Raw genomic sequence first — 288,358 nt, 5'->3', positions numbered from 1 at the left:
TCTTCTTTGCCATACATATCTCTTTGTCTCTTCGTCTTTGTATTCTTTTCTCTCCCTCTTCCTCTCTTTTTTCTTTCTAGCTTGACTTGTTCTTCAATTGCCCTCTGTCTATTATCATACTTTCTTTGTTCCTCCGCCCTTTTTTCAGCTATTCATATTGATACAGCTGTTCCCGTCTTTGTCTATCCTTTCTTTTAGCTTCATCTCTCTTCAATCGTTCCTCTCGTTCTCATCTTTTTTATCTTTTTCATCTTGATCTTCCCTTTGCCTTACTTCCTCAATGCTCTTTCCATCAAATTTGAGCAAAATCTGACAGCCATCCATTTGTTCTGTATAAGTGCTATCTCGTCAGCCTTATCTTTCTCTCCATTACATCTCTTTATTTCCTGTCCTATATCTAAGGATGTACTTGGTCGATAACTTCTCTCTGTGTCCCTTCTCTCTTTGTCCCTTGTGACTTTAGGAATCATATCTCTTTCTGGAGTCTTTTCTGGTCTCTCGTCGATGCTATGCGCAGGCGATTCATATGCCAGATTGCTGTACCTCATTGCTGCCTTAAGCTCTCTCAATGGGTATACTTTGTCATTTTTCATACTATTGCCATTTACTTTAGGCGTGGTGGGGGGGGGGGCAGAAGGCTCCTCACCGCCCTCTTTGCACTGGTTAAGCATCCAGTCTTCAAGAGGTGGCTCTTCCCTATCCTCCTGGTACATTTTCCAGAGCTCTAAGCTCGCTAAGCTCTTTTCTAACTTTTTCCCAGTGTTTGCTGCATGCAAATATGTCATCTTGTGTTGTAAAACTGCCTTTGATAGTGATCTCCCTTGTGGCCATGGCATGAACATCATATCTGCCATGCCCTTAACCCATTACGCACTGTGATGTTTAAGCTTTGGTGCATGTTTTGGCAACTGCTTGCATAGATATATCAGCGGAGTAATATCCTCCATTTTGACTCGTCACACTTGACTGTCAATACTCACAGTTGTTTTTTTTTACACAGTACGTTTCAGAAAAATAACAATATGAGCATGCAACAAACCTTTTATATCACGTTCTATTTCGATCTACTTATTCACTAAACATCATCAATTCAACTAAACAAATAAATAATACATTTTCCAATCTCTGTGCTTTCTTTTTCACATCTCTTAAATTTTCACTATTTCTTCACCATATATACATTATAAAACACATAAAACAAACAGACAAACTGACAGATTTGGCCGGCCTACATATATCTCAGTCTATGTTACGTGTTGCTATTTCTTCATTCACACTCTCCGTGACTATCCTTGCCCCTAAAAATAAACCTACAGAGTTTGAGTCGTTCCCTTTAGACAATCTTTAAATGTGTCCGTAGTCTACCTCATCCACTATTGGGATTCTGGATACGACTCCTTTTGAAAACGTACTGTGACGCAGGACTCTGGGCTTAATATAACTGTGGCGCTCCTCGTCTCACAGTTTCTCAATAGCTTGACGCTCCTCATCTCAAGTCAATTTACTTAATAACTTGACACTCATCGTCTGGAGCTATTCACCTATTAACTTGACGTTCGTCATCTCAAGTTGTTTACCCCAACCACCCTCCATTACTTATTTACCCTCTTCACTCTCTCCACTCAACACTCATTCATGTTTTGCCACCTCACTCATTCTACTCACCATTGCGCTTTTGACTTCCGACTCTCGGGATCATTGTCTCCTCAAACAGCTGCTTCCGCCTTCCATTCGCTCAGCTTCCTGTAAAATTCGGGAGGGGATTTCGTAGAAACCGAGGGACCCGTCCCAACTGCACTTGCAAGATTCTTTAAGCTAATTTCCGCTATCTACAGGGAACTTCATGTCCTTTCGGCTAAATGGCAGAGTAAGTCCGATATTACCGGGACCCCAAAGCTTATTAGGTCGACGGTTCTTTGACCATCCTTTGCTACTACGTGAACCGGGATTATTGACCCAGCCCTTTAAAACGAGGTAGCAATACATTGAGATGGATGGGGATGAAGATGATACTCAAACATCAATAAAGCGAACTCAGGAAGTTGGCAAATCAAAACTGTTTTATTTGCAATTGTTTAAAACAGGGAGTACAATGGACATCAATGGACATCGCAAAGCATGATCTCTCAACATATTTATGAAATAGCATCTTATATAGTAAAAACACGTCAGTATTGAGATCAACCTACGTGGCAAACTACAAAAACCTATTGGAGAAAGTGATTGGGTATACGGGAACATCTAGGTATACATTCCATACTTGTCTAAGAGAGTGATAGGGTCTTTAACGTCAGGTGGGACAACTAAGCCCTCCCCTAAAACAGGTCACTATGAATGTCATCAAATACATGATGTCCCATAGGTTACACACACTATAGGGGTCTTTAGTACGTGGCCCTCTATAATTGGTTGGCACCCTTACAACCGTCAGTAGTTTTCCACATATGCCAGCAGCACACAGTCTGGTCTCCAGTTGTTGGTGGGTTGGTCTTGACCATAGCTTCCCACTAATTAGCATATCATCTATCATCACCTCTGTGGTCTGCACGTCAATTAAGGCTTTGACTCGGCCTTGGAAATGTTCCTTGCTCTGGAGAATACGAGGGAGTACTCTGCCTCCCTGCATAGGTGTGGTTCATCATGATTGCCCATTTTGAGCCATCCATGTGACTGAAGACTATGATTTTGAGCACTGGTGTATTTAAAATACTACTATTTAATGAACCTCTGACGTCTTCATTATTTTCGTGCCCATCTTCTGAACAGGAGTTTGCTCTTTCACACGGTTGTAGCTACTGTCTGATCATTCCAGCCTGGAGTTGCCTTGGCTTCTGGGTTTTGATCCAGCCTGGCCTTTCTTTGATTCACCTCTGTAATTCAATTGCTTTTCAACTACAACGCACTGGATAAAGTCTTCCTTTTTCTGGTCCAGCTCTGCTTAAATGCATAGTGGAATTGTCCATAGTTCACTCACTCCTATATATGCATATTTGTTTGTGCATGCCGCAATCTATTCACTACATAGCTGGCCTTAAGCATACTTTGTCTGCTTGCATTTCTTTGCATCTGTACACGTGTAAAATGACTTGATATCTTCATCTTTTCTGTAGCATAAACATCTTCATCTCGATCCCGAAATGCTGCTTATCTTTGATACTTTCATGACGCCTATAGAATGTCTATGTTCTCTTTTCTCTTGTCTCTATATCGCTTCTGGGTGTGTTAGCCTTGCTTTTTAAGACATCACCAATCTGCTCTTTTGCTCACTTTTTCACACGCCTCTGGTATTTCATTCAAATGACCATCTTACTGTCATGTATGCAGGTATGTTTTTCACAATGCGAACCTTTCTTCCAGGATTCTCCTATGTATTGGTATCTTCACTGGTACTGCATGTGTTTCACATTATGGTTCCCTACATATAGGCAACATGGGATTGTTGTTTGAGGTGGGGGTACTTGGCTCCTTCTCTACAGTGGTGCGGTGGTAAACTGGTGCTTGAGCTGAGTGAAAGCTTGCTCAACTTTAATAGTCCAGGTAAAGGTTTTGTTGTTCCGGAATAACAAAGTTGATGGGATGAGCTATATGTGAAAAGTCAGAGATAAACCACCGATAAAAATTGGCGAATCCCAGGAAGCTCGAGACTGATTTTATTGAAGTAGGTGATGGCCACTGAAGTATTGCTTCTACCTTGTGTTTTTTCCATTTTAATTCCTTGCGTGGTCAGTATAAATGCTAGCAACTCCACCTCCGTTACATGAAAAGCGCACTTCTCCAATTTGGCGTATAGCCTATGTTGTCGTAGCTTTTCTAATTCCGCTTTGAGATGTAGCACATGCTCTTCCAGTGTTGAAGAATAGATGATAATGTTATCTATATATACCATGGCACAAACATCCAGCAATTCTTGAAGGATGTCATTCATGAAGAATTGAAATGCTGCCGGCGCGTTGCATAAGCCGAGGACATTACAGTATATTCAGCCCGAACTTGGTATGGAAGGCTATCTTCCACTCGTCACCTTCTTTCACACGTACCAGGTGGTACACCCCTTAAGGTCTTCCTTCTCCAAGCAATGAGTTGGGGGTAGATCTCTTTCTTCGGATGGGGCCTCCCTCTCTAACAGCCCCTGTGCCTCTCTGAAACATGAGGAGAACCACCTCCAGTTCCGGAAGCCCCTCAAAACCTTCCTCTTTGCTTCTGCTTTCTCTCCTCCTCTCCCGTGCTGAAATCCTGGCTGATACTGAAACTGCACTTGGTACCCCGCCACCCTCTGAGCTGGCCGCCGCCCTCTGAGCTGGGACCTAGGTCTACCCCCGCTAGTTGCACACCTGCACTGCCTCCCTGGCAAACCCCACACTTGGGGGCTGTTTTCTGTAGCCCTTCAGTCCCCTATCAGCACTTATCTTTGCACTTGCCACCTGCTGGATGCACTTTTATTATTGCTGTTATATATTATATTTATTTTTATTGTCGATCCCATGCACTGCACTGTCCCCTCCCCCCTGCACTTTCCCCTTCCCCCTACCTCTGCACTTGCACAATCTCAATGACACCTGGCCAAGTAACTTGTGTATAGGTGTGGTATAAATGCCATATCATAAGGTCAGGTTTGCCGTAGATCTTGGCACCTTTTACTTAGTCCAGCAGTACCGGGATCAGCTGCAGAGGTTACCAGTTCTTGATCATGATTTTGTTAAGCCCTCTATAATCTGTGCAGGTCCTAAGGTCCACCTCCTTCTCAAGGATGAAAAAGAGAACTGAGGAGGTGGGAGACTTGGAAGGGTGAATAAACCTGTTAGCCAAGTACTGATCAAGGTAATTGCGCAAGTGTTGGATTTCTTTCTCTGTAAGCGCATATGTGGCGGCAGGGTGTTGGTCTTGTCTTTCTGAAAAACATCTTGATATGCTTCGAATTCGGGAAGCAACTGTCCGATGATACTGATTGATACTCTGCGGCTGTCGTGTAGCTTTTCTGTAGTTGACAGGGTGACACTGGGTGTGAATGATTAGCAGGTTTGCAAACATTCAGCGGAGAAGGTGAATGTGTGTGTCCGCCAGTTGATGACCGGATTGTGCCACTCCGACCAGGGCATGCCTAATATCAACTGGAATTGAGGTGCATTGATCAAGTCAAAAACATTGTGCTCTTGATAGCCATCATGACACAGCAGTCCCATTTCCCAGGTATACTTGGTTACTGGTCCAGATGATAGCTGCGTACCATCGACTGAGACTAGGTTATCCACCTTTGCCCTCTACTGCATGGGGACCCCTATCCGCTATGCCACCGTCAAGTCCATGTAGTTACATACTGCTCTGCCGTCTATATATGCTTCAAGGGCATGCATTTGCTGCGGCTGATCTGGGTAGAGGAGGATTACTGGTGTCTTGAGATGTGCGACTGTTGACACCTTATCCTGTGTCAACAAGCCGATCCCTACTCTTGCAGAGGCACAAAGTTTTCTGAAGGCTTACTTGCTTCCACCAACGCACTGTCAACTGTCCCTAAAGGTTTCCAGGCTAACTTGATTGGGCCATCTCTCAAGAAGTGTCCAGCTTTGCCACAGTATAAGCAGAGTTGTTGTCACCTGCGCCTCTCTCTTTCCTCCTTGGTCAACGGTCCTCTGATACAGCCCAGTTGCATAGGTTCCTGCAGAGCCTCTGTAGAACGAGATGTGGTCTCACATGGGCATAGGTACAGGGGGCGTCCTTCACAACGAGGCCGATCGGATCTTCTCACCTGCAACCGATGGTCTAACTGCATCACTACATCTATATACCCGGAACAACGCTCAGGTGGATAAACTACTTGAGCCAACACATCCTAAGGTTCGCTACAGAGACCTCAGTAAAACAGGGTGGTCTGCTTTTCTTCTGGCCAATTTGTTTCTGCCGCTAGCTAGTTGAAGGTGGTAATGCATACCAAGAGATCCAGAGTTCCGTGTTGGAGGGTGAACAGTTCTCCATCTAAAGCCTGGCATTGCGAAGACGAGCAAAAAGTGTATCTAGTTCTAGTTGGAACCCCGCAAAGTTAAACAGAATTGGGTCGTCTCGGTTGACTAGTGTTACCGACTAGTTGGCCGCATGTCCTCCCAGGTATGACAAAACAAAGGCAACCTTGGTTTTATCTGTCCGGAATGCCCCCGGTCAGCAAAAAAAGTGAAGTCTGCATTGATTCATAAATATGGCATTTCTCTGGGGATCTCCCAAAAACCGTTCAGGTGGTGCCAAGGGGACGGTGACAGGGGTGTTGACTTGTATCTGGGCAGGCGCTGCTGCAGCGCCATCTGATGGACCTGGTAAAGGGACCTGACCCGCTTGGGACCTAGTTAGCTGTTTCACTAACTCCTCTGTTCCTTCCCAGTTCACCACCAACTCTTTCCTCATGGTGTTGGTTTCAGAACGGGCTACGTGGACCTCCAACCACAATTCGCCTAGTAAGGCGGCTAATTGGTTGACTTCAGAAGCCATGACACTCGGGCAGGGTTTCATATGTGTGGGCTTAGCGTTCTGTGACGTTTACCTCTGGTGCTCTGCAGGAGTGCCAGGTCCGGGTCACCGGGAGTGTGTTTCCCAGAATGAGGTTATCAGGCCCTTTGGAACGGGATGCAAGTCCAAGCACTCCTTCCCCACTGTTCTGCTGAAAGGCTACTGTCCAGCATGTTATGTAGTTGGGAGTGTTTTGGCTAGTTTCTCAATGGTATTGGAAAGGATGATGAGACTTCTTGAAGAGCCTAGGGGCAAACAAGTGAAGTGCGTTATTGCCTGCTACCTACACCGTTCCTCCCACCTCCCTTCCATTACCCGTAGGTTGACTGACTGAGGGGAACCAGGGATCAACTTTAGTATTGCAGATAACCTCGCAAACGGTCAGGATAACATTCGGTCAAGTTCCGTGACTGGATGGCAGAGGCCCAGTCCTGCTGCGGCTCATGAGATGCTTCCTGTAGGTAATTTTCAATTGTAATGTCTTTTGCTGCACTGCTCTGTGACTATGCAGAGATCTTTAATGTCCTTTGAAGGTTCTAAATGTCTTTAGAATGTTCCTTAATGTCTTTAGAGTAGTGCTGAAGTCGCGCGGTGAGCGCAGAATATGTTGTTGAAATCTGATCCCTCTTTGTTGTTTTCCCTTTCAGCTGAAGGCTGCCGTCAGCTGTGAAGGCACGGAATGCAGGTTTCAGGTAAGTGGCTTTTTTAGGGGCTCCGGGGATGTTGATGCTGCAGGCTTAGAACGCTGCAGTGGATTCAGATGGGCGTTTGTCTCCGACTCTTGGACAAGTATACGAGCCGGTGTTGCTGCAGAGGAATAAAGAAGTGCTCGCTCTGGGTAAGTGTTAAAGCCAGCTGGGGCCCGGGAAAACAAGCAGCTGAAAAGAGCTGGAAGACTGGATTCCTCGGCATGTGAAGCCAGAATCACGACATGCATTACACCACTTGCAACTGCTGAGGGAAGAATGCTAAGCACTGTGTGTGGCCCAGGGTGGGGTTTTTGTAGCCCTGGGATGCACCTTCCCACTAGACCACCAAGGATTCTGGCAGCATGAGCTGCTTGGGGGCCATCTTGGTTCCCAGACTGAGTCCTAACTTGGCGAGCATCGTGGCAGGGGCTATTACTGTTTGCAAAGAGGCACCCACGCCAGCCAGCAACCCTCATTGTCCACTGCTTACCAATGCTACCCAAACGTCCCTGATTGCTGTTTGAATGAGTGTCTGGCGTTCTGCTAGGGTTCATGACACCTGGTTACCAGAGTGGCTAGTGGCTATGTTCAAAATAACTGCCACCGTGATGCCTGTTTCCTACTGTGCCAGACAGTGGATCATCAGGCAATGTCATTTCTGCCAGGGAAAAGTATGGTATATAATGTCTGCTAATAATATTGGTGATAAAAAATTGGATCAGAAAGGCAGCCACTCGGGGGGAGGATAGAGTGCATGTGGTTTTTGCAGTATCCCCACCACTACAATGGTTTTTGGGTAGCATGTTCCCTAGATGGAATGGATTGCATGATAACTGGGTGCTCACTGGATGGGTACGAGAAAGAAGGAGGGGACCTGGAGAGAGTGACATGGTTATGGATGTCCAAGGAACAAAGTAAGGAGATGATGAGGTAGAAGGTGTCAATCGAAAATTCGATCGAAGGGGGGAATGAAATAAAGGTACTGATTCAGCGCCAAACAGAGAGGCACACCTACTAATTGAGGAAATAAGGGGGATGGACCATGAACACATTGCCCATTTGCAGCGGCTGAGGGAGGGAGGAAGCTGAATTCAGGTTGCTCGTCTCCAACAGTCCTCAGTCACTGGGAACAGCTGATCCCACGGTTAATCATGTGAGCGGGGGAAATCGACCTACTCCAGGGAGGCACTCGCATGACACCAAGGGAAGTTTCAAATTGCCCTTAGGCCAGCAGGTATGGGAAGAAGGATGTGGGATGGAGGAAAGCTCCAAGAAGAGCCAATCAGACAGTACGTTTTGGTTTCCCTGGAACGTAACAAGCCCAGAGACTATTCACAATGCTGTTTGCGAAGGTTATCATCAGGCAGGTGCCCTTTGATTATCTCCCTTCCCACTAGCTCAGGTTGTCTCATGCTTCTTCCTTCCTGATGCTGGCCAATGGCAGACGAATAAAGATCCAGAGATCAGAACAATTATGTTATTACTGATTACAAACCTTTTGCTGGGAGGAGTGAGGAGCAAAGTGGCACCATACTGGGAGGGGATGAGCTGGAAGAGGTCAGGTCTGGTTCGCTCCAGTCATGTACAACTAATATATGTTTAGCTATAGGGGCATGGCATATTCTAAGCAGTCAGCTTCATGAGAACAGAGAAGACGTGAAGTTTGAAGTGCAACTGTTTCTAACTGTACACACATTGTATTAGTGGTATAAAAGTACTGTCCGCTGTGAACCAGTTTGTCAGCTCTCATAAACAAGTTATGTTCCACGTTGTTTGATGTGTGCTTGCCCAGCTATAATAAATAGTGTTACTTCTTGCTTGGTTTATGCTCCTTCTTGGACTACTAATTGTAACATATTGATTGTGAGCTCTAGAGGACCCCTCATACCCATGCATGGATAAATCTTAGACAATAACTTGAGATAGTATGCAGGGGTGGAACAAACAAAATTGACCTGGTCTTTCATGGATAAAGTAGCATCCAAGCAGACCCATAATGTTTTAACCTTCGACAGAACCTCTAACTGACAACCAGATATAGTAAAATGTGTGTACAGAGCAGGTAGTCTACCAAGCCTTTGGGGGGTACCTAAAAGTAACAATTCAGTGTTTGCTTTGTTGAGCACCAATCAATATTGTGCCATCCAGTGCTGTATCAAATCAAAAGTAGTATTTATCATTGATCTATCAGCAATGTAATCACCTGACAATACTATCACGATCTGAGAGTGATCAGCATCATTTGTGTAAAAGACCCCAGAATCATCCAGCATTGACAACAGAGGCTTCATATATACATTAAAAAGAGTCGGGAGAGACAGGACCTCTGTGGAACACCCTGGGCCAGAGTCACAGGATCAGCTGCCACGACACCATCAATCCGGCTTCAGAGCGGCCAGAAGCACGGAAACTGCTCTCCTGAACATCCGTGAGGACCTGCTCCTGAACCTCGATTCCAACACTCCCTGTGTTCTCATTCTGCTCGATCTCTCCTCTGCCTTTGACACTGTCAACCATGCCATCCTGCTCAACTGTCTCTGTGATAACCTGGGTATCACTGGTCAGGCTCTGGCCTGGCTGACTTCTTTCCTCTCCGGTCGACCCTCCCAGGTCCAAATGGGCTCCTTCCTCTCTGACATCTTTTTCTCCACCTGTGGTGTCCCCCAGGGATCCAACCTCTCTCCCTAGCTTTTCAACCAGTATCTGGCACTCCTTGCTCACCGCATCGCTGCTCTCTGCCCCTACTTCCAGTGCTATGCAGACGATACCCAGCTCATTTTCAGGCTACCCTCGGCCTCCTCCTCTCCTTCCCTCATCTCCGACTGTCTGTCTGCTATCCAGGAATGGTGTGCCGCCAATGACCTCTGCCTCAACGCCAGTAAGACTGAGATTCTACTCATCGGCACACCCACTCCCTCCTTCCCTGCAGCTCTCTGGCCGGCCTCCCTTGGCCCCCTTCCTGCCCCTACCTGCAAGGCTAAAAAACTCGGGGTCATCTTCGACTCCACACTCTCCTTCTCTCCTCATATATCTGACGTCTCTAAGAAGTCACACTACCAGCTGCACCTCCTCAGAGGTATTCTTCCCTTCCTCTCCTTCCCCCAGAAGCTCACTGTCTCCCGAGCCCTGGTTCTCTCAAGGCTGGACTACTGTAACAGCCTCTATCTTAATCTGCCTGCCTCCACTCTCCGCCCTCTGCAACTTATCCAGAACAGAACTGCGAGACTTGTCCTTGGCCTCAAGCCCAGGGACCGTATCTCTCCAGGACTGAAATCTCTTCACTGGCTCCCAGTGGCTGCGAGGATTAAGTTCAAAACCCTCTGCATTGTCCACAAGGCCTTCTGGGGCCTGGGACCTAAATACCTTCAACTCTCTCTTCCTAAATATCTTCCTTCACGAGCCCTTCGCTCATCCGTCTCCAACTCCCTCATGGTCAGCCGCTTCTCGAAGCAACGAGCTGGGGGTAGATCTCTCTCCGCAGCAGGGGCCTCCCTCTGGAACAGCCTTCCTGCCTCCCTGAAACTTGAGGAGAACCATCTCCGGTTCCGGAAGCACCTCAAAACCTTCCTCTTCGCTTCTGCCTTCTCTCTCCCTCTCCCCTGCTAATCCTGCTTAACTCCCCACTGAATTCAGCACTAAACCTGCATCTGGGCCACTCTCAGCAACCTCGGTCCAGGGCCCAGCCACTCTCCACTTGCACTGCCTCCCTGGCTCCCCCTGCACTGTGGGACTGTCACTGTATCCCTACAGCCCCCTTCCCAGCACTTGCTCTGCACTTACCTCGCACTTGCCACCAGCTGGCCCTTTTTATTTATTATTTATTATTTTTGACGCTACTTACCTTGTACTGCACTTCCCCCCCACCTCCTCCCCCTGCACTTCCTCCTTTTCCCCTTACCTCTGCACTTGCACGATCTGAATGACACCTGGCCTAGTAGGATCGTTTGTCTGTCTTCCCCTTGTTTCCCTCACTCCCTGCCTCGTCGCGCCTTGAAACACTTGTGTATAGGCGCGTTACAAATACCATATCATATCATATCATATCATAACTTCTATCAGTTAAAACTGATAAAATCCATTCTGTTGCCTGTTTTGATAAAAGTGCCTTAGACTGTATACTTTTAAACACAAATGTAAAATCTACCAAGTCACAAGCTGCTGTCAATTGCAATAAAAAGCTGCAAAGAAATCTGTCCCTGATCCATGTTTAGGGAGACTGAATTATAGAGCACGAAAACCATACTGCCTGGATAATAAGAGGTCATTTTCTTCAAGATGAACTAGAATTTGAAGATATGCCATTTTGGCCAATATTTTCAACAGAAACAGTGCATTAGAATTGGGTGATAATTTGTCACCATACCAGGATCAAGAGACGCCTTTTTAGGTAGTGGGATGATCTACGTCTGCTTAATCACAACTGGAACCCGTGCTGTTTCAAAAGAAACATTAATTAAATGTGCAGTTGATAGAGCCAAGTTGTCAGCAGAAGCTTTAAGAACTTTGGGCGGGCATGGATCCCCTGGACAGCCTGTGGGTTAAAGATGATGTAAAACCTGTAGTATGTCCTTTTTGGTAACTTTTCTAAACTGAAATAGTGTCACAGCACTTCATACTGAAGTTTGGCATTGCTCCCGAATAACAGGTAACTTCTTTGCGTCAGTTGTCATTTTCAGTTTCGCTACCTTGTCCAAAAGTGAATGCTGTATAGCAGTACACCAATGTTTGTCTTTCACTAGAACGTCTTCTGGATTCTCACTAGACTTCTCTAGTTCTTCCATGATCTTGAACAATTCCTTTGTATTGAAATTGGCATTAAGTATACACTCATCAAAGGAAGTCTTCTTGACAAGAACAATGGCTGTTTTATACTGATGAACTACCTGAATATATGTCTCTTTACTTCTTTCTATTGTAGTTGCTTGCCATTGTCTATATGCTTTATTTTGTGTAGTTCTTAGTGCCCGTAGATCTTGATTATACCGCGTTTGGTTGGTAGAACAGCCTCTGCTACGTTGGCACCGTTTTAAAGAGGCTATTCTATCCAAAGCATTTGAAAAAAATTGCCAGTATCGTTGTATCCGGACCGGCAAACTCTGAGTTGTGCTTGCGGGTGCCTTTCATTCCACCAGGTCTGACCTGGCGGAATGAAAGCCACCCGTGAACACAGCTTGCCTGTAGCACAGGCACCGTAATGATTGGTGCCGGTGCTACAGGCATCCCCATTCCCATTGAGCCCTATAGGGCTCAGTGGGAATGGGGATCACCCGATTCCGGCACCCGTGAAAGGGCAATTACTGAGTCCGGTGGGGCTGGAATACCCCGGTAATTGCCCATTCGTAGGTGCCGGATTTTTTCACGAGTTTGTTCTTTACACTACATTTAGATACAAGAACCTTAGAAGGGTAAGTGTGTAGCACCGTGTAACGGATTGGTAACCTAAAATGAACAAAAACATGATCCGAGCACAGAAAGGACCCAATCCCTTGCATATTCACCTTGATGCCCAGCGAACAGAGCCAATCAAGAACATGATCAGCTTCATGAGTCGGTTCGTTAATTAACTGTACAAATCCCAATCTATCTAACATCTGCTGAAAAGAGTATGCCACACGAACCTGACTATCATTATGCCACAGATTAAAGTCTCCTAAAAGAATGCATTTACAATCTGCTCTAAGGAATGATTGGCAGAGTGACCACCATCTGTTCTTCCAAAGGTGGCATAAGATGGGAGGTCTATAAAGTAAAATAAAGTGGCATGTCATACAATAATTGACCAACAACTGGACTACTAATTCTTCCATCCCTTCTGGCCCTTCCACCTCAATTTGATGTATCTTTGGCCCTATCCTAAAGATAACAGCCGCTCTCACACCCATGCTGCCGTTTTGATTTTTATGAATAAGCTGATAGCCCTTTGGACAGCCAAGGCTTGATCTGGGCCAGATGCCACGGTAAGCCGTATCGCCAGAAGAAACATAGCATCCAACTCACCATCAACAATACATTCAGCCACTTCAATGGCATGCTTAGGTAGGGAGCGGGTATTCAGATAGGCACATCTGAGAGTCTGCAATTATGAAGCCGAATTTGCAGAACCCCACAGTTTCCACTGGTCCACTGTTGAGAATCAATATTATGTTCAATCATATACCCATCGTCACAAGATGTTATCATGACAGTCTCTATCTTATCAGATCTCTCAACTACCTGGCAGATGCCTTAGATTGGCACTCTATCACGGCCACCTCATCCCCAGAATAGAAGGGGAAAAAAGGGACAACTTAATACTATTATAGGAATTTACATTCCCATCATCTGGCAGGCTAGAACCAACAGACAGGCTAGGGGATCGCCATGTAGGATGGATAGTTTAAAGATCCTTCGATACTACCCACACAGATTCTCCTGCTCCAAAGGTATTGGCATATCCAAGTACTTTTCTAGGTTACCTTTCCTTCGTGCGCTCCGAATAGCAAATGCCTGTTCCATTGACATCAGTTAAGCAAAAAGTTAGACTTTGATGTAAAAACTTGCACACAACACACCCCAACCCAGACCAGCAGAAAGCATGTGCCTATTTGATCCGATGGCGCTGACACGCCATTGTCATTTTAAATACACTTCAGGGCAATATGCCTTCTGGTTAATGTAGTTTTGTACGTGTAGGTACAAGCACTATAAAAATAAAATGCAGCCCTACTAAGTCCCTAAGTACTTGAGAATACAGCAGATATGCTATTCTTATTCTTGTTATTTCTTTCAGGGATGTCTAGGGTCCTGGAGGGACATGGGAGACACCACCAAATGTCTCATTGCCTCCATAAAAATCACACATCTTACTATTGGTTTACCAGTGCTACAGGGATCCTATTTGTCTCTCCTCCTTTGTTATATAAATCTGCCACCCCAAGTCAAATTCACACATGTCATTGGTGTTAGACTAAGTAAATACATGGGCCTCATTACGACCCAGGCGGTAAGGGTTTTACGGCGGCGTTAACAGCGCCGACCCTTACCGCCTGAGTACGAGGTCCCTTAGCGCCATGGCGGACTTAACACCTGCTTTTAGCAGGTGTTAAAATCCATGGCGCTAAGGGACCATGGAGTTAATTACGCCACCGTAATTTACGGTGGCGTAATTAACGCCTTCCCCACTCCCATTATGCCCTATGGGGCAAAAATGGGAATGGGGAAGGGTAAATGGGGATTGGGGACTTACCGCCCCGCCAAGGTCGGAATGGGGCGGTAAGTCCGCCAACCACCATGGCGTAAACATAGTTTACGCCATGGTGGTAAAGTCACGGCCCAGGCGGTAACTTACCGCCTGGGTCGTAATGAGGCAGCGAACTAGTATTGGTTATTAGGTGTTCGTAAGCTCCAACTATAAGCTGAAACTATTGAGTAGGCAAACAGCTAGGGGGAAGGTGGCCTTTGTGGTGCAACAACTAGCTTATTTTTTTGATGGTTACTTACAGAAGTTTGAACTGCATGCATTTTACTCAACAACAATGTAGTGAGGACACAAATAGTGGCCTCTATATAAGACCACTTACAATGCAATACAATACTACACCTGAACTCCAACATTTGTAGACCTGACTAAACCAATTCTTCCTACTTTGTGATAGTTGTTTACGCTCACACCCAAACTATTCTCTTCATTTCTGTCAGAAACGTGTTAAGTCCATTTAACTGTATGACACACACTGAAAAATATGAGTTTCTTTTAGCTTTGCAGTAATGGCTCCTTTCATAGAACTGTAAATCTGCGTGTTTTGTATAAGAAAAGGTCATTTGTGAATATTACAAACTGCAAAGTTTGCACAATGTATTACAATTCACTGAGGGAAGTAATCATGTTATTGTTAGTTTGGGACAAAAATAATAATGATAATAATCAATCAATCATGAGCTTGAATAGCACAAAACTTTCACCATAGGTATCAAGGCGCTAAAATACTGAATGAAAGACTGAGAAGATGTATGCAAATTAATGCATCTTTAGGTGTACTTCATAAAGAGGCTGAAATGCTCAATCCTTTACAGGGGAAGCGAGCAATCATTGCCCAACTTTGGGCCTGCTACAGAAAACGTCTATTGCCCATATTACACCAGTCGATTGGTTGGGACTTTCAGTAAGCAGTGAGAAACTGACTGCAATGGTCGTCCTGGGCAGTAGGGTGCAACTTTGTCATGTTAGGCTTTACAGCATCTACCATGCTGTGCCCGATGAATAAGGCATAGTGGGGCTCATTATGAGTTTGCCGGTATACGGTAAAAGTGGCAGTAAATCCGGTTGCCAGAACTTTTACCATTCCAGTGAAGTACGAGTTGGCAGCAATACCATTGCCAGCATTACCAGTGCCAGTATTTCCAGAGCCAGAAATGCCAGTGCTGGTAAAACTGGAAACAAACTAACCAATGGTGGTGCAAACATATTACCAGTGTTACAAGTCAGGAAATGACAGTAACACTGCCATTTTTCACCAGTAATACCGGCAAAATCAAGGCAGAGAAACCTATACCAGAAAGCAGGTGGTAAATGATTACAGGTGATGGGAATGAAGCAGCAGGTGCACCCGATCTACCCAGGTGCACCTAATACAAGTACAAAAAGAACACACCTTCCCCAAACACACTTCCCTACACCACCATGCTGCCACTAATCACAACCAGCATTGTCATGCAGCTGCTCAAGGACAACATGGAGCTGCAGGGTCTGGAGTACAATCAGAGGAAACGAGAGAAAGTGGAGAGGAGGAGGAGGAGTATTATGAGGATGAGGTGCCATGGCAGGCATGCACCCATACCCAATGTAAGGGCTACACCATGGACCCTCACTGGCATGCACATCCTCACCCTCTACCGCCTCAACGGGGAGACCATTGCAGACCTCCACAACCAGATGCATGATGACATAGTGTAAAAGCAAAAGGAAATATAGAGGCTGAGTACCCCAAAAGGAAATACAGCAAACACAGGCTTATAAAGATGCACAGATCTTTTTTCTAAAACTGCACAGTTACAAAGAAACAAGTATCAGATACAGATAGCTACCTGGCCCTCAGTACATCACAGCAAATACCAGCCCTTTCGGTGTGAGAAGTGAGAGGTAGTCGACGTCTAAACAGTTGCACATTTTATACATTTCCAATTATTATGTCCAGCCCCTCTTCAGGTTAATTATACAGGGTCTAGAGTCGTGCCGAGGTCACTTCTGGTTTGTCCAACTATATACCCATGGATCATCCTAAATTCACATACAAACAAGTCACAATGGCAACGGTGCATTCACGGGATTAACAATAAGCCTTAACACATGTCTATACAATGCAGGTCAGCTAGTGTCCACGTTCAGTATTGGTATTACATTGTAGTTGATGTATGTCCGTGGATCGGACTTGTTGGCGCAGACAATCCTCTGTCTACAAGTCAGGCATGGGACAAGGTCTCTTTACTCAACCCAAACATTTGGCCAACGGACAGTTTACACATTAATTAACGTACAAGGTTCAGGAAGAGTCAGTTACAAGCGGGAAACACTGTCCACCATTTTAGAACACAGAATCTTTTTAGAATAGAAATCAGAATGGTGGACAGACCTAAAATGGCAGCGAAGTAAATCTAAGATCGGAACTTTGCATCACGGTTTTCTTCGTAGAGCCACTGGGCTTAGGCCCATATATACAATAAAGGAGGCACAATATGATATCCCGTTTAACAATAGGGCACAGGATTGGCATCAGGACAGCCATACCGCCACTGGTAAAGCTGGTGTCAGTGCTGCACTTCCTTGGCACTGGCACATTCCAGACAGCTGCATGACATTTCACAGCCTACATTCTCAAAAATGCTGGGTCAGTTGCTGGATGCACTCCTGTGCCATGCGGGACAGCACATTGCACTCCACACCACCCTGGCAGAGGTGAACACTACAAAGGCAAGATGTTATGCCATTGCATGCATGTCCAATGTGGTGGCAGCACGGAATTGTACGCATGTAGATCTACAGGAACCGGAAGCAGTTCCATTCACCTAATGTCCAGGTCGGTATCCAGTTAAATTGTCGAATGCACATTTTCGAATGCCTTTTTCTCGAAAACAAATTTGCCCAAAAAGAAATCTGAATGTGTTCTTTTTTTATTGTATATGTTTTTTTTCGGTTTAGTTAGTAAAAAAAAGTGTACATAAAAAATGAACAGGGGGTTGGGGGGAACCCCCCCCCAATAAAAGAATAACATTTTTTAAAAAGTTCAATTTTTTTCCGGCATATTTGTGTTGTGAAAAAGGCATTCGAAAATGTGACATTAGAAAAAGTCACTATAAACCATCCAGGTCACCTTTGATGCCAACCTCATGATCACCCACTACGTGCCCGGTTCCCAGGATCAACCCATGATGCTATGGTCCTGTGGAATCGCATGCTTCCAGCATACATAGAAGGACATAGAGGCCAACAGACCTGGGCTTTGGACAAGTACATGTTACATCACACTAACTTGTATGTGCAAGTGCCCACACATAGAGATTGTATGCCCTAAAATGCCTCATACATGCAGGACCCAGCATACATAGAAGGACATAGAGGCCAACAGACCTGGGCTTTGGACAAGTACATGTTACATCACACTAACTTGTATGTGCAAGTGCCCACACATAGAGATTGTATGCCCTAAAATGCCTCATACATGCAGGACCCCCCAGCATACCCAACACATGACATGCTACAACAAACCCGAGTAGGACATTACTCATGATGCTGGACAAGACATGCTTCCCCAAGATGCCAGCCACACACACTAGTCTACAGGTATTAGAATGTAGCATCACACATCCCACTACATGCATGGTCTGCAAGGGTGGGTGGCTGGCTCATCTATGCCATGGAAGAAGTGTGAAGATGACACATGGCAACATACCCAATGACCAAGGTTACCATCCATGTAATGTCAAACCACACATTATAAAATATGTGCAAGGAGAGTCATTTCTACTACAGCACCCTGGAAGTCTGAACAGCCTGCTCAGCCTCAGTCACCCTTGGTGCAAGCTGAGGAGGGTGGTGTTAGAAACCAAAGTGTGTATCACGTACTAGTCCCTCTCTCAGGTGGCCAGGGAGTGGGGGTGAGGCACCAATGGTGAGACGTGGTATTCCTCTCTTTCCTGTGTGCATGGCCCACCCTATTTTATAGGATTCCCAATGTTCCAACCCCCACTTCTGCACAAACAATGGGCTGAAGAAGAGGGTGCCTGAGAGTAAAGAGTAAAAAGGACAAGGAAAACAAATCTTAGTTTACACATAGTATACAGTAGAATTGGAAAACTAATTAACATGTCCTCACGTTCAAAGAAGATAAAAAGTACAAAACAGTCTTCAGTTCCACAGTAAGAACAAATAATTAAAATCTATACTGTTCAGAAAACGTACAAGCTCAATAATCAAAGATATATTCACTCCCCACATCAGTCTAGACCAAAACAATTCTCTTGAATATTCAGAGCAAAAACTCGAATTTTCCTTAACAAAAATAGTCAGTCTAATCATACTGAGAGCATTGCTATTCCAATATCCAATGTTTAAGAGTTTCAGGGCCTCATTACGAGGTAGGGGGTAACCCATGCCGCTATTAGCGGCATGGCTACCCCCTTACCGAGTACCGGGTCCAGGTTCCTCGAATGAGGAATTACCGGGCCATTCCAACCTTGGAGGACCCCGATAGGTCTCAATGGGAATGGGGAGCATGCTAACAACAAGCCCATTAATAACGGGCCAGTTGTTAGCATGCTGGTGTCCTCGCGGGACCCGCTAAGGCCGCCTGGTAAAACCTCGTAATAGGGCGGTAGGGAGTTGAGGGCTCCGGCCCGTTTACTGGCACCGTTAACCCCTTACCGCCCACCTCGTAATGAGGCCCCCAGTGATATCTTGACACTTACAGTAACAATAATTTTGTAGGGGCCCTCCACCATGAGTGGGCAAAATCCAGTGCCTAGTTCTCTCTCTAGTGTGGATTGGTTGAGCTTGAAGCGTAAGAAGACCTGTCTTGTCCTATGAAAAGGAGCGTAAGAAGACCTGTCTTGTCCTATGAAAAGGAAAACACTTTAAACATATAGGTAGATGCCCCCTTTTTCTGGGGAACTTGGCATATTCTTTATAAAATAAATATCTAGACAGGGCCTCGATAGACAGCATCCAGTCATCTGGAATAGTTTAAATTTCACTTTATCTGAATTCAACTTAAGTTCCATATCTGAAGAACCAATTTGTTCCAATAGTTCCCTCTTACAGATCCTAAACACATTCACAGAGAGAACTGCACCACATGCTGTCCTAAATTGAAAATCTACAAATAAGGATTTACCTGGAGGCCTCAGGAAGTTTGAGTAAACCAAGAGGTGTTTCCATTGCTGTCGAGCAAGCAGAGATACAGGATTAAGCTCATGGCGAATTACCGCATTAGGAATCGATCATTCCACGCCCAATGCATTCTTCCACAAAAGCCATTGCCGGGTATCAAGACAGGTTCTACCTTCCCCAGATAATATGTGAGTGCTAGTAGAAGTGAGAAGCCACACACTCTCCTAACTATCCGCTTCATATGAGACCTCAAAGGAATTACTTTTGCCTTTAAGAAATCTTTCTGCATCTTAACTGAGGATGCATAAGTCAAATTATACCCCAGATAGAGAATTGAGGCCACCCTCTCCACTCCACTAGACCAGTGCCCAGTGACTACCACTTAACCACAGACTAATTACCTCTGGAGAACAGAACTACCTTGGACTTATCACGATTTACCGAAACAATTGTTAGACATGGCATACTCATGAAAATAATTGAGCTTGCGTTTGAGGCCTTGCGGTGTTCTCTCAAAATTCATCAGCCAAAGCCAACCAATGAATGTCAAGATGGCCAAGCCTCACAGGAAGTCGCCTTGACCCTCAACATCCTCTCACAGCAAGCATATTCTAGTGTTAGTTGACCATGTCACCAGATCTCCTGAAGCCATCCCACTGAAAAAAGTAACTGCCAGGTAAGTTGTTAAAGCATTGCTTGGCATTTTCACAAGGGCTGTCTTCTCCAAAGAAGTTGTGTCTGACAGAGGCAGCAACTTCAAGTCCAAGTATATGCAAGCCATGTGGAAGGAGTGTGAGGTCCCCTGTACATTTTCATCCGTTTATATACACAGACAAATGGCTTAGTTGAGAGATTTAACAGAACTCTCAAAATCCTGATTGGAGCTCTTGAGGTGCCCCAGAGGAGAAAGTGGGATCTCCTTCTACCATGCTTACTCTTTGCCTACAGAGCGGTCCCGCAGCAAGGGGTTGGATATAGTCCCTTTGAACTTCTCTTTAGTCACCTGTTAGGGAAGACTGGATGTAGTACCCTGTGGGAGAATGCATCAGCTGTGTCCTCTTGGCAATAGTTAACCCTACCTTTAGTATAAGCATGTACTACACAAGTTGGTAGAGTGAATGAGTAGCCAGGCTTATCTCAAGAGGGGTCAATATGAGCTGTAGGGTTATAACATAGAGATTCACAGTGACAGGTATTCAAATAAACACGTACTCTCAAGGTTTCTTGATTAAACAATTATTTATTAATTTAACAGTCAGTTGAATAAGCCTTCTTTAGAAGGGAGCAAATATATGTAACACAAAAATATACTTCAAAATGTATACTCTCAGTTTCTTTAAATCAGTAGATACCCATTTGGGATGGTACATAGACACTTCCTACACCCTGAGGTGACTTAAATAACTAGGATAATGTCAGCATTTATATTTCACTGGAACATTTAGAGCAATACTGAGGTTGTGTCAAAAGGAAAAGATGAGGGAATAAAACAATGGTCAACAAATATCCCTAAGCAGGTAAGTACTTTTCAACACCCAATGCAAAGTAAATTAACCCTTTCCTAGCTACACAAGTTGAAGAATGGGTGAACTTAGTTTAGGGATAGTTAAAGCACAATGTCAGAGGTTAGAAGCATCTTTCAGGGAGCCAGGACAGGATGAGCAAATGTCTAGGTGAGCTGAAGCACTTCTTCTAGAGTAAGTAAAAAGTCTTGCACAATGTTTTAGAAGTCTTTGTAGAAAATGAAATCACTGTTGGGCCACAAGGTGGTAGGTTTGTGAGGGGCAAATCTGCAAGCAACTCTGCAGTGGCAACCAAGATACGTCTCAACTCAGAGCTAGGAAGGCTACACGACAAGAGGTAAGTGCTCCTTAATTTATGGTACCTTAGGTCTGAAGAAATTGGTTCCAGCTGGCTTCTGTTCCAGTTGTAGTATGGCAGATCCTGTTGTTCCTGGGCCTCAGTCATGGGGACAAGAGAGAGAACGGCTGGGGACTCCTGCACTTCGGTGTGAAGGTCAGCGGCTACAATGGGCAAACTTCAGATCAGCGGCACCTTGCGGTTTCAGCTTCTCACGAACATCACTACCACAGTTTTTGGATACCTTATGGACTTTCCTCGCATCTGGGGTCCAGTACTCTGTTGAGGTGGCTTAGGCTTGGTCAGTCCTGCTATTTGAGTCTGGATGATCTTCCTGTAGCTCCGGTCCGACTTAAAGATGAGACAATCGATTCTCGAGTTCCACTCCCAGGAAATCGGGTCCTGCAGCAGCATTGGATGTACAGCCAGCTGCGAGAGGATGTCCAGATGAGTTTGTCTTGGGGTCGATTGGTCCCACCAACCTAAAAGGAGAAGTCGTCCTTTGCAGGGCTTCTCTAGTCAAGGCAAATTTGGAGCTTCAGTACTGCAGCAGGGCTTCACCACCCAAACCTGGCTTGGCGTGCAGAGTAAATCTCAAGAAGGAACTTTCCAACAAGAAATGGCAAAAAAAAAAGAAGACCGGGGTCATTTTGACTAAATGGGCACCCTGGGGTGCTTTACTGCAGCTGCAATTGTAGCCTGCGGTAGAAACACTCAATGGTAGTAAAAAGTAAATCACTGCCACCAGCCATTAATCATAGAAAGGGTAACATAAAAATGTTACATGAGAAAATAGACAAAGGGGGATGCTAAGTAACCCCTCCAGCACCCTATGGTAAGATAGTGTGGACTGGGTCTAGAAAGTTACAAATGTAAGTAAAGTCAATTTCACTTCACTGTTCTTGGAAACAGTAGTTTATCCAAGAGAAGTTATTTAAACCTTTTGGAAATCTGGAAGACTTCCCTTGCCACTGCACTGAAGGTGCTGTGTGCCACAATGTAAAAAGATGATGCCTATGGAGTTTGTCAGACTCCAAAACCAACAGAAACACAGTGCTCAAATTAGCAAAAAATACATGAGAGAGTGGGAAAAAGGCCTCACTCTCTCCAGGATAAAAAAATAAAAATCCTAAAGTACAGCAAAATGAGCTGGGGGTCTCTAAGGTAGAAGGGAATTAGCACATTTCTGAGAATTCTCCCTAACATCACTCTTTCAGGGGTCCACTAGCTATAGTCAAGGAAGGAAGGATGCTCCCCACTCCTCCTGTCACTACAAATGTAGTGGACTATGTGCTAGGTGTGAGAAAGAGGATGGGCTTAATAATGGCTCAGGCCAGTGACAAGCTGAAGGCTGGTCAGTGAAACATTGGTGTGACCAGAAAGCTTCACTTGAACATTTTCCACCAGGTCAAGAAGTCCTAATCATGAATCTATAAGGCACAGGGCCCTACAGGATAAATGGTCAGGCCCTTACATAATTGTGGAGCAACTCAGTGATGTTAACTATTTAGCAGACCTTGCACGGCCTGGTCAATCCCCAAAAAGTGTTCCATGTAAATAGACTTAAAGCATTCATCCCTAGAGTTGAAATGGCTGCTCTGCTCTTGGCATCAGACAGAGAGGAAGAGGAACCTGAACCCCTCCCTGATCTATTCCAAGCAGGCCTTCAGATGGCTCCATTGAGTGTGTCAAATTGGCTCCTCACCTGTCACCTCAGCAGCAAGGTGGGATGAGACCTTTGCTGAAGCAATTCTCCCCTTGTTTTCACTCACTCCAGGTTTGACACCTTGGTGATAACATGACATTAACACTGGAGATAGTGTGCCTACCAAAAGTAGCAGCTATAGGATGTCAGACAAAGTAAGGTCACACATCAAGTCTTAGGTCAACAAGATGGTGGATCTAGGCCTTATTGAGCCCTCCATTAGACCTTGGTCCAGTGCTGTGGTTCTGGTAGCAAAGGCAGGTACCTCTGATTCGAGGTTCTGTTTGAATTACAGGGCTCTGTATGGTGTTACCAAGACAGATGCTCACCCCCTACCAAGAACAGACGAATTGGTAAACAAACTGTGTGCTGCCAAGTATCACAGTGCTTTTGGTCTCATTGCAGGGTATTGGCAAATATTCCTGACAGAGAATGCCAAGTGGAATACTGCATTCACAACTCCAGAAGGGCTTTGCCAGTTCAGGGTAGTATCATTCGGTTTGAAGAATGCACCTGCCACATTGCAGAGGTTGGTTAACCATGTTCTGAAAGGGTTTGATGAATTTTGCATTGCATATCTCGATGATATAGCAGAATACAGCCCCACTCAAGAGGAACATGTAAGGCACCAAGTGGTAGTGTTGCAGTCACATCAGAAGGCCCTCTTGACCATAAAGGCCAGCAAGTGCCAAATTGCTCAATGTTCAGCGGTCAACCTTGGGCATGAGGTTGATGGATGTAAAATCCAGCCTCTTCCCAGAGCAGTACAAGACTGGTCTACCCCCACAACTCAAACCCAAGTGTGGGCTTCTCTGGGCCTCATTGGGTATAACAGGAATTTCATGGCATACTATGGTACCATAGCTGCACCCCTGACTTCCCTCACTACTCCAAAGAAACCCACAACGGTAATTTGGTCTGAAGAGTGAAAAGAAGGCCTTCCGAGGCTTAAAAAGACTCCTTTTGCAAGGCCCCTGTTCTGGTCTCATGCAGAAGGGATGTGACCTAGAAGTTCATGCTGGACTGCCCCTTTTGGGGTGGGACAAAGCCTGATTTGCATATAGTATTTTCCCTTCTGTAATGGCTTGGCAGGCGAAGAACGATGGTCTAGAGCAATGCCAGAAATAACGATTAATTCTAAACCTCACAACACAAATGCCATTGATGACATCACTGATGACATCACATATCTAGGCTGCTTGCCTTTGTTCACTGATGTATCTAGTCCAGGTGTTTTTGTTCACTGACAGTCACAATATGAAAACTCAAAAGGTGCTATATATCTAAATGTTAACCTTGTCATTTGTTCTTAAAGTACTTTCCTTAGGGTTTGGTCTCAGCTCATGGTGCAGGTGGAGCTGCATGTCTGAGTTAGCAACAGCTAATCGAGCATGATGTTGGAAAGTGTGTTTGATGCAGGTCTTTTGTATTCTTTCCAAGTGGATTGGGTGCACCTGTGACCTGTGTTCCATCTGGTAACTGCACTGTGATATTGGCAGAAATACCACCCTTTTCGGTGGTCTTTCAGTGGCATTTCAATTTGCAATATAGCAAAAATACAGTTTTCATTCTTGGCAGTAACACAACCAGTGAAATTAGTGCCAGGGCTAATTCCGCCAGATGTTGACAGTAATTCTGCCGATGGTAATTCTGCCAGGGCTAATATTCTGGCAGAATGAGTGCCCATTTCATGGAATGCTTCATTAGATGGAGTGGTAAAATTGGAGGTAACAGTTTACACTTTCCATCAACCTTGTCATCTGAAACAGCAAAGTCAAAGTTGAATTGCAATAGCAATCAACTCTTGCTGTCCTACCGAAAGCCAATTAAGTGAATCCATGAAAAGAAACAGTGCTGTTCTCTTCCTTCACCAATGTTTGCCTTTTCAAAGGCACAATTATGTTCCTTTTCTTTCAGAAACACTATCTGTCTTTTTTCTTTTACAGCTAGGCCTCACATAAGCTGGCAGGGCAGCTAGGTGAGGAGCATACTATAAATTAAATGGTTATATTCTACAACACATTCCACCTCAGTAGCAACTCAAACATTATTAAATATAATCCTTGCAAACTTCTCACACAAGACAATGCTACCTACATAAGACATGCCTTCCTTTAAGGCAGTCCGCCCAACATCTACCAGTGCAACCTCTAAACTTAAGCATTGAGAATTGTGCACAGTGATGGTGTAAGCAGAGCACAGAGGAAACTGTGCCCTTTGGACATACATGTCTTTGAAAGGTTAAAAACCTGAATAAGTCCTCCCTACCAACTATGGGTCTTTAATGTGGTCAAACTGCACAATAATTAATTGTACCCACATACTCTGGGACTACAGCACAAAACCAACTACTTTTCCCATTGCTCAATTAGCAAATCCAATCTCCACATTCAAGTTACGTCTCAACATAACTCCGGATTTGACACACGCATTTAAATTTGATTCTAAATCCTGCTAGTCATGATATTGACTTTTCCAAGTCAACCACATGTGTCTTTGCTTTTCTTTTTAATTTTAATGGCATTGCTTAGCCTCAAAAATATCTGCAAAAATGCCTTCATGCTGGCTTGCCATCAATACAGAGCTGACTCGATCAAATTCTACAATAGAAGACATCAATCAAACACATTCTATTTTCCTTTGTCGCAAATCAAACATAACCTCAGAAGCAATGCATACGTTGCAGCATATGTTAGAAAAGAGCCCCCTTCCTAAGGCCTTGCGTACATCATAGCTGAACAATCCCACACAGGAACCTTTTAGGATATCTGCATACTCATAATCTACAGATTGTCTTATGTAGACAGTCACTTTAGGATATTGGAAGTATGACCAGGGGTTCACATTTCCTATACTGAAAATGCACTTTTGTGAATCTTCATAATGCATGATCTTTAAAACAGCTGACTTTTGACAGGAGTTAATTGCAGGATATCTAAAAAAAAACCCAATCAAGTTTCTTCCACCAAACAGTTCCTCGTAGTATGTCTTCAGCACCTGCGGCATTGTCAAATGTACGGAAACAAGCATGAGATTAGACACCATGCTAACTTCATTGACAATGAGAACTGTCATTTTACAAGAATCCTGAAAACTTCATGAACAGCTTCTCCACAGTGTTTACAGAATCACAGCTTGTTGTTGTGTTCAACAGGTAACATCAACATGTTACCTATTCTTATATTTAATGCTGCAAAACCAGTAAGAGCAGTTACAACACAAGACAGAGAACAGCTTGTCTTTTTCATGACAAAGGCAGAGAGTGCATGAACTAAGACGTTTTTCCCTGTTCCAGCTTGTCCACTTATTACAGCCACAAAGGATATACACCTGGGCACAAACAAACCTTATTTTCATGGTCAAGGCTATGAGGAATACATTCACTAACTACTTTGGACATTGCTTCCTTCTTATTGTTTAATTGTGCAAATGGTCCAGGAAGTTGAATCCTTAGCTTGTTGCATGACAGTTGTATGACATTTTCATTTTCTTCCATAGCAATGTCAGCCTCATCGACTAAAAGTGGATTTCCAAGAGCATTTTGACTGTTGTTAAGAGACTCTTCAATTCCCCCAGGAGTTGCCTGTGCAATTTTATCTACTACTATTTCCTCCTGGCGAAATCACTCCTCTAGCATTTGTAAGCAACTGATACATTTGGGATAAAAGAAACCCCCTTTTTTTGTTTTTGTTTTACAAATGCTGTTTGATAAAACACAAAGGTACCAAGCAACTCTTCCTCACTACACCAGGGTTAAAACAACTGTACGATTCCAAAGTGAAATAATTATTTGAGCAGTTTCTCAGGAGAGCTTCATGTAGTTAACACGTTATCTCTCATGTCTCACTAGGTGTCAAGATGCCTACCCCCGGGCATCAGGACCAAGGCCCTCAGCTCCGGGAGCAGGCATCCAGACATTTGTTTAAACCTCAGCAGCCTCGGCTAGGGGCTCTCTGGGTTCAGTCCTGGCGCCTTAGGCGCCAGGCTAATCATAGAAATCAGTCCTGGCGCCGCAGGCGCCAGGCTCATAGACTTTACTTACTTGATGCAGACCATGCTTCAAAAGAGTCCAAGCCTACATGAGGCCTGGATGGGCCTATTTGGTTACAGGGACTATTTTTTACTCGGGCGTGGCTCGAGGGACCTTCTTACCTGGAACTACTTTGGAGGCTATTTAAACCACACCCGAACAGCAGCACATGCTTTGCATTATTCTGCATCCAGCAGCGTGACGCTCACCGTGCCTGCAGCCAGCGTCCAGTCTTCTGCCACGCCTGCGTGCCTGCAGCCAGCATCCAGTCTCCTGCCACGCCCGCCTCGAATCTGGAGCTCCTAGAGTAAAGAAGAAGAAAAGGACAAGGTTAGAAAATGAACTTATTTCAAATTCTTCACCTAATTCCGGAACCATTTCATCTCCGGACCTGGAAAGTACATCAGTCCTGCACGCGTTGCTTCGCTAGCTCCAGCATGGCGCCATATTCACCAGTTCTCACAGCATCTTTCAATCCGGCACTGCCTCCATCATTTCTTCGCCGTAATCCGGCACCTAGGGGACACAAGAAAAAACAAGGTGAGCCAAGGGAATCAACAAATACAACCTCTTACCACTATAGACTTATCTGATTTACCACTGGCGGTATTATTCCATAACTCTCCACATTTTCATATGCCGCAACTGTAAAGAGGGAGAAAAACAACACGTTAACGTATGCAATAGTTACCGGAAAGCGTTGGGTAACACAGACTCTTACATGAACTCCAGCAGCAGCTGCGAGACCTTCTTCTCACGAACTCAGTTGCAACTTAAGGAAGGAAGGGGACAAGAGTGAACATCGGGCACATTGAACTCTTTGAACTTGATACTTACCAATCCCGCCAGGGACTTCAGAGTCAATACTTACCGGAACTCTCCCAACGCCTTCAAACCAGTGAAGTAACTGGTATCTACGCGCCCCTGCAAGACACGCAGGATGGAGAGCTCATCTTTTACAAACATAAGGTGAGGTTACTAAGGGGATATTGGAGGTGATTAGTGGGGGAGAGCGAGAACAGTTGGGAGGTCATCACTAAAACCCACAGGTGGTTAATCCCTGTATCCACTTGCAGGAAAATATTTCTTCGGGTCCAGCAGACAAGACTAGGCGGGCCAGTCCAGACAGTCATCTCTGCACTACGCATCACGTTGAAGGAGACCGCATCTGTCCGAGTCCGATCGACACCCCTGTGGGGTCCAGGTGAGTGTAACACTAGGCTTCCTGGACAATTACATAACTTGAATGCCCCTTTTTCCATGTGCCATTCATATTGTGATATGAATAGTGCTCATTTGCCTCATACAAGCACAGCTCCTCCATAGCTTTGGCCCTCTATGCATAATATGTGTCAATACAATTATTTGTCATTATATCTTTACTGAACTGGCCACATCTTCAATTACAGAAAGTGTCCTTAGCACATGTACTAGCTTCCTTAATGCCTATCGTGCACCAGACTGCATGTACCTAGACATATACTCAGCCCACCTTGGATACATCCTATTTTTCTACTGCCTCTTACCGCATGATGACCTTAACTGTTTGAATACAGCCAAACACTACTGTAGGATGTATATGATCCACTTGATTATGTGCCATTCTTACTGAACTTCAACGGATATGCGTTGTAATATTTAACTCACAATAGTAGCCTTCTAGGCCACCATTACGGCTCAGTAGCATCAGAAGGTAGGCTACCCATTAGTTGTCTGTTTACACCTAAATCCATATTGCATATTCTCAGTGGTTGTCTGTTTATATCTATGTTGCACTTGTCGCCCTCCATGTACTATAGCATTCACGCTAGTCGTCACTGCAATTGGTCTTGATATGCGCTCTACCACGTACCAGCTGCCTACTTATAACATGCATGCCTCACTATTGTTAATGTTACTACTGTTAGGCCTAATCCTGGACTTAAACCAGGACCTCCCAACTATACAGCCTACACTGGCACATTACCATTGCCCAACCATGCATAAGAATTACTGCTCACAAGGGATCAAGGCTACACCTTTTTTTACACTCGCTTAACTATAATCATATGGACGCCTCAATTAGGCCAACTGAATTTCTACCTAGGCTATGCCTAGATTCCAAAAGCTCTAATACCATTCTCCTGAACAGTGCTAACCATCCTATGCCTCATTTAATCAAGGCCACTCATTGTTTCCCAAACCTAGCGGACATCTTCCAGTCATCCCTCCCCCATTAAAGACAGAAACAACAGACTTCGCTCCAGACTCCTGACCTACCACAAACCATTGCTCAACAGCTCCTCAAATTAAACACAACAGTTTATCTACAAACAACTACATCCAGCAAAATCTTGACTAAAACCTCAAACTCCCATATTAAAAAATGGAAACAAGTAAAATGATGTGATGTTCCCATGAATGCTATGACACAAACCTTAAAGGGGGCATGAATCAATGCCAGATCAATGGTTGCTCATGCGACAGACACCGCTGACATAATTATAGATGAAAACCTTGACTTCTTGGCGATAACAGAATCATGGTTGCATGCAGCAGCAGTAGGCCCCTCACTCCTTCTTGCTGTACCTGATAACTACTCTATCATAAGAGCTGATATGTTAGATTCCAGAGGTGGCGGTATTGCCATGATAGCAAAATCTAATTTAGACATAAGATTAGCCACCATGGCAACTTTTTCATCCTCTCAATTACTAACAGCTAAAATACTGATCTCTAACTCCTGAACCATAACTGTCCATCTAATTTACAGACCTCCAGGGCCTATTGGCACCTTCGAGGAAGACCTCATGATGCTACTTTCGAATACCAAAACATCCCCCCAAATATTACTTCTAGGAGACTTGAACTTAGGATTTAATGACCCGAACGATCACCATGCGCTAGCAGTAGTATGGAGCATGGTCTAAACCAAAATGTCACCCAGCCCACCCATGACAAAGGGAGGACCTTAGGTTGGGTAGCTGATCTTAACTGTGACACTGTAATCACATTAACTGTATCTCAATCCTGAACGGATCACTACCTTTTGTCCTTTACCCTCTCAGCCAATATTCCTAAAACCAATCTTACATAATAGTGCCTCCATGACTCACAAGGAACAAAAGGAACATCACTGCGAATGCCATCTTGCCACATGTGATCCCCATCCTAAACTGCTTAGAGGACACCACTGACCCAGACATGCTAGTCAATGTCTACAACTCTACCATGTCCAAAGCCTTGGACATCATTGCCCCACTCAAACTGTGAAAAGGTAAACCAAGAGCTCATTTGAACTCATGGTTCACGCCGCTGCTAAAAACCCTACAAGCTGAGAAAAGAAAGTTGGAAACATTATGGAGACACCTCCCTTCTGCAGAAAACAAAACTAACCTAATGAATATTTCAGCTCGATACAAAGAAGAGATACTTCGAACCAAATGGGAAACATACAATAATAAAATTAACCAAGCCACTTCCAACACCAAAGAACTTTTCAATATCCTCAGAGAAATGGTGACACCCTTTCCTCCAACAGAGCCGTGCACAAGGGATAAACACTGCTGTACAGACATCCAGAATGCTCTTACCAATAAAATAGCCACTCTTCAAAGTAAAATTGCCAACAAACATCTAAATCTTCAAAAATTAGACACCCACTCTTGCTCCCAGAAGCAGCCTTCCAAAACTCTGCAATGCTTCAAATGTTTTAAAGTCTCCATCCCAGAGGTTCAAAAAATCATGGCATCCCTTAAGCCTTCAAAGTGCCAAACAGATAGCTGTCCTGCCCGAATAATTAAAGATGCAGGCAGAGACCGACCGCCCTTCATATCTAAACTAATAAATGCCTCATTCACCTCAGGTATTGTACCCAGTAACTTAAAGGAGTCTTGGGTTCTTACCCTCCTAAAAAAAACAATCTTTGGACCCCACTATCCCCACAAATTACAGACCGATCTCTACGGTCCCTTTCTTACTGAAGATTTTGGACAGGGTCACTTACCTACAGATCTAGCAATACCTAGAGATCGACCATCTACTAGGGACACGGCAATCTGGAATTAGACCTCAACACAGTACCGAAACTGCGCTGATTGACTTAAAACCCAGATTGACGAACTCAAAGACAAGGGGAACATTTCACTGTTACTTCTGTTGGGCCTATCAGCCGCGTTTGACTTGGTTGACCACAAAGTACTTTGCAATCACCTCACAACAGCAGCTCATTTTTCCCAGAGTGCTATTGCCTGGATACAATCCTTTCTAAACAATAGGACTATGAGAGTCTTTTCCCTCTCAGCAGCAGACCCTATTCCCATCACAGGCAGAGTCCCTCAAGGCTCCTGTGTGTCACCGACTATGTACAATATATTCACAAAGCCCCTATTCGATGATCTGGTTCCTCTGGGTGTCACCTACAACAACTGTGCAGATGACAACCAGATCCTCCTCCCATTAACAGGGAATTATGATACTGACGTACTGCTCGTGAACAAAATCTACTTAATCATTCAGGCATGGATGGCCACATACGGTCTTTGCCTGAATGATGACAAAAAGGAGCTCTTGATTCTAGGTTCCCCAGCCAACTTGAATAAACTTTGCCCAGATCATGCCTCATTCAACATTGATGGGGACAACATTCCAGTGGCTAAAAAGGTAAAAACCCTAGGTGTTTACCTAGTTTCGACATTGAACCTACGCAAACAAGTTAACGCTACTGCTTCGGCCACAGCGTACACTGCTAAGCTGATTATGGCCTGAAAAGCCCTGCTCTCTAATGAGAACGGTCTGATCCTGGCTAGAGCCCTTATCCAGTCAAAGCTGGATTACTGGAACAGACTATACTTAGGCGCTAGTAAATACGTTACAAATAAACTACAAACCTTGTAAAATAATGTACTTAGATCTGCTTTGAGCATCCCAAGGAGAGAACACATCTCGGCAATAAGAAGACATCACAAATGGCTATCTAGCAAGGATAAAGTTCAGCTTAAAACAATGTCGCTCACACATAAATCCCTGAATCATGCCGCCCCTCCATACCTAACAGAAGAATTCACCCTTAGATCCTCAGGTTGACGAATACCTCTTGCCTGCTAGCCCTGAGGTCCAAACTTAAGAAGTCAGGGGGGAGTAGTTTCCCAGTTATGGCGGCCTAGTAATGGGACTCTCTCCCACTCTTCCTTAAGTCCACCCAGTCTTTCCCAGACTTCAAGAGAAAAGCTATTACCTGGCTCACTGAGAGGGACCAACCTACAAACTGGGGCTATACCTCCCTGAGGGTAGGCCACGCTTCACTGCTTCTCTCTTTACCTACCATGATCTCGCTATGACTTCTCTGCCTGTATCAGACTATTCCTTATTAATACTCTCTCCACTATCCTACTTTACTTTACTATTATCTGTGATTGTTTTGTATACTTGCATATTTTTAAACACTTTTAACCTAACTAGTACAGTGCAATGTACCACTCTGTAATTCAGCATTACTCTGCATTGTATGAATATTATTATCTGTAACATTTGTAAACTTACTACAATGCGCCCAGATACCTCTGGGTTTGGTGCGCTATAGAAACAAAATAAACAAAAAAACATGTCCTAGAAATGGCTGATCCAATGCTCAGATGCACAATGTTGTCTCGTTGCCCATAAATAAGAGTGCTTTCTTTCCTCCCAATAGAATGTTCTACATGTCCAAGGGAAGCATTGTCTTTACTGCATTTGAAAAGCAACATAGGTAGAAAATGATGGTGGAAAAATGGACAAGAACAGGGTCCATGGCACATAGTTCTGCTGGTTTTGTGTGCTCTACTCCACTTTTATATGGGTTAATTTCATGAATAGAATCAGCCAAGTCATCACATTCATTCTCTGCACAACTTAGAGTTACAAAGAAAGGGGTTGGACCTACATTTTGCAGCATGTACCCAACCTCTGAATGACGCCTGTAGTAGTGCTCTTTTGTTCCATGCATGTTCATAGAATGCTTACTATCTTGCTTTCTAACACCTCATCCTTATCTTTCACCTTCTGTACCATTTCACTTGCAGTAACATTTTAAAAATGTGTACCCGTCTCCAGTGTGTGAGCCACTGAATAGCAATAATAGCAACAAAGTATGAAAATGCAGATGAAGCAATTCTGGAAGAGTGGTGAGGACCTATAAAGGAAAACATTAGAAGGAAAAATCAGTGGTATACCAATAGGTTGAAGCTAATAAAATATAATATTCATCAATAGGAAGGTGAAACAAAATGCTCCAATGCATCCTGAGTAAATTGGATAGTAATTTACAAAGCTAAACTCCTACTCTCCTCTCTTATCTTTTCTCACCTCTTCTACTGCTCCTCCTTACTTTTTGGCCTTCCTACTTCACATCTTGCCCCCCTCAAATCTATTTATCACTCTGCCATCCGTACTCTCTGTCTCCTCTCCCCCCGTGACTCCATCTCTGCTTCCTGTTCCTCCATTGGCTGGCTCCCCTTTCATTCTCAACTTAAATTTCACTTCCTCTGTCTAGTGTTCAAATCTCTCCATGATGTTGCCCCCCCTTATCTCTCTTCCCGTCTCTCATTTTACACGCCCTCTCGTTCCCTTCGATCCGCTGACCACTTCCTCCTCACTGTCCCTCCCTCCCCCTGTGCTTCCTCCCGTTTCCGCTCCTTCCAACTCCTGGCCCCCCTCCACTGGAACTCCTTGCCTCTCTCTATCCGCTCTTCTCCTACCCTTTCCTCTTTCCGCACCTCCTTCAAATCTCCCCTTCTCCATTCCCTGCCATGACATCCCCCCTACTCTCACACCCCCCTCATACCCTTTTCCCCTCCTCCCCCCTTATCCTCTCCCACACCCTCCTTCAAACCTCCTCCCACCTCCACCCCCTATTCTTACCAGCCCTCCCCCTCCTCTACACTTCCGCTTCTGAATAATTGCTCTACATTCTTTTTTTGGTGACTGATTCATGTTTATAATTTGCTTCTGTTGTTACAATTTTTGTTATGTTAAACGTACCCTGTTGTTGTAACTGTACAGCGCTTTGGTATAAAGCGTTTTATAAGAATAAATACAATACAATACAATAATTATTGGAGAATGATTATTTGTCAAGAGAAACCTAGATTGTATAGTCTCGAAAATCCAATTCTGGAGGCAGCTTGGATTACCCCCTTTTCGACCCTCTATGTCAGGGAGATCCCTGCACCCATCAAGGGAATTGCCCAAAAACCCAGGGAATTGTCCTTTGATTGTGAGGATATCAGTACCATAAGTAAGAGGTCTGGCAACTCTTGGGCACTAGGATCTAATGGCCTTTGCAACCGTGTCTTGAAAGCTAACCCCAAAATGGGTGCCTTCTACATATTTATTTAATTTAAAAAGAAATGTGGTGGAACAATGTACTCTGGGAACGTGGAAGCTTGCCCACGTTGTTCCTATATATGTTCCTATATATAAAAAGGTAAATAAGCTTGATCCTCTAAATTACTGTCCGATTGCTTTGCTAGATACAGGTGCAGAACATTTTCTGCATTGGTTCTGAGAGAACTTAGATATTGGGCAGTATAGAAAGGGATATTAAAAGCAACCAAACTGGTTTTAGGAAAGGGGTCAGCACCACTCTTCCAGGAGCAATTGTGGTTCACATACAGCACTCGGTTGTAATAAAAAGGGCATCTCAAACCGATGCGACCAGCATCAATTTGTTGCTTGCCTTTGACACCGTGAACAGAACTATACTATGGGTGAAAATGAGATCATGAAACGTACCCTCACATTTACTACATATTTTCATTGGCCTGTATACAGATGCTATGCATGCAATTAGATTAAATCTACACGGTCAGTTTAGGTAAAGAATAAACACCCACAGAGGATTGAGGCAGGGGTGATTCTTGCCCCCCTTGTTTTTAACTTATATTTAGCCGATTTGGGTGAGAAACTGGCATTAGCAACTTTTGTGTCTCCAAAAGTTTTTGATGTGAACATCTTTTGGCTTTACTATGCATATCATCCTATTCGATTGAACAAGATTCAAAAGAAACTATGTCCTCCATCCAAACTACCCTATATAGCCCTGCCACTAATGTTAACTAACTTAAATAAACCACAAGGAATGATTTGTCTTCATTTGGTCTCCCCTCCAGGTCACTTAATAGTCTTGAATTCTGCCACCTCTCGGTGGAACAGGTAGTCTCTAAGATCAACTCTTGCAGCTCCTCCAAGGCACTTTTCTTTCTCCTGTTTTCTGTGGTCCCTTTTTCCAAATGTCTTTTACAATAACCTTTCTTGCTTCTCAGATACTTATGTGTGACCTCCTTCCATGCCTTTGCCTCAGGAGCACTTGATAGGGGTTTTCCTCGGCCTCTTTCTACGCTTCTAGTATCATCTGTTCTCATACTTTGAGTGTCTCTTTCTTTACTGGTTATTCCTCATATGTATTAATGCAGTACTGTTATTCTAGGCTTTTCACCTCTGATTTCGGTATCTCTTCACTTTTTATTATTGATGTTGGTATTTATAAATTTATATAGCGGCAAACCCCACGGGTCTGGGCGCAAACCAACACAAGGACTGGAGAAAGCAGGATGACAAATTCACAGAAGAAATCTGGCTAGTCAGCCAGTAGAGTAGCAGGGGGCCCCCACAACCCCTGCAGCGTGATGGGCCCTCGTGGCCCCCCACACCTCAGCAACATCACTGCTCTGAATGCTGGCTGCTCTGCGCGCTGGCCTGGTCTGCCTGGGTCGGTACAGTCAAGGACCACTGTGATGCTGTACCGCCTGCGTTGCTAGCAAATGCAACACCACCACTGGTGCACAGCCACCCATGAGGGTCGGGGGGTGGGTGGTAGACACAGGCATGGCAACAACAAGGTCAGGCAGGGCTGCTGCCTGCCTTGCACATTTGCTGCACATGCGTGTGATGCACCACGCAGCACCGCATGTGCATCAAAAAGCAAGCCCTCCCCTGCCAAATGAGCCGCACAAGCACCCTGAGCCTCACCCTGACAGCTACGGTCGTCGGACAAAAAGGGAGCCAGTCGCTGCTGCAGCCCGCTGCCTGCCAGTGCGGGGGTGCCCGAAAAAAAAGAATGCTACAGGCAGAAAAGGTAACAGTGGCCTAGAAGAAGGTAGGGTACCGACGTCTCTCAAACCCCGGGGGGAGGGAGTGGTGGGATGGGGTTGGAAGAGTTGCCTCTAAGAGAGCAGCGATTGACAGGGAGCGGACAAAAAAATAGCAGGGATATTAGCAGCTTTGCTAGGACTATGGGTGCAATACTTGGTGCACATGAACATCAAGTGTTTTGAGGGAGGGTTGATGAGCACCTACCGTTTAGAGGATCAAGGTCCACTAGTGAGGGCTGCAGGAGGTACCACCGGTGGAAAAGAGAGCACATCCTTTGGGTAGGGTTGGGTGGCTTTTCTAGTTGACAGCAACATCGACAAGGAATAGCAGTAAGCTGTATACCTTCTGTGATGTTAGTTGCAATGAGGCAGAAGCGAGTGAAGAATTAACTTATAATTGTTTTAGAACAGACATGGCAGCTGAGCCCTGAAACCATAGAAGTCTGGTCAGAAAAGGAGGTTGACAGTACCTACAGGCAGGGGATACTGGAGATCTGGTTAAACATGTTAAACATGTCCTGGGATTCTGGTATGCTCTTGAGGGTGGATTCTTGATGGGGTGATGGGGGGGGGGGTTAGGTATTAGTCATGGGCCAGTTCATGTTATTGAAGACTTACATAGCGAGCAGATCAGGGAAAGCAGTACACTAGTAAGATGAGAATGGTCCCATTAAAATAACCTTTATCATGATAAAAGCTGTGGTCTACCACACACAGCCCTTTTCAAAAAAGCAGTTGGTTTATTAGATGCATTGGATTATTAGCTTTGTGAGGCAGTGCCATTAGAGGAGTTAGCGAGGGGCTTGAAGAAACAATCATCGCCATCCTAGGACTCTGTTTATATCTGGACTCCCCGTCCACACCACTGCCACCCACTAAGTAGTTTAATGGCATGGGAGGGTGCCCTAAAACGGGGTTCATCCCCCTAGCCTGCCCCTGCCACTGCAGCAGGGGCATAAGCTGGGAACACTGAGAAGAAGCAATGCCTGCTTGCATTGCAGCACATGTGTGTCACGCCCTGGCAGGCAATCTGATTTCTAAATTCTAAGGATCTCTGAGTGTTTGATGTGTGCAGGTTGACATCTCAGAAATGTAGGCTCCTCTCTCCGCTGCCAGTGGGCACTAGTAACGTGAAACCCATTAGACCCATACTCTGAAAGCCGCAGGAGGTTGGATGGCAAAGTGCAAGGCACACACATCGCTGTCATGATGTGTAACCTTCCAGGGGCATGCTGTGCCTGCGTGCATCATAGCTGGCTGGGGTTGCACGCAGAGTATATCAGGCACATGCCACAATGCCAACTGCTGTCACTCAGCACCCTGCCCCTTCTAATGGAAATCAGACATTGGTGCATGGTGTTGGATGGCCGGGCCTCATGTTGTTTTGCTCTGTGCAGATTATGTGGTTTGGCTTATTTTAGAACATTGCACACCAAAAGCCATCCTAGACTACTGGTGAGGGAAGGCACATTGCACCCCAGTTCACCACATAAGGTGCATGGCGGGGTCTGTTAAAATGTGTGCCAACATAAGTGTCAATCCTGTGCCTGCGAGATAGCTCTGTGGGTTGAGCACTCACTGCTGTGGTCAGTGACAGAAGACAATGTAACACAGCTGGGCAGCTCAAGCAAGGGGCGATATTCACTTAAAAAGGACAGTTTTGAGATTGTGTTTACACTGTCTTGGCGCTGTATGGGGAAGGAGCCTCCAGCCACAATGGATAAGCAGGAGATTGGAATGATTAGACCAGATAACTCTCCTTGCCGGTACCATTCCAATCTATCTTCACAGTAGCTGGAACTTTCCCCGTAAAGACATTGATAGGTGATACAAAGGGGCTGACAAGTCACTCTCCCTTGCACCGGACGCCAATGAAGGGCCTTGAATGGAGGCATGATCTGAATTCTTTAGGCCTTCCACCACTCTCACAGCATAGTTTTGAACAACCTGAAGGCGGGCCAACTCACCCTTACAGGTGCCCTGGGGAAGGCTTGCACAGTAATCTATATGGGCTCCAATGATTACCCTGGCAATGGTGGCACAATTGGACTTATTGAGAAAAGGCCTAATTTGTGCCAACAGTTTTAAGTAACAGGTTGAGCTGGAGACAAGGATGCTAATGTGTGCTTTCATGGATGGTTAGTTCCTGGTCGAGGACGACCCCCAAGTTTTTAACTTTGGGGAGAGTTGTAATAGTACAACCTGAGATGTTAAAGGCTTGGTATTCATTCCTGAGTTTCCTTAATTGGGCGGCTGTGCCAGGGGTCATCAGTTCTGTTATTTTTGTGTTGAGAGAGAGACCATTATCCCTCATCCAGGACTCAATCCGGTTATAGATGTATTTGACAGTGGAAGTGTCTTTGGCGTGATTCCCAGAGAGGCTGATCAAGCACTGGGTATCATCTGCATAGTTTGTACACAGGGTACCGTATTCCTCTAGCATTTTAAAGAGAGGGAAGGTCTAGATGTTAAAAAGTGTGAGTGAAATAACCGGTCCCTGGGGAATCCTGCATGAGACCAGATAACTATTTGCTGTGACATTGTTGTAAAAACCCTTGGCTAATCGACCTGACGGAAAGAAGTTGACCCAATCGGCTGCGTCAGAGATCCATGCCTGCTTAATGAGACTGGGAACGTTATTCTCTCCAAAGGAGCAATTTATAAATTTGGCAATTAGAGGTAAGAGTTGTGCTCACAGACCTTAATGACTACTGTGGAGAAGATGTGCACCTTGTAAGCAGTGGGTTTGAGGCTGGACAGTATTTCAGGGATTTCTAATTCCATTACTTCACTAAAATTAAAAGGTGAGACCGTGGGAGGAGGTGGGTCTTTATTCGAAATGTCCAATGTAGAATCCTTGGCAGTGCAAATGGAGCATCATCATACATGATAAAGTGTTCTGTTTTAGTATCTGGGGGGCGCAGATCTATGTTATGAATGTGTTTTAAATGCCTAGCCTCTGACTGGGAGGAGGATCCTGGGTTGAGGGAGGGAGGTGGGGATGGATTCATATTGGCTGATGGATCCTTATCGCACCGTAGCAGAGACCCCTTCAATCCCTCCCCATGTGTCTCTTCTGTGGGCATCAGTTGACTGGAGGCCACAGATACATTGGGGCTTTTGGGCTCAATGGGCTGGTTATGGCCTAGATCAGGTTCTGCGCTTAGATTTTGATCTATATTGTTATTAGGCACGATAATGAACGGAAGTCCAATGTCTAGATATTTCTGCACCATACTAGACCTTTATCTGACAATTTGGCACATTAGGCACCTGAATCAAACATTGTCATGCAACCAGAGGTAAGAGCAGCACGTTGGTACCATCAGAGGGCGCTCAAACAGGGTTCCTTCCGCAGACAGGATGCAAACCAGCGACAACCAGTCTCTACGAATGCTCTGGCGCTTACGCACCTTCGACGTGTTTAAGAGGACCTGGATTGCCTGGAAAAGTAGTTCTGCAGAACTACAGCAGATGCCTGCAGCTCAGAGCTGGAAAAAGAGCTGCAGGCAGGGCGGCGAGCAAAAGATGCCACGCACAGATTGTAGTTAAGACTGGCGAGAAGGTAAATACTTGCAAAAAAACAATCAAGACGGTAGACACACTGGAAAGTGTTTAGGCGTAACCACTATACAAATAACACAGCATTGTCATTCTTTAATCCAGATTCATGCCAGCACGGCTAAGTCTATTCCAAATTTTTAAATACAGGTTTGTCCTGGGGATGTCCTTAGCGCAGCTGTCTGCAAGAAAGACATGTCAAGAAAATGTTTAAGGGGCCTGTACTGCAATGGCAGATTTGGTGCCAGGGTATCTCAAAAACAAGGAGCATGGTATCCACAGACATGCAAAGTGTACATGCAGCAACTCTTCCCCAATCACCCTTTGCAGCACCAATGGCCACTTGTGTTGCAACCGCGCATTGCCTTTCCATAATTTAAAATGAGTGCCCTTTATGAAGAAGTAAATTATACCTGAGCCCCAAATCATTTTGAAAAGTAAAGCATGCCTGTTCCCAAGGCTATACATCATGCTACCCAGCTTGTCAGTCAGAGGTGAGTCTCCCTCCATTCGACTGCAAGAGGTCGAGCCAAGACTCAAGCCGCCAGTCTTTAAACATGAACCTTTTTTAAAAGGCCTGCATCCCAACAGCATCCTCAGCAGTGTCTGTGAGCCTAGCATCCTCCCTCGGCAGTGTTTGTGAGTCCAACCTCCTCAGCAGTGTCCGTCAGTCCAGGATCCTCTGCAGTGTGTGTTTGAGCCCAGCATCATCTGGGCTCTGTTTTAGTCCAGTATCCGCAGCAGTGTTTGCGAGTACATTATCTTCAGCAGTGTCTGACCTGAGTACAGCATTCTCAAAGCAGACTGTGAAGAGTCAGGTTACTGAAAGTGAGACTGCGAGTGCCTGTCATCCTCTAGCACCACCCCCTACCGCCCCAAGGGGGTCTCTGGCTGGGGCCTGGTTCCTCAGGGTACCTGCCTGCAGATCTGAGGGACCGATCTTGCAATGTCAGCCGAGCGTAAGTAACAATGCATTGCCAGTCCTGGGCACAGATGCCTGCAGTGCCAACGTTGGGTTCTTGATCTTTCAGTGCCATTTCTGGCTGCCTGATCGTGCAATGCCACCTCCTGTTGCATGAGCATGCAGTGCCACTTCCTGTTGCTTGACCCTGCAGTGCCACCTCGTGCTGTTTGGCCCTGCAGTGCTAGCTCTGGTGCCCGGTCCTGCATTGCCAGCTCTGCGTGCCTGTGTGCATCTACTCTAGCAGCCGATGGTTCCAAGGAATAGGCAAAGTTAGCGGGCACACCAAGAACTGCAAGATCGGATGGCATGGCCCTTTGTACGTTCAAGCTTCAATGTATACACAGGTGCCCTTTTCAGTTGGAAAGCAGTTTAGAAATCCTTCACCTCTGTAAACATCTTCGTGCATACTTATCACACGCACACACACACACACATTCATTCTGAAAATGTCAACTGGTTAACAGCACCTAACTTTATTTACCATGTACACAGAGCCTTTCTTCAAGTAGCGGTGCTACTCAACTATTCTCGCAGTTAGCACCTTCAAAACCCCAATAAAGAAATCAGCATAAAAAGGGCCAAATAAGTCAATGTTTTATTTGCAGACTCAGAGCTGAACTGCTGAAGCAGCCAATCCCTTCTACGGTCTGCTTTCTGCATGCCAACCTCTGCTTGTGCATGTACATGTACACCATGTGGTTTGAATGTCATTGAGCAGGGACTTCTCTGTGCTGTAGGATCCCAGTGAGGGAAATGTCCTCAAGCAGTGCCTTCTAAGTACTGCAAGTCCCCAGAAGTGTGAATGCCCTTACACAGTCCCTTCCCAGTGCTATAGGCCCCCACCTGTGTGAATGTCCTCAAGCAGTGTTTTCTCAGTGCTATAGAATATAAGTGCTAGGTTTGCACATGTCATAACATGTGTTAACGCTTCACCAGAAGCTATCAAAAATATGTACTCTTTTCAAAACCCCTTCGAGGCCCAGCCACACATGTAACACATCTAATAATGCTCCTCATATTGCAAATGTTGTGCAATGAGTGTGATCTCTGGTGCGTAGAACGCTTTGCAGACAGGAGGAGGAGACAGTTCATTCTCACAGCAGTCCTAAAGCCTGACGTTTCAGAAATGGAGAGAGTTAACTGTTTGTAACATTAAAGCTTCTGCAAAATAGTCTCATTAGAAATAATGTGTATAGAAGTTAGATGCCCCATTCCCCCCACACTATTGGCGCGACACCATTGAGCAGATCTGGCTTTAGAGCCTCCACAAACATTTTGGGGTTATGTTCACTCGACCTGACTGACCTGTAGAGCCATGGACAGAACCTGAGCTTCGCTGTTCACAAAGGTCCTGCACTTACTAACATAGAGCATTTCACTGGTAGCACTTGCATTCATATGCATACATGTTTGGACACTTGAAATCGTGATGTGGCGTTAGCAATTGCATGCCCATCAAGTGATTAGAAGGGTAGTGGGGACAGGAGACAGCCCATTCTCACAGCAGTCCTTAAGTGTCAAATATCAGAAATGAAAGATAGAGTTAACTGTTTGTAACATTGATGGTTCACCAAAATAGTCACATTAGAAATAATGTGTATAGAAGTTAGATGCCCCATTGCCCCCACAAAAGTAAGTTTTCCCCTCCTCCGTAGTCTCTGAAGTAAGCACTTCTCCCAAAATGTAAAGGGTTGCACCCCTGAAATTATAGCTTAGGTGCACCCTTGTACGGCCGGATTCTGGCAGCGCCTTGGACTGTCCCACGCAGAGTGACTTTGAGCCACCCTCTTCACTGATACCTTCCAGGAACCCTCTCCCAACTGGACACTTACTAGGCCTGATTGTGCCACTTTCACAGGAGAGATGGATTGTGCCTCCATTCGTATTTGTGTTGTTTTGTGTCCATTTCACCAAAGGGAGCCAGGGACAACCGGCATGAAAAATCGGTCCGATAGCGATTTGTTTATCTCTTCAGTACAGAAGACCTCTCTGTCATCACATCCCTCTGGGGGCACACTTACCCCTTCAGTGGTCTGTTTATTGCAGATGTGACTCACAGCGCCGTGCTCCTGTCCACTGGACGGCATACTCACATGCAGCTGTGGGCTGCGAGAAAAGAGATCACACAGTTTAATTTGTATATTAGACAGCGAGTGTGACCCTGGCCCTCTGCTTGCCTGCTGCCTGTCAGCACACACCCATGATCCACGATCACAGAATTATTTTTGGGTTTTGGAACTTAAGTCACTGGGCCTCATTGCGCGTTGTGTGGTAAGGGATTAACGTTACCGGTAAGGGAATACCGGTATCGTTAAACACCCATGCCAATTACGACCCGGATTACCGCTATTAGCGGCACCACTAAGTACGGTGCCACAAATAGCGGCTAGTTCGCGGGCGCGCGACCCTTCATCCCGTAAATAGCGGCATGGCGCTAATAGCACACCATCACAAGCCATGCGGATATGCTAATAGCGGCATGGTAAAGCCCCAAAAACCCCTTACCGGCATGGCGCTAATACCGGCATCGTGAACCACCCGTTAAGAGAACTGAGCAGTGTTCCCACCTGCCACAGGTGGACATAATCAGCACAGGTGGAGGCAATGGCAACTGTGGCAGCACAAAAGGAGCACACCACTCCCCTTCCCACACCAAGATGGTTCCAATACTAGCAGCATTACATGGCTGGAGGACATGATTGCAGTGCAGCAGCAACAACAACAGGCAGCACAGAGGAGACGCAGGAGGAGGAGGAGAAGGGCAAGACAGGCACAGCAAGCACCACCAGGGCACTTAGCAATACCACAGAGGCAGCCACCAATCCCCAGGATCCGAGCCAGTCCATTTAACCTAACCCCTGAGCAGATACACACCCTGTACTGTCTGGACCAGGATACCATCACCAGCATCGTGGACATGATACATGATGACATTGTGAGCCTCATAGACATCAGAACTGCTATCCCCACTCTACTGAAGGTGGTGACTGTGCTCCACTTCCTGGCCACAGGCTCCTAGCAGCATACAGTGGGGCAGATGCATGGCATCTCACAACCAGTATTCTCACGCACGCTGAACCAGGTACTTAATGCCCTCCTGAAGCATGCACGTGAACACATATTCCTGCCACGGACTGCCCAAGAGATCGCAAACACCAAAGTCGGCTTCTATTCACTGGCAGGCATCCCAAGTTGCATCAGGGCCATCGACTGTACCCATGTGGAATTGGTGGTCCCACATCACAATGAAGTAGTCTACCGAAACAGAAAGCAATTCCACTCCATCAATGTCCAAATGTTATGAAGCACATGGCAGTGTGATTAGGGGGGGGGAGAGATACATACTCCAAGTGGGTGTGATTGGGGGGGAGATACATACTCCAACTGGGTGGGATTGGGGGTGGGGTGGAGATACATACTCCAACTGGGTGTTGACTCTCAACCGTAGGACAATTGGACATACAGATGTACGCCAATGTCCATCAGGGAAGGCCACAATGTACTTGAGAAGAACCCACATGCAATTTGAAGCTGCACAACATTGAGAACAATCCAGGTTTCCAAGTATTACACATCCATCCACATCCACATTGCACATCATGCCACACCACATAATACACAAATCAGCAACATGGCGTCAAGATAGTTATACAGAATTAGCACTGCACAACATCAATACAGCAATGTGCCCTTGAATGCATGCAAAGGGATCACCCCTAGCCATAGCATTGAACCACACACCTATAGCACCACTGAAGTGATGCTTCACAGCATGGCAACATCGATGTCGGAATGGCAGTACACTAGCAGTGTGGTATCAAATTTGCCTGGGCCCAGTAACACCTAAGACCTGGCCTCACCCAGGACATGTCAATTACTGTCGGAGGCATGAATCGGGCATGTCCACTTGCAGTGTCAAGCTCACCTTTGCACATTGCATTCACACAGATCGTCTGCATGCATGCTGGTAATCATGGATTTCAATCACAATGCAAAGTCGATTTGTGTGATATGTACAGGCCGCTCTTGAGGTGAACAGTAACAGGTCCCCATTTTTCCCCCCATACAGGTGATGCCGGCTATCCCCTGAAGAGGTGGCTCCTTAACCCTGTACGGAACCCACAGAACAGGCACGAAGAGGACAACAATCGTGCACATACCCATACCCACGTCGTGATTGAGCAGACATTTGGCCTTTTTAAGACACACTTCAGGTGCATAAGCAGGTCGGGTGGGGCTCTCCTGTACGGCCATGAGAAGGTGGCCAAGATCACCATGGCATGTGTCATGCTGCACAATATGTGTATCAGACAGAATGTGCCACTGCCCCCTGATGTTGAAATGCACCCACCTGATGAGGATGATGATGGTGATGAGGACGGAGGTGACGGGGATGCTGGTCATGCAAGAGGTGATGCCCAGGAGGAACGCGATGTGCGACAGCATCTGATCAACCAAATATTCTGAGACACATGGTGTAACTCTGTAGGATGGATATGGGTATTAGTGCACTGGTGTCTGTGGTGAAGCGCACAATGGACCCTGTCACCAATAAAGTACACATACACAATGACGAAGTCCAAGCCTGTGTTTCAACTAGTCACCAGTGTATTAAGGTATAATGAGATGAAAAAGTGCATTTCCCCAACTATCCCACCACCCTTTCACCCACCCCACCCCCACAACACTCCCGAAACAGCCTTTCCTCCCTCTCCCCACAAAACTCCCAAAACACCATTTCCCCTGCCCCCAAAACACTCCCGAAACACCCTTTCCCCCTTCCCCACAACACTCCCAAAACACCCTTTCCCCCTCTCCACAACACTCCCGAAACACCCTTTCCCCCCGCCCCCACAACACTCCCGAAACACCCTTTCCCCCCTCCCCCCACAACAACCCCATGTGTGGCTTGCACAATGTTGGTGTCCTGCTGCACACGTGCCAGCTAGACCCTGCTGTCCCTATTTCCCATTGCCACCACCTCCATTAGGAGGTTGGGATGATGTGCGCCTCGTGGTGCGCATTGAGCCATGGAGGGGGTTTCTCTGCCTTGAACTCGCAGATGATGAGATGGCTGTCTGTCCCTGTGGTGGTGGTGGGAACTGGCGGTCCATCGCGTCTGCTATGCGCGTGAGGACCTGCCTCAGTTGGCCAATCTCCACGCGCAGCCTATTGGGACAGGCTTCCATCGCCTCCTTCGAGTGCCTAGCAGTCTCCGTGATCTCCCCCCTTAGACGGGCAGCCTCTTCCACATACTGCCCAACCAGCACTGTAATGTCCTCCTGGCGCTGCCTGATGGTGGCCAGGTCATGGCCACTGTGGCCAGCTCGTGGTGTGGCTGCTGCGCCTTCCTCTATGTCCCAGACATCAGGTGAGGCTACCGGCGGGCTCCAGCACCCTCCCGTGTTCTCCTCACCAGACTGGCCATGGACACTGGATCCTGGTGTTGGCCGTGGAGTTGCTTCTGGGCTTCCTGGGGGTTGGGGGTGTGCATTTCCATGGTGAACTCTATAGGGTCCTCCACATCTGACAGCGGCGCTGTGGCTGCTGCCTCACCAGTGGAACTTGTGGCAATGGAGGGTGGGCCCTCCGTCGGTATAACCTGTGGTGGGGGGTTCACATCAGTGGGTGTGGCAATTGTTGCTGGCGTAGACTGCGGTATTGGTGCAGTGGCACTCTTGCGATGTTTGACCCTCTGCAGGGGCTCACTCCTCCCTGTGCCCTTGATGTAGTGGGGGTGTCCCCTGTCTCCTGTGCCCTGGGTTTTTTCTTGGCAGGGGGAGCCTGATTCACAATGGCAGGTTCTTCGCTGTCTGTATGTGAGCCTGTGGGGGACAAAGAGGGGGATGGCATTGGTGATAGTTCAACGTGCTTCATGCAGATTCAGTTCATCATGCTGTTCTGTGCATTGGGACTTCATTGGTGGGGATTCAGGTGATGGGGCTGTTGAGTGGGTCATGCATGCATGGGTCTCTGTGGCACGTGTCTGTGGTGATGTGTGCATGTGTGTGTTTTGGGGTGTGACACTCACATGGGCAGGGTTATGTGCATGTATGATTGTGGCCGCATCCATGAGGTGAATCTGGGCTCACATTTGGGGGGTGCCTCAACATTCACAGTGCATTGTTTCATGTGTACACTCACCTCCATCGGATGTAGTGGCCACACCATGCTCCATGCTCCCGACTCCCTCGATTGATTCGACGCCAATCGTGCTGACGCAGGTCTCCTCCCACTCCTTCAATTTAATTGGTGATTCAGCATCACCTCCTGTGGCCATGGCCAGCTGGCTGTTCGCAGACAGTATGCTGCGGACCCGGAGGTGGAGATCGTCCCACCTCTTCCTGCACTCCCTGACGGTGCAGGGACGCACTCACTTTCAGGGCGACCTCTGCCCAGATGGCCTGTTTCTGGATCAGGGTCTCCCGCCACATGTCGTTGGCAGATACCACCTCAGAGTTTGCTGCTAGGGTCTCTGCCAGCATTATGAGTTCCTTGTTCGTAAACTTCTCTTTACGCTGGCGGTCTGTGTTTTTTTTTTATGGCCTTTGGCATGGTGAGGGGATCCTTGTGGCTTTGGGAAGGCACAGTTGTCGAAACAGGTCCAGGGGGCAGAGGATGGCAATGGATTGTGTTTTTAAAATATGGCCTCCGTGCTCTTTCTCGTTCCTGTGCGATGACGCTATTTCCGGGTCCGCTATTTAACGGTGACCGCTAATAGCAGTGACCGCTATTTGCATGGTGCAGGAGGTCAGAAGTGCTATCAGCGCTTTCGTCGGTGCCGCTAAGGGTTTTTTTGGGGTCTTTAACGGCATGGCGGTAGGGTAATTACCGGCATGGCGCTATGCTCGTGTCCGAGTACTCGTAATGGTATGTAATTAGCGGCCTCTTGCCAAGGCGGACACGTTAATAGCGCCATGCCGGTAAATGCCGTTTTCTACCACGTACCGTGTAATGAGGCCCACAGACTACCTGCCAAACAATAGAAATTGAGCGTTCCAAGAATCTCTGTTCAACTGGCCATGGCTGCTTTATATAAAGCATTAGTATCTGGCACGCCGCGTCCACAGGAAGCACTAAACATGGATTGGTTTGTTTCCGAGCCATACCACAGTGTAATCCAGTGGACACATGAAAGTCGTTCGCGTGCCGGTTACACTTTATTTTTTTTTTAAGGCAACCTTAGAAAGGGCGAAGGGACCACACACCTTTTTTTTTTTCATTCATTAGTACGGAGCAAGTTGGCCCAAAATGGTGCCCTGTTGCTCCATACTAATGCAGCAGTACGCACGTTCTAGTGTACCTAGAACCAATGCGTACTGCGACAAAATCTTTTTAAACAGCAAAAGAAATCCTGCTTGAAAAGGTTTCATCAGCCATTAGAGTTCCGGTTCGGCGGTTATTGCCACAATACAATAGCCATTTAAACTACGAGTGCCTTGTTTTTTAAAAGGGTACCCAGAGACCGTTTGGAAATATTTAGAGACTGGCGGTTTTGAGCGTGAAATTAAATGAGTTAATATGATATGATATGGCATTTGTAAAGCGCCTACACACAAGTGTTTCAAGGCGCGAGTTGCTTAGGATCAGATGACTGAATAGCTTCATAACATTCGCCAACAATACAAATGCCACGTTCATGATGCTAAGTCGTATTGTATGACTACTCACATTTATCTGGCTATCAATCACCCAGGTGAACTTTTTTAAAGTGATCAATCACTTGTGCCTCCTTCCCCTAAAGTTGCAGTTGCAGCCAGGTCACCTTCAACGCAGGCGAGTTTTTTTCTGGCCCAATTCCTTCTCTGATCCTCATCTATAATTTATTACTAGGCTGTGGCAGGCACAAGTGTGAAATGGGGACTGCTAATGTCCCCCTTCTCTGTGAAGTCACAACTCACTGAGCAGGGGGCATTGGCATTTCAAAGTTCCTCGTCCTGTGTATGCCAACTTCACAGTAAATACCTCCACCACATAAACGTTTTGTTTAACTTACCAATGCTAGTCTGTGATGTGTCTAAGTTTTGGGTATGAAAGTATTGTATTATTAAGGCTTGTGTGAAACAATGACTTCTCAGTTATAGAGGATAGGGCAGTATAGAGAGATTCCTGTTTGCCTCTTGGAAGGTAAGACATGTTCAAGCATAAGGGTGGTGTAATTGTTTTAATGAATCCTAGATTTTGGGAATACGTTTTTTTTTAAAAATGAAGATACCACAAAGCAAAGAAAAATGTATATCTGGATTGGATAGGCCTATTCACACGTGATATTGGACTACTTGAGAGCTGTCTGCAGCATTTTAAGCTCAGGGTGCAGAGCATGCTTAAAACAATGGTGTGTACAGCAGTCAGTGGGATGAATGACTTTGAGTGGAGCATAAATGTACAAATGGAGCACATTTGTATAGGAGGGTGGGGCATATGGTGGTAGGCGTGCTCTAATTTGGTGGGCGGGGCATAACTATGTTGGGGCAGAGCTTAGGGGTGCCCCAATTGGGGGGTTTGCAGGGGAGCCTCCACGTGTTGTGTTACAGCACTGTGGCCAGCTAGAACAGTGGAGAAGTGACAGATGGATACCGGATATTCAAATAGTAATTGTTTTAGTCTTTTCCTGAAAGGGAAGATAGTGTTTTTCTAGTTGCAATTCAGTCGAGAGAGAATTCCATGCGGGGGCTATGAGGACTGGAAACAAACGTCCATAACCCGGTGTTCTTTGGTGTTTAAGCACCTGCATGAGTCCACAGGAGCTTGATGGTGAGTATAATTTCATGTGCTCTTTACGATAGGAAGGCATCTTAGCATATATATATATTTAGGAGCCACAGAGAGGGCTTTGAATTTGTCTCTGGCTGGTACAGCTAACTAGTGATGCTTATTTCGTGAGGTTGAGACGTTCAGTTTTAGGGAGGTCAAGATGATGTGAACTGCATCATTTTATAATACTTGGAGTCTGTCCAGACAGCCTTTGTTCGATCCGATCAGTAGCACATTGCAATAGTCTAAGCATGGAATTATAGTAGCCCTAACCAGTGTTTCATAGAACATTTTTATTGTGTCGTAGAACTCTTAGGTGGTAGTGTGAGTTGGCAACTACCCAGTCCACCTGTGCTTCTGAGCTCAGTGATGCCTCATTGTGTTGTGATTGATGCTCATGCCCTTGTATTCTGCACTTAGTTTAGATCTTGCTTGTTGGGACCTGAAAATCATTAGCTCAGTTTTGTTGCTGTTTAAGCACATCCGGTTGTTGGGCATCCACTTATTGATCATACAACAACGGTCTCTGTTCAGCCTCTCTCTTTTAGGCTTTTCACTTCCTAAATGAGAATATTCTGTATTTGAAAACTTGTTTTGAGTACTGAGACAAGTTTCTTCTGCTATATAATGATATCATGTGGGCCTTCCGATTCTCCTGGTCCCCCAGGTGACTCTTGCTTAGTAAGGGCCGGTGGTTGGTTTTGATTGTTGCTCGGAACTGCTCAGCTTTCCATTCTTGGGTCCGCGTCAAACTCCTGCTTCGTACTGTCTCCGATGGTGTGAAGCGGCCATCGCTTGCTGTGCAGGTAGTATCAGCGTTGTTCCTGAGGCATCCTGCCGATCATGTCCAGCTTGTGGTCACGCCAACATGCAGTTATTTGCTCATCTCTCGGTAGATGCAATAATCTTCTCATTTATGCATGCACCAGTACTCTGTTGTTTTGCCCTCACGTTATCTCTACAGAAGTTGCGGGATCCATGACAAAATTCTGCCCAGCCTGCAGCCGGCGTAATGATGTCAGGGGTCTTCCCCTGTGTAAAGACTAGAGGGGGGTTATCTGTACACCTGCCCTTTGTATGCAGAGTAGAAGCACAGAGCACCTCAGCCAAGATTCTCTATTTGGTAGCTATGAGCAAGCAATTAAGGCTTAAGCTCTTAAGAGGTGATGCAGGCTGGTTCTTTAGTACAGTGTAGTCCCCAATCCCCCAATCCCCCACAAAGGAATGTTCACACACTATGTTAGTGATAACACAGTTCTTTATATAAATAAGGCTTTGATTATGTACACATACAATAACACATTTTGTGCTAAGGCAATTCTATAATGATACATATATATAGCCTCTATGTGGTACCACAATTACTACTTTGATTCCATTCAAATGCATCAACTGTAGACAGTTTCCAATGGCATACAAATCAATTAATTAAGTGTACCACCAATAGACATAGGAGAAAATCAAGGGGTTAAAGAATTGGCAGAATACTTTGGCACAGTTCTGTGTGAGCATCCCCCCACCTGGGCAACCTGTAAATAATATAATAAACAAGCCCAGGCCATATATTGTTCAGCAGAGTCTTATTTCCCTCTAAAAACGTTCTACTACCCCAATGTACCTGGTTTAGCAGAGTTTGACATTGGGTCGTCGACGGATGACATCATATGATATGATATGATATGGCATTTATAACGCACCTATACACAAATGATCCTTCTTGAGTGGACTCCCTTTAAGGCAGGAGCCATGGACCATCTAGATCCCTCGAAGAAAAGGGCGAACAATGGCGTTGAGGCAGCAGCTTCGGTCCTGGCGGTGCTCGTCGACGATCAGTCGTGGATGTCCTGCGAAGATGAGACATGCGGGCAACCTCAACGATGATAGTTTGTTGCCGGAACAGTCAATGGAGAACTTTGGCCCAGCAAGGGCGTCAGGTCGTCGGCGTGTTTGTGGTCTTCGGGTGGCAGGAAACCCACCAGCGGATTTTCGTCGGTTCATCAGCGACCTTGACTTTCTCTGGCGGGACAAAACGGTCGACAGTGATGAGAAAGGTAGCCCTTGATTCAAAGTGTTCAGAGGCAATGGAGCGTTGCGGCTCTAGTCGTCAGCGCCACAGCGTCAAGATGTCCCCGCTTCTGGGCAGCATAGCTTCAACGGGCTTCCAGCAGGTACGGCGATCCTTCAAACCCTGGTCCACGGCAATGGACTTCGATGGCCTCGATGTCCGGGTACTTCTCTTCAGTTTCCTCAGCGGTTCCCGTCCCCGGTTGACAGTCTTTTGAAAACTGGCTTCCAGGGCACTTCGGCTAAGGTTTGCGGTCTGTACGATGTTCCTCCGTAGCTCAGGAAGAGGTCTCTTAGCCCGGTCCTCTCTTGGATCAGTTCTCGATGGCACGGCAGCATTCAGATTGCGTCCAAGGGAAACAGCAGTTAACCTTCTTTTTCAGGCTTGGCTTTGAGATCAAGCATCTAGTTTTGACTTCAACTTCTGAACAATTTCCACCATAGAGCCACCAGAGAGAGGTCCCCAGATATACTGTTTGGTCTCTCATTCACTCTGCTGGGCCACACTCAGGAAACCAATCATTCAGAAGGGCATTCAGGCAGACAGGCAACCAATCTGGCTCACAGTGCATTCAGGCCATTATTCTCCATCCAAACCCTCACAACACGGAATGTGGATTGGGACAAATGCTCAGCCATTCAGCACTCCACACGGCATTCATAGCAGTTTCGAGCAGGGCTGTCTCAGTCTTTGTGTCTCATACCAGAAACCAGACACCCATAACATGAAATTCATATTGGTCACACACTCCATTCACCCAGGTCCCACCTCAAGGGTGTACCCACAACATACAGTCATTGGCAAGGCTCCAGCCAGTCACACCTGGATTTCCCCACAATACCATAAATGGAACTTCCACCCAACAGCCAATCAGGGGAAGGGACAGATTCAGGGCTTCCCAGGACTTTGGGAAAACAACTGATTCCAATGGCAGAGCCTGGGTATCCCAAAATGGAGGACACTCAGAGCACCTGTACAATTCAGCATGGAACTGCCACCAGCTCATACCCTGCTCTGTGGGCCACCTACAGGTGTCCAAAACATACACTAGGGGTACAGAGTTCTACCCCCAACCATGGGTGCCATAAGGTTATCCCATAGGACTGTTCAGAGCTGCCAGGAGTCCCACATGGACTCCTGTGCAGACAGTAACTCAGAACACACATGATAAAAGGACTACAGGACATGGACATGGAGGCCCTGTTCCTCCAATGCATTTCCAGCATCACAGTCACCCCACCCAGACTGAGGTTAGGGTGGTCTAATCTTCCACGAGATCAGTGGCGGCTGCTATCATAGGCCGGCCGGGCGCCGCCCCCCCATAAAAAAGAGGAGAAGCTAAAAGAGATTCAATCAGAGAACTTCTCTGATTGAATCTCTTTTAGCTTCTAGAAGATGCATTTCCTTTTCCAACAGCGCGGGGGCGCTGTGGCAAGGCAACAATAGTGTGTATTTGTATAACTAAGGGCCGGGCCCAGATTTCACAGCAAGGCGCATCTCGTTTTACTCTTTTTTTCTCAGTAGTAGAGTGCGTGGAGCTCGTAGCTCCACACACTCTACGTAAGCCCCTTCAATTAGCAGGCTGGCGGGGTGCTTCAGGGGTGGCCCTGCCAGTATAAAATGTGCGCAAACAGCGCACTAAGGAAATTAAATTCCCTCCCTCGAGTCCCTCCCCTTCATGGATACAGTAATGTCATTGGCTGTTTGCCAGCCAATGACAATATTCTATCTATGCAAGGTGTGTGCGTGTGCCTGCGCCACCTTCACACTCTCTCCCCCCTAGCCTGAGGCTGATTCTTTCTTAGAGAGTTTGAGGATGACATGGACGTGAGCTCAGCTGAGCTGCTGCCCAGCCCTTTCCAGACCACCACCAGCCCAGCAGAGACGGCCTCGTCCAGGAATTTGCTTTCCGGCGCTGGTAAGTACTGATGTTGTTTCTGTTTGGGCCCAGGGAAGTGTGCAACACACATGGTCCACGACCCCAGTCAGCAGTGAACGACGTGTAGGCCTGGGCCTACACGTCGTTCAGTGTTGCTGACTGCCGTGGGGCATTGTGTCTGTCTCACTCAACAGTGCCTTGGTGGTAGCAGGCCCGGGCCCGCTACTACCAAGGTGGGGGCCACCTGGGCCTTTCTTTACCCCCAGTCCGTGGGCCAAGGGCCTTGGGCCACGGACTGCAAGGCCCAGGCAGGCGTGCCGCTGCTCATACCTGCCTAACCTCCGGAATTTTTCCGGAGACTCCGGAATTTTAAGCATTTCTCCGGGTCTCCGGAAAAGTCCAGTGAATCTCAGGAATTTTGAGATTCTTTCCGGGTCCCGTCATATTCTCCACCTGATTGGCTGCCGCCGGTAGCCAATCGGGTGGAGAATTGGGCGGAACCGGAAACGGTGCTCAATGCGACCCCCGACCCCTGTAATAATAGTGCTTGCAATCCATATAATTGGATTGAAAGCAGTATTATTACGGCGGCGGTGCCACGTTCATTTTGCTTACCAAAATCATTCTTTCAATGCTATAGTAAGCAAAATGAAGGCGGCGCTGCAGCAGGAATAATGCTGCTTTCAATCCAGTGACATGGATTGAAAGCAGCATTATTGCGGCGGCGGCGGCGACTTCAGTTTGCTTACTATATAGCATTGAATGAATTATTTTCAGTGCTATAGTAAACAAACAGAAGCCGCCGCCACCGCAAAAATGGTGCTTTCAATCCAATGACATGGATTGAAAGCACTATTGTGAAGGCGGCAGCACTGCCTTCATTTTGCTAACTATAGCATTGAATGAATTATTTTCAATGCTATAGTAAGCAAACTGAAGCCTACAACAACCGAGTTTACCTGTTGGACGTGTGGGCGGAGCCATGTGCAAATGGGCGGAGTCTTGGGTGGCTGTGGGCGGGGCATAAATCTCAGGAATTTTGATTTTCAAATGTAGGCAGGTATGCCGCTGCTGTCCATAGAATCTCCATGTGCCGTTTTATATTTTTGGCATTTTTCGACAAAAAATGCCGAAAATATAAAACGGCACAAGTCACAACCCAGAGAGAGCCCTGGCAGCGTGAGGGAGAGGCCCGGCATGGCTGGTGGCCATGCCTAGCATGATGCAGGGGAGGGGTCGCGGGCCGCAGCTGCACACAAACCCACAGGGCACAAGGACCTGCAAGAGCACCAGATACCCAACAACCACACAAACCCACGATGAGTCCGGGGCATGGTGGTGGCAGTTCGAAACCTGCAGCACGGAGTGAATTTTCTAAAGGGCCTGGTGCCCACGGAGGTCCTGTGGGGAGTTGACACGCGTGTGTCTGGTTGCTATGTGCTGCTAAGCCGACTGCAATCGAGGCAAGAGGGAGATCTGACCTCCAGCAAGACTGCACTGGGCAGACATGTATTGCCTTCCACACCTACACGCAGCGCGTTGGCTGCTCGTGCCTGCGTATCCGCTCATCTCGCATGGGGACCGTATGGAAATTTAAACGCAGGTTTTAAGGACATGCACATTTTAGGCTGTTGCTGTGCCTCTCACGCGGAGCGCTCTACGTAAGTGGGGGTAGCGCAATAGGTTTGACACAAATGCAAGGATCGTGTTGTTTCGATAAAGCGCACTGTATGCGTGTGTGGGGGAGCGGGGATTTAAGTTCAGGAGTGGTCAGTGTAGGTGTTATCTGCAACTATGTATTTTAACATGTAGTCTGACGTGGGCAATACACACTGACATATGTTCCTATGGGGCAATTAAGGCTGGCCTGGATCAAAGTGGAGAATATCCGGCATCGATGAATACTGGCACACATCCTGATAGGGTTTTGATTACTGGCATAGCTTCTGTAGGGTACCATGGCCACTGTCACAGAACCCACCTGGCTGTCCATACTGACATGGATCCTAATGGGGGAGCAATTCATACTGGCATTGCTCATATAGCTCAGGACGCCAGGCAGTTAATCAATTAATCCCTGGCACACATCACTTGATAGAGGCATTTAATAAAAGCACCATAGGTAGTGATGGAAACCCCCGATATTGATGGCAAGAACCGTGATGGGTGGGAGAGGGGGCAATGCATAATGGCATATTTCTTGAAGTGGGGCACTTCATTATTGAGTCGATCCTCAATGGGAGATGCAAGTGTGTGTTAGGGGTTTGAGGGGGGGGGGGGCTTCAACGGGCCCAGTCCCGTTTGGGGCGGGGAATGGGGGCACTTAATTAGAGCATGCATCCTGAATGAGCACGTAATACTGGAATCGATCCAGAGTGGAGGAGGGCACGCAATATTGGCATTCATCTTGGCTGTGCTGTCAATCTTGGCATGCCCCCTAATGCAGACACTTAATGCAGGATTCAGTCCCGTTGGGAACAGGGGTGTGGGGGGGTTAATGTAGATTCAGATGGGGCACTGGGGATGGTCGTAGCGCTCGGTAGGTCAATTGATGCTGGCAACAACACTTGCTGGTCATCACCCCCACACCCCTCTGCCCCCTCCTGTACTGCTGCGTGCGTGTGAACAACAGGCGATCATAATAACCTAACATTACAGCGTCATGCAGGCTCCAGCAGGCCACCCCGTAGCTCTGAGAGAAAAAAGCATGCTGGCACATGCAGGCTCGCATACCCCCAACAGATCACCCCATGTTCCAACAGATTCCCACACAGACATAGTCCCCCAGCATGGCCCCTCGGTGGCCCCTAACAAGAGCCACACTCAACATGTCAAAGGTATTTGAGTATAGTTGCAGACAGAGCCCCTTCCCCCTTATGCACTCCTCTCTCCCTATAATTCTTCTAACACCTGTAAAGAGGGGGGTCGGGCCTACATCTACCATTCAACCAACTATAAAGGCGTCGCTGTCACTCACACCTTAACATTCTGCGAGTGAGCCTCTGGCTTCTGACACAAAGCTATTTTATCTTCAGGCCGCCAAACTCGTTTTCCACTGGAAACTATGCTGGGCAGTCACTTTTAATGACTGAGAAAGATGGGCTAGTTGGGCTTGGCTTCATTTGCATGCATTGTTCCTGGGTGTATGTGTGCAGCTGAATCACAGAAAGTAACTTCTAGCTTGAACAATGGCAGCCATGAGCAACTCACTGCCTCGGTGGGGACCTGGAAATCAAACGCTGTGCTCCAGGGCGAGTGGCTGGTGTGAATGATGTGCTGTGTGAGGCAGGGTGCTCCAAATTGCTGCAGATATTGATACAAAACATTCAATTATTTAAGAGCAAGATTACATTTTAAAATATTTGCAATTCTATCTGTCAAAAGATCAGAGAAGTAATAACCAATTGTATTGTTGTTATACTATGGGGAATTTGTATAGTGCACTGGTGACCAACATCTAATGTTGGGCTGACCATGAAGTGTTCAGGGCATCAGGTGGTGGGGGTCACATAATCTAATGTATATACGGAGGGCTCCCATTTGGGACACTGACAGAAACTTTAAGCCCTCAAACAGCAGATGAATGATTGATAGATTCCACTTCCACCTGGTTGTGGCACCAATGTGACCATCTCATGCTGGAATACATTCCCTATACATCACTATACTCACTATCATAACGTAAGCACTCCTGCAAAATGATATCTGTGTGAGGCACACCAGGACATTGAGCAGCTCTTTTCGTTTCCTGCAGTGACTCCAATTGTGGAAAACCATTTTAATACTGCTCTGAGTCCATGTTGCACTTTCTCAGATCAGTCTCTCGCTTTCTCTTTACAGACCATCAGTAACACCTTACATGAACAAATCTAACCAGTCCAGGGTACTTGTGAAACTAAAAAAATCTGACTTCAACCTCCACAGTCCACCTTCCAGGATTTGGATTTCCCATAGCCTGCGAAGGAGTTCATTGCAGTGACCATTCTCCAGAACGGGGTGAGCTAGCATGAGTCTTTTGTAGAGTTTGGTACTCAGGGCACTCCAACTCTGTTTGTGTTCATCTGTAGTGAAGAAGGCACACAGCTATCTTGTTTACATTTTTTTAAAAGAAGCCCATGTTTGTGGGGATCAATGAGGTGGGGGAAAATCGGATGAACAGTACAGACTACAGAATGGCATCGATGACTAGCTGACAGGGTGGCATGCAAAAATGGAAAGTCATACATATAATGCAAAAAGGCCTGCTTATGGTTCAACGGAAGCAAACCGGTCTATTTGGAAACTGTTTTTTGAAGGATAGGATTGAGTGGTGGTTCCCACTTACCTCATGATGTCCCGGTATCTTCCAGTTGATTGGTATACTGTAATTTGTTTTACCGCTGAAAACTCCCATAGTCTTTCAAACATCAGAATACCTTCTTTCTAATCTTCACCCTTGCTCCCACAGTGCTTGGGAGGGGTTGGTGTTGTGTGATGCAGTCAGAAAAATCTCCCTACATTGTAAACAATGTTTTTCTTTAGAACAGTATTAACAGAACAAACGTGCCTCATTTCTTCCATAAGTACTAATTTGCCAAACAAGTTGCAATACGTACTGTGTGTCTGGTGTCACATTTGCTAAAGGGCATGTGTGTTAACGCATGCATAGATAACATCAGCAATTATACTCAACTGTACTGGTTGATGATAAGTACAGCAGAGTTGTGTATAATTGCAGATGTTATCTGTGTCTAGTACTGACAAATTATACTTATGTGTTATTAAAGAGTATACCTAACAATGACTACATGATCCCATATACATATACATGTACACAATCATTTTGCTTATTAACAGGTGTCACTCTTGCCGAAAATGAATTCAGTGGACCAATTACTCTCAAAACCATTTTCCGGACTCACACACAGTGAAAAACTGAAGGTGAAAAGACTAGGGCCTGATCGGCCAGATTTAAAAATTGAACAGTCCGCAAAAGATAGGGGAAAGGCTTACACACACATTTTCCATGGTGTGGTATGAAAATAAGACATGGCTCACTGGTAGCATTGCTAAGCGGTCTTTGTTCTGCTTCCCTTGCCTGCTGTTTGGTGGTGAAACGGCCTGGACAAAAACAGGAGTCACTGACTTAAAGCATTTGTCAGAAAAAAGCAAGAGACATGAATCGTGCAAATCTCATATTGAGAATATATTACAGCTGCACATGTTGGGAAGTGTAAACATTGCAGCAAAGTTGGATGATACTTATCGCCGGAGCGTGATGAAGCATAATGAGGATGTGGATAAAAACTGATACGTCTTGTCAAAGTTAATCGACTGTGTGCATTTTTGTGGTGCGTTTGAATTGGCTTTATGTGGCCATGATGAAACTGAAGATTCTTTGAAGCCTGGTGGATTTTGTATCCAGCATAGACAGTGCAATGGAACTACTCTTAAAAAATGCAACAGTATTCAAGGGCACTTCAAAAACAATTCAGAATTAACTGCTGGACTGCATGCTCAAGGTCACCAGAGAGATCATTGTAGAGCAGTTAAAATGCACAGATTATGTGCCTATTCAGGCAGATGATACAACTGATGTTTCCACTAAGACTCATTCTCTTCATGTCTATTGCTACTTTGATGAACGATACAGAATTGTTAAAAGGTTTTATGGATTTACTCATCATAAATACTCTAGTGCGCAGACCATTGCTACTCCCATAATGGAAAAATTGGACAAAGTATTCCCTGAAGATTGCCACACAAAAATGTAATTGCACAAACATATGATCGTGCAGGTGTAATGTGGGGGGTTTCTGGTGGAGTCCAAAAGAAAATAGCTGTATCCAAAAACACATTATGTACATTGCTTTGCACACCAGCTTAACGTCATCATTGAACAGGCTGTTTACAAAATCTCAGAAGCTCGAGTTTTCTTTAGTGATATCTCTGGCTTCTGTACATTTTTTCTCGTTCTCCAAAAAGAACTGAAGTTCTAGATGAGGTATCAGATAAAAGACTTCCAAAACCACCTCACACTCGCTGGAGCTACCATATTTGGGTAGTAGAAGCCATATATCAGCACAGGGAAGCACGGCGTAGATGATTTGAGATCATTGAAAAACGGACCGATTTTGAGGGGGTTACTGTGCATGAGGCCCGGGGATTCATTCGAACTCCGAAGGAGAAGGAGTTCCTTTTCTTCCTTTTTTTGTTCAATGACATAGGGCCTCATTACACGTTGTGCGGTAATGGAATACCGGTATCGGTAAAGATTTACCGGTACCGTTAATTCCCTAAGCCAATCACGACCCGAACCCACCGCTATCTGCGCACCCGTTAATTACGGTGCCACTAATAGCGGCAAGGCCGCGGGCGCGCGACCCCCAGGCCGGAATTAGCGCCATGGCGCTAATACCAGGCCATCACAAGCCATGCGGACATGGTATTAAAGGCATGTAAAACACCCAAAAACCCCTTACCGGCATGGCGCTAATAACGGCATCGAAAAGCACCCATTAAGAGACCTGAGCAGTGTACCCATCAACTACAGGTGGACACAATCAGCACAGGTGCATGCAATGGAGACAGGCAGCACAAAAGAGCACACCACACCCCTACCCACACCCCTTCCCACACCAAGATGGTGCCAATAGCAGCAGCATGACATGACAGCCTTGACTACATGATAGCAGTGCAGCACCAACAACAACAGCCCACACCAGAGGTGACCCGTAACAGGTACCCATTCCTCACACCATACAGGCAATGCCATCGATCTACTGAGGAGGTGGCTCCCAACACCTGTACGGAACCCACAGAACCAGCAGGAAGAGGACAACAATATAGTACATCCCTCCAATGACAGTGCTCCGCTGCCTAAGCGGCCTGGGTGTGGCACTCCTGTACGGCCGTGTCAAAGTGGCAAAGACAACCATGGCATGTGTAGAGCATCACAAAATGTGCATATGATGGAACGTGCCTATGCCACCTGAAATTGACATGCAACCACCAGAAGAGTATGATGTGGCTGAGGATGAGTGCGGGTGGAATGCCCCGGCAGGACATGAAAGAGGCAGTGCCAAGGAGGCACACGATGTACATCAGCATCTGATTCTGTAATCTCACCATGCACCAAGGTGAAATAGCATGGACGTAGATGGGAATTGTTGCCCTGGTGCATGTTTCGAGGCCCACAAAGGACCCTGTCCACAATGAATGACACATACACAATAATGGAGACCACGCTTGGGTTTCAAACTCTGAACAGTGTATATTGAACATATTGTGGTACGAAAGTGCATTACCCAAACTCCCAAAATACACCCTTACCCCCCTCCCCCCTCAACACACCCAAACAGACCCTTACCCCACTCCCCCCTCAACACACCCAAACAGACCCTTACCCCCCTCCCCCCTCAACACTCCCATGTGAGTCTCATGACGTGATTGTGTCCATCGCCACATGTGGCACACGAATCCTGGTGGCCCTATTTGCCAGTGCCTGCATCGTCATCTGGTGGTTGTGAAGCCGTGCGCCGCAGGTTCCGCATAGACCGGCGCAGGGGACTAGTCTGGCGTGAACTCCCAGACGAGGAGGGGCCTGGTTCTTCCTGGGCCGTGAGTGGGCACCGACGCTCAATAGCGTCTGCTATGCGGTTCATGGCCTGCCGCAGTTGGGCCATTTCACTGCAGATTCGGCTGGTGCATGCCTCCATGCCCTCCCTTGTCTGCTGTGCCAATGTAGCAATGTCCTCCCTCAGGCGGACTGTCTCTGCCACATGTTGACCTACTAGGCCACTCATCTCGTTCTGCCTCTGGTAGATGCTCGAGAGGTCATGTCGCATGGTGGGTGCTGGTGGGATGGCTGATGCACCTGGTCCCATTGCACTTGCATCAGGAGAGGATATCTGGGGGCTCCATATCCCTTCAGGGGTGGGTGAATCTCCATGACTACCCGGACCTGAGGAGTACCTCGGGCTTGCCAGTAAGGGGCTTGTTGGTCTGGGGCTCTGGCTATCGGCATCAATGGCAGGTGTGTCCTCCTCATCTGAAGGTGGGGCCGTGGCTGCTGCTTCACCCGTTGAGCTGGTGGCAGCAGAGTGCATTCCCTCGATGCTGCCCTCACCTGCTGGGAGACACACTTCCGTGGGTGCCACGACGGGAGCAGCCATGGCCTGTGGATGCGTGCAACTGGTGTTCCGGCTGCTTTTGTCCCTGTGGTCATGGACACTCGTCCTGGCTGCCCTTGTGGATGTGGCGGTGTCCCCTGTGGCATCCCTCCTTGCTTTTTTGCTGGATGTGGGAGCAGGTGTGGAAGTGCGTGCCTCCTCAGTGTCAGTGTGTGATCCTGCAAGGGTGAGAAATGTTGACAACGATCAGTAATGGGTCGACCTGCCTTGAGCAAAATGAATACGTCATGCCGTTCTATGCATTCCGGGCTCTTCAGTGTGGATGCAGGTAATGGGGATGTTGGGTGGGTCATGCATGAATGGGTCTGTGTTGTTTGGGCATGTGGTGATGCATGCATGTCTGTTTGTGGCTGGAGCCACGGCATTGATATGGACACATGATTGGGGGGAACATCACACTTCACTGTGCATTGTTTGATGCATACACTCACCTCCATCGGACGAAACGGCCACGCCATGCTCCATTTGTCCAACTCCCTCAATGCATTCCACCCCGATGGTTGATGCGCATGTCTCCTCCCACTCGGTGAGCTTGATTGGCGATTCACTGCCTCCTCCTGTGCCCGTAGCCAGGTTGCGGTTCACGGATAGAATGTTCCGCACACGGAGCCGGAGGTCATCCCACCTCTTTCGGCAGTCTTTGAGTGTGCGGGTTGTGGTGCCTACCGCGCTGACCTTGTGGGCTACCTCTTCCCAGATGGCCTTCTTCTTCACAATGGTCTCCCGACGCATGTCATTGTTGAAGACGACATGAGCATTGTCTGCTAGTGTCTGCGTTAGCATCAGGAGCTCCTCCTTGCAAAACTTCTCCTTGCGTTGTCGCTTAGACGATTTTTTAATGGCCTTGGGCATCTTCACGGTGTCCTTGGTGTATTTCCCAACGTGGTTCCTGGTAAGGTGTCCTGGATAAGTTGGATGGCAATGGATTGTGTTTTTAAAGATGGCCGCCGTGCTCTTTCCCGTTCCGGTGCGATGACGCTATTTCTGTTTCCGCAATATAGCGGTGACCGCTATTTGCATGTGGCGGCAGGGCGGAAGTGCTAACAGCGCTTTCGAGGATGCCGTTAAGGGACTTTTTGGGGACTTTTGCGGCATGGCGGTAGGCTCATTACCGGCATGGCGGTAGGCTTGTGCCCGCGATCTCGTAATGGCATGCAATTTGCTGCCTCTTGCGAGGGCGGACACGTTATTTACGCCATGCCGGTAATTGCCGGTTTTTACCGCATACCGTGTAATGAGGCCCATAATGCCCCATGTTGACATTATATATAACCAGCTTCAGAAGCGAGACATTGAATCCGTGTATGTGCAGAAAGCTACTGCAACTTTTATCAAGTGCATTGGCAGAGTACGTGAAAGCACTGACAATCTGGAAGCGAAAACCTCCATCAGAGGCAACTTTTGCAAGTCGCAATGTAACTATGAACACTTTTAATCGTTTGGCTAAAGAAGTATGTGATATTGTAGTTACACAAGCCCAAGAATGCTTTGCATTTACTAACCACTTGGAGGGGGCCAAATTGTTGCAGAGTGACCTATTTCAAACACATGGACAGTCTTTTCCCAATGATGCTCTGAATGCAACTGTCCAAGCGTACCCCATGTTAAACAATGAAAGACTGCGCACTGAGCTTTCAATTGTTTATGAGAGACCAGAATTCTGTAGTTCAAGTGGGGCAATTTCTTTATTAAAATTGTTCATTGAAAACAATATTGAAGAAGCATTTAGTGAGACAATGCAGTTATTAAAAATTCTGATTACTACACCCATGACAGCAGCTGAGTCTGAGCGCTGTTTCTCCACCCTGAAGCGAGTTAAAACATTCTTGAGAAACACAATGACTGAGGATCGCCTGAATGCTTTGGCCATGCTTTCCATGGAAAAACAACTAATTCAAGAGATCCATGACTTCAATACACAGACTATTGATAAATTTGCCTCTCTGAAAAATAGACGCGCACAAATTTGTGTACAAACTTTCAAAATGATTGACCAGTGAATCTTCTGTTACAACAGGCTATTTGCAGTTATTTTGTGGGTTACCTTGAATTCTTTGTTTCAATGGCCTTATATGTTAAGATTTTGTGCAAGGTTGCAGTGATCTATTTGACAGAAAAGTGAGAAATGTGAAGTATGTTTTGATGTTATGGTTGTTAGTTGATAATAAAGCACTCAACATAATAAACTTAGTAAACTATTTCTGTTACATTTCTCTCCACGCAATATGTATGTGCTATTTCTGAGACCTGTGCATTCCACGTGTTGCAACTTTGAGCAACTGAAGGAAGGGCAACTCAGCAAGACAGACAGCCATTAGAGGTAGAACAACTGTCACATTAATTAAGTGGTTAAAAAGGAAATTAATATTTTAGCTAGGTTTCCCCATTCAGAAAATGACTAAAATCCCACCTTAGTAAGAGGATGAATGCATGTGAATGCCAGTAACAGCATGACAAACATATGTTTCCATCATTACTGACTATATAATGAATTTCTTTATGCATACACCATAGTACCAGCTATTCTCAGTACAAGCTGATGTAAAATACACCATCACACTTGCACACGTAAGAATAGTGTACCACCATTAATATGTAAAATCTAATGCTTTTTTTCATATTTCGGTGGGTTTTTTGGACAGTAAATTGCACATTTTGTAGGCCATTTTTCCAAAGATTTCGCAGGGGGTTTTGGGGGGGGGCTGTACTTACGTGCTGCGCGCTCCCTAGAAAATTCACCCTGGGAAATTTACGCCCCACCAGCTTTCAAACTCACCCGCTACCACTGCACGAGATTGACACCCTCATCCAGAAGGTAAACATACCTTCTGAAAAGGCCATCCGCATTATAATGACTCTTCCCTGGCCTATGCTCAATGGTGAAGTCTAGCCCTTGCAGGCTAATGGACCGCCTGAGCAGCTTCGGGTTTGTACCCTTCATCTGCATAAGCCATTTTAAGGGCCTATGGTCTGTTTGAGCCTTGAAGGTAGACCCTGTAAGGTAGGGCTTAATATGCCTATGGCTCAAAACTATGTTAAAACACTCCTTTTCAACAGTAGCCCACCTAAGTTCTCTACCCTTCAGTTGCCTACTGATAAATATGATAGGATGTTCTCTCCCTTTGTCACCTAAATGGGACAAGACAGTTCCAATTCCGGTGTCACAAGCATCAGTCTGAACGATGAAGGGTTTGCAATAATCAGGCGCACACAACACAGGTGCCCTACTGTTACGCTCAACTAGTCTCTGCAGAGGCATTGGGGCACGGTTGCAGCCCTCTGTAAAGACTGGAGGGGGGACTGTACTTCTGCTCTCTATATCGTAGAGGAGAGGCACAGAGGACCCAGCCAAGATTCGCTATTATTGGTACGTGGTTGAGCAATCAAGGCCAAGCTTTTCAGGAGGTGATGCAGGCTGGTTCTTAAGTATAGTGTAGTCCCCAAGCACCCACAAAGGAATGCCCACACACTTTATTAGTTAACACACAGTGTTTATATAATTAATAATCAAGGTTATGTACAATATCACAATAACTCACTTTGTACTCGGTTATCTACAATGGCAAATATACAGTTCTATGTGGTACCACAATTACTATTAGATCTCTTTAAAGTAAATCAACTGTACGGTTAAATGTCACACAAATCAGTTTGTAAAGGAAACCAAGAATAGATATAGGAGGAAAGCAAGATGATTAGAACAACAGGCAGAATACTGGCCCGATACCTACACACAGTTCTGTGTGGCGATCCCCCCACCTGGGCAACCTGCAAAATAAAGGTATATCACAAGCCCAGTCCATATATTGTTCACAAGAAGCTTTCCAATAGTTCAGCAACCCCAAAGTACCTGGTGTTGTAGAGTTCCTTGTTGGGAAATAGACAGCACTTCTTGAGAGCACTCCCTTTAAGGCAGGAGTCACGGGTTGTCGAACGTCCATCGATGAACACGGTGAACTATGGCAGTGAAGTGGCAGCTTTGTTCCTAGCGGTGCTCGTCGATGGTGAAGCGTAAACATCCTGCAAGCAAGAGACGTGTGGGGCACCTCAGCGTCGATAGTTCTGGACCGCAAAGAGTTTGAAGAACAGTGGCCCAGCAAGGGCGTCGAGTCATCGGCGTCCCTGTGTCGTTTGGGTGGCAGGAAACCCACTGGCGGATGCTCCTCGGCGCGTCAATGGCCTGGCCTTCTCCGGCGGGATAAGGCAGGTGGCGGGACAGGCAAGAACATCCTTGGATCAAATGAAGTTCTCAGGGAACAGGAACACGGCGGCTCTGGTCGGCGACAGCGGTCATCGACGGTGGCGGACAACAGTCCGGGTGCTTCTCTTTGTGATTCTGTGGCAGTCCCCGTCTCCGGTCGGCAGCCTGTCATAGGTCTGTCTACCAGGGAGCTTTGGCAAAGATCAGCTGGTGCACGATGGTCCCTCGTAGCCCAGGAAGAGAGCACCTTACCAAGTCCTCTCTGGGTCAGTCCTTGGAGACACAGCAGCTTTCAGATTGATGAAGAAGGGCAACAGCAATTCTTCTCTTCCAGCAGGGCTTCAAGGTCAAGCTTCAGTTTCACTTCAGTTACTCTTGGTAGTTTGGACTTCAGCTTCTGAATACGATTCTAGCAGTGATAGGCCCCCAGATATACTAGTTGATCTCCCATTCTCTGTGCTGGGGCACACTCAGGCAACCAATCAGTCAGAAGGGCATTCATGCAGGCAGTCAGCCAATCAGGTGCATAGTGCATTCAGGCCATTCACTTCTCGCCAGACACTCACAACAAGTTATGTGTATTGGGACAAGTACCCAGCCATTCAACACTCCACACTGCATTCATACCAGTTTCGGGCAGGGCTGTCTCAGTCATTGTGTCAAACACCAGAAACCAGACATCCACAACAAGAATGCGTATTCGTCACATACTCCATTCACCCAGGTCCCACCCACAGTTTGTACCCACAAAATACAGTCACTAGGAAGGCTCCAGCCAGTCTGGCCTGGACTTCACAACAACACAATATATGGAACTTCCACCCAACAGCGTTCAGGGGGAAGGGACAGAGTCAGGGCTTCTCAGGACTTTGAGAAAACAAGGTAACAAGCCATAGAAAGCAAGAGGCCACAGGGGCCAACTTGTTTCCTTTGAGAAATCAACTGATTCCAATGGCAGGGCCTGGGTATTGCAAAATGGAGGATACTCAGAGCACTTGTCAAATTCAGCATGGAGCTGCCACCAGCCAATACCCTACTCTGTGGGCCACACACAGCTGCCCAAAAACATACACTAGGGGCACAGGGTTGTACCCTCACCCATGGGTGCCATAAGGGTATCCCATGGGTCTGTACACCAAACCAAAAGAGAGAGCTGCACCGCCAGGAGTCCCACATGAACTCCTGTGCTGAAAACACGACAGAACACATGATAAAAGGCAGTAAAGGACAAGGATACGGAGTCCCTGTCCCTCCGATGCATTTCTAGAATCACACCCTCCCAGCAATTAGATCACCCATCAGTCCTCTCCTTCTACAGATAAGCTGTGAGCGGTCGCAATTGGTGACACTGCTCCTGCGTGGATATGAGAGAAGGTGAGTGCACTGATCTTTGACTATTGTACCTCTCAAACTCTTCTCCCCAATGTGTGGTGTCTGTGAGCATGTACCAGCCCATAAGGCTCACCTATTAATTATTGATGATAAGCTCTCCATCCTGCTTCTTCTGGTAGGGGCGCTTTTCGATGGGACCTAGTTCCTTCACTGATCCCCAGTAAGTAATAGTCCAGTCCAGCTGCGACTATGCTTCTCCTGGTTGGTAGTAAGTGTCTCTCAATGTCTCTTATCTCTTTCCCTTCCTGTTTTATCTTTGTCTCTTCTCATTTTAATGTCTTTGTATTATTGCTCCCAATATTGTTGTCAATTCCTGTATAATGTTCTCTTCTGTTTTCTTCCCAATAGGTGGAAATGCGGCCCAAAAGCAGCTGTGGGGCGTGGGACATGGCCGGGTGGAAGATGAATGAATCTGCAATGTCTGACAGCAGGGAAGTGATGGTTCAAGGAAAAGCGCAATGTTCGGTGGTAGCACAACCTTAAAACTGAGAGTCTTTTAGGTGTCTAATCTTGTCTTCCATTTTTCCTTACAGGTGCTGCTGTCACGGACGGACCGCGTCGTGCTGCGGTGCCAAGGTGAAGATTTCAGCGTTCCGGAAGATTTAAAGATGAATCCACAATGACTTAGATGGTGTTGTATCCATTGCAGGGAGGAAGATCCATTATAAAGTCCATTGCCAAGGTGCTGGTGGTACCATCAAGGGATGTAGTAAGCCAGCAGGTTTTTGCTTCTGAGAATAGTGTTGTGTGCAAATTCCACAGGTTGCCATAAACTGGGTGATATCTTTTCTCCAAGTTGGCCACCAGTAGTTTTGCTTTATCTTAGCCTGAGTTTTGGCTATTCCTGGTTGTCCTCCCACTAATGAATCATGGTAGTTCGTAATGATTTGATTTAGCATTTTCTTGTCCTGAATATATAAGCATCCGTGAAAATATGGTAGCTTGTTTTCAATGGTGTACCGGTCTCCCTTTAAAAGCCATTCCTGTTGTGTTGACTAATTCATTTGGGATTGCAAACTGGTTTTTAAGTCATCTACACACGTTGTGGCGGCGATCTTGGTTTGGATTCGTTCTTCGGGAATGATGGTCACGGGTTCGATATTGTAAAAGCCTCTTTTTCTTCACTCGTGCATGATAGTACGTCTGCCTTTCCATTCCATACTACAGGTCTATGGATGATATTAAAGTCATTTTCCGTGATAAAGAGAGCCCAACAAAGTTGACGCGAGGATTGTGCTTTATCGGTCTTCAAGTATTATAGGTTACAGTGGTCCGTGATGACGGTGACCGTGTGTCTTGCCCCAAGAAGATAATGTCTCCAAGCCTTGAATGCTGTTTTAATCACCAGTAATTCCTTATCCGTAATTGCGTAGTTTAATTCGGGGGCAGAACATTTGCGGGACCAGAATGCCACAGGATGTAACTGTGTTGTTTCAGGGTCCCGTTGGGACAATACTGCTCCCATTACTACGTTTGAAGCATCTGTTTCAACCACGTATGTCAGGGCTGGTTGAGGGTGTCGAAGAACTAGTGCTGTGGTAAATGCTAGTTTCAGCTTCCGAAAGGCTTCTTCAGCTTCTGTAGACCAATGGAATTACTTGTTCTTTCTCAGCAGGGAGGTAATTAGGTGTACAATTTGTGAGAAACGAGTTATAAAACAATAATAGAAATTGGCAAATCCGAGCATACTTTGTACTCCTTTCGTGGATGTTGGTGAGAGCCATTGGAGGATTGCGTCTACCTTTTGTGTGTCCATATGTATGCCTTGCAGTGTGAGCATGAAACCGAGAAATTCCACCTCTGTCACATGGAAGAAATATTTTTCCAGCTTGGCATACAACTGGTGTTGTCGAAGCTTCTCTAAGACTGCCCGGACATGACCGACATGTTCTTCCTTGGAATTTGAGTAGATGAGAATGTCATCTATGTAGACAAGTGCGTAAACGTCCAACAGTTCACGGAGCACGTCATTCATAAAGAATTGGAACGCCGCAGAGGCGTTACATAACCCGAAGGGCATGACCTGGTATTCGAAGAGGCCATACTTCGAGCGGAAGGCTGTCTTCCACTTGTCTCCTTTTTTGACTCTCACAAGATGGTAGGCCCCTCGTAAATCCAGCTTTGTTGTAAATCTGAGCGTGTTTCACCTGATCCAGGAGCTCTGGTTTAAGTGGTAAGGGATATCCGTTTTTTTGGTGATCTGATTGATTGCTCTGTAGTCGATAGAGATTCTTAGGTTCCCCTTCTTCTTAGGCATGAAGAAGAGGTGCGAGGAAGCGGGAACTTGGATGGACAAATGAAACCATTTGCCAGGTAGTGATCCAGGTAAATTCTAAGAAGTTGGTTTTCCTGCTCTGTTAGAACATAAATCCGGCTGCAGGGTATTTGGGCTCAGGGCGCAAGATCTATTTGGCAATCGTAGGGTCTGTGCGTGGCCAAAACGTTGGCTTGCTCTTTTTGGAAGACATCCTGGTAATCCAGGTATTCAAGTGGTAAAGAGCCAGTGAGGCCAGTGTGGCCAGCACGATTCCTTTATTGGGTTTCAGGTTGATGACGTCTTTGTTGTAACAGGTGTCGGCACAGTCTTGAGGAAAGGTCAGTACTCGTTTTCGCCAGTCGATCCTAGAATTATGGGTCTCAAACCAAGGCATTCCCAACATCATCTGGAACTGAGGAGCTCCGATGAGATGCAATTTAATATCCTCTTGATGCCCGTTCTGACACAGAAGCTTGACTTTCTCTGTGTATTGTGTCACTGGACCGGATGATAGCTGATATGATCGTTTATGATCGTTTATTTATATAGCGCCTATACACAATGTGTTTCAAAGTGCTTCAAGGCAAGGGAGGGAACAACAGAAAATACAACCACATTCTTACAGGCCATGAACAGTAAGGATGTGAAATTAACTATCGTACTCGGCCTGACGACATTTCACATAGTGCAAGAGCTAAGACATAGATAAGGAAGGGAGGGGGAGAGTGGGAAGGAAATGGAAACAGACAGGTGACTACAGTACTAGGCCTGACGACATTTCTGGTAGAGCCGGAGAAAAACAAAAGGTGAGGAAGAGGGGTGCAGAAAGGGAAGGGAGGAACAAAACAAGCGACTGTCATACTAGGCCTGACGACATTTCAGATAGTGCTGGAGTGGTGGTGGGGAGGAAAAAAAACAGTAATGGGAGGGTGGAGGAAACAGAGGAGATTGCTATCATATTAGGTCCAGGGACAATTCTGATAGAGTAAGTGCATAGAAGAAAGTAAGGGGAGGAGATAGAAAAAACGAAAAGGGAAAGGAGGAGAGAAAAGAGAGTAAGCAGTCAAAAACAGTGGAGAAGCAAGAGTGGAGAGCGAATACAATTGCAGAAGTCAGTAGTAACACATAATGTTGCAAGCCAGGATACAAGATGAAGATGGGAACAGCATGATTCAGGGCCACCATGAGTACAAGATGCAAAGGAAGTCCAGCATGAGAGTTTGTGAAAGAGTGACGCACCGTTAATGAATGAAGTCCATAAAAGTCAAATCCAGCATTGGCCACAAGACAGTGATGGTGAAGGAAGGCACCAGGTGGGCGGGGCTTGCTAAGTGGTGAAAAAGAGCAGCAGGCAGGAAGGTACCAGGTGGGTGGGGCTTAGGCCAGGTGACCTAGATCCACTTGCACCTGCTCCCCATCTACAAAGGAATAGAAGCTGGAGGGATCCTTAAGTAGGGAAACAGAGCGGCAAGCAGGAAGGTACCAGGTGGGCGTGGCTTGCTAAGTGGTGAAAAAGAGCGGGAAGCAGGAAGACACCAGGTCGGCAGGGCTTGCTAAGTGGTGAAAAAGAGCTGAGAATCATCCACTGCAGTGACGATTTCCGATTTCTGCTTTTGTTGGAGAGGAAGGCCTATTCGGATAGCCAGATCTTGGTCAATGTAGTTTCCCACAGCTTCACTGTCAATGTATGCCTCCAAGGCATGTATCTTTGACCGTTGCTTGTGATTCACCAAAAGTACCGGAAGGACTAGATGTGAGGTCTGCACGGATTCCTTTTTCTCGCTTGACAAGTGGACCCCTACGCTTGCCGGTCATTGGAGTTTCCCGAGTCCTGTATTTCTTCTTCTTCGTCATTTTTATCTGTTGCTCCAACTATTTTCTTGGGTGGTTTTACCAGGCATTCACACAGGAAGTGACCTGCTTTACCACAATATAAGCAGAGCTGTTGCTGTCTTCTTTTCTCTCTTTCCGCCTTGGTAAGGGGACTCTGTAATGCACCGATTTGCATTGGTTCCGACTGTTCATGTGATTTGGTCTGGTTCTCACGGGGTTGCACATAAACTGACCGTCCCTCTGTTCTGGCTCGATCCATTTTCCGATTCTGCAACCTATGATCGAGTTGCACTGTCAGGTCTATGTAGTCCGCACACCCCTCAGGTGGGTTCACAACTTGAGCCAACACATCCTTAAGTTCTCCATGTAACTCTCAACAAAGCGCATAGTTCTCTTTTCTTCTTCCCAGTTGGTCTGGGCTATTAGACGATTGAAGGTTGCAATGTAGGTTAATAGATCTTGATTCCCCTATCTGAGTGACAAAAATTCATTGTCCAGAGCTTGTCCTTGAGTATGTCGGGCAAACAATTGCTAAATCTCATGCTGAAAATCCCCAAAGTTCCAAAGCAAAGGATCATCTTGAGTTACCAATGGTATTGACCAGACCGCCACGTTGCCTCCTAGATATGAGAGTACGAATGCGACTTTGGTATGATCGTTAGGAAAGGCTCCTGGTCTGCATAAGAAATGAAGGGGATATTGGTTCATGAATATGACAAACTTGTTTGGATCACCGATGAAGCATTCAGGCGGGGCTAGAGGCACTACCCCTGGAAGAACCACCTGAACCAGTGTTGATTGCTGTGGTGTGGAAGAATGGGCCATCCCAGGCAAGGGAACCTATCCTGCTTGTGCCTGTAGTATCTGTCTTGTCAAGTCATCAGTTTATTCTCTCCCTCCTCAAGGCACTGGTTTCCTGTCTTGAAGCATGTACTTCAGCCTGTAATTTCTACAGTAATTGGGCTAATTGGTGTATTTCTGAGGTTTCCACAACGCCCAGCACAGAGTTGTAGAGGCTTTGTGTTCTGTTACGTTCACCTGGTCTCTGCGGAGGCTTTGGGGCACAGTTGTAGCCCTCCCAGAAATGATATCACCCCCGTCAGGCCTCTCCCTCTGCAGATAAGCTGTGAGCGGTGGCAATTGGTGACACTGCTCCTGCGTGGATATGAGAGAAGGTGAGTGCACTGACCTCTCAAACACTTCTCCCCAAGTGTGGTGTCTGTGAGCATGTACCGGCCCATTAGGCTCACCTGTTAATTATTGATGATAAGCTCTCCGTCCTGCTGCTTCTGGCAGGGTCACTTGTCGATGAGGCCTAGTTCCTTCACTTATCCCCGGTAAGTAACAGTCCAGTCCAGCAGCGACTATGCTTCTCCTGGTTGGTAGTAAGTCTCTCTCAATGTCTCTTATCTCTTTCCCTTTCTGTTTTCTCTGTGTCTCTTCTCGTTTTAATGTCTTTGGGCCTCATTATGACCCTGGAGGTAACCATGCCTCTTTTTGCAGCATGGCTACCCCCATTTCAGGTACCAAGTCGGTGTTCCCTGAATGGGGAAATACCAGGGCTTTCCGACTTTGGAGGACCCGGTATTTCCCCATTCAAGGAACCCGGACCCGGTACATCCCCATTCCCATTTCAGCCCCCATAGTGCTCAATGGGAATGGGGATGATGCTAACAACGGGCCCGTTAATGAGGGGCCGGTTGTTAGCATCCTGGTCTGCTTGCGGGACCCGCTAAGGACGCCTGGTTTTATCAGGCGTCCTTAGCGGGTCCTGCGAGCAGACCTGGTAATGAGGCGGTAGGGAGTTAAAGGGGCCGGCAGCTCTACCGGCCCAGTTAACCCCCTACCTCCCGGGTCGTAATGAGGCCCTGTGTATTATTGCTCCCAATATTGTCGTCAATTCCTGAATAATATCTCTCTTCTGTTTTCTTCTCAATAGGTGGAAATGCGGCCCAAAAGCAGCTGTGGGGTGCGGGACGCGGCCAGGTGGAAGATGGATGAATCCGCAATGTCCGACAGCAGGGAAGTAATGGTTTATGGAAAAGCATGAGGTTCGGTGGTAGCGCAACCTTAAAATGAATGTATTTTAAGTGTCTAACCTTGTCTTCCATTTTTCCTTGCAGGTGCTGCTGTCGCGGACGGAGCGCGTCATGCTGCGGTGCCAAGATGAAGATTTCAGCGTTCCGGAAGATTTGAAGATGAGCTGCAGTGCCAAGATGAAGATGTCAGCTTTCCGGAATATTTGAAGATGAATGCCAGGATCAATGAAGATGCACACAGGTGAGAGCAGATTTCCCAAGGTGGTAAGTTTGATGGCAGAAAGCAGGATTTCCAGTCTGATCCCAGGGAGCGGTGAGCATTATGCTGCATGGAAGTGCAGAATAATGCGAAGCGTCGGTCTCGGGGATCGGAGGAGCAAATAGAGCTGCGATTATGGGCACGCCCACTAGGCCTGGCTTGCCTGCCACACCCTGCCACTCCTAGAGAGTCAGCACGTGCAAGGAAACCCAATAGCAGCAGCCACACCCAAGAGTACACGTGGGGCTGCTTTAGTGAATGGAAGTCCCGATGTTAAATGCACTTTGCACCAAAAAATGAGGTGCTATGTCCATAATAAAGCACTCTTATCCCAAATAAACATTCTTGCTTACTGTTATTCATGAGCCTAGGCGCCAGGACTGTGTCCATGCGGGCCCGCTGTTAATGTGGCCCTTTAATGTTTGTCATGGTCATCGGGCTAATGGTTCTCAGCCCGATGACCATGACACCTACACAGACTTTCCTTCAAGGTCCTCTGACAGTCTTCCGTCCAATTAACCTTCATCGGTTGTTTGGGTGAAGTCAGAGCTGTCAGAGGAGCAACTATGGTTCCATAGTCTGCTATGAAGTTACGGTAATACCAAGTGAGGCCCAAAGAGGCACTCACCTGGGTTTGAGTAGTGGAAGTCTCCCAGTCATGTACATTCTTTACTTTACTGGGGAGAGGTTGGATTCAACCCCATCCTACCTCATGACCAAGATATGTGACTTTCCCCTGAGCTATTTGGTACTTGGTGGCCTTGATAGTGAGGTTAGCCCTTTTCAAGGCCTGCAACACCTCATCTCAATGAGTCAAATGTGCTTCCCAGGTGGAACTGTAGACAGCAATGTCATCTAAGTAGGGCACACAAAAGGCCTCCAGCCCACTGATCGCATGGTTGACTAATCTTTGGAAGGTGGCAGGTGCATTCTTCAACCCAAAAGGCATGACTCTAAACTGGTATTTGTTTATTATTTGTATAGCACACCTAACCCTGGGATAACTGGGCACTGGGAATACTTAGGAACGTTACAGGCATACATAGGATAACAATGTTACAGGCATACAAAGGAAGGCAACAGGCTAGTCGACCAAGGTTACAGGTTGGTCTAGTAGCCAATAAATACAGAAAGGGAGAGTCCTGCATGTGTTTTGCGAATGGAGTCTCTTTTCCTTGGCATGGTCTGTCAGAGCTATTTGCCAATAGCATGAGGTAAGGTCAAAGGTGCTCACAAATTTGGCAGCACCTATGGTGTCCGCGCGATCATCAGCCCTGGGCAATGGGTGCACATCAGTTTTGGTGACGGCATTGACCCCTCTGTAGTCCACACAAAACCTTCAATCCTTGGTACCTGCCTGGGAACTTGCCTTGGGGACAAGGACCACATAACATGAAATGCATATTGGTCACACACGCCATTCACCCAGGTCCCACCCCAAGGGTGTACCCACAACATACAGTCATTGGCAAGACTCCAGGCAGTCTGGCCTGGACTTCCCCACAATACCATATATGGAACTTCCAACCAACAGCCAGTCAGGGGAAGGGGCAGAGTTAGGGCTTCCCAGGACTTTGGGAAAACAACTGATTCCAATGGCAGGGCCTGGGTATATCAAAATGGAGGACACTCAAAGCACCTGTAAAATTCAGCAAGCTGCCACCAGCTCATACCCTGCTCTGTGGGCCACCCACAGGTGCCCAAAAACATGCACTTGAGGTATAGGGTTCTACCACCATCCACAGGTGACATAAGGGTATCCCAAGGGTCTGTTCACCAAACCAAAAAGAAGAAGAGCTGCACTGACAGGAGTTCCACATGGACTCCTGTGCAGAAAATAACACAGAACACACATGATCAAAGGACTACAGGGCAAGGACATGGAGGCCCTGTCCCTCCAATGCATTTCCAACATCACATTCGCCCCCGCCAAACTGAGGTTAGAGAGGTCTAATCTCCCAAGAGATTGACAACCTCATCCAGAAGGTCAACATACATTCTGGAAAGGCCATCCACATTATCATGACTCTTCCCTGGCCTATGCCCAATGGTGAAGTTTAGCCCTGGCAGGTTAACGGACCACCTGAGCAGCTTTGGGTTTTCACCCTTCATCTGCATAAGCAATTTCAAGGGCTTATGGTCTGTTTGGACCTTGAAGGTAGACCCTGTAAGGTAGGGCCTAATACACGTAAGGCTCCAAACTATGCTAAAACATTCCTTTTCAAAAGTAGCCCACCAGAGTTCTCTTCCCTTGAGTTGCCTACTGATGAATATGATAGGATGTTCCCTCCCTTTGCCATCTAACTGGGACAAGACAGCCCCAATTCCAGTGTCACAGGCATCAGTCTGAACGATAAAGTGTTTGCTGTAATCAGGCGCACACAACACAGGTGCCCTACACAGATTTTCCTTCAAGCCAGTAAAGGCCTCTGACAGTCTTCGGTCCAATTAACCTTCCTCGGTGGTTTGGGTGAAGTCAGAGCTTTCAGAGGGGCAGCTATTGTTCCATAGAATGAAGTTATGTTAATACCCAGTGAGGCCCAAAAAGGCTGACACCTGGGTTTGAGTAGTGGAAGTCTCCCAGTCATGTACATTCTGTATTTTACAGGGAGAGGTTGGATTCAACCCCCTCCTACCTCATGAACAAGATATGTGACTTTCCCCTCAGCTATCTGGCACTTGGTGGCCTTGATAGTGAGGTTAGCCCTTTTCAAGGCCTGCAACACCTTATCCAAATGAGTCAAATGCTCTTCCCAGGTGGAACTGTAGACAGCAATGTCCTCTAAGTAGGCCACACAAAAGGCCTCCAGCCCACTGAGCGCATGGTTGACTAATCTTTGGAAGGTGGCAGGTACATTCTTCGACCCAAAAGGCATGACTCTAAACTGGTAGAGTCCTTCAGGTATTGATAATGCAGTCTTTTCTTTGGCATGGTCCATCAGAGCTATTTGGCAATAGCCTAAGGTAAGGTCAAATGTGATCATAAATTTGGCAGCACCTATGGTGTCCACGAGATCATTAGCCCTGGGCAATGGTGTGCATCTGTTTTAGTGACGGCACTGACCCCTCTGCAGTCCACACAGAACCGCCAATCCTTGCTACCTGCCTGGGAACTTGCCTTGGGGTCAAGGACACCTGGACTGCACATGGGACTGGTTGAGGGTTCAATAACACCCAGATCCAACATCTTGGTGACCTCGGCCTGGGTGTGGTTCTTCACCATGTCTGACATCCTGTAGCATCTGCTTTTGACAGGTACGCTGTCACCAGTGTCAATTTTGTGCCTGCACCATGGAGTGAGGCCTGGTGTCAGCGAGAACAGAGGGGCATACTGCAGGAGCAAAGCCTTGCAGGCCCTCTGCTGCTCTGGTGTCAGATCTGGAGCGAGATGCACTCCCTCCACTGAGCCATCCTGAGGGTTGCTATGCAGCAAATCAGGAAGGGGCTCACTCTCATCCTCTTCTTGCTCTGAAGCTAGTAAGAGGCATGAGACTTCTGCTCGCTTATGGAAAGGCTTGAGCCTGTTGACGTGGAATACCTCTGGGGCGACCCTAGGGACACCCATGTCAACCAGATAGTTGACTTCACCCCATCTTGGAGATTATCCTGAAGCACCCCGTCCACTTATCTGCCAAAGCTCTAGACCTGGTAGGCTCCATCACAAGGATCTCCTGTCCTGGAGTCAAATCCCCTTGTGATGCTTTAAGGTCATGCCAGTATTTGTTAAATTCATGCCTTGCCTTAAGGTCCGCTGTCGCCTGGCTCATCCTCTATATCATCCTCTGTCCGAGGCCTAACACATAGTCCCCCACTTGCTTGGCAGAACCTGGAGAGGTGGCTTCCAAACCTTCTCTGATCAAGTCAAGGGGCCCCCTCATGGGATGTCTAAAGAGTAACTCAAAGGGACTGAAACCAACACCCTCTTGAGGTACTTCCCTGTAAGCGAACAACAGGCATGGTAGGACGAGATCCCATTTCCTCCTTAGGGGTTGTTCCAAAGCTCTCAGCATGCCCTTGAGAGTTTTGTTAAATCTCTCAACCAGACAATGTGTCTGGGGATGGTAGGAGGTGGAGAACGTGAAGGTTACTCTGCAGTATTTCCACATGGTTTTCATGTAACTCGACATGAAGTTGGATCCTCTATCAGAGACATCCTCATTAGGGAATCCAGCCCAGGTAAAAAAGCCCAGGTGAGCCTGGGCAACCACCTTGGCAGCAATAGTCGAAGGGGTATATCGCCAGGGTACTTGGTGGCATGATGTACCAAGACCAGGATAAACCGATGTCCACCTGATGTGGGCGGGTCAAGGGGACTGACAATGTTGATGCCACCCCTCTCAAATGGTGTGCCAACCACTGTCAACGGCTGCAGTGGGGCAATGACATTGCCTCCAGTCTTGTCAGACAGTTGACAAGTGGGGCAGGTCCTGCAGTGGGTCTCCACTTCTACTCCCATCCGGGGACAGTAGAAATGGACAGGGAGCCTTTGCTTTGTCTTCTTGGTCCCAAGATGACCAGCTAAGGGCACCTCATGCGCCAACTGCAGTAGGAACGGCCTATAAACCTGGGGTACCACCAACCTCTTGAGGGCACCAGGTCCAGGCTTAGTGAGCTCACTATAAAGGAGCTCACCCTCCCAATAAATCTGGAATGACCTAGACACTTCTCCTTGTGCCTGGGGCAGGGCATGTTTCCTCAATCCCTCGAGAGAGTGGCCCTCTCTCTGACCCTTACAGAAGTATCCCCTAGAGGGTTCCCCTTCAGCCAGCAGGCATTGAAGGTTGGGGTGGTCCTCTGCGTTGAGCACTTCTCCCACAGGAGGGTCTTCTGGCTCTTCTCCCTCAGGAGTTGAGTCTGGGTTTACCACTGGACCTAGCCTGTCCAGAGCATGAATCCCAGTGGGTGCTACTGAAGCAGCAATAAGGGAAGAAGCCCCCTTCACAGAGGTGGCCTTCTTACTCTTCCGTCTTGCCTTGGGTCTCTCCTATGGCTTGGGTACCTGACTCGCAGTCAGACCAGATGTTACATATGACCTAGTGACTGCAGCAGCAGTCAGGGGGAGACCATCAGAGATCCACACCAACTCCACTAGATCATTGCATAACAAAATGTTAGCTGGTACATTGTCCTGAACCAGGACAGGAAGCTTTGCTGTCTTGTCTCCAATCATGATTGTGACTAGGGCTACATGAGATAATTTAGGAGGCCCTCCAGCTAGCTTGGTATTTCTCAGAGGAGCACCTACATAGTCTTCTGGCGTGAGCAGGGTCCTGTCCATCATTGCCATGCTTGCCCCAGTGTCTCTCAAATCAGTAGAAGGCTGGACATTGAAGAGGACACTTCTCAAAAACCTATGGATATTCTGTGGGATTGTAGCCAGTACTTCTGCGTACTGGTCCCTGAACCCAAGGGACACTAGGAAAATCTCTACAGGAGCACCACATGTGTTTCCTGGAGAGGTGGGGAGGACAGTGGCCTCCACCTCAGGCATGGGGTAAGGGTAGGTCAGGCTGACAGCCTGGACTCCAAGTGCCTTACCTTTACACTTGGGGTCACTCTGTTTGTGGTCCAGAGCCCCACAGTCCCAACAAATGCCATGAATGCGAGGTATGGTACTGGAGCCACTGGGACCCTGCTTTGCATCAGGAGGACCACTACTCTTAATCCCACCCACATAGGACATATCCCCACCAGATGTTTGGTTTTTAGGAGAGGAAGGTTTTGGTTTACCCGACTGTGACAGCTTTTGGGACACCTCAGATTTCTGAGAGGCCCCCTTTTCTTTGTCCTTGTCCTTCCCACTGGGGGCACCTGGTGGGAGGCCCACTTGTCGGCCAGCCTGGCCAGCTGAAAGGGATCTAAAATCTTCTGGTCAGCAACATACTGATGCAGCTCTAGTGAACAGGCTTCAGAAAAATGCTCAAAAAAAAGGTGGGACAATTCAACCACTGGCGTAACAGGGGCCCCCGCAGCCCCCGCGGTGCGGGGGGGCCCGCGGTGTGGGGGCCCCACCAGCACATGGCTGGGAGGGGGCCCCAGTAAAAAAAAAAAAAAAAAAAAATATTTAAAAAAAAAAAAAAACTTTCTTTTGAAATTCACTCTGCATTCATAAAGAACATTTCTGTAACAGAAATAATTTCTTTATGAAGGCAGAGTGACTACAAAAAGAAACTTTCTTTTTGAAGTCTGAGGGCCCCGTACCCCATGACATGGAAGACCCTAGGCTGGAGGCCTCCATGTCATGGGGTGGGGGGGGGTGGGGAAACCTATGCCTTCAAAAAGAAATTGTTTGTTTTTGAAGCCACTCAGCCATCATAAAGAAATTATTTTGATTATGGTTCGGTCCTTAACTGAAATAATTTCTTAATGAAGTTATAGTGACTTAAAAAAGAAACAATGGGGCTCATTCTGACCATGCCGGTCCAGAAACAACGGTGCTGGTAAGCTTACAGGCACTGTTGTTTCCGGACCGGCATATTACAGGTCTGCCTGGTGGGGCTGCCGTGCCCGACAGGTCTGACCCTGCCAGGCACAGCAGCCACAGTAGGCAGACCTGTCACGGAAGCACCGGCACCGTTAACAATGGTGCAGGTGCATCTGTGTCCCCATTCCCGTGGAGTCTGGGGTTTACCGAAATTACCGGCACCTGATTTCGCAGCCGCCGGACTTGAAATAGCACGGTGGCACCGGGAAGTCAGGCCATAGTAATTTTTTATGGGTCTGGCGGCAACCCGCCGATAGCACCGGCACGGTTACCACTGGACCCGTAATGAGCCCCAATTTCTTTTTTAAGTAATAGGGCCCCCCCTCAACTCCATGAGGTGTGCGTGTATGAGTCTATGGTGAAAGGGTGCACACTCAAATGTATAGCCGGCTGCCTGTGTGTGTATGGTGAAAGGGTGCACACTTAAATGTATGGGTGGCTGTGGGGGTGTGCCTGCATGGTGAAAGGGTGCACACATAAATGTATAGGTGGCTACCTGTGTGAGTGTATGGTGAAAGGGTGCACACTTAAATGTGTGGATGACTGGGTGTGTATAAGGTGAATGGTGTGTGTGCTTGTGTACAGGGGCACAAGAAAACCTTAATTTCGGGGGGCTAACCCTTCAAATGTTGGGAGAGGCGCTAACTTCACATGCGGTGGGGAGGGGGAAACTTATTTGTGTGGGCGCATCCAAATTATTTACGCATTTTAATGAGACTATTCTAGTGCAGATTCAATGTTACAAGCAGTTATCTCTCTCCTATAAGTCTCCTGTTCCCTCTCTACCCTTCCAATCACTCCCCTGGCATGCAAGTACTAAACCCACATCACGATTTCAATCGCCTAAACAATGTGGCATTTGAATGCAGGTACAGTGAAATGCTTTACGTTGGTAATTGCTGGGTTCTTGTTAACAGCAAAAACCAGGTGCCGTTTAAAATTTGTGTCCTGTTCGGTCTGGCAACTGCTCTAAAGGTTAGCCAAGTTGAGTCAATATAGCCTAAAATGTCAGGGGGGGGTAATGCTGAAGCCCAGTCAACTCAATGGTGTTGCGCTACTACTTGTGTTTAATGCCTTGCTTACTCCTAGCCCTATTCTTCCTCGTCCCAGTACTTATATACGAGGCAGTACGTGTGTTTGAGGCACTCTGCCTCATACAAAAGTACTGGGAAGAGGTAGAGGTACATGGAGGTAATGCCTGATTTAGCTACCTGTAATCTTCATCACACCTAGTCCCACTGTTCCTCATCCCAGTACTTACCTATGAGGCAAGGAGCCTCATACGAAAGCTCTGGGACAAGGAAGAGGGACGCAGAGGTAATTCTGGGCCAAGGAGCTGATTGTGGAGGTTGGGGTGGTGGGTGGGAGGGGGAGTGGATGTGTGGGGGGGCAGGATTGCGTGATAAATCATAATGGTTGTCCATGTCCAGGCTAAGCAGGCATGATATGTGGTATTTGTGGCTAGAGAGGCATTTTGATTTAGCCAGTCTAGTCATTCCTCAGTTTGGTATGACTTTCTTTTAACTGGACATTTCTGATAAAGTAGTCCTGCTAACTTTAATTACCTGGCTAGATTGGCATTTGGGTGCTGCCAGTCTAGCCATTTCTTACTGCGGCATTGTATATTTTTTTGGGCATCTGTGATAAAATGATATGATGTGATTCAAGTCATTTATAATGCGCCTGTACACAAGTGTACACAAAGGAGGGATGATAGAGGGAGGTCAAGACAAACAATCTCACTAGGCCTTGTGTCATTGTGAGAACGAGAAGTGCAAGGGAAAAGGGAGCAGGGAAGTGCAAGTGAGAGGGGAGGGGAAAACAGGGCAGCAAGGCTCTCAGTAAGTGCAGCCAGGGCAGAGCAGCTATTGGTTGTGCAAGGAGAACAATGGACTGCAGGGTTACAGTTACAGCCCCTAAGTGCATGGTAGGCCCGGAGGCAGTGCAAGGGTGACCAATCAAGAAAGAGCCTGGACTCAGAGAGACTCTGAGGGTAGCCAAGCAGCCAGTCAGTACAGCAGACAGGTAGGTCAGGTAGGTCAGCAGGGGGTGAGAGAGAGCGAAAGCAGCAGAGAAGAGGAAAGCTTTTAGCTTCTTCCGAAACTTCACGTTGTCCGCCCCAAGTTTGAGAGGGGCAGGGAGGCCATTCCAGTTGGAGGCACCAGCAGAGGAGAGAGGTCTACCCCCACTCTCTGCCTGGAGAAATGTCTAAGCCTTAGAGAGTTGGAGGTAGCTGAGTGAAGGGTTAGAGAAAGAAGGTATTTTGGAAGAGAGCATTGGATTTAGTGTTGGCACTGGCCCCAGAAAGCCTTGTGGGCAATGCAAAGGTTCTTGAACTTGATCCTTGCAGCCAGTGGAGAGATTTCAGGGCTGGAGAAATACAATCCCAGGGCTTGAGGCCAAGGCTAAGTCTTGCAGTCCTGTTCTGGATTATTTGCAGATGACGGAGACTAGAGGAAGACAGATTGAGAAAGTGGCTTTTGCAGTAGTCCATCTTAGAGACAGTGAGCTTCTGGTGGAGAGTGAGAAAGGGAAGAGTCCCTTTGAGGAGGAGCAGCTGGTAGTGGGACTTCTTGGTGATGTCCGAGATGTTAGGAGAGAAAGAGAGTGTGGCGTTGAAGATGACACCAAGGTTTTTTGCCTCGCAGGAAGGCAAAGGAAGAGGGCCCAAGGTGGTCTGCTATAGTGAGAGAGGAAACACAGTGGCAAGGGTCCCAATGAGAAGGATCTCTGTCTTACTGGCATTAAGGCAGAGATTGTTGGAGGCGCACCAATCCTGAATCGTGGATAGACAGTCAGGAATGAGCAAGAGAGGAGAGGAGGATGTGGGGAGCCTGAAGGAAAGCTGAGTCATCCGCACAACACTGAAAGTTAGAGGATAAGGTACAGATCAGGGAGGCCAAAGTGGCCAAGTAGAGGTTGAAAAACCAGCGTGAGAGGATAGAGCCATGGGGAATGCCACAGGTAGAGAGAGGTGGCGGAGAGAATGGGACCACGATCGACCTGGGAGCGGAGTGGCGGTCCAAGTGGAAGTAGGTCAGTCACTCTAGGGTCTAATCTGTGATGCCCAGGTTCTCACAGAGTCGATTGATCAGGATGGCGATGTTGACCCTGTCGAAAGCAGAGGAAAGATGAAGGATGAGAATAGAAGGAATGCTGGAATCAAGGTTAGAGAGCAGCACAGGTGTTAAGGAGAGCAGTTTCCATGCCTCTGGCAGCTCTGAAGCCAGACTGATGGTCATGGAGACAACCAACAGATTCAGTGTGGAGAGTAAGCTGGGAGATGGCAAGCTTTTCCAAGAGTTTGCTCAGGAAAGGTGGAGATTGAGCGATAGTTTTCCAGCAGGTAGGATCAGCAGACTGCTTCTTGAGGAGTGGGTGCACAAGGGAGTGCTCAAAGGGAGAGGGGAACATTGCAGTGGCGAAAGAGTGATTACAGAAATCGGCCAAGGCTGGAGTGAGGGTGTCAATATGGGCTTTGATGGTTCTGGAGGAGCAGCGGAGCACCTGTTTGGACGACTCTTTCATAGATCGGACTTGTCTAGAAACCTCGTCAGGTGTTGTCAGAGAGAAAGAGGAAAAAGGAGGAGGAGAGAAGAGATGGCCAAAATGGGCCGAGAGAGGAAGATGACATAGAGGACAGGGTGTCCTGAGATTTAGCAGAGAAATGAGAGGCCAGAGCTGTACAGAGGGCATGGGAGGGAACAGAAGAGGTATAGACCACAACAGGATTGACAAGTTCCTTGCAGATTTTAAAGAGTTTGGCCGTGTTGTTCGAGGCCATGGAGACACATGCTTTATTGTGTGCTCTCTTCGTGATGAGTGTTATTGCTTTGACTGGCATTTTGCTGAAAACAGTCTAGGTATTTCTAAATGTGGCCTGGCATTCTGTACTATAATGTTATTACGTGTTTACACTGGTCTACATTGTGCAGCCAGTTGGAAGCATTAATTTTCCTGTGCACTGTTGGTGACTTGCATGTATTGGATTGTGTTACCCTACAAAACAATTGCAAACACTCTGGATTTATAGCCAATTTATCTCAGAAAGTGTGCTGTATATTGCATTAAAACACATATTTATATCTTTTTTATAGTGCAGTGTGCGGCATACCCTTCAGCAGCACGTTCATGCGTACTGTGCAAGCGTGACAGTTTAGGCCGGCCCAGAGTGTGGCGCAACCCGTGATTTGTTGCCAAGTTGGGGGGCCCCCTCAGCATGGCTCGCAGGGGGCCCCCCACATTTTGTGTTACGCCACTGAATTCAACCAACGTTTTCACTTTGTAACCATCAATGCAACCCATCATGTTCATATGTGCAGCACTCACCCAGTCAATCCAAGATACATTCTCTCTTTTCTTATATTCCCTGAACCTATTAAGGTATTGGGTATGTATCTTGCCAAACGTGGCAATCAAATCAGATTCCATGCATTCATACTGACCCCTTTCTTCCACACTCAGTTTCAGAATACAGTCATAACCAGTCTGAGGCACTCTACTTAACAAACCCTTAGCCCAATCTCTTTTATCAACATCATGGATTCCACAAGCCATTTCAAATGCTTCAGTCCATTGGAGGATATCAGAATCCTCCACGTACACATCAACCACATTTTTCCTAAACTTGGTAGCAGGGGACATGACACTATCAACTGGTTTGGCTGAAGTCTCCACTGTAGCTTTCTACAACTGGATTCTTTGACATTCAGTGTCCCTACCTTTGAGTATCACTTGGTGTGCCAACTCCTCTTTCTTAAGCTCAGCTTCTGTTTCCAACTTGTTATATTCAAAGGCCAATTCCATCCTCAATATTTCAAGTACCAAGGGATTCCCTGAAGAAACATTGCTGGGGTTCAGAATAGAGGCAGCAGGAGTGGTGGCACTCACAGAAACAGATTCAGTAACAAACCCAGGGGCAGGGGCCTCAATGGTTGCACCCCCCCCTTCAAGAGCTTCACAGTCAGTCTGGTATTCCACCAGGGCAGCTATCAGCTCAGCCCTAGACGTATCTTCAAAGTGTAATTACCTGTCTTCACAAGCACTCTGGAGAGCCTCTAAGCTCATTCTAGTCACTTTACCATTTGCAATAGATTCCATTGCTTGAAATGTAGTTATCTAGTACACAACTAAACCTCAATTTCACAAAGTGTGGATATTGTGTAAGTTGCAAGGTTACACACTGATTAAAACCATTAGTGTCTCACTGTTGCCACCAGTGTAAAGACTGGAGGGGGGTTATCTGTACTCCTGCCTTCTCTATTTGGTAGCTATGGGCGAGCAATGAAGGCTTAAGCTCTCAGGAGGTGATGCAGGCTGGTTCTTAAGTACAGTGTAGGCCCCAAATCCCCACAAAGGAATGTCCACTCACTATGTTAGTGATAACACAGTTATTTATATAAATAAGGCTTTGATTATGTACTCATACAAAAACACACTTTGTGCTCAGGCAATTCTATAACGATACATATATACAGTCTCTATGTGGTACCACAATTACTCCTTTGATTCCATTAAAATGCATCAACTGTAGACAGTTTCCAATGGCATACAAATCAATTAATAAAGTGTACCAACAATATACATAGGAGGAAATCATGGGATTAAACAATTGGCAGAATACTTTGTCTTATTACCTAGACACAGTTCTGTGTGAGGATCCCACCACCTGGGCAACCTTTAAATAATATAAAAAAACAAGCCCAGACCATATATTGTTCAGCAGAGTCTTATTTCCCTCCAAAAATGTTCTACTACCCAATGTACCAGGTTTAGCAGAGTTTGATGTCGGGTCGTCGACGGATCCTTCATGAGTGGACTCCCTTTAAGGCAGGAGTCACGGATCATCGAGATCCTCGAAGAAAAGGCCAAACAATGGTGTTGAGGCAGCAGCTTCAGTTCTGGCGGTAATGGCTCCTACCTCTGCCTTTGAGGCTAAATTAAAAAGAAACTATTACATTCTTGGAAATCTCAACAATATCCATTTGCCTGGAACATTCATTCATTCATTTGGAATTAAAACATTCATAGATTGACATTATAACACCGTCATCCCTTTTAGATGAGCTCATGTTTGTAAAAGCAGTTTCCGAGCATTCTCTGGGCAAAATTATTAAATTCTATAACATCCCATTTTCCAACACCAAGCTATACTTATAAGTAATCGTTGAAATAATGCTATTGATCAATCAATAGCTACAAGTAACTAAGGCTTTTCTCAAAGAGCAGCTTCAGTGATTACTCTATGTCAGAACGAATTTATCCTGACATGCTTTAAAAATCGTTACAGTAGAAGGCTTAAACTGAAGCGCTGGGAAGCAGGCACAGTCTCGTGTCAGCTACAATCACAAGCTGATGCTTAAGCAGAAGCCAATCACGATGGGCCCTTTGTTCTTTGTGTCAAGTGACCTCTGAACTCATGTCATTCTTACCTTGTCCCTGGCAAGATGTGCCTTGCACCTCATTCTATATACAGACATCGCTTATTCTGTGCCAGAGAGCCACTTACTGATACATAATGCAGCAGTAATGTTCTACAACACATTTCAGCCCTTGAACTAAATTAACCTGCCCTAATTGAAAGGCAGAAACTGACCGTGAGATGTAAATCAATTTTATTCGATTCCTTTATTGTTTATTCAGAAACATGGTGCGTACTTCCTCTGAAGAGCACAACACACACACTTCTGCACACTGACATTTTTATTAGCACACGACCACCCTGCGCCTGCACTATATTTCAACTTTAATGTCAAGAAAAGCTAAAGAGTTAGCATCTTTTTTTTATTGTTAGCTGGGCGAGCTAGAGAGTCGCCAGCTGCAAAATTCAAGGGAATTAGTGTGAGCCGCTGAGACTCTTTCAACCATATAGAGCAAGAGGCTTCCGAGGGAATTCCTTTTTACGTTTACAGGACTCCGGGTGAATTTAATGATCAGTTTAAATTCGCAGTTGAGGGTATTTTACACTCTATAATACATAGTATAGCACATCAGCATTTTTATTCTAGGCATGGCTCCCTCCGATACGAGGCAACTTCCATTTGAGGAAATAAAGAGTGCATGCAAAATCTGTACTTTGGCAAGAAACCACGCAATATGCAGTCTGCGATGTGGTAACGCTATTACGTTAAGTTGTTTATTGAACCATTGCTTAAAAGCTGTAGGGTAATTCTAGACAAGTAAATATATTTCTTTGTATTCTGTAATTAATTTCAGCAATGCACTAAATAAACATTGGGACTAGGATCCTCAAAAAAAGTAAATTCAGTAATAGCAGAATTGAAAATAGAGGTATCCATGTAAATGTTAAATGTTAAAGTTGCACTTGGTTGTCTTATTGCAGCTGGTTGCTCTTTCTCGCAGCAGGGTCAAGTGGGCTGTAAATAGTAGGACAGTTTAGTAATTACCCTGATGTCATCAATAGGCTGCTACTCTGTTATACGAATATCATACCAGGTGTAAACTAATAGAGGTGTAATTTACAGTGCAAAATAATCCCGAATTCCGCTTGCCCTTGATGATATCATTAACTAATACTAACAACATCTCAATGAGCATGAAAGACAGTGCTTCTCTGTTCACCACAGCCAAAGACAACTTTGCCAAATAAACTTCTTAAGATTAAGAATCTGACCAGCAATAAGCCCAAGGAAAATGTATGCATGTTGCCGAAATTCATCTCAAACCCAAGGCCAATCTATGCCGGAGGCACCTCCCTCCCCAAGGCCAAACCTGCCCAAATACCCATGCCTACTAAGAGTCCCCTCCTTGACCTCAAATGTACCCCTGCTCCAAGGCCATCCTGCTTCCAAGGCCTCTCCCATCAATGGCGGCTGGTGAATTTTTGAACTGAAGAGGGGATAAATGTATGTGTCGAATATGCCTGAGCGCATTTAGGTAGCCCAAAACAAAACAAAAAAGGGCGGTTCGGGCGGGGTTCTCACTCTCAGGATTTATTTATAAAGAATTGGTTAAAATGATGCATTGAACACTGTCAGGAAAAAGTGGGTACAAAGCTATACAGTTTGCAATCGATTTTGTATGGCAGAACAAGAAAAAACACAATAAATGCAAGTCACCAACAGTGCACAGGGTCATTTCCCAATGCAGTTTCATGATGCCTTTATACCACAACGAGCTGCCATGGCAGGGTGTATGTTTCAGCACTTTCTTCTGGTTTTAAACATCGTTTTTGCGGACTGTATTGTTATAAAATAACTTTGCTCTCATAAAAGGCTACGGAGTTGAAATTGTAAAAGTAAAAAAAAAGTCTACATGTGCATTATAAGCATATCGAAAGAAGAACAGGATTCTGTGCCACAAAAATCATGAGGCAGAAGCATTTTATACAGTCACAGGAGAATGGTAATGTTCTTATAATGCACTGTTGTTTGTTTTTTTTTAATTGCTTCACAAGTTTTGCAGTTCCGCCATATGCTCCGCACAAGGAAGAAACATGCAATGGAGGCAATCACGTTTCCCTGTGCTTTCGCATAGTTAACATGAGTGTTAGGAAAGATTTCATAATTGTAGGTAATTTTCCTTCCATGTGGCAACCCCCAAACTTTTTGCTGTTGTTTTACACCCTGATCTAGACTTTGCCGGAGAAGCGCAGCCTTCCGCCGCACTCCTCTGGGCTTTCGCTCCATTCTTACGGGGAAACTGACATGCCCTTACGACAGTCAGTACTGGGAGACTTTGTTTCCCTTAGTCCTTTCCTCATGTTGCAGCTTTTGAGCAACATGAAACAAGAGTGCACCGTAACTTACATTACTGCGCTCTTGGTTCTCTAGTCATTCCAAAGGCCCTAGAAACTCTTGCTGGACTTATCATGAAATGTGCAAGTGTGTCACGGACGGGACTGGTGGCAGCTATTGTTTCTTTGTGTTTTGAACCCCTTTTTGCCATGTTAACCCCGCTTCCCGCGTTTGGCCCAAATGGGTGGCCTGGCCTCCAAAATGGCCATGCCACGAGGTTCTTTGTCCTGTCCGCTGACCGTCTTGCCCCTTCACCTTCCCCCAGGTCAAGCCGACCCGGGGCAGTCCTTATTTGGTCATATACTTTCCCGCAAAACACAGCGCTTTCGCGGGCTTCTGCATGCCTTGTGTGTGCCTCCAGGATGTGGGCTGGGATGTCTGGTCCCAATACACATCCTGGGTGCCAGAGAGTCTAGTGTGTCTTGAATGCCTGGGGCCACCGTGGTCCGTGATAGGTCCACGTATGGTGTGAGTGTTTTGTGAGCAGATCTCCCATTGGGTCCTCTCCGTTTTGGCGCGAAGGGAACTCTGGATAAGAGGAGGCTGGAAACACCACTACCATGTCGATCTCCTGACTTCTCACAAACGATGGATAAAGGAACCAAGTATCCTGCTGTGGCTTTCCATCGCTGTCGTAAACAGCGCCCATCTGCTGCCCACAAGTGGAGGCCGTGCTTGAGTAGCGGAGAACTGTTCTTCATCGTTTTTGTTCACCTCTCTGAACTGCCTGATCTCCCTGAAGAGACTCTCCTTTGGCCGTTGGCACCCGCGTGTGCAGGTACTTTTGAGCACAAGGCTCCACTCTTCGTAGGGCTCGGACTTCCTTCTAGTTAGGTGGCCTCTGATGTCAAACTGGGTCTAATGATTACTTGCACTGCCTGTTTTCCTCTCCATCTAGGTGGTCTGCATATTTCGTGCTTCTAACTCTTTAGACCCCTTGGTCTTGTATATATATTGTATTGCTTGTGATGTGTTGGTTTATTGGAGTTTTACCGTGATTCTTTACTATGGTCGATGTTACAAAGGCCTTGTAATAAACGTGTCTATATTTTTAATATAACACCTGTCTGGAGTAATTTGTAAGCGTCCTTGCTTTGTGTGCTCATTGTGGGCTTTCAGTCACCCTCACCCCTCTTGAGACCTAGTCTTGACCACCGCCATCGCTACCCTGATTGGTCTGGCTTGTCCAGAGGTTACCCTGTTCCAAGAAACTAGGCTGGTCTTCTGAACCTCTGCCCCTCCAGGACAGAGTTCAGAAATCCATCTTAACAAATTGGTGTACAGCGGTGGGATACGACTGAAGGTATCCAGTGTTGCGCACGAGCGAGGGCATTTCAAGTTATTCCTAACAGGACACATAGTGAATTGTCGTAGTATAACTCTTTAAAGGCCATAGTCCTATCAAACAGTAGGGAAACAGGTACCTTGTTAACTTTAAATGCTTCTAAATCCGAAACATTGAAAAAGATGTGTGCTGAAAGAGGTGTCTCCTCGCAAGGCACAAAAATGGAAATGATCCAAAGAATCATGGTGTGGCAAGAAGCTCAGCTTGACGCTATAGCTTCCGAGGACAGTGCAGAAGGAGGTGGGGCTGCTCTCAATGGTAGAACTGATAGTTCTGCCGCTGCACTGGTCAACCGCGACCATGAGGACAGGGAGGATGAAATGTCCAATGTTTCCTCTGCCAGTGCTGATGGGGAGGCCATACTTGAATTCAAGAAGCAAGAACTGCTGTTTAGGCAGAAGGAGCTTGATTTCAATATGGCCAAACTAAAAATTGAACAGGCAGAAAAACAGAAAGACAGGGATCACCAATTGGAACTGGCCAAGCTTCAAGTTGCCAATGGATCCAAGGGTGCTGGACATGGGTCTGGGGCTTCCTCTCATCCACGGTTTCCAAAAGATCTGCTCAGTGTGTATGAGGAAAAGAATGACATTATGGACTGGTTGAATACATTTGAGTATGCATGTGAAGTTCAACAAGTTGACAATGCTGATAAAATTGCCTAGTTACTCAGCAGACTGCCCCATTCTGGCTGCAGTGCCATTATGGACATGTCGAAGGCTGAGTGAGCAGATTTTCAAATGTTGAAGCAAACTCTCATTTTAAAGTTTGGAAAGACTCCTGCCCAATATTTAAAACGATTCCGAGAGTATAAGAAAAAAGAAGGTGGTACTTGTGTATCTTATGCAACCGAATCCTTAAAAAACTTGACTGGCTGGGTCGAAGGTTATAAGGTCTCTACCTTTGAAGGTATGATAAGTCTTGTCATGCTGTAACATATTTTTGCATCTTCTTCCCCCGAGCTTAAGCAGCATTTGGTGGATTCTAAGGAGATAGATCCAAAGAAACTTGACATTGCAGCAGATGTATGGGTGTCACATCGAGTGTCCCATAAGGACAAGACTCAGCCTGGTAAGCAGGAGGAAGGGAAAAAGTCCAAAGATAAAGAGGGTGGAGAATCTGATAAATCTTCTTTTCAAAAGGGCCACAAAAAGAAAAATAACGGTAAGACACAAGAGAACTCACAGGGTATTGGAGGTCAGCCTCCGAAACAGAACTCTGGTTATAGTAAGCCTCCCTATCTAAACCGACCCAATGGATTGTGTTTTTCTTGCGGAGCAACTGACCACGTGAAGGGGGATCCCCGGTGTAAGGTTAAACCTTTGGGGGTCCACTCCGCTAATCTGGCCTTCTCCTCCTATGAGGAAGAGGAGATTACAGGAGCATCCTTCTCCTCAGACTCCTTCCCCATTGGGATAGAAGCTGAGGTAATTTTAGTTTCCCTGGATTCCTGGGAGCCTAAAGTCGCAGAGGCTTATGCTAGGATTCCAGATAATACCAAACACTACTTTAAAGACAGTGTGCTGATCAATGGAGTAGATACTCCAGCTCTTAGGGATAGTGGGTGCAGTCGAACTGTAGTGGATTTTACCTTGGTAGACTCAGAGGAAGTTGCCAGAGCAACTCTGATGCCCACTAAGTTGGCTGTCGGCCCACCTCGCATGTTTCCAGCAATACCTGTAAATCTTACTATCAATGGTACAGCAGTCAGGATTCCAGTGAGCATTCAGAGGAACGTCCCAGGAAAGGTCTTGTTGGGCAACGATCTCTGAGCATTAGGGCTCGTGGGAGACACTGCCGACAGACCCTGCACAAGATCTCAAACCAGGGCAGCATTGACCAAGATCAGTGAGCTGCCCCAGCCAAAGGGGAAACCCAAGGCTAAAGGAGTCAGAAAACCAAAACGAGGGAAAGAAAATATTCCCCCGAACTGACCTACCACTGCGGTGGAGGAAGTTGGTCCATCATCCGGACCTGACGAGGAGGCGGCGATACCTGAAGTATTTGACCCCAATGATCATCCTGAACTAAATGACTTGTTAGTAGAAGGTGGTTCTGACACGGAAGAATTCAGTAAAGGCCAACCTGAGTGCCCATCTCTGGAAGGCCTAAGGAGACAGGCATGCTCCCAGCTTGAGGGTGAACCTCCTGGGAAGCATCGGATTTATTGGGAAGGTGGACTCCTGTATAGTGAGCCCACAGAGTCTACAGACGGAGACCATAGAAGGTTGGTGGTTCCCCTTGCTGTAAGACCCTACCTCCTGCAGTTGGCGCATGAAGTGCGCCTTGCTGGTCACCTTGGTATTAAGAGGACTAAGCAAAAGTTATCCATGCACTTCTACTGGCCCAAGATGGGGGTGCATGTAGGAAGTCACTGCAGGAGTTGTGTGTAAGCGATATTCAATCAACACTACAGCCAAGTCAATGCCTAGTCTGGGATGCTGAGGAAAACCCTTATTAATGTATTTTTATGTCTAGTTCAGTACTCTGGATGACCACCCTTGTATAACACCCCCTCTTAGAATCCCCCTGACCCCACTGAGCCAAGAAGTAGGTTTGTTTTGCAAATTAAAAGGTTTATTTGAGAATTTAAACAATATATATATATCATACTTTATAATAAATTAATATCTGATAGTACACTTAGACATATGATGTGGATCAACAATGGGTAATCTGGCACTAGCACACTTCTTTACAATCAAAGAGGAGTTAGTATAGGATGGATAACGTAGCAAAAATACTTTTATGATTTCAAGGGAAAAGCAATGAGGAATAAAATGCAGTACAGAAATACTTGATATGATTTTAGCAAAAGATAAGATAATCACTTTTTCTCTGGCAATTCACCCCCCTCCCCTATGCAATGTAAAAAATGGAAGGAGATGGAAAGAGGAGCACACAGTTCTCAGGAATGCAATCAAATACAATATGAAATTCAGTTCCCCCCAGCAAGCTTAGAGGAAACAGGTAGGAGTTTGAAACACAGGCCCAAAATGCTTTTTAAATGTGATGGCAATGGATGGGAAAATGTGCCAATGATTTTAATTCCCTCTAGAGATTCAGGGTGAGTGGGAGATGCGTGTTGGTATTAGTTCAGGCTCACTTTAGCAATGCTCTATGAGTTATTACCAAGTTGCAAACGGATTTTAACAAAAGAAAGAATGGAGCTGCTATTTTGACAAGTGGAGAAATTGAGCCAAAATCGCAAATCGCGGTAAATTACGCAAGTGCGTAAATCTTGATTGCTTAGATTCTAAGCTTTCAGAGGGAAGTTAAATCTCGTTCCTAGCACAAACAGTTCCAGAGATACGGACGATTAAATAAAGGTAGTTTTTCAGATTTAAAGTAAACTCAAAATGACAGGTGACAGCTTGCAGCTTCAGAATTGACAGGTGACAGTTGTGCAGCTTTAAAAATGACAGATGACACGATTTCTAGGAGGTAGTTCTACTTAGGTCAAAATAGTTTGGATTACATTATTTTAACTAAGAGATTGGTTTTGCACATTTTTGCTAGGTACTCCCAATATAAATTTGAACTAGGCCTCGTCACGGATCTGGTCAACACGTCCGGCTGCGGTTCTGTCTGCTCGGCGGGTCAATCAGGCACCGGTTCTGCTCACAGCGATCTGGGTCAGCTTTGCTCTGCTGGTCTAGCATCTCTGGATTCAGCGGCCTCTGGTTCTGGATACTGCTCTGCTTTCCGGTCCGGATCAAGTGGATTCTGGATGTAACACTGCTTTCTGGGTACTGGCAAGAGTTCTTGGCAAAAGAATTCAGTCAGCTCGCCCGGCTGTGGAATAGTTTGCAAATGATTTTGAGGCCTGCTGACAAATACTTTTGCTTGCAGTGGGCCTTCTTGGTTCAAAGTTCTGTAGTCTCTGTTTAGCTTGGAAGTCTAAGTGTTGGATCTCTGGATGTGAAGTCGTCGGTCAGCATGCTCCGCAGCAAATGGAATTGAATGTCTCTACCTGTCCCAGCAGTCTCTTTTTATGTGTTTTGAAAATGGGTGTGTGCCTGGGCCTAGCTAAGCCTGCCCCTCTCTACTTGTCATTGGCCCAATTCTCCCATGATTGGGGGAAGGAAATGGATTGTCATCATGATGAGGTCTGTTTATGGGTCAGAGGATCCTTCCCTGGTCAGTTTGCCCACAAATCTATATTTGATTCAAATACATCTTTCCCAGATATACAATTTGTTGAAATTACATGTGCACATTATATATTCCTTATGGTCCATGCTTGTCCGCCTCTGATCTTCCTGGGGGCTTGCATTAAAAAATGACAACATTTTGCGCTTTTTAACTGGTTTTGCAATATCGGACATTTACCCAAAATTACACACATGTGCGCAAGGAGTATGGACATTCATTGATGAAGTGTCAGATTTTTAACATGCAGACATTTGGAGTGAGACCCTATTTTCCGCTAGCAACCCCCCAGAATACACCACAGGGTCCTAACGCCTCTCAAAATGTTCACAGAAAAATCACAAAAATAATGATATTCCTTATATAATTCTGACAAGGCCGCACTATGAGTTATCTATCTTTTTAAAATTATGCCCTGGTCAAAAAGGGGTGTGGCTTCCCACACCACAGGGTGGAATAACTGGTTTATCCACTTCCCCCAAGCTCAGCTGCTAGCACAGGCACTGCCCCTCCCAGTTTCCCCTAAGAGGAAGCCACTTTACGACGCCCCCAATATAACATTTGCCTGAGTCAAGGGAGTTGCATTGTTCTGTTCCTTCCAGTTCCCAGGTGCTCCACCCCTAATCTAATCAGAGAGGTGACAACTCCTTTTGGCAAGGGGCAGCAGGATGCAGCTAGGCCTGGGAAGAGTGGCTGAACAGGTTTCTCCTGTCGGGGGTAGTTGTCAGGCAGAATCCAGTTTCACTAAGCCAGGTTTCAGGTAAATGTCACTTTTTGTTCCCAGTTTTCTACATTCAAATCAAACTGACAATTTGTACCTATACATTAAATAATTACTTCTTTCAAGTCATTTCAGAATATGGTTTTACATTCTTCCACCTCTTAGCAAGTCTTTCCTTGGTCTGGTTTTGTTTCATTTGTGCAGTTTTACACAAAAGTCTGGTGGTTTTAAAACGCCGGCTTTCTGACAGTGGTGAGTACTGGTAATGCAACCATTTTTGGGCTTAAGAAAATGAATTCCCCACAGTTCTGAGTTGCTTTTTTGGCAATCAGCATTGCCATTCCCAATGGTTTCCGGCTACTGTGTGTGTAGCCCAATGGTGGTTTTAGGCAGTGCCCTCCTGTGCTCACAACATAGGCAAAAATGGGTGGCAGCCTATTCTTCATGTTTTCCCTGTGCACTCTCTGGGGAGTTCTGGCCATCATGATGTTTTTCATGCCAGTACTGCACAGTTTTATGGTAGGGCTTGTATGCATGGGTAAAAACATCCCACAAGCCCCCCCTCTTGCGATGGCCATTCTGTCCTTTCGCTGATGGAACTCGCAAGATCTGGGATGTTCGCCTCCTCTTCTTCCAATTCCATGGATGGCACAGTTCAGCATCTTTTCCACCCTCCAGTCGATCAATCAGTTCTCCTTGCTGGTCCTGATGGGAGGATTGGGCGGTACCCTGGGCCCCTCGGGTCTCTGCTCCCGGTCCCCGGTCGTCCTCCTTGGTCAGTCTCCATGGTTTCATCTCTCCTAGGATGATAAAGCAAAGCGGCAATACCTATTCGTAGACATTTCTTCACCACTATTAATGGTGTGGCAAACATATACATTTTATGAATCAGAAGATATGAACATATACATTTTCTTTTTTAAATTAGGAGAAAGGAACATATATATATATATACAAGGATCACAGAATTTTATATGCTATATGTGGAATATTTTATGGTTGGAACTGAATTACTCTGGAGCGGCCCCCTTTGGGATTCCAGTGGATTCCTCCAGTTGTTGCAGAGTGTGCCTGGGATGGCAACACTTTAGCTGATTTATATGTACCCACTTGTCTTCCCCTTCCGCCAAACTGCCTTTGGGGATGCAGATCTTGAGGCCACCGGGGAGATCTTGTCTATAATTTCAAACGGTCCCTTACATGTAGGCAAGAATTTTCGCTGTTTGGCCTGGTTCCTTTGGAAATTGTATATATAGACCCGATCACCCACCTTATATTCCTTTCGGGTAGTTTTTAAATCATAGTGGGTCTTCATGCTCTCGGCTGATCTTTCTAGATTCCGCTGAGCATAGGCAAAAGCATGCTGAAGTTGTTTCCTTAAATTCTCCACATACTCATGAGTTGTGGAGGCATTTATCAATGGTTGCTCTTGGGTTCTGTAGAGCAAATGCTGGGGAAGCACCATCTTGCGTCCAGTCATCAACTCAAATGGTGACATTTTAGTTGCCGATGAAGGGGTAGATCTGATGGCCATTAGGACCAGAGGTAATCGGTTATCCCAACTTGGCCCAGAATCTGCCACAAACTTTTGTAAGATGCTCACAATGGTTCGGTTATATCTCTCCACTGCTCCAGAAGAAGCTGGCCTGTAAGCAATGTGTAGCTTCCTTTTAACCCCCAGTATCTCCCACATCTTCGTCATTACTTCACTGGTGAAGTGGCTACCCCTGTCTGACTCAATCCTTTGAGGTAGACCAAAACGGGAAAAGATGTGGTTAATCATCAGGGCAGCTGCTGTTTCTGCCTTGCAGTTTGGGGCTGGGAGACATTCCACCCACTTGGTAAACAAGCATGTAACGGTCAACATGTACTTGTTTCCTCTAGACGAGCGGATTACAGGGCCTACAAAATCGATTTGCAAATCTGACCATGGCAGTGTCATCCCCCTCTTTTGGAGAGGCGCACGGTGTGTGAGGGATGATGGCTGAAATTGTGCACACACAAGACACCCCTTCAAGTATTGGTCGAGGTCCTGCCCCATGTGTGGCCAGTATGCAACCTCTCTTAAGATTTCCAGTGTTGTGTGAAACTCCCTATGACCGGCGGTGGCCGCATCATGGGCGTGACTTAACATCAGGCTTCGGAATGAGGTAGGGACCACCCACTGATCATGGCCAGCTTGGGATTTCTTTACCAACAAACCGTCTTGGATTCGGAACCTTTTTGGACATTTCATCAACACTCTTAGGTCCTCTTTCCCAATGTAATCGGTATCCGTCAGGGGAAAATCTCAGGGTCCTCAATGTGTTGGTAAAACTTACCAATTATTGGATCCCCCTTCTGAGCTGTAATCAAATCAGCATCAGGGGTCTCCTTGCTCCATTGGTCAGTTGAAAGATCATTGTGAGCATTTGTCTGGGACCTAGTGATCGCAGTGACCTGGATTTCCCCCAACAGGAACTCTATTTCTATTAGATCCCCTTGGATGACCCCGGTTTTGGCCAGTTGATCAGCTAAGTCATTTCCAATTTTGTCTGGTCCCTCTACTTTGGAATGACCCTTGATCTTTTTCCAGTAGATGGTCATCCCATTCAATGTGACCAGATCATCAATATTTTGGATTAACTTCCCATGTTTCAGGGGTTTGTTATTAGCGCATAACATGCCTCTGGTTTTCCCGTTGACCAGGTGCTCCACGAACCCGTTCCGTACATAATCCGAATCTGTGATTATGACCAGTTCGTGGAGTTGATGCTGGAAAGCAGTGAGGATGGCCTGATGCACAGCCATCAATTCTGCCACTTGACTACTTCGGGGACCAATTTTGTATCCAGCGGATGGCTCTGGGAACTCGTTCACCCATGCATTCCCTACACCGGCCACAAGTTCTTTCTCCCCGTTGTTGTCAACATGGTAAGAGCATCCATCCACATAGACAGTGGGCATTCCCTCACACTTGTCTTCTTCAAAGACTTTGTGTGGGGAATTAAGGTATGCCTCCGTGTTGTCCTTGATTTTTAGACTTTCGTCCTCAAGACAGTTTTCTCTGGCACAATCATGAAAGTCAGCCAGACCTTGCGCGAGGGGACTCTTCTTGTTTTGGCCATATCTGACCTCCACAGGAAAGCCTTGCATTGACAGAATCCAGGAAGTAATTCGGGAATTACTCACATTTCCGGCCCGGATTCTGTCAGATATTGCAGAGGCTGGTGTGGAGTCTCCACTATGATGTGTTCCCCTTGGATAAACGGGCGGTAATTCTTCAATGCCCACACCGTTGCCAGGAGTGCCTTCTCACAATCGTTGAATTTTTCCTCCACAGAGGATAAAGTTTTGCTTGCATAGGACATTACTTTATTGACCTTGTCATGCTTTTAGTATAATACTGCCGTCAAGCACGTATTAGAGAACCCTGTCTCCAGGAAGAACTCCTTGTTTCTGACAGGGTAAGCTAGGGAAGGCACTTGTGAGAGGCTTCTTTTGACTTGTCTTACTGCCTCGGATTGTTTTGGACCCCATTCCCACTTGACCCCCCCTTCAAGAGATGAATCAGGGGTCTAGTGATCTCTGCGTAGCCTTCAATTAACTTTCTGCTGTAATTAGTCAGTCCAAGGAGGCTCCTTAGTTCCTGCAGAGTTGTGGGGTCTTTCAGTTTCTGGAGTGCTTCCACTTTCTTTTCTTGGGGACAGAGACCCTGAGGAGTAATCTCATGCCCCAAGAAATTAACACGGGTTCTACACCACTGTGCTTTCTGAAAGGAAAGTTTTGCTCCGGCGGCCCTCAACTGTGTCAGAACATAACGGATCTCCGCTATGTGTTCCTCCACAGATGAACTTTTGATGAGGACATCATCTACATAAGCCAGGTTACCCCTCACACCCAGGTCGGGCATGGCCTTATGTAGGAAAATGTTGAATTCATTGGTGGAGTTGAGGTATCCGAAGGGAGTCAGGGTCCATGTGTACTGCTGGCCCCCAATGGTAAAAGCCAGTTTGTATTGGTCCTCCCTACTGACAGGCACCGTCCAGTAAACATTGGTCAGGTCTATTGCTGTGAATACCTGTGACCCCTGAATCTGGGCCAGCCCTTGGTCAATGTAGGGCAGAGGCCATCGGGAAGTATGGACCCGTTTGTTGAGCTCCCTAAGGTCAGCGCAGAGTCTCCACTGGCCGTTAGGCTTCAATATTCCCAGTACCGGATTATTGAAGGTGCTGTGTACTGGACGGATTATTCCCCAGGACTCAAGGTTCTTAATTATTTCAGTAAGGGACTCCATGGATGCAAGAGGCAAATGATATTGCTTCACAAACACTGGAGTCATTCCAGGGTCCGTGGGAATTGTTGTTGTGTGGATGTCGGTGCAACCACAGTCATATGAGTCTACCGCAAAGAGATCTTGGAAATCCAAGAAAACTTGTTTCAACTTTTGCTTCTGTTCCACAAATAATATTTTTTGACTTTGTGTGTTCAGGCACACCCTTGTGTTTATAGATGTCTGTTTGCTCCATTTGAATGCCTGTACGTTTTGGAGTCCCTCTTTTGTTTATATTGTATTTGAAGCCAGGGCTGCGTATAGAGGGTCATAATTTGCTTTTTACCTTAATTTGATCCCAAGTAGCTAAGGGATCACCACTGTTATTGGCATCTGAGTATTCTGCTCCCCAACGCAAGGAGCTTTTCTTCTTCCCCCGTGTTTCTGTTAAACTGTCATTAATACTCTTCTCTTGTATAGTTTCCTATCACCATAATAATAGGCCGGCCTAGTATGGCCGACAACTTAACCTTGAGCTATGATGATGATCAGATTAGAGACATACTTCGTGGCCCCTCACTTTTTGACCCTACGGGCTTAGATGAGACAGGCACTAGCCCAAACACTGCTAATGACTTACTTAAATTAAAAAAGAAAAATGTTCGTACCACGCTCCATGGTCATTTCCTTAAGGAGTACCTTAAAAAGAATACCATTTCGGCCGGACTCATTGTCCGAAATGAACCGTGTGTATTTTTAGATGACCAAGAATACAAGAATAACTTCAGCTATATTGCGACAAAATGTAGCCGGGATCTAATGTTGCTAACTATTTCAACAGCCCAAAGATTAGGCGTTATTGTCCAGCAGGAATTAGATACAGCGGAACAACTGTTTATTAATGATCCCTCAATCACAAATGCTAAGGACAAACTAGCAGAAATTAATAAAACCTTCCAGGAGTTTAAAGACACTACCTTGGCAAAGAAAACAAAGAAATTGGCTAAAGACATTGCAGAATTTAAAACTGAGGTGATATATCCATATCTTCACCCTAACTACACATCTATCACTGCAAACCAAAGGAACCAAGCAGGGGGTGCACAGCAAAGACGCCGAGTAGCGTTCTCGGGTAGAGTAGTTCATCAGCGTCGGATAGTGACTTCTATTATCGTCACTTCTATAACCCTTTTCAAGGACCCCCTCAACCTTTGTTAGGGGCAGGTCCATCACGAGGCCCCGGCCCAGGTTGGTTCCCTCCCCAATTTCAACCATGGGGACGAACCCAGAGACGGCCACGCTTCCGCAGGAGGAGCAATCGACCAGCAACGAACCAGTAAACTTACCAGTATTTAACGTATCACAAGTACCGCTTACAGCGATGGAACTTCAAGTTCTCTCGAAAGGTCTTTCATTTATTCCAACACATCCTACTAATTGGTTCAGTGTGCACTCCGAGATCAAAAGATTCTTTAGGTCAGTTAGACTCAAGATCTTTTTTTCAGATAACTAGGGTGCATCGGATGAAAGTGAAGCAGGGTTACACCCACCCTCTACATTCATCCCGGAAGACAGCACTATGCCAGCTGAACTCCTTACATTTGAGAAATGTATTCTAAGAGACCTTAACCAGCTACAAAAACAGCATAGGACTGTTCGCTACAATCTAACACAAGCAGAGAGACTAGCCTTAAAATCCCTCAGCAGTAACTCAAAAATTGTCATCAAACCTGCGGATAAGGGTGGGGGCATAGTAATATTAAATCAGTCTCAATACCATACTATGGTACAAGACCTTCTCAGTGTACCAGGCAGTTACCGCCCCCTTCGCAAGGATCCAATTAAAGACATCCAGAAGATGATTTCAGAAATCACAGATTATGCCTTACTACACTCCTGGATCACTCCAAAAGAAGCACAATTTCTTAACAAACCCGACTGTTCCACCCCTAAATTTTATGCCATTCCTAAAATCCATAAAGACTTGGCTAAACCACCAGGGCGGCCTATACTAGCAGGCTGTGGTACCGTTTTGGAACCAGTCTGCCAATTCATTGACAAATATTTACAACCTATTAGCCAACAAACAGAGACATATCTAAGAGATAGCACTGCAGTAATTTCTCTGTTTGAAGGCAAGACCTTTGACCCAGCTACCAGCCTTCTGGTTACACTAGCTATCACGGCATTGTATACTAACATCCCACACGATAAGGCTATGGACTGTATCAGAAACAATCTGACCCATTCTGCATCAAGTTTCAAAGCACCCACTGAATTTCTCATGGAATTACTCTCCCTGGCCCTTACCAGAAACTACTTTGTATATCAAAATCAATTTTATCAGCAAACCCAAGGCACTGCAATGGGTGCGGCCTTCGCCCCCAGCCTGGCCATCATTTTTATGGCTGATTTTGAGTCCAAATTCATTTTTTCTGTCATTAATCCATATCGCCTATATATCGAGAGCTGGAGGCGCTATATAGACGACATAATCTTCATCTGGCATGGCACCTCCCAGGAACTTGACCCCTTTCTTCTCTGGTTGAACTCTTGCCACCAGACGATTAAATTTACTCATGATATGAGCAATATCGAAATCCCTTTTCTTGATTTACTCATTCAACATAAGGCCAACCAACTGGTCTGTTCTCTTTTTACCAAGCCCACAGATCGTAATACATTACTGCATTACGACAGTTACCACCCACGCACTCTGAAAGAAAATTTACCCTATTCCCAGTTTCTACACATTAGACGGAACTGTACATCCATAGCAGATTATGTCCAACATGCTACTAACCTGACCACCAAGTTCCGCCAGCGAGGGTACCCCAAATAATTGATTACCAAATCCAATAAACAAGCAAGATTCACCCCTCGGGACACCCTGCTACTACCTAAGAATGTGGAGCCACAGGACAAACTAGTATGTGCCCTTACCTATAGTCCCCATTCCTTTCTCATTAAAAAAGCAATTAAGAAGCATTGGTCAGTGGCACAATTAGCTTTACCAGCTGAACCATTGCCAATCTTCGCCATGAAGAGACAAAAGAATCTCAAGGACCAACTAGTCCATGCCTCCTCTTCACTAAAATCTTCTAGATCCACTATGACCAGTTGGGACCTTTGCCCACTGACGGGTAACTTTGAAGACAAAAACAGTCCTGCTGCATGGCAAACTTTGGGAACTGAGACACTATTCAAATTGCAAGACTGCCTGGGCTATCTATTGCATTGAATGCCCGTGTGGGCTTAAATATATTGGAAAAACTACACGGCCAGTACACACTAGAATCATGGAGCACCGCTCCAGGATTCGATTTAAGTCAATTAACTCACCACTAGTGAGCCATTACATGGAATATGGCCACTCTACAGAGGATCTGCGCTGGTGCGTGATTGATTTTGTCAAAAACTCTTCCAACCCCTCTCAAACTCTGTCCACAAAGGAGGCTCGTTGGATTTTCCAATTGGACACCATTTCCAATGGTCTTAATGAGCTATCTCCGCTTTGGCACTAAGGCAATATTTATTTAATTAATTTTTTAACTAGTCCTCTTCAAAAAAACTTTTTTACAATTTTTTCATAATTTTTGCATTTATGCATTTTTATATGTTTCTTTTTACCAATGTTTATCATTGGTTGGTTTTCAATTTTCTTTCATGCAGTTTCAAATTTGGTAGAATTAACACTCCATATGCTTTGGGGTGTGCTGCCCCTTTTCGCTTTGTTATGTTTTTTTCCCTAGGATTAGTACCCTTTGCATATAGCACATAATGCCTGGCTTCACTAAAGTTTCAGAAAGCCTGCAATGTTAGTGTTAGTCCCCTGTCTATGTCCGGTCATTCATTCATAGGATTAGTACCCTTTGCATATAGTAAATAATGCCTGGCTTCACTAACGTCTCAGCAAGCCTGTAATGTTAGTGTTAGTCCCTTGTTTGTTTCCGATCATTTGTTAGTCCAAGTCCCCTTTCTTTGACTGCCATTTTCATTTTGTATATCAAAATCAATTTTATCAGCAAACCCAAGGCACTGCAATGGGTGCGGCCTTCGCCCCCAGCCTGGCCATCATTTTTATGGCTGATTTTGAGTCCAAATTCATTTTTTCTGTCATTAATCCATATCGCCTATATATCGAGAGCTGGAGGCGCTATATAGACGACATAATCTTCATCTGGCATGGCACCTCCCAGGAACTTGACTCCTTTCTTCTCTGGTTGAACTCTTGCCACCAGACGATTAAATTTACTCATGATATGAGCAATATCGAAATCCCTTTTCTTGATTTACTCATTCAACATAAGGCCAACCAACTGGTCTGTTCTCTTTTTACCAAGCCCACAGATCGTAATACATTACTGCATTACGACAGTTACCACCCACGCACTCTGAAAGAAAATTTACCCTATTCCCAGTTTCTACACATTAGACGGAACTGTACATCCATAGCAGATTATGTCCAACATGCTACTAACCTGACCACCAAGTTCCGCCAGCGAGGGTACCCCAAATAATTGATTACCAAATCCAATAAACAAGCAAGATTCACCCCTCGGGACACCCTGCTACTACCTAAGAATGTGGAGCCACAGGACAAACTAGTATGTGCCCTTACCTATAGTCCCCATTCCTTTCTCATTAAAAAAGCAATTAAGAAGCATTGGTCAGTGGCACAATTAGCTTTACCAGCTGAACCATTGCCAATCTTCGCCATGAAGAGACAAAAGAATCTCAAGGACCAACTAGTCCATGCCTCCTCTTCACTAAAATCTTCTAGATCCACTATGACCAGTTGGGACCTTTGCCCACTGACGGGTAACTTTCCCTGCGGGTCCTGCTCTATTTGTAAATTTGCGATGAAGACAAAAACAGTCCTGCTGCATGGCAAACTTTGGGAACTGAGACACTATTCAAATTGCAAGACTGCCTGGGCTATCTATTGCATTGAATGCCCGTGTGGGCTTAAATATATTGGAAAAACTACACGGCCAGTACACACTAGAATCATGGAGCACCGCTCCAGGATTCGATTTAAGTCAATTAACTCACCACTAGTGAGCCATTACATGGAATATGGCCACTCTACAGAGGATCTGCGCTGGTGCGTGATTGATTTTGTCAAAAACTCTTCCAACCCCTCTCAAACTCTGTCCACAAAGGAGGCTCGTTGGATTTTCCAATTGGACACCATTTCCAATGGTCTTAATGAGCTATCTCCGCTTTGGCACTAAGGCAATATTTATTTAATTAATTTTTTAACTAGTCCTCTTCAAAAAAACTTTTTTACAATTTTTTCATAATTTTTGCATTTATGCATTTTTATATGTTTCTTTTTACCAATGTTTATCATTGGTTGGTTTTCAATTTTCTTTCATGCAGTTTCAAATTTGGTAGAATTAACACTCCATATGCTTTGGGGTGTGCTGCCCCTTTTCGCTTTGTTATGTTTTTTTCCCTAGGATTAGTACCCTTTGCATATAGCACATAATGCCTGGCTTCACTAAAGTTTCAGAAAGCCTGCAATGTTAGTGTTAGTCCCCTGTCTATGTCCGGTCATTCATTCATAGGATTAGTACCCTTTGCATATAGTAAATAATGCCTGGCTTCACTAACGTCTCAGCAAGCCTGTAATGTTAGTGTTAGTCCCTTGTTTGTTTCCGATCATTTGTTAGTCCAAGTCCCCTTTCTTTGACTGCCCTTTTCATTCAGTGTTACCAATTCACTTTGTTAGTCCCAGTCCTCTTTCTTTGTCTACCTTTTCCATTCAGTGTTACATGCCTTCCAGTTGAGTGCTACTACACCCCACTGGCTGCCTTTTTCTTCACTGTGAAGAATAGCGGTTACACGCAGCATTTTCCAGAAGCAAGCCGCAGCTTTCTTTAGAAGCAAGTCATCTGCTGCTTCTACGTGGTAGAAGTCAACAGTAAGTTCCACTTTACTTACTTTTCTCACTAAGCCATGACTGACCCACGCACTGGTCGTTTTATATACACTGCCTAACTCACATGTTGGGCTTGTCATTTTTTACTATTGTGCAGCACTGCCATACTCATCAACCCATAGCCTGATACCACCAGCCCCAGGCTAGGAGTTTTCATGTCCTGCGCAAAATACGAAGCGCTCCATGGGCATCCATATATTCATATGTTGAGTTTTTGTTACCTTTACCATACCTGCACACCAGCTGTATTAAATTACTGCTGCATATAAACTAGCGCCACTTGTATGTCTGTTTTCTCCCCCTCTTTCACTTTGGGTGAAAATTTCAGATTCAGTTTGTTTTCTAAGTGCTAAACCCAAATAATGTGCTGAATGCACAACATCTTGCATGGTGAGCACATGATGTGCCCTCTGAGGTACGTTCTGCCATATTTTGATTTATGTGCCTTTCTTTTGCACAGCATTTTTTGCATTCTATCACACACATTTTTCACTATATGATCACATCTTTCACTTATTTTTCTCAGGAGGTGACTTAGTTTTTGGGCACGCTCTTTACACTTTAAGGGCGCCTTTCTGGTAACCTTCAAGTTTTCTGTCTGGGGGTACTGCCAACTTGGTTCAGGGGCACTGAGGCCTGATGCCTTCACCATATATTGGCATATTCTCTAGTTCTCTTCCCATTTAAAGTTAAACCTTTTGAGTTCACAAAATGTCCCCTGTTACTACCTTTTCAGGAGGACCCCCTACATTAAGGCTGTCTGTATTAAGGCTGAATGTGAAGATCCCAGTACCTGAGGAAGGTGGTTGCTACCCATCAATATACCACCGAAACGCCAACTAGCCCTATGTAATGGTCGCAGGAACTACATTTTCCTGCGGTTTGGCATCATGGACATACACGCTTTATAGCGGTAGGCGTAGTACACCCCCTTTCAGCCTGTGACAACACAGCAGATAAATGACTGTTTGGGTGACATTGTATATGTCGAAATTTTTTTCAGCCAAAATCTGGCTTATCACACAGCACTGTGTGACATTGTTTACATGGTTAGCCAAAATTAGGCTTAGCAAACAATATTCTGTGTGATATATATTTTTTTTTGTTGTAGCCATAATCAGGCTCTGGTTGGCGCATGTACTGTGCCATTTTCATGAAATTGTTTAATCTGAGCCTTTAGACAAGTAAGGGTCAGCTAGGGATAGTTTAAGTTTTATTAGCTATCTCGGAAAACTTTTATGATTTAAAATGTATTCACTGTTTTGCTAACACCAAATCATTTTTTGTCAGTTCCCATATATTGGGTTCCCATGTTTATTTCCTAGTGGGGTTGTACCCCTACTTCTGTGAACCTTTGCATACATTCTGCTCGCATTGACTGTATGGACTAAATAGTCCTGTTCTTTTCTCTTTGTAAATTGCATTGTTTTTGTATGTTTTTCATGTTGTATGTACTTATTAAATTGACACATTGTCTTGTTACAAACTAACAATTAAAGCAAGTTTATAATTTTTTTATGCCAATGTACTTTTTCCCCCTTTTTTTTGCTCATAAAGGTTACTTTGACTGGTGAGAGACCAGTAAATTTTGAATTTGATTTAATCTATTGTTTAGGCTACCAGGAGAATAATACTGTTAGCTCCACAAATTATATTTTTTGACTTTGTATGTTCAGGCACACCCTTGTGTTTATAGATGTCTGTTCCAGAGTCACACAGGCATCAGCTAGGTTGACTCTCTCTTCCACCATCTGCCTGAAGCCTGGAAAGACTTCTGGTTTGGCTATCTCAGCGGCCTCATCCAGCTGGGTGGAGAAGTCCCTGGTCAGAGTGCTGATTTGGACTGGAGGCTTCAGGTGGGAAAGGCAGCCCTCATGGACCTGAAAAATCACCTCATCCCCCCTGAAGTCACAAGTCACATCTTCCTTACCGTAAGGGCAAGAAGTGTACACCAGGAAGTTCCCCCCATGCCGGGTGAAAATCCTGTCTGGTGTTGTATTGTCCTCACTGTCACTGTCAAAACAGTCCTTGGGGATTGGTCCTAACAGTTCATTTCCTAAATCAATGGAGAAATGTCGGTCATCAATCGCCATTCCAATAATGGTGCCTGCGGCTAGAGTAATACTCTTTAAGTCGCTGTTATCCACCTCTATTGGAATGGTGTCATGTTCTATGTTGACTAATGGAGTTGGGTTTACCCCCAACCCTTGCTGTTGGAGAGAAGCATTTAGATGTATGTAAGCATCAGGGTTTTTCAATTTTTGTCCTCTTTTAACTTTCACTTCCAGGGAGAATTGTCGGGTCCTTTCTGGGATGGTGACTTCCTCTTTGATCTGAATTTCAACTGCATAAGGTAGCAAATGAGCTGACCTAAATGCTTTTTCTGGATCATCAAAGCCTATGGGATTATCCGCTAATCGGGACCAATCTTTGAAGTTTATTAGGTCCAAACTAATGGCAAAGCAATTGAGAATGTCACTGCCTAAGTAAAAGGCGGCAGTGACGTCTCGCACGACCCAACAATTATGGACTATGCTCTTGTTGCCCATGGAGATTTTGAGCATACACCTGCTTGGCAGGAGATGTTTGGAATTAGGTGCTTCCAGGTCCATTTCCCATTTGTCTATCAGTTTGAATGTGGGAATGGCTGGATCTTTTGGGAGTTTGCGGAACATGGCTTCGCTGATGAAGCTCTTACCGTTGTTCACACACACTCGAGCGAGAACAGAGTCCTTCCCATCATTTAACTGAACAGGGATGAACAACTGCTCTCCAATTTGCTGAATATCAGCCAGGCTCTGAGCTGATTTCACATCTTTCTGGACTATAGGAGTGGGAGTTTCTGATTGTGGATTAGTAAAGAATTTCAGGGTGTTTCCTTCCAGTGTGGAATACCACCTTAAACTGGAAGGAAGGTTGATTTTCAGAAATAGAGAGGACCCCCCATCACCAGTCTGTTGTCCTACTGCTATTACTGTCACGTCTGGAGTTTGGTTGTTCTGGAAGTGAAATTCTACTTGGTCAGATTTTTGTTCAACCATGTGGCAGGTGCCATTTAAACTAACATGGTTGACACTCTATTTTAATTTTATTGGCCGGCTAGTCTGGGTCCAGAGGACCTTGTTTACACAATCTATTATGGGTGACAACCTTCTCAGGAGGTCATTCCCTAGTAAACAAGGGGTGCCCTCTGGAGTCACTACTATGACTGGGTGTCCAATGTCCAAGTCTGCAGTCCCCTCAACGGGAATTTCCTTCCCGTCAAAGTTCTGCAGTTGTCCAGGAAGAGAGGTGAGAGGAATTCGGTAATTCTCCCCCCCTTCCTGCATTTAGTTCCTCAAAGGCCCTTTTGGACAGAAGGGTAGCTTGGGATCCAGTGTCCACAAGTGCCAAAATTGTACCCTGCCCCTGTACTTGTACCGGGGCATAGTATCTTCCCTCCTTCTCCTCAAGGGGGCACAGATAATGCACATTTTTGGACAACTGATGGGCTAACTTTCTGGTTTTGGACATTGCTAGCAAAGAGATTTGGGCAGACTTCTGGGAGAGCCTTGGGAATCTGAAAGAAAAAGTTGGCAACTGGAGATCAGAGCCATTGTGGGTTCCCCTGATTCCGGTTCTGGGCCGCCCCCCCCTTTTTGGAGGCAGTCACCAGGATGGGTTTGAACGAGGGGATTTCAGTATTGTGGGTCCTGGGATGAGATGATGGGTGGCGGTAGCTCGGTCTCCACATCTCCCCAGTCTGAATTGGCATCCCTTGGGACCCATTTTTCTTTGGGAGGAGTTCCCCCATCTCTAAAGGATTCCTCTCCCTCAAATTGGAAGATCTGTACCTCCTCCACAAGGTGGGTCTGTTTGGGTCCTTTGTTTCTCCTACCTCCTCTCTGCTCCTTGGGTGGCAGACTTTCAGGGGTAGGAGATTTTGTTTCCGGTTCCTGGTTTTCCAGGGGCTGTTTACAAGTTGGGAAGGAAGCTTCCTCCAAGGCTTTACACCCCCCTTTCCCTTGTGCCTCCTCCCTGGGAACCGGTGAGTTATCGGGGTGCTCCCCTCATCATTGTTCTGGAGCACCAGGTCCAGAGTTTGGGGCATTCTGTGGTGGCATGCTCATCTGAGGGTTCTGTTGAGCCCTCAGTATGTGACCCAGATGCCGTGCCATATTTTGGACCTGGCGCTCAAGTTGTGAAACCCGCTCAGACTGATACAGGGCTCTATTTTCTCCCCTGGGCTGATCCCGGGAAGGGTAGCTATCCCTTCTCTGGTAGTACCCCTGGTTGGAAAGATTTTGGTACCCCTCCACCCTTGGCCTCCCCTCTCCCGGATTAGGTTGTCTGGGCTCAGGGAATTAGGGAACGAAGGATGGATGATTTTGGGGCTGGAAATTGGGTGGATACCTGGGGAAAAAGTTCTGCCCAGGATTTGGTGAATTTCTGCCCTCCTGGGGGTAGTTTGGAGGGAAGTTCCCCGGGTCAGGTGCTTGGCTGGATCCCCCCCTTTGGGCTGGAGGAGTCCACACATAACCCAGGTTTGGTCGGTTTCCCTTGTAGCGGGGACTTACATAGTCAGGGGGGCGGGGGACACCATTTGTGGGACTACCTCCTCGACTCCCTGTCTGTGACTGGCCCGAGGGCCTTCTGGGCTGTGAATTATTTGGTGCAGGCAGGTTTTTAGGACCCCCCATCTCCAAATCTAAAACGGGGGCAACCTTTACCTCTGCCACCTTGGCAGCAGCAGGGGTGCTGTTAGTTTTGGGGTTTTTCGGCACATTATTTTTTATTTTCGATGGGCTTCTGCACCTCATAGATCCGGGTAGCCTGTTCAATGACCCAGTCTAAAGATCTTTTCTCATGAAAATCTCTCACGAGCTGGGTCATTATGTATTTGGGTAAGGCATGGAAAAACGTATTTATAAATTCTCTGCCATCCGTGCGCACCCTTCTGGTGGTCTGCGCAAATGCACACTTTAATTCTTGCACAAACACTTGTGGGGCCTGATCCTCCCCACATTGCAAATTGTAGGCTGCTTTGCGAGCCTCTTGAGGATTTCTGTGCACAGAAAAATGTTTCAAGATGGCCGCCCTGTATGTGGACCACCTTGAATGGTTTTGATCCTCCAGCCCCGCAAAAAAACTGGAGTATTCTGGTGAGAAGGTCCACTTTACATATTGAATACAGCTTTGGCTGTCCTTCAAATGGAAAGTCTCCATCATTTGCTCATAGAGCTCCAAGTGTTCCCAAACAGAATACTTGGCGTTCTTATGATAAGGCGTGATGACACTCCTTATTGCCTTTATTTGTTTCAATGGGTCCTTAAGCAAGGCCCTTTTTGCCTTACTGGCCTTTTTGGTTCGGGTAACCCTGGTCCATTCATCCTCCGACTCAGAAGCGCTGCTCCCAGAGGTGCCCGTCTGATCTTCCAGGTTTTCCCAGATTCTGCGAGCCTGGGAATGGCTGGCAGAATGTGGGGACCTGGTCTCCTGTGTCCTATAACGCTCAGAGGAGTCTTCAGATCCCTCCTTGCTGCCAGGATTTGATGGGCATCCCCCCCACTGACCTAACTGAGCAGAGGTTTTCAGGATGCCCTTAATGGGCCTACTCTCCAGGGGTTCCCCACTAAATTGCACTGTGCTTGGGTGTCCATGACCGGATGCCCGCCCCTCCATTCCTGGGTGGTACTGGCCTATGAGCCCCATACGTTTGGCTGGATAGTAATCTGCCATCCCCGTGGCTCTGAGCTCATGTGTGCGAGGAGACATGTGGGTGGCAGGGACTGGGAGAGATGAAGGCCTCTGGTACTAGGGCTCCTGAGGTTATGCTCAGGAGTTTCTCTTTCCCAGCGAGCCTCATCTCTATCCGCCCCTGCTTCCTGTTGCAAAGCAAGAGCCTGTGCTTTCAGTCCTCAGTTAAGGCCTTACTAGACTCTATCAGTCTCTCCTGCATCGCTACCGGTTGCTGGAGCCTATCATTGTGCTGGCAGCTAGCCTCATTCTCTCTCTGTGCCTCCAGATTGGTCCTGGAGTACTGGGCCAGTCTTTGCTGCAGGAGGGTTACCTCCTGAGCTGTGTCCCTATTGGCCTGCTCCTTTCTTGCCAGAGCATCCTCCACCCTCCTGGTGTGCTCTAACAAGTTCTGGTGTTCTTTTTGGAGGTCACCCAGTCCCTGCATCTTCTTCCCCTGGGCTTAAGCAGCATTTGGTGGATTCTAAGGAGATAGATTCAAAGAAACTTGACATTGCAGCAGATGTATGGGTGTCACATCGAGTGTCCCATAAGGACAAGGCTCAGCCTGGTAAGCAGGAGGAAGGGAAAAAGTCGAAAGATGAAGAGGGTGGAGAATCTGATAAATCTTCTTCTCAAAAGGGCCACAAAAAGAAAAATAACGGTAAGACACAAGAGAACTCACAGGGTAGTGGAGGTCAGCCTCCGAAACAGAACTCTGGTTACAGTAAGCCTCCCTATCTAAACCGACCCAATGGATTGTGTTTTTCTTGCGGAGCAACTGACCACGTGAAGGGGGATCCCCGGTGTAAGGTTAAACCTTTGGGGGTCCACTCCGCTAGTCTGGCCTTCTCCTCCTACGAGGAAGAAGAGATTACAGGAGCATCCTTCTCCTCAGACTCCTTCCCCATTGGGATAGAAGCTGAGGTCATTTTAGTTTCCCTGGATTCCTGGGAGCCTAAAGTCGCAGAGGCTTATGCTAGGATTCCAGATAATACCAAGCACTACTTTAAAGACAGTGTGCTGACCAATGGAGTAGATACTCCAGCTCTTAGGGATAGTGGGTGCAGTCGAACTGTAGTGGATTTTACCTTGGTAGACTCAGAGGAAGTTGCCAGAGCTACTCTGATGCCCACTAAGTTGGCTGACGGCCCACCTCGCATGTTTCCGGTAATACCTGTAAATCTTACTATCAATGGTACAGCAGTCAGGATTCCAGTGAGCATTCAGAGGAACGTCCCAGGAAAGGTCTTGTTGGGCAACGATCTCTGAGCATTAGGGCTCGTGGGAGACACTGCCGACAGACCCTGCACAAGGTCTCAAACCAGGGCAGCATTGACCAAGATCAATGAGCTTCCCCAGCCAAAGGGGAAACCCAAGGCTAAAGGAGTCAGAAAACCAAAACGAGGGAAAGAAAATATTCCCCCGAACTCACCTACCACTGCGGTGGAGGAAGTTGGTCCATCGTCCGGACCTGACGAGGAGGCGGCGATACCTGAAGTATTTGACCTCAATGATCATCCTGAACTAAATGACTTGTTAGTAGAAGGTGGTCCTGACACGGAAGAATTCAGTAAAGGCCAACCTGAGTGCCCATCTCTGGAAGGCCTAAGGAGACAGGCATGCTCCCAGCTTGAGGGTGAACCTCCTGGGAAGCATTGGATTTATTAGGAAGGTGGACTCCTGTATAGTGAGCCCACAGAGTCTACAGAAGGAGACCATAGGAGGTTGGTGGTTCCCCTTGCTGTAAAACCCTTCCTCCTGCAGTTGGCACATGAAGTGCGCCTTGCTGGTCACCTTGGTATTAAGAGGACTAAGCAAAAGTTATCCATGCACTTCTACTGGCCCAAGATGGGGGTGCAAGTAGAAAGTCACTGCAGGAGTTGTGTGTAAGCGATATTCAATCAACACTACAGCCAAGTCAATGCCTAGTCTGGGATGCTGAGGAAAACCCTTATTAATGTATTTTTATGTCTAGTTCAGTACTCTGGATGACCACCCTTGTATAACACCCCCTCTTAGAATCCCCCTGACCCCACTGAGCCAAGAAGTAGGTTTGTTTTGCAAATTAAAAGGTTTATTTGAGAATTTAAACAATATATATATATCACACTTTATAATAAATTAATATCTGATAGTACACTTAGACATATGATGTGGATCAACAATGGGTAATATGGCACTAGCACACTTCTTTACAATCAAAGAGGAGTTAGTATAGGATGGATAACGTAGCAAAAATACTTTTATGATTTCAAGGGAAAAGCAATGAGGAATAAAATGCAGTACAGAAATACTTGATATGATTTTAGCAAAAGATAAGATAATCACTTTTTCTCTGGCAATTCACCCCCCCCCCCTATGCAATGTAAGAAATGGAAGGAGATGAAAGAGGAGCACACAGTTCTCAGGAATGCAATCAAATACAATACGAAATTCAGTTCCCCCCCAGCAAGCTTAGAGGAAACAGGTAGGAGTTTGAAACACAGGCCCAAAATGCTTTTTAAATGTGATGGCAATGGATGGGAAAATGTGCCAATGATTTGAATTCCCTCTAGAGATTCAGGGTGAGTGGGAGATGCGTGTTGGTATTAGTTCAGGCTCACTTTAGCAATGCTCTGAGTTATTACCAAGTTGCAATCTCGTTCCTAGCACAAACGGTTCCAGAGATGCGGACAATTAAATAAAGGTAGTTTTTCGGATTTAAAGTAAACTCAAAATGACAGGTGACAGCTTGCAGCTTCAGAATTGACAGGTGACAGTTGTGCAGCTTTAAAATTGACAGATCACACGATTTCTAGTAGGTAGTTCTACTTAGCTCAAAATAGTTTGGATTAGATTATTTTAACTAAGAGATTGGTTCTGCACAGTTCTCCTAGGTACTCACAATATAAATTTGAACTAGGCCTCGTCACGGATCTGGTCAACACGTCCGGCTGCGGTTCTGTCTGCTCGGCGGGTCAATCAGGCACCGGTTCTGCTCACAGCGATCTGGGTCAGCTCTGCTCTGCTGGTCTAGCCTCTCTGGATTCAGCGGCCTCTGGTTCTGGATACTGCTCTGCTTTCCGGTCCGGATCAAGTGGATTCTAGATGTAATACTGCTTTCTGGGTACTGGCAAGAGTTCTTGGCAAAAGAATTCAGACAGCTCGCCCGGCTGTGGAATAGTTTGCAAATGATTTTGAGGCCTGCTGACAAATACTTTTGCTTGCAGTGGCCCTTCTTGGTTCAAAGTTCTGTAGTCTCTGTTTAGCTTGGAAGTCTAAGTGTTGGATCTCTGGATGTGAATTCGTCGGTCAGCATGCTCTGCAGCAAATGGAATTGAATGTCTCTACCTGTCCCAGCAGTCTCTTTTTATGTGTTTTGAAAATGGGTGTGTGCCTGGGCCTAGCTAAGCCTGCCCCTCTCTACTTGTCATTGGCCCAATTCTCCCATGATTGGGGGAAGGAAATGGATTGTCATCATGATGAGGTCTGTTTATGGGTCAGAGGATCCTTCCCTGGTCAGTTTGCCCACAAATCTATATTTGATTCAAATACATCTTTCCCATATATACAATTTGTTGAAATTACATGTGCACATTATATATTCCTTATGGTCCATGCTTGTCCGCCTCTGATCTTCCTGGGGGCTTGCATTAAAAAATGACAACATTTTGCGCTTTTTAACTGGTTTTGCAATATCGGACATTTACCCAAAATTAAATACATGCACGCAAGGAGTATGGACATTAATTGATGAAGTGTCAGATTTTTAACATGCAGACATTTGGAGTGAGACCCTATTTTCCGCTTGCAACCCCCCAGAATACACCACAGGGTCCTAACGCCTCTCAAAATGTTCACAGAAAAATCACAAAAATAATGATATTCCTTATATAATTCTGACAAGTCCGCTCTATGAGTTATCTATCTTTTTAAAATTATGCCCTGCTCAAAAAGGGGTGCGGCTTCCCACATCACAGGGTGGAATAACTGGTTTATCCACTTCCCCCAAGCTCAGCTGCTAGCACAGGCACTGCTCCTCCCAGTTTCCCCTAAGAGGAAGCCACTTTACGACGCCCCCAATATAACATTTGCCTAAGTCAAGGGAGTTGCATTGTTCTGTTCCTTCCAGTTCCCAGGTGCTCCACCCCTAATCTAATCAGAGAGGTGACAACTCCTTTTGGCAAGGGGCAGCAGGATGCATCTAGGTCTGGGAAGAGTGGCTGAACAGGTTTCTCCTGTCGGGGGTAGTTGTCAGGCAGAATCCAGTTTCACTAAGCCAGGTTTCAGCTAAATGTCACTTTTTGTTCCCAGTTTTCTACATTCAAATCAAACTGACAATTTGTACCTATACATTAAATAATTACTTCCTTCAAGTCATTTCAGAATATGGTTTTACATTCTTCCACCTCTTAGCAAGTCTTTCCTTGGTCTGGTTTTGTTTCATTTGTGCAGTTTTACACAAAAGTCTGGTGGTTTTAAAACGCTGGCGTTCTGATAGTGGTGAGTACTGGTAATGCAACCATTTTTGGGATTAAGAAAATGAATCCCCCACAGTTCTGAGTTGCTTTTTCCCAATGGTTTCCGGCTACTGTGTGTGTAGCCCAATGGTGGTTTTAGGCAGTGCCCTCCTGTGCTCACAACATAGGCAAAAATGGGTGGCAACCTATTCTTCATGTTTTCCCTGTGCACTCTCTGGGGAGTGTTGGCCATCATGATGTTTTTCATGCCAGTACTGCACAGTTTTATGGTAGGGCTTGTATGCATGGGTAAAAACATCCCACATGTGCCTCCTGCCAGTTATCTGGTAAGAGTGGCTCAACAATCCAAGCTCCATTGGTACCACTCCCAGTTGTGGGAATACCATTCGAAAGGGTAGGGATCGACATAGTTGGTCCCCTTGACCTGCAAACATCCTCAGGCAATAGGTTTATCCTGGTGTGGTCGACCATGCTACCAGGTATCCTGAGGCCATCCCATTTAAAACTGTAACTGCCAAGTCAGTTGCAAAAGCGTTACTTGGCATCTTTACTGGGGTTGGCTTCCCTAAAGAAGTTGTGTCTGATCAAGGCAGCAACTTTATGTCGAAGTATATGCAGGCTATGTGGAAAGAATGTGGGGTCACCTACAAGTTCTCTTCCGCATACCACCCCCAGACCAATGATCTGGTGGAACGGTTCAACAGAACGTTAAAGAGTATGATTGGGGCTCTGGAAGAACCTCAAAGTAGAAAATGGGATCTTCTTTTACCATGCTTACTGTTTGCCTACCGAGAGGTACCACAGGAGGGTGTTGGCTTCAGCCCCTTCGAACTTCTGTTTGGTTACCCTGTGGGGGGACCCTTAGCCATAGTCAAGGAGGGATGGGAGATGCCCACTCTCCTATTACTACCAATGTAGTAGACTATGTGTTAGGGCTCAGAAAACGGATGGTACTTCTGATGGGTCTGGCTAGTGACAAGTTGAAGGCAGGACAAGTGCTGGTGAAACATTGGTACGACCAGAAAGCGTCCCTCATCAACTTTACACCTCAGGTCAGGCCCTTACACAGTGGTGGAGCCCCTGGGTGAGGTCAACTATTTAGTAGATCTTGGAAGGCCTGGACAGGCTCCAAAAGTGTTCCACGTAAATAGGCTGAAGGCTTTCGTCCCAAGAGTCGAAATCGCAGCACTGCTACTGGCTTCAGACATTGAGGAAGAGGAGTCTGAACCTCTCCCCGACCTGTTCCAAAGCGGTCCTTCAGATAGCTCCTTTGAGGGTGTCCGAGTGGCCCCTCATCTGACTTCTGATCAGCAGGCTGAGGTGAAAAGTTTGCTTAGGCAATTTTCTCCCCTGTTTTCGCAGTCTCCTGGTTTGACACCTTGGTGCAAACATAATATAGACACAGGAGACAACGTCCCTACCAAAAGTAGAGGATACAGGATGTCAGACAAAGTACGGTCTTACATTAAGACAGAGGTCAACAAAATGTTAGATGTTGGGGTGATTGAACCCTCTAGTAGTCCTTGGTCCAGCCCTGTGGTTTTGGTTCCAAAAGCAGGCACTTCTGAACTGAGGTTCTGCGTGGATTACAGGGCTCTGACTGCTGTCACCAAGACAGTTGCACACCCCTTGCCTCGAACAGATGAGCTGGTGGATACTTTGGGTGCCTCCAAGTACCTCAGCACGTTTGACCTCACTGCGGGCTATTGGCAAATAGCCTTAGCAGAACATGCCAAGGAGAAGACAGCGTTCTCAACTCCAGACGGTCTTTACCAGTTCAGGGTAATGCTGTTTGGGTTGAAGAATGCATCTGCCACTTTCCAGAGGCTTGTGAATCATGTGTTGAATGGGTTGGATGAATTCTGTCTTGCATATCTGGATGATATAGCAGTTTTCAGCGCCACCTGGGAAGACCATGTAAAACACCTCGGGATTGTGCTACAGGCTCTTCATAAAGCACACTTGACCATAAAGGCTAGTAAATGCCAAATTGGACAAGGCTCAGTGGTTTACGTTGGACATGAAGTAGGTGGAGGGAGGATACAGCCGCTACCCAGTAAAGTACAAGCAGTACAAGAATGGCCTACCCCCACTACACAGACCCAAGTGAGAGCCTTCTTAGGACTCACGGGGTATTACCGCAACTTCATGGCAGACTATGGTACCATAGCTGCCCCTCTGACTGCTCTCACCACTCCGAAGAAACCCAAGAAGGTAACTTGGACCAATGAGTGTGAGAAGGCCTTCAACTGCTTAAAAGACTCCTTGTGCCAGGCCCCTGTCCTCAGGGCCCCTGATTATCAAAGACCTTTTATTATGCAGACAGACGCCTCTGACACTGGGATAGGAGCTGTACTATCGCAAGTAGATGAGAAGGGTAAGGAACACCCTATTGGTTTCATTAGTCGCCAGCTTAAGGACAGAGAGCTCAGATGGTCCACCGTAGAGAAAGAATGCTTCTCTCTTGTGTGGGCCCTACGGAAGCTGTGGCCCTACCTCTATGGGACCCACTTCACTGTGAAAACTGACCATAAGCCCTTAAAGTGGCTGATGAACATGAAGGGAGAGAATCCAAAGTTGCTTAGGTGGTCCATAAGTCTACAAGGCTTTGACTTCACTATTGAGCATAGGCCAGATGTCCAACATAGAAATGCTGATGGGTTGTCCAGAATGTTTAACCGACCTGAACAAGACACTCATCCAGGGGTGGATTAGTTCCCCCTGTCCTTAGTCTGGGAGGGGCGAGTGTTATGAAAGATTTCATAATTGTAGGTAATTTTCCTTCCATGTGGCAACCCCCAAACTTTTTGCTGTTGTTTTACACCCTGATCTAGACTTTGCCCGAGAAGCGCAGCCTTCTGCCACACTCCTCTGGGCTTTCGCTCCATTCTTACAGGGAAACTGAAATGCCCTTACGACAGTCAGTACCGGGAGACTTCGTTTCCCTTAGTCCTTTCCTCATGTTGCAGCTTTTGAGCAACATGAAACAAGAGTGCACCGTAACTTACATTACTGCGCTCTTGGGTCTCTAGTCATTCCAAAGGCCCTAGAAACTCTTGCTGGACTTATCATGAAATGTGCAAGTGTGTTACGGACGGGACTGGTGGCAGCTATTGTTTCTTTGTGTTTTGAACCCCTTTTTGCCATGTTAACCGCGCTTCCCGCGTTTGGCCCAAATGGGTGCCCTGGCCTCCAAAATGGCCATGCCACGAGGTTCTTTGTCCTGTCTGTTGACCGTCTTGCCCCTTCACCTTCCCCCAAGTCGAGCCGACCCGGGACAGTCCTTATTTGGTCATGCACTTTCCCACGAAACACAAAGCTTTCGCGGGCTTCTGCATGCCTTGCGTGTGCCTCCAGGATGTGGGCTAGGATGTCTGGTCCCAATACACATCCTGGGTGCCAGAGAGTCTAGTGTGTTTTGAATGCCTGGGACCACCATGGTCCGTGATAGGTCCACATATGATGTGAGTGTTTTGTGAGCAGATCTCCAATTGGTTCCTCTCCGTTTTGGCGCAAAGGGAAGTCTGGATAAGAGGAGGCTGGAAACAACACTACCATGTCGATCTCCTGAGTTCTCCTGAGTTCTTCACCTCTGTTTTTTGTAATGTGCTGTATTATGCAATAATAAACATGACATTTTAAATAGCTAGGTCTTGTGTGCTAGAGTCCTTTTATACATGCCCACTGGGTGGTTTTTTGCAGTGTTACAAACGCGCAGGGGCTTGTGTGTTTTTTTCATATATATATATATATATATATATATATATATATATATATATATATATATATATATATATATATATATTACATGGACGCGGTAGCGTCCATGTAGTTATCGTTAAGTTGGTGTTTCCATAGGAAGAGCTAACTTCGCTCCCTCTGGATGAATCCTCACCAAACTTTGCAAAAAAAAGTATATGGCCCACTCTGATTTTTATTTGCAAAGTTTGAAGAGGTTTGGTCCAGGGGGGGCAAAGTTATAGGGGGGGTCCCAAAACTTTTGTTTTTCCCCATAGACATAATGGGAAAAAAAGTTGTGCATGCCTACAGCCCAAACCGCTGGACGGATTTACACCAAACTTGCGGCAGGAGTGAGGGCTTGGTCCCGAAAGCGTGCTTTTGCAAATTTGGTGTAAATCCGTCCAGTAGTTTTTTTTTAAATGACCAAAATGTAAGGCAAACAAATTAGTAATATCTCTGTTCGCTCTGCGGACAGACTTCCCGATTCACTCTGCGGACAGTGCGCTCTTTGGCCGAGCGGCTTGCGTGATGTACGCGGGCATGCAACGTGTTCGCTGATTGGACGGCGTGAAGCACGTCAGATTTTCTGTGGCGCCCGCAATCTTGCATTCACCGACGACCGCGGATTAAAAATTGTATTTACTGGAGTGTGTTGGTGTGTAAGAGTGTTTGGGATGGGTGGGGGAGTATGAGATAGGTTCAATGTTCTGTTTTTTTTATGTGCTAGACACTTTTGTTGTGTTTGATTTTTCTGCGGACAACAAGGCTGTTCTTCAATTTTCTATATAAACTAAATGGTGGGGTGTTCTGAGGACGGAGTATGTGTCCATTTTGTTCGCAAGCAAGCTAAAATTGAGCTAAGAACACTTGCGGTGTCCTTAAATGTTCGTACATAAACAAAATGGGGGTGTCCTGAGGACGCTGTCCGTATTGTACTCTGGCAAGTTGAATGTGTTCTAAGAACACTCGCGGTGTCCTGAAATGCTCTGATTACTTACCGGTAATCTTCATTACTCCTAGTCCTACTCTTCCTCGTCACAGTACTGACGACCCATCTCACCCGGCCTGCGGGGAAGGTCCCATGCTCCGGCTTGGTAATATGAAACTGAGTGATGTGGATGTGGGGGAGGAGTTATAGGAATTTAAAGAAATAGAAGAAGGTCCTGTGTCGGAGGCAGGGGCCTCATGAAGTAAGTACTGGGACAAGGAAGAGTGGACGTGGAGATAATGTTTGCAATTAAACAAAATGGGGGTGTTCTGAGAACGCTGTTCGTATTGTTCGTTGTCAGGTTGAAAGTGTTCTAAGAACCCTCCTTATGTCCGTTGACATTACAATTTCCTATGGGTCTTACCCGACTTTTGTCCACTAAACAAACAATAAATCAGGCTGCTGTGCGCCGACATTATGTGATAATCCTATCACTTGCCCCATTGACCTGGCTGACCTGCTTTTGCGACACTAAATCATATCTCCCGCCCCTAAGCCTGACATTATCAAAGCATTCATATTCCCCGTCTCCCTCCGTGACGTTACAGGGTGCGTAGCCAAACACGCCCAGTCGTCTCCAGTCCTACGGGACTTTACACAGAACCCAGAAAACAACACAGATCATCTCACAACACAGCGCGCCACAATTCGGAATATGAAACTGTGATTTAAAAGCAAACAGCAAGATTGTACATTTCGTAAAGTACTTTTATTTGACTTCAAATGTTTAGAGAATATTCAGCGATTTGCATTTGTCTTTGCTGTCGATCCGCAAAAGTTCATCTTGAGTCACGTGCTGTTCCTTTGCGGTACACAGGGTGTTGGTTTATGATAAAAGAAGCACTGTGGTCGCACTGATAATCGGAAGGCTGTTCCAACAACGAGGCATTAGACCACCATAATGGTTGGTTTGTTGCTTCTAGCCGCTAGTACCGCTTAAGGGCATATTGGTCCTTGGCGATTGTCCCATAAAATGGTGAGGGTCATGAAGTTGTTTAGAAGTAGCTGCACCTGGCGGTTAAAAAATCCGTCGGCCGGGGTCTGAAAATCGTGGCATTGACAGTATGGAAGGATGTACCTGTTTTAAAAACATAAATTAGTCTCACGAGCCAATCTTCATTAAAAATATTCATTTTATTTATTAGGGCGTGAAACTATTTGCTAGCGAGGATAGTGCAACGGAGTATGTTAACTTATTCCCACTAACCCACCAACTCTCGTCTGCCTTTTTCAGAGCCGTCTGAGCGCCAGGGGACCACTTTGGCGGTGATAGTGCGCGGTACAAAACAATATGCCACATTGAACGATAGCTTTAACGCCACGCTATTGTTATTATATTCCGGTATAAAATAATCTAAAGGGTTACTTACATTACATTGGCATTTTCCATTGTCTACGTGTAATGTAGTCCCTAAATACGACTCTGTCTGTGCCAACGATCTTTCTCATAGTGATATAAAATATAAAAGCGGATAGTTTCAGAAATTTCATGCTTATCGTCTCTTACGTTTTTGCACCCCTCCTTCAAAAGAAGTCTTTTGGCACAATCCCTGTCTGTCAAGGTTAAAAAACAATAGAACCTTACAGTGCGAGTCGTGGGCCACTCCGGCCCACAAGCAAAAAATGGAAGCAGCTGACCTTCACTGTGAACGAGCATAAATTCTTACTTTGCAAGATTCTGTGTAAAGCCATCCCTGAGAAATTGCTTTTTACACTCCATCTTTGTATATTGTCTGCATGCTAATGAAAAAAGTTTGTTAAAGGGAGTTTATGGTTAACTTGCGCTACTAAAAACCTATGAAATTCAGTAAAAAAACTTTGTTAAGGGGACGTTATGGTTAAGTTGCGCTACTAAAAACCTATGAAATTCAGTAAAAAAACGTTGTTAACGGGACGTTATGGTTAAGTTGCGCAACTAAAAACATATGAAATTCAGTGAAAAAACTTGGTTAAAGGGACGTTATGGTTCCAAGTAAAACCGAAAAACCCCTGAAATTCACCAGTTATGGTAAGCTAAGCAACCATAACTCGCGCCACCACCGTGCACTGCTAAGCCTAACACCCAGGACATCAAAGATGACATCACAAATGTCATTGATGACATCACTGATGACATCACATGTGCATTTACCTTTCATGAAAAGTCTGTACAAGGGATTCTTAGTGTAATGTTAATTAAAAAGTGTCAAAGATTATTGGAATAAATATCAAGTGCTAATCAGTGCATTAAGCTATGCATTGATATAAATAGCATTCTATTATTAACTTCAATCCAGTATACTAAGGTACTCATGTAGAAACATAGGCATTGTGTGCAGCATACATGATGGAGTTGCAATATTCATAAGATTGCCATGTTGAATAGTGAAATGATAACTGTTTTCATATTAGAGTTTTGCGTACAGTGAAACGTGTGATAAGTAGGTAATAAAACCCACTTACTACATAATTGCATTATTATAGACAAATCACAAAGAGACAACACCACATACAAATATGAATATATACAAGGGAATTGAAGTAAGAAAAAGAAACAGCAATAGTAGCAGAAAGTGTTCATAACCTAACTGATTACCTTTATGCAGATAAATGATTGCTCTGTTTCAAAGCTGTTACTTACCCTACCTATATATATCACATGATGTGTCTGTACCCTAAGGAAAATAGTGTGAGTACAACATATAAAAATATGAGCATTTTCAGGGAAAGTACAGTAATAAAAAAACATCAAAAGTATCAGAAAGTGCTGATAAATCTACTGATAATTTTAATGCACAAAAAGGATTGCTGTCTTTCAAGGTTGTGTCTTCCCCTATGTATATGTTTCATATGATATGACTGGACAATAAGGGAATTATTCTAAGAACATACTTGAAGGATAGGTCTACGAATGTAGTAATTTACCATTTTTAGTTCCTGACTGTTATTGAAGAAAATCATGTGGCCTAGATATGTCAGGAAAGGAAAAAAGGGGGAGTCTGACATGTGATGTCATCAGTGAGTCATCAATGACATTTGTGATGTCATCTTTGATGTCCTGGGTGTTAGGCTTAGCAGTGCACGGTGGTGGCACGAGTTATGGTTGCTTAGCTTACCATAACTGGCGAATTTCAGGGTTTTTTCTATTTTACTTGGAACCATAACGTCCCTTTAACAAAGTTTTTTCACTGAATTTCATAGGTTCTTAGTAGCGCAACTTAACCATAACGTCCTGTTAACAACGTTTTTTTACTGAATATATATATATATATATATATATATATATATATATATATATATATATATATATATATATATATATATATATATATATATATATATATATTACATGGCCACGATAGTGGCCATGTAGTTATGGTTAAGTTGCTGTTTCCATAGGAAGAGCACTTTTTGGGCGGATTATAATTTTGCTCCCCCTGGAAGAATCCTCACCAAACTTTGCAAAAAATGTATATGGCCCACTCTGAATTTTTTTGCAAGGTTTGGTTAGGATTCGTCCAGGGGGGGCAACGTTATAGGGGGGTCCCAACACTTTTTTTTTCCCATAGACTGAATTGGAAAACATTTTTGCTCGCGCCTACAGCCCAAACCACAGGACGGATTTTCACCAAATTTGGACCCGGAGCCGCGGCTTGGTCCCAAAAGCGTGCTTTTGGCAAATTTGGTGAGAATCCATCCAGTAGTTTTTTTTTTAAAATGACCAAAAAGTAGGTCAAAAAAATTAGTGATATCTGTGTTCGCTTTGCGGACACACTTCCCTGTTCGCTCCGCGGACAGGACAGTAATTGGGCAAGCAGCTTGCGTGATGTCCGCGGACATCTAACGTGCTTTTCTATTGGCTGCCGTGAAGCGTGCAGTGCGTTTATTTTCAGAGCGCCCACCGTCTTTGTTTAATCGGAGCGGGATCTGCTTCCTGCACAGTGTAGATGTGGGCTGCGTCGGCCACGAAAAAGCGGTGAGGCACAGGCCCTCGTATCTCTCTTGTTCCCCCCAACCCCCGCTCATGGCCCGCGTCTCCCAGGTTCCCCCCCACGCTGAATCTCCATGTGTTCCTCCCACCCCCCGCTCATGAGCCGTTTCTCTTTCCCGTTCCCCCCCGCTCATGTCCCGTGTCTCCTGCCTTCCCCCATGACCCCCCACTCATGCCCCGTGTCTCCCTACTGTTCCCCCCAACCCCCGCTCATGCCCCGTGTGTCTGTCCCCTTCCCCCCACTCTCCACTCATGCCACATGTGTCTCCCTCCTTTCCCCCACCCCCGCTCATGCCCCGTGTGTCTCTCCCCTTCCCCCCACCCCCTGCTCATGCCCCGTGTATCTCTCCCCTCCCCCCACCCCCGCTCATGCCCCGTGTCTCTCTCCACTTCCCCCACACCCCTCTCATGCCCCGTGTGTCACTCCCCTTCCACCACCCCCGGCTCATGCCTGCGTCTCCCTCCTTTCCCCACACCCCCCGCTCATACCCTGTTTCTCCCTACTGTTCCCTCCACCCCCGCTCATGCCCCGTTTCTCTCTCCCCTTCCCCCCACCATCCGCTCATGCCCCGTGTATCTCTCCCCTTCCTCCACCCCATGCTCATGCCCTGTGTGTCTCTCCCCTTCCCCCACTCATGCCCAGTGTGACTCACCCCTTCCCCCACCCCCCGCTCATGCCCCGTGTGTCTCTCCCCTTCCCCCCCACCCCCGCTCATGCCCCGTGTGTCTCTCCCCTTCCCCCCACCCCCGCTCATGCCCTGTGTCTCTCTCCCCTTCCCCCCACCCCCCGCTCATGCCCCGTGTGTCTCTCCCCTTCCCCCCATCCCCGTCATGCACCGTGTCTCACTCCTTCTTTCCCCCCACCCCCCGCTCATGCCCCATGTGTCTCTCCCCTCCCCCCAACCCCGCTAATGCCCCGTGTCTCTCCCCTTCCCCCCATCCTCCGCTCATGCCCCGTGTGTCTCTCCCCATCCCCCCACCCCCGCTCATGCCCCGTGTCTCCCTACTGTTCCCCCCACCCCCCGCTCATGCCATGTGTCTCTCTCCCCTTCCCCCCACCCCCCGCTCATGCCCGGTATCTCCCTCCCTCCCCTTCCCCCTGACCCCCACTCATGCCCCGTGTGTCTTTCCCCTTCCCCCCCACCCCCGCTCATGCCCCGTGTCTCTCGCCCCTTCCCCCCACCCCCCGCTCATGCCCCGTGTGTGTCTCCCCTTCCCCCCACCCCCGCTCATGCCCCGTGTCTCCCTCCTTTCCCCCACACCCCTGCTCATGCCCCGTGTGTCTCTCCCCTCCCCCACCCCCGTAATGCCCCGTGTCTCTCCCCTTCTCCCCCACCCCCGTTCATGCCGCGTGTGTCTCTCCCCTTCCCCCCACCCCCCGCTCATGCCCCGTGTCTCCTGAATTTCCCCCCACCCCCCGCTAATGAACAGTGTGTCTCTCCCCTCTCCCCCACCCCCGCTCATGCCCCGTGTGCCTCTCCCTTCCCCCCCACCCCAGCTCATGCCCCATGTGTCTCTCCCCTTACCCCCCGCTCTTGCCCGTGTGTCTCTCCCCTTTCCCCCCACCCCCCGCTCATGCCCCGTGTCTCCCTACTGTTCCCCCCACCCCTGCTCATGCCCCGTGTCTCCCCTGTTCCCCTCAACCCCCGCTCATGACCTGTCTCCCCTGTTACCCCCTACCCCCGCTCATGCCCCGTGTGTCTTTCCCCTTCCCCCCACCCCCGCTCATGCCCCGTGTCTCTCGCCCCTTCCCCCCACCCCCCGCTCATGCCCCGTGTGTCTCTCCCCTTCCCCCCACCCCCGCTCATGCCCCGTGTCTCCCTCCTTTCCCCCCACACCCCTGCTCATGCCCCGTGTGTCTCTCCCCTCCCCCACCCCCGTAATTCCCCGTGTCTCTCCACTTCTCCCCCACCCCCGTTCATGCCGCGTGTGTCTCTCCCCTTCCCCCCACCCCCCGCTCAAGCCCCGTGTGTCTCTCCCCTTCCCCCCCACCCCCGCTCATGCCCTGTGTGTCTCTCCCCTTCCCCCCACCCCCCGCTCATGCCCCACGTGTAAATCCCCTTCTCCCCCCCGCTCATGCCCTGTGTCTCTCTCCCCTTCCCCCCCACCCCCTGCTCATGCCCCATGTGTCTCTCCCCTTCCCCCTACCCCCGCTCATGCCCCGTGTCTCCTGAATTTCCCCCCACCCCCCGCTAATGAACAGTGTGTCTCTCCCCTCTCCCCCACCCCCGCTCATGCCCCGTGTGCCTCTCCCTTCCCCCCACCCCAGCTATTGCCCCATGTGTCTCTCCCCTTACCCCCGCTCTTGCCCGTGTATCTCTCCCCTTTCCCCCCACCCCCCGCTCATGCCCCGTGTCTCCCTACTGTTCCCCCCACCCCCGCTCATGCCCCGTGTCTCCCCTGTTCCCCTCAACCCCCGCTCATGACCTGTCTCCCCTGTTACCCCCTACCCCCGCTCATGCCCAATGTCTCCCTTGTGTTACCCCCCCACCCCCATCTCTTGCCCTGTGTCTCCCTTGTGCTACCCCTCACCCCCCGCTCATTCCCCGTGTCTCTCCCCTTCCCCCCAGCCCCCGCTCATGCCTGTGTCTCTCTTCCCTTCCCCCCACCCCCTGCTCATGCCCCGTGTCTCTCTCCCCTTCCACCCACCCCCGCTCATGCCCTGTGTCTCTCTCCCATTCCCCCCACCCCCCGCTCATGCCCGTGTCTCTCTCCCCTTCCCCCCACCCCCCGCTCATGCCCCGTGTCTCTCTCCACTTCCCCCCTACTGCTCATGCCCCGTGTGTCTCTCCCCTTCCCCCCACCCTCCGCTCATGCCCTGTGTCTCTCTCCCCTTCCCGCCACCCCCCGCTCATGCCTCGTGTGTCTCTCGCCTTCCCCCCCACTCCCCGCTCATGCCCCGTGCTCCCTCATTTCCCCCCACCCCCCCACTCGTGCCCTGTGTGTCTCTCCCCTACCCCCCACCCCGAGCTCATGCCCCGTGTCTCCCTACTGTTCCCCCACACCCTGCTCATGCCCTGTGTCTCTCCCCTTCCCCCCACCGCCGCTCATGCCCTGTGTGTCTCTCGCCTTCCACTCCACCCCCGCTCATGCCCTGTGTCTCTATCCCCTTCTCCCCACCCCCCGCTCTTGCCCCGTGTGTCTCTCTCCTTCCCCCCACCCCCGCTCATGCCCCGTGTCTCCCTCCTTTCCCCGCACCCCCCGCTCATGCCCCGTGTCTCCCCCTTTCCCCCACCCCCGTTCATGCCCCTTGTGTCTCTCCCCTCCCCCTCTCACCCCCTGCTCATGCCCCGTGTGTCTCTCCCCTTCCCCCCACCCCTCACTCATGCCCTGTGTGTCTCTCCCCTTCCTCCCACCCCCCGCTCATGCCCTGTGTCTCTCCCCTTCCCCCCACACCCCGCTCATGCCCTGTGTCTCCCTACTGTTCGCCCCACCCCCGCTCATGCCCCGTGTCTCTCTCCACTCCCCCGCTCATGCTCCCTGTCTCCCCTGTTCCCCCATCCCCTGCTCATGACCTGTCTCCCCTGTTACCCCCACCCCCGCTCATGCCCCGTGCCTCCCTTGTGTTACCCCCCACCCCCAGCTCATGCCCTGTGTGTCTCTCCCCTCCCCCCCACCCCACCCCCCACTCATGCCCCGTGTGTCTCTCCCCTTCCCGCACCCCCTCTCATGCCCCGTGTGTCTCTCCCCTTACCCCCCACCCCCCGCTCATGCCCCATGTCTCTCTCCCCTTCCACCCACCCCCTACTCATGCCCCGTGTCTCTCCCCTTCCCCCACCCCCTGCTCATGCCCCGTGTGTCTCTCCCCTTCCCCCCACCCCCGCTCATGCCCCGTGTCTCCCTACTGTTCGCCCCACCCCCCACTCATGACCAGTGTCTCTCTCCACTCCCCCCTGCTCATGCTCCCTGTCTCCCCTGTTCCCCCATCCCCCGCTCATGACCTGTCTCCCCTGTTACCCCCACCCCCCTCTCATGCCCCGTGTCTCCCTTGTGTTACCCCCCACCCCCAGCTCATGCCCTGTGTCTCTCCCCTCACCCCACCCCCACTCATGCCCCGTGTGTCTCTCCCCTTCCCTCCAACCCCAGCTCATGCCCCGTGTGTCTCTCCCCTTCCCCCCACTCCCCGCTCATGCCCCGTGTCTCTCTCCCCTTCCCCCAACCCCCGCTCATGCCTCGTGTTTCTCTCCCCTTCCCCCACCCCCGCTCATGCCCCATGTCTCCCTCCTTTCCCCCTACCCCCCCGCTCATGCCCTGGGTGTCTCTCCCCTCCCTCCCACCCCCCGCTAATGCCCCGTGCCTCTCCCCTTCCACCCACCCCCGCTCATGCCCGTGTGTCTCTCCCCTTCCCCCCCACCCCCGGCTCACGCCCCGTGTGTCTCACCCCTTCCCCCCATGCCCTGCTCATGCCTCGTGTGTCTCTCCCCTTCCCCCCCCACCCCCCGCTCATGCCCCGTGTCTCCCTACTGCTCCCCCACCCCAAGCCACGCCCCATGTCTCTCCCCTTCCCCCCACCCCCGCTCATGCCCCGTGTGTCTCTCCCCTTCCCCTCCACCCCCGCTCATGCCCTGTGTCTCTCTCCCCTTCTCCCCCACCCCCCGCTCATGCCCCGTGTGTCTCTCTCCTTCCCCCCCACCCACCGCTCATGCCCCGTGTCTCCCTCCTTTCCCCGCACCCCCCGCGTCTCCCTCCTTTCCCCCTACCACTGTTCATGCCCCTTGTGTCTCTCCCCTCCCCCCTGCTCATGCCCCGTGTGTCTCTCCCCTTGCCCCCCACCCCCCATTCATGCCCCATGTGTCTCTTCCCTTCCCCCCACCCCCGCTCATGTCCCGTGTGTCTCTCCCTTCCCCCCACCACCCGCTCATGCCCCGTGTCTCCCTACTGTTCGCCCCACCCCAGCTCATGCCCCGTGTCTCTTCCCTTCCCCCCACCCCCGCTCATGTCCCGTGTGTCTCTCCCTTCCCCCCACCACCCGCTCATGCCCCGTGTCTCCCTACTGTTCGCCCCACCCCCACTCATGCCCGTGTGTCTCTCCCCTTACCCCCCACCCCACGCTCATGCCCCGTGTGTCTCTCCCCTTTCCCCACCCCCTGCCCCATGTCTCTCTCCCCTTCCACCCCCACCCCCCGCTCATGCCCGGTGTCTCGCTCCCCTTAACCCCACCCCCCGCTCATGTCCTGTGTGTCTCTCCCCTTACCCCCCACCCACGCTCATGCCCCGTGTGTCTCTCCCCTTCCCCCCACCCCCCGCTCATGCCCGTGTCTCTCTCCCCTTCCGTCAACCTCCTCTCATGCCCTGTGTCTCGCTCCCCTTGCCCCTACCCCCCGCTCATGCCCCGTGTCTCTCTCCCCTTCCCCCACCCCCGCTCATGCCCCATGTCTCCCTACTGTTCACCCCACCCCCCGCTCATGCCCCGTGTCTCTCTCCACTCCCCCCCGCTCATGCTCCCTTTCTCCCCTGTTCCCCCATACCCCGCTCATGCTCCCTTTCTCCCCTGTTCCCCCATACCCCGCTCATGACCTGCCTCCCCTGCTCATGCCCCGTGTCTCCCTTGTGTTACCCCCCACCCCCAGCTCATGCCCTGTGTCTCTCCCCTCCCCCCACCCCCACTCATGCCCCGTGTCTCTCTCCCCTTCCACCCAACCCCTGCTCATGCCCCGTGTGTCTCTCCCCTTCCCCCCACCCCCGCTCATGCCCCGTGTGTCTCTCCCCTTCCTCCCCACCCCCCGCTCAGGCCCGTGTCTCTCTCCCCTTCCCCCCACCCCCTGCTCATGCCCCATGTCTCTCTCCCCTTCCCCCCTACCCCCTGCTCATGCCCCGTGTCTCTCTCCCCTTCCCCCCCCCGCTCAAGCCCTGTGTGTCTCTCCCCTTCCCACCCACCCCCGCTCATGCCCCGTGTCTCTCTCCCCTTCCCCCCACCCCCCGATCATGCCCTGTGTCTCTCTCCCTTTCCCCCCACCCCCTCTCATGCCCCGTGTGTCTCTCCCCTTTCCCCCAACCCCTGCTCATGCCCCTTGTCTCTCTCCCCTTCCCCCCACCCCCCTCTCATGCCCCGTGTCTCTCTCCCCTTCCACCCACCCCCCACTCATGCCCCGTGTCTCTCTCCCCTTCCCCCACCCCCCCGCTCATGCTCCGTGTGTCTCTCCCTTCCCCCTCACCCCCCGCTCATGCCCCGTGTCTCTCTCCCCTTCCCCTCTACCGCCGCTCATGCTCCGTGTCTCTCTCGCCTTCCCCCACCCCTGCTCATGCCCCGTGTCTGTCTCCCCTTCCCCCACCCCTCGCTCATCCCCGTTTGTCTCTCCCCTTCCCCCCCACCCCCCACTCATGCCCTGTGTGTCTCTCCCCTACCCCCCGCTCATGCCCCGTGTCTCCCTACTGTTCCCCCCACCCCCGCTCATGCCCCGTGTCTCTCTCCCCTTCCCCCCACCCCCTGCTCATGCCCCGTGTGTCTCTTCCCTTCCCCCACCCCCTGCTCATGCCCCATGTCTCTCTCCCCTTCCCCCACCCCGCTCATGCCCCGTGTCTCTCTCCCCTTCCCCCCACCCCCCGCTCAAGCCCTGTGTCTCTCCCCTTCCACCCCACCCCCTCTCATGCCGTGTGTCTCTCCCCTTCCCCCACCCCCCGCTCATGCCCCGTGTCTCTCTCCCCTTCCACCCAACCCCCGCTCATGCCCCGTGTGTCTCTCCCCTTCCACCCACCCCCGCTCATGCCCCGTGTGTCTCTCCCCTTCCTCCCCACCCCCCGCTCAGGCCCGTGTCTCTCTCCCCTTCCCCCCACCCCCCTCTCATGCCACGTGTCTCTCTCCCCTTCCACCCACCTCCTGCTCATGCCCCGTGTCTCTCTCACCTTCCCCCCACCCCCCACTCATGCCCCATGTCTCTCGCCCCTTCCCCCCCTACCCCCCGCTCATGCCCCGTGTCTCTCTCCCCTTCCCCCACCCCCGCTCATGCCCGTGTCTCTCTCCCCTTCCTCCCAACCCCCGCTCAAGCCCGGTGTGTCTCTCCCCTTCCTCCCCACCCCCCGCTCAGGCCCATGTCTCTCTCCCCTTCCCCCCACCCCCCTCTCATGCCACGTGTCTCTCTCACCTTCCCCCCACCCCCCACTCATGCCCCATGTCTCTCGCCCCTTCCCCCCTACCCCCCGCTCATGCCCCGTGTCTCTCTCCCCTTCCCCCATCCCCGCTCATGCCCCGTGTCTCTCTCCCCTTCCCCCCACCCCCGATCATGCCCTGTGTCTCTCTCCCTTTCCCCCCAATCCCTCTCATGCCCCGTGTGTCTCTCCCCTTTCCCCCAACCCCTGCTCATGCCCCGTGTCTCTCCCCCCTTCCCCCCACCCCCCTCTCATGCCCCGTGTCTCTCTCCCCTTCCCCCACCCCCCGCTCATGCTCCGTGTGTCTCTCCCTTCCCCCTCACCCCCGCTCATGCCCCGTGTCTCTCTCCCCTTCCCCTCTACCCCCGCTCATGCTCCGTGTCTCTCTCGCCTTCCCCCACCCCTGCTCATGCCCCGTGTCTGTCTCCCCTTCCCCCCACCCCCCACTCATGCCCTGTGTGTCTCTCCCCTACCCCCTGCTCATGCCCCGTGTCTCCCTACTGTTCCCCCCCACCCCCTGCTCATGCCCCGTGTGTCTCTCCCCTTCCCCCACCCCCCGCTCATGCCCCTTGTCTCTCTCCCCTTCCCCCACCCCCGCTCATTCCCCGTGTCTCTCTCCCCTTCCCCCCACCCCCCGCTCAAGCCCTGTGTCACTCCCCTTCCCACCCACCCCCGCTCATGCCGTGTGTCTCTCCCCTTCCCCCACCCCCCGCTCATGCCCCTTGTCTCTCTCCCCTTCCCCCCACCCCCCGCTCATGCCCGGTGTCTCTCTCCCTTCCCCCTATCCCCCTCTCATGCCCCGTGTGTCTCTCCCCTTCCTCCCAACCCCCGCTCATGCCCCGTGTCTCTCTCCCCTTCCCCCCACCCCCATCTCATGCCCCGTGTCTCTCTCCCCTTCCACCCACCCCCCACTCATGCCCCGTGTCTCTCTCCCCTTCCCCCACCCCCCCGCTCATGCTCCGTGTGTACCTCCCTTCCCCTTCACCCCCCGCTCATGCCCCGCGTCCCTCTCCCCTTTCCCCCTACCCCCCGCTCATGCCCCGTGTCTTTCTACCCTTCCCCCCAAACCCAGCTCATACCCCGTGTGTCTCTCCACTTCCCCCCACCCCCACTCATGCCCTGTGTGTCTCTCCCCTACCCCCCGCTCATGCCCCGTGTCTCCCTACTGTTCCCCCAACCCCGCTCATGCCCCGTGTCTCTCTCCCCTTCCTCCCCACCCCCCGCTCATGCCCCCTGTGTATCTCCCCTTCCCCCACCCCCGCTCATGCCCCGTGTCTCTCTCCTCTTCCCCTCACCCCCCGCTCATGCATGCCCCGTGTGTCTCTCCCCTTCCCCTCACCGCCCCGCTCAAGCCCCGTGTCTCTCTCCCCTTCCCCCCACCCCCCCGCTCAAGCCCCGTGTCTCTCTCCCCTTCCCCCCACCCCCCGCTCATGCCCCGTGTGTCTCTCCCCTTCCCACCCACCCCCGCTCATGCCCTGTGTGTCTCACCCCTTCCCCCCACCCCCTGCTCATGCCTCGTGTGTCTTTCCCCTTCCCCTCCACCCCCCATTCCTGCTTGTGTCTCCCTACTGTTCCCCCACCCCCCGCTCATGCCCTGTGTCTCTCTCTACTTCCCCCCACCCCCGCTCATGCCCCGTGTCTCCCCTGTTCCCCCACAACCCCGCTCATGACCTGTCTCCCCTGTTACCCCCCACCCCCAGCTCATGCCACATGTCGCCCTTTGTGTTACACCCCACCCCAGCTCATGCCCTGTATGTCTCTCCGAACCCCCCCAACCCCCACTCATGCCCCGTGTGTCTCTCCCCTTACCCCCCGACCCCCGCTCATGCCCCGTGTGTCTCTCCCCTTCCCCCACACCCCCTGCTCATGCCCCATGTCTCTCTCCCCTTCCACCCTCCCCCCGCTCATGCCCGGTGTCTCGCTCCCCTTCCCCCCACCCCCCGCTCATGCCCTGTGTCTCTCCCCTTCTCCCCCACCCCCGTTCATGCCGCGTGTGTCTCTCACCTTCCCCCCACACCCCGTTCAAGCCCCGTGTGTCTCTCCCCTTCCCCCCCACCCCCCGCTCATGCCCTGTGTGACTCTCCCCTTCCCCCCACTTCCCGCTCATGCCCCACTTGTAAATCCCCTTTTCCCCCCGCTCATGCCGTGTCTCTCTCCCCTTCCCCCCACCTCCTGCTCATGCCCCATGTGTCTCTCCCCTTCCCCCTACCCCCGCTCATGCCCCGTGTCTCCTGAATTTCCCCCCACCCCCCGCTAATGAACAGTGTGTCTCTCCCCTCTCCCCCACCCCCCCGCTCATGCCCCGTGTGCCTCTCCCTTCCCCGCCACCCCAGCTCATGCCCCTTGTGTCTCTCCCCTTACCCTCCACTCATGCCCCGTGTGTCTCTCCCCTTTCCCCCCACCCCCCGCTCATGCCCCGTGTCTACCTACTGTTCCCCCCACCCCCGCTCATGCCCCGTGTCTCACCTGTTCCCCTCAACCCCCGCTCATGACCTGTCTCCCCTGTTACCCCCTACCCCCGCTCATGCCCCATGTCTCCCTTGTGTTACCCCCCACCCCCAGCTCTTGCCCTGTGTCTCCCTTGTGCTACCCCCCACCCCCCGCTCATGCCCCGTGACTCTCCCCTTCCCCCCAGCCCCCGCTCATGCCTGTGTCTCTCTCCCCTTCCCCCACCCCCTGCTCATGCCTCGTGTCTCTCTCCCCTTCCACCCACCACCCGCTCATGCCCCATGTCTCTCTCCCCTTCCCCCCACCCCCCGCTCATGCCCGTGTCTCTCTCCCCTTCCCCCCACCCCCGCTCATGCCCTGTGTCTCTCTCCACTTCCCCCCTACTGCTCATGCCCCGTGTCTCTCTCCCCTTCCCCCACCCCGCTCTTGCCCGTGTCTCTCTCCCCATCCCCCCACCCCCCACTCATGCCCTGTGTGTCTCTCCCCTTCCACCCAACCCCGCGCTCATGCCCCGTGTGTCTCTCCCGTTCCCCCCACCCTCCGCTCATGCCCTGTGTCTCTCTCCCCTTCCCGCCACCCCCCGCTCATGCCTCGTGTGTCTCTCGCCTTCCCCCCACTCCCCGCTCATGCCCCGTGTCTCCCTCATTTCCCCCCACCCCCCACTCGTGCCCTGTGTGTCTCTCCCCTCCCTCCCACCACCTGCTAATGCCCCGTGCCTCTCTCCTTCCCCCCCACCCCCTGCTCATGCCCCGTGTGTCTCTCCCCTTCCCCCCACCCCGAGCTCATGCCCCGTGTCTCCCTACTGTTCCCCCACACCATGCTCATGCCCTGTGTCTCTCCCCTTCCCCCCACCGCCGCTCATGCCCCGTGTGTCTCTCGCCTTCCCCTCCACCCCCGCTCATGCCCTGTGTCTCTATCCCCTTCTCCCCCACCCCCCGCTCTTGCCCCGTGTGTCTCTCTCCTTCCCCCCACCCCCGCTCATGCCTCGTGTCTCCCCTTTTCCCCCACCCCCGTTCATGCCCCTTGTGTCTCTCCATTCCCCCTCTCACCCCCTGCTCATGCCCCGTGTGTCTCTCCCCTTCCCCCCACCCCTCACTCATGCCCCGTGTGTCTCTCCCCTTCCCCCCACCCCCCGCTCATGCCCTGTGTCTCTCCCCTTCCCCCCACACCCGCTCATGCCCCGTGTCTCCCTACTGTTCGCCCCACCCCCCGCTCATGCCCCGTGTCTCTCTCCACTCCCCCCGCTCATGCTCCCTGTCTCCCCTGTTCCCCCATCCCCCGCTCATGACCTGTCTCCCCTGTTACCCCCACCCCCGCTCATGCCCCGTGCCTCCCTTGTATTACCCCCCACCCCCAGCTCATGCCCTGTGTGTCTCTCCCCTCCCCCCACCCCCCGCTCATGCCCCGTGTGTCTCTCCCCTTCCCCCACCCCCTCTCATGCCCCGTGTGTCTCTCCCCTTACCCCCCACCCCCCGCTCATGCCCCATGTCTCTCTCCCCTTCCACCCACCCCCCACTCATGCCCCGTGTGTCTCTCCCCTTCCCCCCCACCCCCTGCTCATGCCCCGTGTGTCTCTCCCCTTCCCCCCACCCCCCGCTCATGCCCTGTGTCTCTCCCCTTCCCCCCACACCCGCTCATGCCCCGTGTCTCCCTACTGTTCGCCCCACCCCCCGCTCATGCCCAGTGTCTCTCCCAACTCCCCCCTGCTCATGCTCCCTGTCTCCCCTGTTCCCCCATCCCCCGCTCATGACCTGTCTCCTCTGTTACCCCCACCCCCCTCTCATGCCCCGTGTCTCCCTTGTGTTACCCCCCACCCCCAGCTCATGCCCTGTGTCTCTCCCCTCCCCCCCACCCCCACTCATGCCCCGTGTGTCTCTCCCCTTCCCCCCAACCCCAGCTCATGCCCAGTGTGTCTCTCCCCTTCCCCCCACCCCCTGCTCATGCCCCGTGTCTCTTTCCCCTTCCCCCAACCCCCGCTCATGCCTCGTGTTTCTCTCCCCTTCCCCCACCCCCGCTCATGCCCCATGTCTCCCTCCTTTCCCCCTACCCCCCGCTCATGCCCTGGGTGTCTCTCCCCTCCCTCCCACCCCCCACTAATGCCCCGTGCCTCTCCCCTTCCACCCACCCCCGCTCATGCCCGTGTGTCTCTCCCCTTCCCCCCACCCCGGCTCATGCCCCGTGTGTTTCACCCCTTCCCCCATGCCCTGCTCATGCCTCGTGTGTCTCTCCCCTTCCCCCCCACCACCCGCTCATGCCCCGTGTCTCCCTACTGTTCCCCCACCCCAAGCCACGCCCCATGTCTCTCCCCTTCCCCCCACCCCCGCTCATGCCCCGTGTGTCTCTCCCCTTCCCCTCCACCCCCGCTCATGCCCCGTGTCTCTCTCCCCTTCTCCCCCACCCCCCGCTCATACCCCGTTTGTCTCTCTCCTTCCCCCCCACCCACCGCTCATGCCCCGTCTCTCCCTCCTTTCCCCGCACCCCCCGCGTCTCCCTCCTTTCCCCCTACCACTGTTCATGCCCCTTGTGTCTCTCCCCTCCCCCCTGCACATGCCCCGTGTGTCTCTCCCCTTGCCCCCCACCCCCCATTCATGCCCCATGTGTCTCTTCCCTTCCCCCCACCCCCGCTCATGCCCCGTGTGTCTCTCCCTTCCCCCCACCCCCTGCTCATGCCCAATGTCTCTCTCCCCTTCCACCCACCCCCCGCTCATGCCCGGTGTCTCGCTCCCCTTCCCCCCACCCCCCGCTCATGCCCTGTGTGTCTCTCCCCTTACCCCCCACCCCTGCTCATGCCCCGTGTGTCTCTCCCCTTCCCCCCACCCCCGCTCATGCGCGTGTCTCTCTCCCCTTCCCCCCACCCCCTCTCATGCCCTGTGTCTCTCTCCCCTTGCCCCTATCCCCCGCTCATGCCCCGTGTCTCTCTCCCCTTCCCCCACCCCCGCTCATGCCCCGTGTCTCCCTACTGTTCACCCCACCCCCCGCTCATGCCCCGTGTCTCTCTCCACTCCCCCCGCTCATGCTCCCTTTCTCCCCTGTTCCCCCATCCCCCGCTCATGACCTGCCTCCCCTGTTACCCCCACCCCCTGCTCATGCCCTGTGTCTCCCTTGTGTTACCCCCCACCCCCAGCTCATGCCCTGTGTCTCTCCCCTCCCCCCCACCCCCACTCATTCCCCGTGTCTCTCTCCCCTTCCACCCAACCCCCGCTTATGCCCCGTGTGTCTCTCCCCTTCCCCCCACCCCCACTCATGCCCCATGTCTCTCTCCCCTTCCCCCCTAACCCCCGCTCATGCCCCGTGTCTCTCTCCCCTTCCCCCACCCCCGCTCATGCCCCGTGTCTCCCTACTGTTCACCCCACCCCCCGCTCATGCCCCGTGTCTCTCTCCACTCCCCCGCTCATGCTCCCTTTCTCCCCTGTTCCCCCATCCCCCGCTCATGACCTGCCTCCCCTGTTACCCCCACCCCCTGCTCATGCCCTGTGTCTCCCTTGTGTTACCCCCCACCCCCAGCTCATGCCCTGTGTCTCTCCCCCCCCCCACCCCCACTCATGCCCCGTGTCTCTCTCCCCTTCCACCCAACCCCCGCTTATGCCCCGTGTGTCTCTCCCCTTCCCCCCACCCCCACTCATGCCCCATGTCTCTCTCCCCTTCCCCCCTAACCCCCGCTCATGCCCCGTGTCTCTCTCCCCTTCCCCCACCCCCCGCTCAAGCCCTGTGTGTCTCTCCCCTTCCCACCCACCCCCGCTCATGCCCCGTTCTCTCTCCCCTTTCCCCCACCCCCCGATCATGCCCTGTGTCTCTCTCCCTTTCCCCCCACCCCCTCTCATGCCCCGTGTGTCTCTCCCCTTTCCCACAACCCCTGCTCATGCCCCGTGTCTCTCTCCCCTTCCCCCCACGCCCACTCTCATGCCCCGTGTCTCTCTCCCCTTCCACCCACCCCCCACTCATGCCCCGTGTCTCTCCCCTTCCCCCACCCCCCCGCTCATGCTCCGTGTGTCTCTCCCTTCCCCCTCACCCCCCGCTCATGCCCCGTGTGTCTCTCCCCTTCCCCCCACCCCTCACTCATGCCCCGTGTGTCTCTCCCCTTCCCCCCACCCCCGCTCATGCCCTGTGTCTCTCCCCTTCCCCCCACACCCGCTCATGCCCCGTGTCTCCCTACTGTTCGCCCCACCCCCCGCTCATGCCCCGTGTCTCTCTCCACTCCCCCCGCTCATGCTCCCTGTCTCCCCTGTTCCCCCATCCCCCGCTCATGACCTGTCTCCCCTGTTACCCCCACCCCCGCTCATGCCCCGTGCCTCCCTTGTGTTACCCCCCACCCCCAGCTCATGCCCTGTGTGTCTCTCCCCTCCCCCCACCCCCCACTCATGCCCCGTGTGTCTCTCCTCTTCCCCCACCCCCTCTCATGCCCCGTGTGTCTCTCCCCTTACCCCCCACCCCCCGCTCATGCCCCATGTCTCTCTCCCCTTCCACCCACCCCCCACTCATGCCCCGTGTGTCTCTCCCCTTCCCCCCCACCCCCTGCTCATGCCCCGTGTGTCTCTCCCCTTCCCCCCACCCACCGCTCATGCCCTGTGTCTCTCCCCTTCCCCCCACACCCGCTCATGCCCCGTGTCTCCCTACTGTTCGCCCCACCCCCCGCTCATGCCCAGTGTCTCTCCCAACTCCCCCCTGCTCATGCTCCCTGTCTCCCCTGTTCCCCCATCCCCCGCTCATGACCTGTCTCCCCTGTTCCCCCCACCCCCCTCTCATGCCCCGTGTCTCCCTTGTGTTACCCCCCACCCCCAGCTCATGCCCTGTGTCTCTCCCCTCCCCCCCACCCCCACTCATGCCCCGTGTGTCTCTCCCCTTCCCCCCAACCCCAGCTCATGCCCAGTGTGTCTCCCCCCTTCCCCCCACCCCCTGCTCATGCCCTGTGTCTCTTTCCCCTTCCCCCAACCCCCGCTCATGCCTCGTGTTTCTCTCCCCTTCCCCCACCCCCGCTCATGCCCCATGTCTCCCTCCTTTCCCCCTACCCCCCGCTCATGCCCTGGGTGTCTCTCCCCTCCCTCCCACCCCCCGCTAATGCCCCGTGCCTCTCCCCTTCCACCCACCCCCCGCTCATGCCCGTGTGTCTCTCCCCTTCCCCCCCACCCCCGGCTCATGCCCCGTGTGTTTCACCCCTTCCCCCCATGCCCTGCTCATGCCTCGTGTGTCTCTCCCCTTCCCCCCCACCACCCGCTCATGCCCCGTGTCTCCCTACTGTTCCCCCACCCCAAGCCACGCCCCATGTCTCTCCCCTTCCCCCCACCCCCGCTCATGCCCCGTGTGTCTCTCCCCTTCCCCTCCACCCCCGCTCATGCCCCGTGTCTCTCTCCCCTTCTCCCCCACCCCCCGCTCATACCCCGTGTGTCTCTCTCCTTCCCCCCACCCACCGCTCATGCCCCGTGTCTCCCTCCTTTCCCCGCACCCCCCGCGTCTCCCTCCTTTCCCCCTACCACTGTTCATGCCCCTTGTGTCTCTACCCTCCCCCCTGCTCATGCCCCGTGTGTCTCTCCCCTTGCCCCCCACCCCCCATTCATGCCCCATGTGTCTCTTCCCTTCCCCCCACCCCCGCTCATGCCCCGTGTGTCTCTCCCTTCCCCCCCACCACCCGCTCATGCCCCGTGTCTCCCTACTGTTCGCCCTACCCCAGCTCATGCCCCGTGTCTCTCTCCACTCCCCCCGCTCATGCTCCCTGTTTCCTCTGTTCCACCCCATCCCCCGCTCATGACCTGTCATGTCACCCCTTGTGTTACACCCCACCCCCAGCTCATGCCCTGTATGTTTCTCCCCTCCCCCCCACTCATGCACCGTGTGTCTCTCCCCTTACCCCCACCCCCCGCTCATGCCCCGTGTGTCTCTCCCCTTCCCCCCCACCCCCTGCTCATGCCCCATGTCTCACTCCCCTTCCACCCACCCCCCGCTCATGCCCGGTGTCTCGCTCCCCTTCCCCCCACCCCCCGCTCATGCCCTGTGTGTCTCTCCCCTTACCCCCCACCCCCGCTCATGCCCCGTGTGTCTCTCCCCTTCCCCCCACCCCCCGCTCATGCGCGTGTCTCTCTCCCCTTCCCCCCACCCCCTCTCATGCCCTGTGTCTCTCTCCCCTTGCCCCTATCCCCCGCTCATGCCCCGTGTCTCTCTCCCCTTCCCCCACCCCCGCTCATGCCCCGTGTCTCCCTACTGTTCGCCCCACCCCCCGCTCATGCCCCGTGTCTCTCTCCACTCCCCCCGCTCATGCTCCCTTTCTCCCCTGTTCCCCCATCCCCCGCTCATGACCTGCCTCCCCTGTTACCCCCACCCCCTGCTCATGCCCTGTGTCTCCCTTGTGTTACCCCCCACCCCCAGCTCATGCCCTGTGTCTCTCCCCTCCCCCCCACCCCCACTCATGCCCCGTGTCTCTCTCCCCTTCCACCCAACCCCCGCTTATGCCCCGTGTGTCTCTCCCCTTCCCCCCACCCCCGCTCATGCCCCGTGTGTCTCTCCCCTTCCTCCCCACCCCCCGCTCAGGCCCGTGTCTCTCTACCCTTCCCCCCACCCCCCTCTCATTCCACGTGTCTCTCTCCCCTTCCACCCACCTCCTGCTCATGCCCCATGTCTCTCTCCCCTTCCCCCCACCCCCCGCTCATGCCCCATGTCTCTCTCCCCTTCCCCCCAACCCCCGCTCATGCCCCGTGTCTCTCTCCCCTTCCCCCCACCCCCCGCTCAAGCCCTGTGTGTCTCTCCCCTTCCACCCACCTCCTGCTCATGCCCCATGTCTCTCTCCCCTTCCCCCCACCCCCCACTCATGCCCCATGTCTCTCTCCCCTTCCCCCCTAACCCCCGCTCATGCCCCGTGTCTCTCTCCCCTTCCCCCCACCCCCCGCTCAAGCCCTGTGTGTCTCTCCCCTTCCCACCCACCCCCGCTCATGCCCCGTTCTCTCTCCCCTTCCCCCCACCCCCCGATCATGCCCTGTGTCTCTCTCCCTTTCCCCCCACCCCCTCTCATGCCCCGTGTGTCTCTCCCCTTTCCCCCAACCCCTGCTCATGCCCCGTGTCTCTCTCCCCTTCCCCCCACCCCCACTCTCATGCCCCATGTCTCTCTCCCCTTCCACCCACCCCCCACTCATGCCCCGTGTCTCTCCCCTTCCCCCACCCCCCCGCTCATGCTCCGTGTGTCTCTCCCTTCCCCCTCACCCCCCGCTCATGCCCCGTGTCTCTCTCCCCTTCCCCTCTACCCCCGCTCATGCTCCGTGTCTCTCGCGCCTTCCCCCACCCCTGCTCATGCCCCGTGTCTGTCTCCCCTTCCCCCCACCCCCCACTCATGCCCTGTGTGTCTCTCCCCTACCCCCCGCTCATGCCCCGTGTCTCCCTACTGTTCCCCCCACCCCCGCTCATGCCCCGTGTCTCTCTCCCCTTCCCCCCCACCCCCTGCTCATGCCCCGTGTGTCTCTTCCCTTCCCCCACCCCCGGCTCATGCCCCATGTCTCTCTCCCCTTCCCCCACCCCCGCTCATGCCCCGTGTCTCTCTCCCCTTCCCCCCACCCCCCGCTCAAGCCTGTGTCTCTCCCCTTCCCCCCCACCCCCGCTCATGCCGTGTGTCTCACCCCTTCCCCCACCCCCCGCTCATGCCCCGTGTCTCTCTCCCCTTCCACCCAACCCCCGCTCATGCCCCGTGTGTCTCTCCCCTTCCACCCACCCACGCTCATGCCCCGTGTGTCTCTCCCCTTCCTCCCCACCCCCCGCTCAGGCCCGTGTCTCTCTCCCCTTCCCCCCACCCCCCTCTCATGCCACGTGTCTCTCTCCCCTTCCACCCACATCCTGCTCATGCCCCGTGTCTCTCTCCCCTTCCCCCTACCCCCCACTCATGCCCCATGTCTCTCTCCCCTCCCCCCTACCCCCCGCTCATGCCCCGTGTCTCTCTCCCCTTCCTCCCACCCCCCGCTCAAGCCCTGTGTGTCTCTCCCCTTCCCACCCACCCCCGCTCATGCCCTGTGTGTCTCTCCCCTTCCACCCACCCCCCGCTCATGCCCCATGTCTCTCTCCCCTTCCCCCATCCCCGATCATGCCCTGTGTCTCTCTCCCTTTCCCCCCACTTCTCTCATGCCCCGTGTGTCTCTCCCCTTTCCCCCAACCCTTGCTCATGCCCCGTGTCTCTCTCCCCTTCCCCCCACCCCCCTCTCATGCCCCGTGTCTCTCTCCCCTTCCACCCACCCCCACTCATGCCCTGTGTCTCTCTCCCCTTCCCCCACCCCCCGCTCATGCTCCGTGTGTCTCTCCCTTCCCCCTCACCCCCGCTCATGCCCCTGTCTCTCTCCCCTTCCCCTCTACCCCTGCGCATGCTCTGTGTCTCTCTCGCCTTCCCCCACCCCTGCTCATGCCCCGTGTCTGTCTCCCCTTCCCCCCACCCCACGCTCATGCCCCGTGTGTCTCTCCCCTTCCCCCCCACCCCCCACTCATGCCCTGTGTGTCTCTCCCCTACCCCCCGCTCATGCCCCGTGTCTCCCTACTGTTCCCCCCACCCACGCTCATGCCCCGTATCTCTCTCCCCTTCCCTCCCACCCCCTGCTCATGCCCTGTGTCTCTCTCCCCTTCCCCCACCCCCCGCTCATGCCTCATGTCTCTCTCCCCTTCCCCCACCCCCGCTCATGCCCTGTGTCTCTCTCCCCTTCCCCCCACCCCCCGCTCAAGCCCTGTGTCTCTCCCCTTCCCCCCCACCCCCGCTCATGCCGTGTGTCTCTCCCCTTCACCCACCCCCCGCTCATGCCCCGTGTCTCTCTCCCCTTCCCCCACCCCCCGCTCATGCCCAGTGTCTCTCTCCCTTCCCCCTATCCCCCTCTCATGCCCCGTGTGTCTCTCCCCTTCCTCCCAACCCCCGCTCATGCCCCGTGTCTCTCTCCCCTTCCCCCCACCCCCTGTCATGCCCCGTGTCTCTCTCCCCTTCCACCAACCCCCCACTCATGCCCCGTGTCTCTCTCCCCTTCCCCCACCCCCCCGCTCATGCTCCGTGTGTACCTCCCGTCCCCCTCACCCCCCGCTCATGCCCCGTGTCCCTCTCCCCTTCCCCCCCACCCCCCGCTCATACCCCGTGTCTCTCTGGCCTTCCCCCACCCCTGCTCATGCCCCGTGTCTTTCTACCCTTCCCCCCAAACCCAGCTCATGCCCCGTGTGTCTCTCCCCTTCCCCCCACCCCCACTCATGCCCTGTGTGTCTCTCCCCTACCCCCCGCTCATGCCCCGTGTCTCCCTACTGTTCCCCCCACCCCCGCTCATGCCCCGTGTCTCTCTCCCCTTCCTCCCCACCCCCCGCTCATGCCCCCTGTGTCTCTCCCCTTCCCCCACCCCCCGCTCATGCCCCGTGTCTCTCTCCTCTTCCCCTCACCCCCCCGCTCATGCATGCCCCGTGTGTCTCTCCCCTTCCCCTCACCGCCCCGCTCAAGCCCCGTGTCTCTCTCCCCTTCCCCCCACCCCTCCGCTCAAGTCCCGTGTCTCTCTCCCCTTCCCCCCACCCCCCGCTCATGCCCCGTGTGTCTCTCCCCTTCCCACCCACCCCCGCTCATGCCCTGTGTGTCTCACCCCTTCCCCCCACCCCCTGCTCATGCCTCGTGTGTCTCTCCCCTTCCCCCCACCCCCTGCTCATGCCCCGTGTCTCCCTACTGTTCCCCCACCCCCGCTCATGCCCCGTGTCTCTCCCCTTGCCCCCACCCCCGCTCAAGTCCTGTGTGTCTCTCCCCTTCCCCCCACCCCTCGCTCATGCCCCGTGTCTGTCTCCCCTTCCCCCCTACCGCCCGCTCATTCCCCGTGTGTCTCTCCCCTTCCCCCACCCCCTGCTCATGCCCCGTGTCTCCCTCCTTTCCCCAATCCCCCGCTCATGCCCCGTGTCTCCCTCCTTTCCCCGCACACCCGCTCATGCCCTGTGTGTCTCTCCCTTCCCCCCACCCCCCGCTCATGCACTGTGTGTCTCTCTCCTTATCCCACACCCCCGCTCATGCCCCATGTGTCTCTCCCCTTCCCCCGCCGATCAAGCTCCGTGTGTCTTTCCCCTTCCCCTCCACCCCCCGTTCCTGCCTGTGTCTCCCTACTGTTCCCCCACCCCCCGCTCATGCCCTGTGTCTCTCTCTACTTCCCCCCACCCCCGCTCATGCCCCGTGTCTCCCCTGTTCCCCCACAACCCTCCTCATGACCTGTCTCCCCTGTTACCCCCATCCCTAGCTCATGCCCCGTGTCTCCCTTGTGTTACCCTCCCACCCCCCGCTCATGCCACATGTCGCCCATTGTGTTACACCCCACCCCAGCTCATGCCCTGTATGTCTCTCCGAACCCCGCCACCCCCCACTCATGCCCCGTGTGTCTCTCCCCTTACCCCCCACCCCCCGCTCATGCCCCGTGTGTCTCTCCCCTTCCCCCACACCCCCTGCTCATGCCCCATGCCCGGTGTCTCGCTCCCCTTCCACCCACCCCCTGCTCATGCCCTGTGTGTCTCTCCCCTTACCCCCCACCCCCACTCATGGCCCGTGTGTCTCTCCCCTTCCCCCCAACCCCGCTCATGCCCGTGTCTCTCTCCCCTTCCCCCCACCCCCTCTCATGCCCTGTGTCTCTCTCCCCTTGCCCCTACCCCCCCGCTCATGCCCCGTGTCTCTCTCCCCTTCCCCCACCCCCGCTCAGGCCCCGTGTCTCACTCCCCTTCCCCCTACCCCCCGCTCATGCCCCGTGTGTCTCTCCCCTTCTCCCCCACCCCCCGCTCATGCCCCGTGTCTCTCTCCACTCCCCCCGCTCATGCTCCCTTTCTCCCCTGTTCCCCATCCCCCGCTCATGACCTGCCTCCCCTGTTACCCCCACCCCCTGTTCATGCCCCGTGTCTCCCTTGTGTTACCCCCCACCCACAGCTCATGCCCTGTGTCTCTCCCCTCCCCCCACCCCCACTCATGCCCCGTGTCTCTCTCCCCTTCCACCCAACCCCCGCTCATGCCCCGTGTGTCTCTCCCCTTCCCCCCACCCCCGCTCATGCCCCGTGTGTCTATCCCCTTCCCCCCAACCCCGCTCATGCCCGTGTCTCTATCCCCTTCCCCCCACCCCCTCTCATGCCCTGTGTCTCTCTCCCCTTGCCCCTACCCGCCGCTCATGCCCCGTGTGTCTCTCCCCTTCTCCCCCACCCCCCGCTCATGCCCCGTGTCTCCCTACTGTTCGCCCTACCCCCCGCTCATGCCCCGTGTCTCTCTCCACTCCCCCCGCTCATGCTCCCTTTCTCCCCTGTTCCCCCATCCCCCGCTCATGACCTGCCTCCCCTATTACCCCCACCACCTGCTCATGCCCTGTGTCTCCCTTGTGTTACCCCCCACCCCCAGCTCATGCCCTGTGTCTCTCCCCTCCCCCCCACCCCCACTCATGCCCCGTGTCTCTCTCCCCTTCCACCCAACCCCCGCTCATGCCCCGTGTGTCTCTCCCCTTCCCCCCACCCCCGCTCATGCCCCGTGTGTCTCTCCCCTTCCTCCCCACCCCCCGCTCAGGCCCGTGTCTCTCTCCCCTTCCCCCCACCCCCCTCTCATGCCACGTGTCTCTCTCCCCTTCCACCCACCTCCTGCTCATGCCCCGTGTCTCTCTCCCCTTCCCCCCAACCCCCTCTCATGCCCCGTGTCTCTCTCCCCTTCCACCCACCCCCCACTCATGCCCCGTGTCTCCCTCCCCTTCCCCCACCCCCCTGCTCATGCTCAGTGTGTCTCTCCCTTCCCCCTCACCCCCCGCTCATGCCCCGTGTCTCTCTCCCCTTCCCCTCTACCCCCGCTCATGCTCCGTGTCTCTCTCGCCTTCCCCCACCCCTGCTCATGCCCTGTGTCTGTCTCTTCTTTCCCCACCCCTCGCTCATGCCCCGTGTGTCTCTCCCCTTCGCCCCCCACCCCCCACTCATGCCCTGTGTGTCTCTCCCCTACCCCCCACTCATGCCCCGTGTCTCCCTACTGTTCCCCCCACCCCCGCTCATGCCCCATGTCTCTCTACCCTTCCCCCACCCCCGCTCATGCCCTGTGTCTCTCTCCCCTTCCCCCCACCCCCCGCTCAAGCCCTGCGTCTCTCCCCTTCCCCCCCACCCCCGCTCATGCTGTGTGTCTCTCCCCTTCCCCCACCCCGCTCATGCCCCTTGTCTCTCTCCCCTTCCCCCCACCCCCCGCTCATGCCCTGTGTCTCTCTCCCTTCCCCCTACCCCCCTCTCATGCCCCGTGTGTCTCTCCCCTTCCTCCCAACCCCCGCTCATGCCCCGTGTCTCTCTCCCCTTCCCCCCACCCCCCTCTCATGCCCCGTGTATCTCTCCCCTTCCACCCACCCCCCACACATGCCCCGTGTCTCTCTCCCCTTCCCGCACCCCCCCGCTCATGCTCCGTGTGTACCTCCCTTCCCCCTCACCCCCCGCTCATGCCCTGTGTCTCTCTCTCCTTTCCCCCTACCCCCCGCTCATGCCCCGTGTCTCTCTCGCCTTCCCCCACCCCTGCTCATGCCCCGTGTCTGTCTACCCTTCCCCCCAAACCCAGCTCATGCCCCGTGTGTCTCTCCCCTTCCCCCACCCCCACTCATGCCCTGTGTGTCTCTCCCCTACCCCCCGCTCATGCCCCGTGTCTCCCTACTGTTCCCCTCACCCCCGCTCATGCCCCGTGTCTCTCTCCCCTTCCTCCCCACCCCCCGCTCATGCCCCGTGTGTCTCTCCCCTTCCCCCAGCCCCCGCTCATGCCCCATGTCTCCCTCAGTTCCCCCAATCCCCCGCTCATGCCCCGTGTGTCTCTCCCCTTCCCCCCACCCCCCTGCTCAAGCCCCGTGTCTCTCTCCCCTTCCCCCCAACCTCCGCTCATGCCCCGTGTGTCTCTCCCCTTCCCACCCACCCCCGCTCATGCCCTGTGTGTCTCACCCCTTCCCCCACCCCCTGCTCATGCCTCTTGTGTCTCTCCCCTTCCCCCACCCCCTGCTCATGCCCCGTGTCTCCCTACTGTTCCCCCACCCCCCGCTCATGCCCCGTGTGTCTCTCCCCTTCCCCCCCACCCCCTGCTCATGCCCCATGTCTCTCTCCCCTTCCACCCACCCCCCGCTCATGCTCGGTGTCTCGCTCCCCTTCCCCCCACCCCCCGCTCATGGCCCGTGTGTCTCTCCCCTTCCCCCCACCCCCCGCTCATGCCCGCATCTCTCTCCCCTTCCCCCCACCCCCTCTCATGCCCTGTGTCTCTCTCCCCTTGCCCCTACCCCCGCTCATGCCCCGTGTCTCTCTCCCCTTCCCCCACCCCCGCTCAGGATCCGTGTCTCTCTCCCCTTCCCCCTACCCCCCGCTCATGCCCCGTGTGTCTCTCCCCTTCTCCCCCACCCCCCACTCATGCCCCGTGTCTCCCTACTGTTCGCCCCACCCCCCGCTCATGCCCCGTGTCTCTCTCCACTCCCCCCGCTCATGCTCCCTTTCTCCCCTGTTCCCCCATCCCCCGCTCATGACCTGCCTCCCCTGTTACCCCCACCCCCTGCTCATGCCCCGTGTCTCCCTTGTGTTACCGCCCACCCCCAGCTCATGCCCTGTGTCTCTCCCCTCCCCCCCACCCCCACTCATGTCCCGTGTGTCTCTCCCCTTCCCCCCGACACCCCGCTCATGCTCTGTGTGTCTCTCCCCTTCCCCCAGCCCCCGCTCATGCCCCGTGTCTCTCTCCCCTTCCACCCAACCCCCGCTCATGCCCCGTGTGTCTCTCCCCTTCCCCCCACCCCCGCTCATGCCCCGTGTGTCTCTCCCCTTCCTCCCCACCCCCCGCTCAGGCCTGTGTCTCTCTCCCGTTCCCCCCACTCCCCTCTCATGCCACGTGTCTCTCTCCCCTTCCACCCACCTCCTGCTCATGCCCCGTGTCTCTCTCCCCTTCCCCCCACCCCCGCTCATGCCCCATGTCTCTCTCCCCTTCCCCCCACCCCCCGCTCATGCCCCATGTCTCTCTCACCTTCCCCCCACCCCCCGCTCATGCCCCGTGTCTCTCTCCCCTTCACCCACCCCCGTTCATGCCCTGTGTCTCTCTCCCCTTCCCCCCACCCCCCGCTCAAGCCCTGTGTGTCTCTCCCCTTCCCACCCACCCCCGCTCATGGCCTGTGTGTCTCTCCCTTTCCACCCACCCCCCGCTCATGCCCTGTGTCTCTCTCCCCTTCCCCCCACCCCCGATCATGCCCTGTGTCTCTCTCCCTTTCCCCCACCCCCTCTCATGCCCCATGTGTCTCTCCCCTTTCCCCCAACCCCTGCTCATGCCCCGTGTCTCTCTCCCCTTCCCCCCACCCCCCTCTCATGCCCTGTGTCTCTCTCCCCTTCCACCCACCCCCCACTCATGCCCCGTGTCTCTCTCCCCTTCCCCCACCCCTCCGCTCATGCTCCGTGTGTCTCTCCCTTCCCCCTCACCCCCTGCTCATGCCCCGTGTCTCTCTCCCCTTCCCCTCTACCCCCGCTCATGCTCCGTGTCTCTCTCGCCTTTCCCCACCCCTGCTCATGCCCCGTGTCTGTCTCCCCGTCCCCCCACCCCCCGCTCATGCCCCGTGTGTCTCTCCCCTTCCCCCCCACCCCCCACTCATGCCCTGTGTGTCTCTCCCCTACCCCCCGCTCATGCCCCGTGTCTCCCTACTGTTCCCCCCACCCCTGCTCATGCCCCGTGTCTCTCTCCCCTTCCCCCCCACCCCCGCTCATGCCGTGTGTCTCTCCCCTTCCCCCACCCCCCGCTCATGCCCCGTGTCTCTCTCCCCTTCCCCCCACCCCCGCTCATGCCCTGTGTCTCTCTCCCTTCCCCCTACCCCCCTCTCATGCCCCGTGTGTCTCTCCCCTTCCTCCCAACCCCCGCTCATGCCCCGTGTCTCTCTCCCCTTCCCCCCACCCCCCTCTCATGCCCCGTGTATCTCTCCCCTTCCACCCACCCACCACTCATGCCCCGTGTCTCTCTCCCCTTCCCCCACCCCCCCGCTCATGCTCTGTGTGTACCTCCCTTCCCCCTCACCCCCCGCTCATGCCCCGTGTCTCTCTCCCCTTCCCCCCTACCCCCGCTCATGCCCCGTGTCTCTCTCGCCTTCCCCCACCCCTGCTCATGCCCCGTGTCTGTCTACTCTTCCCCCCAAACCCAGCTCATGCCCCGTGTGTCTCTCCCCTTCCCCCCCCACCCCCACTCATGCCCTGTGTGTCTCTCCCCTACCCCCCGCTCATGCCCCGTGTCTCCCTACTGTTCCCCCCGCCCCCGCTCATGCCCCGTGTCTCTCTCCCCTTCCTCCCCACCCCCGCTCATGCCCCGTGTGTCTCTCCCCTTCCCCCACCCCCCGCTCATGCCCCGTGTCTCTCTCCTCTTCCCCTCACCCCCCCGCTCATGCATGCCCCGTGTGTCTCTCCCCTTCCCCCCAGCCCCCGCTCATGCCCCATGTCTCCCTCAGTTCCCCCAATCCCCCGCTCATGCCCCGTGTGTCTCTCCCCTTCCCCCCACCCCCCTGCTCAAGCCACGTGTCTCTCTCCCCTTCCCCCCACCCCCCGCTCATGCCCCTGTGTGTCTCTCCCCTTCCCACCAACCCCCTCTCATGCCCTGTGTGTCTCACCCCTTCCCCCCACCCCCTGTTCATGCCTCTTGTGTCTCTCCCTTCCCCCCACCCCCTACTCATGCCCCGTGTCTCCCTACTGTTCCCCCACCCCACGGTCATGCCCCGTGTCTCTCCCCTTTCCCCCACCCCCACTCAAGTCCTGTGTGTCTCTCCCCTTCCCCCCCACCCCTCACTCATGCCCCGTGTCTGTCTCCCCTTCCCCCCTACCGCCCGCTCATGCCCCGTGTGTCTCTCCCCTTCCCCCACCCCCTGCTCATGCCCCGTGTCTCCCTCCTTTCCCCCATCCCCCGCTCATGCCCCGTGTCTCCCTCCTTTCCCCGCACACCCGCTCATGCCCTGTGTGTCTCTCCCTTTCCCCCACCGCCCGCTCATGCCCCGTGTGTCTCTCCCCTTCTCCCCCACCCCCGCTCATGCCCCATGTGTCTCTCCCCTTCCCCCGCCGATCAAGCTCCGTGTGTCTTTCCCCTTCCCCTCCACCCCCCGCTCCTGCCTGTGTCTCCCTACTGTTCCCCCACCCCCCGCTCATGCCCTGTGTCTCTCTCTACTTCCCCCCACCCCCCGCTCATGCCCCGTGTCTCCCCTGATCCCCCACAACCCCGCTCATGACCTGTCTCCCCTGTTACCCCCACCCCCCGCTCATGCCCTGTGTCTCCCTTTTGTTACCCCCCACCCCCAGCTCATGCCCCGTGTCTCCCTTGTGTTACCCCCCCACCCCCCGCTCATGCCACATGTCTCCCTTGTGTTACCCACCCCTCACCCTCCGCTCATGCCCTGTGTCTCCCTCGTGTTACCCCCCCACCCCGCGCTCATGCCCCGTGGCTCCCTTGTGTTACCCCCCCACCCATGCCCTGTCTCCATTGTTACCCCCCACCCCCCGCTCATGCCCCGTGTCTCCCTTGTGTTACCCCCATCCCCTGCTCATGCTCTGTGTCTCTCCCCTTCCCCCCACCCCCCGCTCATGCCCCGTGTCTCCCTCATTTCACCCCTCCCCCCGCTCATGCCCCGTGTGTCTCTCCCCTCCCCCCACCCTCCGCTCATGCCCTGGGTGTCTCCCCCCTTCCCCCCACCCCCCGCTCATGCCCGTGTCTCTCCCCCTCCCCCCCACCCCCCGCTCATGCCCTGTGTCTCTCTCCCCTACCCCCCCACCCCCCACTCATGCCCCGTGTGTCTCTCCCCTTCCCCCCACCGCCTGCTCATGCCTCGTGTGTCTCTCCCCTTCCCCCCACCCCCTGCTCATGCCCCGTGTCTCTGTCCCATCCCCCCCACCCCCTGCTCATGCCCCGTGTCTCTCCCCTTCCCCCCCTCTCCCCGCTCATGCCCCGTGTCTCCCTCCTTTCCCCCATCCCCCGCTCATGCCCCGTGTGTCTCTCCCCTCACCCCACCCCCGCTCATGCCCCAAGTGTCTCTTCCCTTCCCCCACACCCCCCGCTCATGCCCCGTGTGTCTCTCACCTTCCCCCCACCCCTCGCTCATGCCCCGTATGTCTCTCCCCTTTTCCCCACCCCCTGCTCATGCACCGTGTCTCCCTCCTTACCCCCACCCCCCGCTCATGCCCCGTGTCTTTCTCCCCTTCCCCCGATCCCCCGCTCATGCCCTGTGTCTCTCCCCTTCCCCCCACCACCCTCTCATGCCCCGTGTCTCTCTCCTGTTACCCCCACCCCCCTCTCATGCCCCGTGTCTCTCTCCTGTTACCCCCCCACCCCCCTCTCATGCCCTGTGTCTCTCCCCTGTTGCCCCCCACCCCCGGTCATGCCCCGTGTCTCTCTCATGTTGCCCCCCCCGTCCCCGCTCATGCCCTGTGTCTCTCTCCTATTGCCCCCCACACCTCCTGGTCATGCCCCATGTCTCTCTCATGTTGCCCCCCACCCCCCTGTCATGCCCCGTGTCTCCCTCCTGTTGCCCCCCAACCCCTCTCATGCCCCGTGTCTCTCTTCTGTTACCTCCCACCCCCTCTCATGCCCCGTGTCTCCCTCGTTTTCCCCCACCCCCGCTCATGCCCTGTGTCTCCCTGCTGTTGCCCCCCAGTCCCCGCTCATGCCCCCTGTCTGTCTCCTGTTACACCCCCCACTCATGCCCCGTGTCTCTCTCCTGTTACCCCCCACCCCCTCTCATGCCCCCTGTCTCTCTCCTGTTGCCCCCCACCCCCCGCTCATACCCCGTGTCTCCCTGCTGTTGCCCCCCACCCCCCGCTCATGCCCCGTGTCTCTCTCCTGTTACCCCCATCCCCCTCTCATGCCCCGTGTCTCCCTCGTATTCCCCCCACCCCCGCTCATGCCCTGTGTCTCCCTGCTGTTGCCCCCCAGCCCCTGCTCATGCCCCCTGTCTGTCTCCTGTTACTCCCCACCCTCCGCTCATGCCCGTGTCTCTCTCCTGTTACCCCCCACCCCCTCTCATGCCCCCTGTCTCTCTCCTGTTGCCCCCACCCCCCGCTCATGCCCCGTGTCTCTCTCCTGTTACCCCCATCCCCCTCTCATGCCCCGTGTCTCCCTCGTATTCCCCCCACCCCCGCTCATGCCCCATGTCTCCCTGATGTTGCCCCACCCCCCAATCATGCCCCGTGTCTCTCTCATGTTGCCCCCCACCCTCGGCTCATGCCCGTGTCTCTCTCCTGTTACCCCCCTCCCCCTCTCATGCCCCGTGTCTCTCTCCTGTTGCCCCATGCCCTGTGTCTCTCTCCTGTTGCCCCCCAACCCCCGCTCATGCCCCGTGTCTCTCTCCTGTTGCCACCCAGCCCCCGCTCATGCCCCGTGTCTCTCTTCTGTTACCCCCCTCCCGCCGCTCATGCCCCGTGTCTCCCTGCTGTTGCCCCCCACCCCCGCTCATGGCCCGTGTCTCCCTGCTGTTGCCCCCCACCCCTGCTCATGCCCCGTGTCTCTCTCCTGTTACCCCCGCTCATTCCCCATGTCTCCCTGCTGTTGCCCCCTGCTCATGCCCCATGTCTCTCTCCTGTTACCCCCACCCCCTCTCATGCCCCGTGTCTCCCTCCTGGTCCCCCCTACCCATGCCCTGGTGTGTTCTCTTTATACACCCCGCCTTCCCTTTCCATTGTGTCCATCTTGGTAAAAGATTTTCCTTCCTACACTGGGACGCCGCAGGCGTTCCGGTTTGGGAAGAAAAACCTTTTTTTTACCACCCCGGGTTCCCACTTTGAGAAACTAGGATGCTAGTGGTCTTCATCCATTGAAAAGGAGGTTATGGTTACGTTGCACTAATAAAAAACTATGAAATTGAATGAAAAAACTTTGTTAAAGGGACGTTATGGTTAAGTTGCACTAATAAAAACCTATGAAAATCAATGAAAAAACTTTGTTAAAAGGACGTCATGGGAAAGTTGCACTAATAGAAACCAATGAAATTCAGTGAAAATACGTTGTTAAAGGCACATTATGGTAGTTGCGCTATTAAAATCCTATGAAATTCAGTGAAAAAACATTGGTAAAGGGACGTTATGGTTAAGTTGCGCTACTAAAACCCTATGAAATTCAGTGAAAAAACGTTGTTAAAGGGATGCTATGGTTAAGTTGTGCTACTAAAAACCTATGAAAATCAATGAAAAAACTTTGTTAAAAGGACGTTATGGTAAAGTTGCACTAATAGAAACCAATGAAATTCAGTGAAAATACGTTGTTAAAGGGACATTATGGTAGTTGCGCTATTAAAAACCTATGAAATTCAGTGAAAAAACGTTGTTAAAGGGACGTTATGGTTAAGTTGCGCTACTAAAAACCTATGAAATTTAGTGAAAAAACTTTGTAAAGGGAGGTTATGGTTCCAAGTAAAACCGAAAAAACCCTTGAAATTCGCCAGTTATGGTAAGCTAAGCAACCATAACTCGCACCACCACCGTGCACTGCTAAGCCTAACACCCAGGACATCAAAGATGACATCACAAATGTCGTTGATGACATCACTGATGACATCACATGTGCATTTACCTTTCATGAAAAGTCTGTACAAGGGATTCTTAGTGTAATGTTAATAAAAAAAAGTGTCAAAGATTATTGGAATAAATATCAAGTGCTAATCAGTGCATTAAGCTATGCATTTATATAAATAGCATTCTATTATTAACTTCAATCCAGTATACTAAGGTACTCATGTAGAAACATAGGCAATTTGTGCAGAATACATGATGAAGGGGCAATATTCATAAACTTGCCATGTTGAATAGTGAAATGATAACTGTTTTCATATTGGAGTTTTGCATACAGTGAAACTTGTGATAAGTAGGTAATAAAACCCACTTACTACATAATTGCATTATTATAGACAAATCACACAGAGGGAACACCACATACAAATATGAATATATACAAGGGAATTGAAGTAAGAAAAAGAAACAGCAATAGTAGCAGAAAGTGTTCATAACCTAACTGATTACCTTTATGCAGAGAAATGATTGCTCTGTTTCAAAGCTGTTACTTACCCTATCTATATATATCACATGATGTGTCTGGACCCTAAGGAAAATAGTGTGAGTACAACATATAAAAATATGAGCATATACAGGGAAAGTACAGTAATAAAAAAACATCAAAACTATCAGAAAGTGCTGATAACTCTACTGATAATTTTAATGCACAAAAAGGATTGCTGTCTTTCAAGGTTGTGTCTTCCCCTATGTATATTTTTCATATGATATGACTGGACCATAAGGGAATTATTGTGAGAACATACTTGAAGGATAAGTCTACAAATATAGTACATTTACAATTGTTAGTTCCTGACTGTTACTGAAGAAAATCATGCGGCCTAGATATGTCAGGAAAGGAAAAAAGGGGGCGTCAGACATGTGATGTCATCAGTGATGTCATCAATGACATTTGTGATGTCATCTTTGATGTCCTGGGTGTTAGGCTTAGCAGTGCATGGTGGTGGCGCGAGTTATGGTTGCTTAGCTTACCATAACTGGCGAATTTCAAGGGTTTTTCGGTTTTACTCGGAACCATAACGTCCCTTTAACAAAGTTTTTTCACTGAATTTCATAGGTTTTTAGTAGCGCAACTTAACCATAACGTCCCTTTACCAACGTTTTTCACTGAATTTCATAGGTTTTTAATAGCGCAATTACCATAACGTCCCTTTAACAATGTTTTTTCACTGAATTTCATTGGTTTCTATTAGTGCAACTTCACCATAACGTCCCTTTAACAAAGTTTTTTTATTGATTTTCATAGGTTTTTATTAGTGCAACTTAACCATAACGTCCCTTTAACAACGTTTTTTCATTGACTATGTATATGTTTAAAGAACTTGTACCATGGTGAAAGTTAGTCGGAGTGCACTCCAGAAAACAGCTCAGGGCGGATGATCCATTCCAAACATTGAGGCTCAGCACCAAAATATTAAGTAGGCAAAAAATAATTCTTTAATAATTAAAATATCACGGCATGAAAGTAAAACACGAAAACGACGTGTTTCGCGGCAAACACGCTGCTTGGTCACGTTGTAGGGTATGAACACTAAGAAAGGACTTTTAAACTGGCCTAATCTCTATGGTTGCATCCTGTAGAATGTCAATCTCATACAAGCTGTTAGATCATGAAGTCCGCCATCATTAAACATATTTGAACATATTTAAACATCTTTAAACAAAATGCTCCACTTAATAAAATATTGTCGATAGATATGTATATTTTATAAACAATGAGCAGAAGTTAAGTGCTGTGTTTTGCTTCAGTTTAGGGCAGGAAGCCCAATCTGGGATAAGGGGTGATAGGGGTAGAGGAGGACCCTAGTTTGTTCTATTTAATGGTAGCCCCAGGATCAAATGAACGGAAATGACCCGATAGGCCCAAAATGTGCAGAAATACCTTCTTGTAGTGGGAAGGCACACTGGCAGACGGGAAAGCCAGCAAAAAAAGAAAAGAAATTGCAGCACTGCTAATATGCCTATTAAATTCAGAGGCCCTCATTACAAGGTGGGCGCAAAGGGATACCGGGCACCAGTAATGACACTGGTGCCGGTAATCCCTTTGCGCCCTATTCCGAGGTCCCTTTGCGGGTCCTTCCCTTAACGCATGGTTTTACCAGGCGTTAAGGACGGGACCCGCAAAGGGATACCGGGGTCAATAATGGTACCGCAATTTGCAGTACCGTTATTGACGCCTCCCCCCTTCCCATTGAGCCCTATGGGGGCTCAAATGGGAATGGGGAATGGCTTTACAAGGTCAGACTGGACCGGTAAGTCCCCATACCACCAAGTCGGTGGCGGTACCGGTATTGGTGATAGTCATGGTGCTAATTGCGCCATGACTAGCAGCAACCTCGGAATGAGGGCCAATGTATGTACTTCTGCAGTTGAAACAAGGAGTATGTGAACAATGAAACCAGGCTGCAGAAGGGAATTGGAAAGGCACACTGTGAGCTGACAGACAGAAAAGGCAGCATTTAATTTTCAGCTGCCATATTAAAAGGCAACTTTAATGAAATCCATATACTGGGTGTCATTCTGAGTTGGGCGGTAAGGGTTTACGGGCACCAATAAGGATGCCGGTGCCAGTAAACCCTTACCACCCTATTCCGAGGTCCCTTAGTGGGTCCCAGCAGGAACGGCTGGTCTGACCAGCTGTTTTTTGTGGGACTCGTTAAGGGACCCTGGAGCTAATAACGGGTCCGCAATTTGCGGGCCCGATATTAATGGCTACATGGAAAGCATGGTGTTTGCAAACACAGAATCACCTTCACAAATATGAGAGTCTGTTGTTAGATGCATGACCTAAGTTTCTATTTCCTGAGAGCGGCCCATTTTCTATTCATAACAGTCATGCAGGGGCCTGGAGGGAATTTAATTGGGGACTGTTCTCTGAGATAAGCAATTGGATGGCCGTTAACTCTCTAAGAAGAAAGGCTGATGGGATAATTGCAGCATTAAGTCAACAATGAAGCAGCAGACACTGGAACATATGCTCTGACGAGAAATTAAACTGATATTGTGAAATGAAATTCAGGATCTGCATATAGGTTTGAAGATTCCCATTAGTTTAAATGGACTATCAAAGTTGTTCATTTTCTCAAGAATCATTTGTTGCACCTTAATGGTTCAGGTATCACTAAAACGCTGCTGTTCAGGCCTATTAACAACACTCAAATACAATGTTGTTTAGATGGGTTCATTCTTTAATCAATTAAGTAGTTCACGATAGGTCTCCCGATCACCCCTGACATCTTGTTAACAACATTATAAACACAACCTCTTGTAGGGACTTTTCATCAAAATTAATTTCACATGTGATGTCATCAGTGATGCCATCAATGACATTTGTGATGTCATCTTTGATGTCCTGGGTGTTAGTCTTAGCAGTGCACGTTGGTGGCGTGAGTTATGGTTGCTTAACTTACCATAACTTGTGAATTTCTGAGGTTTTTCAGTGTTATTTGTAACCATAACGTCCCTTCAACAAAGTTTTTTCATTGAATTTCATAGGTTTGTATAAGTGCAACTTAACCATAAAGTCACTTTAACAAAGATTTTTCATTGAATTTCATAGGTTTTTATCAGTGCAACTTAACCATAACTTCTTTAACAACGTTTTTTCACTCAATTTCATGGGATTTTACCAGTGCATGCTATTTTCCTACAACTTACTAATATCATATTTACCCCAATATAGCAAAACTTCAGTCCAATTTACAATGTTTCACCTTAAATTTCTGCAATTTCCCACCTTCTAGAATCATTTTTAACTCTTTGATACACTTTTTGCAACTTTCTCCACTGTTTTTGTATCTGTCAACGTCCGCAAATGTCTGATATCATCAAAGACCTTCCGGACAGTGCCACGTGAGCATGCGCTCACATGCAGCATTATAACGTGTCTGCGAAGGCGTACGCACTTCAGATATCGGGTCCATGCTTGGAAGACTGTTTGGGACTGCATCTTCCGACTGATCTAGAAACTTTCAAGCTCAAAATGTACCCTTGCACAGCTCCTATGCCTATACTTACTCATTTTCAATTAACAATTTAGTGCAAAGCACATACTTGTAAGAATATTAGTAAAACTGCTATTTCTCTTAGAAATGGCATCAGATATTGCCCTCCCTCCTCCCCAAGAGCCACCACCACCACCATCAGCTGGAGGTACTTCCAAAGACAATGAAGAGGACCAGGAACATGAGGTAGAGGACATGCCAACCTCTAGCACCCAGAGAGAATCATAGGTGTGGCAGTTCTTTACCACTGTTGAGAGTGTACCAAAGGCTTAAGATACCAAAGTGAAATGCCATGGGCGTCCCGCTGTAGGAAGGACAATCCTTTTCCAAGATTGCCACGGAAAGAGAAGGCGGTGCTCCATACAAAGCCCCCTTCCCTTTCTCTGGCAGCCTGCAGAACGCTATGACCATATTACCATGAGCACATTTGTATTCCCTTTCAAACCTATCCAACTTTCGAATAACTTTACCACATAGCCGGTCCCAGGTGGACATGCCCACTTTAACGCCATTTTTCGTCCGCAACAGGGGATGACAGCCTGGCAGCCCAAGTTATCGGCCCAAGCGAAGTGTGTCTGTATGTGCCCTGATGTTTGCGGGCTTTAGTGTGTTATAAATAAATAAATACATAATGAGGACCATTATCTTCCATTGCAACCCCTGCAATGGGGGATAAAGCCCATAAGCAACCCTGGTTCCCAAAGCGGGAAGTTGGTGTGCTCAAAAATAGATTTCTCTTCCTGCATTAGGAAGGAAGGGCAATCCTTTTCCAAGATGGCCACCATGGAAAGAAAAGGCGGGGCTCCGTACAGAGCCCCTCTTCCCTTTCTATGGCAGCCTGCAGAACCCTATGACCATATTCCCATGAGCACATGTTTTTCCCTTTCAAACCTATCCTGCTTTCGAATAACTTTACCACACAGCCAGTCCCAGGTGGACATGGCCACTTTAACACCATTGTACGTCCCTCGTGGACGTACAATGGTGTTAGCCAGATTGTCCATGCCCGTGTCTTGACCTGTATTGACCTGTATTTTTAAGAGTCTTTATTGGCATTTATTGCCATTTACTTATTGGCATTTATAGTATACATTTACAGGCACTCTTAGTGCGTGATCATTATTACATACGGTTGTAGGTAACAGTAACTTAAACAAATAAACAACAATAACTTGTCTTCATTCAAAGGGGACTCCTTGCCTTTTGCTAAGTGTTCTGTGCACCGGGCCTTGGGTGTGTTGTGGTTTGGATGGGCTGCTTTAAGTGGTTAGCCTTGGGATGCAGGCGGCGTCGAGTAGCGGTTATCTTTTCATTGGGTTGTCTGGGTCTCATGGGGGTTTGTCATCCGATGGGTGGAACATGTCCCAGATTAGGACCCTCCAGTCATCATACGCTGTACTGGCCTCTCCCCCTGCCCTGGCCATCCCTTCTCCCCAAACTTTAGTTTCCGCCTCTGCCCAGTGTTCCAGCTCCCCATACCATTTGTTGTATTGTGGGCCTTTTTTGGATTTCCATGCTGTCGCTATTGCTTTCTCAGCTAGTACACATGCCATGTCCATAGATTTCACTACATGTCTCACTTTATTAGGCCTTGAGTATGCTCCCAGAAGGCACTCTTTCGGGGTCCATTTATAACTCTCTACTCCGCCTTACTGCAAGCTTGCACGATTTTGGTCCAGAAAGTCTGTATTTTCAGACACCCCCAGAACATGTGTAGCATTCCTGCCCTTTCTGCAGCGCACCAGGGGCATAGGGTTTGTGTAGTCTTGCTGAATTTGGCAATTCTACCTGGTGTCATATATGTCCTATATCGGATTTGGAGCTGGATCTGCCTGAACCTGGTGTTTCTGGACCCTTCTCGGGGAAAGGCCAATATTCTTTCCCATTCTTTCTCAGTTATATCATTCCCCAGGTCAGCCTCCCATCTTTGTTTCAGTGCTTCGCTTTTTGGGTTGGGCCTGTCTGCTAGGTGCGCATAAAGTCTGGACACCGGCTTCCAACCATCCCCAAGGTTGTAGAGCAGTGTCATCAGTGGGTCTGGTTCTGGTTCTCCTGGCCACTCCTTCCACTTCATTCTGGCCCATTTCCTGACCCTACCGTACCACAGGAATTGGACTTTGGGCAGGTCCTCTATCTCCATCATGGATTCGAATTCCCTGAATGTCCCATCGTTGTATGCATCTCCCCAGGTGTAGATGCCATACCCTTCCCATTTCCTCATTTGGGCTAGGGCCGTATTGGTTTTGCACACTCCGGTTGCAATCGGGACATCTGGTGAATAGGGGTGTTTCTCCCCAGACAGTTTCATGGCCCTGTCCCATATTTTCCTGCCTAGTGAGACTATCATTGGGGTCTCCCCCAAGCACTCTAGTGGGGCCCATAGTGCCTCCTTCAGACTCGCCGTTGCTACCAGCTGTTTGAGTAGTCTGATCTCAGGGGTAGACTCATCTGCTAGCCACCTAGTCACGTGGCTCGGTTGAGCTGCCAGGTAGTATCTCTCCAGGTCCGTGAGTTGTATTCCACCTGCTTTGTGCGTTAGTGTCGGTGTGGTGAGGGATAATTTGTGTCTAGCATTGCCTCATAAGAAGTCTCTTATTAGCTTATCAAGTAATCGGAAGAAGGAACTCAGGATAAGGTAGTGTACGTTTTGGAAAAGGTATAGGAACCATGGCAGTACTATCATTTTGACTATTGCCGCCCTGCCCATCACCAACAGTGATAGTCTGGACCAGAATTTCGTTGAGTTTCTTAACCCTTGGACCACAACTAGGATGTTGTTCGTGTTTATGCCATATGTTGATCCCCAGGTACCTAAACATGTGTATTTTCCATTGGATTCCTACCTCTGGGAGTTCTGCCTCTGCGCACCCAGCCAACCTCGCTAGTGGGAACACATTCCACTTTTCTTTGTTAAATGCTATGACACCTGTGCAAAGTTTTCCAGGACCTCCATTATCGTTGGTATGTTAAGGTGAGGGTCTCTTAGGTATAATAGCACATCATCTGCGTATAGGGATATTATGTGGTATTCCCCCCCACTCTAGTGTCTGCGTCAAAAAAATGTTTTCTAATGTAGATTCAAGTGGTTCAAGGCCTAGAATATAAAGCATTGGGGACAGTGGGCAGCCCTGTCTGGTGCCTCTTTGTCCCATGACTCGGAAACTGTCCTCCCTGTCTTAACCCTGGCCACTGGGGATTTGTATAGGATTTTTATCCATCTAATGAAGCGTTCCCCCAAGCCAAATTGCTGTAGGACCTCAAATTCCCAATATATAGAGTCGAACGCCTTTACGGCGTCTAGGGATACAATCGCATATGATTCTTGTAAATGTTCAGTTTGTGCTATCACGTGTTGCAGCCTACATAAGTTCGCTGAAGTGCTTCGGCCGGGTATAAACCCATTTTGGTCTTCGTGCACCAGTGTCACTATCACTTTTGTTAGTCTCTTGGCCAGTATAGTTGTTAATATTTTAATGTCATAGTTTAGCATGGCCAGTGGTCTGTATGATCCACATTCATCTCTTGGTTTACCTGGTTTGGGTATCAGCACCACTATTGTCTCCCTCATACCTTTCGGTAGTATCCCTTTTTCGTACAATTCTTGAAACACTTCTAATAGGATGGTGGTCAGTTCCTCCACATAGGCTTTGTAGAACTCGGGAGGCAGTCCGTCACTGCCCGGGGTCTTACAAGTGGTCAGTGATCTGATGGCCTCAGCTATGTCATCAGCGGTCAGATCTTCATTCAGGGTGGTTCTTTGGGTGTCATTCAGGGTCGGCAATCCTATCTCTTCCAGAGTGCCTAGGATGTCCTCCCTCAGGGTCAGCCTCGCGTGCCCATACAGGTGGGAGTAGAATATCTTAAATGTGTCATTGATGTCTTCCTGCCTAGTGAGGACCTCTCCCGCATAGCCTTTGATCTCGGTAATCGGATGCTTTGGGTGCTCCCTCCTGCATAGCCACGACAGAAGCCTGCCTGGTTTGTCACCGTCCGCATGTGCATTTGCGGTCTTGGCCCCATAGTCAAATTTCACCAATCTAGCCCACGCATCTTGGCAGACCCCGCTTGCCGCTGATAGTTCCATTTCAGCCTCCCTTGACCTTGGGGCAGTTGCCTCTAGCTGTGTGATCTGTCTTTCTCCATCCTCTAGCTCCCTCCTCAGTGTCCTCCTGATCCCCCCTGCATTAGCTATAATTTCCCCCCTAAGTACCACTTTTAATGCTTCCCAGATCATGTCCCATCCCTTCACACTTCCCACATTGGTGTCTAGGTACTCTATTATTCTGTCTCAGAGGTCCTCTTTAAAAGCACTATCAGTTAAAGCATCTGTTGGCATTCTCCACATTAGTATGGGGGGTTTGGGCCCTCGTATTTTCCATTCCATGGAGAGCGGGGAGTGGTCAGATATTGATCTTCCCAAATTGGACGCTGCTGCCACTTGGGATAGGTGCAGTCTGTCTATTAGTAAATAATCTATCCTGGTGTAGATGGAGTGGGGGGATGAAAAGAAGGAGTATTCTCTGTCTGTAGGGTGCAATTCCCTCCATACCTCTGCTAGGTCTAGATGCGAGGTGGGAGACAAGTATTTCATAATACACAGTGGCAAATGCCATAGACATTCCAAAGGAAGATAAGGTGAAATGCCTATGATTAGCATTCGTTTGATCCAGTAAGAGGGCTACTGGGTTTCAAATCTTTTGGTTAACTTGGCAATTTTTCAGCATTAGAAAAATAGCATCCTGCATAGTCATTAGAACATTTGGAGTACCATTTTTTTGGATGAAAAGCAGATGTCTACTCATCAGCTAAGTATTGGTTTCAACAAGTTTGTGAATTGGTGGGCCTTGACCAGTTCATCAAGAATTTGTGAAGGCCAAAGCAGACTAGGAACTGGAATGAAATTGCCAACAATAGAGAACTCTCTTGCAGGGATTCCCTCATGGTGGATGAGCAGTGGGGAACCCTTGTGCTCTTTGTGGGCACTGCCTTGTAGGCCGGGGCAACTGAGCAATGCCAATCCTCCAAGTTGGTGTCAGAGTCTGTCATATTGTAGGAAGACTCAGGAGTGGGCAAACATTCAGGGCATCAGTGGAAGCCCTGACAGTAACCGGAAGCACAGAGCAAAGGGATAATAAAAAGACTCATGTAGATAGTCCCAAATTGCCCGGGAAAGCTTCTAATGTGGATGCCCTCAAAAAGGCATTGGGGATCAGAAGGTCATGTTCCTCATGAAGGGGGTGGTGGAGTGACAGGCAGCAAGCACTTGATGGAGGGTGGTTCATATTCATTGTGGGAAAGTTCATCTAGGCCTAGTCTGGTTGGAATCTGACTGGGAATAAGGAGGTTGAAGAACCAAAATGAAAAGCAATAATGTCAGTGGATTCACTGTAAGTCACTGATCATGACTTTCATCTGAACAAACACACCTGGTTCCTGTATAGTAGAATGAGAAATACATGTTTTATAGTTGGTGGTTGTTGGTATGAAGTGTGGCTTTAGACCTCCGATCAGCGTGTCACATTCATTTGCTATGCCATCATATTATTTGAAGACATCAGCACAAACACAGTGCATAATGGACACCTCGTTCACATCCCTGAGACTAATTGCAATTCTGAAAAATCCTTATTCTTAAATTAATTGTATATATCCTGGGTACAGAATGCATGACTCTGAAAGCTGAGTCAAGTCCAGCATCTTTGTATTCTGGTCTACTTCAATACTAAATGTGTCATATACTGCCAAATTATACTTTCATGCATTTGAGACCGGTGGCTATTATCTGATGACAATGCCATTTGGCATGAAGTGAGGAGACCCACAGATATCAAATTTAGGTTTGTGTCAGGTGTATGCTTGTTAGGTTTTCTGGGGCAGTGAGCACAATCCCCTTTTAAGAAGTCATGTAGAAAATGTACTAAAAAGGGACAACATAATGGTCATGGATAATTTGGGTCTGTTTTACACAGTATTTTATTTCATTGTTTTTTATGGTTATCATGTTATGTTAGATACAACTCGTAGAGTGCAAGTACACTGAAAGGCATCTTGGAGTGGCATCAGGAATGTAGAGCATAAAGAGGCAAGAAACAGGTTAGAATACGAGGCAAAGCAGTGCTAACAGAATTAAGCATGATGGCAAGGGAACACAGATAAGGAGGGAGAAAATTCTGTTCTCAGCTGACAGGTATACAAAGGATGAAAGTGGGGGACACAGAAAAGAGAGCGCAGTGAAGACCTAATGAACCAGGAGGTTGAGTATTTGATGAGGCATTTATACAAAAAGCCAAGAGTGGGAATGTTGTAACAGCAATGAGAAAGACACACAGATTTAACCACGATTCGGAAATTATACAGAGAGACAGTTTAACGAAAGAGGAAGTTGGCCAATATGGCAGAGATTTTGGCAATTGATAATAAGATGTAATGCCACATCTTTACGTTGAAGATGTTAAATGAGTTGAATACGGCGAATTTGATAAGAGCGAAGCCCAAAGTCAACAGCATTCCCATAGTCATGGCGATACTGATCAAGAGTCGTAACAGAGGAAATGCAGACAGAAGAATACAGGTAGAAAAAGATTTGTTGAAGGATATGAAGTTGATGATAACCATGGAAGCTACTTGACAAAGCTGAGAAATAAGGAAAATGAGCAGTCAAGTTGTATATATGTGGTGGTCCCCAAGCGAGGGAGGGCCACCAATAACCATCACCTCAGCTTTATCTGAATGTAATTTGAAGGTGTTGGTTCTCATTCAATCAAACAGATATGGTTAGCAAATGTGTGAAATCGTGGTTAGGGTCACTGGTAAGTTGTGTATCATGTACATAAACATGCATAAAGATTACATGAATACCCTAGTGTGTGAAAAAAAGGAACACATGGATTAACATAGAGGTTAAACAAATAGGGAAAAGAGAAGAATCTCAGAAACGCAGCATTTGATGGTGTTAAAGGATGAAGTGAATGGGGAGAGGAACTGCTTGAGTGTGATCTTTAGAAAAAAGAGAGACAGGTTAAGGCAGAGACAACCATTGCAAAAGAAGGGAGGCAAGAGATGAGAATATCAAGATCAACAGTGTAGAAAAGCTTCAGACATGTCCACGGGGGCCATGACCACATTATTTGACTGATCATTGGCAATGTGCAGCATGTCAAGGGCTGCGACACAAATATATTAAGTGCATATTTTGGTTAGAAACCAGCTTAGAGAATGTGAAGAAGCTGATTTTATTCTAGAAAGCCTTAGAACTAAGAAGCGACTGAGGCTTACAAGATGGTGGCTGTTGGACAAAGAAAGATAGGCTGAACATTGCAGGTTTAGAAGTAACAAAGGTCGTTTTTTCTTTTCAAAAGTGTAGAACAATGGCAGATTTAAATGAATAGGGAACAATCCTAGAGGATAGAGTATAAAAAAACAGCGTGATTGGCGGAATTTAAGGACCTTCAGGTGACAAATAAGACAGATGTCTAAAGAATAAAGGGACTAGAAGGAGAGATGACAGAGGAAGAGACAGTAGGGGAAGAAGAGGGCCCAGATAGGATGTTATGCCAAATAGTGAGAACTTTGTTGCGAAAAAAGGAAGAAAGTTGTTCACAGAGTGGAATAGAAGCAGGAATAGTAGGAGACGAAGTAGATGTGGTGGCAGGGACGTCATTTCACCAAAATGCCAGGGGTAGCGGAAGTGACATCACAGTGCCTCGCCCCCAAGAGTAACATCACAGGAAGTGATGCCATTTGACCCCACCCCACAGGAAGTGATGTCATTAGACCACACCCCACGGGAAGTGATGTCATTTGACCACGCCCCCACCATGACATCACAGAAGTGGCCTCATAAAGTATTATCCCTCAGTGCACTAAGAAAACAATTGTTACGATATCAGTGTATTGTGACATTTCATACAAGAATGAATCATCATATGTAGCAGTGTCAAGGTCCATGTTGCCACGTGAAGTGTATGAACCCCAATCCCCTCTTTATGTGGATCTGCCCTGTTATTTCAACAGGACTACAGAGCAAAATCACATTCTGGGGGGACAGGGATGGATAGGCGGGCATGGGGATAGGAGAAAGCCAGATGATCTATAAAAGACAAAATGTAACGTTAGTAAAACGAATTTGGTGCTGCCGGCATCAGCGGCATGCTTACTTTCCCTAATGTTAAGCCGCTGCCGTGCAGCACTGAATTCATTATACTAACATACTTGCCAACCCTACAGATTTAGGCAGTAGGCTACTGCTTTTTAAGCAATCCTACCGCCTACAAATGTGAGTCGGGGAGGGGGCCGGCGCGACAGGGCTGTCTTCCTGACCCAGAGATGATGCATCAGGCCCCTAAAGTGAGCCATTCGGGGGTGGTGCACTGAGTGGGGCCCGATGGCTTGAACCTGGGAGAACGAGGGCGTTCATGAAACACATGCCTGCCATGCTGACATGTGCATGACCCCAGCATAACAGAAGACTGCAATGACCCAACCCTTCCTTTTAGCTGGGGCCCCGTGCAGCTGTATCAGTGAAACCCAGGGGCATCTTAAGCACTTTTGGAGCCCTCAGCACAGACATCTTTGTGGCCCCCCTCCACCAAACCAAAGGAATTAAATGATCAAGAATATCTGGCTGCGCCCCATTCCTCCCCCTAATTTTGAAAGGTTTAGGGACTGGCAATTTCGAGAGGTTAGGCAATACAAGATAAAATGAGATGCCCACGATCGCACATGTGTTACGGGGTGAAGCTGGGATGTGTGCCAACTCTGAAACCTCTGCATTTGAACACTTTCTTTTCCAGTTCTTACCATGAACTAAAATAATCTAATTTTATATAACTGACTTGGAAAGTACACAAAACACATTACCAAACATGACCATTTTTAAAAGCAATAGATTATAGAAGGGTGTTATCCATATGCATTTCAACTTTGGCTATTGCACATGATCAACATAATTCCCACAGGAAGGAAAGCATGTTACAAGAGTTGTGCCGTAAGGAATACACAAACTATGGATACCACAGTGAACACAGAAAGCATTACACAATGACAGTGAACACAGAAAGTATTACACAATGAATTGACCAAACAGAATGTACAGACAGGCAATAGGTTTAGAGCCTCAGCAGCACCTCATAAAATATCCTGACGTGTGATATTTAAGTTAGGTGAAGAATGGAATCTTACTTCTTTAGATCATGCAGCCTCCTGGGGCCCCCTCCAAGTGGGGCCCCGGCGCAAGTGCACTTTTTTCCCTCCCATAAAAACTGCCAGCCACAACATTTTAGGGGGACTGGAGCGGCAGGGGCAGAGCCAGCCACAACATTTTAGAGGGATGGGAGCAGCAGGGGCGGCATCAGCCACAACATTTTAGGGGGACCGGAGAGCAGTTTTGAAAGCTGTTCGTGAGTGGGGTCATTAAACCCATTGTGCCCAGGAGGATGAATAGCTCTTATGCCTTGCTTTGTCCCATTAAGTGCATCTTTCACTTTAACCCCAACTCAGCATGGGCCCATCCAAAATTGTGTAACAAGTTGGGGCCTGTAGCTAATGTAGTAGGGCTCACCCTAAGGGCAGCCCGAAGAGGGAACTGGGCTTGTGCTGCCCGCGGCCGAATCCGTAGGGGCTACTGAGCGTAGCGAGAAAGAGCAAACCCACCGAGCTGGGATTGCCCCACTCAGCCCCTGAGAAAAATGTCTAAATGAGGGGTTAAAATAGTGAATTTTGCAGTACACTTTGTGATAAATTGACTTGACTTGTGTGGCCTCGGTAGCACCCAAAGATGGTGAACAGGTTTTACTCTGGTTCCGATGGAGAGCTATCATTTAAACGGGCAATGTTAAACGTAATCCAGGCTTCAAGAAGTACCCACTAAAGTTCTGTTAGGTGTGCAGTGCACTGATCATATATTCTGGATCCAGTGGTTAGGCTGGCAACCACACCAGAGCATTGCCCATATGTTACAAATTAGTTTTTAGTGTACTTTCTCTCTGACATTCCCAACAAAACCCAACAATGAAAGGTTTGGCGTCCATGTTAATATATTGTTGACTTTCTAAACAAGCTATTTTAATGTATACTTTCTTGTGGATAGCTTTTATTGTGCCTAGAGGCTGCCTTATAGACATATTACGTAGCATAAATTAGCAAGGTTTTGCTACCTAAGCAATGTGCTCATGTAATCCTTAACGGATGGGACCCCCATGTATATACACACACATAATAAACTAGCACTGCAGAAAGAGCTCAAATAATCTAATAGCAATAACTTCTTTAGGCCATACGATTATCTTGCATGCTAGTATTCGTGTTCCCATTTCCTCTGAAAGCTGTGGATAACCTACATCAGATGGTCCCATAGCACAGCGAGTAGAGCGCTCGCTTTGACATCTGTGCAGACCCTGCTGACGCAATCCGAGGTCGATAAATGAGTACCACACCCTTTGGGTAATAACAAGCAGTGCTCAGATGCCTGAGGGTTCATAACGCTATATAAATTATACATTATTATTATTACATCATGAAACCCTGCTCTCCCTCCTCATAGAAACCTCCATGTAGGCCCTTCACTAGCTTTCCTGCCAAGTGTCCCTCTACTCACAGGGCAGATGAAATAGAAATGGGCTCTTTTGGACCTGGACCTGTCCCAGGATTGGCTTACTAAGGCTGCCCTTAAAGGGAGTTCCTGTTCGTGCCCCTGTGGTCGGTGAGTGGCCAACTCCTTCTGCCCACCCATGTGGGATGCACCGCATGCCAGCAGCTGTGCGTGCACTTTCAGAGGGAACGTCAGCACCTCCGATCTCCCATTTTCAAGAAACAAAGGGATACACGTACCAGCCTCTTTAGAGTGCACATGATTTTGCCTTTTCCCACATCATCATTGTGTGTGTTGTGCATCAATGTAAAAGGTCAAGAGTGGCCACACAATAGAGGGTCACTGTGCAGAGGCCCACGGGGACAGTTGCAGACATTTATGTAGGCCACTCTACCAACCAGTGCATCCAGCTTTGTACTCCAGGTAGCCGAATGGTGTGGCAGTGATTATACCATGTTATATACATTGGGTTTGCTCCATCCCACTTCACTGCTAGAGTGGAATTACTCAATACAACGACGTTAGTAAAATGAATTTGGTGCTGCGCAGCTGCCGTCGGCTGCGGCACCAAATTCATTTTACTAACATTGCAAAAATGTGCAGCCGGCGCCAGCTTAACAAGCCACCGCCGGCCCGGCACATATTTGCAACGTTAGTAAAATGAATTTGGTGCTGTAGCTGCCGTCGGCTGTGGCACCAAATTCATTTTTACTAACATTGCAAATATGTGCCACCGGCGCTAGCTTAACAAGCCGCTGCCGGCCCGGCACATATTTGCAACGTTAGTAAAATGAATTTGGTGCTGCCGTCGGGCATCGGCTGCGGCACCAAATTCATTTTACCCACGAAGTTGCAAATATGTGCCGCCGGCGGCACAAGCCGCCGCCAGCACATATTTGCAACATTAGTAAAATGAATTTGGTGCTGCCGTCGGAGTGGACGGCTGTGGCACCGAATTGATTTAACTAATGTTGCAAATATGTGCTGCCGGCAGCTTGCAAATGGTTAAGCTGCCGCCGACGGCACACATTTGTAACTTCTTTAGTAAAAATGAATTTGGCGCTGCAGCGGCCGTGACCGGCCTCGACCATGGCGCGGCGGTCAACTCACTCACCTGCCTAAGCTGAGCCTCGACTCGACCCGACCTCGACGGTCGAAGTAGTCACTGGCCTCATGGCCTGCCGCCTGCCGTGGTGGATGCCTGCAGCGCCTGGACACAAACTGTGAGGAGCAGGCAGCACGACTCGAGGAGAAACACGCAGCCAAAATGGAGGTCCTGGACATGCGACGCAGCGCCAGCACGCTGTGACCACGCCCCCCTCCTCTGATTGATCAGTAGCCAGAGGTCGCAAGAGATTGACAGGGGTCGCTGGCCAATCACCAGCGGTCGCTCTTGCGACCTCTGGCGACCCCCAAATGACGTCCCTGTGTGGTGGAGAGTTATTTGAGATAGAAACATGTGCTCTTTAGATTATTAAAAACGGTGTTAAGCCGGGTGGAATTCTAGAGAGTTTTAGAATTATGAGATGCTTTCTGGTGAGTATTTAACTGGAGTTTGAAATTCTCTTTTGTTTTACTGGTACAGGAAGCCCACAAGTGATGTTCCACTGTTTTGGTATAGGCTGTTTTCAGTATGCAAAGCTGATGTGCACCAAGGAAACATTTTCAGTGGAGGCATGAAAGTGGAGCATGTTAATCAATAGTGTCAGAAATCAATCCAATTATCGAAAAGAAGGGAAGCGGTGCCAGCTCATCAGGAGGTAAAGAGGGCAGGTTGCTGGAAAGGTCAGAACAGAAATGTTTGGTAGAAACAATTTTCTTTGAAGAACAGACATAGACTATGTAGGCATGAACATGACAATCTCACAAGAGATGTATAGGCAGAGCTAGGTTAAGATTAAGCAACTCAGATTGGAAAAACCTGAATGTAGATTTATTGGGCCAAGGGAAAGGCAGCTGCAGAGTTCAAGAAGTTGGGGCAAAGCAAGGCATGACCTTAGTGTGGACGGGCCCAGACAGACTTGCCTCCAGTGCACAGATATTGTGCAATCTGTGCACGTCTGCTGCTCTGTTAGAGATGGCACCTTGGTAAGAAGGAGGGGCAAGAACAGGCCATGTCAGTGGTCAATCAGGAGATGGTGCATGGCTCCAACTCCCAGCCCTACGTAGAAAGTGGGGGTGGTAGAAGTCACATTTAAATAAGAAGAAATGATTGCAGACACGTTTGGGTCCTAGCAACAACACAAGAAATACAAAAGAAAGACAAACCAACATTAACTGATGCAGCAAATTAAAATAAATCTGGCAAAATAAATTAAGAAGTGCGGCTCCCTGTATTATGTTCCCATGTAGGATGGGACATCCATAGAGAACAAGCAGTCTATAATTTGCTTCAAAGGAAGAGTCCGGGTCAGTGGCCGTTCAGGAGAAGGTGCATGGCTACAAATGCCAACACTACTGAAGAACAGAGCAAAAGGAAGATACTTAGCATGCTATGGGAATACAATAAGCAAAAAAAGAATGTAAATAAACACAAATAAGGCCTGACAACCATGTGTGGTATCAATGCTATGAGGAACATAACAGAAAGACAAACCAACTTTAACTAATGCAAGTGCAGAAGGAATTGCGGGAGCTGATGAAAAGTTGTGTGAGTACTTGAACCTGTAGATGATGAAGGATTTGATAATTTGTGCTCAGTGATCAGTCGGAAGATAGTGGGGGAACATTTTTGAGAGCCTGAGGTGGTTATGTCAGTTCTTCATGATAAAATTAAGTTGGCAAAATAAAATAAGAATGTCAGGAGAGTCAATGTTTAGAGTGGCACCTTGACTTTATTTATATCTAAAATGCATAGCTTGAGATCACTTGGTGACACTACCTCTCCCCAAAAACACTGTTCTTTTTAGGTACTGGCAGATGCTTACCAATATGACTTTTAATCCACTCACACACATCCTTTTGGAGAGATTCTTGGAATACCTTTCAGATGAGGCCCAAATTAAAAGGCTTAAAACATGTAGGGCCTGATTCACAGACACGTTTTATAATGGAGCACGCGCACCCAAGTGGTCGCCAAGTGGTGCTGTTTGGTTGGTTCCCCTCTCTCTCCTCTGATCGGTGTTCCTTTCCTGTGTGGACGGCAGTCGGCGTGAGGAAGGTGCAAGAGGCAAAATGGCAAAGAGGATCACAGAAAGAGTGGTTTTTCCAGTTGGCTCCTCCCCTCTGCCCCAACGCTCTATAACCTCAGCGGGCTTGCGCACCCGCGCGCGCGCACCCAAGTGGTCACCAAGTGGTGCTGTTTGGCTGGTTCCCCTCTCTCTCCTCTGATCGGTGTTTCTTTCCTGTGTGGACGGCAGTCGGTGTGAGGAAGGTGCAAGAGGAGAAACGGCAAAGAGGATCACAGAAGTAATTACGACTGCCTTACTTTGCTTGGCTGGACTTTTTGCTGAACTCTACCTCCCTAACCTCCTTGATTTCTCGGCACACTAAATTTCTCCCTTCTCTTTTTCTGCTGCAGAGCGTGGTTTTTCCAGTTGACTCCTCCCCTCTGCCCCGACGCTCTATAACCTCGGCGGGCTCGCGCACCCCGTGCACCCAAGTACTCGCCAAGTGGTGCTGTTTGGCTGTTCGGGTGTGCGGCAGGTGCGCGGAGCCCACGGATACCCCTCTAGTTGTTGGAAGCTAAGGCTCCATGTTCAGCATTGGCGTCCTTGTTCTCATTTTAGAGGAGATTAACGTTGAGCAGCACAAGGTATGATTGATATGGGTATATAACCCTTGTGTCCTAATATTACATTGTTATATTGGGTCTTGACCGATCGACCCCGGTATACAAATGCATTTCGAGAGATAAAGGCTTGCAATTTTTTGTGTACAAACATTAGCCCAGATTTTAGGCTACATTATCGCCAGCAGAAGTTATTTGTGGTCTTGATGGTAATAGAGGCTGTGAGGCAGTGCGGTCAATTTTCGGTCTGTACTTCTGTTCTGTAATTTGGGAGCAGAAGATTATTTCCTGGCTGCGATTATTTTGCTATAGCCAGCCCTGTCCAGGACAATAGTAGCACGGGTGAGTGTTACATTATAACTCCTCTCACACATATGCTAGGGAGGGTACGGGGGAAGTATTTGATTCATATCAACTCTACGGTGGATGTACATTGCATTTAACCCTTTTTACAGGTGAGTAGCAGTCTAAACATCAGAGATTACCACAGCAGGCGCCCGCTCTGAAACAAAAATCAGCCGTTGCTATGTCTCAACATCGGACCAGCATTGAATATTTGTATACTCGGGCTAACTCTACTGGCGTAGCAACAAGGAGCTCTACAGTACAGGGGCCAAGATTATATGATGATATACTGTCTGCCCCCTTGATTTTTACACCGGTAAAAAATATGTTAAGGATGGCAATGAATATGCCCTTGCCTCCCTCTCCACCAGAGCCTAGTGATTCTCTCCTATTAGATGCTGAGGCAATGGCACAATCCTCGATGCTATCAATGGGTGGTAATGTGCAGGTTTTGCAGGAGGAAGCTTCCAGCTCTAGTAGATTTGGAACTTTACCCAAGAAGGACACTTCAGTTTTACCGGAGATGTCCTTTCTGGATACTCCACCAGACTTCTTCTCAGCAGATGCAGATCTGCAGGATCTGTCTCAACATCTACAGGACACACCTAGCTTTCCTCCTTCCCAGCAACTCAGGCAGACTTCAGAAATTGGGGGGCTTCTCTCCTCTATACTACAAGAATTAAAAGTACACACTACGGGGTTTATGGAAATACGAATACTTATGGAGAGACAGATCTCCCAAGCCAAAACCTGTATAGAAGTAATTGATCTTCTGCCCACAAAAATTGTTCTTCTGCCCACAAAAATTGTGACCAGAATGCTGGCTCTGGGAATAACTGTACCCACGGAATTGGATGGAAAACTATTACCTAAAGTACCGCTTTCTAATCCATTGATTATTCCCACCATAAAATCAATTGTCCAAAACCCACTTGCCATGAATAAAAACTTGGCAGAGAAAAAGGGGGATAGGGATCAAAAAAACTAAAATAACCAGAAAAATAAGAAAAATGGGATGGCTGGGACCTTATTTGTTAATCAAAGGAACAAATTACCTAAACATAATTGGAGACATTTTATTAGAGAGGGAAGGGCTCTACTCTCTGATGCAGAGGTAGAAATAATGGAGCCATCTGCTGTGATTAGCAATTCCGAGGGGGGTGCATATAGCCCCCCTTCTAACTCTCCATCTGAAGAAATGACTCATAAAACGTCTCCAGCTAAAACGACTATGGTTCCAAAAGGTAAAAAACTAGGAAGGGGCAAATTTGCCCCACGAGTGGCACAGAGAGAAAGTTATGGCCGTTTTTCGAAACCAATTATATCTAATCCAGGATAGTGCCTGTCATACTGAGCCCGTGAGCAAGTGTGCCCCAGTTAAAAGCTAACCTATTGGCGCCCGCAAAATCGCCTTCAAGTCAACTATCGGTGGGCGATATGTTAAAGACAGCTGACTCTTCGGGCGATAAAGTAATTTAGAGCGAACTATCGACTGGGCTGCGACATAAAACTCTATTGAGTAATAATGATGTGGCCCTTCTGATCTGCACAGCAGTGGAAGAGGCTCTGAAAGGCAGATTTCCCTTGGAGGATAAATGTTTAAGTCAGGCTTCCAATGACTCGGCCCCAGTAGCGCCTAAAGAACAACAGGTGCGGGTGGGCATAATAGCCGATTCTAACATTCCAAACCTTACCCCTCGGCCCCCTCTGGAAGCAATGGACAAAATCCATCCAGTTAACATGCACCTACCTGACAAGCCACTTTTGCCCCCCCGAGAGCAGCTGTGGGGGAGGCAGAGATAGGGCTTCCTAAAATCTATCTGGATATGGAATTCAAACATATTTCCTGTAGGAAGCAGTGTTTTTTTAGACTTTCCAAGTATTTTACTGTATCCTTTATTTGATTGCGGTATGCAACCAGCAATGAATAGGTACAGGTCTTTCCAACTCTTTAATGATATCCCCTCTCTTGCCAATTTGTCTTCGGCTGACATTAAAAGGATGGATTTTATTCACCCCCAGTGTTTTGATCACGTAAGAATATTTTTTTTCATTCTAAGCTTGTATTTCAAAACACCCTAGCGGAGTTAGATCAATTTAATAAGAGGGGTTTTGATGTATTGATTTTTGGCGATGGCCTACAACAGCAAGAAGGATACACCCAAAATGATTTCCCCCAAGCAGGATATTTGGGAGGACAGATCCAAAAAAAGAATTAGAGAGTCTCCCAGACCAGGATTCAAGCTGGAGTTGTCTAGCCCTGAGCCTTCGAGATTCTATCTCCCAGCTTCAAAACTAAAACAACAAACATAGTTCCGGATAATATATTCTCTATACACTCCTGGAACTCGCGAGGGAATTTTCTCCTGTTTTCTTCCTCTGAACTATGCTCTATATTGAGAACTAAAAATATCCTGTGTATACAGGAAACATGGATGACTTCCCATGCGCAGCTTGATGGATTTGAGTTCCACCACCTTTTGGCCATCAGGGGTTGGATAGGCCGGCCAAAAGGGGGTCTGCTTTTAGCAGTCAAGCTTGGAGTGGGTACTCATCTGATGGAAATCTTCACAATTCTTCCCCATGTTTTGGGGGCACTGGTAAAAGTGGGTAGTATTTCTTAAAAACTAATCTGGAATATCTATTGGTCACCAGGATCAAACCTATATGAGGTGATCACAAAAATGGCAGAGATCATGAAGAAGTGTTTTTCCAAATATGCGGGGCTGCAAATTCTATTGATGGGGGATTTGAACACAAACATGAATCATGTAATAGAGAGTGAAGGGATCTCACATGTAGCCCCTATGAATGAGATGGGTGAACATTTTGGGAACTCTGATCTCCAGTTTATGAGCACGCCATACAAAAAATGTGATCTAATGGGATGGAATATGCTGTGCAAAATTTGGGGCCTTAAATCAGTATATCAAATTATGAAAGCAGAGGAACCATATATAACCTGGTCACTTGGAGATAGGTCTTCAGCAATTGATTACATTTTTGTTTCGGAGCATATTTTTAATCTGGCAGAGTCCTTTACAGTGGGACCTACGCTGATGAGTGATCATAGGATGCTCGAGGTGAACTTGGTCATCCCTAGAGCAAAGCTGGTATCTGAGCAGATGTCCAGTGATTTGGTTTTGAATTCGGGCAATAACAGGTTTATTTGGCATCTGGGCAATGTACAATCATGTAATAAATTATTCTGTAAAGATCATGATGACTCTACCTTTGAAGAAAAGAAAATTAGATTCTCTCATGGTCATTTTGACCCATATGTCAAAACCTTGATTGAAAGTTCAGTAAAGACAATTGGGAAAAAACAGGCTAATAAAAGACATCTTCATGAATATGACTACTGTGCGAGCCAGTAAGGCTCTTTTACGAAGATCACTAAGGCAATTTAAATTGTTAAAAATGTCTGAAACCTCCAGGAGAGAAGTGGCCAAATATTTGAAACAAACCTATTAAAACTGGTTTAGAAGCTATAAATGCATGATGCTTCAAGCAGATAACGAGGAAATGTTGGGTTTGCTGAAAGATAACTCAGTAAAACTATTTTGGCAACTCATAAATAGAACCTCTAAATTTGAAGTAGAACGGAATCTTAACCCTATTGTGGAACAGACATGGGTGGGACAGTATAAAAATCTGTATGCAAGCAGAGAGCGGATAGAGCAATCAACTTACTTCCGTGTAGTCACGCAGTGGAAATGTAACTTTTCGATTGATAAGATGAGAGAGAGGATCATGAAGGCTAGTTCCTCTAAAGCTGCGGGGCCTAATGGGCTTTCGAATGCTCTTTTTAAGGGCAATCCGGATAAGTGATCAAAGGATCTGTTTCTTCTTTTCCAAGGAATAAATAGCACAAAGATCATTCCATGTTCATGGAACATGAGTTACATTATTCCTATTTATAAGAAGGGGGATAGATCCATGCCATCAAATTACCAGCCAATATCCCTTTTGGATGCAGACTCTAAAATCTACTCAAGTCTTATTCTCCAACAAACTGAACAGTGGCCAGATAAAAATCAGATTTTGTCATCATCTCAATCTGGTTTTAGGAAAGGCATTGGCACCATGGCTGGGGGTCTTTTGATCTTCTTATTACAAGAATTGGGATTGAAAAAAGGGGCAAATGTGGTCTATTTGGCAAGCATGGATCTATCCCTTGCTTTTGATTTGGTGATGAACCGATCTATACTTTGGAAAAAATTGCATCTATTGAGTTTACCACAAGATCTTTTGGATATCTTGATTTACTTGAATGAGGGATTGATGATACAAATTAGATTAAATAATGAAGGCCTTATGTCTATTCCAATTAAGACGTCTAATGGCCTCAGACAAGGCTGTATTTTTGCTCCAACTTTATATAACTTGTACACATCCAACATAGGACCATCACTATTGAATAATTCCTTTATTCAACTTAAGCTGGAAGGCAAAAAAATGTGCTGTGATTTCTTACTGTTTGACATGACTCCTGTGGGGCTTCAGCATTTGTTAACAGCCTTTGCAACTTACATGACATGCATTGGTCTAGCAGTAAATCCTCAAAAATCGCATATTCTGTGCTTTAGCAGAAAGAGAAAGGCCCCTCACAAAAGCTTGTTTTTGAATAAGATCAAACTGGGAATCAAAACCTCGATGATATACCTAGGCTTCTTCGTGAGCACTAACATAAATGGAGATCAAGTACTAAATTATTTTTTGTCGAAAGTTAAAGTATGCATGACTCAAATGCGTATAGTAGACCGCAAATTTGGTGGATTTTCTTATACTCCATATTTTACAAACAAAAAACTATTCCTAAAATGTTACATGGTAGTGAAATTCCATTTATAATGGGTAAATTGGACATTGACAAATTGGAGGCGAAGATTCTTAGAGAAACTATTTTCTGCCTACCGAAATGTGTTCCGCTATTTGCTATCCGCTATGAATTTGGTCTACAATCACTTAAGAGCATTGTAGAGTGGAAATGTCTACTGTTATTTCGTAACTTGATTTCTCAAACTGAAAATAATCTGTATAATGAATTGCCCGATTTGCTGAAACAAGGTACACCTAAATCGGCATTGCTGTCCAAACTTATGAAAATGTGTAAGACTTTGTTGAGCTCTGTTGGAGTACCTTTGAATACTCTCATCTTCAATGTTAAGAAAGTGAAACAGCTCTTGCAAAATAAAGATTGGTTGAATACAATTCAGAAGTTGTCTCAGTACAGGTTGTATTATCACATGGTGTCCTATTATAAATACATGGGCTCCATGGAACCATATCTATACGCTTTTCCAAACAGAGAGTGGAGAAATCTGTATATGAGATTCAGATTTCATGTTTTGCTTACTGGAGAAATATTGGCAGTAAGAGTAAAACCGGTGGTCTCCTTCATATTGTGTGGATTTTGTAAGGAGCCTGAAGTAAAAGAAACATTGAGACATTTGATTCTTGAGTGTTCAGCTTTGAGCACAAAGAGACTCCATTATTTATCTTGCTTTGTCCCTGATGTATCAAATGTGGACTTGGATTAGGTGTGGAAATGCATGTTATTTGATAAAAAAATCCTGTTGCAATTAGCGGTTGTAAGATTCCTTAAGATAGAGTGTGGTCTTTTTTAGTCCTATGTATAGTTAATTGTTAGAAAAATAATTTGTATTAATTACAATTAATTATTGTATATTGCGGTCCTGGCAATCTTTAGCCTGTTTTTAGAGTAAATGTCTCAATGAAATGATGTTGAATTTTAGATGTGAAATTTTGTATTATTCTTCTTTTGTTTGCACAATCCTGTGAAATTGTTTATTATTCTTTCTATTTTTGTACAGTTTTGTAAAGATTCTTTCTATTCTTGTACAATTTTGTAAAGGTTTTTTTAAACCATATACAAATAAACATAATATGGAGCAATCCCATTGAAAAGCATTCTGTGAACTAGGCCCTTATCCTTAATCACTGCACTACCCTTACAAGAAGATTTTGTCTGAAACATCTCTACACAAACCTCTCACAGAATTTTCCGTCTGTCATACCAAGGGGCAAACGATCTGAACTTCACTGCCTCCTAGTAAATGCTAGGCCAGCTGTACAGACTAGACATCTGAATTGATTTTGGAACTGAAACTGGATCGTCTATGTCTAAAAGACTCTTGGGTCCAAGACCACCACTCAAAACAAATTAAGTTTTATTTCAAAGACCAGCTCAAATAAAGAAGGAGGTGGTTTAGCTGGAATTGTCAATTCCAAATTACAGTTATGTATTAGACCACTGCTGCTAAGGAACAACCATTCCAGAAACACACAAAGAAACCAACTTTGTCCAACAGTTTCAAATCAATAAGAAGGAAATTGTTAAAACAAAGACCGTCTTCTACATACACATCATCAGCTCTGCAGCTAACATCCCCAAATCAGTATTGCAGTTAATGAAATATGCAATGAACACGAAACCCTGTCAACACCTACACAAACCTTAGCAAATCAGTTAATGCCTCACTTTCCAGTCAAAATTGAAAACATTTGAAATAGTCTAACATTAATTAGCTGTACTACGCAACAAACAGAGCCCGTAAAATATACATCAGCAGCTAGTATTTTTGATTCCTTTACAAACCTGAATAGCGACTAGCTGCTGTCCTGTCTTTCCTCAGCCAAATGCTTCAGCTCCCCCTCTGGAAATTCTCTCACCTAGAAATGCTCTGGGCATCTACTTCTAGAGGAGATATTATCTCTTTTTACTTCTTCTCTGTCCTCCAGCATCTTTCCTAACCTTTGGAAACACACCATCACTAAACCTCTATCATCAAACTTCAATAGAAAAAAATCCTTGACCCATCGGACTTTAACAACTTCCGACCTATATCTCAACTACACTTTATCGCTAAACATCTTAAAAGGATTATTGTTGACCAGATTCAAAATCATGTTTAGAACTCACTGCTTTTAGAAAATGCAAAATGGATTTTAATTTTCACAGAGTACAGAACTAGTTACCATCCGCGTTCTGGATTATGTATGAGAACGGTCTGATTCAGGTGGCTAGGTGCATTGATCTTGCTTAAATATACAATAATGCTTGCCAGACACCATATTATGGGCATCCATGACAAAGTACTTAAATGACTACAGTCATTTCTGAAAGACAGAATTCAACAGGTATATCTAGGACCTTCTATCCCCACACTATGTCATTGGTATGCAGGGTCCGGCAGGGCTCTGCTCTGTCACCAATTCTTTTCAATCTATATCTCTGTCCTCTATTGGGCATATTACACCAATCAGGAGTTACATTTTTTAACTATGCAGACAACATCCAGATTCTGGTGGACCTGAATAATGAATGTGGCGCCTTGGCCCAAAGAATGAGATACTGCTTGCTTTCTACTAATCACTGTATGGACCAAAATCATTTAAAGATTAATCCAGACAAAACTGAAATAATTCTAGTAAATGAAAAGCCTAACTTCTGCTCCTCATGCTGGCCAAACTCATTTGGGTAATGTCCATAAACAAAATCAAAAGTCAAAAACCTAGGGATACTTCATGATTGGGAAACTAAAGAACATTATCCCCTTTGTCTCCTTTCCTACTGTAATGAACTCCCGGGTTTCCTCCAGACTGGACTTCAATAACAGTATATTCTTGGTCAACCCTGACTATCTGATTGCTTTCCTTTAGAGAGCACAAAACTCTGCAGCTAATATCTTAACTGAAACCCAAAAGGTTCAACCATGTAAGCCCAGCTCGGCGTTCTCTGCACTGGCTCCCAGTGACCCAGAAGACCGGAGGCCTGTAGCTGGCAAGCGATGCCAGCCCTTCTGCTAAGGCCCCTCTTTAAAGGCCTGTTCCTGTCTGGCCATGCTTTTCCCTATTTTCTGTCTGAAAAAGGCAGCTAACATCCGAGCATGTGAGGGGCTCCTTTACCTTTAGTCCGGTGTGGCCTTTCCATCATGGCCTCTGGGATGCATCAGGAGCTGTTGCTGGCACCCTGGAGACCCAAAGACCACCTCCCTGCCCCTCTGAATTCGTGGGCCTAGCCACAAAGAACACCGGAGGCCTCTAACCGGCAGGTGAATGCCAGCCCCCCTTTCCAAGGCCCCACTCTTAAGGCTCATGTCTTTGCCTGTCTGGGCCTGGCTGGACTAGACCCCCCCAATTGCCTCCTCCACCTCGGCACATCCTGTTGAAGTCACCTGCACTTGGCGGATGACTGTGACCCCTCGCGCCTGGCCAACCTGAACTCAAGGTGCACATGCAGACTTACTTGTGAGTGGGCAGCCCACCTAATTTCGTTACCCCGTGACTTTACATCTGCAGCTACTTATGGTTTTCCTGTGTTTAGTGTGCCTTGCTTAAAAATCAAATGTATGCATTTTTCCATCTGCAGCTACTTTTTAGTTCAGATGTTTAGTGTGCCTTGCTTAAAAATAGAATTTAGGTGTTGTTCCATCTGCAGCCACTTTGTGTTTGGATGTGCATAGTGTGTCCCCCTTACTCCCTTCCCCTCCTTCTTCTTGCAATTATTTGCTCTGTTCGTCTTACCCTAAACCCTCCCTCCCCTCTCTTCTTTCTTCATTTATAGCTCTTGCATTATTGTAATGACCATCAGGCACGTGCAATATTTGTTGTCATATATTGTAACAGTTTGTATTCCTCCTGTCCAATGTTGTACCACTAAACGCATAGCACTTTCCCATTCTGAATATACCAATGCCTATTAAGAATGTCAAACTTTGTTCTCACCCTCCCTGCGTTGGAGCGCTTTGAAACGCGTGTTAAGTCTATAGCCACTATACACATGACCATTAAATAAATGCATAAATAAATAAATACATACGTCCGAAATTGAATCATATGCATGTGGTTAATGTTTAAAAGCCTGCAATACCCTGGCTCTGATCCTTTTGCACCTAACTTCGCTTGTGCAACTCCCTTAGCTGGCTACGATATAAAATGCACAGGAAACTGATGATTCCCAGGTATCTGAAGGAAAGACAGGGCAACTGCGCTATAGCGGTCCATTCCTTAGGCGGTGGAACGGCCTCCCAATCTCCCTTCAAAGAGAGACAGATTTAATGCGCTTCTGGAGACATCTTAAAACCTTCCTTTTTAACGAAACTTAATACGTGACTCACCCGCTATCTCTTGGTTCTATTCTAATCTAAATGTATGATGCCCATTCCCTCTCTAAAATGGCTTGACACTTCCGGGTGTTTGCTGCACTATATAAAACCACAATAAGATAACACCAATACATTTTTAGCAGTACAATGATGCAGCCCCAGCCCTTAAGGCCAGGTCAACAGGAAACATATCCTGCCCTTCCCTGGTGGTGACGCCACACAATGTTCATGACACTTGGGCTCCTCAGGAAAGACAGATATCAAGGTGAGAGTGGACAAGTGGGTGGGCTGATGCAATGGAGTAGGCCCGAATAATGCCGGTGTTCCCAACTGGACTACCATGGCAGTGGTACACAACACACACCTCTTTTTGGTCCTGGGGTGGTATCAACCCTTGGAGATCATAGGCGAGCATGCCTTCCGACGCTCAGAAAGGAAGAAGTATCATTCTGGCCAGCGGCAGAACTTTCAGCCCTAGACGCTTGGGCGGGAAGTGCTGGGCGTTAGTCAAGGGTGCAAGTGGGTGGAAGGAGTCCCAGCAGTTTTTTCAGAGGGCACCTTGATATGCTAATGTGTGGTGATGCCAAATTCGAATTGGCATGATAATGAGTCTCCCCACTTTTTTCTAAGGGCACCTTGATATGCTAATGTCTGATGATGCCACATTCAATTGTTATGTTACTGAGTCTCCCCCCTTTCTTTTTAGAACTTGACCCCTGGCAAAGTGGATACTAATGCATGGATGTATTGACTACCTGATCCCGTTTGGAAATGGTTGGATAAGGCATGGATTTCATGCAAGCAGTGTTCTACTGATACAACTTAAAAAATTCTTGTTCAGTATTAGATCAGCCTGCAAGGGCACCTTACAATATTAGCAAATATATATTTTATGAAAAAAGAAATTTCTAGTTCCATCTTGAAAGCAGTCCGGACGCTCGCGATCAAATTTACAGATAGAATAACGAAATACGCTGTCCCGGGAGTACTGCACAGATTTGCTGCTCTTACCTTGTGTACTAAACAGTAAGTCGTCTGACTGAATCAACTTACATTTCAAAATGTTCATATCGACACATGTTTTCAATAAAGTGCAACTGGCATCGATGCAATATTTGAGTGCAAATATTTTTTTCTGAAATGTCAACTAAGAACTTGTCTGCCAGCATGTTCTTAAATATAATGGTGACTCTGTCCTTCTCATACTTCAAGTCTATATTTGTTTAACCTTTGAAATAATGAAAATATTGCGTTTGTGTCAGCAACTTCCAGCCGTAAACAGTTTTAAAAGTCTTCCTTTGAGGCCAGTAAAAAAGCACAATTTAATGCCAGTTAGGAAGGAACTTGAAGTGCAATAAAGATGAGCTCACTGCAATTCAGCGCATAAAGTTAATTGCATGCAAGGATGGAGGTGGTCTCATCAAGCTTGTCTCCAGAATCATGCACGTTGATTGCCGTTATTTCTCTCAGAGGAAGGGAACTCTTTCTCAAGATGGTTCCTTTTGAACAAAACACATAAAAACTACTTTAACACCCAGCCTGGATTTCACTATTAAAATGTAAGCTATCATTCTTTTCCATAACTGCTGGTATCAGAAAACTAGATGATTGCTTGCCATGTTTAGCTTGTGAATGGGAGGGTACACACAACACACGGAAGTCGTGTTGCAATGGCACATAAACACACACACATATGTACAACATGCATGTGTTTACACATGTCACCATGCACACATGTATACGGATCATGCCATGCAGCTCCATGCACACCAAAGGCACATCCTTTCTGGGACTCCGCATTGGTCCGGCATGTCTCTGCCTGCAGTTGGGCGCATTGCATGAGATTACTCGCAGAGTGTGGGTAGGGCCTGCGTAGAGACAAAAATAAGGGGCGGGATATGCATATACCCAGTTTTTTACGCAGAATGAGGAATGATGTGGGTCTGTTGGGGGATGGGACATGTAAAGCAATGGCAAGCCCAATCCACCACCAGTCAAACAAACTGATGGATTCTAACGTGCAAACGTACGTTGGGAAAAGTCACAAACAAACCCTGTGATCTAACCGCCAGATGATAGCAGGCGTAAAGTTAAATGCACAAGGGATCCAATGCGTTTAAAGCATTCAATGCATACCATACTAACGTTGCGCAGCCACGATGAGTGGCAATAGTGGGAGCCATTGTCCATGGACACAGAAGGAGGAGGCGGATGCCCAGGCCCCAGATTGTTGCTAGTAGCACCATGCTCTTTGGGATGCCTGATGCCTAGGTGTAGTAATAGTTCCCACCCCATATCATCCTAGAACTTGTCCAGGAGGGTGAACAAGACCTAGCATCACCCACCATCTGCTCCCAGGCCCTTGCCCCCCCCCCCTTGAAAAGGTGCCGACAGCACTACATTTCATGGCCACTGTCTCCTTCCAGTGTAGCACTGGCACAGGAATAGCACAGGCTACACAATCCCACTGTCCCCACCAGGTTTTGGCCTGCGTAACATCACGTGCATTTCTGCGTAAAGAACGCTGGAGGAAAGGCTGAGAATGTGCCAGATTTGATATGCAGTTGCACACTTTCCATGTGTACTTGGAGCCATCGACTGTACACATGTTGCGATATGGCCACCCGAATGACAGAGCACATATATTGCAATTGCAAGCACTGGCATTCTATCAACATACACAGCGGCTCTCCCGGTTTACAAGACTTGCGAGCAGAAGCTGATCGGTAAGAATGGCTCGCACAATGGACCTTTTGCGCTGTCTTCTTTTACACGAGAAGTAGGGTGACACCTTACTTTTCTATCTTGCAGATACATCTTTGTACAGGCACGCACATAGACAAGAATTTAACATGACTCAGGTAGGACAAGTTTATTAATTGAAATCTCCGGACAGAATACATCATACTGCAAGCAAACTAATCAATGCTTCCATTTTGTTTTTCTTTTCCAATGCGCATGGATGTTTTCTACACATGATATGGTATGTGTTTCCTTATTGATTCAATTGAAATGTTATGGTTTGTTGTCTGAAGATTTACAAGATATGAATGTAATATGATATGATATGATATGATAGTTTATTTATATAGCGCCTATACACAATGTGTTTCAAAGCGCTTCAAGGAGGGAGGGGACATAGGAAAAATACAGTTACATTCAGCAAAAGTCCTTGAAACAATACAGAATGTGAAAATAACTATCATAATAGGCCTGACGACATTTCTGATAGTGCAAGTGCATAGAACAAGTAAGGCAAGAGGTGATGGAAAGGAAGGAAAACAGAGCAAGCAGTAACATTACTAAGTCTGACGACAATTTACGCAGTGCAGGTGGTAACAAGAGGCGGGATGGGAGGGGGGGCAAGTGGACGGAGGGGGGAAAGGAGAACAAGACATGCTACTCATCAAAAAGTCAGTGACAAATTGAAAAGTAGGGGAGGGGGGAGGGGGAAAACAAAAAGGAGGGGGGGACAGACAAGCTGCTATCAAGAGTCACGGAACAGATGATAGGAGTAAGTGCTAGGAGGCGGAAGTCTAAGAGGGGGGAGAAGAGGAGGGGGGAGTAGGAGGGAAGTTGAAGAGGATGGAAATGAGGAGGGGGGGTGGAGCGCAGAGCATGAGGGGGGGAAAGCAGGGTGAGGGCACACAGATACTCACGGGGGGCAAACAGACACTCACGGGTGGCAGGGGGGGGCACACAGACACTCACGGGGGGCAGGGGGGGCACACAGATGCTCACGGGGGTCAGGGGGGGCAAACAGACACTCACGGGCGGCAGGGGGGCACACAGACACTCACGGGGGCAGGGGGGGCACACAGATGCTCACGGGGGGCAGGGGGGGCAAAAAGACACTCACGGGGGGCAGGGGGGGCACACAGACACTCACGGGGGGCAGGGGGGGCACACAGATGCTCACGGGGGCAGGGGGGGCAAACAGACACTTACGGGGGGCAGTGGGGGCACACAGATGCTCACGGGGGGCAGGGGGGGCACACAGACACTCACGGGGGGCAGGGGGGCAAACAGACACTCACGGGGGGCAGGGGGGTCACACAGATGCTCACGGGGGGCAGGGGGGGCACACAGACACTCACGGGGGGCAGGGGGGCACACAGACACTCATGGGGGGCAGGGGGGGGGCAAACAGACACTCTCGCACGGAGGGGGTGGCGATCCAGCGTACCGCGGTGGACAGCGGTAGACAGGGCCTTCGTTGTGGGCCTTAGGTGGTGTGGCCGGCTCCCGCCTCCCGGCTTCAGCCACTGGCTAAAGGGGCCATGGCAGCCAATGGGAGGGGGGCAGGGGCTGGCCCACAACAGGACAACAGAATGCAGGCAGGCAAGAAAAAACGACGGCCATCTTTGAGGGCCTCAAAGAATGGAGGCAGCATAACCACACAGAGCAATGTGAAATGTACCCAAGTGGGTTTCACGCTAATCGTGCCATGCAGGGCACGCCAGACCCAGAGGAGGCAAGCACAATGATCCGGTGCAATTTAGAGGCAGATTGTACATTTTTGCCGAGATCGAAAATAAGTCTGCATTAAAGTCAATCCTTACCCCCAGCAGTGCGCGATTCGATGGGGGAGTCCAGCGCGATGGTATCCGGTGCTGGGAGGCAGAGGGAAAGGGGCTCCATCAGGGTTGAAGGGAAGGCAGAAGGAGTTATGTAATACTGATTTTGCCTTAATACCGCCCTGAAGAAGGTTTAATCCGAAATGCATAGGCACTAGTGTATTATAGGCAATACACGATGGACACCCATTTGTCGATGTGCACAATTATGTCATTTGAAGGAAAACTTCAGGAATGTCAATAAAACATATCCTGCTTTAAGAGATACACTTTTTGAATCAATTACTTAATTTTGATCAATACTGTTAGGCGTACTTAATATTTTAGAAATCCAACAGCAACCACATCGGGCTAACTGAGAAGCGCCATTCCTAACAAAGTAGTGTTACTTTGTTTTTGGATACTTCAATAACAACCATGTAAACATTTTCAGGGGACAGGGCCTACCCGCTATCACTGTTCATAATGACACCATACAGGAATCCTGCCACACCAGCTGAGGTAAGATATAATGCTGCACATGTGGCCACAAGGGGCATAGTGGAGCACACATTTGGGGTGCTTAAGTTACGTTTCCGCTCCCTAGACCACTATGGTGGGGTATTACTATACGCCGCACCAGTAGTCTAGAAAATCATTGTTGCAGCATGTGTACTGCACAATTTAGCCACACAAGTTGACAAACCAGTTGAAATGCAGGAGGGACATTGCCCTCAGCCACATGCACCATCTTTGCCCTTGGGTGGCCAAAAGGAACAGGGAGGGGCTGCACACAACCAGCTGGTGCAAACATACTTTATGTGAAAACCTGTATATGTGGAGCACACATAGTAAGGCTGCAGCGATTACACGACTAGCGAAACAAACGCTGACATACAAGTTCACAAGGAAACCAGGTCAGATTTAATTTTCCTTGTGCTAGAACGGAAGATAAACACAGATAGTGTTTAATGTAAAGAGTGATTGCTAACTCTTGATTTCCTTTCGTTTTGTTTTTTCTGATCTTGCTTATTGTTTCCAAATCGCTGGGCTGTCTTTACACACTTCCATCGTTAACCGTATGTACTTTTCTTTTGTACTTACATGCTGATATAATGGAATTTCTATGGAATGCTTTATCTAATGATATATATACACACGCGCATTTCTGAACTGTGCTCTTATATGTGAAATGTATGGGGTTCTTTTCAATCTGGTGCATAATGGATACACAACATTGGGTCTAAAATGGGGGTTCTCTTTAACTCTTTGGTGATTTTTCAACTTAAATGGGTGTTGCATTGATTTTTACCAGGCCCTGATGAAGGAATTTATTCCGAAATACATTGGCCACCCGTATAGGCATCTGCAGGAATAAGAGACCTAAGATCTCGTGAGAGTTAAGAATAAAATACAGCCACACTTGAAAAGAGATTCTTTTTGTTTGTCTTTTTGAAAGATTACGTACCTGAAGTTTAAAGACTCCACTTACTAGTGGCTATAGGAGTGCAGCCCGCACCGCTGGCTTCACGGCCAAGGTCATTGAACACAGGCTGCAGCCCTGGTGCCATTCAATGAAGATTTGGGGCATAGCCTCCGAGCCCATAATAACACCCTGAGAATATGTGTCTAGGAGAAGCAAACTGTATGTGTCCACTAGACATAATAACTTAAAGATACCTCAAAGATGCTGACATCTAGGCCTGTCCCTCAGCCCAACAATTGTAAAACCCCCTAACTTTGCTGCATATAGTCACCCACTAGTCATCTATTGACTGTGCTCGCACCTCTTCTGCACTGAATGTAAAAACTATCTTGCGAAATTATATATGTACTGTGCCCGCACCACCTCTACACTGAATGTAAAAATTATCTTGCGAAATTATGTATGTACATATCCCCTATTCTCAGTGCACCTGCTTGTATATATCCTGCACATATCCTATATTTCAATGTGCCTGCATGTAACCAACTGGCCCCTGCACCCAAATGTGTTCTATATGTATTTTACATGTTGTAACCAAGCTGTGAGTATCCTTATGCCTTGCGCCTGAATACCCTCGGGTCTGGAGCGCATTACAAGTAATAATAAACAAAAACACGCACCAAACACCAAAACAGTAAAAGAAAATGGAAACAACAGAATCCGTTTTGTTGTCGGAAAGCATGTACAGATTCCCGCCCCTCCAAAATGATTCACATTGTGGAATGAACACCAACATGTGGGGAATGCACAGGGGTGGACATAAGGGGGAGTGGTAATCATGTGGGTAGAGGTGACAGGCAGGAGACACGCGTATTGTATAAGAACATACATAGTCAAGTCTAAAGATCCACCTGCTTTGCAGAAGTGTCACGTACAATACATTGCATGCACATGATATACAGAAAATCTGCTTTTGACACTAGGCTACAATCCTCGCAGGCAGTTTTTGAAACACAGAACAATGAGGAGCCTACTCTTGCTTGATGATCACATCACAACCCCAAGGCAAGGCAGGAAACACATACATACAAATATATCAAGTTACAACTAAGTACAATTAGACAAGAATGCGAGCAGTCAAATGGGAGTAGGGCTGTGGCCGATTTTGAATGTCATACCTATGGTAGCAAGGGCAGAGGTCCTGAGCTGCCAAAACACGAGCTGAGATATAGGACACCAGTGACCCCATGATAATGGTCATCACATTTGAATCATTAGACACCCGTGGATAAATAACATAAATCCATCATGAATCAGATGGATCCCTAGGACATGTAGGAACCCAAGACCAGCCCCTTGGGAGGAGTACCCGGCAAAGGGGGCAACAGAGAACAACAAGGTCCATCATTTGAACCAGGGAGAGGAAAAGGGTGATGCCAATGCCAATAAGAAGGTGGCGGGGAGGCCTGATGGGTGTGCCTGCATGTCTGGGATGAGAAAACAGTGTCCTTGTTTGCAAGAACCAGGTTCACCTCAAAGTCATCTGCTGAGCTCATGTTGATGGCCAGGTGCACATCATGTGGTTAAACCCCAAGATAGGGTGGATTAATCGAAAACCTAACCAATCATTTCACAGTGACCCAAGTTGAAGAGACCATAACGCATGTGGGAAGAAGTTGGAGGGGAAGAAAAGACAACTAATGGGAGAATGGACAATATGTGAATAAAATCATATGAATAGGCGGTAGTCAATGAGGGAGGTGGCTAAACACTGTACATGAAATGTGCCACACATGATGACTTACATGGACATAACATACTGCTTGGTCTGAATAAGACAGAGAGCACTGTGGCAGTGCACTAATAATACCCTGTCCCCATATTCATATTCAGCAACAAAACAAATCTCTTGTTCTTCCCAAAAAAGGGTGCACCTAGCGTTTTTCCCTAGTGGGCTTTTAAGACAATGGCCCTCATTATGAATGTGGCGGAAAGGCAACGACGGCGCCCGCTGATGATTTCTCACATGGATCTTGATGTTGTGTTGCTATTTGTCTTATTGTTAATCAGGAACTAGTAGTTTGTTGGGTTGGTGTCATTGAGCTGCTGTTATTTTGTTTTGGTTACTTTGCTTGCGGGTTAGTTTTAGGGGAAGAGCCATGTTTTCAGTAGTTTGTGGAAGGACATTGGATCTTCTGTTAGGAGGATGTGGGGTGGGAACCTACAAAACTATCCAGGCGTGGATGGCTATCTGTGGCCTACTTCTTAATAATGACAAAACAGAGCTACTCCTTATCAGATCACAGATCAGACTAAACAAACTAGACATCAAATTTAAATCCTTTGACATTGACAACATCTCCATTAACATCTCTAAAGAAGTCAAAACGTTAGGCATATACCTTGATTCAGCCCTCACACTTACAAGGCAAGTAAATGCGACTGCTTCTGTGGCAGCCTATACATCAAAACGTATCAATGCCCCTAGACCCTTCCTTTCATCAGAACGTTGCATAACCTTGGCCAGAGCCTTCATATTGTCTAGACTGGACTATTGTAATGCCCTGTTCATTGGTACTAACAGCCATAATCTAAAAAAACTCTGGGTTCTACAAAACAATACCTTAAGAGTAGCTGTCAATATCCCGAGAGCCAATCACTTAACAGCTGCAAGACCTAACCTCCACTGGCTCCCTGTGCAAGATAGGATCACCTTCCAAACATTATATGCAGAGACACCCCTAAACTCGAAAATTGCATATGCATCACACCATAGGCCTCAAAATGCAGAAGAATACATGCACATACGAACAGAGACAATCCCTAAAAATAAAAATGTGGTATGTGCTACCTGAAGGAAATGGCTTGCGTACCACCCCCAAATACATGTATGTGATACTCAACCAGTGATACGTGTTGCTGCACCTTATATTACACCGTCATTGCTGTGAGCCATATAGGTGTGCCGCATAGGTGTGCTGCGTTCTGCTCACAGGACGTAACTTATGCGTTAATGACCTTTACTCTGTTATGGGCTGCTCCTGATGAGACATGTACCCCAGAGATCCTCCTGCACGCAAACTGCTTATTTTGCCTCCTCTGGCCTTGCATTGCTTCACTGACTTCTTATCTGCTGCTGCATGCTTGAATGAAAGTACCTGTTTGCAACCAGCACTTTCTCGGAGTGCCAGCTGTCCTACTTTTGCTTGTACTCCTGTGTTGGGCCTGTGACCACCTCTTATGTACTTGGGACTTCCACTTCTCCCTGCCAACACCACCACAGCTCCATAGCACCTGCACTGGATCCCTGAATGCCATACCTGCCTCCGGGGTGCCATGTCAGGTCCATCAACATCCTCGGAAGAGTGCACTACCCCCATGTCGAGGCAGTGGGCTGCCAACTTCACCTCCACCGAAGTTGGCATCCTGGTGGATTGGGTCCTGGGAGCCTATGAAGCTCTCTTTATTCTAGCAAAGCAGCTGGGGAATGACGCAAGTCTAAAGATCTGGGATGACATCATGACTGTATTCTCTGTAGTTTAACAGAGTCATTTAACCAACAATATTTGCTTAATTTATGGACAAATTGTATGAATTGACTAACTGCTTTGTATCAACCACACTCATTATTTGATATGTGCAAATTGTAGGATTTTTTTCTGTATTCCTATAGACTGCTTTTTAGCAACCAAACTAGCACTGGATTACTTACCCATATGTTTATTGATTTAATACTGTTTTTACCTTTGTTTCAACTTATTAAACGTACGTGTTTTTGATATTCAATGTGATTTATGCTGTTATAGCACTTAAAAATACCTGTCACAATCTATTCTATTTCATTGGTATTTAATGACATCATGGCTGCCATTAACTTTACTTTACTTTACAAATGTATAACACGCTCCTCAGAACCCAGAGGCATTTGGGCGTAACAAGGACTAACAATCAAACATAGAAACATGGATCTCATCTTATGGGAAACTGAGGAGGCATGGTCATAGAGGCAGCTAGCAGGTTAGTTGAAAAGATGTTTTTTTATTTTTTATTAAAGTTTTCAACTAAGTTGATCTTTCTAATTTCTTCTGGCAGAGAGTTCCAGGCCTTCAGAACTGCTGCATATAAAGCACGCTGTTTAACCTGTGAGAGTGTGCATCTCGGTTCTTTGAGCTGTAGTGTGCCATTTGATCAGTGCGGAGGGGGGTGGTAAAGCGCACCAAGTACACAGTCTGGAAATGTTGGGATGACCTCAAGGCCCATAGCCATTCCAAGGTGGTGACAGCCCTTGAAAGAGAACCCACCAGGGAGGTGTACCATGCAGGCTGCTACCGGTTCTCCCAGTTAGAGTTGTGGATCCTTGAGAGGTTCTCTCCGGACCTTGACACCCAGATCTGTGCCTGGAGAAGTTGTTTGGAAGGTGCTGGTGAGTACCCATGTGGAGCAATGCTCATCATTGTATGTGTGACAGGCATGTTTGCAGATGCCACATTCTGTGTGCCGCTTGTATGTAGTGTGAGATGAAGCAGCTTGCTGCGTCATGCCAAAGCTGGGCATATGTGGCATCCGACATTGTACAATCATAATTGTTCTTTTCTAAAGCCCTTAATATCGGGGACCAGATTCTAAGCACAAGCCCAAGCTTCAAAACTGTGTTGCTATGGCTTGTCTTGCTTCTAAAACAGCCGTGTTGCCCCTGAACTATTATCGCGGCCTGACATATCTATGGGTATTGGCAGATTTTTCATCAGTGACTTGTTGGACTCAAGCACATGCTGTGTGAGATCATGGACAAAGTTCAGGGACAGTACGGATGTGGGCATACTATGTTGTGGGCATGTGAAGGATGTGCATGATGGACACCTCCATGTGTGGAACACCTGTAAGTGCATCCATGCAGACTGGTGTGCAGGGATGTGACGTCTCATCCCACTGCATTTGGAACACATGCGTACGAGTTTGCTTGCAATATGTGTATGCTGGACTGCACAACATGAGCAATTGATTCACAGATATGTGTGGCAGTGCATGTTGCTTGCCTGCAGGTCATGCTTGTGTTGGATGGTCATTGATATGGTGGCGTTGCATGTTTTTGGTGATGTGTTGGTGGCCATGCAACAATGTGCTGTGTTGATATCTGCATGTGTCTTGACTGTAATTCATCCTCCACACTATACTCATGCAGCAGTTCACATGCAGTTTGCATGGCCACATACATGTGGGTGTGCATTGTGTGTGTGTGTGTCAATATCTGGTTGCAACATGCTGCATAATTGGCGATGTTAATGCTGTGTGTGCCACTCATTCTTTGACAACAATGTCAATGTCGTTTGTACCATTTTCCGCAGTTCCTGCAGCTTGTGAAGTGGGCAGAGGCATCGATGTGGAGCTGAGGACAGGGATCATGTCACCAGACCGAAACGCACATTCCTGCCTGTCACTATTGAGGCCACCTCATCTGAGGGAGAGTCGGCTGGAGGAGCACAAGTAATATCGAGCTGCTGGCGCTACATCCCAGGAGGTTGTTGTGGTGGGGGACTCCTCAGTGGATGTGGGTCAAAGTGCACCAACAGAGGGGCCATCCTGGAAGGAAGACTCTCCAGAGTCATCCAGGGAGATGGAGGGGTTGGTGGAGGAGGAGGCAAGTGAAGGCCAGCACATGGGTCTGGTAGGGGCTTCCAGGAGGGTGCTAAGGCTGCACCGCTGGGCCAGGGACATGAGGATGTGTAGCGCACCATGGAGGTAGCTACAAAACCTCCTGTCGCTGGTCTATCTGCTGAAGCACTGCACACCTTTGTGGATGCCTCCACCCAGACTGAGCGCCCCCTTGTGCCAAAGGAGACCAGCCCTGCTGGCTGGTTTGGCAAGGCGGACGGCATGATCTGTGATGCTGTGAAAGCTAATTGTGATTCAGCTGTCACAGCATCACCAATAGATGTGCCCCTACCTCACCAGATGGCACATGCACTACTCTCAGGTGGTTCTGTGTGCTGGCAAATTTATATGCCCTCTCCTCCATTGACTCCTCTGTACCCCAGTCATCCTCCAGGGAGCCTTCCTTGCAAGGTAACATCAAGGCCCCCTCTACACTAATCCCACCCACACCACCTACTCTGGTGGCAAGAATATCCCTGCCTCCAGTGGAAGTCCCAACTACTACAGAAAGGGTGGTCACTGTTGCTGCGCAGGCACCAACACAGGGACAGGCAGCAGTGGGACAGCTGGCACCTCAGGACAGTGCTCCCACTGTACCCTCCCAAAATGTAATATCCAGATGGCTGTGGTACAGCAGCAGATTAAGAGTGCCCAGAGGAAATCCTCGAAGGGCCATTCAACATTGAGGAGGCAAGTCAGGCGGGACAGTTCAGACACCTAGCAGGAGGAACAGAGGAGACTCTGCAATATGGTGTGCCTGGAGAGGCAGTGGGATAGGGAAGCTAGGATTGCTATGGCCAGAGCAGAGGTGGTGGAGAGATGGACTCTGAGGCCAGCTGCCATCCTGTATGAGGCTTGCAAGGATGCAGAGGAGGAACAGAGGAGGATGTTGGGGGGCCTATAAGCCATCCAGGAAAGAACGGCGGCACACCTCCATGTCAAGGATGAGATATGCAACTCTGCCCTAGAGGACGTGATGAGAGGCATTTGATCCTGCTGACTGTGTATATTGTTCTTTATGTGGATTTTATTTATTGCCTTTTGTTCATTTTTTATCCTAGGACATTTCCCCCTTCCACATAGTCTTTTTTTGTAGTGCACATATTTTGAATACAGATTTAAGTTTCTTGATCACACAGATGTTGTTGTCTCTTTGTTCATGTGGTGGATTTGGTATACTGTGGTTTTGGAATGCATGTATTCTGTGACAGTCACGTGGGTTGGGGGCCTCAGTGTAGATATGTGGGATGCACTCATCAATTGTGTAGTCATTATTCCGGAGGTTGTGTCATGCATGGCTCGTCTGTCATTCTGCACATCTGCCACTCGTATGCTGCATCTTCACATTATAGTTTTTTCAAGTCTGTCTGTACACATCATCCTTCTCCTTGGCTCACACACTCTCAGATATCCTTCACATCATCCAAATAAATGCCTGTTCAACTTGTTTACTTGCAGTGGCTTTGACTGCAATGGCTTACTACCTGACTCCCTGCATTAATTGATTTTTTTCATGCTACTATGCACACACACATTACAGTGATGTCTTGGACTTGTGTCCTCCTAGTTCATTCCCCTACAACACTTTGAGTGCACTGCAATTGCACATGTGCACATTGATACATCAAACACATTGCTTTACTGTTTCACATGTACATGGTGTGTTCACAGTCTAGCTGGTGCTACGTTCTGCTGTCCTGTTGCTGTGTGCTGTGCAACTGGTTGTGATGTACCAGGGAGCCATATGATGAGCTACGGACATGGATTCTGTGGCGGTGTCCCCAGTTGTTAAAGCTAGGGGTGGATATGTGGCTGGTGTGCTTCATGTTGAAGGCAGGTCAGTGAAGTTAAGGTAAGATGTTGGTCAACTTTGGACTCACAGGGGTGTAAAATGGCAGGGCCAGCCTGGGGTTTTGTCGGAGGAGAGGGGGGCTGGTGGATGGTATCCGGGCTGCCTGGGGGTAGTGTCAGAGGTGAGGGGGGCTGGTGGGTGGTGTAAGGACCTGAGGAGATGATTGTAGGTGGTGGTGTAAGTGAGGGGGGCTGCTGGGTGGTGTTAGGGTTTCCCGGGGTGGTGTCAGAGGTGAGGGTATCTGGTGGGTGGTGTGAGGACCTGAAGGGCTGCCCGGGAGTGGTGTCAGAGGTGAGGGATGAGGGGACTGGTGTGTAGTGCAAGGACCTGAGGGGCTACCCGGGTGTGTGTTGGAGGTGAGGGGGACTGGTGGGTGGTGTCAGGACCTGAAAAGCTGCCTAGGGGGGCTGGTGGATGGTATTAGGACTTGTGTGGCTGCCTGGGGGTAGTGTTGGATGTGGGATGGGGCTGGCGGATGGTGTTAGGACCTGAGATGATGCCTGGGGTAGTGTCAGAGGTGAGGGGGGCTGGTGGGTGGTGTCAGGACCTGAGAGACTGCTTGGGAGTATTGTCGGAGGAGAGGGGTGGCGGGGTGGTACCAGGACCTGAGGGGCTGCCTGGGGTTTTGTTAGAGGTGTGGGGGCTGGTGGATGGGGTCACGACATGAGGAGCTGCCTGGGAGTGGTGTCTGAGGTGAGGGGGGCTGGTGGTTGGTGCCAGGACCTGAGTGGCTGCTTGGGAGTGGTGTCGAAGGTGAGGGGGGCTGGAGGGTGGTACGAGAACCTGAGTGGCTGCCCTGGGGGTGGTGTGAGACATGAGAGGAGTTGGTGGGTGGTGTGAGGACCTGTGGAGCTGCCTGGGGGTGATGCAACAGGTGAGGGGTTCTGGTGGGTGGCGTCAGGACTGCCTGGGTTTGGTCTTGGAGATGACGGGGCAGACGGGTGGTGTGAGAACCTGAGAGGCTGCTTGGGGGTGTTTTCAGAGGTGAGGGGGGGGCTGGTGGGTGGTGCCAGGAACTGAGGGGCTGCCTGGGGGTGGTGTTGGAGGTGAGGGGGGCTGGTAGGTGGTTTGAGGACCTGTGGAGCTGCCTGGGGGTGATGCACCAGGTGAGGGGTGCTGGAGGGTGGTGTCAGGGCTGCCTGGGGGTGGTGTTGGAGATGACGGGGCAGGCAGGTGGTGTGAGAACCTGAGGGGCTGCTTGGGGGTGTTTTCAGAGGTGAGGGGGGCTGGTGGGTGGTGCCAGGACCTGAGTGGCTGCCTGGGGGTGGTGTTGGAGGTGAGGGTGGCTGGTGGGTGGTGTGAGGACCTGTGGAGATGCCTGGGGGTGATGCAACAGGTGAGGGGTGCTGGTGGGTGGTGTCACGGCTGCCTGGGGTGGTGATGGAGCTGACGGGGGCAGGCGGGTGGTGTGAGAACCTGAGAGGCTGCTTGGGGGTGTTTTCAGAGGTGAGGGGGGTTGGTGGGTGGTACCAGGACATGAGGGGCTGCCTGGGAGTGGTGTTGGAGGTGAAGGGACTGGTGAGTGGTGTCAGGAACTGAGGGTCTGCCTCGGGATATGTGTTTGTTAAAAACAATGGTGTTAAGATGCATATGGCCACCACCAATTAAGACTGTTATTTACGTTTAATGCAAGGCGTTAACCACGCTTCATGATGCAGTAACCTGTGAGGTGAGACAGACATTGGGCAGAGGTCAAAGGTTAAGAAAGTCCACTTTTCCATTGAAATTGGGACATGATGACAGACTATTAACAGAGTATTGATTCACCTTTCCAGCGTGTAGTGACCCATATGGCTCATCACAGCAGCTGAATACCACCCATCAGTAAGCAACTTTGTGCTTATAAGGACCAGCATAGGAGCAGTAATACATTTGACAGTGGTGTTGTTGAAAAAAATGGGCTATGCTCCTGACAGAAAGATGCATAACATCTAGCAGTGGGCAATGGCTTCGGTATTACTGATGTCATGAGATTTTCTTTTTTTTTCTTTTTAGATGAGTTAGTTTATTTGTAAACTTTTTCATCTAATTCTTTAAGCTATGGAAAGATAGTGCTAAGAGTGTAACTCAAGAGTTTCTTCTATTGAGTTGCTGTATACTGCTGAGAAAGAGAGTGATTGTGTATACGTATTTGTTGTTTTGCCCACAGAGTAGGGCAGTCCTTCTTTATTCAGTGGTCATTTGCTGGGATGAGAGATCAAAGAAGGCCCCGAATTGCTTGCGCTTTGATGCAAGTGCCCGGCATTCCATGACCAAGGGTTTCTGGCGTTGTTTCAGCTTTGCAGAATCTACAATGGTTTTGTGTTGGGGCAATCTGCTTCGTTGTTGCCAGATATGAATTTGTAGGTAGGATGTTCAGAAGTATTCTTAGAAATATAGTCCTGATGCTTTGGTCTGGGAACATTAGAAGGTAAGGTGGTGGTTCATGGATTTTTCTGTTGTCTTTATTGCATTGGAGATTCTGTTTGTAGGCATTTTTCGTTAGAATGGTTTTTATCCAATCGTTCTGTAGGAGTTTGATTTTAGCATGTGTTGTGGCCGAAGGGTTAGAAGTTCTTCTGATATCTCTTTGTTTACAATTTCCTTCATGATAGACTGTTTCCATGTTTGTAGTACCGTATTGTTGAGGGTGGTTGGTTGAGCTCTCAGGATTTGGATTGCTGGTGTTTTCTCATCAGAAAGGATTTTTGGAAAAATATCTATTTTTTTCCGAAGTACAATGGATACAATTGATTGGGTTGCCATTTCATGTCATATTCACGGCATTGGATACGATTGTGGGAGGTGGGGGATCTTACGCCAGAAAATTGCCTCCAATTTCATCCAATTGACTGTACCAGCATTCATCATTGCTTCTGTTACGTATGTTATTGTAGGGATGTATTTTAGTCTGTAGTAAGCAATGATAGGTCTAAAAGAACATTTTCCATATTTCCTGTGAAGTAGACATCCTTGCCTTGCCAGTGTTTGTGATGTTTGCTCTATTTTGCCAAGCCATTGCTCTTCTGATTTTGATTGATTGATTAGTATTCCAAGGTATTTGAAGGTTGTCACATTTTCTAGACAGATTCCATTGATGTTAAATATTGGTTGTTTTACAGTTTTGTGATGTGGCTTGGTTAGAGTCATTGGCCCTCATTACGACCCTGGCGGAATCCGCGGTGCTAAATGCACCGCGGAGCATGGCGGAAAGCCGCCGATAGCGCCATGGGGGTTGGCGGATTTACCACCCCATGCCGACCTTGGCGGAGCGGTAAATCCCCAATCCCCATTTTACCCTTCCCCATTCCCATTCTTGCCCCATAGGGTATAATGGGAGTGGGGAAGGAGTTAATTACGCCGCCGTAAAGTACGGCGGCGTAATTAACAACGAGGTCCCTTAGCGCCATGGTTTTCTCCGCCCGGTAAAACCAGGCGGAGAAAACCTCCATGGCGCTAAGGGAACTCGTAGTACGGCGGACGGGTCCGCCGCGATTAGCGCTGCGGAAACCCACTCCGCCAGGGTCCTAATGAGGGCCATTGTCTTAGTTGTTGAGGTATTGATTGCTAGTTCGTTTTTGTTCATGTAACTACTCAACGCAGTGAGTGCTACTTGTAGTCCAGAGGGAGTTTTATTAAGCAGAATGATGTCATCTGCGTATGCCATCATGGGCACTGGCGTTGAATTTATTTTCGGTGGGTTGGTTTGGTTGTTGATGAGATGTTCTTCAATGTCTGCTGTGAACAAATTGTATAGGGTTGCCACAAGGGGGCACCCTTGCTTTAGACCGTTTGATGTGGGAATTGGTCTGGTAGTGGCCCCTTGTTTTGATAGTCTCACTTTTATGTTGGTTTCTGAGTATAGTAAGTTAATTGGCTCCAGATGTTCAATGGGCACTTCCATGTTTTGAGTTTTGACAGTTTGTGTCGTGATATGGCATCAAAGGCCATCTTCAGGTCAATAAACGCAGCATATATGGGGGTCTTGCTGGTGATGGCTTCGTATTTGATCAGGTGAAGTAGTATCAGGTTAATGTTTGTTCCGACATTAGCAGTGAAACCCGTTTGCCTTGCCGAAAACCTGCCATTGTCTGTTGCCCAGGCAGTTAGTTGTTTCAGGAGAGTTGTTGCAAAGAGTTTTCTGAGCGGGCCAGGTAGGGCTATTGGACGAAAGTTCTGTGGTTCATCACAGGATCCTTGTTTGTGAATGGGGACGATTGTGGCTGATCTCCAAGTGGTTGGAATTTGGTTGGTGGTGTTTATAATCGTTATGACTTGGCACATGAAGTTCGCCCAGGCCAGAGGGTCTTGCTTGAGGACGGCATTTGACATACCGTCAGGGCCAGGAGCTCTTGAGGTATTTAAGTTGTTGATATGATATGATATGATAAGGCATTTGTAACGCGCCTATACACAAGTGTTTCAAGGCGCGACGAGGCAGGGAGGGGGGAATAAGGGGAGACAGACAACGATCCTACTAGGCCAGGTGTCATTCAGATCGCACAAGTGCATGGGTAAGGGGGACGGGAAAAGTGCAAGGGGGAAAGGGAGAGGGGAAAGTGCAGTACAGGGTTAGTAATGAACAAGATAAATAATAAGGACCAGCTGGTGGCAAGTGCAAGATAAGTGCAGACAAGTGCTGGGAAGGGGGGCTTTAGGGATACAGAGACAGTCCCGCAGTGCAGGGGTTGCCAGGAAGGCAGTGCAGGGGAGAGTGGCTGCGCCAAGGACCGAGATTGGTGAGTGGCCCAGTTGCTGATTCAGTACAGTTTCAGTGATTTAGCAGGGGAGAGGGAGAGAGAAAGCAGAAGCAAAGAGGAAGGTTTTGAGGTGCTTCCGGAACCGGAGATGGTTCTCCTCAAGTTTCAGGGGGGCAGGAAGGCTGTTCCAGAGGGAGGCCCCTGCTGCGGAGAGAGATCTTCCCCCAACTCATTGCTTGGAGAAGCGGCTGACCCTGAGGGAGTTGGAGGCGGAAGAGAGAAGTGCTCGAGAAGGAAGATATTTAGGAAGGGAGAGTTGAAGGTAATTTTGCCCCAGGCCCCAGAAGGCCTTGTGGACAATGCAGAGGGTTTTGAACTTAATCGTCGCAGCCACAGGGAGCCAGTGAAGCGATTTCAGTCGTGGAGAGATACGGTCCCTGGGCTTGAGGCCAAGGACAAGTCTCGCAGTCCTGTTCTGGAAGAGTTGCAGAGGGCGGAGAGTAGAGGCAGGCAGATTTAGATAGAGGCTGTTACAGTAGTCCAGCTTCGAGAGAACCAGGGCTCTGGAGACAGTGAGCTTCTGGGGGAAGGAGAGGAAAGGAAGGATACCTCTGAGGAGGTGCAGCTGGTAGTGTGACTTCTTAAAAACGTCAGAAATGTGAGGAGAGAAGGAGAGTGTGGAGTCGAAGATGGCCCAAGGTTTTTTGCCTTGCAGGTAGGAGCAGGAAGAGGGCCAAGAGAGGCCGGCCAGAGAGCTGCAGGGAAGGAGGGAGTGGGTGTGCCGATGAGTAGAATCTCGGTCTTACTGGCATTAAGGCAGAGGTCGTTGGCGGCACACCATTCCTGGATAGCAGAAAGACAGTCAGAGATGAGGGAAGGAGAAGAGGAGGCAGAGTGCAGCAATGCGGTGGGCGAGAAGTGCCAGATACTGGTAGAACAGCCAGGGAGAGGGGTTAGAACCCTGGGGGACACCACAAGTAGAGAAAAAGATGTCAGACAGGAAAGATCCCAGTTGGACCTGGGAGGGTCGATTTGAGAGGAAAGAGGTCAGCCAAGCCAGAGCCTGACCAGTGATACCCAGGTTATCACGGAGATGGTTAAGCAGGATGGTATGGTTGACAGTATCAAAGGCAGAAGAGAGATCAAGCAAAATGAGAACACATGGAATGTTAGAGTCAAGGTTCGAGAGCAGGTCCTCACGGATGTTCAGGAGAGCAGTTTCCATGCTTCTGGCAGCTCTGAAGCCAGACTGATGGTCATGAAGGCTACCAACAGATTCAGCATGGAGATTAAGCTGGGAGATGGCAAGTTTCTCCAGGAGCTTGCCCAGGAAAGGAATGATAGAGATAGGGCAATAGTTAGCTGGTCAGGACGGGTCAGAAGAGGGTTTCTTAAGAAGGGGGTGCACAAGGGAGTGCTTGAGAGGGGATGGGAAGACTCCAGAGGTGAAGGAGTGATTGCAGAAGTCAGCAAGGGCAGGAGCCAAGAAGTCAATGTGGTCCTTAATAGTTTTGGAGGAGCAGGGGTGGACCTGTGTTGACGAGACTTTCATAGATAGGACCTGTCTCGAAACCTCATCAGCAGAAAAAAGGGGCAAGGCAGAGAAGGAGAGATGAGGGGTGGCTGCAGAGGGGCCAGAGGATGGGCAGGGAATAGAGGGGCGGAAGGTGATGGGAGGAGAGTGAGGACAAGATGTCCTGAGTTTTTTCAATGAAGTGAGAGGCCAGTGCCGTACAGAAGGCCTGGGAGGGGACAGGAGAGGTAGAGACTGCAGCAGGGCTGGCAAGCTCCTTGCAGATTTTAAAGAGTTCAGCCGAATTGTTAGATGCTGCAGTGATGCGGGCTTGGATAAGGGCTCTCTTCTTGGTGAGAACGGAGAGCCGGTATTGCCTTTGGAGCAGGCGACAGGCCAGTTTGTCAGAGGATGAACATGAAGCACGCCATTTCCTCTCTGCCACCCTGCACAAGCGTTTAACGTGACGAGGACGAGGACAGAGGAGGGGGGACAGCAGGCGAGGAAAGGAAGTTGATGAGGCGCGGGAAGCGTCTATCAAAGAGGTGAAGATTGGCCTGAGTGCCTTGGACCAAGACGGTCCCATTAGTGTAGACATTAATGATGGCCTTAGAGGAGTGGAAGGAGGCCAAGAGGACATCCCAGCGGGTGCCACCATTAATGGGAGAAGAGGAGAAAGGAGAGAGCACAGAGACCATATGAAGGGTCCATAGGTCAGGTGAAGGCACGAAAAAGAGGATGTCAGTGAGAGTTTCCTTAGAGGAGGCACTGGTGTAGGTGTCAGCGATAGGGAGGCCTGGGTTGGAGACCAGGATGTCCTTTTTAAACTTTTTCCTACCAGATTTAGTGAGGAGAGCAGGATAGTCAATGGAGAAGCAGTTATAAAAGATAGGAGAGACTGAGAGCACCATGGGATAGGAGGGAGTGGGGGGGTAGGACAAGCAAGAGCGGGCAGGAAGAGAGCAGCAGGCCCTAGTTTACCACAAATTCAGAGCACAGTGAACACAGTAATGCATATCAGGTACCCAGTGGAAAGGCCACCTAAGTTTGAAAATCCTGCGGGGGGAGAAAGACCCTAGTTTACCACAGATTCAGAACACAGTAATGCATATCAGGTATCCAGTGGAGAGGCCACCTAAGTTTGAAAAACCTGCAAGGGGAGAATGACCCTAGTTTACCACAGATTCAGAACACAGTAATGCATATCAGGTACCCAGTGGAGAGGCCACCTAAGTTTGAAAATCCTGCGGGGGGAGAAAGACCCTAGTTAACCACAGATTCAGAACACAGTAATGCATATCAGGTACCCAGTGGAGAGGCCACCTAAGTTTGAAAATCCTGCGGGGGGAGAAAGACCCTAGTTTACCACAGATTCAGAACACAGTGAACACAGTAATGCATATCAGGTACCCAGTGGAGAGGCCACCTAAGTTTGTGAGTGTTAACAGGATTAACAGGTTAACAGGTGGAGCTAACCACGGTGGACCAGCGCCAAGCGTCCCCTGCGGACACCTGCAGACACACAGGGAGTCAAAACTGTAGTAGTCGCCCTTGGCCTTGGGGCCCTTAGCCGCAGGGGGCTGCCGGGCAGAGGGCTGCCCAGGAGGGGGTGGTTATAGGCAGAGGGAGGAGAGGAAGGGGAGGGGGATGTGGGCGGGCAAGGAGGCGGGAAGGGAGAGGAGGACCAGGAAATGGGAGGGGGGAGCAGGCACAACAACGCGCTCAGAGCGCGAAAGCAATTATTCAATTTCTCGCACAAATAAACTAACGGAGGACGCAAGGGCCAGGCAGGGCTTCCTTGGCCTGTAGTTCCCTCAGGGCTACCGGCGACCGCTCTCCCACGCTCCGCTGAACAAAGAAGCAAGCAGGGGGAGAGGCCGTTGAGTAGGCTAGAAGGGAACCAGCCAGGCAGCCAATCAGAGGGGGGGGGTGGGCAGGCAAGGAGGCGGGAAGGGAGAGGAGGACCAGGAAATGGGAGGGGGGAGCAGGCACAACAACGCGCTCAGAGCGCGAAAGCAATTATTCAATTTCTCGCACAAATCAAATTACGGAGGCCCGCAAGGGCCAGGCAGGGCTTCCTTCGCCTGCAGTTCCCTCAGGGCTACCGGCGACCACTCTCCCACGCTCCGCTGAACAAAGAAGCGAGCAGGGGAAGCGGCCGTCAAGTAGGCCAGAAGGGAACCAGCCAGGCAGCCAATCAGAGGGGGGGTGGGTGGGCAGGGAGGCGGGAAGGGAGAGGAGGACCAGGAAATGGGAGGGGGGAGCAGGCACAACAACGCGCTCAGAGCGCAAAAGCAATTATTCAATTTCTCGCACAAATCAACTCACGGAGGCCCGCAAGGGCCAGGCAGGGCTTCCTTGGCCTGCAGTTCCCTCAGGGCTACCGGCAACTGCTCTCCCATGCTCCGCTGAACAAAGAAGCGAGCAGGGGGAGCGGCCGTCGAGTAGGCCAGAAGGGAACCAGCCAGGCAGCCAATCAGAGGGGGGGTGGGCGGGCAGGGAGGTGGGAAGGGAGAGGAGGACCAGGAAATGGGAGGGGGGGCAGGCACAAGAACGCGCTCAGAGCGCGAAAGCAATTATTCAATTTCTCGCACCAATCAACTCACGGAGGCCCGCAAGGGCCAGGCAGGGCTTCCTTGGCCTGCAGTTCCCTCAGGGCTACCGGCGACCGCTCTCCCACGCTCCGCTGAACATACATCATATGTATCAGGTCGTCATAGTCCACTATTACTAGCCATTTCGGTTTGTTCGTGCTCCTGTCATCTTTGGGTTGCTCCATTCGAGCTGCATAGATTGTTGAGATGTGTGTGATCCATGTTTCTTGTGATACATTAGCCGTCAACTTATGCTGTTTTTGTGAATTGTCGTTGAGTAGATTCCAAAGCTCTCTCGTATTATGTGACTTGTATGCTTCCATTATGATTTCTACATCAGCTAGCTGGAGGATTTTTTGTTGAGATTTTGTCCAATTGTTGTATGTTTGTTTCAGTTTTTTGATCTGTGTCCTGTTTTCTGCCGATTTTGTTTTGTTCAATTGCTGTATCGAAGTTGCCAGGCATTTTTTCTTGTTAGCTGTTTCCTAGTTGTATGTGTGGAGGTGGATTTGTTGTGGTCGATTTTTAACTGTTTGTCAAAAGGGTAGTAGAATCCATTCGTAGTTCAGTTATTCAGCATCCGTTCGGTTGGAGGCCAGGAGTTTTTTTGGTAGGTATGCTATTGCTGATTGGGGAATGCGGAGTCTTGATGTTGTTCCATCGAGTTCTAGTGGACATGATGTTAAGGTTTCTTCCTGATCAGTGAACAGGCACGAGTGTACAGTCAGTCAGTTGTGGTCGTTTTTGTCTGAAATTATAGTTTGGGCTGACTTTACCGATTCATTCAAGTTATGTGAAAGGAATATGTAATCAATGATTGCGGTTGTGGATCCTCTCGTCCATGTTGGCGTGTAAGGTGTAGAATTATTCCTTGCGTGGTTTAGAAGGATAAAATCGCGAATGAGGATTGTGTTCATCCATCTGGTTGCTTTGGGTGAGAGTTGCGTTTGGGTTCGAGGAGTGCCAATCTGGGTGAATAAGTTATTATTTCTAGAGGGTGGTGATTTTCAACAAGGTTATCCATTGTTATGAACACTCCATCGATGAATGCTTCAGTTGTTATTGCCGCGGGGTTCCAGTACAGATTGAATATTGCAATTGTTATCTCATTTTTTTTTTTGTTTCGGGTGATTGCCACTGGTTCTTATTATTGTTAGATGAGTTCAGGAATTCATGTTTTCAGTGGTTAGTACCATCCCTTGGGGGGTTATTTTAATTAGGGTGAGGAGGCCTGATGCTGGTCTTCCTTGCTTTTTGGCTATTGCAGGGTTGAAAAAGGTGAGGTAGCCGTCGCATGCTGGCATTTCGGTGAGCCATTTCTCTTGAAGGCATATCATTTGGTAGGTTTCCAAATCCTGTGTGGGCGCTGGTGAAGAGGTGTGAATTTCCTCTAGTGTTCCATGAGGACAGTGACCACGTGGTTTCCAGTTTCATTGATTGTTATGATTGGGATCTCAATGAGGTTGTCGAGGAGGTGGTTTCTTTGTATGAGTTTTCCAGGTTGTAGATTCTTTTGATTGGTCGTTCTGTTTTGGTCCATTGTTCTGATTGTTGAGCTTGGCTCTGTTGTTTTGTTGCTCCTGTTTGGTCATTAGTGTAGTTGGTTGTATGGTTCCTTGATTGGTAATGCAAGCGATCGTCTCTGTCTTTCTTTGGTTTGTGGCATTGTGCGTTGATTGAACTTGTTGATGTGGGGCCCAACATGTAAAGCCGAGCTTTTGGAGCTGGCTGCGCCTTGAAAGGATCAGTTCTTGGTATTTGGGGTCGCCTAGTTCAACAATGATCTTGTCTAGGTGCTGGTTGTCTTTAAAGGTTATTAGGCCAATGTCCCTTGTTACTCTTTTGTGTAGCTGCGGTATTGCTCCAAAGAGGCGTAAAACGTTGGTTCTGTTAAGGATTAGCGGTTCGGATCTGTTTGTTTAATTTTCGATGTGAATTTCATAAATTTGATTTTGTCGTAACGGGTTGACAAATAACGGGATTGTGCAGGTGGTACAGTCTAATGATTGTGTTCTGAAGGAATCGACTGAGATTTGTTTGTATGTTTGTGCTGTTGTTGCATTCGATGTGTCACTTTTAAAGGAGACGTCTGAGATATCTTGTAGGGAGTCGTCTGATATTTGTTCATAGTAGTCCACTGGATGTCGTTTGTGTTCGGGGACATATTCGTCTATTATTATGAAGCTTGAGTGCACTGTCGGTTGTATAGATGGTGGTGTATCGTCTGTTATGTGGTCTCCGTGTGTGGCTAGATTGAGCAGCTCTTCATCATAGGTGCTTGGATTCAGTGAGTTGTCTGTAGTAGTCCGTAGTGCTAGGGACTTTGGCTCAATTTTGGATCTGTTGAAATCCAGTGTGCAAGTGCTTCATGTGTTGCAGGTTGGTTGTGAGTTGGGTTGGTCAGTTAAGTTCACTGTTCTCAGGAACGCTCTTGAGCCTGTTTGTCGTTTTTTGTTAGTTTTTGGTTGTACTGGTTTCAGGACGGGTGGTGATTTTTCCTTTGAGAAAATCTGGAATGACTCTGTGTTATTCTTAGTAGATTGCGTGGGTTCTTGCATCACTGGTTTTGAGATTGCAGTGGATCTGGATGTTCCATTCGCGGGATGCTCCTCATTGGTCGAGGGTAGGCCGATTGATTGTTGGAGTGTGTTTTAACAAGGAGGGACTGGGATCGCTTGGTCAGCAGGAGCTTTCTTTTGGATCGCTCTTTGTTGTTGGTGGTGTGCTTTCAGCAGGGCTAGGACTTCTGTTTAATTTTGCTTTTTCTTGGCGATCAGCTCTTGCTATTTCTGATAATCGTTGTTGCCAGCGACTGGATTGTTCTGCTTCGAAGTTCAGATGTGATTCTATTGTCGTTATGAAGTTCTCCATGTAAATATGTTTGGAGAGTATCAGGGCTGCAAGGGTTGCTTGGTCTCTAATATTGTCGTTCATGGATTTGTGTAGTTTAAGAAAGGGGATCATTGCTTGAGATAGTACTGCGATGAGCGTATTTTGTAGGTCCAGCATGGTTGAGGGAATCCTTGGAATGATGTTTTCCTCATGGACTGGGTCTATTGATGTAGTAGTGGCTTGTTTGGGTTGTGGAGCGCTGCGGGGAGGAGTGGGTTGTTGCTTCTTAGTTATAGGATCTGGCGTGTAGTATGATTCATCTGAGTCGTAGGTGAAGCGACTTGGGAGATCTTGTTTTCCCGGGAATTCCTGTTTCAGTTTCTTTTTTAACGTTTCTTTCCTGTATCATGCATGGAGTCGAAGTTAGATGTGATTGATGGTTTCCGGTCAGGTTGCCAAATATTTCTTTTCGTTTGTCTAGACTTGACATGATTGATTTGATTTCAGTAATGTCCATCGATAGCCTTCTTGTCTTGGTTGTAGTTTGGTATCCACATTATCTGAAGATTGTGCATGTTTGATTGAGTTGTGTGTTTGTAGCCACGCGAGTTTGGCTAGTCTTGCTCTTACTTTCTTTTTCTGTTGAACTGTGGCAATTGGTGCCTTTTGTAGGTTGGTGATAGGTCTGGGCTTGTTTGATTGAGGTTTGGTTTTATTTTTAGTATCTTCATAGGTGTTGGTGTCTTTGTTTGTAGCGGTTGCTTCTTCTTGTGTGGTGACAGTCATCTTGGGGGCTGTTGGACTACCTCCTGGTATTGGCGTTTGTGAATGTATGGTTCCTATTTTAGCGATGTCGGTCAGTTGGTTAGTGGTGTTACTTGGGGAGTCATAGATGTCTAATTGCGGTCTTCTGTTTTCTGGAGGGTTGGCGTTGTTTCGTGGGTGAGGAGGTTCTTGGTTGTGATGTAAAGAAGCTGGCAATTCTGTGAGTTCCGAATTGGTTTGTGGAGTCTCGTTTAATGGTTGTAGCTCATCAAGTGGCTGTGTGGTGCTCTTAGTTAGTTGGTGGGTTAAAGTTTCCGCCAGCTTGTAGGTTTTGGGAGCTTGTTGGAGATTGTGTTGATTCATCCTACTCAAACTGTGGATTTGTACTTGTATGTTAAGCTGTTTTGGTTGAATTTCTTCATTGTTGGAGGGGGGATAGCATCTGCTGTTGAAAGGGCTTGTCCTTTGGTGTTAGGTTGGTTGGGTAGAGTTTCTTCAAAGTTAGGATGACAGGTAGCAGCTTCTGTTGATCGAACAGGGTTTGGTTGGGGTAGAAGTTGGAGTGTGGTTTTGGTGGTATGGGGGTCATGTGAATTGATGGTGTGTTTGTGGTCTAACTCAGGGTGCTGTTGTGGGTGATTTGAGTTTCCTTTGGCGACTGGAGCTCTTAGGAGGGATTGTTCCATCGTTAATTGCGAGGAATCTACGTTGGAGGTAGCAGCAGTGTTGAGTTTTGTTCTTAGTCATGTTTTCGGGCGCGTGATGATTTGCTGTTTGGTGAGTCGGTTTGTAGACATTCTTCTTAGGTTTGTGTACCGTCTGTGATAGGATCCAAAGGACAAACCCTTTCAGTCTCCTCACAGTGATAGATGTTACGTTCCTGGTTTGGAAGGGTGCAATATCCAGGCTCCAAGGGTTGTGCCCTTTCGGTCTCCCTGGTGTTTGTGTTGTCTGTGATAGGATCCAAGGGACAAACCCTTTTGGTCTCCTCACAGTGGTAGGTGATATGTTCTTGGTTTGGAAGGGTGCAGGATCCAGGATGCAAGGTTTGTGCCATTTCGGTCTCGTTGGTGTTTGTGTTCTCTGTGATAGGATCCAAGGGAAGAACCCTTTCGGTCTCCTCACAGTGGTAGGTGTTACGTTACTGGTTTTGTAAGGTACAGGATCAAAGGGTTGGGCCCTTTCGGTCTCCCGGGCGAGAATGAAGTGTCTCTGTTAGGATTTTGCCGCGAGGCGTCAATGGAATTGCATTTTCAGCTGCAGAGGTTTTTCCTTTTGGTTTGGGTAGGGTCCAAGGGGTGGGCCCTTTCAGTCCCCTACCACCGGTACAAGTTCCGTTGAGATGAGTGTTGGGTGCAGGATCCCAGGGTCATGCCCTTTCGGTGTCCTGGTCTGCAGTCTGTTCAGAATCCTCATTGGTCTTTGGAGTTAGAGGTTGAGGCTAATTCGTGGTGCTGGTGAAGTTTCAGAAGGCGTGGGAGGGACCCAGGGGGCGATCCTTGTTGGTTTCCCACAGAAAGAGTTGTTCACTTTGCGGTGTTGCAAGACTTGGAGAGTAGAGGCTCCAGGGGGCAGGGCCCTTCGGTTGTCTTATTCAGGGGTGTGGAGTGTTTGAGGGTCAGGCCCAATGGGACTCCTGGTCGGGGGTATGCTGTTGTGGTAGTTGAGTTTGCTGCACTTGTGGGGATCAAGGGTGTAGGGCTGGTTGGATTCCTACTGTTGGTGCAATTCGGTTATTGGACTTGCAGGGCTTGCAGAGCTTGTACGGTGTAGTCTCCAGAGGGCAGGGCCCTTCAATTGTCTTGGTCAGAGGTATGGAATGTTCGTGGGTCACTCCCGGGGGACTACTGGTCAGAGGTGTGATGTTGTGGGATTTGAGTATGCCACACTTGTGGGGATCCAAGGGGTAGGGCTTTTCAGTTTCCTACCGTTGGTGTGGTTCACTTGATGGGCTTGCCAGGCTTGCAGCACTTGCAGAATGGCGTGTTCATGGGGCGGGGCCCTTAGAAGTCTTTGTCATTTGTCCGTGAAGTAGATCGATCACAGGGGCCAGCTTGTTGGAACTCCTACTGGGCAGGATGGTCTGATGGCCGTAGGGAACACCACAGCTGGGGGAGGCGCACTGTGGAAATTCGTGGTCACTGCAGGCAGTGAGGACTCGCACCGGCGGGGTGGCTCCCTGGGTGAGTTTGCTGTGGAGACAGTCCTGCTCTCGGGTGACAGAACTAGTTGGTGCCGCCATGCAGGAGCCACGCACGGAGGCGGGCCGGCACACAGGAGACACCGCAGGAGCCATCAGCAAGCAGGTGCATTGGTGGGTGTTGTTTCGGGGCCAGCGAGGTGCAGTAACAGTTTTACCTGCGTGAACTGGTTGACTGGTGAGGCGGGTGAGTGTGCTGGCGATAGTGCTGATGAGCTGCTTCTGGAGGCTGGAGGAATGGCGGCGCGGGCCCCAGGAGAGGTGATTGGGTGGGTTTGGCTGGCCGTGCCACGGCATGGCAGCAGTCCTGCCTCCAGTGGCAGTGGGGCGTCTGGGAGGCTGCAGTCTCTGCCGTGAGGAGCGTGCTTACGCTGTGGAACAAGGTGAGGGTCGCTGCTTCTTCGAGGTTGGGGTTGGGGTGGGGAGAGGAAGCAGGGAATTGAAAGCTGTAAGGTGGAATTGCAGGATCTGGTTTCAGGTTTCTGATTTGGGCACAGTCGACTAGAGTCCACTAATGTCGCAGAAGATCACAGCCTGTTAGTAGGGTGCACCAGAAAGTGCCGGGCGGTGTCGCAGAGCCCACAGAGCCCAATGACAAAAAGACTCTGCAACCGACTCTGCGGCCGCTTCACGGTGTTCTGGGGGTTTTAAGGTGGTAGTTGATGGGAATAGAAAATGGACTAGGCGGCCCAAAAATGGTTGAAGTCAGCAGCAGCAACAATAAGCAGTAGCTCCTTCTCTATTGCAGACAAAAGACTCTGCAACCGACTCCGCTGATGTCATGAGATTTGGGGACACGATGCATGTGTCATGCTTTCCATATGTAATCTCTCTTCTCGTAACATTATTTGTCAGTGATTGAACTTCAGTGCACACACATAACTGGTCATACAGCACCAGAAATGCTTTGCAAACATTTCGGGCGCATCAACTACTACAATGTTGTCAGCTGACAATGTCATTGCCCGCCCACTGTAATTCAACATCATACATGCCCGACTGGCTATGTTAGCAAAGCAATACTATTATTGAGTTCAGGTACAGCCACAGCCAGACACTGTATAGGTATTTCCCTGCACTCATGCACCATGTTTGTTTTGTGTTATGACCATTTGAGGAGGTCCGACTAGATGTTAGCCATGGATCGTTGTCACTGGGTGTGGTACTGGAGTATACCAGCTGGATTGAAACCCATTCAGAAAAAAAACAGAACATTAAACCATAATTAATAACTAGATATATGTTGTGGATTATGGAAAAACAACTGCAGGCAATCTTTTCTTAGTGATTCGTGCATAATCTGCATGCAAAAGAGACATTGACCGAAACTTTGTTTAAAGTGATGTTTTGGGGATTGTTTAACTCAACAAAAGGCAGACATCAGTGATTTCATTATTGTGGCCATGGACAGTGCAAACGGTGCATGGAGTTACCAAAACTGGACACATTACCGGGGTTTTGTTGCATTAAACCGTCCCCTTAAGTTCACTTTAATCAGGTTTGGTTTTCACTGAATTGCAGAGGTGTTGTTGCTATGAATGAATTCAATGTAACTGTTTCATAACTGAAGTTTTTTCACTGAACTGCAACGGTTTGGTTGTGCAATATCATGTAAAGGCGAAGCAAGTAGTTTTACATATTTCCGCTTCCTTACACTTAAACCAGTTTGTTACTATTTTAAAGCACATTATTATTGTGATGTTAACATTCCAGCGAGACATTACTATCTAGAACAGGGTTTTGATCTTTCCCATGGGTCAATGCCATGGAAAAACGTAAGAAAAAATCAATATTTAGAGTGTTTTCTTCAATACCATTTGGCCGTGGAGCACCAGAGGAGAACACGTACAGATTAAAACGACGGATAGTTTTACAAACGTGCAACGCTTTAGTTTTGACTTTACACACGGTAATGCTTCACATGAACCAATACCTCAAGAATTAAACAATTAAACTATGAGTTCAAACTGCACAAGATCAAAGTTTGCAGTCGTACTGATTCCCATCTACTTCTGTGAGAATTTGCACAAGTCTGCCCTCAAAAAGCACATGCGAATATCATTGCTTAAATTGCTAAGTACTGTTGTTTACCTGCGCCTGTTGAATTACGCCTCAGTATTAGCGATTCAAACTATGTTTACCATCCAGCAGGTGACTGCTAATGAAGAGCAAAACATTACATGTGTCGCGACCAGCCACCCGCCTCAGGAGACGGCAAAGGCGACAATGAAGTGAGCATACACTGGGAGGTACAGTTTGCAGAATAAAGACGCCTAGCAGAGCAGCTTTTACAGCAGTGCTGTCTGCAGGGTGCACCATATCAGAGGGTGGCTGTGTGATACATAGATATTTATAAAAGCTATCACAAGAAACTATGAGCCAATGTAGTCTGTTTAAGGCAGCAGTGATGCAGTTGTAGTAGCTGAAATCCATGCGGAAAGTCGAGAGGTAATTAGTAAAGGTGATGAAAAAAGGCGTATGATAAGTCAAGCCTGTTGAATATGATGGCTTTGATGCATTGCGTTCAGTTGTCAGTCAGGAGATAGTGAGGAAACATGTTTGTGACTCTGAGGAGTTAATTTCAGTTCTTGATGATCAAATGTACCTCACCGGCCAATGGGAACTTTTGAGCAACTGGATCCTAAGGTTTCTGAAAACTATAGTAGCGGTGGGTGCCAAGCCAATTTCTCTAGGACATTTTATTGAAAGTGTTTTGAGAAGCAATTGAAATTAATTGGTGACCAGGGTGGCCTTACAGATTAGCTAAAATTAAAAAATACCATAATATTTAATTTTCGAAAAACTAGCCTTCACTTGTATTTTCTGTTATTTAGAGGCACATTATTACACATTCTATTTGTTATATCATGGCACTACCAATGGATGTGGTGGGCTTCAATGGCCGATAATGGCCCAGAGTCCAGGTTATAGGCCTGAGCAAAACGAGGGACTAAAGACCGACCCCAGTGCCATCACAAGGCCGGTGAAGCCCACCAAACCTGTTATTATTGCCATTAGTACCCTGGGTTGCCAATACCTGATAGCAAAGGATTTTCTTTGAATCCTTGCAGTGTCCCGTCAATTCAAAAAAAATATTGACTTAAGAAGTCCACTGTCGAGATAGAAGGTGAGGTTCCATGCAGAGCCCCTCTTCCATTTCTACAGCGGCCAGCATTCCAGGGCGGAGGGTGAAGTGGTGGCGGCAAAACAATAAGGTGAGTGGGTAGAGGGGCAGGAAAGGGAAGAATCAGAGACCAGAAGGGAGGTGACGAGGGGGGAAGATGGTAGTGCAGAGAAGAAGCCATCAGGCTGCTCGGAAAGTGGCCTGAGATTGTGGGATTCAGCCCACAATCCAAACAACCTGATTGGTTGTCTGCCCTGCCACGGGTGCTAATGTGCATTTATTATGTTCTCTTGTTTTTTATGCCGAGGTTGATTGCATGGAGAATCCTCTGAGCTTGGAATGTTATGATGTTCTAGACAGTATTAGGGGTTCCATGCGGCACAGCTGGAGAAGAGAGAGAGGGAGTCTTTCGGAGAAGGAAGGTCTCGGCTATTTCCACCCACTTGATTCCTGGATCTGTACATTAAATAAATAAGGTTGGAGCAACCCTAGTATACCTGCAAGTGATTTCTGTGGCTGGTCACATTATAACACACATCATGTGTCTTGCATACAGACAGTTGTTCTGCCTACATTGTTGTATTGATGTAAGTTGTATCTTATTGGAGCCTGGACCTCCGGCCTTTACAGAATAGATATCGTGATGGTCGTTTAAGTTCACGGGTTAAAATGCACCCTGAGACATATATTCTGACCTATGTAACATCACATGTGTAATTTAAACCTTTTTTACATTGTAGTATCAATAAAAAAAATGTTTATCGAAATAAGCTGATGTAAGCTATAATACCCATTCTAACTTTGTGCATAACCTTGCATTGTCATTTACTTTATAGATAATGAAGCACACATGGAGAAGTATATTTCATTTCTTTGTTTCTCTCATTTAATCCTACACGATTAGCATGCATTTCCTTTAGAGAAGTATGAATGGCACATTTAATTGATCATTGACTTGTTTTTTAGGGTAATGTGTCATTCTGACCTTGCAACATTTTATAGAAAGCATTGCATGTAATCAGATAATATCATGCATAGCGCAATGATTGAAAAGTGCCATTTGGGTTAACAATGTACTTTATGACTCCAATTCCCAGTTAATTAACTCTCTCTAGTCAACAATTTAAAATAAATTATAAGTAAAACAAAGAAAAAAACACGGTTTGCAGGAAGACTGTGGCATTGTATAATGTACACAACAGGGCTGCATTGACATGCATAGGAGACTTGACTGATTTCTGGAGCCCAAAGGAGCCAAAGAGTCTCACTAAGCTTTCATCCCTGTACACCTCCAATGACCCCCAACCCCTGGCATCACTGGACTGCTTATCTCCATAGATCTCAAGTGACTGTTTTACTGAATACACATTTAATCTCTGTCTTATCTTGACCGGACCCCATTTACTGTTTCAAGCTCCTAACTGCTACAATCAGGTTTAATGCATTAACTGTTACATCATGATTCTCTTAAGTATTCAAGAATGGGACTGCATCAGTCATCAATATAGAGAGTTTTGTGGTGATAGAAATTCTATTTTCAATAAATGTAAAAACATTTACTCTAATACATACAGGGATCATACATGCCCTAATTCTAACCCGCCTAGGGGGAGGCACAATCTGCAAATATTAGTTTTAAAAAAATCTATAACTCCCTAAACATCTGCACACATTGCTATTGATGACATTGGTTATCTCCCTGCAGTAGACCTGTAGACATCTGTTAGAAAGCAAATGTGGGATTATCTTCATCCATTTTGTGGGTCCCCCAAACGTTTTGCATTCTTTTAGTTGGATATATTTGTTTTTAGTTTACTTTTGTGACTAGAGGTACATCTACTGCAATCCCTTTTCTGATGTGCTTCACTATTAGCCCATATGCTACCATGGAAGTGGTGCTTCTTAAGCATCCCATTTTCCTAGCAGTGTGATTATGTCACCCTGCATGTGTGCTGTGCATTAGGCTGGTGGAATTTGCGTTTAGGTTTGGCTTCACCAATGGTTGTAGCCATTCTTAACTCATAGGAAGCTACATGGATCTACATTGGATCTACATTGTAGATACACTGAAAATCTTATCATGTAGAAAGGGTATTAGCAGAACCATACTGAAATGGATCCAGTCTTATTTGACAAATCGTAGTCAATAAATTGAAATGGAGTGCCAGGAAATGGAAGTGTGTCCAATGCCATTTGGGGTACCGCAAGTATCCATTTTATCTCCTGTTCTTTTTAATGTATATATTGACCTCTTGAGTGATGTGATAGCTACAAACACAACTAACTTAGAGAGACCAGAGGTAATATTTTCAACAACCACTTGTGAACAGCCCTCTACAAAAAACACTTGTTTAACAATACACTATGTTCACTCGGTCACTTGCTTCCCCAACTCCATTCGTGGTTGTTCCTTATTGTATATGATTAATATCCATTAGATTCTCATATACTACACCAGTTTATACCAAAAATAGTTATTTATTTATTATAACTTATCATCAGTAAAAAACTTTTTTTCTTTTTCACATCTACAATTTTAAAGAATTTTTGAATTATTCAACAAACACTTTATGAACAGCATACATTACTCAATAATGTCTGTGCACATTCAATATTATGTAGTATTTAGCAATTTTTGAGATTAACATCTTAATCTGGGTCTGTGGCTTGCTCTCCTCTCTCATAGAGAAATACATCCCAGACCATAAAACATTTCACTTTATATTCATAAAACCCATGCTTACCTTCATACCGCATTCATACCATACCCGACATGTTTCATTCCTATCACTCTTTCATACTGCTAACAAGGAAATTCTTCAGAGGTAAACTTATACCACATTCCATTGAAATGTACAATTGTGTTCGTCTTCTTTTAGGTTTTTTTTCTCTAGGGATCGGCTTTGAATGGGATCCCATTAGTCCTTTCTTAAGGTCCAGCCATCAGACGAATAAACTCATCTGTCCAATTACTTGGCTTTGGGAAACATGTAGGATTGAAGACATCACTTTTTGGACCAGTAGTGTTCTTGGGGCTCTTGATTCCTTCCTTAACACAGCGGCTTGTGGTTTCCTTTCCAGAGCATTGAAGCATCACCCTTTTCTTTTTCAGAAGATTTTTTAGAGTGTTCATCTTCTTGTCTTTTCTGGCTATGGGACAGTCATGCAAGCACAATGCTTTACATTGGGTAATGGGTGGTCCTAGGGCTGCATCACTTCAGTACTGTGGAAATGCTGGTGCTTGTGCGCTCATGTAATGCACTTCCCGCTGTTCCCAAATGATGGCAACCTTTATGTGTGGCTAGTAGCTTGCAGCTTGAAGCAGCGGTGCAATCTCCGGGATACTGCTCAGTGATCTATATCGCAGGACAGTGAGGATAAGGGAGTCCACGCGCTCCCTCTAGAGTTGCGGGCTTGCGGCTCTGAGCATGTCTTGGAGCTGTGATAGCTAAACATAACATTTCACTGCATCAAGAGGCAGATGATACACAACTTTATTAAAAATAATCTGTGAATAGAGACTTACAATGTTTAAACATCTGTTTCCAGGACACTGACAATTGTACAATGTCAAATTTTTTTTTAAACTAAATCCAGACCAATGTTTAAGCTGAGTTTTTCCATGAAACATTCATTTATTGGAGCTGCTATATAATTGTGTAATGCCCTACCAAAAGACATAAGGATGACTGAAAACTTTTTAAATTTCAAGAAACGTGTTAAGACGTGGTTATGAAAGATGGCTTTTTAGGATTTAGATGTGTTACAAGAGCTTTTATCTGGATTTCTTTATTAGTCTGTCAGTGGTATATTAGAAGCAAGTACTGTATTTTTAATTAGGATTTAGATACAAACACCAACCCTAAAATACAGCTAGATCTGAAAGGTAATCTCAACAGATGCATAAAAACAACAAGAGGGCTGAAGCAAGGGTGTGCCCCTGGGCCTCAATACTATATAACTCCTTCATTCATGACATTGGGAGCTGGCTGGATCTGGAGAGATCATGTGTACCTTGTATTGATGCAACTGCCATAACGCATCTAGTGTACGCAGACGACCTAGTGTAGTTGGATCTCACTCCTATAGGGCTACAAAGAACACTAGACACCCTTCAAGCGTATGTTGAAAACAGCAAGCAGCAAATAAATGCAACGAAATCAGAAATCCTAATTCTTAGGAGACTGAAGACAAAAAGAAATAAGGGATTCCAATGGAGGTTAAACAACACCTCAGTTAAATTATCCAACTACTTGAAATATCTAGGAGCAATGATCAGTTCAGATGGTGGTGACAGTCCATGGAAAAGAAATCTGGAGCTAAAAAAGGACCAATTTATCGCTCAAGCTTTGACCCTGAAGAAAAAATTTGGGAAGTTTTCAATTCAATGCTTAATTGATTTCTACAATCGAAAAGTCACACCCACAATCACCTATGCGGGAGAGTGCTGCCTGAGAATGCCATGGGAAACTTGGGACCGTCTAGAATCCAGATTCTGGAAAAGAATGCTAAGGCTGCCAAACTGTGTCCCAAGCGGAGTAATAAAACACGAATTGGGACTCTACTCATTACACGCACAAGTGGCGTGGAAAATGTTGACAACCTACAGAAAAGCAGAACTTAGTGACTCTCCCACCCAATACAATGTGCTAAAGGCACAAAACACAAATATGGAGACTGGTCTTTTAAACATCTGGAGACACAAATGCAAAGAAATAATGGAAAACATCAGCATTAGTATGGAACTGTTGCACAATAATAGAAAAAAAAGTAAAAGAGGCTCTCTTAGAAGGTGATTGGGCACAAATAGAAGATATACATATACAAGCAAAATCCCACACACTCTTAAACAAACTACTCAATTTTCCAAAAACACTACCAAACTATCTAAGAAAGAATGAAAATTTGAAACACAGAGATACCTTATTGCACTTCAGATTGAACATCTTAAGAACTCGTCAGACCCTAAAGAAATACTGCTTAGTGGAAGACAATATGTGTCATCTCTGTAATGAAGAAGAGGAATCCTTGCAACAATTGACGATGTTTTGCAAAAAACTCAAATCTGAAAGAGAAAGGGCTCTCCAAATCGCTTTGCCGACAAGATGTGGTTTGGATTTCGATGCATGGTGGGACGCCATGTATGTAGTGCTCAATAAAAAAAACAGTCAGAGTCCTGGGTCTGTTCTTAGTCGCAACACAGGAAAAATTTGCCAAGCAAGATAAACTTGAAAGCTTGTGGATTAGTCGTAAATTTCACCTGGACACAATAGCCAAACATAGGACAATTAAGATCGCAGAAAGAATTCAGATGAACAATAAGCTGTAAAATGTTTGGCTTGGTGATAAAGACAAATGGGAATGTTAAGTAAAAATTGTATTAATTTATGATTAATGCTTTAATAAAATAAAAAAATTAAAAATAAAAGAAATTAGGATTTATGGCAACAATCCGTTTTAGGTTTGACATGATGTGTACATTTTAAATTGTTTTATTATTGTTCATGTAAACATTTGTACATCACTCTGATGACTTTGGGCCAAGGCTGCACTTAAGAATTTAGTGGGATTAAACTGGAGTATTCTAGGTTTCTGCCATAGAATTTCCAAATACATATCCTGTGTGGGTGGACTTTTGTGTTTGGTGATTTTTCGAGTCAGCCTGATTGTCTATCGATCAAATCCTTTGCGTATCTTAAGGCCAAACGCTGAGCAAATATGGTATTATTGTGCCTTTCTCAGATTCTTTCTGAATTGCTGGATGTCAGGATTCCATTACCTGACATCAGGACCAGGGCTCGCTTCTTTCTGGTTCTCTCTGGATACTCCTTGGATACTGAGATATGGGCCATATTGACACTTTTGGACAGAAAAGTGTTCTCCATCCAAGATGGCGGATATGCAATTATCCTGAAGGGAAAACATCAGCATGTGAAGCACATTCTGACGTGTTTCTGGTTGTATAAAGCAACCATTTATTAACCGCATTTACGCCTACAGCTGGCATTTCGCAACAGTGAATCTCCGGCTCATGGACGAATTCTCCTACAGCTACTATCGACAGATTTTTTATAAGTAATTAGGTATTTGTTATTTTGTCTGTACCTGGGATTTGAAGGTGTCAGAAGGTTTGGAGTCCCATTGGGGCAGTCACTTACAGCCGCCGCCTCATTGGTTGCCACCCGTCCATGTAACTACAAAGCATGTGGGAAATCAGAGTTGTCTGTGAAAACAAAGAGACAACAATCAAATGCATGGGAACAACATACTTTTTTTGCTGTGCAGGAATAAGGTATGGTTCTCTAAAGGGAGGGGCAGATTAATAGTAATAAAGTTCGACTACTAATTTGTATCATTAATTCTGATTATTTATTTTCTTTACAGTTCCATTTCTATTACTCCCCTTCCTGTCTTAGCCTCCTCTGCAATGTCAAGATACTTCCAGATAGGGTACACATTTAAGGCACCGTGGTCAGGAAGGAAGCAGGAGACTCCTGTTTACAGTGATTCAGGGTGTTCCTCCTTCTCTTGTGGTCCTTGGTATACTGAATTCAGGGTTCCTGATAGTGACAGACTACACCTCTGGATTTGCTTATTCTGACACCAGAGAATTGGTGGCCTTCTGGGAAGAAGGGGTACTTCTGTTGTGGGCTTTATCTAGCCATACAGGATTTACCTTGGCTGATTTGTACTTACCCCCAGTTCATTCTTTAACTGCAAGAAATCCACTTTAGTCTCTTCCTCCTCCTCACCCATCCTATTTTCTGGGTGGACTAGGGGTTCCCTTTCAGGATTATTTCATGAATGTTGCTGTGCTACCTCCCTGTGAAGTCCTCTTTGGACTACGTGCCTCAAACTGGGAGTTTTCTGTCTGTCCTGGATGAGTAATGGGTCACCAATACACTGCATTGGCTCCATCTTTGCATGTCCTGGGTCACCTGCATCTATTGTTAGAACATCATGTGTTGACTTGTTATTTATTCATGCCCACTGAGCTAGGTTGATCCCTTTGGTTGAGTTCTGATGTCTTCCTGATGCCTTCTCAGTCACTATTGCTTCTTCTGCCTGGTGGGTCATTACCCCGGGGTAAATTGATAAGTCAACATTTGACACATCTGGATCATCAATAATTGAGTGTTCATATCCATTTCTACCAGATCGCTTTCGCAGAATTGTTAAAAAGCCCTGTATTTACCAGTTTCTTCCACTTTTCTTAGATAAGCCACAATGACTATGTCCATGAGTTCTTGTCTCCAGGTCCTGGTTCCTGATATATTCCTTGGAATCAATATCAGGTTCCGCTTGGTCTGGGAGTAGCAGGGATTTGCTGGACTAATTTGAAGGTATATTACACCTGAATTGCAAATTCTGCTTTACATTTACCCTTCTCTCCTGAATAGTTCATCGAACCAGGAGCTGGAGCTCTTCAAGGTGATTGTTCCTGAGGTCCTCTGGGGTCAGTTGCTACTAGCCGCATCTGTGGGGAACATCTTGGCATTCCCTAACTTTATCTTATAACTTTGCCTTGCATATAAACCTTGTCCTATTATTTTTTTGTGTTTTAGTGAAAACTACCACAAACTTTTGAACACCTGCCAAGTGGCTGCAAAGGGTATTTATCAGACTTTAGACATTTTAAGTGGATCCCACAGTGGTCCTTGGAGCTACTCACCGAAGACTGGATTTGTAGTACCCACCTTTGAGTTATAAATGAATTGTATATAATAAATCACTGGCCTTCACTCTATTTCCATAAGATAACAGGGTATACCAGTAAACACTTGTGGTTCATTGTTTCTGTTCTAGTCTAGGAATGAACAGGGACCTGTGAAGGACCAGCATTGGGTTTTTTATGGCCCTTGGGCACTACTAGGAATGCTTTTTAACACACTCACTCCGTCTAGTTGCTATGCTTATTAATATGAATTACCAGTGGGTCGCTGGTTTTGCTGTGCCCTAGAAGTTGTGGGGAATAGTGTGCCTGTATATGTTTTGCCTTTGTGGATTCATATTTCAGTGTCTTGTGATATTTTATTTCTCTTCGACCTTTGGCATTATACTGTGTAGAATGTAGCATTAATTATGAGTTTTACATTTTCTTAGGAGAGGGCCTTAAGGACACTAAGGCCTTTTTGCTGTTTGTATACATACAATATGTTACTATGTTGTCTTCTCCTGTGATTACATGAACGCAGTAGCGTCCATGTAGTTATGGTTAAGTTGGTGTTTCCATAGGAAGAGCACTTTTTGGGTGGCTTATAACTTCGTTCCCCCTGGACGAATCCTCACCAAACTTTGCAAAAGAAGTATATGGCCCACTCTGAATTTTTTTGCAAAGTTTGGTGAGGATTCGTCCAGGGGGGAGAAAGTTATAGGGGGGGTCCCAAAACTTTTGTTTTTTCCCATAGACTGAATGGGAAAAAACTTTGCGCACGGCTACAGCCCGAACCGCTGGACGGATTTACACCAAATTTGCGGCAGGAGCGGTGGCCTGGTCCCGAAGGCGTGCTTTTGCAAATTTGGTGTAAATCCGTCCAGTAGTTTTTTTTTTAAAATGACCAAAATGTAAGGCAAAAAAATTTGTGATATCTGTGTTCGCTTCGCGGATGGGCCTCCCTGTTCGCTCCGCGGACAGCACCCCGATTGGCCCAGCGGCTTGCGTCATGTCCGCGGACATGCGACTTGTTCGCTGATTGGGCGGCGTGGTGCGTGATGCGCGTCAGATTTTCTGTGGCACCCGCCATCTTGTATTCGCCGTCGACCGCGTACAGCGCGGTGAAACGTGGTTACAAAATTGTATTTAGTGCCGTGTGTTGGTGTGTAAGAGTGTTTGGGGAGGGTGGGGGAGTATGAGATAGGTTCAATGTTTTGTTTTTTTATGTGCTAGACGTTTTTTTTGCGTTCGATTTGTCCGCGGAGAACACGGCTGTTCTGACATTTTGTAAATAAACTAAATGGTGGGGTCTTTAGAGGACGGAGTATGTGTCATTTTTGTTCGCAAGGAAGGTAAAAATGAGCTATGAACACTCGCGGTGTACTTAATTGTTCGTAAATACACAAACTGGGGGTGTCCTCAGGACGCTGTCCGTATTGTAATCTGTCTAGTTGAATGTGTTCTAAGAACACTTGCGGTGTCCCGAAATGGTTGCAATTACACAAAATGGGGGTGTTCTGAGAACGTTGTTTGTATTGTTCGTTGTCAGGGTGAAAGTGTTTTAAGACCACTCCTTTTGTCCGCTAATAGTGCAATTTCCTATGGGCGTCAACCGACTTTTTGTCCACTAAAGAAACGATAAATCCGGCTGGTGTGCGCCGACATTATCTGATAATCCTATGACTGGCGCTATTGACCTGGCTGACTTGCTTTTGCGACACTAAATCATATCTCCCGCCTCTAAGCCTGATATTATCAAAGCATTCATATTCCCCGCCTATCTCCGTGACATTATAGGGTGCGTCATCAAACGCGCCCAGTCGTCTCCAGTCCTAAGTGACTTTACACAGAACCCGGAAGACAACACATATTATGTCACAACACAGCGCGCCACAATTCGGAATATGAAACAGTGATTTAAAAGCAAACAGCAAGATTGTAAATTTTGTAAAGTACATTTATTTGACATCAAATGTTTAGAGAATATTCAGCAATTTGCATTTGTCTTTGTTGTCGATCCGCAAAAGTTCATGTTGAGGCATGCGATGTTCCTTTGCGGTACAGAGGGTGTTAGATCAGCTTACAACTCAGTGCGCCACAATTCGGAATATGAGACTGTGGTTTAAAAGTAAACAGCAGGATTGTACATTTGGTAAAGTACATCTATTTCACATGAAATGTTTAGTGAATATTCAGCGATTTGCTATTGTCTCTGCTGTCGATCAGCAAAAGTTTATTTTGAGCCACGCGTTGTTCCTTTGCGGTAGATAGGCTGTTGGTTTATGATAAAAGCAGTAAATGGTCGTTCTGATAATCGGAAGGTTGCTCCAACAACGAGCCATTAGACCACCCTATTGGTTGGTATGTTGTTTGTAGCCGCTAGTACTGCGTAAGGGCATATTGGTCCTTGGCGATTGTCCCATAAAATGGTGAGGGTCATGAAGTTGCTGGAGTCTGTAAATCGTGACATAGGCAAAATGGGGCCAAAATGGGGCCACGTACCTGTTTTAAAAAACATAAATTAGTCTCACCAGCCGATCTTCATTAAAAATCATCATTTTATTTATTAGTGCGTGAAACTATTTGCTATCGAAGATAGTGCAACGGAGTATGTTAATAATATTTTCCCATTCATATAGCGCTAAGAACCGTGAGGTATCTAAGCAGTGCTTATTATTAACCACGGTGTGTGGTGCTCATTTATCGACCAAGGAAGGATGAAAGGCTGAGTTTGGCCTTGCCGGGATTCGAACTTGCGTTAGCAAGCTGTGCACGGATGTCAAAGCGAGCGTTGTACTCGCTGTGCCACTTGACAGGCTACAGTGAAGTGGCACAGCGAGTAGAGCGCTTGAACGCCTATAGACCGGTTAAATTATTTCTATTAACCCACCCTGTGTCGTCTGCCTTTTTTAGAGCCCTCTAAACGACAGGGGATCAATTCGGCGGTGATAGTGCACGGTAGAAAACATTATGCCACTTTCAACGAACAAGTTCAACTTGAGCGGTCTTTAATGCTACGCTATTGTAATTGTATGTGGTATAACATAATCTAAAGGGTTATTTACAGTACAATTGCAATTTCCATTGTCTACGAGTAGTGCAGTCCCAAAATACGACTCTGCGTGTGCGACGATCTTTCGCATAGTGATATAATATATAAAAGTAGTTTTCTTTCAGAAATTTCATCCTTATCTACTCTTACGTTTTAGCAACACTCCTTCAAGAGAAGTCTTTCATCACAATCTCTGTCTGTCAAGGTCAAAATACAACACAACCTTATAGTCCGCTTCGTGAGCCTCTCCGGGGCCCGAGAAAAAAATGGAAGCAGCTGACCTTCACTGTGAACGAGCATAAATTCTTACTTTGCAACATTCTGTGTAAAGCCATCTGTAGAAGTTGGTTTTTGCACGCCATGTTTGTATATTGTTTGCGTGATATTAAAAAAAGTTTGTTTAAAGGACGTTTTGGTTCTAAGTACAGCCGAAAGACCCCTGAAAATTGCAATAACTCACGCCACCACTGTGCACTGCTAAGACTAACACCCAGGACATCAAAGATGACATCGCAAATGTCATTGATGAAATCACTGATGTCATCACATGTGTATGTACTTTTCATGGAATTTGTGTACTGGGGATTTTTATTATAATGTTGCGAAAAAAGTGTCAAGGATATTGCAATAAATATCATACCGTTATTAGTGCTTTGAACGATGCATTGATATAAATAGCATTGTATTATGGGATTCTATCTAGTATACTGAGCTACTAATGGAGAAACATAGCATTGTGTGCAGAGTACAAGATGAAAGTATAATATTTGTAACGTTAATATGTTGAATAATGAAATGATAATTGTCCTGAAATGTTCGAAAATTCACAAAATGGGGGTGTTCTGAGGACGTTATTCGCATTGTGTGATTGCTTAGCTGTATGCAATGAGGGAATGGCACAGAGAGTAAAGTGGACGCCGTCCGCGGACACCGCGGCTGTTCATGGACAGGGCGTGCTACATCCGGGTTTTTCCAGGAAATCCACCATGGAAAGAAGACTGTACGGATCAGCCAATCAGATGTCGAGGTTGTGGATTTGTGTTGAAAGAGTCTGTGCGTGGTGAAGATGGCAGAAGTAGAGAAAGTCAGGGTGTTGGTGCTTGGAGATATGTTTGTGTATGGTTTACAACAGTACGCTCAATGCAGGCATGTTGCAAAGAACTTTGATGTGAAAGGAGTGGAGGTGGTGTGGAGCACTGTGCCTGATTGCAATGTACAGGGAATTGTACAAGTTTGTGAGGATATGGCCACGATGAACAGTCCGCATGTGGTAATTTTGCACTATGTTTTTTTCCATTTGGGCAACGTCACTGCCCCTACTTTGTGGGCTGATTTGGAACGCTTGGTTCAAGCCGTAATGAAGATCCTTCCAAATGCAAAAGTAATTTTTTTCTGGATTACTACCTAGGGCAATATGGGACAATAGTTCCGTTTTTTGTCCTCAGCAAAACATTACTAGGTGTGTCATCAACCGAGGCATGTGTGCCTTCATGCTTAGAGCTGGTATGTTCTTCTGTAATAATGAGAATATTGATGCCAGTAATGCTGTTAATTTTAAAGAAGATGGCATTTCTTTATCTTTTACGGGAAATGCCTTTCTATTTTGGAATGTAAGGGTTGCTTTGGAGAAGGTTATGTGAAGATTTTAGGAGTAAAGTAAGAAAAAAAAACAAGAAAATAAAAATACCAAATAACAGGTGTCTGTCAAGCATCTGTAAAAAAACAAAAAAAACGGCTCTTTTCATAGCCAACTTCAAAGGGGAAATGGGGCACACTATTTAAATTTACATTCACCACGCTCAGATTTTCGATATGTCCGTGGACATGGCGGTAGTCCGCGGATATGAAAATCACCACGAGGGGGTTAGTATGTTCTATGTTACATGTATATGGAGTCAGGGATATTATGGTCAAGTTGTGCTACTAAAAACCTATGAAATTCAGTGAAAAAACGTTGTTAAAGGGACCTTATGGTTAAATTGCGCTACTAAAAACCTATGAAATTCAGTAAAAAACTTTGTTAAAGGGACGTTATGGTTAAGTTGCGCTACTAAAAACCTATGAAATTCAGTGAAAAAACTTTGTTAAAGGGACGTTATGGTTCAAAGTAAAATCGAAAAACCCCTGAAATTCGGCAGTTATGGTAACATAAGCAACCATAACTCGCGCCACCGTGCACTGCTAACACTAACACCCAGGACATCAAAGATTTGGATCTGTTGATGCGTGGGGTGTGGAGTTGGTTGGTGTATTGAGTTCTGATGGGCCGAGTGGATGTGACTATCTTCATGGTCTCAGATAGGATGGTGCTGAGAGGGTGAAACATTTGTATGTGAGGGTGAGGATTTTAAACGTGATACGCTCTTTAACCGGGAGCCAGTGAGTTGCCTGCCTGGCCTGGGAGATATGTTCCCTTTTGGGGATGCTTAAGGCTGCACGAAGCGCATTATTCTGAGTGACTTGGAGTCGATGGAGGTTTTTTTCAGATGTACCTGCTAGAAGGGCATTACAGTAGTCTAATTTGGTACCAATAGTGGCTCTGGCTATTGATAGACAGTTGGGCTTAGATAAGTAGGGTTTTATGGCGTTTATTAGCTTAGTGGTTGAAGGCGAGCGTCCCCAGATAGCATGACCCTCCCCGCAATGAGAGGCAGTAATGGACTCTCCCAAAATGGGAATAAGGCTGGGACCAAGTGCGGGTAAGCTCAAGGGAGGTTTATCTAAGTCAAATAGGGCATGCAAAGAACTCTGCAAACTCTGAGAGCGCTCTGTCTGACAATCTCAAAGACAGGCGTTTATATTTACACAAAGTGTCATAGGCACCTACACACTATAGGGGGCACATGTACATGGGGATTGGGTGGCGTCGACTAACTATATGTGCAGCTGTGACGTGTCGCTTCCTGGTTGGTGGACACCGCCGGGTGCCAACGTGGGGTGGGCAGGTCAGCTGGGCTCATCCGGGAGGTGCTCTCTGGTCAGGCATGGTCAGTGTCATTGATGGACGTCTTTCTTGGCTTTCTGCCCTAAGGGCCATGCACACCCCATTCATTCAAGCTGCAATGTCCGTTGTCCTGTAAATCCTACAATAGGTTATTCTACAGGTTAATACAACACAGGAGGAATGCACATTGGGTGGAGTATTTTGGTGATACATCAATACAGAGTTGCTGTTATCCTGTTGACTAGGTATCATAGGCCACGGGGTCGGGTCTCAGGGCACGGGGTAAGCTTGTCCGAGCTATGGGTCTCGTTAGAAGTAATGACAGATGCTTTTACACAATGTTGGTTCAATATTAGGTGTCATCTTTTACAAGCGTCATTAATCTGGGGTGAACTGGTGGGTCGTGCGACCTATGAGGGGGGCACCTCTGGCCTCTGGTTATGGCCGGATTTTGCTGCTGGGCTGTAAATAATTCAGGTGGCTGTTCGTGGCCATGTGAGCTGCGGAGAAACATGAATGGTTGAAGCAGCTCCAGCCGAATTGGGGGAGGTGAGGCAGAGTAGCTCGGGCCTCTGCCTTCCCCGGCAGGCTTCAATGGGAGGGGAGGGGAAGTGACCTTGGGTATGCCCATGATGACACTCTTCTCGTACGCTGCAAAATATATTAAAAACAAAGGGATTTGCATACAGTATAATGCTTCTTGATTTTCTAAAGGGTTACACGTCTATATTCTTTGCATCGTTACACAGTCATTTCGAAGCATGTTAACTATACCAACATTTCTATTAAACACTACAGGGTAAGTATTTGCAAAATTAGCAGCTTTTGCATTATATGGTAAACACGATAAGTGAGGTAGCATTTGGGTTGGTGGAGCACGCAGGAGCAACAGACCAATATGGTTCACAGCAGTAATACACGTTAAACTTGTACATTCACATGTGATGGCATTCCATGTATCTCCTTAAACTATTTGCATGAGCTTACAATACTGTCGCGCTTGTGTTCCTTTGCACTCTAGCAGCATCAGGGTAATCATGGCATAAGAACTTGATATCACTCTCTTTACATTACCCCTAGAGGAGCACACAGTAGGAGGGCAGGGGCACTAAGTGTTTGCACATAACTGAGGGGGTTTGAGTATCGTGACCATTTTGTCACACAACAACACATTCTTCTATTCTTACAGTGTTTGTAAATTTGTTGGCAAGGGGGTCGTGCAGAAGGAATATCATTGTTATGCAATATATATATATATATATATATATATATATATATATATATATATCTGTATAAACAGTTTCTTGGTATAATATCGGGGCTTTTGTTTCATCCAGGACAATTTACAGTTATTTTCCAAGCCAGCCCCGCTACCCGGGTCACGCTGAGGATAATGATGCACTGCGGAAGGTGAAAGATACAGTGTTTTCTCTAACACTAGCTCATGTCCGACTGTTCGTGGGAACGGGCTTTCAGCGGATCTGCCAGGGAGCGGAGGCAACAGGGGCAGGCGAGGACTCTCTGAAGGTGGGGGCCGTGCTCGTGCCATGCACGAGAATGGCGTTCTCGTTTTCAAAATGGTTTTCAGGACCTAGCGTAATACAGTACGTTTGGTCAATGTGTCAGCCAGTGGTCCACCCACCACCTGGGCCCTGGTGGCAGGGGGTCCCCTGATGAGTCATAGACATCACAAGGAGGGAACTGCAGGGGAGGGGGGTCTCTTTGACCTGTCCTCCCATACATGGTGTGTGCTGAGGCAGAAGTGATGGCGCTAACCTGTCTAGTCATTGATAGTGTGGAGTCTATGTATACCCTTAAAGTCTTCACAGATGTGGAGACAGGGATAGTAGTGTTGTCAATTGTAGAATTAACTTAATGCTTGTCAAGTTTGGGTAGTGTGTTTTTTAAACCTAGGACGATGATTTCCGTCTTCTCTCAATTGAGGCAGAGGCCATTAATTGCCATCCCGGCCTGGATGGTGGAGTATATTATGTGAAGTGCTTCAGAATCTTTGTTGTAGATTCCGGTGAGTGGGAGAAGTACCTGAGTATCGTCAGAGTAGTTAGTATACACAATACCAAGTGCGTCAAGCTCGTTGAAGCGGGGTTTCATGAAAAAGTTGTAGAGTGTAGGTGCTGTGCAGGAGCCCTGTGGGACTCCACAGTGGATGGCCGTGGGGGCTGTGTTGGCTATCCTAGAACATACTTTCATTGCCCTACCTTCCAAGAAGGAGGTGACCCAGAGGTCTGCTTCTTTAGAGAAGTTAGCAGAATGAGTAAAGTGCAAAGTGATATTTTTGTGGTCCACTAAATCGAACGCAGCCGAGAGGTCAAGGAGTAGCAATAGGTCTGGTTTTCCTTTGTCCATGATTTGGGTGATCTTATTTTTTAGATCCACCAAAGCTGTTTCCGTGCCGTTTCCTTTATGGAAGCCAATTGGTCTTGTTTCGTGGATGGATCTGACTATGGGCTGCTTTATCCAGGATTTTGAGGAGGAAGGGCACAGTGGTTATGGGTCTGTAGTTGTTTGGTTGTGTTGGGTCTAGGGTGGGTTTTTTCAGGAGGGGACAAACCCACGCCTCTTTTAGGCTATCTGGGATGATGCCTGATCTGAATGAGGTATTGATTAAGGCTCTAAGGATCAGTGTGAAAATGTCAGCGCATTCCTTGATGAGCTTCGGTGGACCTTTGTCTCCTTTGCATGTGGACAGTTTTAGGTTTTTAAGGAGGTTGATGACTTCTGTTCCAGTGATGTCGATGAAGGAAAAAAGAGGTTTGGTGAGGTTAGTTGGAGGGGCGGTGGAGGCTGTTTGCTTGGGTCCGGGGGGGGTGAGGTAGGGTTTTACAGTGGTCTTGAATTTTTACATGAGATCATTTTTGTTTAAGATGGCCGATTGAATACTGGCAGACCCTGCTTGATCTTTTATGATCTTGTCAGGGGAGATGGGAGGCAAAATTAGCTCATTGAAGATGGCGAAGATTTCATTGGAATGAGAGTTGGCATTTGAGATGCAGGCATTAAAGGAGTTAGCTTTGGCTTTGGTGATGGCGGCTTTGCATTGGTTAGAGATTATATTAAAGCATTAGTGATGCTGGGGTTGGATTGCCAGTTTTTTAGTGCTTCCCTTTTGTGGGAGCAGAGAGCATGTAGTTCTTCTGTGAACCAAAAGTTGGCATGCAGGAACTTTTTTTCTTTCTTATTTTCAAGTGGAGCTATAGCGTTGATGGCTTTGGTCAGAGTGTCTTTGTAAATGTCTGCTAGAGTATTGGGGTTACTGGAGAAGGGGGGAGCAAGTGCTGGGGTATTTAAGTGTAGGCGCAGGTTTTCCTGTGTGAGTTTGTTAGAGCTTCTTGCTTTAGCTGCGGAGGAAGGGGTAGGTGTTTTAGACATAGCAGTGATGAGCAGGGAGAATTCAATATAGTTGTGGTCTGTCCATGGCATGGTTGTATTGGAGGTGATAGTGGTAAAACAATTATGGTCTGCAACCCAGCCCAGAGTACAGCCTTTGGAGAGGGTGGCGCTTGCGAGTTTTTGTTTGAAGTCTAGGTCAAGGAGTTCTTTGGCAAGGGATGCAGCAGCTTTGTTTTTGGCATCATTGCATCCTAGGTTTAGGTCTCCAAGTAGTGGAGCTTTTTAGGTTGTCACTGAGTAGGTGGATAAGGTGTCTGTCAGGAATTGGGGCTTGAGAGCAGCCAGGAAGCATGTGGGGTACTAGGAACTTCAGTTCCCAGCATGCTTGGGGAACAACTGTAGTCATCCGCGCTTTGCGCGCAGTAACAGCTGAAGGCTGATTGCAGGTCCTACTTCAACCGCCGGCCGCCATGCACAGGTGTGGCTTAATGAGAGTATGCAGCACGGGCGGTCATGGCGGCGTTCAGGAGGAACTTTGCAAAGCTGAGGAACACCGAAGGAATGCTAGGCCCGGGCCATCATTTAAGTGCTGGAAAATCTGATGTGGGCATGTTTTCCTTGTACAGGGCATTTGCTTTCTGGGATGCTAAGAAGCATTGGGGATCAGCGGGCATTAAGTAACTTGTTGGATTTAAATGCCCTTACAAGCAGGGCGGTTCAGTATGAAACCTGCCTTCTCGACTGCCTAAAACTCCAAGTTCATCCTTACATTTGTTTGTGGGATCCTTACGGGCAGCATTAAGATGCTCTATTCCATATTTGTGATCTATGTTTTCTTACGTTCGCCCATCTTGCCATATGTGTGTCTCATTCACGAAGGGAGTCATTCCCGTATATGTTCCATTCCCGCTTGCTTAATGATTAAGTGTGAAAACGTCCCAATGTGTTACATGTTACTTGCATTATCTCATTGTGGCAATATGTTTCGTGTTACTATGTGAATCTAGGCACAGGCTTCATGTTACAGGCATATGCTTCATATGTCATGGTTTGCTAAAGCATCAGGTTGTGTAAGGAGGTACAGGGCAGGAATTGGTCATGGAAATGTATTTAAGGATGATGCATGCAGGACTACTGCAGTCCCATATGTTACAGTGCACAGTGGGTGCAGTAAGCTGAGTTAAAGTGTATATCTATGTGTTGTGGTATCTTTCCTTGCAACCCCCTTAACCTGTTTCCCGGTCTTCCTAACATCTCATCCCTATCTACACCCTCTCACTAATCCCTCCTTTCCACACTAGCTTCCACGTGGTCCCCTGTGATTCTAATATCAGGAGCCCGTGCCAACCATGGGTGGAGGAGTCGATCTATTTGGCTTCTGTGGTTTGGGGAGGGTGTCGTACCCTTACCCCCCTTGTATGATTCTTGACACTGTCCCTGAAAGTCAGATGGGAGACTTGGGAGGCGGTAGAGCATGTGGATGCTGAGGGTGCTGTTGGGGGACAGCGTAAGCTTAGCAGACAGAATGTCAGAGTTGCTAGCCGGGGGGTGACTAATAAGTCTGAGAGGGAGGCTGTACTTGGAAATGAGGGCTACTCCACCTCCTAGGCGACCTAGTGTGTCCTGTCTGAGGATAGTATAAACTGGTTGGAGAGAGAGGGCGATGGCTGGGCAGGATGCCTCATGTAGCCAAGTTTCTGTGATGGCTAGTATGTCGAGGTTGAAATTGGTTATTAGGTTGTGTATTCCTAAATTCATGGGGTCACTGGTAATGTGGGGAATACTCCTCCCACCCCCAATCAACAGCACCACACAAATCTAGCCCTGTCTCGAACCAATTAATCTCTCCCCCTTTCACAATGTTAAACCAAAAACCAGGCTGGTGTACAGAAATAATGTATTTTTATTAATTATTATGGCAAGATCAATCAGGAAGCTATCTCACACGACATGCCACATTATCCGTGGAACCAAAACAAAGGACACCTTTGGGAGGGTATCAGTCCACCCAGATGCATTTACTTTGTATACATTTTTATTTATTGCACTTTCAAAGTCCATACATGGCAGCTATTGCGAATTTTCAATTAAACTAAATAAAATGTACATGACTAAAATGGTATGCGCATGCCGCTTCTAATGAAATGTGTCCCATCTCCACACAATGTTGCACTGACAAATGTTCTTTTGTGTGTTTTACTCAAAACGTATAACAGTTCTCCGGAGATACATTTCTATATGGATATCTAATGTATTAAGCTATCACTTCTCCAAATCTCTGCTTTTGGACATTTTCTGGGAGTTGCCATCCCATTTTAGGTTATAACATTTGTTCCCAAGGTTGCTAGGACAGTGGTCTCATTGGAAAGGTCTGTTTATTAGCTTTCCCATGATATCTAGGTTATCTTTCTACGACTTACACTTCCTGAGAAAACTAATAAAATACAGTACTTAATACAACTCTATGGCAAGAACATCACATGCACATTTCAATTTTCACATTACATCCCTTCAAGCCTTAATTAGTGGTCTGGCCACTGGCTTCCTTTTTTAGTGTTCCTTCCATGAAGTCAGCTAGAATTCTTGTAAAGCCAAAGTTCAACCCATGGTTCTGCTTAACTTGAAGAGCATAGCAGATGGCCCCAGCTCCACGCTTAGGGAAAATTCCACCAGGAACAAGCCTGTGATCAGTATCTCTGAGCTGACCACACATCTATTTTAAATACCTATATTTTTTCAACCCATTTAATTGCAGTCTTTCTGTTGACACAACACACCAATACATTGCTCTGTCATGCATGAATACTGCTCTTCTCTCTAGACCTGACACTTCAAAGCAATTCACTTTCAGATGGAGAGCCTGAGCAGAGCATGTAATGGGGGATGGTCACTGTTTTTAACTTTCATGGGGAAGGGTCTTTACACTCACACAAGCCTTCTGTTCTCTGAATAACAGACATACTTGCTTTCCAATCTGCCACATGTACTCTTCATGTGAGGCCTTTTAATATCTTGCATCATGCCGTCAATGTTCATATGTATATCCTCATATATATTCACTAAACTCTGGCCTTGGAGATTTGTTTTCCCATGTGTATATTGTTCTTAGCTGCACATGCACGCCTTTCCATCTTAACTGTTTCTGGGTTGGCAAATGACACCTTTATGCTTTGCTTCCATGTCAGCAAGGTTACACTTTAGCACCAGTCATTTGGTGAAAAGCAGGCCTGTGGTTTGTTTTAAATTGCATGGAAAGCCCATGTTGTAGTCTTGATATTCAATGTATAGAGCCTTTTGATGTGTGTCAGTGGAGAATGAAATGATCCCCTTTCTATTTGGCAGTCATCTCTGTGTGCTAATGCACTGCATTTTAGGCCCACATTTCCATGGCCTGTGCAAAAACAGCGCGTTCATGCTTTTGTAGTTGAGAATAAATTGCTGGCCTTTTTGTTGGAGAATCACATTTTTCCATATATCTTTTCTGCACACTTCAGGACTAACTTGGCCTTTCAGTTCTTTTGTTCCTGTGGCTGTCATCAAACCCTGCACTCCTACTTGTTTGAACTTATAGTTGTTTAATTTAATGTGATGTAATGTAATGGAATTGTCATTTGTATTGCCCCTTGCCCCATTTGTATGTTCTCAAAGCCCTGTAAAGGAACGCTCTCATAGTACCGAAGTCCAGATATGAGAACATTCATCAGAGGAGTTTAGAATGTTTGTGTGTGCATTTTAGCTACTGTGAAGATATCTAGGAGTGGCCAAGTCTCTGCTGGCTGCCCATGTCAAGGTGGCATCTGGATGGGTGCTTTGAGAGAGTCAGGAGAGTATGCAAGAGCACGAGACTCATTATGTGTGCACAAGCCGAATATTTTTTGTCATGGGGATAGCTACGTTGTCATGGCAGAGATGTTGTGCAATGTGTCTGAGAGTAGTGTATGATAGCAAATGCATGCGGGTGGGTGGCTGTGCCTTCGGCTATCTTGCATAAGCATGGAGTGTGATATGTACCCATCTGTACTGGCTGGCTTCCTGCTTTTGAAGGTGCAGCTGAATTTAAAAGGGGGCAAATTCAAAGATTGGCTTAAACAGTGGCTATATTCCAAACTGCGGCTGAATTAAATGTGGTGGCTATACTCAGGAATGCAGCTAAATATGGAAACAGTGGATGTATTCTAAAACGCAGCTAAATACAATACAGCATAGGGGCTATAATCAAAGTGCTACTAAATATTACATATCGGTTATATGCAAAGGTAGCTTGGTATAGAGGTATAAACTGGGGTGAGTTTTAAGTGAAGCTAGATTCCACTCATCGGGCACACTAAGGAAATGCAGCTAAATATGACAGTGGCTAAACTCAATAATGTGTAACTCAATGGTAAAGATTGTATATTTTTCAGTATACCTGTGTAGTGTAATTTCTGGGTTATCTGTTGGGAATACTGTACCTAACCACCAGCCTTTTATCTTCCACTGAGTGAAGCCAAGCCTGCCCTGCCATTACTACCTCATGGAGTAATTGTGTTTTTTTTCTTGTGGTAAGAACCCAGTCTTATTTATTTATGTATAACATAACATATTTGTAACGTCCAGGCCCTGCGGTATCATGGCATTTGTACAGTGGCCACATGTTTACAACAGGAATACCACCAAAGTCACTATAAAAGATCATTGGTACTTTGGTGGCTGTGCCGGTTTGGTAGCGAATGTCATCATTATTCATATGTATTGAAGAGCCAAGTTTTCTCCAGTTTCTTTAAGGCAGTGTGGGATTGTTCATCCATGATATTTAGAGGTAACGGGTTCCAGAGTGAGGGTGCAGTGAAAGAGACGCTCACACTTCCAACTCTGGACTTTGTGAATTGTGGTGTGACAAGAGACATGCGAATGCACACAGGTGGGATTTCTGGGAGATACGCCTGTTCAGGCAAAGTGGGGAAGCATTGCCCATAGGATAGAATCTCTCATACCTCTCAACAGAGAGTTGTGGAACAGTAGCTGAAAGAACCCTGTTTGTATAGAGTACACTGTTAGTATTCCATTTAAACAAAGGTTGCTCTTTGCGCGACAGTTGATGACCTGACAGATAACTGTCACAGAAGCCCTCATTGGGTACAGCACTGTAGCAAATTAAAACTAAGCTTGAGGGACCTCTCAGAGTGCCAATCAATATACTAAGGACGTTGAAATGAGTGCTTGTGGTTTTCATATCATTGGTAGAACCTTCGCTGAGGCCAAAAAAAGTCCATTCCTCCCAGATGCCTGTACTCCTTACTTAGGCTATTGAGTGGAGTTAGCAATCAGTCCTCTGGCCTAATATGCAATTCTCATCTCCTATTTGCACATAGTGTACAATGTACCTATTTGAGAGAGGGTAAAGATAGAGCGAGCAAGAAAGAAACAGAGAGAAGAACAGAGAAAGGAGCAGAGAGAGATAGAGAGAGAGAGAGAGAGAGAGAGAGAGAGACACACAGAGTGTGAAAGATAGAGACATTACGATAGAGACAGCGTCATAGCAACAGGACAGAGAGACTGAGGGAGAGTATATGCAGGTAAAATGGGACAAATGCCTATACATTTTATAGCTAAAAGAGCAAACAATGTTGGCTTTGCCACTGCTTGTTTCCTTTGTCGCGGATTGGCGGTATATTAGTGCCACAATTAGTTATCAACACTTATCCCACAATTTGATCCTCAGTTTATGGTTTACTCACTAAACATCTCTACCTGTATCTGTCTATGGAATTTCTGCAGGGGATTTATAGAGCACAGACCTAGCTGGGAAGCAAGGAGAACTTTACAAAGAGGTCACACCCAGGGCTTACACGTAGGGCTCAGGGTTAGGATAGGAGCTCGTATAGGTACAGGGAACAGTGCAGGGGGGGGGACAGGAGTAAGCGCAGTGACTGCACCAGGGTCTTTCAACATTTTCAGTTGAATTGGCCTCGTGACTCAGAGGGCTCTGAGCTGCTGTCCCCATGTACCTTATCCCAAAGCAAAATGTGTGCTTTGCAGCACATGCACTACAGTCTGCTTGTGCTGGTAACTTCAGTGATCACCTCCCTGGGGTTTTCGGTTTTAACACATTATTGCCTTTTTTACTCTGGTTTTGATTACATTAGCGACTTGCTGACAAAGAGAGTTTAATAGTTTTTCAGTAGACATTTAGGGGATATTGTCATAAAAATGAAAAGGAGTTTGGGGAAATATATCCTACGGGTAAGACAGGGTACCAACAACACTTACACTTACATGTTTGCTGGCCCACCTGCATTACATTTTCAACACTCTCAAACGTGTACTCTTTACTTTTACTCTCCGTTTTTAGAGAAATAAAACACTTCCTGCAAATATGCTTTACATGTGGTGTTTTATAATGGATTCCCATGGAATCCGCCTGCAATACACCAGCTGGAAAAGCAAGACGTATTCCATTGCAATCTTGGGTTTTGAGCCTGCATAAAAATCTCATGCAGACGTTAAACGAAATGCTCTCTTGAGACGGAGGAGGAAAGCAAAGCGCAAATGCAATCTCCGCTTTGCTGTCTTCCCGAGTCTCAGGCCTGCTGTAAAATGAACTGGAGCATAAAAGGAAAGCGTACATGAATGTTGCACGTTACAGTTGTGCTCCATTTCATAACACAATTACCCCGTAGTGTTTCAGATCCACATTGCTTGACTTCAATGAACCTGTTCAGGTATAATTTACCGCCCCCCTCTGGTCTTTTATCGCGCCATTATAATCTATGCACCTCACAAGTGCCAGAGTCTTGTGTTCCCATATGCAGGCAAGTGGGCCCCCAAACAACCTTTAGAAATGGACCCCCAGGTGCCCTTTCCCATCAGCTTGTCCTGGTTGAGAGGACCATTAAATGTTACATTGCAATCAAGTTTGAAAGCTCTTATTGAACACTGAAATTGATTATTAACACTGCAATCTGTTCAAAGGCACACAATACACCACGGGCAATAAATCCATTAAGGGATGGCAATCCCTAATCAATAGATAGTTGCTTAATTCACCTCTTGACCAATGGAACAATCAATGAATTCACTCCTGGCTCTGCTATCACGTGAACATCACTCCCATCCTTTATTTAAAGGTGAAAAGGTCGTGTTAATGTCTCATGTTTCCAGAACACTTCATCAGGCCATCTAACATGCACACCGCATTTCATTTGCAATGCTAAAGAGGAGAAATACAACTTCCTTGTTTGCGGGAGAGCAAGTTGTAATGTTGACGAGCAGCAGTGCCTGGTTTTGTTTCGCCAGCCGTGTGTATTGAAAAACCCTCTTTTTTTGAAGAAGCCCTTGTTTGCTGAGCAAGTAAATACTTGACTGCCAGTGCCAACCTGTGAAAAGAGGACATTGAAAAGTAAAGACACCCCCTATCACTCTGCTATATTACATTAAAATCGTGTACTATACGTTTATTTATTTATTACAGAAAATACATGTATCCATGTAGCAAGCCAGATTTCCTAATCCCTCACAGACAGCCGTATACTTGACTGGAGAAAACTTTGCTACAAGTTAAAGTTGTGAACCCATTTGACGGTTTATTATTTAATGTAATCATACTTCCAAATTTAGAGCTACACAAGCATGGCTCTTTGGAAGGCTTCCTCTTTTCTGGCTTCCATTTGAAATGCAGTGCAGAAACCAAAGAAGTGCATATTTCTAATGGCACAGTGAAGTGTAGCATCTTGGAAACAATGGGCCTCATTACAAGTTTGCTGGTCCGGTAACAACGGTGCCGGTAAGCTACCGGCACCGTTGTTACCGGACCCTCAAACTATGGGTTCTGCTCGCAGGTGCCATCCCGCCCGCCAGGTGTGACCTGGAAGGCGTACCGGCACCTGCGAGCAGACCATGTAGGATGCACCGGCACCATTCAGGAATGGTGCCGGTGCATCCGGCCCCCTCATTCCCATTGAGCCCCATTGGGCTCAAATGGGAATGGGGAGAAATTATTACCGGCACCCAGCAAAGGGGAATTACTTGGTCCGCCGGGGCTGGAATGCCCTGGTAGATTCCCATTGCCGGGTGCCAGTAATTTCATGACTCCGGTGGCAGCCGTGCCGGTAATTACTGGCACGACTACCGCCGAAGTCTGAATGAGGCCCAATGCCTTGTTGGGCCTGCATAACCTGTGAGGAGCATTTCCAATTATGAATGGAGTGTGATCAGTGTATAAGGATCTGTGTGATCACTGCGCGCCCCGTAATTTCGAATACGAAAAATAAAAAATAAAAATATTATCTGCCATAATCCTTCCAAACGACGCAGGGGACATCCCTGCAGCCCCAGAACCCAGAATACCTACAAAGGAAGTGGGGGACACCACCGCGACCCCAGCTCCCCTTGTAAGGTATAAGGGGATTCAGCATTTGTGTTACTGCTGAATGCGCAGTAAATGTGCATTTGGCATTTTCTTTCACAGTACACGAGTGATACCGATTATAATATGAATAATACACGTATCCTTCTAAGGCAGGGCCGCAGGGCCTCAGACCTGTGTGCCTACTGCCCTCGCACCATATATGAGGCAACTGAACTAGGAGGCAGGATGTGAGAGTGGCTCCTAGAGATTTAAGGATCATTAGCTGAAATTCAAGGAAACCCTATCGTGTATTTTCCCTGCAAAGGGGAGTGGAATAAGGGAATAAGTGAAGACCTTGGCCCTCATTACAACTCAGGCGGTAAGGGGTTTACGGCGCCATAAACAGCGCCGACCCTTACCGCCTGAGTACGAGGTCCCTTAGAGCCATGGCGGATTTAACACCTGCTTTTAGCAGGTGTTAAAATCCATGGCGCTAAGGGACCATGGAGTTAATTACGCCACCGTAATTTACGGTGGCGTAATTAACGCCTTCCCCACTCCCATTATGCCCTATGGGGCAAAAATGGGAATGGGGAAGGGTAAATGGGGATTGGGGACTTACCGCCCCGCCAAGGTCGGAATGGGGCGGTAAGTCCGCCAACCACCATGGCGTAAACGTAGTTTACGCCATTGTGGTAAAGTCACGGCCCAGGCGGTAACTTACCGCCTGGGTCGTAATGAGGCCCCTTGTGTCGAAGATGCTTGCACCGAGTGCAGTGGTTTATGTCACAGGCCTTGGGGGCTGTGAGGGAGCAGGAGTTAAACCTGAAGAGGAGCATCCCTGGGCAGAGCGAGGGAGCTGGACTGCTTCTGTTGTAAGCCATGTTGCTGAGACACATTTATTTCTGCTCTCCAGGAGAACAGGGATGAGTAGTAAATGAAACTCCTACTCCTAAACTAAAAACACAAACACACTAATCAGAAACACTATATCCCATTCCCAAAAGAGAATGTGCAGATTTTCAAATGAAAGATGTCCTCTGGTCCACAGCGAATCCAAGCCAACCATCCTGATGTATGAAGAAGTCAAAGACAGAATAGAGAAATAGCACCAAAAAATAAAGGAAGTATATGGCATCAAGAAAGCCATGAAAACACACCATTTAACTGCAGGTGATGGGGGAAGGTAGGGTAGCTGATAACGTCAAAGAGAAGGAGTTACAGCAGATGACAATCTGATCACATCTAAACATTTTGATTTGGTGAAAGATTGGTAACATTTAAATAACGGTGCTCCTTAAATTGGCATTCATTTGTAAATCCTTGCCTCAGCCACACACAGGCCATATACGTCTGTACTCTCAGATAAAGGCAGTGCCCTGGTCTGAGCTGCTTCTACTGTGTATCCCTCTAGCATTTCAAGTCCAACCCTAGATGGAAAATGGATTGTATTGAGCTGTTTGTTAATTTATCAATCTCAAAGTTAATCGTTTTTGTATCTGCAATGCTACTTCCTATGATGCCCCCAGTATCAAAGGTTGTATGACGCCACATTCTGTGATGTCATCAATTGAGCGATGCTGTGACTCCTACCCCTGGTATTTTGTTGAATGGACATCCCTGTTTCCTATCCCTCTCCTCAGTGACATCAAACTGACGAAAAGTGGAATTGTTGTATTTCAAAATCCCTCTAAATTATAGAAATGAACAAAATACAAAAGGGTACCATGCATGGCATTTCAATTCAAAACATTACTCTGTGGTGGTTTTGTAACAACCTAACCTCATATTTCTCAAACTTCTCCCTGCTTACCTCTGACTCCAAAATATTACCTCCATGGCATTTGGACATCTGGGCAATTCAGAAACACGCACCATATATCACCACTTTACCAGGCGATGAGATTTAAAACATGTTTTACATTATACTGCATTGCAATGCATTGCATTACACCACATTACATTAACCAGTGGCAGTCTCTAATAACTCCCTCCAACTCATGTCAGTCACCACATTGTTCCTTCTGTAGCCAGGATATCTCGGCACTTAGGAAACACCGAAATGCATGCCAGAAATGCATAACCAGAGCATATGATTATCACATTGCTGCCCTGCTGCACTATCACACTGACTTCAGTGGCGCGATATGCATGCCATTCCATATGAGGTTGCCTCCAAAAAGCAGGCAACACATTGCCAAAGCCTACACCACAACACCGCGAAAAATGGCCCAATGAAGCGAGTTAAAGTCAGATGCCCCAACGTACTGTATATCCACCAAAAGAACAACACAATCCAAGTCGGTAATTACAAGAAACAAATGTATGTGATGTCACGCATAAGACATTGTGCATTTTCAATGCAGTGTATTATGCAATGATTGACTTCCCTCCGATGATGCCACTGGTGCGAATCAGGAGGTGTGAGAGAGTAGCCCTGCATCTGGAAAGTTTCAACAGTTTGTCTATGATGGCTCAGCGGACAGCCCCTGGACCAATCAGAGTCTGGCATAATGTCGACTGATATTCAGAAGTGCCCGCTGACTGGATTGCAAAAAGCATGAGCTGCGTCAGATATTTGGAAATGGTCGCCATGTTGGAGCCACAGACAGCCACCATTCTCCGCGGACATCGCACTAAAAACATATTAAAAACACAACATTGTACTTGTCAAACTAATGAAACAATCTCTGGGGGAGGATGGGATGGGATATAACCATAAAAAGCCGATGTTCGGGGGCATCTATACATATTTTTGCAGTACAAGGTTGGTGAAAGCAGTTTTAGGATGGTTTATAACTCTGCTTCACTGAATGAAACTGCATGATATTTTGAGATATCATTCTATATCTGACCTTCAATGGTTTTACAAAGTATGGTGCTGTTTTGGAAAGAGGAAACAAATTACAGGGGGGGTCCCAAAATATTTGAAAGGCATATACATTTGGTGCTGTTTCATGAATCTGCACAAAAGTTTGCCAAAGTATTTAAAACTCAGATTTGAATGTTTTTCTAAAATGTGTTGGGGTTTTGTGGAGAGGGGGCAAAACTACAGGGGGAGTTTGAATATTTTTATTTGGTTTATAACTTTGTTGCGGTTTGACGAATGTGTACACACGATTTGAGAAAGATCATAGATCCAACCTTGAATGTTTGTTAAAAGTCTGAATGGATTTTGTCAAGTGGGAGCTAAGTTATATGATTATTTTATGTATGTACATTTTGACACTTTTCAAAAAAATACAACATGGGCGGATTTGCAGCAAAGTCGTGCAAGGAGCATTGGCAAGGACCTGAAAGCATGCTTTTGCAAATGTGTACGCATTTTATGTTTTGAAAAGTGTAATAATGTAGGTACAAAAAATAGTGATTACTTTTGGTGACTGGGGTATAGCCTGTGGCCATAGGCAGTGGCTAGGTTGTACAAATCATGGACTGTGGGGATGGGCTGTGGCCAGATTGTCCGATGAGCTAAAAGTGGGCATGGCCACCGGGGAATGGCTATGAGGTAAAGATTTTCAAAATCAGGATAGGTTTGAATGGGACGTTTTTTTTCTGTGGCTAAAATTCTGCCTGTGGCTACAGCTCAGAGTGCTGAACAGGATTGCATCAACAGATCTGTGTAACGTAGCTCCCACTTGACAACTTTACACTCCAAAACAATGCTAATCAGCAGATAATTACCGAGGACCAGGTACCCATGTGGTCACCAGGCCACCCCTTCAAATCATTAACAACCTTTATTTGTAACCATACCGGGACAAGATATTGGGATTGCATGCCAGACTCATTTCCACAGCCTCGCAGCAATGACTGGCCCACAATCCACACACATTGAGAAAGACTCTAGAGAGTCGAAACATGTGTCAGCTGACTTCTAACAACAAATATAGCACCAACAGTGGTTTTCAAGAATGCTTTATTATAACAATAGTTACTTATTAAATAGATCTGCGCTTTGGTGAACAGGGCTCACGCTCCTATTCCAAACCTAACACTTGAAGAAGGAAGGGCACCTTCACAAAAGTACCCCATCACTAGCAGCAGGGTAATCTGTTTAAAGTACTAGACGAAGAGCAGTCATCTACTCATTCGACCGCTCCTCAATTACTTGATAGTTGTGTACTCTGATTATTGGGGCATGCACCATGGCCGAAGCCCTAGGTATGAATGAGAAAAAAATATTTTGTTTGCGGCTACAGCCTGAAATGTTGTACTGTATTACAACAAACCTGTACATGCAGCATCAGTAAGGAACTGAAAGCATGGTTTTGCATATCTGTTTTGTGTTTTATTTTTCCAAAGCGTCCAAATGTAAGTACAGAAAATAGATATATGTTTGGTGCATGGACAATGGGCCTAGTCCTCGGCAAGGACAAATGCATGCTCTGATTTACTTATTGGGGCATGCAGCATTTTCAGCCAATTTAGTGTGTTTCAAGCCTCCCAACTTGGCATATCGGCACTTTCCTCCTGGGGTCCCATGAGCACTTGTCTATCCGTACTGCCCCTTTTATTTATGGAGTTCTCTCACTGCACAATGTGTATGTGCATTTATAGGAACACTTTGCATAATTGTTTGGTATAAGTATGGGAAATGCAGATGCAATAGATTTGTAGAATTGTTAAGTGGCAGTTGGTGGTGGCAGTTTAATATGTGCATAGGCTATATGTAGAGTGTTTTAAGTGATTAGTTGGATATATGTGTGAATGTTTTAAAGCAGGCAATGATGGAGTGTTACATACATAAAGGTAAACATTGTAGAAGGGCTCTCTTGTGTGATGGTGTGAATGTGCAATCTGGGTTTTCTAAAGGCATGGACTAGACGGGGGAATGCAGAGACTGTGGATAGTCATAAAGGACAATGGATTATGGTGTTTATTGTATGCTGAAGAGAAGAATTTCAGACAAAAAAATGGTTCTGTGCTTATTTGTTATTCTCTTGTATACAAGTGTCCATTATTTCCATTAGCATAGTAGAAAATGCTAATTGGAATGTTGGAGAATCTTTTTGTATCTAAATACTTCACTGAAAAAAGTAGATGGAGTCTATAAGCTTATTATTTAGTTCTATTTTAAATGTCAAAGGCTGTTCCTTTTTTATGTTTTTATTTTTTATTTTTGTGGGGTTTTCTTTGCTGGAGAGGCCAGAAAGTAAGGTGGAGAGGGAAATGAGGGAAGAGGCACCAACAACAAATATGGAGGGGCAGGTGGACAGGGTAAGATGTGTGCGTCTTAGATCTAAGGTAGAGGGCAGTGTTTCTCATGTTCCTTGATTACAGCTTCAAAAGCACTTTGAAATTGCTCCTTCCTGCAGAGTGGTGTGTTGCAGTATATACATAGTACTGTTGTCTTTGAAAGATGTGGATCAACAGCTTCTTTTATCGCTTGCAAGGTATCTGGTGGGATTTTGTGTCCCCCAGAAGTAGGCTGTGTGGTTACAGTATCGGTTGAGGAAAATGATGTAGACGAAGACAGCCTACTATTTCCTAAGAAAGGAACAGCCTTTCTGAGATCATTGTGGTGGTTCGATTTTTTGTGGCGGCACATGTGGGTGACCGCATAGGAGTACTGCCCAGGTAGTCCGCAACAGAGTACAACATTGCAATCAGTGCATTTTACTTTGGTAGATTGAGCCTTTGGTACATTCCTGACAGTGGTAAAGAACTGCCACACCCATGATTCCCTCTAGGTGCTAGAGGCAGGCACTTCTTCTACCTCATCTTCCTGGTCTTATTCATTGGGCCTCATTACAACGAGGGCAGCCGCGGTATGAACGGTGCCGGTAAGGGACCGGCACTGTTCATACCCGGCTGCCACATTCCGAGTTCTGCAGTGGGTCCCGCTCTGGACGCCTGGCCAGACTAGACGTGCAGAGCGGGACCCGCTAGCAGTCCAAGATGCTTACAACAAGCCCGTCATTAACAGGCTCGTTGTTAGCATCCTCCTCATTCCCATTGAGCCCTATGTGGGCTCAAATGGGAATGGGGACATACCGGGTCCGGGTCCCGCGACAGGGAATTACCAGTCCCTCTAAGGTACCCTGTTTGGGGGTAGCCATTCTGGTAAGAACGGCATGGCTACCTCCAAAAACCTAATGAGGCCCATTGTCTTTTGTAGTATTGCGTTTCTTTCGTTGTGTCGGTTCTCCAGCTGGTGGTGGTGGCTCTTGGGGAAGAGGGATGGCAATAGCTGATGACATTTTTAAAGATAAATAACAGTTTTGCTAATATTCTTCCAAGTATGTGCTGTGTGCTAGATTGTTAATGGATAATGAGGAAGAATAGGTGTAGGAGCTGTGTAAGGGTACATTTTGATCTTCAATGTTTCTAGATCAGCTGAAAATGCAGTTCCGAACTGTTCACAAAGCACAGAGCCATTTGCAAATTGCAGACGCATTCACGAACACGTCATCATGCCGTGTGCGAGCAAAGGTCACATGACACTGTTCGGAAAGTCTGCGATTACATAAGACTTTCGCGAATGTCAACAAACACAAAAACTGTGGAAAAAGTTACAAAAATGTTATAGAAGTGTTAAAATGATGCTAGAAGGTGGTGAATGGCAACGTTTTAAGGTTAGACGTTCTAAACTGGACAAAGTGTTGCTATATTGGGGTAAGTATGATATTACTAAGCTGTAGCAAATTAGGGTGCACTGATAAAAAGCCATGAAATTCACTGAAAAAACATTGTTTAAGGGACATTATGGTTAAATTGCACTAATAAAAATCTATGAATTTCAGTGAAAAATCTTTGTTAAAGGGATGTTATGGTTAAGTTGCACTAATAAAAACCTATTAAATTGAATGAATAAGCTTTGTTATAGGGACTTTATGGTTACTAGTAAAACCGAAAACCCCCAGAAATTCGCCAGTTATGGTAAGCTAAGCAACCATAACTCGCGCCACCACCGTGCACTGCTAAGACTAACACCCGGGACATGAAAGATAACATCACACATTTTTTAAGGGAAATGGGAGTATGAATTTGTGTCCATCTTTGGGGTGACTGTTATATTCCAGTCCATTGTGACTCGTAAAATGGCATGATCCACAATACAACCATGACATATTAATGAGGAGTATGCAATCTGAGTTTAGAGAATATGTGGTGTTAGGCAGAAACCTATGCAGTTCCCTTAGGGACCACTGCAAAAAGTTTAAGACCACAGGTGTTAGCAGTAAACCAAATTGGTAGCAGTCTGTACCACCCAGATTTACCTGGTAGCTGTGGCTGAGCAGTCAGACTTTTCTCAAGAAGAGATAGCTAGTATATAGAGTATATACAATAGGGCTAAAAATACAGTAGCACAAGCAAACACTGACCAGAGCTTTGGTATACAAGTATATAATTATTTATTTAAAACACACACTTGTAAAAATACACTGGCACTAATATGTCAAGCAAGTTCAAACACAGTCACTAGAAATATATACACCTCCCTTATTAATTATTTGACAAGTCTAGGTTAAGACACCACTTATTTAGCAAAACAGAGGTGAGTGCGTAACCATAGATGGCACTCCAATAATTTGTTTAAAAAGGGAGAGAAAAGGCAGAATAGGAAAATCACACAGTACCAACACTTTTAAAGAACCACAGCAAGTAGTCAAGAAAGGCAGGGTCTACTGTAGGGAAAAAAGTTCATAGGCCAGGCCCACTCTTGGAGAGAGCAAGGCGGAATGTGCCCAAGATCACACAGTGGAAATGCACTCAAAGTCTTTGCAGGAAAGTCAAAAAGAGGTTGGATCAAGTTCGAAAGGTAATGTTAACGGGTCTGAGGTCACCCCAGGATAGAGAGTCAAGGATTTACAGGACACCTTGGACAGTCTGTTGCAAGGGAGACCAGGCGGGACACAGTACCTGAAATGGTGAGAAAGCTCCAGCGGGGGCAGTTGTTCCTGGCAGCGGGTGCAAGTTAGGGCTTCGTCCAGGGGAAGAAAAGATCTCGACGTGGAGGAAAGCTGGAGGTCGTTGCACTGCCAGGGAAGAAACCAGCCTTGGAGTTTCCCGGTTAAAAGGTACTACCTTTTTACTCGCGGTAGTGGTGAAGCGTGGCTATCCGGCTGCTGGGGTGCTTGGTACAGGCGATTCAACCACAAGATGATCCAGGAAGACGAAAAAGGCGAACTGGTTGGTCCCACCAGCTCAAAGGGAAGAAGACTCTCCTGGAAGAAGATCTTCTCTGTCATCGGGAAAGTGGTGAGTTTCGTACAGCAGGGCTCCACCGGTGGTGTCGTCGTTGTAGATGGCTCAGCTTCTCCCCTCTTCGGATTCTTTAGGTCCTGTCGCGACTTCTGAAGTTCCAGTCCCCAAAGCCCTGCTTTTATGCAGCAAAACTCAGCCTAGCTGTCAATCAAACATGCTAAGTGGTGAGCCAGACGGCTCACCACTGGGCCAATGACACAAGAGTGTGATGGAATCGAATGCGGTGTACTTTTCCTGGACTTGCGTGGAGTTTGCACAGGCTCGGCATGCACTGCTAGCCGCCGATGGCCTTACGAGAGACTCCATGTATCATGTATAGTAAGGGCATGGATTGTGCAAAGGGTTGTGAAGAGGGCGGAACAGCAAAAATGGGGAAGAACTTGCTCAAAAGTGGGTGTTACGAGGGACGGCGGACAGGCCTTTCTTCGCACTCCCACAATTGTGCAGCATGAGCCACATTCATTAATTCACTTGCGCAACCTCTCTGCCAGGAAATGGCTATGCAAGTCCTTCATACTATCTGCCACCCCAAGGCAGGCGTAAGTACACTTGCGCGTAGGATTCCCACCACGGAGGTGGGTTTACATGTTGGATTTAGGGGTGCATGTATGCAACCGGGGTACCAAACTTACTTAGGGGTGTGCGTAAGCAGTGTAGCGGGGTGCAGGTATGGTTTAGAGGGATTTGCACGCAGATTTTCTGAGTTTAGACCGAGCTATGATTTTTCATACACATGTTGTCGGGGTGCCAGGAACAGTTATGGGGGACGCTGCACAGGGTCCCCGAGATGCAGGCCTGTTTGCAGGGGACCCCACAAACTGAAGGGTGAGTGTATTTGTGCCTGGGGGAGCACGCAAATGTAGCTGATCTGGCTGTTTATGCTTTGCGTGTGGGCATGTCGGAGGCGTTCTGGCTGCGACTTGCAAATAATTTGCATGAACAATTCCATGACTATGCGAGGCGCACATTTTTTATTCTGCGTGCAGGCTTGCGCAGTGTCATTCCCGTCACGCAACCTTGCAGGATATCTTAGCACATTTCCATGAATCAGTATGTTAATACTGAACAAATGTTTTTTATTTTATATGATTTTTCTTTATAAATACGTTGCCAAAATAAAATGTATATTGATGTAATAGGTGTAGCTATATGGCTCAGGGAAACATTCGAAGGTGACAGAGGCCTTAAAGGAGAATAGCAGGTAACCCTATCTGTGTGAGGTGGGAACGATGGGAGAGGGATCGATGGACATAGCAAAAAACAAAGAACACCAGGCAGAACCCAGCTGCCACACAGTCCACCTGTATTTTACTGGCTGCTTTGACTGCAATAAGAGGCAAGGAATGATGACACATTGAAGACCTTGAGCTGCCAGGAATGTGTGGGCACTGCTGAGTGGTGTGGGGTGAGGATGATCAAAGAGCAGTATAAGTTATTCAGTCAGCGCCAAGGGCTGGTGGGGAGATGGCTGGGGGACAGGAGCAGACATAAAGGCAGGACTGGAGGGAGAAACTGGGACTTCTTAGAGATAGATATCTGTGATATCTCTAAAAAGTCACACTGCCAGCTGCACCTCCTCAGAGGTATTCTTCCTTTCCTATCCTTCCCCCAGAAGCTCACTGTCTCCAGAGCTCTGGTTCTCTCCAAGCTGGACTATTGTAACAGCCTATTTATAAATCTGCCTGCTTCTACTATCTGCCCTCTGCAGCTCATCCAAAACCGGACTGCGAGACTTGTCCTTGGCCTCCAGCCCAGGGATCGTATCTCTCTGTAAAGACCGGAGGGGGGTCTGCACTTCCGCTCTCTATATGGTAGAGGGGAGGCACAGAGACCCCTGCCAAGATTCTCTATTATTGGTATCGTGGTCAAGCAATCAAGGCCTAGCTTCTCGGGAGTGATGCGAGCTGGTTCTTAGGCAACGGGAGCACGGCGGCTCCAGTCGGCGACGGCGGTCGACGACAGTGACGGACAACAGTCCGGGCGCTTCTCCTTGGAGTTCCGCAGCAGACCCCGTATCGGGTCGGCAGCCTGTCGAAGGTGTGTCTACCAGGGAGCTTAGGCAAAGATCAGCTGTGCACGATGGTCCCTCGTAGCTCGGGAAGAGGGTGCCTTACCAGGTCCTCTCTGGGTCAGTCCTTGAAGCACAGCAGCTTTCTGATTGCGAAGGAGAGAAACAGCAATTCTTCTCGTCCAGCAGGGCTCAAGGTTAAGCTTCACTCCAGTTACTCGTCGTAGTGGACTTCAGCTTCTGAACACGATTCCTAGCAGTGAGAGGTCCCCAGATATACTATTGATCTCCCATTCATTCCGCTGGGTCATACTCAAGCATCCAATCACGACTACGGGCATTCATGCAGGCAGGCAGCCAATTAGGCACACAAGGTATTCAGGCCATTCACTTCTCTCCAGACACTCACAACAAGTTATGTGTATTGGGACAAGTACCGAGCCATTCAACACTCCAAGCTGCATTCATACCGGTTTCGGGTAGGGCTGTCTCAACCATTGTGTCAACCACCAGATACTAGACAGCCACAACATAGAATGTATATTAGTCACACACTCCATTCACCCAGGTCCCACCCACAGGCGTATCCACAACATACGGTCGTTGAGAAGGCTCCAGCCAGTCTGGTCGGCACTTCCCCACACTACCATATATGGAACTTCCACCCAACAGCCAGTCAGGGGGAGACAGAGGCAGGGCTTCCCGGGACTTTGGGAAGATCAGCGTAACAGGTGATGGAAGGCAAGAGGCCATGGGTGCCATTTTGTCTCCATCAGGAATCAACCGATTCCAATGACAGGGCCTGGGCATCCCAAAATGGGCACCAGTCATTTCAGCACAGAGCTGCCCCAGCCCGTACCCTGCTCTGTGGGTCACACACAGGTGCCCAAAAACATACACTAGGGGCACAGGGTTGTACCCCTACCCATGGGTGCCATAAGGGTATCCCACGGGTCCGTTCACCAAACCAAAGGAGAGAGAGCTGCACTGCCAGGAGTCCCACAGGAACTCCTACGTGGAAAACACGACAGAACACACGATAAAAAACAGTAAAGGACAAGGATACAGAGGCCCTGTCCCTCCAATGCATTTCCAGCATCACAGTCGTCCCCCCCCAGACTGAGGTGGAGGGTGCTAATCTCCCACAGGATAGACACCCTCATCCAGACGGTCAACATACCTTCTGGAAAGGCTGTCTGCATTATCGTGACTCTTCCCTGGTCTGTGCTCAATGGTAAAGTCTAGTCCTTGCAGACTAATGGACCACCTGAGCAGGTTCGGGTTTTCACCCTTCATCTGCATAAGCCACTTCAGGGCCTTATGATCGGTTTGGACCTTGAAGGCAGACCCGGTAAGGTAGGGTCTAAAACACCTAAGGCTCCAAACAATACTAAAACATTCCTTCACAACAGTAGCCCACCTAAGTTCCCTACCCTTAAGTTGTCTACTGATGAAGATGATCAGATGTTCTCTTCCTTTGTCATCTAACTGGGACAAGACAGCTCCAATTCCGGTGTCGCAGGCGTCAGTTTGAACGATAAAGGGCTTGTTGTAATCAGGCGCACATAGCATGGGTGCCCGACACAGACTTCCTTTCAAGCCATCAAAGGCCCTCTGACAGTCTTCAGTCCAATTAACCTTCCTCGGTTGCTTGGGCGAAGTCAACCCTGTCAGGGATGCAGCTATGGTTCCATAGTCTGCCATGAAATTACGATAGTACCCAGTGAGGCCCAAAAAAGCTCTCACCTGGGTTTGAGTAGTGGGAGTCTCCCAGTCCTGTACATCCTGTACTTTACTGGGGAGAGGTTGGATTTGACCCCCTCCTACCTCATGACCAAGATAAGTGACTTTCCCCTGCGCTATCTGGCACTTGGTGGCCTTGATAGTGAGGTTAGCTCTTTTTAATGCCTGCAACTCTTTATCCAGATGAGTCAAATGCTCTCCCCAGGTGGAACTGTAGACGGCAATGTCCTCTAAGTAAGCCACACAAAAGGCTTCCAGCCCATTGAGCGCATGGTTGACTAATCTCTGGAAAGTGGCAGGGGTGTTCTTCAGCCCAAAAGGTATGACTCTAAACTGGTAGAGTCCCTCTGGTGTTGAGAACGCCGTCTTTTCTTTGGCATGGTCCGTCAGAGCTATTTGCCAATAGCCTGAGGTAAGGTCGAAGGTGCTCACAAATTTGGCAGCACCTATGGTGTCCATGAGCTCATCAGCCCAGGGCAAAGGGTGCGCGTCAGTCTTGGGGACGGCATTGACTCCTCGGTAGTCCACACAAAACCTCCAATCCTTGGTACCTGCCTCGGAACTTGCCTTGGGGACAAGGATCAGGGGACTGGACCAGGGACTGGTTGAGGGTTCAATAACACCCAGATCCAACATCTTGGCGACCTCACCCTGGATGTGGTTATTGACGGTATCTGACAGACGGTAGCACCTGCTTTTGACAGGCACACTGTCACCAGTGTCAATCTCGTGCCTACACCATGGTGTAAGGCCTGGTTTCAGTGAGAACAGAGAGGCGTACTGTCGGAGCAAAGCCCGGCAGGCCTTCTGCCGCTCTGTCGTCAGATCGGGAGAGAGATGCACTCCCTCCACGGAGCCATCCTGAGGGTTGCTATGCAGCAAATCAGGAAGGGGCTCACTCTCATCCTCTTCTTGCCCTGAAGCTAGCAAGAGGCATGAGACTTTGGCCCGCCTGTGGAAAGGCTTGAGCCTGTTCACATGGAATATCTGAGGGGCTACCCCAGAGGCTCCCATGTCAACCAGATAATTGACCTCGCCCATCTTGGAGATTATCCTGAAGGGTCCAGTCCATTTATCCGCCAATGCCTGAGGCTTGGTAGGCTCCATCACGAGGACCTCCTGTCCCGCAGTCCAATCCACTTGCGATGCTTTAAGGTCATGCCAGTACTTCAATTCCTGGCTGGCCTTAAGATTCGCTGTTGCCTGACCCATCATCTGTGTCATCCTCTGCCTGAGGCCTAACACATAGTCCCCCACTGGCTTGGCGGGACCTGGAGGGATGACCTCCCAACCTTCTCAGATCAAGACTAGGGGCCCCCTCACAGGATGTCCAAAGAATAACTCAAAGGGGCTGAAACCTGAGGTACTTCTCTGTAAGCAAACAGCAAGCATGTCAGGAGAAGATCCCACTTCTTCCTGAGGGACTCTTCCAAAGCACCTAACATGCCTGTGAGAGTTTTGTTAAATCTCTACACCAAACCGTTGGTCTGGAGGTGGTAATAGGTGGAGAATTTGTAAGTTACTCCGCATTCTTTCCACATGGTGTTCATGTAACTCGACATGAAGTTGGATCCTCTATCAGAGACAACCTCCTTAGGGAATCCAACATGGGTGACAAAGCCCAGGAGAGCCCTGGCAACCACCTTGGCCGTAACCTTCTGAAGGGGTATAGCCTCAGGGTACCTGGTGGCATGATCTACCAAAACTAGGATGAACCGATGTCCACCCAAAGTGGGAGGATCAAGGGGACCGACGATGTCGATGCCAACCCTCTCAAACGTTGTGCCCACCACTGGCAACGTATGCAGTGGGGCGATGACTCTGCCTCCAGTCTTTCCAGACAACTGACAAGTTGGGCAGGTCCTGCAGTGGGACTCCACTTCTACTCCCATCCGTGGCCAGTAGAAATGGGCAGAGAGGCTCTGCTTAGTCTTCTTGGTACCAAGATGACCAGCCAAGGACACTTTGTGCATCAACTGCAGCAGGAAGGGCCGGTAAACCTGGGGTATCACCAACCTCTTGAGGGCACCAGGTTCAGGCTTAGTGGGCTCACTAACAAGGAGCTCACCCTCCCTATAAATCCGAAATGTCCTAGGCACTTCTCCCTGTGCCTGGGACAGGGTCTGTGTCCTCAGCCCCTTGAGAGAGTGGCACTCTCTCTGTCCCTTAGAGAAGTCCGCCCGGGAGGGTCCCCCTTCAGCCAACAAGCATTGAAGGTCGGGATGATCCTCCGGGTTAAGAGCCTCTCCCACAGGAAAGTCTTCTGGCTCGTCTCCCACAGGAGTTGAGACGGGATTTACCACTGGACCCAGCCCGTCTGGAGCATGGATCCCAATGGGGGCTGTCTGAACAGCGGGAGGAGTAGGGGCTCCCTCCACAGAGGCGGCCTTCTTACTCCTCCGTTTCTTTTGAGCCTTGGGATTTACCCATTGGCAAGGGTATCGGGCTCACAGCCGGACCCTGTGTGACCTGCGATCGGGTGACTGCCACAGCAGCCATGGGTAGACCATCCGTGATCATCCCCAATTCGACCAAATCGTTTCCCAACAAAATGTTCGCAGGCACTTTGTCCTGAACCAGGACCGGAAGCTTTGCTTTCTTGTCTCCAATCGTAATGTTGACTAAGGCTACAGGCGATAATTTGGGAGGCCCACCAGCTAACCTGGTGGTTCTCAGAGGAGCACCTACATAGTCCTCTGGCTTGAGCAGGGTCCTGTCCTCCACTGTCATGCTTGCCCCAGTGTCTCTCAAACCAGTAGAAGGCTGGCCATTCAAGAGGACACTTCTCAAAAACCTATGAGTGTTTTGCGGGATAGTCGCCAGTACTTCTGCGTACTGGTCCCAGGCCCCAAGGGACACTAAGGAAATCTCTACGGGAGCACCGAAGGTGATTCCAGTAGAGGAGGGGAGGACGGTGGCCTCCACCTCAGGTGCGGAGTAGGGATAGGTCAGGCTGACAGCCTGGACTCCAAGTGCCTTACACTTACACTTGGGGTCACCCCTTCAGTGATCCAGAGCCCCACAATCCCAGCATGTGCTGGGCATGCGGGGTACGGTACTGGAACCACTGGGACCCTGCTTTGCAGCATGCGGACCACTACTCTTACTCCCACCCACAACAGACTTATACCCACTAGGTTTTTGGGTCTTCGGAGAGGAAGGTTTTGGTTTACCCGACTGTAATTGCTTTTGGGACTCCTCAGCTTTCTGAGAGGCCCCCTTTTCTTTGTCCTTGTCCTTCCCACTGGAGTCCCTAGGGGACACCCTGTGGGAGACCCACTTGTCAGCCAACCTAGCCATCTTAAAGAGGTCCAAAATGTTCTGGTCAGCAACATACTGATGCAGCTCTGGTGAACAGGCTTCCGAAAAATGCTCAAAAAACAAGAGGTGAGACAATTCAACAAACGTTTTCATTTTGTAACCATCAATCCACCCCACCATGTTCATGTGCGCAACACTCACCCTGTCAACCCAAGACACATTCTCTTGTTTCTTAAAATAAAATCCCTGAACCGTTTAAGATATTGGGTAGGCGTTTCGCCAAACTTGGCGATTAAGGCAGACTTCATGCTCTCATACCGACCCCTTTCTTCCACACTCAGTTTCAGAATACAGTCATATCAAGTTTGAGGCACTCTGTTTAACAAACATTTAGCCAAATCTCTCTTATCAACATCATGAATTGCACAAGCCATTTCAAACGCTTCAATCCATTGGAGGAAATCAGAACCCTCCGTATACACACCAACCAAATCTTTCATAAACTTGGTTGCTGGGGACCTGACACTCTCAACTGGTTTCGCTGAAGTCTCCACTCGAGCTTTCTCTAGCTGGATTCGCTGACATTCAGTGTACTTGTCTTTGAGTTCAAGATCCCTATTTTTGAGTTCCACTTGCTGTGCCAACTTCTCTTTCTTAAATTCAGCATCTAGTTCCAACTTGCGATATTCAAAGGCTAACTTCATCCTCAATAACTCAAGCTCTAAAGAACTGCTAGGGTTTGGAACAGAGGCAGCAGGAATGGTGGCATTCCCAGAATCAGTTTCGGCGACAACCCCCGGGGTAGAGTCCTCATTGGTTGCATTCCCCCCTTCAAGAGTTTCACAATCGATCTGGTAGTCCACCAGGGCAGCGATGAGCTCAGCCCTAGACTTATCCACAAAGTCTAATTCCCTTGCTTCACAAGCACTCTGGAGAGCCTCTAAGCTCATCCGAGTCAATTTACCATTCACAATAGATTCCATTGCTTGTAATGCTTGTAATGCAGTTATCTTGTACACGACTAAGTCTTAATTTAACAAAGTGCGGATATCCTTTGTGAGTGGCACGGTTATACACTAAGTCTTAAAACCATAAGCATCCCACAGCTGCCACCAGCTGTAAAGACCGGAGAGGGCGGTCTGCACTTCCACTCTCTATATGGTAGAGGGGAGGCACAGAGACCCCTGCCAAGATTCTCTATTATTGGTATCGTGGTCGAGCAATCAAGGCCTAGCTTCCCGGGCGGTGATGCGAGCTGGTTCTTAGGCAACGGGAGAACGGCGGCTCCAGTCGGCGACGGCGGTCGACAACAGTGACGGACAACAGTCCGGCCGCTTCTCCTTGGAGTTCCGCAGCAGTCCCCGTATCGGGTTGGCAGCCTGTCGAAGGTCTGTCTACCAGGGAGCTTAGGAAAAGATCAGCTGTGCACGATGGTCCCTCGTAGCTCGGGAAGAGGGCGCCTTACCAGGTCCTCTCTGGGTCAGTCCTTGAAGCAAAGCAGCTTTCCGATTGTAAAGGAGAGCAACAGCAGGGCTCAAGGTTAAGCTTCACTCCAGTTATTTGTCGTAGTAGACTTCAGCTTCTGAACACGATTCCTAGCAGTGAGAGGTCCCAGATATACTGTTGATCTCCCATTCTTTCCACTGGGTCATACTCAAGCTCCAATCACGCAGGCAGCCAATCAGGCACACAAGGTATTCAGGCCATTCACTTCTCTCCAGACACTCACAACAAGTTATGTGTATTGGGACAAGTAATGAGCCATTCAACACTCCAAGCTGCATTCATACCGGTTTCGGGCAGGGCTGTCTCAACCATTGTGTCAACCACCAGATACTAGACAGCCACAACATAGAATGTATATTTGTCACACACTCCATTCACCCAGGTCCCACCCACAGGCGTACCCACAACATACAGTCGTTGAGAAGACTCCAGCCAGTCTGGTCGGCACTTCCCCACACTACCATATACGGAACTTCCACCCAACAGCCAGTCAGGGGAAGGGACAGAGGCAGGGCTTCCCGGGACTTTGGGATGATCAGGGTAACAGGTGATGGAAGGCAAGAGGCCATGGGGGCCATTTTGTCTCCATCAGGGATCTACCGATGCAATGACAGGGCTTGGGCATCCCAAAATGGAGGATGCTCAGGGCACCAGTCATTTCAGCACAGAGCTTGCACCAGCCCGTACCCTGCTCTGTGGGTTACACACAGGTGCCCAAAAACATACACTAGGGGAACAGGGTTGTACCCTACCCATGGGTGCCATAAGAGTATCCCACGGGTCCATTCACCAATCCAAAGGAGAGAGAGCAGCACCGCCAGGAGTCCCACATGAACTCCTGCGCGGAAAACACGACAGAACACACGCTAAAAAACAGTAAAGGACAAGGTTACGGAGGCCCTGTCCCTCTGATGCATTTCCAGCATCACACTCTCCAGGACTGAAATCTCTGCACTGGCTCCCAGTGGCTGTAAGGATTAAATTCAAAACCATGTGCATCGTCCACAAGGCCTTCTGGGGCCAGGGGCCTCAATACCTTCAACTCTCTCTTCCTAAACATGTTCCTTCTCGAACTCTTCGCTCATCCACCTCCAACTCCCTCAGGGTCAGTCGCTTCTCCAAGCAACGAGTTGGTGGTAGATCACTTTCTTCGGTCGAGGCCTCCCTCTGGAACAGCCTCCCTGGCCCCCTGAAACTTGAAGAGAACCATCTCTGGTTCCGGAAGCACCTCAAAACCTTCCTCTTTGCTTCTGCCTTCTCTCTCCCTCTCCCCTGTTGAATTCCTGGCTGAAACTGCTCTGGTTACCTGGCCACCCTTTCTGATCTTGGGCCCAGGCCCCGCCAAATTCCACTCCTGCACTGCCTCCCTGGCAACCCCCACACCTGGGGACTGGTTTTCTGTATCCCTACAGCCCCCCTACCAGCACTTATGCCTGCTGTTACATGGCACTTACCACCATCTCTGGTTCCAGAAGCACCTCAAAACCTTTCTCTTTGCTTCTGCTTTTTCTCCTCCTCTCCCCTGCTGATTTCCTGGCTTATACTGAAACTGACTGCTTTACCTGGCCACCCTCTGATCGCAGGCCCATGTCCCCCTTCCTGCCAGATGCACACCTGCACTGCCCTCCTGGATACCCCCGCGATTGTGGACTGTTCTCTGTATCCCTACAGTCCTACCACGAGCACTCGACACCTGATGCCTGCACTTACCCTCCTCCCTTGCACTTGCCACCTGCTGGCCATACTTTATTTTGCTATTTATTCTATTATCCCTTGTATTGCACTGTCCCCTTCCCCGTACCCGCCCTGCACTTTCCCCTTCCCCCTTCCCATGCACTTGCGCGATCTGAATGACACTTTGCCTCGTAGGATCGTTGTCTGCCTTCCCTCTGTTCCCCCTCCCTTGCCTTGTCGTGCCTTGAAACATTTGTGTATAGGTGCGTTAAACATGCCTTATCATATCATATTATATCATATCATGGAAGTGATAATGCTAGAGCCTGAGCAGGCCAGGCAATATGGCACTGGGGAGACCAGGGTAGAACACAGAATCGACATTTAAACAAAATGTTATTTTAGCACAACAACCTGGGAAGTGGAAGCCGGGAAATGAAAATGATGTCCTGAAGGCCATAAAGCAGGACTACAGGACGAGTGCTGTGAGAATGTTGACAAGGACGTTAGAACACAGGATCTCACAAGACTGGTCTCTAATGATAGGGTGTAATCCAGACCATCCCACCTGGATAGGGTTCAGCATGGACAATACACAGCCTGGAAAACCTGCATGTGCTGTCATAAAAAACAGGAGACCCTCCCAAGCAAATGCTTATTCAGGTCACCTGAAATGAATTAGGCTTAGCAAAGGTTGGGTTATGCAGTGAGGGCATCAACAGCTGACTATCCCCAGTGGACAATCCTGGGGGAGTGTGCAGAATTGTAATCTGGCAACTACCTTTTGGTGGCTTTATTAAGTAATCTGATGGGTGGTCAAATACAACTCTGACTGGGAGACCGAAACCCCCCTAAAGTCGTGGGGAAATGGATCAGATCAACAAAGGTGGTGGACGTTAAATCAGAGGAAGACCTTGAGCTGCCAGGAATGTGTGGGCACTGCTGAGTGGTGTGGGGTGAGGATGATCAAAGAGCAGTATAAGTTATTCAGTCAGCGCCAAGGGCTGGTGGGGAGATGGCTGGGGGACAGGAGCAGACATAAAGGCAGGACTGGAGGGAGAAACTGGGACTTCTTAGAGATAGATATCTGTGATATCTCTAAAAAGTCACACTGCCAGCTGCACCTCCTCAGAGGTATTCTTCCTTTCCTATCTTTCCCCCAGAAGCTCACTGTCTCCAGAGCTCTGGTTCTCTCCAAGCTGGACTATTGTAACAGCCTATTTATAAATCTGCCTGCTTCTACTATCTGCCCTCTGCAGCTCATCCAAAACCGGACTGCGAGACTTGTCCTTGGCCTCCAGCCCAGGGATCGTATCTCTCTGTAAAGACCGGAGGGGGGTCTGCACTTCCGCTCTCTATATGGTAGAGGGGAGGCACAGAGACCCCTGCCAAGATTCTCTATTATTGGTATCGTGGTCAAGCAATCAAGGCCTAGCTTCTCGGGAGTGATGCGAGCTGGTTCTTAGGCAACGGGAGCACGGCGGCTCCAGTCAGCGACGGCGGTCGACGACAGTGACGGACAACAGTTCGGGCGCTTCTCCTTGGAGTTCCGCAGCAGACCCCGTATCGGGTCGGCAGCCTGTCGAAGGTGTGTCTACCAGGGAGCTTAGGCAAAGATCAGCTGTGCACGATGGTCCCTCGTAGCTCGGGAAGAGGGTGCCTTACCAGGTCCTCTCTGGGTCAGTCCTTGAAGCACAGCAGCTTTCTGATTGCGAAGGAGAGAAACAGCAATTCTTCTCGTCCAGCAGGGCTCAAGGTTAAGCTTCACTCCAGTTACTCGTCGTAGTGGACTTCAGCTTCTGAACACGATTCCTAGCAGTGAGAGGTCCCCAGATATACTATTGATCTCCCATTCATTCCGCTGGGTCATACTCAAGCATCCAATCACGACTACGGGCATTCATGCAGGCAGGCAGCCAATTAGGCACACAAGGTATTCAGGCCATTCACTTCTCTCCAGACACTCACAAGCCAATGACAGGGCCTGGGCATCCCAAAATGGGCACCAGTCATTTCAGCACAGAGCTGCCCCAGCCCGTACCCTGCTCTGTGGGTCACACACAGGTGCCCAAAAACATACACTAGGGGCACAGGGTTGTACCCCTACCCATGGGTGCCATAAGGGTATCCCACGGGTCCGTTCACCAAACCAAAGGAGAGAGAGCTGCACTGCCAGGAGTCCCACATGAACTCCTACGTGGAAAACACGACAGAACACACGATAAAAAAACAGTAAAGGACAAGGATACAGAGGCCCTGTCCCTCCAATGCATTTCCAGCTTCACAGTCATCCCCCCCCAGACTGAGGTGGAGGGTGCTAATCTCCCACAGGATAGACACCCTCATCCAGACGGTCAACATACCTTCTGGAAAGGCTGTCTGCATTATCGTGACTCTTCCCTGGTCTGTGCTCAATGGTAAAGTCTAGTCCTTGCAGACTAATGGACCACCTGAGCAGGTTCGGGTTTTCACCCTTCATCTGCATAAGCCACTTCAGGGCCTTATGATCGGTTTGGACCTTGAAGGCAGACCCGGTAAGGTAGGGTCTAAAACACCTAAGGCTCCAAACAATACTAAAACATTCCTTCACAACAGTAGCCCACCTAAGTTCCCTACCCTTAAGTTGTCTACTGATGAAGATGATCAGATGTTCTCTTCCTTTGTCATCTAACTGGGACAAGACAGCTCCAATTCCGGTGTCGCAGGCGTCAGTTTGAACGATAAAGGGCTTGTTGTAATCAGGCGCACATAGCACGGGTGCCCGACACAGACTTCCTTTCAAGCCATCAAAGGCCCTCTGACAGTCTTCAGTCCAATTAACCTTCCTCGGTTGCTTGGGCGAAGTCAACCCTGTCAGGGATGCAGCTATGGTTCCATAGTCTGCCATGAAATTACGATAGTACCCAGTAAGGCCCAAAAAAGCTCTCACCTGGGTTTGAGTAGTGGGAGTCTCCCAGTCCTGTACATCCTGTACTTTACTGGGGAGAGGTTGGATTTGACCCCCTCCTACCTCATGACCAAGATAAGTGACTTTCCCCTGCGCTATCTGGCACTTGGTGGCCTTGATAGTGAGGTTAGCTCTTTTTAATGCCTGCAACTCTTTATCCAGATGAGTCAAATGCTCTCCCCAGGTGGAACTGTAGACGGCAATGTCCTCTAAGTAAGCCACACAAAAGGCTTCCAGCCCATTGAGCGCATGGTTGACTAATCTCTGGAAAGTGGCAGGGGTGTTCTTCAGCCCAAAAGGTATGACTCTAAACTGGTAGAGTCCCTCTGGTGTTGAGAACGCCGTCTTTTCTTTGGCATGGTCCGTCAGAGCTATTTGCCAATAGCCTGAGGTAAGGTCGAAGGTGCTCACAAATTTGGCAGCACCTATGGTGTCCATGAGCTCATCAGCCCAGGGCAAAGGGTGTGCGTCAGTCTTGGGGACGGCATTGACTCCTCGGTAGTCCACACAAAACCTCCAATCCTTGGTACCTGCCTCGGAACTTGCCTTGGGGACAAGGATCAGGGGACTGGACCAGGGACTGGTTGAGGGTTCAATAACACCCAGATCCAACATCTTGGCGACCTCACCCTGGATGTGGTTATTGACGGTATCTGACAGACGGTAGCACCTGCTTTTGACAGGCACACTGTCACCAGTGTCAATCTCGTGCCTACACCATGGTGTAAGGCCTGGTTTCAGTGAGAACAGAGAGGCGTACTGTCGGAGCAAAGCCCGGCAGGCCTTCTGCCGCTCTGTCGTCAGATCGGGAGAGAGATGCACTCCCTCCACGGAGCCATCCTGAGGGTTGCTATGCAGCAAATCAGGAAGGGGCTCACTCTCATCCTCTTCTTGCCCTGAAGCTAGCAAGAGGCATGAGACTTTGGCCCGCCTGTGGAAAGGCTTGAGCCTGTTCACATGGAATATCTGAGGGGCTACCCCAGAGGCTCCCATGTCAACCAGATAATTGACCTCGCCCATCTTGGAGATTATCCTGAAGGGTCCAGTCCATTTATCCGCCAATGCCTGAGGCTTGGTAGGCTCCATCACGAGGACCTCCTGTCCCGCAGTCCAATCCACTTGCGATGCTTTAAGGTCATGCCAGTACTTCAATTCCTGGCTGGCCTTAAGATTCGCTGTTGCCTGACCCATCATCTGTGTCATCCTCTGCCTGAGGCCTAACACATAGTCCCCCACTGGCTTGGCGGGACCTGGAGGGATGACCTCCCAACCTTCTCAGATCAAGACTAGGGGCCCCCTCACAGGATGTCCAAAGAATAACTCAAAGGGGCTGAAACCAACACCCTCTTGAGGTACTTCTCTGTAAGCAAACAGCAAGCATGTCAGGAGAAGATCCCACTTCTTCCTGAGGGACTCTTCCAAAGCACCTAACATGCCTGTGAGAGTTTTGTTAAATCTCTACACCAAACCGTTGGTCTGGGGGTGGTAATAGGTGGAGAATTTGTAAGTTACTCCGCATTCTTTCCACATGGTGTTCATGTAACTCGACATGAAGTTGGATCCTCTATCAGAGACAACCTCCTTAGGGAATCCAACATGGGTGACAAAGCCCAGGAGAGCCCTGGCAACCACCTTGGCCGTAACCTTCTGAAGGGGTATAGCCTCAGGGTACCTGGTGGCATGATCTACCAAAACTAGGATGAACCGATGTCCACCCAAAGTGGGAGGATCAAGGGGACCGACGATGTCGATGCCAACCCTCTCAAACGTTGTGCCCACCACTGGCAACTTATGCAGTGGGGCGATGACTCTGCCTCCAGTCTTTCCAGACAACTGACAAGTTGGGCAGGTCCTGCAGTGGGACTCCACTTCTACTCCCATCCGTGGCCAGTAGAAATGGGCAGAGAGGCTCTGCTTAGTCTTCTTGGTACCAAGATGACCAGCCAAGGACACTTTGTGCATCAACTGCAGCAGGAAGGGCCGGTAAACCTGGGGTATCACCAACCTCTTGAGGGCACCAGGTTCAGGCTTAGTGGGCTCACTAACAAGGAGCTCACCCTCCCTATAAATCCGAAATGTCCTAGGCACTTCTCCCTGTGCCTGGGACAGGGTCTGTGTCCTCAGCCCCTTGAGAGAGTGGCACTCTCTCTGTCCCTTAGAGAAGTCCGCCCGGGAGGGTCCCCCTTCAGCCAACAAGCATTGAAGGTCGGGATGATCCTCCGGGTTAAGAGCCTCTCCCACAGGAAAGTCTTCTGGCTCGTCTCCCACAGGAGTTGAGACGGGATTTACCACTGGACCCAGCCCGTCTGGAGCATGGATCCCAATGGGGGCTGTCTGAACAGCGGGAGGAGTAGGGGCTCCCTCCACAGAGGCGGCCTTCTTACTCCTCCGTTTCTTTTGAGCCTTGGGATTTACCCATTGGCAAGGGTATCGGGCTCACAGCCGGACCCTGTGTGACCTGCGATCGGGTGACTGCCACAGCAGCCATGGGTAGACCATCCGTGATCATCCCCAATTCGACCAAATCGTTTCCCAACAAAATGTTCGCAGGCACTTTGTCCTGAACCAGGACCGGAAGCTTTGCTTTCTTGTCTCCAATCGTAATGTTGACTAAGGCTACAGGCGATAATTTGGGAGGCCCACCAGCTAACCTGGTGGTTCTCAGAGGAGCACCTACATAGTCCTCTGGCTTGAGCAGGGTCCTGTCCTCCACTGTCATGCTTGCCCCAGTGTCTCTCAAACCAGTAGAAGGCTGGCCATTCAAGAGGACACTTCTCAAAAACCTATGAGTGTTTTGCGGGATAGTCGCCAGTACTTCTGCGTACTGGTCCCAGGCCCCAAGGGACACTAAGGAAATCTCTACGGGAGCACCGAAGGTGATTCCAGTAGAGGAGGGGAGGACGGTGGCCTCCACCTCAGGTGCGGAGTAGGGATAGGTCAGGCTGACAGCCTGGACTCCAAGTGCCTTACACTTACACTTGGGGTCACCCCTTCAGTGATCCAGAGCCCCACAATCCCAGCATGTGCTGGGCATGCGGGGTACGGTACTGGAACCACTGGGACCCTGCTTTGCAGCATGCGGACCACTACTCTTACTCCCACCCACAACAGACTTATACCCACTAGGTTTTTGGGTCTTCGGAGAGGAAGGTTTTGGTTTACCCGACTGTAATTGCTTTTGGGACTCCTCAGCTTTCTGAGAGGCCCCCTTTTCTTTGTCCTTGTCCTTCCCACTGGAGTCCCTAGGGGACACCCTGTGGGAGACCCACTTGTCAGCCAACCTAGCCATCTTAAAGAGGTCCAAAATGTTCTGGTCAGCAACATACTGATGCAGCTCTGGTGAACAGGCTTCCGAAAAATGCTCAAAAAACAAGAGGTGAGACAATTCAACAAACGTTTTCATTTTGTAACCATCAATCCACCCCACCATGTTCATGTGCGCAACACTCACCCTGTCAACCCAAGACACATTCTCTTGTTTCTTAAAATAAAATCCCTGAACCGTTTAAGATATTGGGTAGGCGTTTCGCCAAACTTGGCGATTAAGGCAGACTTCATGCTCTCATACCGACCCCTTTCTTCCACACTCAGTTTCAGAATACAGTCATATCAAGTTTGAGGCACTCTGTTTAACAAACATTTAGCCAAATCTCTCTTATCAACATCATGAATTGCACAAGCCATTTCAAACGCTTCAATCCATTGGAGGAAATCAGAACCCTCCGTATACACACCAACCAAATCTTTCATAAACTTGGTTGCTGGGGACCTGACACTCTCAACTGGTTTCGCTGAAGTCTCCACTCGAGCTTTCTCTAGCTGGATTCGCTGACATTCAGTGTACTTGTCTTTGAGTTCAAGATCCCTATTTTTGAGTTCCACTTGCTGTGCCAACTTCTCTTTCTTAAATTCAGCATCTAGTTCCAACTTGCGATATTCAAAGGCTAACTTCATCCTCAATAACTCAAGCTCTAAAGAACTGCTAGGGTTTGGAACAGAGGCAGCAGGAATGGTGGCATTCCCAGAATCAGTTTCGGCGACAACCCCTGGGGTAGAGTCCTCATTGGTTGCATTCCCCCCTTCAAGAGTTTCACAATCGATCTGGTAGTCCACCAGGGCAGCGATGAGCTCAGCCCTAGACTTATCCACAAAGTCTAATTCCCTTGCTTCACAAGCACTCTGGAGAGCCTCTAAGCTCATCCGAGTCAATTTACCATTCACAATAGATTCCATTGCTTGTAATGCTTGTAATGCAGTTATCTTGTACACGACTAAGCCTTAATTTAACAAAGTGCGGATATCCTTTGTGAGTGGCACGGTTATACACTAAGTCTTAAAACCATAAGCATCCCACAGCTGCCACCAGCTGTAAAGACCGGAGAGGGCGGTCTGCACTTCCACTCTCTATATGGTAGAGGGGAGGCACAGAGACCCCTGCCAAGATTCTCTATTATTGGTATCGTGGTCGAGCAATCAAGGCCTAGCTTCCCGGGCGGTGATGCGAGCTGGTTCTTAGGCAACGGGAGAACGGCGGCTCCAGTCGGCGACGGCGGTCGACAACAGTGACGGACAACAGTCCGGCCGCTTCTCCTTGGAGTTCCGCAGCAGTCCCCGTATCGGGTTGGCAGCCTGTCGAAGGTCTGTCTACCAGGGAGCTTAGGAAAAGATCAGCTGTGCACGATGGTCCCTCGTAGCTCGGGAAGAGGGCGCCTTACCAGGTCCTCTCTGGGTCAGTCCTTGAAGCAAAGCAGCTTTCCGATTGTAAAGGAGAGCAACAGCAGGGCTCAAGGTTAAGCTTCACTCCAGTTACTTGTCGTAGTAGACTTCAGCTTCTGAACACGATTCCTAGCAGTGAGAGGTCCCAGATATACTGTTGATCTCCCATTCTTTCCACTGGGTCATACTCAAGCTCCATTCACGCAGGCAGCCAATCAGGCACACAAGGTATTCAGGCCATTCACTTCTCTCCAGACACTCACAACAAGTTATGTGTATTGGGACAAGTAATGAGCCATTCAACACTCCAAGCTGCATTCATACCGGTTTCGGGCAGGGCTGTCTCAACCATTGTGTCAACCACCAGATACTAGACAGCCACAACATAGAATGTATATTTGTCACACACTCCATTCACCCAGGTCCCACCCACAGGCGTACCCACAACATACAGTCGTTGAGAAGACTCCAGCCAGTCTGGTCGGCACTTCCCCACACTACCATATACGGAACTTCCACCCAACAGCCAGTCAGGGGAAGGGACAGAGGCAGGGCTTCCCGGGACTTTGGGATGATCAGGGTAACAGGTGATGGAAGGCAAGAGGCCATGGGGGCCATTTTGTCTCCATCAGGGATCTACCGATGCAATGACAGGGCTTGAGCATCCCAAAATGGAGGATGCTCAGGGCACCAGTCATTTCAGCACAGAGCTTGCACCAGCCCGTACCCTGCTCTGTGGGTTACACACAGGTGCCCAAAAACATACACTAGGGGAACAGGGTTGTACCCTACCCATGGGTGCCATAAGAGTATCCCACGGGTCCATTCACCAATCCAAAGGAGAGAGAGCAGCACCGCCAGGAGTCCCACATGAACTCCTGCGCGGAAAACACGACAGAACACACGCTAAAAAACAGTAAAGGACAAGGTTACGGAGGCCCTGTCCCTCTGATGCATTTCCAGCATCACACTCTCCAGGACTGAAATCTCTGCACTGGCTCCCAGTGGCTGTAAGGATTAAATTCAAAACCATGTGCATCGTCCACAAGGCCTTCTGGGGCCAGGGGCCTCAATACCTTCAACTCTCTCTTCCTAAACATGTTCCTTCTCGAACTCTTCGCTCATCCACCTCCAACTCCCTCAGGGTCAGTCGCTTCTCCAAGCAACGAGTTGGTGGTAGATCACTTTCTTCGGTCGGGGCCTCCCTCTGGAACAGCCTCCCTGGCCCCCTGAAACTTGAAGAGAACCATCTCTGGTTCCGGAAGCACCTCAAAACCTTCCTCTTTGCTTCTGCCTTCTCTCTCCCTCTCCCCTTTTGAATTCCTGGCTGAAACTGCTCTGGTTACCTGGCCACCCTTTCTGATCTTGGGCCCAGGCCCCGCCAAATTCCACTCCTGCACTGCCTCCCTGGCAACCCCCACACCTGGGGACTGGTTTTCTGTATCCCTACAGCCCCCCTACCAGCACTTATGCCTGCGGTTACATGGCACTTACCACCATCTCTGGTTCCAGAAGCACCTCAAAACCTTTCTCTTTGCTTCTGCTTTTTCTCCTCCTCTCCCCTGCTGATTTCCTGGCTTATACTGAAACTAACTGCTTTACCTGGCCACCCTCTGATCGCAGGCCCATGTCCCCCTTCCTGCCAGATGCACACCTGCACTGCCCTCCTGGATACCCCCGCGATTGTGGACTGTTCTCTGTATCCCTACAGTCCTACCACGAGCACTCGACACCTGATGCCTGCACTTACCCTCCTCCCTTGCACTTGCCACCTGCTGGCCATACTTTATTTTGCTATTTATTCTATTATCCCTTGTATTGCACTGTCCCCTTCCCCGTACCCGCCCTGCACTTTCCCCTTCCCCCTTCCCATGCACTTGCGCGATCTGAATGACACTTTGCCTCGTAGGATCGTTGTCTGCCTTCCCTCTGTTCCCCCTCCCTTGCCTTGTCGTGCCTTGAAACATTTGTGTATAGGTGCGTTAAACATGCCTTATCATATCATATTATATCATATCATGGAAGTGATAATGCTAGAGCCTGAGCAGGCCAGGCAATATGGCACTGGGGAGACCAGGGTAGAACACAGAATCGACATTTAAACAAAATGTTATTTTAGCACAACAACCTGGGAAGTGGAAGCCGGGAAATGAAAATGATGTCCTGAAGGCCATAAAGCAGGACTACAGGACGAGTGCTGTGAGAATGTTGACAAGGACGTTAGAACACAGGATCTCACAAGACTGGTCTCTAATGATAGGGTGTAATCCAGACCATCCCACCTGGATAGGGTTCAGCATGGACAATACACAGCCTGGAAAACCTGCATGTGCTGTCATAAAAAACAGGAGACCCTCCCAAGCAAATGCTTATTCAGGTCACCTGAAATGAATTAGGCTTAGCAAAGGTTGGGTTATGCAGTGAGGGCATCAACAGCTGACTATCCCCAGTGGACAATCCTGGGGGAGTGTGCAGAATTGTAATCTGGCAACTACCTTTTGGTGGCTTTATTAAGTAATCTGATGGGTGGTCAAATACAACTCTGACTGGGAGACCGAAACCCCCCTAAAGTCGTGGGGCAATGGATCAGATCAACAAAGGTGGTGGACGTTAAATCAGAGGAAAGTCTGAGCCATAGAGACAGGTACATGATGGACATGCATCGTATGCCATTTGAGGAAGCTTAAGAACTAAAGACGTAGCATAATTCATTTGTCGGGCTCTGTGGGCTCCAAGCAGGTGAAGCAGGCAGGCCATGTAGGGGTACTGAAGGACCAGGGAGAGGACAGACAAACCAGGGAAGATGTACAGAAGAGAACAGCACTGCGGTAGAAGTCAAAGAGGCAGTGAAAAGAGACAGACAGGAGAAGCAGGAGTGACTGGCCAAGAGCAGCATTCAGAGGTCATGAGCGGCAGGGAGTATCTTACCTCTTTGTCCTACCAGTTTATATGACAAAAGAAGATAGGCCATCGCAAAGTCTGTGTGTCCATGTTTTGCGCCCATATGCCTGCCGGCTTTCGGCGCAGTAGAAGCAAATAAATAAATAAATAATAATAAAAAATATATATCATCATCCAATGCCCAGGCCTTTACTTTCCATTAAAACACATGATTCGCCACCTTCACCAATGCCGGCAGGCATTGAATAAGAAACCGTATAAGGCGAAGCTGCCTGAAACTAAACCAATCTTTATCAATGTGCAAACAGCCCCTCCCCCCAAGTGAAGAGAGTATCGCGTTGCCCTGATTGTTTGTACACAGGGCACTGCTTCACTTCCGGGTATCCTTGGCATCTTTTCAAGATCTAACCTATTTTTCTTCATGTCTTACCCTGTTCGCAGATCTTTAACTCTGCCAAGTCGTCATCGTTAGCACTCTGTGTGTACGCAAATTCAGGGTAAAAATAAACATTCTTCACAGAGATGATGTGGCAAAGGAGCACAGGAAAATGAGTTCTAAATCAAGGGCGCCGGGGACGGCAAGATCGTAAGAAGGCTGAAATAAATTGCTTGCTTCGTGAGTGGAAGCTGGCGGCCCCTGACAGATGTTTTCAGCAAATATGCCTTCACGAGTCCCCAAGGAAAACAATAGTTCATGTGATCGGAGACCAACGCTTCAGGGCGTTAATAATTAATACAACACACACAACATATGAAATTAAAAAATCTAAGGAATGAATCTGTATTCGTCTCTGCTCGCTTTTCTTTACAACGATTCCCATTAATGTATTATCTACGTGTTTAAATCTTTAGGTGGTAAACACCGCCTAATTAAACAGAGGCCTAATGAGTGTATGGTAAACACACATGTAATCTCTCTATCCCACTGACCCATTTAATCATATATGCGCTTCTTGAAACTGCACCACTTTGTCTTGAGGGCAATATAAACCTGAAACGATTTCACATCTTCCAATTTAAATGCATTTCAGTAATACAAGAGGATTAATGCGTTTATTAATGTCATTATGGGGTCAGAGGTACAGATCAAACCATCAATGTGTTTTAGTCAATAACGCATTAGCAAGACTTACTTTAAAAAAAAATACAAATGCTCAGCCTTTTACTGCAGAGATATAAATGAAGGGACGAGTTGAGTCAACAAAAAGAGGCCGACACCAAGCGATCGTTCACTGAAAGATTTCTAGATAAATGAAAACAGATGATCGGAGAATGCTGCCCAATCGTCAAATGGCAGCCCGTTGCCATAACTCGCTTCGTATTGATATCATGCAGATGCAATGGTTAATGCACGCGCTGCCATCAAACATGTCTACCCCACAAGGCACTGGAACCTGGTTTTAACGTTCGTCTGGAAAGAGCTTGCTGGCTCCCCCAACTATTAAGACTGAGCCCCTTCTTTTGTGAATGCGTTGTTTCTTAGATTGCTATTGAGGCAGGGCCATTCCACAGGCAATAGACATTAGTTATTTTAGGAGGTATTGTATTGTATTGTACTGAGACTTACAGAGCGCAAACAAGACGAGAAGGCATCAAGGCTCTAAGAAAGGAGAAGAGAGGCGGCAATCGGGCAAGTTAAAACAAAAGAGTTTTGAGACGTTTGTGGAAAGAGAAGAAATCAGGAATATTGCGAATCTCACAGGGGAGGGCATTACATAGTGTGGGAACGAGCACAGAGAAGGACCTTCCTCCGGCTCGGGTCATTTGGAATCGAGGAATGCTGAGCAGAGTTTGGTTGGCCGAGCAGAAAACTCTGCATGTCTTGTATGGTATAAGTCTAGATTGCAGGAACTCAGCCCCAACATTATGGATAGCGAGATGAACGAGGAAGAGAACATTGAACTTAATTCGGCTTTTCACAGGGAGCCAGTGAAGATGGTGAAGAAGGTCGTGGGAGAGAGCCAATCTGAGCCCATTCAGGGCAAGGCGGGCTGCTGAGTTCAGAATAATCTGCAAGCATTGGAGCAGGACATCTGGTTGGCCAAGATAGATGCCATTACAGTAATCAATTGATCCTATAGTGGAAGCTGTGAACATTTTGGATCTAGAGTCAGTCGGGAAGAAAGGAAGTACCTTTTTCAATACTTTAACTTTTGCAAGGCAGTTTGACAGACTGTCAAAAGTTGGGCTGCTCTAAAGCCAGAGGACATCATTTTATCGCCTAGGATTTTGACAATGGATGAAGATTCGGGGCAGGGGGTGAGAGAGGAAGGGCGGTAGTCAGAGGTCTAGGATTGTCCTGTACAGGTAGAGCCCACCACTGAAATCTCGGTTTTATCACCATTTAGTTTAAGCCAGTTTTTGCCCATCCATAGACCAACTGCAGAAAGACAATCCTTCACCTTCTGAAGGGGGGTCAGTCGAAGGGGCATTAAGTCGGAAGAGAATCTATGTGTCATCAGCATAGGAAAAAAGTGTATACTGTGAATGGAGATCAATTTGGCCAAAGCAACATGTACAGATTAAAAGGGGAAAGGGCTGTTCCCTGAGGAACCCCACAGTCAAAGGTTGTAGGAGGAGAAGGAAATGGGGGAGAGAAAAATTCTGGACTCGATTGGAGAGAAAGTAAGAGAACCAGTTCAGAGGGGTGCCAGAAATTCCAGCTTCGTGAAGACAGTGGAGAAGCCTGTGATGTCCAAAGGTGATGCTGCATAGTTTGTGGTTGGACAAGTAAACAGTGTCTGAATTGTGGGCCAACACTTTACTAACATTTTCCACCAGTCATGTAATGTAGATACCTAAGTAGCTTGGCTTTTCTTACAAGTCTAGCATTTACTCAATTAGAGCCAAACCTACTATTTCATAGCCATTTTACAGAGAGTACTCAGAGTTCAACCATTGAGTACAACTATTTTCTTATGTAAATACAAAAAAGTTGAATTCATCATTTATGTGAACAATTCACAATTTTCTAAAACATTTATATGATTTCATTAAATCGTGTAAATATCAATAGTGTCGAAAAATGGGAGATGCTCTATGAGCCACCACTTATTCTTTTAGTAAAAAAAAAATGTTTTCACAATCAACATCTATTACAACCATTCACTCATTTTCTTCACACAAAACCCAACATGTTTCATTCCTCTTCCACTCTAATTAAGAATAATTAAACAGGAATTTCATCAGTCGAACACTAAACTACATTTCCACATTCTTTATACAAGTCTTAAGCAGGTGTATTGTTTTAACTCCAAAATTCTTTCCTTGTCCTTTCTTGTAGGTTATCCATTTTTATTCCGTGTCACTCTTCCACAGCCTTTCATGAATTTCCTCTTCTAACACCAGCTAAATGGGATCTACAATACAAGAAAAAAATGTTTTTCTTCACCCGTTTAAGCCGTAACTCTACAGGCTATATATTGCAATTTCTAATTTGCATACAAGAGAGTTATTCTCTTAGTCTAACATTGGCACCATTACGTATTCAAACGTACACACTTTGCCCAATGACGGTGTATTCTTTGCGGAGCTCGGCCGCATCTAGGTCTCACTTTCAAACCTCTTGGTCTCTTCTTCATGTCTGCTTTCTGATAATGTGCTACACACCAGACAGAGAACTAGGAGAGGAAAAATAGGAGAGAAAATTGGGTTGGGGGACTATTTAAGTTATTCCCCCAGCTAAATTCATTAGATGTCTGTTGCACACTGACTCCTACCGACTCATTTAGCTCACTGACCGTAACCAAGTGCATTTCTAAGAGCGATACACAGAGAAATGTGGGCCATCGGTGTTGCACAGAACGGCAGCTGTTGGCTGCAGGGCTTCACTCGGCAGCTTGGTGCTGGTCCGCTGCTCCTGTTTGCAATGCACCGCGTCATCCCAGGACTGTCACACGCCTCATTCCAGAGACTGGTGCCAGAGAAGGCGCCGTACAAGCAACTGACGGCCCTGCTTCCGTCCTGGAGCATGCCAAGATAACTGCATTTAGCGACAGGGGAATCATAAAAATACTGTAAACAATGTTGTGTTAATCTTTCGAAACAAGTGTATTTAAACACAGCAATAAACAATAGAATGTAAAATAAACCAAATTTAAATGTTACTTTTCCAGTTAAAATCTTAGCAGTGTAGCATAGCTATACAGCATGAAATTATTATAGTCTTAGAGGGAGTCTATAAGGCTATCTGCACACAGAGGAAGCAGCAGTACATGTTTTTAAGTGTTCCTGGTGAAGTTAAAAACGTTATTTTAATAGTGATTGATGTAAATAGAAACACTGATTTAATAAATTAAACGTGGTTTTAGGTTGTGTTCAAATAACACGATTGTCTTCATAAAATAAGCATTTTAACTGCAAACTTGGTTAAACTGGTGCAGGTTTAACATGAGCATGCATTAGACGTCAAGCAAAAGGGAAAGGTTTCTCTATAAGAAAGGGAAAGCATTTTCAGATGTTTTACGTTTGTCTTGGTGAGTTGAATTGCAAGGTGCAGTGGGAAAATAGCTCCTCCCAGAAAGGAGGTGTCATGATGAAAGACATATTGCGTGGAAATTGCATTGTGTTTTCCAGTCCGCATTTGAAATCAAATGGTTCAGAATGCAGTCTTTAGAATTGCAACTGGCAGTTGCCAGTAGTTATTGACTGCATTCTGAACAGTCTGATTGACTTTGTGGAGGTCAATAATGATCTAAATGTGCTAATATAAATGACATTGCTGTTTGTAATAGCTTGTTTTGTTTTGTTGCATTTTTCTCACAAACACCTCACTTTAATTTTGGTTCCTCACATGCCGGCAGACTCATTCGCTATGATTTTGTTGGCTCTCTGATATTTCTGTTCTATAACTACCACTCCCTAATGTCACTAGTTCTGTCTGCCTCGTCTTTTGCCTGGGATTCCAGTCCTGTGCCTTCTCCGCCGATGGGGGTATAGCATTTCTAGGTGGGTAGTGCATTCACTTGTAGGGCTAGCCCTGACTTCCATGTAGAGGGAGCAGTGGAAGGTACATCTCACTCCATCTCCTCCAGCAAAGAGTTCCAGATAATATTTGTATTTTGTATTTATGAAGCACGTGGTATTTCAAACAGAAATATAGTATTACAGTACATTGCAGGCAAGTGACTTAAAAAAATTTTACAAGTAGCGGGTGGTGATGGCTTTGAAGAACAGATTGAACAGATAAAATAAATAAGACGTATACGCAGACGCTTGCAAGGCATATTTGCAAATAATTAACATTAAGGGCCCGATTCATGGAATATTTGCCAGGTTCAAAGGGAATTTGCACTGCTGAAAAGTGACTTTGCACTGGTGACACGAGCCCTGATTCATGGAACCGTGCAAAGTGTACTTTTGCAGTGCAAAGTCCGGGCAAAGTCAGCACATAGTAATTTTTGCAGTTCAAAGTGACTTTGCCCGGACTTTGCCTGGCAAAAATACACTTTGCACAGTTCCATGAAGCAAGGTTTGTGTCAGCAGTGCAAAGTCACTTTTCAGCATTGCAAATTCACTTTGAACCGGGCACATTGTGGGATGTTTTAACCCACTCATCCAAGCCCTACAACAGAACTGGTCATTATTGGCAGCGGAAACATCATAATGGCTGCCGGAAAGTATGCTGCTGGCCAGAAATCACCAGAAAGTGCGCAGTGAAAACCTGACAGATAGGCCACCATCCACTTTTGCCTTTGTCAGTGCTAATACAGAAGACCATTGCCAGACCCCATCCTTTGGCTGCACACAGAGCAAAATCAGTGCAAAGGAATATAGAGCTGTTCAAAAATCTGTTTTATTTGGTGTCAGAAATTGCTCAAATCATGGCTCACAAAACCACCATACAGATCCAACCTTCTTGTTTGGTGTTCCACATTACTCTACTGCAAGAATCCACATCAGTACAATGTCAGGAAGAATCATATGTTATTAGGAAAAAAATCCCATGTTAAAGACATTTGATTTACAGAAAGCTGTCAAAAATGGGTGCTCACCTCTGACAGGTGCTGGCGATTTCGACTTGATTAAAGATAGGTTGCTTAATTTCAGTTTATGATGTTACATATTTTTTTCACAAGGAACTAAGTTGCAATTGATTAGAAGGCAGTCTGATTTAATTAAAAGTTCAAGAGGCCTTCAGTCCCTGGGAAGCCTTCACACCTGGTCTTACCACCAACAGCACAGGATATTGCATTGGCATGTAAACCAGGAGAGGAGGAGATTTTCTCTGCAGCCCGGAGGAAGGAACAATGGGGGCTTTGGGATGAATAGAGTATGCTGATTTGAGGTGTTGTTATGCTCACCTGGTTCCCACAGGGGCGTCGATCGGACCCAGACAGCTGCGGTCTCCACCAACGTGATGCGTAGTGAAGAGATGACAGTCTGGACTGGCCCGCCTAATCTTGTCTGCTGGACTCGTAGAAGTATTCTCCTGCAAGTGGAGAAAGGGATTTAGCCACCCGTGGACTTTAGTGATGGCCCCCCCCAACAGTTCTCGTTCTCCCCACTAATCACATCCGATGTTCCCTTTTGGTAACCTTACCTTATGTTTTTAAATGATTAGCTCTCCATCCAGCATGGCATTCAGGGGTGCGTAGATACCAGTTACTTCACTGGGTTGAAGGTATTGGAGGAGTTCCGGAGGAATATTGACTCCAGTGTCTATAAAGTTCAAAGAGTTCAATATGTCCAATGTTCACTCTTTTTCTATTCCCTCGTTAGGTTGCAGCTGGGTCCAAAAGAATTTTGCCTGGAGGCAGCTGATGGCATTCAGGTAAGAGTCTGTATTACCACACACTGTCTGGTAAAAGTTGCATGAGTTTAACTTGCTGTTTTCTCTCCCTTTATAGGTGCGGCACAGGAAGATGCGGCGAATTAAAGAATAATACCTCCGGTGGTAAAGCAGGTAAGCCTATGGTGGCAAAGAGATTGTCCTTGTTGGTTTTCTCGGCTCACCTTGTTATTCCTTTTGTTTTCCCCCCAGGTGCTGGGTTTCGACGAAGAAAATGATGGAGGCAGCGCCGAGTCAAAAGATGCGGTGGACTGGTGAGTATAACTTGGCGCTGCTGCCGGCGAAGCGACGCATGCTGAAATAATGTCCTTTCCAGCCTCGGAGATGTGCTGGGTCCGGAATCAGGTAAGGAATCAAATAATGTCTGTGATCTAACCTCTTCTCCTTTCTTTGCCTTTTGTCTAGGAGCTCCGTATTCGAGGCGGGCGTGGCAGAAGACTGGATGCTGACTTGCAGACACGGTGAGCGTCATGCTGCTGGATGCAGAATGACGCAAAGCATGGGCTGCTGTTCGGGCGTGGTTTAAATAGCCTGCAAAGTAGTCCCAGGTAAGAAGTTCCCCAGAACCACACCCGAGTGAAAAATAGTCCCTGTAATAAAATAGTCCCATCCAGGCCTCACGTTGGCTTGGACTTATTTGCAGCATGGTCTGCATAAGGTAAGTAAAGTCTATGAGCCTGGCGCCTGTGGCGCCAGGACTGATTTCTATGATGAGCCTGGCGCCTTATCGCCAGGACTGAATCCAAACAGCCCCCAGCCGGGGCTGTTGGGGTTTTGCATTAGTATCTGGATGCCTGCTCCCGGGGCTGATGGACTCGATCCGGAAGCCCGGGGGTAGTCATCATGACAGGTGTAACTGTCAACACTGCTCTGGGAGAAGCAAGACATGTGACCATCTGACTCAACAAGCTTCTAGGGGCGGACCAGACTGGGTTGTGGATTTAATATTGCACCAAATATATGTTTAAGGAAAATGCTTCTAAAATATTGTATCAAGCTGACAGAAATGTACAACTTTAGGATTCTTAATATGACAAATGCCCTCACAGTTTGAGACTAAGCTGAAATCCGTAAGATGTTCTGACACCAAACCCCGGGATTTATTAATATTGTAGACACGGTGTTTATGCTAGAAACATAACAACTGACAGTGATATGCTCATAGAGGGTGTGTACCTCCGTGTAAGATTTGGTGCAAAACCAATATTGCAAAACCTACCAAAATCGCAAATAAGTTGTCATTTCTGAACCCAAGCTCTTAGAAAGATCAGGGTTCAACAGAGACCTGTCTTAATTAATCTGTGATATGTACATGCATTCTCAACAACTTGTGTACCTTGGAAACATGTTTGATTATGAAAAATTGTTTTTCTAAGTAAATGCAAAGGAGAGTGTTCTTTCTGCAAGCCATAAACATGACACCCGATGACATAGGATGACTCACCAATCCTTTCTCCAGTCAGGTCACAGGGAACCCTCTAACCTATCAGGATCCTTAGTGGGTTGGGCATAGAAAGTCAGCCTCTAAACCCACTTAGAAAACACATAAAAAGGGACTACTGAGACCCAGATAGACACACTCATGTTTTTCCACCACTCACCGATTCCTGCGCAGCACTCTGCCCGACCATATCCAGACAAAGACTCCAGACTCCTGAGACTCCAGATTTCAGATTGATCCAGAGACCAAGGTCTAGAACCACACTCTAGAACCTTGGAGAAGCAGAGGCCTAATCCCAAAAGGTGAATTCTCTTCAGCAGGCCTCAAAATCTTTTGCAACCTGATTCTCAACAGCCGGTCCGTGCTGTTTGCTTCTGGCTAGAACCCTGTGCCAGAACGAGATCCAGACCCAGAGAGCAGTGCTGTATCCAGACCCGCCAGACCCAGACAAGAGGCTGTGCTGGGAGCAGAACCGGTGCCTGAGACCGTCCGGTGGCGAGTGAAGTCCAAACCTGACCAGATCCGTGACGAGGTGCATTCCATTCTAAAACTAGGAGTGAGTATCTAGCCTGGAACTGTGCATAGTCAGGTCTAAGTCTAAACTAAGCTTATCCCATCCAATTCAACCTGTCCAGAACTGCATTTAGAATTTTGTGTCCATCCTGTGATTTCAAATCTGTAAAAGCGTCATCTGTCATTCTGAAATATTGATTTTATTCTGAAAATCTACCTTCACAAAAACGTCTGTATCTTTTCAACCGCACGTCCTAGAATTTAACTGTCATTTTAAAGCTAAGATCCTAAGCTTTCCAACAATTTCAAATTCCTAGTTGTTCCGTAATCGCGATTTACACACGCGGAAAAAGTGCACCGAATTGAAAATTAGCTCCATTTCACCACATGTTAAAAATCGCTGTTTCTTGCTTTCCACTGCTGAAATTCGTTTTCAACCTGATAATCACTCATGAATCATTGCTAGTGGACCTGAACCAATCTTAAGTAACTATCACTCTTCCTGAATCTTCTTTAGTGAATTAAAATCATTTTAGCATATTTTTCACATTCCCTGCAACCACCTTCAAAAGTATTTTTGCCTGTTTAAAATCATACCGGTTTTTTCTACGCTTGCTGGGAGGAACTGGAATTGAACTGCATTTTGATTGTATTCCCGAAACCTGTGTGCTCTCCTTTCCATCACTTCATATTGCATAGGGGGTAGTGAGTTGTGACAGGGGAAAAAGTGATCATATTATCTCTTGTTGAAACCATATCAAGTTTATTTCTGTGTTGCATTCTTTACCACTATTGCATTTCCTTGAACCGTAAAAGTATTCTCGCCTACCTTATCCTTCCTATTCCAACTCCTCAGTGATTAAAGAGAGTGTGATGTTGTAATATTACCCATTGTTGATCACTATTATATTCCTACGTGTGCTATCAAATATTCATTTATTCATAGAAGTGTGATATATATATTGTTTAATTCTTCAAATAAATCTTTTCATTTGCAAAACAAACCTACTTCTTGGCTCAGTGAGGTCAGGGGGATTCAAAGAGAGGGGCGTTATATAAGGGTTCATCATCCAGATTCAATGAATTTGACATAAAATATATTAATAAGGGCTTCCTTTGGGCATCCCAGACTAGGCATTGACTTAGTTGGATTGCTGGATTGAAGTCACTTACAACATATTCCATGAATGGGGCCCTAAGTGTAGTGGGTTTAGGGGGGTGGTAATGTTGTAGAGTGGTTGGGCAATCCTTCAAGGTTTAGGAGATGAATCCTAAGGGCTCAATTGAACAATTGAATATTGGTGGTATTTTTAATGTTGGAGTCAGGAGTTCCAGTGGGGATAGGGAAAGAAGAAGGAGTCGATGTAAGAGGCTGCACAATGGGGCAAGTGAGAGAGATTGAGAAGTTTGCTAGAATGAAGGGTGCAAGGAAGAGAGCGGTAGCTGGTGGCGGGGGGGGGGGGGGTTTGGGCTTTCATGAATGGCCATGAAGATAGATTTTTAGATGGACCTGTTTGGCACAGGGTAGTGCCTGTAAGGAATTGGAATATGGCAGGAATGCAAAGGCCTGTTTTTTTAAATATTTGTATTAATACATAAAATGATGTGGGTGATTCCTTCTCTAAAGGAGTAATCTAACCAGATTCCCCTGTGTCACAACTCCATGCCCAAAGCATAGTGAACTTGTGCTCCGCTGCATCAGTAGCCTGATCTGCAGCACCTGCTCATGGCGCAGAGCAGGTTCCAAGGTCACAAGATGCCCACTTGACTGTCACAGTGACAGCCAAGTCTCTGCAGCACATGGGCGACATTTAAGATATGTCCTCGGTATGCAAACTATGATGATCATGTGTACCCCATGTGGGTGCAGGGTAATGTCTAAGAATAAGCTATGCCTAGGTTTAGGCATGGTGCATGGTGATACTTAAGATCATGGCTGCCATGTCCTGATTGATATAGCACATGTGTTAGCTCCTTTGAGTTAGCTCTGCTGTGGAAGGGAAAGTGTATATGGGTCAGATGAGCTGATACAGCCACGGCAGGATAGAAACTATGAGGCTCTTTTCACTCTTTGATTCTCTTTGGGGGGGCCGTAACCACCTCCCCCAGAGACAGCCACACAGCAGGCGGATTGTCCAAGGCCCAGATAACAAAGGAGCACACCCTTTCACAAGGAGTAGCCTCCCACCAGAGTGCTGCATATCCAAAGGTGTTTGTCGTCGGGCAGAGGGAAGGGGTAAGATGTAGGGTAGGCATGAGTGCTCTGGGCACTAGAAGAAGCCTTCCATCATTTTGTTTCTAACTGTCCCTCTTTCCCTTTCCTGTCTACTCCACCTCTTCTGGAGCAAAGCACTTTGGGTGCAAGATCAGCAGGGCAAAGCCAATACCAGCCAGGAGCAGGGACTGGTCCCTAAAGCAGGCTGGCTTTAAACTAATCACCTGAGGACTTATGCCCCTCAAAGAAGGAATCTTGAAACCCTTTAACAGAATTTCCTCAGTTCCTCAAGGATCCTTTGAGGACAAAGAGACATTCTGAATGTTCTCACCTGTAATTCCTTTCGATCGGTTGCACTGCCACCAGAAGTGAAGAGGGAGCTGTTCAAGACAAAAGGAAGATCTGTCCCCTAACGACTCTAAGGGAACATCTGGAGTGAACAGTGCCATGGAAAAAGACCAACCAATCTGAAACAGATCTTCTGCGCCAAAAGAGCAGACACTGAACTGAGTATCCTGTCCTTGAATCCTTTCCATAGGCCCCACAGCAGCCGGAGGGACAGACCAGCCGAATCTCCCTGTTCTCCTGCACTGAACGAGTCGCTCTGTATTCCCTGCATACAGAACAATAGCAAAGGCGCTGTTGCCAGCATTCCTCCAGCCATCCAAACTATTGTGCTGCATCTAAAACAGCTTTACATTTCATCATGTCCTAGCGAAGGCCTGTCCATGTTAGGCCTGAAGTGACTTCCGAATGCTGAAAACCATTCAACATCTCTGGAAGTTCCCTCGCTGACTCTAACCAGGGGATACAACCATGGTTTGCCCGAACTTGCCTGAGAACTGACGCCTCATTGACTGCACAGCGACGCACCCTCGATCATCACCTTCATGACCATCACTCTCTGACTTGAACTACTGGAACGTCACTTGCCGACCTCTCCCAGCGGCCAAAGTCCATTTCAGCCTGGCCAACTGTGAAGAGTTCTTGTGACCACCCAAATCTACATCACTTGAAGCACTCCCGTTTCACTACACAGTGCGCCCACATTCACCCCTGCTTGCTGCCAGTGCCCGACTGAGTCGGATCAAAATACATCATCGTTCGACCAGGTATGATGGGTCAGCCCACCAAGAACTGAATCCAGGTACTGTCACACTGAACTGTCCCCACAATCACTTCTGTTTTCAAACCAATATCCTTTTTCTGGCAGTACCTTCCCTATCACCCTAAGAACTACGCTCAGAGTCCTACTTATTCCAGTCTGTCGCATCTTCTCTGTTCTTTCCTTTGGGGTGGGGTTTTGAATAGTAACCTCTTTTTGTTCTACTTGCAGATGGTGTGTTTTATTAAAGTGATTACATTTGGATAGGACCTTGATTGGACATCCCCTTTAGTGTGTTGTTTGGGTCACTACTGGTTCACTTTCACACTCCTCTTAAGTACATTGGGCCTCATTACGGCTTTGGCGGTAGCCATGCCGCTATTGGGGGCATGGCTGCCTCCAAAACTGGGTCCAGGTCCGGGTTCCCTGAATGGGGAATTACTGTGCCATTCCGAGTTTGGAGGGCCCGGTAATTCCTCCCTCAGGGAACCCAGGTCTGGATCTTCCCCATTCCCATTCGAGCCCCCATAGGGCTCAATGGGAATGGGTGCAGGGAGCTAACAACGGGCCGATTACGACCAGCCCGTTGTTAGCTCCCTGGTCCCCTCGCGGGACCCAGTAACGACGCCTGGTTTTACAAGGCGTCCTTACCGGGTCCCACGAGGGTACCTCGTAATCAGGCGGAATGGGTTTAACGGTCCGCATCCATTAGCGGCACCCGTTAACCCATTCCGCCAAGATTGTAATGAGGCCCATAGACTTCCCTCGCCCCACGTTACCACAGAAAGCAAAGGAGGTATTTATATTTATTTATTGTGATACTGGGTTAACAACACCAAACCTTACACAAAGATAAAATACAATGACATAAAAATAAGTGTGCACTTTAGCATTATTAAAAGCAAACGAGTCAAAATAATGAATTATTGAACACATTCTGCATTACAATAATACACTCAAAGTGCAATGTCCCTGAAGATATAGCCCTCTCAAATACATAGAAAGAAATTCAATCAAGAATAAGCCAGCACAATCTTCCACCTGAAAATATAATAAAACCTGTCCTGCCTTAGGCATTACCTACCTTATTATTTGAAGGATGTATATCTCTTGATTGTCCCTGTTTTACTTTTATGATTGTGTTGTGTTTTGGTTTGTGGAAGTGTGAGGGCTGAGTGTGCCATTCTACCCCTATTCAACCTTGTACTCCTGTGTGGCAGAATCCAATTTGTCACACAGCCTACATGCAGGTGATGGGATGAGGTAGGAGAAGAGTGGTGGCGATTGCACTGGGTGTAGGTGTCAAAACAGAGGAGTTTGTTAAGAGGAGCAAAGGAGCATTGAGTATGGGTAAAGAAAATTACTGTTGCCGATGTGAAATCGGCAAAGTTCACCCCCAATTTTGCTTCACTGACAGACAGATAGGTTTTTCACAATTTGGCCCTTTTTGGCAATTTTTTTTTTTGAGTGACATTTTGGATTTTTGCCCCAATGTATGGTGCGAAATTGGGAAAGCAGGGAAATTGAGCTTAGAATTGGCCACTTTTTCTGTGATTCAAATTTTGAGTGCTTCACCCAAGGCTAGTCGAGAGGTGATGGCTCAGAGGAGATTGAAACTGATGACAATGCGACTGAAGAACAGGATGATGATAAGAATATTTGTAGAATTACAGATGAGGAGAGGTCTGATCTTTCAGAAGTTGAGGAGAATGATCCTGTAAACAGTGGCTGTAGAGGCGATAAAGTTACAGAGTCAGAACATTTCTGGTAAATACATTGAGGAAATAAGAGGAGGGGTCTTAAAAGGAAGGAGATAGATAATTGCTCTCTTAAATGAGTTGAGCATTTGGTAGCAAATTGAGATCCACTGATGGATGGCCAAGCTAAATTCAGTGACCCTCTGAGAACAGTAGTTGGTGAAGGAGGGGAAAGAGAAGACATTTTGGATATCATCCACAAATGAATGATAGGGGAATTCAGATAAGACGATTCATTTAACCAAGGAGGAGGTCTAATGTGTGAATAGCAGTGGTTCCAGGACAGAGCACTGGGGAACTCCTACTGGTCGAAGTGTAGGATCAGAGACACAAGTGTTCAAGGATATAGAGCTGGAACAATCAACAAAGCAATCTACCTGTGATCAGTTCTTCTGGATTTGAAGGTAGGAGAAAGTTTGCCAGAGATAAGGATAAAACACTGTCCCAAAATCTGCAGATATAACCAGGATAATGAGGAGAGCTTGCAGTGATGAGTTTAGGATAGAAAGACAAAGTTGGGGGTCAGTGCCTTTTCAGTGGAGTGATATCTACATAGTCTAGATTGGATAGGGTCATATACATTGTTAGTTTCAAGGTAACTCATGATCCTGTTGAGGACCATATGTTCCAGAATTATGAAATAGACGGGGAAGAAAGATATAGGCAGGTAATTGGCAGGATAGATAGGATCCATATAGTGCTTCTTGAGGATAGCTAGCACTGTCCTACTTTTAAGTAGGTAGGAAACATTCCACTACAGAGGGAGTCAAAATAGATATTTAAGACAGATGTACTTATGTACATACTTAGGAGCAGGTTATGTGATCATTTACATAGCAAAGGGGTCAACTGGAGCTCATTAAGGGGTTACAGACATTAAAGGTTTTAGTAGAGAACTAGAGTGACACGACATAAACTAAAAGTGAAAACAATACAGCGGGAGGGTAGGGAGGCACCAGCAAAGATTGGAGTGTATAGCAGAGCTTACAGGGTATTTTAAGATGATGCATTTTAGGGGTAATCCAGCGTTAGTGGCATGGGCTAGAGAGTGAGAACTTACAAGAAGTTAAGTGGATACCAAAAGAGGAACTAATAGTTCCCTTGACATCACCAGAGACCTTTTCCACAGATGAAACTTGATGATGGGCCAGGATTTGGAGGGAAGGTTTGACCTCAGCCAGGATTGGGTGTCAGCGAGTAAAATTTAACTTAGCGTATGGAGAGAGGGAAGGTAGGAGCTAGGAAGAGAGGTTGAGAGACAAAGACATCAAAGTGAATAATGTAATGGTCAAATGGGGAGGGGTTGGTAGTGAGTTTATGTGGGCCAATAAAGGAATAAAAAGGAAATGCCAAGATAGGTGCTTTGATGGTAAATTGGGTAGATTATGGATTCCCTCCTTCCCTGCAGCTCTCTGGCCGGCCTCTCTTGGCCCTCTTCCCTCTCCCACCTGCATGGCTAAAAACCTCAGGGTCATCTTCGATTCCACACTCTCCTTCTCGCCTGACATCTCTGATGTCTCTAAGAAGGCACATTGCCAGCTGCACCTCCTCAGAGGTATTCTTCCTTTCCTCTCCTTTGTCCAGAAGATCACTGTCTTCAGAGCCCTGGTTCTCTCTAAGCTGGACTATTGTAACAGCCTCTATCTAAATCTGCCTGTCTCTACTGTCCGCCCTCTGCAACTTATCCAGAACAGGACTGCAAGACTTGTCCTTTGTCATGATCTCTGCTTCCAAAAGATCAGGACTTGCCCGACTCCCTTGGAAGCAGACCCATAACCCCGGTTCCGAGTGCCAGCCAGTCCCAATTGGGACCTTTTGGACCCTGTCCTGGCGCCAGTGGCACCAGGCTCATAAAGATGCCCAGTCCAGCCCTGGAAGCGCCGGGCTCATAATGCTTGGGTGGACTTACCTGCAGCAGACCATGCTGCTTACTTACCTGCCAGTTGGACCCCTGATCCTCTTCTGTTTGGGACTACTTTTCCTGTTGGGTGGGGCAGGAGCCACTCCCTAGGTTCAGAACACTGGAACTCTTCTGGAAAGCAGGAGCTCTTTTCTTACCTAGGCGTGGCTGTGGAAGGAGAAACCTAAGCACTACAGGAGGCTATTTAAACCACACCCGATGGATGAATCTTGCTTTGCGTTATTCTGCATTCTCTGCAGCAGAACGCTCATCGTGTCTTCTGCTTCTGATCCTGGGCCTAAGGGAACAAAGGCTTACCATCCTGGAATCTAGTCTTCAGCAGCACCTGTAAAGACAAAGAAAGAACAGGTTAGCACTACGGTCTTCAGTGGCAGCGCATCTCTTACCTGGTCCATCGGCTGTCACCAACGCCTCGCGCTGCATTCCGGCATCTGAAAGACAAAGGCTTACCTACTCTTTGCATGCTCCGGAGGTCTTCGCACTGCATTCCGGCATCTGAAAGACAAAAGCTTACCAGCTCTTCGCACGCTCCGGATGCCTTTGGCGCTGCATCCCGCATCTGAAAGACAAAAGAAGGTGCGTTTAAAGACATTGGGCAACTTTATTACTCACGTGCCATTACTCCTTCCCACGCCGAATCCAGTGGGTATTCCAGCACCCTTCAGCTTCTCTAAAGCTCCGAACTTGTACCTGCAAGATAAAAGGGACAGTTAGTGCGCATCGTGAAGCAGGCTACAAGCGCTTACTTACGTGCTTCCAGGCGCATCTATTCCTCACGCGGGTTCGATCCTCAACTCTCATCAGGCCGCCATCCGCCATCGCCGGAACCCTGCAAAACAAGAGATATCATTACAAAAGACTTTTAAGACATTTGAAGTGCCCAGAACTTACCGTTCGTGCAGTTAACGACGGACAGCAGTCCTCTGAGGTCAAGAGGCCTGCACCCTTATCCAGTGAAGAAACTGGTTACGGCACCCTGCCCCGAGGCAGATGGAGAGCTCGGCGTTCACTTACCTAAGGTGAGGGTGTTAACCTTTGGGGTTCTACAGGAGAAGAGAAAGGGAAGAGGAGAGAGGCACCCAATAACCCCAGTTCATTAATCCCATATTTTCTATCTGCAGACATCTTACTCTTCGAGTCAGACATACAGTGCACAGAGGTCCAGCCCAAAGAGCCAACCGTGTGTTACACATCACCTTTGAAGATACGGCATTCACCCAGTCAAGACCGGCGCTTATGCGGGAATCAGGTGAGCGTTACAGAACGCAAAGCCTATCGCAAAACTCCCACCCAGGCGCTATGGAAACCTCGGATACCGACCAGCTAGCCCAGTTACTTGGGGAACTAAGAGCAGAAGTGCATGCAGCCCGTCAGGAAACGAATGCTCTAAGAAGGGAACTGATTATTTCCAAGGAGCGAACAGACGATCTCGCTAGACAATTGCTACAGTCACAAGCCGGACAAACTCAGTTACCCACATCAGGGGCAAATCTTCCTTCAACATCCTCTACGAACCCAGTGCAGATCAACCTACCTGGGAATGTACCTCTGGCTCTGCCCGAATGATTTTCTGGTGACCCAAAGAGGTTTGCAGTATTTATTAATCAGTGCCGGTTGCACTTCTTATGCCGGGCAGCAGCCTTTCCAACTGATCAAGCTAAGGTAGCTTTCGTGCTTTCGTACCTTAGTGGCAATGCGGCAGACTGGTTGATCCCTCTAGTTAATCAAGATGATCCAGTCCTCCATGATTTTCAAGCTTTTCAGCTCAGTATGGAAAAACTGTTTGCAAGACATTCACAGGGGCAGGCCTTGGACAATGAGCTCATTTCATTGCGACAGGGTAATCAAGACCTTTTGGCTTATATTGCGTCTTTCAACAGACTGATAGTGGAAACTCGATGGCCTGAGGACAAAAGGATTACGCTGTTTTATAGAGGTCTACGTGGAGAGCTCAAAGATGTGTTAGCCCAAGTAGTGAATCCCCCGCAAGACTGTTCGGACTATATTGACTTAGTCGTTCAAATTGACCACAGACTGCAGAACAGGAAGGCCGATCGTTCCAAGTTTGATGCTCGAGTATTTTCCAAACCACCAACTCCTACCAAAGGAGTAGACTCCGGGGAACCCATGCAAATAGGGGGCCTGAAAGGACCACTAACACAAAAGGAGCGGGAAAGGAGAAAACAGCTGCAATTATGCCTCTATTGCGGAAACTCGGGGCACTTTCTTCGAGACTGTCCGGTGAAACCAGCCAAGAAGGCAGTAGGAGCTTCAGTTACCAGGGTCACAAACTCTGAGCAGGGAAATGACCTCGCCCGACAAGAATAGAGGTCCTCTTGCCGAGCGTTAAAACCAGTTCCGTGACCTCGTATTTCGTGATACCTATGGTCCTCATTAGCCCTGAACATCCGGATCGATTACATGCGATTGAAGCTTACGTCGACAGCGGTGCCATCGGCAATTATGTGGATCATGAAATGGTTTTGAGGATGAATCTGACTCTTTGTCCAAAGGCTGTAAAGGACGTCATTACTACGGTGGATGGTACGGAGATAGCCTCCGGACCAGTAACGCATACCACCCAAGAAGTGACGCTAGTAAGTCAAGATGGACACCATGAGAAGATCGTGGTCGATGTGATCAAGGCCCCTCAGTTCCAGATTATTCTAGGAATTCCTTGGTTAGAGAAGCACAATCCTCAGATCGATTGGCGAGCAAGAACGGTTCAGTTTCCAGAATGTGTCTCTACTTGTCACCCTCGACCTGGTGTTGCACTGGCAGCAATTTCCTCGGAGGCTCCTCAGTTACCTCCTGAATACCTAGAATTCCAAGATGTTTTCCGGAAGGATCAGGCTAACTCTCTACCTCCTCATAGGTCTTATGACTGCCAGATAGACCTGATACCTGGATCTACTCCTCCTTGTAGTAGAATTTATGCCCTCACCGAGCATGAGAATCTTCACCTCCGACAATACCTGGATCAATACCTAGCGAATGGGTTTATTCGTCCTTCCAAGTCCCCTGCTTCCTCAGCTTTGTTCTTCGTTCCAAAAAAAGAAGGGGACCTTAGAACTTGTATAGATTATCGCGCCCTGAACCAGATCACCGTTAAGAATAGATATCCGTTACCTTTGATCCCTGAACTCCTGGACCAAGTCAGAAAAGCATGCATATATACAAAGCTGGATCTTAGAGGAGCCTACCACTTGGTACGAGTAAAAGAGGGCGATGAATGGAAGACGGCCTTCCGCACCAAGTATGGGCTATTTGAATATCAGGTCATGCCCTTCGGACTTTGCAATGCCCCGGCCGCCTTTCAATATTTTATGAACGATGTCCTCAGAGAGCTCATAGATGTGTGTGTTGTTGTTTACATTGACGACATCCTCGTTTATTCTTCATCGGAAACTGAACATCGGAAACACGTGAAAATGGTCCTCGAGAGATTGCGTCAACACAAACTTTTCGCTAAGTTGGAAAAATGTGTTTTCAACGTGACTGAAGTTGAATTCTTGGGATTCATATTATCACCTAGCGGAGTGCGTATGGATTCAAAGAAGGTCGATGCAATTCTCAAATGGCCATCGCTATCCTCCGTAAAAGGTGTTCAAAGCATGTTAGGCTTCGCTAACTTTTACCGCAGGTTTATCCCCGAATTCTCTCGAATAGTCCAGCCCATCACCGCCTTGTTAAAGAAAAACAAACGTTTTGAATGGTCTACCGAGGCGGAACAAGCTTTCCAGAATTTGAAGATAGATTTATCTCTGCACCGATCTTAAAACATCCTCGCCCAGAACTCCCCTACATCGTTGAAACTGATGTTTCGAGCCTTGCAATGGGGGCAGTTCTATCACAAAAGGACCCAGTAACCAATCAGTTGCATCCCGTGGCATTTTGGTCCCGCAAATTCTCGCCTCCTGAAATCAATTACACTATTACTGATAAGGAACTTCTAGCTATCAAGTCCGCCTTTAAGGCTTGGCGGCATTATCTTCTGGGGGCCCGACACACCGTTACTGTGATTACAGATCACCAAAACCTGCAATATTTGAAAACCGCAAAAGCTCAATCCTCTAGGCAACTCCGTTGGGCACTATTCTTTGACGAGTTTGACTTCATAATTACCTATCGACCTGGTACAAAAAACGGTAAAGCTGATGCCCTTTCTCGGATGGGAGTGGAAGAACATTTGATCAATCCTAAGCCTGTACCTATCATTCTCGAACAAAGAATTCTAGGTGTAATCGCCACACAATCCATAGAGGAAGTTAAGGATAAAGCCAGGCTACTGGTAACTCCAGCAGACATACAGAATTGGCATCTGCAGGGAAAGGACTTTACGGTGAAGGACAACCTATTATATTTCCAAGAACGGTTATACCTGCCCAGCACAGATTTACAGAAAAAGGTAATCTCTTGTTATCACGATTCTTTAATGGAAGGACATCCCGGTATGACCAAGACCTCGGAAAAGATCAAGCGCTACTTCTGGTGGCTGTCTTGGAAAAAAGATATCAGAGACTTTATAATGTCCTGTGGAGTATGCGCCCAAAACAAGAGTCAAAAGGAAAAACCAGCCGGCCTCTTACGCCCTATTGACATCCCGCCTCGCCCTTGGCATACGCTTTCTATGGACTTCATCACCGATCTACCTCCATGCTCCGGATACAATACGATCCTAGTAGTCATGGACCTATTCTCCAAGATGGCGCATTTCATTCCACTCAAAGGCTTACCAACAGCAGCAACTCTGGCCCGAGAATTTCTCGAAAACATCGTCCGACTGCACGGTTTTCCTTCAGTTCTAATTTCGGATCGAGGTAGTCAATTTATTTCTCATTTTTGGCGAAGTTGCTGTCGGTCGGCTCAAATTGATGTGAGACTTTCGACCAGCCACCACCCTCAAACCGACGGACAAACCGAGAGGACCAATCAAACTCTGGAACAGTATTTGCACTGCATGCTACAACAAACTGAAAAAACTTGGAAAGATATCCTTTGGATAGCCGAATATGCCTACAATAACTCTGTCCACTCGGGAACTGGGAAGACCCCGTTTTTTTCTTTTATACGGTAGTCACCCTCGAACCTCGGAGTTGGGTCCACTCCAAGATCTTGGAACACCAGCAGTAGACCACCTGCATTCGACAATCACCCAAGCCTTTAAGGAAGCCGTTTCTCACCTTCAAAGGGCTAAAGAACAATACAAGAAAGGAGCAGACCAACATCGGAAGGAAGCCCCCCAATATCAAGTAGGAGATCAAGTCTGGTTATCCACCAAATATCTACCTCTAAAAGGACCACGCACATTCAACCCAAGATACCTTGGTCCCTATTCCATCACTACCATAGTAAATCCTGTAGCGGTCAAGTTGGACTTGCCCCCTCACATGAAGGTACATCCGGTCTTCCACGTCTCTCTATTAAAACCCGTGCAACCTCAAACCCGACTAACTACATCTCCAAAACCTATTCTAGTTGATGGAGAACTCGAGTTTGAAGGCAAAAGCATCCTGGATTCCAAGATCTCCAAATCTAAACTATTTTACCCGATTGACTGGAAAGGCTACGGTCCCCAAGAAAGATCCTGGGAACCTGCAGAATATGTCCATACGCCTCATCTAATCAAAAGATTTCATCGAACATTTCCTAACAAGCCCAAACCCCCGGAGAAGCCCGGTTTGGGAGGGGCCTTGAGGGGGGGGTGCTGTCATGATCTCTGCTTCCAAAAGATCAGGACTTGCCCGACTCCCTTGGAAGCAGACCCATAACCCCGGTTCCGAGTGCCAGCCAGTCCCAATTGGGACCTTTTGGACCCTGTCCTGGCGCCAGTGGCACCAGGCTCATAAAGATGCCCAGTACAGCGCTGGAAGCGCCGGGCTCATAATGCTTGGGTGGACTTACCTGCAGCAGACCATGCTGCTTACTTACCTGCCAGTTGAACCCCTGATCCTCTTCTGTTTGGGACTACTTTTCCTGTTGGGTGGGGCAGGAGCCACTCCCTAGGTTCAGAACACTGGAACTCTTCTGGAAAGCAGGAACTCTTTTCTTACCTAGGCGTGGCTGTGGAAGGAGACACCTAAGCACTACAGGAGGCTATTTAAACCACACCCGATGGATGAATCTTGCTTTGCGTTATTCTGCATTCTCTGCAGCAGA

The sequence above is a fragment of the Ambystoma mexicanum genome, chromosome 6q (assembly GCF_040938575.1).
Source record: "Ambystoma mexicanum isolate Mex_15411 chromosome 6q, UKY_AmexF1_1, whole genome shotgun sequence".
NCBI lineage: Eukaryota > Metazoa > Chordata > Amphibia > Caudata > Ambystomatidae > Ambystoma > Ambystoma mexicanum.
Note: the sequence above shows the minus strand (reverse complement) of the source record.